Source organism: Oryzias latipes, chromosome 6 (assembly GCF_002234675.1).
Source record: "Oryzias latipes chromosome 6, ASM223467v1".
Taxonomy (NCBI): domain Eukaryota; kingdom Metazoa; phylum Chordata; class Actinopteri; order Beloniformes; family Adrianichthyidae; genus Oryzias; species Oryzias latipes.
This window is the reverse complement of record NC_019864.2, coordinates 17,423,777-17,667,569: the sequence shown is the minus strand read 5'-3', so window position 1 is coordinate 17,667,569 and position 243,793 is coordinate 17,423,777. Positions and strand designations below refer to the sequence as shown.

The 243,793-nt window shown below is 38.4% G+C and overlaps 10 protein-coding genes and 1 long non-coding RNA gene across 32 annotated transcripts; 5 read left to right on the top strand and 6 right to left on the bottom strand.

Moving 5' to 3' along the window:
* The first annotated feature begins 876 nt into the window (after positions 1 to 876).
* Positions 877 to 4,469, top strand: LOC101170088 (tetraspanin-3). Its single transcript, XM_004069649.4, has 7 exons — positions 877 to 1,049; positions 1,950 to 2,141; positions 2,773 to 2,847; positions 2,943 to 3,044; positions 3,130 to 3,282; positions 3,356 to 3,439; positions 3,733 to 4,469. Exons 1-7 carry the CDS (start codon positions 987 to 989, stop codon positions 3,823 to 3,825), a joined length of 762 nt encoding a protein of 253 aa, XP_004069697.1. The 5' UTR covers positions 877 to 986; the 3' UTR covers positions 3,826 to 4,469.
* Positions 4,470 to 4,698: 229 nt separating this feature from the next.
* LOC101156493 (proline-serine-threonine phosphatase-interacting protein 1) lies at positions 4,699 to 17,331 on the bottom strand. Of its 3 annotated transcripts, none has more exons than XM_020704064.1 (21): positions 17,248 to 17,331; positions 16,817 to 16,954; positions 16,633 to 16,735; positions 16,342 to 16,538; positions 16,018 to 16,131; positions 15,829 to 15,922; positions 15,613 to 15,752; positions 9,706 to 9,806; positions 9,551 to 9,625; positions 9,412 to 9,446; positions 9,216 to 9,322; positions 9,067 to 9,129; positions 8,592 to 8,696; positions 7,434 to 7,479; positions 7,145 to 7,224; positions 6,627 to 6,725; positions 6,454 to 6,550; positions 6,243 to 6,330; positions 6,089 to 6,165; positions 5,551 to 5,648; positions 4,699 to 5,449 (listed from the first exon to the last, which is right to left on the bottom strand). In XM_020704064.1, the coding sequence occupies exons 1-21, from the start codon at positions 17,248 to 17,250 to the stop codon at positions 5,318 to 5,320; spliced, it is 1,992 nt and encodes a 663-aa protein (XP_020559723.1). In that variant the 5' UTR covers positions 17,251 to 17,331; the 3' UTR covers positions 4,699 to 5,317. The 3 variants fall into 3 exon arrangements, 1 of the variants encoding a protein (XP_020559723.1); XR_002290411.2 differs by having other exon boundaries at positions 5,424 to 5,449; positions 5,551 to 5,991; positions 6,068 to 6,165; XR_002290412.2 differs by having other exon boundaries at positions 5,424 to 5,449; positions 5,551 to 5,929.
* Positions 17,332 to 18,336: 1,005 nt separating this feature from the next.
* scaper (S-phase cyclin A associated protein in the ER) lies at positions 18,337 to 75,268 on the top strand. 4 transcript variants are annotated; one of them, XM_023955815.1, is made up of 32 exons: positions 18,337 to 18,668; positions 24,401 to 24,518; positions 25,574 to 25,650; positions 27,175 to 27,372; positions 28,986 to 29,086; positions 29,505 to 29,621; positions 30,143 to 30,270; positions 30,342 to 30,421; positions 30,497 to 30,628; positions 32,514 to 32,864; positions 33,839 to 34,006; positions 34,099 to 34,165; positions 34,248 to 34,365; positions 34,568 to 34,679; positions 35,079 to 35,219; positions 35,323 to 35,478; positions 35,562 to 35,704; positions 36,097 to 36,178; positions 36,276 to 36,428; positions 37,425 to 37,532; positions 40,871 to 41,007; positions 46,115 to 46,180; positions 46,521 to 46,647; positions 52,615 to 52,730; positions 59,081 to 59,204; positions 61,087 to 61,316; positions 63,000 to 63,155; positions 66,624 to 66,858; positions 68,110 to 68,259; positions 73,585 to 73,776; positions 74,281 to 74,329; positions 74,446 to 75,268. In XM_023955815.1, exons 1-32 carry the CDS (start codon positions 18,501 to 18,503, stop codon positions 74,544 to 74,546), a joined length of 4,401 nt encoding a protein of 1,466 aa, XP_023811583.1. In that variant the 5' UTR covers positions 18,337 to 18,500; the 3' UTR covers positions 74,547 to 75,268. The 4 variants fall into 4 exon arrangements, with proteins under 4 accessions (XP_023811583.1, XP_023811582.1, XP_023811585.1 ...); XM_023955814.1 differs by having other exon boundaries at positions 30,342 to 30,628; XM_023955816.1 differs by lacking the exon at positions 18,337 to 18,668 and adding an exon at positions 19,912 to 20,399 and having other exon boundaries at positions 30,342 to 30,628.
* A 1,259-nt stretch (positions 75,269 to 76,527) lies between these two features.
* LOC101169602 (insulin gene enhancer protein isl-2a) lies at positions 76,528 to 79,616 on the bottom strand. The gene is made up of 6 exons (XM_004069647.4): positions 79,227 to 79,616; positions 78,856 to 79,045; positions 78,358 to 78,614; positions 77,835 to 78,121; positions 77,171 to 77,338; positions 76,528 to 77,092 (listed from the first exon to the last, which is right to left on the bottom strand). The coding sequence occupies exons 1-6, from the start codon at positions 79,282 to 79,284 to the stop codon at positions 76,976 to 76,978; spliced, it is 1,077 nt and encodes a 358-aa protein (XP_004069695.1). The 5' UTR covers positions 79,285 to 79,616; the 3' UTR covers positions 76,528 to 76,975.
* Positions 79,617 to 80,977: 1,361 nt separating this feature from the next.
* Positions 80,978 to 86,705, top strand: etfa (electron transfer flavoprotein alpha subunit). The gene is made up of 12 exons (XM_004069646.4): positions 80,978 to 81,105; positions 82,143 to 82,292; positions 82,456 to 82,537; positions 82,688 to 82,770; positions 82,945 to 83,044; positions 83,158 to 83,268; positions 83,367 to 83,468; positions 83,649 to 83,717; positions 83,797 to 83,879; positions 84,264 to 84,329; positions 84,769 to 84,849; positions 86,448 to 86,705. The coding sequence occupies exons 1-12, from the start codon at positions 81,067 to 81,069 to the stop codon at positions 86,481 to 86,483; spliced, it is 1,002 nt and encodes a 333-aa protein (XP_004069694.1). The 5' UTR covers positions 80,978 to 81,066; the 3' UTR covers positions 86,484 to 86,705.
* Positions 86,561 to 108,089, bottom strand: tmem266 (transmembrane protein 266). The gene is made up of 11 exons (XM_023955812.1): positions 107,892 to 108,089; positions 106,696 to 106,795; positions 103,719 to 103,907; positions 94,602 to 94,756; positions 92,680 to 92,753; positions 91,059 to 91,115; positions 90,788 to 90,926; positions 90,099 to 90,214; positions 89,638 to 89,830; positions 89,109 to 89,171; positions 86,561 to 89,029 (listed from the first exon to the last, which is right to left on the bottom strand). The coding sequence occupies exons 2-11, from the start codon at positions 106,707 to 106,709 to the stop codon at positions 88,392 to 88,394; spliced, it is 1,638 nt and encodes a 545-aa protein (XP_023811580.1). The 5' UTR covers positions 106,710 to 106,795; positions 107,892 to 108,089; the 3' UTR covers positions 86,561 to 88,391.
* On the top strand, positions 105,871 to 111,429 carry LOC110016399. The gene is made up of 5 exons (XR_002873410.1): positions 105,871 to 106,523; positions 108,085 to 109,777; positions 109,870 to 109,963; positions 110,073 to 110,225; positions 110,323 to 111,429. It is a non-coding gene; the product is annotated as an uncharacterized LOC110016399 (long non-coding RNA).
* A 745-nt stretch (positions 111,430 to 112,174) lies between these two features.
* On the bottom strand, positions 112,175 to 115,976 carry lactb (lactamase beta). Of its 2 annotated transcripts, none has more exons than XM_011476119.3 (6): positions 115,517 to 115,976; positions 115,357 to 115,423; positions 113,764 to 113,954; positions 113,367 to 113,676; positions 113,100 to 113,265; positions 112,175 to 112,992 (listed from the first exon to the last, which is right to left on the bottom strand). In XM_011476119.3, the coding sequence occupies exons 1-6, from the start codon at positions 115,838 to 115,840 to the stop codon at positions 112,473 to 112,475; spliced, it is 1,578 nt and encodes a 525-aa protein (XP_011474421.1). In that variant the 5' UTR covers positions 115,841 to 115,976; the 3' UTR covers positions 112,175 to 112,472. The 2 variants fall into 2 exon arrangements, with proteins under 2 accessions (XP_011474421.1, XP_004069693.1); XM_004069645.3 differs by having other exon boundaries at positions 115,505 to 115,946.
* A 994-nt stretch (positions 115,977 to 116,970) lies between these two features.
* Positions 116,971 to 127,198, bottom strand: tpm1 (tropomyosin 1). 11 transcript variants are annotated; one of them, XM_023955804.1, is made up of 10 exons: positions 126,908 to 127,198; positions 126,213 to 126,338; positions 122,742 to 122,875; positions 122,152 to 122,269; positions 121,786 to 121,856; positions 121,034 to 121,109; positions 120,777 to 120,839; positions 120,623 to 120,692; positions 120,021 to 120,099; positions 118,578 to 119,317 (listed from the first exon to the last, which is right to left on the bottom strand). In XM_023955804.1, the coding sequence occupies exons 1-10, from the start codon at positions 127,019 to 127,021 to the stop codon at positions 119,314 to 119,316; spliced, it is 855 nt and encodes a 284-aa protein (XP_023811572.1). In that variant the 5' UTR covers positions 127,022 to 127,198; the 3' UTR covers positions 118,578 to 119,313. The 11 variants fall into 11 exon arrangements, with proteins under 11 accessions (XP_023811575.1, XP_023811579.1, XP_023811578.1 ...); XM_023955806.1 differs by lacking the exon at positions 126,213 to 126,338 and adding an exon at positions 126,531 to 126,656 and having other exon boundaries at positions 126,908 to 127,148; XM_023955807.1 differs by lacking the exons at positions 118,578 to 119,317; positions 120,021 to 120,099 and adding an exon at positions 116,971 to 117,727.
* A 12,793-nt stretch (positions 127,199 to 139,991) lies between these two features.
* Positions 139,992 to 228,122, bottom strand: tln2 (talin 2). Of its 6 annotated transcripts, none has more exons than XM_020704056.2 (58): positions 227,805 to 228,122; positions 194,330 to 194,503; positions 194,155 to 194,252; positions 193,819 to 193,948; positions 192,875 to 193,030; positions 192,286 to 192,428; positions 184,174 to 184,301; positions 183,839 to 183,902; positions 183,610 to 183,714; positions 181,462 to 181,617; positions 180,893 to 180,994; positions 180,710 to 180,786; positions 179,262 to 179,445; positions 178,864 to 178,977; positions 178,385 to 178,493; positions 176,915 to 177,123; positions 176,575 to 176,673; positions 175,793 to 175,960; positions 175,277 to 175,571; positions 173,036 to 173,202; positions 172,405 to 172,533; positions 171,353 to 171,466; positions 171,158 to 171,271; positions 170,944 to 171,078; positions 170,669 to 170,797; positions 170,145 to 170,247; positions 169,439 to 169,647; positions 168,043 to 168,162; positions 167,725 to 167,922; positions 167,402 to 167,541; positions 166,828 to 166,921; positions 165,893 to 165,982; positions 165,670 to 165,792; positions 163,293 to 163,436; positions 162,220 to 162,405; positions 161,950 to 162,090; positions 161,250 to 161,431; positions 160,277 to 160,409; positions 160,084 to 160,185; positions 159,805 to 159,975; positions 159,273 to 159,419; positions 157,695 to 157,796; positions 157,503 to 157,622; positions 156,699 to 156,845; positions 154,210 to 154,376; positions 153,470 to 153,653; positions 153,029 to 153,154; positions 151,020 to 151,136; positions 150,530 to 150,715; positions 149,996 to 150,103; positions 149,482 to 149,587; positions 148,784 to 148,789; positions 148,207 to 148,331; positions 144,133 to 144,255; positions 143,970 to 144,032; positions 143,703 to 143,885; positions 143,491 to 143,616; positions 139,992 to 142,207 (listed from the first exon to the last, which is right to left on the bottom strand). In XM_020704056.2, exons 2-58 carry the CDS (start codon positions 194,463 to 194,465, stop codon positions 142,079 to 142,081), a joined length of 7,662 nt encoding a protein of 2,553 aa, XP_020559715.2. In that variant the 5' UTR covers positions 194,466 to 194,503; positions 227,805 to 228,122; the 3' UTR covers positions 139,992 to 142,078. The 6 variants fall into 6 exon arrangements, with proteins under 6 accessions (XP_020559715.2, XP_020559717.2, XP_020559718.2 ...); XM_020704058.2 differs by having other exon boundaries at positions 144,133 to 144,258; positions 150,530 to 150,706; XM_020704059.2 differs by having other exon boundaries at positions 144,133 to 144,258; positions 162,244 to 162,405.
* A 2,404-nt stretch (positions 228,123 to 230,526) lies between these two features.
* Positions 230,527 to 232,302, top strand: LOC101155765 (C2 calcium-dependent domain-containing protein 4C). The gene is made up of 2 exons (XM_023955799.1): positions 230,527 to 230,715; positions 230,824 to 232,302. Exon 2 carries the CDS (start codon positions 230,851 to 230,853, stop codon positions 232,198 to 232,200), a length of 1,350 nt encoding a protein of 449 aa, XP_023811567.1. The 5' UTR covers positions 230,527 to 230,715; positions 230,824 to 230,850; the 3' UTR covers positions 232,201 to 232,302.
* The last annotated feature ends 11,491 nt before the right edge of the window (positions 232,303 to 243,793 follow it).

Genomic DNA, 243,793 nt, shown 5'->3' with positions numbered 1-243,793 from the left:
AGCCTTTCCAGATTAGGATCAAACCATTTGAAAGTCACAAAGTGAAAAAGATGTGTGAACATTCAGCCAGGAAACAAATACTGGCATAAGATCTCTGTGTGACACTTATGCCCACTTCGAACTTGCAGCAAATATCCCGGTGCAACTGTTTAACTAATTAAAACTACCATAAGTTTTAATTTTAATATTGTTTTTCCGGATTTAATGAAACAACTTACAATCTATTTCAAAACCACCAACAGTTAATATTGTTTCAGGATTTTAAGCACTTGAAAATCAGCTTAATTATTTGAAAATGCCAGTATTTACCACAAAAACATCTAAAGTATTTCAAATGTAATGGATAGGGGGTTGTGGTTTTTTTATTACAATTAAATACTCAACCCTACATGTGAGAGTAAAGCCTTATGTTCATACTTAATACTTATCAATAATCCATCATTACTTATATAGACAGTGTTATGAATAAGTGCACATTTGCTATTTACCCGGGTTTGGTATCTCCATTTCTCCAAGGACATATTGTCTTGTCAGAAACTTCATTCCCTTCATAGAACACAATTCTGCCTTTGTCCTGGATCACTCTACTGTACATCTTTCTCATCTGCCTTACTGCTTTTCTTTTCTGTGCAGACCTCTCCTTCCATTGTTTTCAATGTGTCATACAAGTCATCCTTTGCGTCCACCTTGTGCAGCATCCCACTGTAGGCTACTTCAAAAATATTAAATATATGTTTTTAATAAATCCGCAATATCCACAGGAGTACCAGGAGGCTCCACTATTTGGGAAACCCCATTCGCCTCTGTAACACGTTGGGTGGTTGACTCAGGGCTCGCTGTAGTAATCATTCCTGTGGTGTGGGTGGCGCTGCGTCGCCTTCGCGCTCTGAGTCAGTCAGTGTGGAGTATGGCTGTTGGAAGTGACGGACATGACCGGGTGAAACTTCGTCTTCTTTCTGCCTAAGGGGACGCAGATCGTCTTGAAAATGGGGCAGTGCGGCGTCACGTCCTCCAAAACAGTCCTGGTCTTTCTGAACCTGATGTTTTGGGTAGGTTTGTTTGGACCTTAATGCTGATTTGAACGTGCGTCACGCCGGATGCCAGCTGCCTGGATCTACTGCAGTCGCAGCTGTTAGACCCGCTTCTGCTTGACCACACAGCGGACGAGTTTAATATAGAGACTTAAAAAAATCACAAAAAACAGAAGGATTATTTGGGTTATTTCATGATTTGCTGACAAATAGTAAAATGGTTTTTCATTGGAGTTAACTGTTGTCTATTTTAAGCCACGGGAGGGAATAGTATCATCTTTCATTCAAAATAGAAGAGGTTGGACTTACTTAGCATCTATGGAGTCCTAATACTGTTCATAATTAAATAAATAAATATTTAATTAAAAAAATAAATGTGACCTCATGCATATACACAATGGATAATTTAAAATATGTGTGCAGGTTTTTCACAATTTCATGATCTTTTTATATTTTCATGAGAGATTTATTGGTTGATTGCGTATTTGCATGATGAGGTCATATTTATTTATTGAATTACATATTTATTTATTTAATTATGAACAGTATAGGACTCCATAAGCATCTTGCTGTCATTGCAAAACAATAAAACGACAAAAATGCAACCTTTATTCATAGAATAAAGCATTCGCCCTATTTGAAATTTTAGTAGATTTACAAAAAACAAGTTTTGGAAATGTGTCATGTAAACACCAACCCTGGAAAAAGTATGTTTATGGATGTTTTTAAAATTTTTAATGACCTTTCTGTTCTGCAGCAAGAACATTTTTACTTAAGTACTATGTAGTGATTAATAATAGAATATGCAAAGGTATTATGTGAAAAATTCTAATGAAAACCAAACAAAAATACAGAGGTGTTGTAGTGTTCTAAATTTCCTCATGCATTATTCAATGAAAGCTTGTTTGTCACCTACAGGCTGCTGCTGGTATCTTGTGCTATGCTGGAGCCTATGTCTTCATCACCTATGATGACTATGATCACTTCTTTGAAGATGCCTACACGCTTATCCCAGCAGTGGTCATCATCACAGTAGGAGCCCTCCTTTTTGTGATTGGACTCGTTGGATGCTATGCTACTGTGAGGGAGAGCTCCTGTGGCCTCACAACGGTCAGTAAGTGTAGCTCCAAAGTGACGGGCCTAAGCCACTTGGATGTTTTATTTACAATTTCCAGCATTATAAGTTTGATTTTTGATGAAACGCATAGCTGCAAGGCGCTCAACCTCACATGATCTCACATTACTTCAAAATAAGACACCCAGTGTCACATTGGACCGTCATAATGCAGCAAGTGTAGTAGTATAGGGTAATGTCAGCATTACATTTAATAAAAAGTTTATTTTGCTATTTGTGGTGCCTCCCAGCCAGAAATTAAAAAAATGTAACTAATTAAAATTACCGTAAATCAGAGATGACTGTTTGAGCCTGAAATTGGCTCAAAAAAGAAAATCCACCTTGCAATCCTGGTTGTATTTACTGCCTCTATATTGATTTTCTGTGCTACATGACGCATAAAAGTATGTAAATTATTTTAGTGCAACTTTGTTAAACTATGAAGAAAACCGCTGAATGAATTGTTGGAATTTTGGGTACTGTAGTCAGGTGTCTCAAAAAGTAAATTTACTTTTTTTTCTTTAACTACCGAATGCTTTTTGCTTTACAGTTGCTTTACACAGTTACTTTTTTTTTCTTTAACCAGAGAGCCACAGTGATTCTTAACTGTTGACATTTCACCTACAGTTCGTCATCATTCTTCTGCTGGTCTTTTTGTCCGAAGTGGCAGTTGTTGTTCTTGGATATGTTTACAGAGCAAAGGTGAGGAAGTCAAACATAACTTGGTACATATTTGTTTTTCTTTTCTTGGCCTCACTTGTGGCACGTCTGCGCAATCGCAATTTAACCCTTGACAGATTGAAGATGAAGTGAACAGCTCTATCGTAGTAGTTTATGAAGAATACAACGGCACCAACAGCAACTCCCAGAGCCGCGCTATCGATTACACCCAGAGGCAGGTGAGGAAAACCCGCTTTGTCTTTAACAGTACTTAGTTTGGGAATTGAAATGTACTTTCCTCTTTTATTTGTTTTTTCTTTATAGCTCCAGTGCTGTGGGATCCATAACTACACAGACTGGCTGAAAACACGCTGGTATGAAAAAACCAAAAACAACAGCGTGCCCATTAGCTGTTGCAAAACTACTGTTTCAGGCTGCACAGGGTCTCTTACCCACCCCGAAGATCTCTTCAAAGAAGTAAATAAATTCTTGATGCTATAGAGTACCCTCTTGTAATATATTATGCTTGACTTTCTGTTTATGTGTCCAGGGTTGTGAGGCTCTTGTTGTGAAGAAGCTTAAGGAGATCATGATGTACGTCATCTGGACTGCACTGACATTTGCTGCTCTTCAGGTATTTTATTTCTCCCAAGTTCTGTATGTCTCCTTCATTCTGGCACCTAGATTCCCTAAAATGTTAACCAGGTTCTACTATATGAGTGAAAATACCCTAAAATAACCAAGTTGGTGGTCTGCAATTTCCCGTCTTGATATTTCAACTTTTTAAGTTGTCATGTATAATACATAGAAAAATAAACTGTATTTGCTAAATTTGTAGTTAGCCATAAAACAGACTATTCCCAAGGGTTTGCTACACTGCAGGCGTATGACAAAACGATTGAAAAACATATTACGTCTTTCTTACAGATGATGGGGATGCTGTGTGCGAGTCTTGTGCTTTGCCACAGAAGCAGAGATCCGGCCTATGAGCTTCTTCTTGCAGGCGGCACTCAAGCGTGAAAATGACAAAACCCACTTCTCTTACAGAATGTGTCATGTGCCCATTACAGAATGGGCACATTTGAAATCTATTACCACACTAAACTTAATCCACAGTTTGGACAGCTAACATTTCTTTAACCTGTTGTACTGAAAGCTTTTGGCTGAAGTGATCTATGGTTGGTAAAGCAACTTTACTTTAAGCATTTAATCCCTGACATAATTTTCGTTGGTAGTTTGCACTGTGTGTATGGACTTTGTATGATTTTATATATAGATATATATATGCTAAATTTAATTAAAGAATGATGATATTCATTTTTCTATCAGAACAAATATTTATTTTATCAATGTTTCATTTTAATTCATGGAAATTATTAAAATTACACTGTTTGCCAGTATATTCTTAAAGTATACTATTGCAGCCCAAGTCAATGGTGTAGCTCATTTTGTCTTTTCTGTTTTGACTTATAAGTAATATACCTCAACTAGTTTTGGTTAACCTTACTTTCAAATTTTTTCCTCTGTTATTTTGTATTTTATTTTGCAGTACAGACTAAATGCATGCAAGATTGAGTGCTTAACATAAAATTATATTTTGTTTTCATGGTTTCCTTTGTCCAAATAAAGCCTGAAACCCAGCAGATATGCCAAATATGGCTCTACATCATCTTGTGCTTTATGAATAACCTTTGCTCATTTACACAGTTAGAATAGGACTTGAGTGGTTACTTGAAAGAGCCTTACTTCATTTACCTTACAGGAGAGCAACCAGACATCGAAGCCCACAAACCTCCTGGAAATTATAGACTATGACTAGTCTGCCCGGATGTATTTTTAAATGACTTATTTTTTCACTTTGGTGATTAAAAAATATACAGTACATTCAAAGCATCATTTCAGCATCAAGTGTTCTTTACTGATTTTTTCTATTAAACAAAACAATGAAATCTACATTAAATATAAAGAACATCTTTCAAGCAATCCTTTGCATCTCAAATACAAAAATATGTACAACTATAAATCAAATGCACCTCAGCAGAATATCTTTGATTTTAGATCATTAAATACATATTTTTCACACAAAAAACAAACATTTCATGCATATAAATTAGTGCCATGAGTCTGTGCACAAGCTTGGCAAATGTCCCAGCCATCAGTGAACAAAAACAGTTTGGGTTCATGTCTATGATCCTGCAAGCTAATTAACAAATGTAATATTTGTGTTTTACTGAATTCACAACTATGCTTTTATAGTTTGTTGGAAGTTAAATGAACGTGTTTGTTGCTCTCAGCCTTTTGTTCGAAGGATTGCACTAAGCATGCAGCAAAGAACTGTTTTATCTGTGCACTTGTTTGCATTGCTACCACCAGGTGGCATCAGAGCTAAAACATTATTTTCAAAATCCTACAAACCCTAACTTCAATAAAAACAGGACAAGGTAGTTTGAAATGACGAAAAGGTAGACTGTCCATGTTGAAATACATGTTATCAGACCTCCATGTGCAGTGATCATACTTTTTCCAGGTAGGAACCTGGAAACAGCCCAGAATAACCATTACATTGCACCTTCCACCAGCCATCTTCGCCTTGATCTGTGACAACCACGACATCCCCAACACATAATGAGAGCTCGTCTTCCATCTACAGAAAGATTGAAGCAACCAGTGAAAATTTACTCTCTAAAAAATGATCAGTGTTTAAAACTTTTTAAAGTTGTGCCGTAATAGTGGGAATTAGCAGACCTGTGCCTGGTAGTTGTACACAGCCCTGTACTCCATACTGTTCATCTGGAGCTTTTCGGCTCCGGGAATGGAAGCATATAAGCCGTCTGTTGGATTTACTGAGGACGGACAATTGGTTACTAATCAGCATGTAATTTGCAACCATATGTATTATATATGATCAGTGGAGAAGTTGAAGAAAGAATCTACTCTTTGTGGCATACTGGATACTTCCTCCCAAGCTATATTGGTTGACACAGGGACACAACCCTACTGTAGGAGCTACTTAACCTTCTCACAGTTCTCATTCTGATATGTTCCTCCCCTTTGGAACTTCTTTGTATTTTTGTTGGCATTGTATGATCATTTTATGATCCAACTTCTCACTAGTCAGCCCGGCCTTTAACGATACACAGCTCCACATCAGCTTTGAGTTACAGAACAGTCTCACTAAAGAATTGGGCACTTAGTAGTTTCTCTTTTTAACTGTTAGGACTGAGTGACTTTGCATTAATATCCATTACTATTTCATAACTGGACTGTGACTTTAATAACTTACCAGGAGGTTGAGCAACAGGCTCATTGTTGTTCTCTTTGGAGCTTGTGGCACAGGTCCCTTGAAGCAGGTTTGAAAATCTACAAGTTAAACAAAACCCTTATAGTTTACGGCAAAACAACATTTTGTCATCGTTATAAAAAGGTGATCATTGAACCTTTTCTTTACTTCTCCTACAAATCCAGGGGAGCCATTTTTCTCAGATGAAGCAGGACTATCGTAATAAGATTGGAACTCAATTGGCTCTGCAGACAGAGAGAAGGTTCAGTGCACCCGGAACGTCTGCACAGCTGGGAGATAATATTCAAATCGTCGCCATGGAACATATTCAAATTTCAGTGTGGGAAGGCAAAGAGTTGAGCCCCTACCTGGGGGCATCGAGCAGGTCTTGTTTCTCTCCACAAAGTAGTTGTTGTCTGTGATGGTGTCACAGTTTTCAAGCATATTTCTAACATTCTCGTAACACTGAAAGAGCAATAATGTGTCACAAACACAGGCCTTTCATCCGCACATCAAGCACGCTTCAGACTTTCACACTCACCTCGTCATCTTTTACACACTGCATTGACAGGTGGTTGCAGTGAACCCAAAGGGCATTCCTCAGTATGTTGATTCGGTCCTCTTCTTGCTGCTGAAACATCTATGGAACAGCAGTTAGACACTGGTAAATAATTTAGAAAATATTGTGTCTCTTACAGTTTTTGCCAACTAGAATAGCCCGGATTCTTAAAACTTTCTTCAGGCAAAAAAGTTTGAGTCTTTCTCTTGAATACATTCAGGAATTCATGCAAGTCTTTGTATTTATGCCTCCCTTGTGTAGAAGTGTGTTTTTGTATTTTTCCTGCACTGTTGAGCTGTGACTCACAACTGCTTTTAAAAGGACATTTAGATGTTGGCAACCTAATTCTATCAAACAACAGAAGACTGTTTTGTATGGAAGCCTTTTTGGAAGATCGGTGACTCATCTAGCCTGGTTATAGGAGGTACTGTGTGTTCAGTTTTGCTTCTTTCTGGGGGTTGCATTTTAGGACAAACACCTCATAGTTTGAAATAACCCACCTCACAAATCTCAGTGTGTGTTTTCTCCCACTCCATGCGAACATCATCAAGCAGTTCAATGTTGGATCTGTACTGTTTTTCTGAAATGAACCCACAATTTCTTAGAATTCACCACATCGAGTCTAAATGAAAGTTCATGCATCAACTATGTAGTTGCATTGCAACTACAAAGTAAGAAATAAAGATATGAGCAACATGGAAAAATGTTTCAGGAATAATGAATTCCATTTTTTATTTTCCCTTTAATAATAATAAAGAAAGTTTCACTTCTCAGTGGGGTTATTCTTACCAGCTTCCACTGCTGCTTCTGTGCATTGCTTACATTTGGTGTTCATCTGAAAAAATAAAAAATAATGCATTTAAAGCAAAATTATTATTCTGTCAAGTTGTAAAACATCAACTAGGTATGATTTCAGCTTATTTTAATATTTTCATAATATTTGAACAATGTTTATTGTATTTTTTCTAATTAATCAAATCGGTCTCTAACAGACAGTGATACAAAAGACACAATGATCTTTTTGAAAATCTCTAAACAAACATATACATCTACAATATGTGTCTGTAAACTGATGTTTGTTAATCTACGCTTGTCAATTTACATATAAAGCAGGCATGTCCAAAGTCTGGCCAGTGGGCTAAATGCAGCCATTGTCCACATTTCTACTGGCCTGCAGGCTCTATTCCTTTAAAATTCAATAATATGCGGCCCCTAACAGAACTATTTATACCATGTCTTGATTCTGATTGGCTTAATTACATTATAAGCCATTGTAAACCTGTAACAACCCGAGCTTCAAATAAAAATGTTTTTATAATTTAGGTAAAAGCGCATTTATGTATTTTCCTGTTCTATGTGACGAAATGAAAAGTATCATATTTAAAAAAAAAAAATTAAAATTCATTTGCATTTTATGTTTTTATAAGGGTTCAAATAATCCAGGTCGAATGATTGGCCCCCACACGTTTTCACCTCCCCATATCTGACCTTTTTTGCAAACTGTTTGGACACCTCTGCCATTATGTTTGTATGCGCATTAAGTAATGCCAACACAAACACATAATTCTTGCAACAAAAATCCATAAACTAATACAATAACTGCTGCTCTTTAGTTACACTAACCTTTCTGCCTTATAGAAAAGAGAAATAAATGTTCTGCTTTACAAGGACACTAAAAGTGAACTTAAGTAAAAAATAGGAAATGACTACACACAAAAAAAGTATTACTTTACTTGAATTTATATAAAAAAATTTAATGACTGCTGAACTCTCAATAATTAGAATCAGACAACCAAAATGTCACAACTGTTGCTTGACAAATTATTTTCCTTTTTTTAGCGACAGATACATTTGAACAAAAAAATTTTGTGGTTACAATACAATTTAATTTACAATACAATATATGTATAACACTCTTTTGTGAGTTGCACCATCAAACATATTTACCTTCTCAATCTGTTTAGGAGTAGCTGTGGGCGCGGTGCCCAACCTCTCAGCCGTTAGTTTCGCCTCATCCGCTTCCCTGCAGCGTTGCTCATAGGACTTTTTAGACTGGGTTTTAGAAAGAAAAAAAAAGTAAGAGCAGTACTTTCAAGGTATACCAGCCCGGGTTTTTTCATTAGTGCTTCATACTGAACCAGTGACAGGAAGACGGGGTGGAAGGATACAGTCAAATAACGACTTGTCAAGTGTGAGGAGAGAAGAAAAAAATACACCCCCATTTCCTTCCTTTTCAGCACAGAAGGGACAATGTATCTGCTGTGTTTAAACTAAAACTGCCATATGCCAGTCATAGAAACCACTCTTCAGAGAACATTTATACAGATTTTCTTGTTTGTGCTGCATTATTAGTAGTCTGTGGACCAAAATTTGTGATTCAATATGAGTTCATCATCTGAGTTCTTTTAAAACTTAAACTTACATCAACTGTTCTCTTGTACTGGGAGACTTTATTTTTCTGGGTCTTCTCCATGGTAACTTCAAACTAGAAGAAGGAAGGGCATTGCAAAGTTATTCTGTTGTAAGTCCAGTTCCATAAAAAACAGGACACATTTTCTCATAAATATTTGCCTTTTTTCTCTGTTCTTTCTGACGTTCTCTGAACTCTTCCATTCTCTTCATCTCCTCCTTTAGGAGTTCAGACAGCTGAATATGCAAGCTTCCCACATTTTCAATTTCTATAAGACAACAAAATTTAGATTTATTAGTGCTGATATGTGTAGGATGGGGGCATCCTACACAAAATCACTGGGCAATCCCTGCTTACGAGTTTTCATTTCATCCAACGATGATCTTAAAGTGCTGCAAAAGAGGAAATTATAGTTTTCTTTCAATGATTTGCACTAAAACCTTTTTTTTAAATAACCAGCTTTTGCACTGAGTGATTTATAACTTAATGCACCTACCAAATCTCATTTAAACCCCCAGCTTTGCGGGCAATGGAGATCAGCTCCTTACCATATTTCTCCTCTGCTGATGCCCTTTATTACAATAAAAAATGTGTGTTGAGAATATTTTGACAGCTTTGGAATTTCACGTTACCAGAAACCGGTATCCACACCTCATTTTTAGGAGCTCCTCCATGTCTTTGCATGTTCGCCGGCCCTCATTAAGTCTTTGGATAATGATCTCATAACCAATATTGCTGATGAATTCTTTCCCCTGTGACCACAACACAAACTTTTTTAACAAAAACGCTGCAAACCACACAACAAACTATGGTGGGGGGTGCCCAATATTATACAAAAAGGTTCCTATGATATCAGAAACTAATCAGTCATAACTGAAGAGGATGGTTTTTTTTTTTAGCTTTCTGTGTGTAGGTGGTGTAGTTTTACTTTAAATTCAAATTGAAACAGTTGTATGTTAAGCTCTGATTGGAAAATGGAGAGACCTAATATGCATCTTATGTAAACGAGTTAACACTACCACTATTTTATTCAACAAACATTCAAAAATATTCTTTTATTATATGCCAAATTAATAAAGGAAAAGAATAGGAACAGATTTGAACAAACATAACAGTCATTTAGTCATACAAAAAAACGATAAACTATTAAAAAAGAAGTTTAAAAGCTATGGTTAACACAATGGATTTACAGTAGAACCACCACCAAACGTTTCAAAAACTCACCCAGAATTCATCTTTAAATCGTAAAGCCATCTTGCCACCAGTAAAAAAAGATGAAGAAAATTTCCTGCTACAGTGCACCAGCTTGTGACTCGACGCAAGTGAAATGGATCACTACCCTCTCAGGAAGCGAGTCTTCGTGCAGCAACTCACTCATAGCTGTTACATTTGAATGAGGAAGAGCTGCAACATGTCAGTGGTTGCAAAAAGTGAGCTCACATGTGAAGTGACTGCTACATAACATACATTACTTTGATTCATACATTGCAGCAAAAAAGTTCAGGCAACCTTTAAAAGGTAGATTTTATTATGTCTTAGTATGTCCTCACAAAGGAATTACAGTGCAACTCTCAATGCAATTTGCTGCCAACCATGAGTTATTGCATTGAATAAATGATGCAATAACAGAAATTTCCAACAGTTTGCAATTTAGCAGCCGTCCTGAGTAGTATTCGTTAGTTCAAAGTGTGCTGTGACTCATTTTAAAATGTACATTGTTAGTCTCATATTAAAACCCAATGTAGCCACGAAGGGGACCAAGCCAGGGTCTCATTGTCCTGGTCCCAAGCCCGAATAAATACAGAGGATTGTGTCAGGAAAATAAAATCTTTGACTAACCAAATATGCAAAACGTGCTAATCAGTCTTGTATTAAAACCCAAAATGTACCACCAACCTCAAAATGAAACAGGAAATGTCACAATAAATCTTTACTGAAACAGATAATAGAAATGTAAAACACAAAAGCAGGGTTATAATTCATCATGTGATCCGTGCAGCTGTCTGCCATAGTCTGTCACTTCACTGTTCATAAATGTGTCCTGGTTCTTCAAAACCTCTGCCACTGAAATCTGCTCGTCTCCATCTTGGTCCATTTCATTGATGAGGTGGAGAGCCTATTGATGACAAATTTATTAAGAATCAAGAGGTAAATCAATAGATACTAAACACGTTCTGTCTTCTTAAAAAAGTCTTCAGGGTATGTTTCTATTTTGTGTCACAAAATGTAAAAAAAATAGAGCCTCGCTTGGTTGCATGCTCAATAAATGCCACGTAGTTCAGTTGTTTATTTCCGGTTGTCAAGGCAACCAAGGTTATACAACTTTTACAAACATGAAAATAGCTTTTCAAGAAATGTAAAAATAAAAACAGCATTTCTTTAGAATGTGTTTAAAAAACTTCAGCATCCGTTAAATAAGTTATGAGTGTAGCTACTGGCTGCCGTGCCACAATTAAAGAGCATTGACTGCATTTGAAATAAAAAAACTTGGGAAAAAAGTAGGGGGAGCATCCTGTAACTTGCAGCTTAGAGAAGGGTGAGTAGTTTTATAACAATCTAGAGCATTTAGTAGCAAATAAATAAATGAATGAAAAGAGATTTTATTCTTTACAGAAGCCCAAGTCAGACTTTTAACAGTAAAAACCCTAAAAACTAGAAGGTAAAACTGAGGATTTTATTCTAAAATGTCAACTTTTTGAAAAAAGAAGTCTGATGTTACATTTTCTTTGAGTTGCTTGATTGATTTCAAAAAGTGTTCGAGTGAAGTTGTTGCTACAAAAGGAACTAAGAAAAGGTCATAAAGAGATGCACGTGCTTCTTCCCCATTTTAAGACTCTTAATGTTACTTCTTTAAAAGTTTAATGAGACAGTATTAGGTTACAAATCTATTGTTTAGAACCCTAAAATGTGTATATGTATCCTTAGGTTAAAACATACTTAATACATTGGAGTAAAGGCTTTTCTAAAACCTAATGTTTCTGTTTAGTAATGGCTAATTAACATCTTGACAACAGCAAACAGGAACCTCTGGTGTTCTCTATGTGGCAACCTCCTTTGAGTTGACCCAAATATTTGTGTTAAAATGCTCTGTCTTTGAACACTTTAATGCACTTTTCCTGTCAATTTTGCAAAAATGCACGTGCTTTATTTGATTAAAAAAAATCCTTCAAATGTATAGGTCCATAAGTGAAATTTAAGTTGGTTTTTTTTCACAGAAGAGAACCAGAAATATTTTGTTGGTTGTTTTGCAAATGCATCTAAAAATGCTTTGTGTGGCAGATTGTTGCAGAAAATAATGTAACCTGCAAAAACTATTGAAACAAGTAAAAAAAAAAAAAAACGCCCCTCTCACCCTCCGCGGGTGGTTTCTCCTCCAAGCTCGGGTCCTCTACCAGAGGCCTGGGACCTTGAGGGTCCTGCACAGTATCTAAGCTGTTCCTAGCACTGCACTTTTCTGGACTGAGATGACTGAGGTCTTTCCAGGGATCTGCTGTAGCCACTCGTCCAGCTTGGGGGTTACTGCCCCGAGTGCTCCATTACCACAGGCACCACTGTCACCTTCACTTTCCAGGCTTTCTCCAGTTCTTCTCTGAGTCCCTGGTTTTTCTCCAGTTTCTTATGTTCCTTCTTCCTGATGTTCCCATCACTTGGCACTGCCACATCCAACACAACGGCTTTCCTCCGTTAGAATGCTACTACTCAAGCTATAGTCTTTTCTTGACTTTTTTTCTCTCCAATAATATATATATATATATATATAGTGTCCTAAAAGTGTTTTAAAAAAGAGGCCTAATTTTGAATCTGAGAAACAGAGTTTACCAGCAAGACAAAGTTGAATGCTTCAAAGCCACAAGAAAAAGAGGCGGTGAAGACGTCATGTGTTCGGACTAAAAATGTGTGTGTAAAAATAAATAAGCTTCAATATAAAGCATGACATAAACTTTCAAAGGCGTCAGCGGCTGCACAGCGACACACTTGTTATGCCAAGGCTGTCAATGAAAGTCAATGGGAAAAAAAGATGACTGTAACTAGAACTGACTCTATTCTCCTCTTTCCATGTTATTTAAACCATGCAAATGTATCAATCCTCACTAAACGGGGATGACAGCGTCATCAATACCTACAAATATTTTCAAATGTGTTTATGTAAGATACGTTTGATAATCTATGTGGGGAGGTTCTTCCCTTTTATCCAATTAAGTGCCCCTTAATCCTCTTTAGAAAATCTTGCAAAAGTTCTTGTAACGTTTAACAGCACAGTATAAGTTTGCACAATTCCATTTTGTTCTTAAGAAACACCAGAATTTCAATGAAAGTTCTATTTACAAATGTCCGTCTCATTTGTGCAACTATTGTGTGCTTAGTAGCCTTTAGAAATAAGGCTTGGAGGCGGGGCAAAGGTTTGTCATATCTATTAATTTTAGACCGCTGCTGCTAAGTGTGCCTGTTATATCTGTGTCATCATTCAAACCCCTCAGAACAGACATGCTAGCTGTTGTGGTGTTTTTAGTCTTCCCTTAGTGAGTCAGAAGGTTAGATTTATTTCTACTAACGACATCAGTTGTTTGCTCAGTGATGTTTGTTTGCTAATCCTGCTTAAAAAACTATAATATACTCAAAATGTCCATAGTCTACATAACTAGTCGAAAGTGTTAGAGTTCTCCAAGTAACAAAGTAGTTCTTTTATTTTTTTATTTAAAGTGGTCATCTCCAGAAAATGCCCCAAAATGGTACAAAATAATTATCTGACAGAGCTCAAAAAAGGGTGCACTTATATAAAACTGAAAAACTGCTTACATTTTACAATTACACAAAAAGGCCCTTTCCAGTTCACTTAAACAATGAACAATTTGATGCGGTTTAGGTGTAACAAAGGTCGCTCAGGAGTTAAAAGTCATTCCTGTACGTGTGCTAACTTATTGTCCCCGATTACTTATAGCCTTCTCTGTCTGCGTGAAAGTACTGGAACACACGAGCCTAGCCGCTCATACCAGAGGGCACAAGATAATGACCCAAAACCCACGCTATTTCAGAGCTAGTCAATGATAAAGGAACAAAAGGTGGATTGGTCAGCACCAGTGACGTGCAGTCAGGAGAGGCAGGTGAGGCTGTGCCTCACCTGTCATTATGGGAAGAAAAGAGAAAAAATAAATTCAATTATTATATTTAATCAGTAATTTGTGCTTTGCAGTCATTTTCCATTTAAATGTACCATTTTTGGGTGTTTTTTCTTTTCAAAATCGCTGAATTTCCGCATTTGCCATTCAGATAATAAGAAATGACGTGCGATGAGGCACCAGCCCGCTGAGCCTCACCTTGGATTGCGCAATACCTATGCAGTCAGACAGTACTGCTGTCTCTCTGTGTGTCGGTTCAATCACCTGTACTATATGAGCTGAGTTTACATAATTTAGCAGATGTATATGATGTACAGTGTTTGTTTTTATAAATAACTGTATGTGAGGGACGTGTTTCTTGTGCTGAGCGCTAAACGCCGGCAAAAAAGCCGCTGGGTGAGGCCAGACTTTCTCGTGCCTCATGTTAGGGGGCGCCGGTGAGCCCTAAGATTATGAACAGCCTGAATATAATACTAGAAGAAGTGATAGCAAGCGGCAAGTCATTTTCTTCAGAAGGAGCGGCGTATGGACTTTATTTACAAGTAAAGGTAAGACGATAATAACGTTTGTGCTTTTTTCTATGCTGCAGTTTGTATATGAAAAAAAAACATGTTGAAATGATATTTTAAACAAAACGTTAACTGTTGTCAATTAAATGGTGAATAAGTTACTCAGTTATTTATACTCATGGTTCATATGTTTGTAAATCTGAGTGATGACGTCAGTGCCTCACCAGCCATTAACCTCACCGCACGTCACTGGTCAGCACAGTCTCCAGATTTGAGGATGAACTGGACAGACGAGTGAAAGCAAAGCAGTGTAAGAACCAAACATTTATGGGAGCTTCTAAGAGACCTGCGATGTACTTCTATAAGCTTCCCAACTATGTTCAGCTTTTATGTCTGTATAAAACAGCAACTTGAATGAAAGACAGTCACTATTCACACATAATTTTCTATACGAGCGGCCAGTGCTGAACTGTCTTCTTGGTCGAAAAGTTACGGTTAGGATTACGGTTAATACGTACGACCAACACTTAAAATACGTGCAGGCGATGCAGCAATGTGCAACAGGAATTACCATCAGTTTTTGTGCTTGGTTGGTACATGCGAATATTTGCCTAAATGAAAATTTAGGAACGCATTTTGCTCTACGAGTTCATTCTGCAGCTGTTTCTATCATCCAAACAAACTAAACTGGAATCATGGAAGAGTTCTAAAACCTTTGGCTGATAGTTTTACTGACTGATCACTTCGGAAATCACATAAGTGCTCGAGAAAGTTAGCATGCAGGTGTGAGAGACTTGGTTTTCAACTTTCTTCATTCAGAATATTGTTAGATATTAGACTTTTAAGATCAGGCAATATAAAGGTTTACTCGTGTGTTCTGTTTAAGATATAATTTAACATATAATTCATATGTGAGGCTGATGGAGGCTTACCTCCTCTCTTGCCGAACCGTAGCTATTGGGTGCAATCCAACGCAGCTGTTCGTCTCGATTTAAATTGCCATCTTTGTCTTGATCATATAGTTCTTTAAATCTCACCGTTTCTTCAATTTCCCACTTTGAAGGAGAATTATCTGATGATCAAAAAAAGGCGTAAATTAGAAAGTTGAGAACAGTCAAACGTGAAGGTTTCAAAGTTGGATATTTTACCTTCACCACGCACATCTCCAATAAATTCACTCAGTGAGATGAAACCATCCTTATCTGTATCGTATTCAGTCAATACATCTTGGATAGTGAAATCCTGAAGAAATAGAAGGACGCTTATTTAAAGCTGGCTATTGCAATAGATAAGACATATGCAAAATTAAGTTTAGTTTTGCAGGAGGTGCATCTCACAGCCATGCGATCCACTTCAGAGGGATGAGTAAAGGCCAGGAACTCTGATACACTTAGACCAGGTGTGTCATCTATGTCTGCAAAATCAAAACGCTTTTTTTCTTTCAAGTGAAGCTAAAAAAAAAGAAAAGAAAAATGAATAAAACTTTGTGGAGAGATCCATCTGGATACATGTAAACATTTTTGTGCAATTTTCATTGAGTAACACCTCTTAATCAAAAAAAAAAACAAAAAAAAAACAACAACTTCTTAACGAAACAAGAAAAAGTTGTTTTTTCTTCCAATAACAAACTTAACAGGATGTTTAAACATTTTAAGTTGTACCTGTCTAAGCGAATCTTGTTCTGGGTCTTCCAGAACAGTGCTTTCATCAAAAGTAAACAGCTGGTCATGAGCAACAGTGTTGTATTCTTCCCATGTTAAAACTCCATCTTTGTTTAGGTCAAACTCAGGAAAGCGCTCCTCTGCATCCTCCAGAGCGTATTTTCTGTAAACATGCTGAATCCACAGCGTGATTTCCTCTGTTAATAAAGCACACAGCATGTCGAGAACACTATGCACGACCAGCTGGTTTATTTTATTAACTTTATGACCTAAATCAATAAAAAGACATACCTGCACCCAGAAGGTTGTCCCCATTTGTGTCAATTTTCTTCACAATTTCCAGCAGTTTCTCCCTCTGCTCTTCTGGAGTGAGTTTTTTTATTTCTTCTGTGGTCTAGAAAACAAAACAACAACAACAACAAATGACTCAAAAGGTTTAAGGGAGCAATAAATCATTACAAAATAAAAAGTAAACCTCATCTCCCAGTAGTACAGCCATGTCATGGTCAGGGTTGTGCTGATCTCCATTGAAATGATCTTGGAGATGTTTGTGGGAACTAAATCCAAACCCAAACTGAACTACGAGCCATACAAACACTGCAACCCGTTTCATCTAAAACACACGAATAAACAGACAGTGTTTTAAATTAATGCTAAAAGGTTTTTACATGTTCCTGAAACACAAAGACAGGAAACATGAAGATAAAGCCAATGCAACTATGCTATCTGGTGGCCACCTGGGGAAATATTATTAAAGCAATGGCAGCAAAAGGAGTAACGCGTAAAAACAAAAAACTAACTTATTACTTCTTTTTTATCTTAAAAATGTAAGGCAAAGCAAACAAGCCAATGGTGTAACAAGTAAAAACCCCCAAACAACTGTATTTCCAAAATGCGTGTGTTTACCATGGAAAGTTTTCCGCACTACACTTCATTCTGATGTCATTCACCTTTGTTTCGAAAGTGTTTCCGGTCATACATGTCAAAATAAAAGTTTTTGTTTTATTTTTTTGTCACAGAACTAAAACGTTTATTTCACTTATAGCTGCAAATTAAAAGAACGTGGTATTAAATTTATGTTTAAAAATAGAAAGTGTTTTGGAGAGACTATCTGAAAATGTAGTGATGTGAGAACATTGCATATTATGAGCAATTTACTGAGCTCAGTGATGAACCAGGCAGGTCACAGGGCTCACCAACCCTCTTCCAAAGATATAACATCTAAAAATAAAGAGGTGAGGAGGATAAAATCTATATTTTTGCATTGGAGATGGAAAAAAAGAGGTGAAGAATGCTTTCACAGCATTGCTTAGTTTTTGATTCTCCAGTACACAAAAGCACCACACTTATGTTCTATCATAACATCATTGGGGTTTTTGAAAAGTATTGTAAAAGCAGTCATAAAATACAACAAATACTACAAGATAATATTCTACATTTTCAATGCTTTTTTTTTATGTTTACCCGTGACTACAATTACAAGGGTAAGAGTCTGAAATTTCCCTGTCTGATCCAAAAAACCAAACTATTCCTCCTTCACAACTTCATCTTCTGCAGTTTTAATCCCTCATAAAAAAAGGTAAAAAAAATCTGAGATAACAAGAAGAAAATGTTATTTCAACTTGTTAGAACCCATGGTGACATCGGTGTAACAGTAAAAAATTAGAAATGTGTTCAGTTGTCCACCTGTTCTGTGGTATATTCCACATACACACACGCACACACACATAAAATAAAATAAAATGTATAACAGATGACAAAAAAGCTTTTATTTTGAAGATATTTGTGTTCTTTCGTTGTATTCCTTTCTCTGAGCTGTGTCAGCGCAACCAACCTTCTTAAATGTCCCGCCTGATCTTTGTGGTTGCCATGGTAGACAATATGTAAACCCGCCCCCCTTCAGAACGAAATCTGTTCCACCCTTTGACCTGAATTGTACCGCCTGTGATTGGCTGTCTCTATTGCCATTGGGGCATTTCTATTTTCTAATTGGATAATCCAAACGTCAATTACAACTGTAAACTTAACGAACTTCCTGCTCTTGTGCGCACTGTCATGGATTTATCTGACATGTTTTTTCCATTATTGCTAACACAAATACAAATTTGTTAATAGGTTTTTATTTCAGTGTAAGTAAGCGGAGATTGTAAAGCAGGCTAATGTCCAAAGACAGCCGCCACGATGGTCGACGCCGTGGCGCCGGTCAGCATCGCCTTGGGCCGAGAATCAGCCAAGGTGCAGACGGGAGGGAAAGGTCTGGTAGCAACAGCTCTGGCTCATCGCACGGAGGAGGCAAGAGTAAGAATGGCTCTATAACATCTTTGAAGGTATGTGTAAAACTTAACAGACTTGCTAATGAATGCTTAAGTGATAAACACAGAGGCGCTTTGGGGTATAGGTGAAGCTAGCTTCACCACATGATGATGGTCATTTGAAATTTCTTTTCCGTTTTCTGTCACTGCTAGCTCTTTAAACTATATGTTTTCATATATGGAATTAATGGCAATCAATTATTTGATCAATATTAATCCTAAAGTGTCATTATTAGAAATGGTAATAAACAAACCCATGTTATAATAGTATTATCTTGTTCCTATTAGTTTTTTTTAATTTTATTTTATAGAATAACAACGTTTTCTTTATTCTAATGCATAAACACAGTACATGTCTCTACTTATCTCAATATGTAAGAAAATTGCACGAACATCACTTCCATTGTGTGTAATGAAATCAAAATTGCCAAGATCTAAACATCAAGAACTAAAATATGAAAGTACATTTTTGAACAATTATTTAGGAATAACAAGAAGGGTTATCGCTTTAAAGACTCACTCCAATACAAATTGTGTCTTTAGTGTTATTAAACATGTTCTTGTAGCATTTTTCCTCATGATGGAGAATATGAATAAAGAGAATTAAGAGTGAAACTGGGTTTGAGTATTTCTTTATTCAGATCGTGGTGAATCGGGAGCTGACAAAAAAAAACAACACAACTACAGTTTGAAAAAGCTCGTAGTTGTTGCGTAAAAACTACAACTGCAGACAAAGCCATGTACATCTTTGTTTCCTTTGTCTTTGTCTAAGGTGGACTCTGGCTCAAAACTGTAAAATATTGCTAAACATTTTTGTCATACCGGTAATGTTAAGTTGGGGTTGTGAGGGGCTGTATAGTGGGAGAGAGTGTAAAAACAGGTATGATGGGAAATGAGGACAGGCTTTCTCCGTGCCAATACAACTCTAAGGCGAATCTCTATTGAACTCCTGCCGCTCTGCTGAACCTATGTCCTAAAAATGAACACAGGCTTTTTGATGTTTGCCTAAAAACGGCACAATCATAAAATAAAAGACTACTGGCACCACTTTTAAAACAGCTCAAATTATGATTGGAGTGAGACTTTCAAAACAACCTTTATTTATGTCTGCACCTCATTATGATGATGCATCATGTAGCAGTTGACTCATCACTTATAGTACATACTGTTTTTTTATGCCAGCTTGCAGCTTTACTGCCTCTCTCTCACCATTCAGCAGGGCCACAGCAGCAGACCGGCTGTGCACACACGACTGGGCAGTGTTGTGGTTGAAGGGGAGAGCAAGAGATGAGAAGCAGATAGTGTGGGGGCTCTGGTGCAGAGCGGAGGGAGATGAGGAGAGGAGCAGAAGCAAACGTAGGAAGCTCCATGCAGCGGCAAGCTGGAGAGAGTGTCAGGCGTTAAGTTAGGCCCAAGAAGTGGATGCTTACTCAGCTGAGTGCAGGGGGCTCAGACTAGATTACAAAGCTCTGGACGGCATAGCCAAAATGAACGAGAGTACTTGACAGGCCTTTGAGCGCTCGCCTCTGTCAGTCTCTCTTGAAAGAGGAGTTGACACAGCTGGGCAAGTTGCTATAGCACTGAGGACTACACAGTAGAGGGTTATTTTGGTCCTGCTGTCAGACGACGATGTCACCTTGGACAAATGGCAGTCCTGGTTAGGGTAAACAGGTTGCAAGAAGTGGGCTAAATATGTCAGGCGCGGATAAAGACGAGGAACCTCCTTACAGACTCTACTTCTATTCTGTACGTATTCTCCAATGTGAGTTTTTTTTTCATTTCTTTCCTAAAGAGGTTTGCAAGAGATGCCTGTTTGTAGAGCCTTCTAAAAGGGAAACTCGATACTTTCCCCTTGCATGTGGCTCTATAGAATAAATGGGCTCTGTCTTGCATGAGGAAGAACTTCCAGGCTAAAAATGAAAGCTGAAGCTCCACTTTGTTCCTTTTCGATGCAGACCAGGAGATGACTTCTTGGCATCTGATTAAGTGCATCTACAATGTTGCTGTAAACCTGTTCTTTTCAGAACTGGCTGCTGCACTTTTCATTTCCAGTTGTAAATATTATGAAAGCTGTGTCTTTCGTTGTTAACCCAGCCCAGGAAAACCAACATAACCATTCAATCTTTTTAAAGGTGCATTGCTGTCCATTTTAAAGGGCTTTTGTTTAGATTTCTTTTATCTCTTTGTAAGCTTTTATTTCTCCAATTGCCAGAGTAAAGGCCAAGCAATGCCACTTGACATGTAAAGAATTTTGCTCACCAAAAGTAGGTCAGCTGAGTGTCTCCCTTAGGGACATTAAAATTATCAGTCAAATACACACATGCTGTTTTTTTGCCCGCATAACTCCCAATAAGCACATTACACATGCCTTGGAGTTATAGATGGGATTTTTTTTTCATAAAATCATACTTATTTTGTGCTTGTTAAATTATTTATTTTGACATGAAATAATAATTACTCTGTAGATTTCTCATTTCAGTGGTAGCGCTGGTGAAAGGCAGCCAAGGATCTGCTCATTCCATGACTCATTTGCTATCAACAAATAAAATGCCTACTGACCTTTTCTGTTCATTTGACTTAATAAAATATTAGATTGTAAATTACTTTTGTTACAGTATTAACACAATAAAACCATAGATTAAATTGACTGATATCCTGTGAAAAATGTGTTTGCTGATATTTTTTCTTTCTTTTTTTTTCTTCTTTTTTTTTTGCATAACTTAGCTGCCAAAATAGCATATAAACTACTGATGTTACTTTGGAAGGTTTAAAGCACGACACCACCCAAAGGGGGTCTTCCCAAGACTCATATGGCTGTTAACTGCCTATGAAAGTCCTATAATGAGATTTAAAGGAAAGAGGAAGATCAATAAACACCAGTGAAGGTGGCCTTCTTGGAGTGGATCTTTATTGGGATCGGGCCAATCCAACTTTCTTTGCCGTGTCTTCTGGAGAAGTTTAAAGCTCCGAATGGGTCTTAATTACTTGCAGATGCTTTGAGAATGAGCAAGTCAGACATGCAGGGATTGTCACAAGATCAGGATGCAAGTGGGACGCTAATTCTGCCTGGTAGGAGATCATAAAAGGTCGAGGCTTCTGAACACCTCACCTCCATTAAAGGGTGATGGTAGGACACAGAGGAGTCAGCATTTAACAGGAAGAACAAAACTTGGAAGAGGAATTGAAAAGCATTCTCAGGGAGCAAGACCAAATGAGACCCTTCCTTTTGAGGGTAAATACCTGAGCAGACCTTCGGTGACTGGAGGCTTCCACATCATCCTGGCACATTTGTGCAAGTGGAGCTTGAGAGGAGCTACAGTGCAGGTTCTGTGGGGAAATAGGAACAGTGGCAAAAAAAGACAAAGGCTGCTCATGGGAAATGAGGTTGGGAGGAAGATAAAGTTCCTTCAAGAAGTCCAGATAAAACTGAAGTGGAAGGTGGTGTTATGGTCTGAAGAGGCTACGGAGATCATGCTCATTGAATTTACAGTTTAATGGAAGAATGGTGTAAACTGGTATTTAAAAAAAAAAAAAAAAATAGCAACCAGTTTCAAGACCTCCTGCATCTGACCTGGCTGTTTCCAGTCAAGGTCGGATGAAGAGGATTCCCTCTACATCCGGTAGAGGGAGGAATATCGAACGCTACAATCCTAATATTTACTCAAGTAAGAGCCACTCTTACTGGCAAGACAACTATTTACACCCTAAAACTTCAAGATTCTGCTAACAAAAGATGTAAAAAGACAAATTCTGGTATTAACAGATATTGACACTGAAAAAAACAGAACATCCTCTTATTTAGTCTTTTTGGCAACAACAAGGCTTTCACTGATCTGTAGAATTAAATGGGAATCTGATACTTTCAAACAAACATTGGTCAAAACTTACATCAGATATTTAAACCTTCCATTTCTTTAATAATATGCAGCAAATAATCTTTTTTATTTTAAAGAAAATTATGCATTTGAACACAGTCCACGGCTTGTGTGTCTGAAATGTTAAACGTGTTGTGACCGATAACTTTGTTTCCTGGTATTTTTATCGTGGTTGTCTGGTCAAAGCTGAAAAATGTTAGCAAGACTTTTTGGTAGAGATGTTTTACACCGGCTGATGCCCAAAATGAATTTTTCTTTTCATGCATTTATCTTTTGATACTGATAATGTGCTGAAAATCTTTTTTTTTTCTAGAACAAGTGGTACAAAAAGTAATAAAACAAATGCAGAGCATTAGAACTACAACCGTAAGTAGAAGTAGATTTTTTTTCTTTTTCAAATAAAAATCTGCTTGAGTAAAGGGAAGGTGGAGGAGAGCTACTTTTAGAAGTTCATCTTGATGTGCTGCAGATGCATACAAAGAGCGAGCAGTCTGACATTATTTGTTTTGGTTTACAGTATGTTTCCCCACCCGGGGTGACATCCCAGCTTACTGATGCATATCCAATGTGCAGGTCAACCATGATGCATTTTCTGCACTGACTCCGTTCAGACTGTGTGCCTCGAGCTGTTTCTTGTCACGGTCTGTGCCAGAAAAACCTCTCCCATCCACTTACAATGCTGTGTACCACAGTGGTCCTGGTCCACAACTACAAATGAGGATTTTTGTGCTTTTAAGTTAGAATCTTTGGACCAAATGTAGTCATTATATGAACAACTTAGTAGTCACTCAAAATCTGAGTCAACATATTCATAATCCTAATTTTCTTAAAAATATTTTTGGGTGTTTTTAACATGTTCTTGTGGCTTTTTTTTATGATGGAAGACATGTACCCAAAAAAATAAGTTCAAAATAGCTTTTCTGACTATTTTTCTTTATTTTAAATTCTTGTTAATCAGAAGAAAAAATGTTGAAAAAGAACACATTTGTGATGTAAAAAATACAGTAGGCGGGCCACAAGCTCCCTCCTCTGCTCTGCTCTCCCCCAATCTAAGATATGAACTATGATATATGTTATTCACAACTAAGATATGAATTTCTAATGAACTCCTGCTCTGCAGCTGGCTAAAAACGTCATAATCATAATTAAAAGACCACTGTGAACGCTTTTAAAATGGATCAAAAGACAACGAATGGGTCTTTAATGCAAAAAAACAGATTTACCAGACTTTTGTGGGTTATTGAAAGTCTTGCCCATTTGAATTCTTTGGATAAAATATTAATACACAATGTTCCCCTTTTTTTCTAATAATATTGAAAATGAAATTGTTTTATTTCAAGCAATCAAAACAAAAATAAAATGGAGACAAACAAAAGAAATATATTTTTGTACACATCAAAACTTGTATGGATAATTAGTCATGTGTGGATTGGAAAATAAAAGAAATCAAAAAGTAAAAGAAGATAAATCCATACGCACAAATACACACAAGCGCAAGTAAATGATGACATTTGATTACTCTTTGTCATAAACAGACATATTTGCCCTTATAAATACATATTGAATCCGTTAAATATTAAGTTTTTAAATGTTAAGTTTCTTAATTAGGGTTTCATTAATTCAGTTGCTTTAAAGGGAGCGGGAGGAAGCAAACTTACATAATCGACTTTAGTGAAGGTGTTCAATTTGGTAGTATCAAACCCTGGCTGCAAAGATGTCATAAAACGCTTGTTATACTTGAGCAATACTGCATTTAATGGCAAGGCGCCTTTTACTTGAATGGCACCGTATCATATATTTGCTTGATAAATCATCAAGACAATTCCCATGCTGGAAAAATGCTGTGAGATCTTCCTTCCTTCTGTTTTGCAGGCCTCGTTTCAGCGCTCCAACAGCCACGACAAAGTTCGCAGGATAGTCGCTGAAGAGGGCCGTGCTGCTCGAAACCTCATCGCCTGGAGTGTGCCTCTTGAGAGCAAAGAGGAGGAAGGTTGGTTGCTGCATGCAACATAAACTTGTGGCATGTTTGTAAAAGGTCCTAGGTGATGCGTGACAGCCTAATCTCAGTTTGTTTGAACCATTTGGGGATCCACCTTTATCAGCCTTCAGGGGTATTGGTTTGTTTCCCTGCCAGACTTGACTGTCTTTGCCAGTTAGAATGTTAATAAGGAGACACGAAAGATGCTTTTGTTCTCGAATAACCCCATAGTGTGAATGCAGTGAAGAACAGCTAGTTCTCTGGAGTCTAGATTGTGATGGTGGCTCTGGAGCTGGACATGAATGCTGAGATCTTTGGAACTTAGTGAAGAAAAGGAGGAGGAGGAGGATTTACACATCTTAGAGGTTATTTGCCCTTCCCTTCAAATTTGACTACTTCCAAAGTAAAGGGATCATGACATCTTAATAGACGAGAGAATAACTGGGCCAGTTTGACTGTAGAACTTTAAAAAAAAAAGTAGTTCGGATCCAAAGAAAAACTTCTAAAGCCTTGCAGAGAAGAACTATGGCATAAGATTGTCTTGCTTTGGTAACAGGTAGTCACATTAGACTGTTACCTTCATAAAAGTAGTACATGGTGCTATACATTACAAGCAGGGTTTAATCTTTTATTAACATTTGTTTCATTCAAAATAAGTTTGTCATACTAGTCTTTATCATTCCACTTGTGTCAGTCAAAATATAGACAGATTCCTATTGATAAACTATTTGCTAGCAGTGAAGCTTGAATGATCAAACCTTTTTGCGCTTAACCCTCAGGTGACCAACTCCTGGCCTCAAAGGCCACTGTCATCTTGTTTTCCAGTGACCCTTGTGAGAATACTGAGCATACTGCTCATTAACTGGTTAGGTGTGTTTGACTAGAAAGCTGACATGACAGGATTGTGTTTAAAGAAGCAAGGAAGGGGCTTTTGATTCCAATAGTTAGTTTGTCCCGTCATAAGGGCCTTCACATATTGCAGTTTTTTTTGGTTACTTTTTTATTTTACAAAAAATTTAAATACACAGATTTTCTTGATTTTTCTTCTACTTTTCCCCCCCAAACAGTTAAATCCAAAGGCAACTCCAGCGGCAGTTCCAGATTTCAGAGAATTAATTCTGGACAACATAAGAACAAAAAGCAGGTTGGAATTCCACTTTTCTCCACCCGAGGGCGCTGTTTGTCAATGTATTTTACTTACTGGATTGAGTGTATGCAATTGTATTTGTAAAAGTCATGTGATCTATTCTCTTAGACTAAGTTGTTCATTTTTATGAAAATTTATTTTTCTCAAGAGCAAAAGCTAATAAAATTGATTGGTTTTGTTTATTTTCTCTATTCTATTTTAAGTACTGTAAATAGTTGTGTAGTACAGTTGTACATATTCAGTTATTACCACATAGCAAATATTTTACCAAAAATACGTAGGCTGAAGCCTTAGCTTATTGTGCCTACTCTAATTATAACTCTGTTTTTAAATAGTTCTTAGGGGTGTAATAGAACAAAAAATGATACATTTTTAGACGACTAATATTCACATACAAAACTCTTACCGGTAGGTTTCCCCTTCCATATTTATTAATGACTACATTTTTAAATAGTTTCCTAAAATATAAAATGAAGTTTCATCTCTGGAATCCATCTATACATAATTTCCACAGTTTCACACCTTTAACATGTCATTTTTATTTTTTAAATGATCTAAACCCCTGAGATCATAGTTATTTTCTCTTAATTGAAACAAATGCATGTTTTCTGGCGATAACCTTTTTTTAACTTTGTTCAATATTATAGCATTATGAAGACTAACAACATCATAGATGTTTATATTAGAAAAAAACTGTTTTAAAGATTAATGATTTTATTGAATGGTTGACTATATTTATTGATGTGGAAAATAAGGCTTTTTTTTAAAATAAGGATTTCCCCAAATATCAACACAGCAGAAGGTATATTGCAGTATGAGAGAAGAATTAACCATATAGAAAAGTTTTATTAAAAAAAAAAAGTAAATTCATGTAATCTTGCATATTGTTTGAATGTAAGTTAAATGAAATTTCCAATATAATTTTGATTCACTAATTACTCAAAAAAAATATTCTTTTATATATTTTCTCCAGTAGCACTTACTTTATCAGAAAACCCACTTTATATTTAATAATCAACAGATAAAAAACAATGTTTAGGTTATGTTGCGATTTAAAGATGATCTATTCGTATCGAACCATACTTTTCAATTTAAATCGTTTTTTTATTTTTTAAATCGGACTCCTTACAAATATAATTTATTTTCAAAAGAATCAGTTTGGGGGCCAAACGGAGCTTTGCAGAAAGACACACAAAGATGTCAGCATTTCAGAATTTGAGGATATTTTAAAATAATTTTATTTTTATTTTTCCAAATTTCTTGTATTTTTATGGCTGTATTTTATGGCTAATCTTTCTTGCAGTTTCTCATAATTGTTTTAGTGAATGTGTTTTTCAGTTAATAATAAAGAAATGTAGGGTCTCCTAAAAACAATAATTTTCCAAAGAGGTTGCAGATGACTTGCATATATCCAGTCACATAAGAATGATGGTATATAAGAATAAGAAAAAAAAAAACTTTCCCCTACCCGTTTATCGAGTCAATCAAAAACGTAGCATTCATTCTTTTTCTTCCACACAGAATGCTGGGGTGGACATTAAAGGCACAGCGGGAGCCTTACTGGACAAGGGCCCAGAGAAGAGCCCCACCAAGGTCAGACAGCCGCGAAAAGTAGACCTACGAGCGCGCTACTGGGCTTTCCTCTTTGAGAACCTGCGTCGAGCTGTGGATGAGATTTATGTCACGTGTGAATCGGATCAAAGCGTCTTGGAATGCAAGGTTAGTTTCTTTGAAGAATCCCCATCTATTAAAAGGAGATGAAGTCCTTGTTTATGTCAGAGGCAAACTTTTAGGATTACAGGTTTCATTCCCCTTTTATATTATTTGTTGGCTCATAGAAGAGTGAACCCTGCTTTGGTGCAGCCTCATGTTGGCTCCTTGACATTATACTCTCCGTTCCATATTTTATTGAGTCTTCTGCCATGCTGCATTATGCTGAGCATGAATGTGGCGATGGTCTGTGGTCAGCACCGTAGGCCAGTTCCCAACGGTAAGGTGAGAATGGAGTCAGTGCCACAGCGCAGCTCCCTGTGGTGTGATAAGCATGCTGTTGGTTGTCAAGTGTCAAACAACAGGCTGCTAAGAGTCCCCCACCCCCCTTTTCCCCCTCTCCTCCTTCCCCTTCCCCTCATATACCACTTTATCACTCTACACTCTGAGGCTGTCTAATGGGTATGAAGCTGGGCGCTGCTCATAATCCCTTTTCCCACCCAGGTTGGGCTTAATGGACACTGATAAATGATGAAGTCATCCAGAGTAGAAGCAGAGTGCTTTGATTGCCCCCAGCCGCAATCCCCCAGTGTGGCTGTGGGCAGCCAATGTTGTTTACGCTCGTGCAAATGGCCTGGCATTGTCAAACTAAAGCATATGAATATAATCATCATCAGGAAGTGATGTGGAGTTATCTACCAAAGCTGTGTTACAGTAATGTGCGATATTGAGTGAAAACCTGAGTGCTGGTGTGATATTATTTTCCTCTCAGAGGGAAAATGTTCCCCCAATAAAACAGATGATAATATCACTTTTCTAGGATTTCCTGCTAAAGTTTTTAAACAATTTTAAAGTGTAATTTTTAAATGAGATCTTTTTTTATTCATCAATTATTATGGGAAAACTCTGACTTTGGCCTACATTTTCTTTTCATTTTTTATTTATGTTGTAAATTATTAATAACTCCAGGAAAGGAATCTAGTGAGTTTTTAAACATATATAAATAATTTTATATAAATTGTAACATGTATGTTTTATATCTGGGATGTTAGCATGTGAAATCGGTGTATGAATCTTCATCCATCCCAGCCTTCATTACCAAATGAACACAGGACCATAGCTGGGCATTCTGACTGTTAACCAGCCCTAATCATCAGGCCTGCTGCTGGACACATCTTTCACTGGCTTGACTTGTCTATTAACTAAAAGCACTGTGGAGCTTTACTCTCAATTACCACTCCCTTCACGCTTCCCATCAATCACTTTTGCCTGTTTCATTAGTGCGCTGGGAAAAAGCCCCTCACGGCTTACCGCTTCTGTATAACCAGTGCTGTAAGTCAGGCCAAGTGCAGATAACGGGCATCTCCTCTGTGGAATTTGCCTTCTCTGTTCTTCCTCAAATATATTTCAAGGAGATGTCTCTGCGCACACTGCCAGCTACTGTTTTGAGAAACTTTCTTAAAATATGAATTTCCCCTTTCTTTGTCAAGAAGTGTTAAAAAAAAGAGTGATATTTTCTGATTTATTTTATCTCTTAGACATTTTTTCATTGTTTGTGTCTCACAGTTTTCTAGAAAACAATCATGCTCATCTGCTCGGTTTCATTATTCTGCTGTCTGCAGGAGGTACTGATGATGCTGGACAACTATGTCCGGGATTTCAAAGCTCTCATAGATTGGATCCAGCTTCAGGAGAAGTTGGAGAAAACCGATGCTCAGAACAGGTGAGCTTAGGCTAATGTTTTGCTTCTTTCACCTTGGCTCTTTTGAAAATTTTCCATGCAGAAAAGCTTAAAGGGGCTTCAGTGTGTTTCCTGGCTTTAAATCCCAAACAGGAATGGATCAATACTCTTGGCTTTAAATTAAAGAATTCCAAGGGTTTATTGGCTTCTCTTTAACACATTGACCACTGGAGCAGTAAATTGTCTCGGCAATTAAATTCCTAGTGCCTGCTCCGATGTCTTTATTTAAAGTGTACTTGTAATCGATAAGACAAGCCGAAGCCTAAACGTTTCATTTCTTCTACAAATCAGCTGCCAGCCTAATGTACTGAATGTGTGAGTCAAGCCTGTTCCTGTTTAGCTGCCGGAAGTCTCATTTGATTCAGTGTTAAGTAATGTATGGCCTTTTCACTGTGCTCAGGCCCACCTCTTTAGCTTGGGAGGTGAGGAAGATGTCTCCAGGGCGTCATGTGATGCAGAGCCCCACATCAGACAGAGTAGTACCTTCTACAGGTGCACGCCGTGCTCTAAACTTTGGGTAAGTTCTCTTTCTTGTTATCTCAAATCCTATTTCTAAACTCTCTGTCATCCCATTGTAGGTTAGTCAATATGTAGAATGCTTTTTTTAAGGTTTGAAAATGTTGTCTACAAATAATTTAACAAAAGGTTGTTTTTTTTTTTTTCTTCTTTTGGAGGATTGTTACTTTCAGTTTCTTGAATTTCCTGCTTTGGAGGCACAGAATCAGTGGGAAGTGTAGACAGAAGTGTTTCTTAAAGACTGCTGAAGCATCTGTTCAATATATGCACTGCTCTGTAACCTGAAGCTCCAGGAAATGGATATTGATCATGACAGAGGCCTGTTGTACAATACAGTTTCGTGCTGTCTTGGACTGGAGCCTCCCGGGAGCGGTTAGATTGACTGTCTTGAGTAGACTGAAGTGTTTTCGGCAGACAGCACAGAAGGACCTGCTGGGAAACCGGATTTAATAGGATTTAAAGTTTTGCCGGTACAGATTTGTTGGTCCTCATGCTTAGTCTCTGTATGAATGTTTTGGTCAGCGGTCCTCCATCAACACTGGCTGCAGCTCGGCTGTCCCACACGGGCCCCAGCTGGGCAGACAGAGTAAAGTGCACCAAGTTTGACAACAGCAACAGTCAACCCAATGTTTTCCCTGCAGAGAAACCTGGTAAGACACTTTCTCTTTGGTATGCGCCTCAAATTACTCTTCCTTTCATTAATATTTTACACATTTTTTAGGTAAAAAAGATGCTGAGGGCTGGGAGACGGTACATCGAGGCCGTACCGCCAAACCTCGCTCTGCTGCTATAGTGGCCAAGGTCAGCCCTGTCGTGGCTCAGGTCAACCCAAAGCAGGACAGTGCCAAGTGTAACCGGTCACTTGTGGTGCCACAGGAAGAGCAGCACCCCCGTCCTGAGCTTCCCTCAGTTAAGGAAGCGATCCAGGCTGACACTGGACAGCCAGTCTCTGCAGAGCCTGACCCTCTGGTGAAGGTTGAACACCCAGACAATGAGGGCATAATGGAGGTACTAACATTGAGTACCTTGTGTTGTCTTTCTGCCCCCACATATCAATTATTCACATGGAGCAGTGTAACACTATATCATTTTATCAGCCGCATGTGTTTTTGTTTTGGGCTCCATAATATTACCAGACGGGGATATCGGCTTTGAAGCCATTGATTGGATGTTGACATAAAAAAAAAAGTCAAATTTTTATTGTACTGAAATAAATACAGAAGATGAATCTAGACACGCTTGAGAAGAGTGTGAAACCTTCAACAGCTTATGCAGAAATGCAAACATGTATTTTTGCTGCTCTGTCTCCCTAAATTCATCATCAATGGATGTTTACAGCATGTTAGAACTGAAGGTGTATTGCACAAAAGTTCAAAGGTAAGATTCAAGTAAGAGGAAAGATTCAGACTTGACATAGTCTGAATCTTTCAAGTTGTTCTGGATTATTCTTGCCAAACTAGGACAAAAAGATGCAGGTACATTAAAATAGGTTTGGAGCATATTCACAATAAGGCTTTAAAAAATTCAATAAACTTATCATTGAATAACTGATGGGAAAAAACACACTACATATGTCTTAAGTCTTTTTCAAAAGGTAATGAAGTGATTAAACAATTTTTGCAGACAGAATGATCTAAAATGTTAATTATTGAATCTGTCATAAAAATTCTTATCAAGCTGCGACTGTTATTTTTTATTCTGTATTTAACTGCTTTGTTACTGGAGTTGGGGCTTGGTGATATGGCCTAAAAATAAAATCTCCTATTTTTTTTTTTTAAATTCGATTTCTGATTTTTTCCCCAATGCTATGGAAGCTCCGGGGAGCCAAAAAGGCTCCATTACACAAAAACTCAAATTAGTTATTTTAGTTATCGGCCGTAACAAAAAATTTGAACTGATTTATTCAATCCATTTTTCGCCCAGGCCTAACTGGTGTGTTCACTTAACCTGAAGGGCTGGGTTTAAAATCATTTGGTTGGTTTAATAAACTGATTTTATTTTAGTTAATCTAATTTTTCATGAAATTCTTTTTTTTTTTTTTTTTTTTTTTTAATGGCAACAACGTTTGTGTTAGTTTTTGAGGTTAGAATGCATAATTTCATTGATTATTCCCCTATATATTAATTCAAATCATTTTGAATTTATGACTCTAAATCAAATTAATCCCGTTTTGAAGGGATCTTCCCAGCATAAGATGGAAGGGTGGTGTTTTCTCACAGAGAGATGACCTTGGTTTGAATCCTGGGTGGGTCCTTTCTGTGTAGAGTTTGCATGTTCTCCTAGTGCATGTTTGAGTTTTTCCGGTCACTCCAGCCTCCACCCAGGCGTCATAGGTTAATTGATGTTTTTTCCAAATTTTCCCCATAGGTGTGTATAAGAGTGTACATTTAGTTGTGTGGCCCTGCAATGGACTGGCAACCCATCCAGGGTGTACCCCGCCTTTGTCCATGAGTAACTGGGATAGGCTCCAGCAATCCTGTGGCTCCAAAAGGGATTCCATGGGTTCAGAAATGAATGAATCGACTGTACATAGTAAAGACAAGACAGCAAATCTAAAAGATCAATCACTAGGACTACCTTTAACTAGGACTTGACTCATTCCTTATGTCTGCTTATTTGCAAATGAGTCTTACTGCTTAGTCTCAACACAGAGGGCACAGAAGAAACAAATACCTATGCAAAATCAAACTTGATCTTTCCATTGAACAAACAAATAAAGGATAAGTTTAGCTAGTATATTGAAAAGACTCTTCCTCAGTCACTTATCTTGATTTTGTGCAATATCCCTCAGCTTCACTGCATGATCTGGTGTTAATGTTTTTGTTGATCATTGAGTAATTTTGCCTGCAATATGCATGTCCTTAATGGAATTTGTGTGTGCCTGTTGGTGCAGCCCCCAGCAGAGAATGTACAGGACTCAGGGCAGTGTGCCAACGCCACCTGTGAAGACGAGCCTCCCCCTGTAGCATCTCTTACCCCATCCCCAGCATCAGAAGGCATCCCCTCAGCACCCACGTTCCCACCAACTGACACTGCCGTGTTACTTGCTGTGCCTTCTGTGGCTATTACAAGCCGCACTGACCCACCCCAGGAGGAAGGGATCAGTAATCCGGTGTCCTGTGGGGACACTGGGGCTATGGGGGGCGCCTCGAAGGGCATGGCGACATCTGCTCCAGGACAAGCTGAGACTCCCATGGCAGTGGTGAAACTGGAGAGTGTACTGGACCCCACAGAGCTTTCTACTGTGAGTGCTGAGAGATGGAGGAGCAGTAGGAGGGAAGGGCTGAGACGGCGGGAATCCCCAAGGGTCCGTCATCGTCTAAACAAAGTCAATTTTAGGAAACCTCAAGACCAAAAGTGCGGCAGGGCTGCAAAACTTTATGTAGTGGTATTGTAGCCCAATTCACTGTTAAGAATAACTGTGACCAGATGATCTTCGTACTCATTTGAGGTCTCCAGAGGTCTTTCCTAAAAGTAATCTTAATTTGGAGAGCTTTAACACAGCACTCAGAATGTTTCTTTTCCTTCTTTTTTTAATTAGGGGAGCATCAGAAAGTTTTTTTGTTTGTGTGTGTTAGAGGAACACCCTTTTCTTCTGCTAGTCCTACTTCTCTGCAGGTGATGACTGGGATGTAGACAGCTCTCCGTTTGATCTGCTCATACAAATCCCATAATAAAATTCTTATTCACCTCCAAATTCTATTTCAAGTGTTTGCTGCCCTGAGATTATGTAACACAGTTCTTTTTTCTTAAACATAAAGCCAGTAAAATGCATGAACACCTAAAGGTTGAGCCCATTTTTGAGTAAGTTTCCAGTTCCATCTGCTGCCTTCGTCCTCCCTTCTCATCCTCACTGTTGATGTCCCTGCATGACATTTCCCGCACTTGTGAAATTTGTGGTGACTTTGTGTTTAAATTTAGTTTTAATGCCAAAAAAACAATTATTATACTGTTGCATTTATTTGCCTTTGTTAAAAAAGAAAAAAAAAAACATTAGAAGCTAAAAAAAAAAGAGAAATTTAAATAAACATGTCAGTTTTTTGTATTATCTGTAATGGAATATTTCCTAGTTTTAGTTTTCAGCAGAATTTATGACCAAGTTTTGGACTATTAGACTTATGGAAACGAAGTTTTCTGTATTGACACAATTCATTTTGCAGTGTTTCGGTTTTAATGTACATAAAATGTGTGTGTCTGTTTGAATTGGCATGCGTTCAGCCCCAATCAATGGCAGAAGTCTTGGCCAAGAAAGAGGAGCTTGCAGACCGTCTGGAGAAGGCCAACGAGGAGGCGATCGCTAGCGCGATTGCAGAGGAGGAGCAGCTAACCAGAGAGATTCAGGCTGAAAACAACGACCTGGAAACTGACAATGAAAGCGACTTTTCTGTAAGAATAATAATGATTACTTTCATTGATGTTTACAGTTCCTTTTTTTTTTTATAATTGTGAACTAATGCAACAACAAATCTTCGTTACAGACTAGTATTGCCTGTGGTAGCTATGGAGCCAATATGGAATGGAGTGACATGCTGGCCGATTTTGATGGTATGGAAGGTGAAGATCTAAAGCGGCAATAAAGATGACGCACAACGTTTATTTTTAAAAATTTTTTTTTTTTTTTTTTTAGCTCGAGAGCCGTGGCGTCAGAGTACCTCCTGGGGAGACATAGTAGAAGAGGAACCTGCGCGGCCCCCAGGACATGGAATCCACATGCACGAGAAGCTATCCTCACCATCACGCAAAAGGTACACAGCCTCTGTATCCTTGTTCTTTGTGTTCTTTTCTGTAACTCAACATCCTGAGAGGAAGCCATATGAGCAACTTTGTTCTATTACCATTCCCACCCAGAATGTCAAAGCAAACTCTAGTGTCTGTTACAGTCTGTGTCAGCTGTTGCTGACGGAGAGGAGGAGAAAAATGAGCGATTTGTTTCGATATTTTGGACAGAACCATTGCAGAGTCAAAGAAGAAACATGAGGAGAAACAGCTGAAAGCACAGCAGCTGAGGGACAAACTCCGCGAGGAAAAGACATTCAAACTGCAGAAGCTCATGGAGAGAGTAAGTAAGCTATGCCAAGCCGCAGACAGACAGCACCTGAAAGAAACTTCATGTAGGCCAAACTCTGTCTGGCTCTCAATGAGAGCTTCTGTCAGCAGACTGTTCGATAGGTTCACTAAATATTACAAACCTTTCCAGTCTCATCCAAGCCAGCTGGCTGCAGGCAGTCAGAAGAAAAACCTTCAGCCAAAATCAACAGCCTTTCATGAGTTTGTTTTTAAGCAGGACTTGATATCTTTGAATAAATTGGGTCAACCGCACAAATTCACAGAGCTGTACTTACCGTTTAATAATTCCACATCGACACACTTGAAGGGACAAAGACTTAATAAAAACTAGTTTGGCCTTTAAGACACTATTGTACATTTTTCTGTCTTCACGTCTTTCACTTTTCTGCAGGAGAAGGATGTGCGGAAATGGAAAGAAGAGTTGTTGGAGCAACGTCGAAAGATGATGGAGGAAAAGCTGCTTCATGCAGAGTTTAAGAGGGAGTTACAACTCCAAGCGATTGTAAAGAAAGCGCAGGAGGAAGAGGCCAAGGTAAAGAAAGGAATCCTTAACATATACACCAGAGTTTCTCGCAAATTTACAGACTTTCTGTTCCGATCCGTTTATAGTTGTGGGATTTATTTTCCTTCAACAGGTGAATGAAATAGCTTTTATTAACACTCTGGAAGCCCAAAATAAGAGACATGATGCCCTGGCAAAGTTAAGCGAGTATGAGCTACGCCTCAATGAGCTACAGGAAGAAAGACAGAGGAGACAAGAGGAGAAGCAGGCTAGAGACGAAGCTGTTCAAGTATGTGCTGTAGATTCTTTTTGGCACATATATTACTCTTCCTATCCGATTCACATGGTAACATAGCTGCAACTCCTCAATAGGAACGTAAGCGGGTCTTGGAAGCAGAGCGGCAGGCGAGGGTGGAGGAGCTGCTGATACGAAGGAAGGAGCAGGAGGCCCGCATTGAGCTGCAGCGGCAGGAGAAGGAGAAGGCGAGGGAAGATGCAGCACGGGAAAGGGCAAGGTTTGTGCTTCATTTAATGACCTGCCAAATGCAAAAAAAAGAAAAACAGAAACCATTTACCGCATTAGACAAAAAAAACCCTGAAACAACAGACAATAGCTTTTAATTATCTCATTCCTTTTTCCATTTTGAAGATTTTATTAACATATTTAAAAATTCAAAAACCTACTTTTGCTTTAACTCTGTGACTATAATCCATGTGGAATAACATGAAAAATGGTCAGATTATCTAAATAAAATTACAAGATGTGCAAAGTTTTAAAGAGTATTTTCTGCTTTCTGAAGATTGAACTGTACAATGCTTTTCAACATTTAAAATTCAAACTTTCAACTGTTTTTTATTAAAACAACCATTTTTTCTTTTACTGTTTAACGCTGCTTTTTGTTTAAAGAGATCGTGAGGAGCGTTTGGCCGCTCTCAGTGCGGCCCAACAGGAAGCCATGGAGGAGCTCCAGAAGAAAATTCAGATGAAGGCAAGATTATACTGCACTCCTTTTTTCATTTTAGGCAGATCATATTTAGGAATCCTCATTTCCCCGATTGACCCACAGTGTCTGCTTTCCTCCACAGCACGACGAGAGCAGTCGCAGGCATATGGAGCAGATGGAGCAGAGGAAGGAGAAGGCCGCAGAGTTCAGCAGCGGCCGACACGCAAACACGGACTACGCCCCCAAAATGACACCGTACGAGCGCAAGAAACAGTGCTCATTATGTGGCGTTGTGGTATGTGAAGATTTGTGTGTTGTGTGGCCTGTTATTAATTTTTGACTACTTTTATGCAGTTTTCAAATTATTTTATTTGTCTAACTTTACAGCACCTCACAATGTTTAGTGTTCTTTTTTAATTCCATAGCAAAAATGTGTTCTTCCTGCTACTTCACACTTTTTTCTTTTCAATTTTTTTAATGAAATGAGCAGCCAATGCCATTGAACAGCTGTGCTCACTGGCTAGCCGTGTAGACATTAAAATGCTGATATGATGGTGGTTCCAAGGATTTCTGGAAAAACACACATTTACGGTAAATGATTGAACAGGTTTACGAGTGGATATGATTATGCATTTTTTTTAAGCATCTGGCAACAAATTGAACAAGCAGAGACATTTATCTCCGATTAACTGGCTGCCATGACAACAGGGATGGAACACCTTGAGTCTTCAATGCAGCATCAGATAAGGAGGAGGGTTCGAGGGCGAAAGAGGGAATCTTGTTAAAATGTTAGATAACCTTGGCTGACATCGGACACCAGAGATCACGGATGGGTCCACCACAGCGAGCACTTTATTTAATGACATTAAACACAAACCATCTCGAATGGGCTTGTTTCCAGAAATGGAACAAAAACAATTCTGACTACACACCTGCCTCTTGTCATAGCTATTTGTCAGAGCAACAGCACTATTTATTTAGACATCTATGATAATTTGTTATTGGTGTCAGCTAGCATCTGTCAGATGGGGTGTGTTTTAGTCATTTTGAGTGACAAAACACAACACAATGCATTCTCTATTGCCCTTCAATGCCAAAATGCTAAAGGTGACGGGTTTTTGACATATGATTTGGCCTGAATTGTGCTGCAAATGTTTAAAACTGAGGTCCAGGAGTGACAGTGGTAAATGATATCACTGCAGTAACTCTATGGGTCCTGGTGACCTCTTCCTGCCTCTGCTTCTTTTGTGTTTGCTGAGCTGACCTTTGACTGCTGTGTTTGTCTTCGTAGATCACCTCAGAGGTGCACCTGTTCAGCCACACCAAGGGCAAGAGGCACCAACAGGCTGTGCGAGACAGTAGCAGCATCCAGGGACGGGAGCTGTCTGATGAAGAAGTGGTGCGTGTTTCCCCTTACTCCCTTAAAGACAAACAGACACTCATTTTGTCCAGAGAACTGCCCCAACGCCTGTTGTTTTGTGAAAATTGAGTTTTATTTCCAGCTCATTAATATTGTTTATGTGTCTGCCTATAACAAATGGACCTTGAAGTGTACACAGTTAAGGTTCATCACTTAAGAGTAGCGTTTACATCACCTTCTTATCCTCAGGCTTTTTTTCCAGTCATTGAGTGGCTGTTCATGGGAAGGTAGCTTGTGAATGCAAGGTAACCTCTCAGGGTGCAATTTGAGATTGGCTTTTCAGCACCGCTCATTGTAATGCTGACAAGTGTTGGTGCTTTGCAAAGCACCTTTGGCCCCAACTACTTCTTTTTTTTTTTTTTTTTCAAACAAAGCATCTCACTCAATTTCAAGGAAACTGCACTCCTTTCTTCCAAGTCCAAACACATGGACTAAGTGGACTAAATTCACGCTTAAAAGAGAAATTTCAAGTTTTGTTTCTGATTAATAAGTTAGATGGTGATTATGTCATTAAGTACCAAAGCAGAATAGCAGGAGGACACAGATGTTTAACATAAGATAGGTTTTATTTTACCCCAAAAAACATGCTCACCTAATTAAAACTCAAATAGAAATAGGAACCAGCGTGGAAACCAGGCTTGAGGTTGATGTGATGAAGCGATATTTTGAGGAACTGTCCGCGCCAGAGACTGACCCAATCATGATCACAGAGGACGTCACCATAATAGATTTTATTTATAATGCACTTTTCATTAAATGAAACCTCAAAGTGCTACAAGATATGAATAAAAAATCAATTAAAAGAAAAAGGAAAGTCCACATTTTACCACGAAACTGGCTTAACACTATAAAAGTAGCACTTAACAAACAAAAAATAAAAACTTTTAGCAATCATAGGCTTTTTAAAATAGAAATTTCTTTAAAAGGGCTTTAAAAGAGTCCAGGGTCTGTGATGTTCTGAGATGAACATAAGTTTGGATTCTTTTTATTTCAAACGGGCATAATGCAAAAGTTAAGTCCTTTGGTCAGCAGGCTTGTCATGGTCATCTGTTTCCTTCTATCCGATCTATGATCTGATCTATATATGACCTATGTCCCCTTCCTCCTAGATAGGTTATTTACTCTGCTTTTGCAGGGTTTTTTTCTGCTTTGTCTTTTGGCTGCTCCATCTGAGGTCTGACTCCATCTAACCCTACCTTCTTTATCCCCCTCAGTCACAACCCCCCCACCCTAATGTCCGTCTTGACTACATCCATGAACTTCCTCTTTGGTCTTCCTCTAGTCTAGACCTCTTTCATCCAGCTCTAACCTTGGCATCACTTCAGTAAAATAATCACAGTCCCTCCTCTGAATGTAGCCCAAACCATTTTCATTTGGCTTTATTTTTCAAAAAGTTTTATTCATCCCTGATCCTATCCTCCCTCATCACTCTCAGAGAACCTCAACATCTTCAGCTCTTCTACCTCCAGCTCTGTCCTCTGTCTCCCTTTCAGAACCATTGTCTCTAAACCAAAAATATGGTAGATGTCTCTACAGTCTTTTATACCATTTTCTGTCATTCTTGCTGACATTCTTATAGCAAACATCATGCCTGAAATCTTCCTCCACCCTTTCCCACCTGCTAACACTCAAGTTGAGTTGACAACTCATTCCCACACTTTCTATTGCTCTGGACTTTGGACACCGTCACAGCAAGCAGAAGGTGCTCAAAGCTGATCCTTGGTTTAGTCCCACCTCCACTCCTCTGTCACTCCTACAACACATCTCATCACTGTCTTCCAGCTCTCATACAAGTCCTGAACAACTCCAACCTATTTCTCTGCCACTCTAGACTTCCTCATACAAACCAAAGCTCCTCGCTCTGTATCCTTTATACAGTTCTACGATCCCACAATACAGCTCTGTCTAACCTTCTCTTTACTTCTCCAGAAGCATATTCACAACAAATATTGCATCTGATACTCTTCTTTAGGATGAAATAATACTAAGCTACACTTTTGACCCGATACTTCCACAATTCTTTACCATAACTTCATTTCGGGAATCATCAGCTTTATTCCTTTGTCGTTTCCATAAATGTGCATATCTTCCATTTTGTCCTAAATCAAGCCCTTGAACAGTTCTCCATTTCTGAGGCATTTGGCTTTGGTTTTGTATCTGATGCCCTTTCTGACACAAAAACCTCTACATTTAGCCAGACTTGGGACCAGCAGATGAATGCACTAGCTTGGGCCCACTTGTGGTTGAAATTGTATTTTCCGTTGTTAACATAATTAAAAACAGTTTCATTAGGTAAAGTTAAGTGAAGTTTCTAAAGTGTATTTCAAAACCAGTGACACAAGAACAAGATGGCAACCATACAAAAAATTCCAGATATGAACACTCTTCAGTAGGTTTTTTATAATGAAACTTGATGTTAACTCTTTTGTTTTAATTTTTTGACATAAAAATCTTTAAAATGTTAATTGCATATAAACTGAGATTTTTAAAATTTACATCCTCACGTTGATCTTTAGTTGAGTTATGGAGGGGAATTTATTTAGTCCCATAGCAAACTTTGTTTTTTGGAAAATTGTGTAATTTCCATTACAGAGCAACTGTAGAGTCAATCAGTCGTTTCTGTGGTACCATTTAGCGGTTTACAACCACGCTCTTGTGAAAAGCCCTTTTCAGGCTGCAGGTGCAGGAACAAAACTGACCAGAGGGTACAGCATCCCACACACGGGTTAGCTGCACTTCTAAATGGGATGCCTTTATCTGTGGACCTTTCTTTTCTCTGGGGTGCTGGATGACAGCATAATTGGGTAATTGGTTTCTTACACATGCATCATGCTGTTCAAATTGGGTTACATTCCCCCGTCTTCTCGTGGAAAGTATCAGAACCATCTGACACGGCTGGACAGAAGGCAGCACCTTCAGGCTGCTTGCATGTCTGAGGGTGAGCAGGTGGATACAAAAGAGTAAATAGAGTCGAGGGTAATTACAGGGATCTAGTGGGGTAGTGTCACACAATATACCTGGTGTCACATGCTAAGTGTCAAAAATACAATGTTTTTCTAGTGTTTTTTAATGCTAAAGGTGTCTGTTTGCTTTTTTGTCTATCCTGGGTTATTTTAGCCAACATATATTGTCTAATAATACATATTTTTTCCAAAACTTGAGCATAACTAACAGATCTTGGCCATTTTTTAAAAATTGAATTTAGTTTCGAAATGAGAGACTATATTTTTTTGAGATTTTGAGATTTAAAATATAAATAAATGTTTTATGAAGTTACCAAACCTTAACCTTCATGTGTCGCTTCTTTTTCTACTTAGGAGCATCTTTCCTTGAAGAAATACATTGTGGATATTTTGACGGACAGCTCGGTTTCCTCTGAGGGCGTGAAGGATGGAGAGGAGCGACAAAAAGCGAGAAAGAAAGCAAAGAAGCTCAGAGCTAGAATGAACTCCAGGTGATGTCATCATCACCTCCCTCCCTGAGTTGAACTCCTTATGAGTGATAAGGAGAAGGAAAGCGGATGTTATTTGCATCCAGGCTGTCTACAAGCTAACACTGATGAGCTTAATTTATGACCACTTTCTGTGATTGGGGAGCAAAGCCCCAAATTGATTTGTAGGTGTCCAACTTTCCCCTGCAAAGAGCTTTTCTCCAAATTGCTGCCATGGCATTGCCAAATTTGAGGTCTCCCTTGCTGTGCAAGATGCATGTTGAAGTATGTGGGAGGCCTGCATATTTTTCTTCTTCTGAGGAATTGATGTTTTTTCTAAATGACACGGGGGTAAAAAATCAATAGTAATCAACAAATAGGCTGTGATGCTGCTTCATTTCTGATCCTGGACTAGAGATTTCTCAGTTTTGCCTAATTTCTCACCAGGGTAAAAAATTAGGACTATTGTATAATGTTGCTTATGCAAGTAGGTAAAGAAATCCGATAGGTCTAGGTGCGAAATTTCCTTGATGTGGTTTTCAACTGGGGAGATGCAAGAAATGGCTTTCAAGAAAAATTGAATTATGGATTCCATGAACCAATATTGTTTTTCAAAAGTAAAAACCAGTTCAAATAAGGTTGTTTTAAAAAAAAAATCACCACCAAATTGTTCCTCGAACTGAGACATTTGCACGTCACACACTCTTTCATGTTAAAATATTTTTGTCTTGAGGTAACGATTTTATTTGATTGTTAAAGAATTCTAGATATATATTTTTGAATAACTTTCTATTGAAATTATATCGAGAAATGAACAAATCTACATGCTTGTGTGCAAACAAGTCTTTCTGAATTCCCCTATATTCAGTAAAAAAAACAGTTCATTGGTTAGTTTTGATGACAGCAAAAAATACTTTTTTTGTTTAAATTAAATTCTAGTTTTTTAGTGCTACTGGAATTTTGTCTCTCTAAATTAAGAGATGGGCTCATTTGGATTATCGCAGTAAATCAACGTCATACTTTTTTGCTACTTCAGATTTAACTTTTCCTAGTTTGTTTGTTTTTAGCTGGAAACACATTTAGACCTCTCTTTAGGCCGTTTAGGCCCTTTCCAATATGCGTTTTATTTTTTTAAACAAATAAATGTTTTTCTGGTTCTTTTTTTTAAAGTCCCACTCCAATCATTTTTTGATCTATTATTTGATCTACAGCGTCCCAGTGGTCTATTACCGGTAATTATGGTTACGTCGTTGCTTGTTACTCTAGCATGAATCCTTTTAAATTTGATTCCCAATGTATATTTGCCCAATGCGGTATTTTAAGTCCAATTCCCCCTAGATGTGAATAAATACACACCAATTTTTATTTTTTATTTTAAGAAATTAAAAACTTGTATGCTCTCGCGTGGCCACATAGAATGACATGGAGGGCCACATCCGGGCCAAATGTGGGCAAGAGTTCATCAGAAGTTCACTTATTAGTTGTGGACGGGACCGTCGGCAAATACTTGCATGGATCTTTATGCTTTAGAATGGAGCGGAACAGGGAGCTTGTGGGCTGCAGATTGTAAACCATTGCTACAAGCTCTTTACAGACTTTGGAGACAATTAGAAGTTCAGAGGGCCTTTTGTCTGAAACGCTTCATTCTTGGCGCTGCTGTTCTTACCTTGGTGAGGCTCAGCAGCACTGCGAAAATTACAACATGATCTGCCTCTGTTCACCATCATTCATGCAGCAGCCCCACTGAGACCAGCACTTAAAGGCAGCAGGCCTTTCGAGGTCATAAATAACAAAGAGCCCCCGTGAACATGAAGGTGAGCCACTTCACCAATGGGTGGAAATGAACCCTTTTATTGGAGCGCTGCATGGTGTCCTTTAAAAACACAAGTGGATCTCACAGCATTTTCAAAAGGGCCACGTGTATCATAAATCCATAAACACACATGATATGCCATGTGCTTTTTGGTTAACTCGTGTTTTGAAAGTAAAGGAAGCTGGTAAAACTGTTCTTTTAGAAGCCAACCACTCAGTCGATGATGGGGATGGCTTGTGAATTGAGAAGTCCAATCCTCCACTTGCCTTATTTTCTAGTTCTCATCTGTTGATGGTTGCTTGTGGTTCACTGAGCAGGAAACAGTGTTGCCAGTGTGTGGGGGGGGTTGAGTGTGAAAGTCAGATGATGGAGTGTGTACAAAGATACTCCTGTATGGAATACAGCTTTACCCCCTTTAAGTGTGGCCGCAATTCGCTGAATGCTTTACATTGAGAACATTAGGGAGAAAGAATTTCTAAAGGTTATTCTGCTCTTTATTGCTACTAAGATGACAACCCTGCTTCCTGTTTGCATGTGCATTTATTTGTACGTAAGGGGGAGTTCTTTTTAGTTAAACTAAATTAGATTAAATATATCACTGGTCATTTTTAGAGAAATGAAGCTCTTTTAAATTCTCTTCTTTCTAAGTCATTATTGGGGTTTAGAAATCAGGTTTTGCTTTGCAGTTGCTCCTAATTTAATGTGAATATTTTTACACTTGTATAGGATATAAGTAAAAGTCTGTCGCAAAAAAAACAAAACGTATTGCATCAGCCTTTTTATCCTTCCCAAATAACATAAAGTCACTGCAAGCAAAACAACCTCACATTTTTTACACAGTATCACTGGCTAAAACAGGTTTGGCGTTAAATTATTTGTTGATTTTTTTTTTTTTCTTTTCTTTGTAACAATCGCGTCGACCTAAACTCATGTCATAACTAGTTTTTAGTATAAAAAATCTCAAATTGTTGAAGTATCTTATTTTCTTTGATTGCACTTAGGGGTGTGACGATAACCGCATCACCGTGGTGATGAGGTCATCACCCCACGTTTTTTTTTGTTGTTGTTGAAAGTTCTGCATATGGTGCGTGATTGGAACTATAATAAACATAATAAACATAATAAACATATCCTGTCGGCTGCGGGAAGGGTCGGGCATACGGCGCTGGGGGTTGGCCGGCTGAGGGGGGGGGTTACTGCGTGGCGGCGGGGGTAGGGAGGGTAACCAGATGATTGTGAGTATGTGTGTGTGAGTGCATGGGTAGGACGGACCTGGGGGCTGGCTCGCTGGGACCCTCTGGGGCTTTCCCTCCCCATCACAGAGAGGGGAGGGCACTGAGAGGGTTGGGGAGGGGGGCTCAGATATTATGGCGGGGGGGGGGGGGGGGGGGTTGTAGTGCGTAGGGTTTTAGGGTTATGGGGGGTGGCTGTGGGTGCGTGGCGATCCCTGGGTTGCTAAGGTCGCGTGCCTGGACTGGCTTGCGGAGACGGGGCGCCGGTCGGGTGGTGGCCGGCTCATGGATTCCGGGGGCCCTGGCTTCGTCCCTGGCCTTTGTCTCGGTGTCCGGCGCCCGGTGGCCCCCATGGCTGCCGCCTGGTACGGCTAAGCGCTCCTGTCTTGTGGCCTGGGGGCCGGACACTGGGTTCGCTTGTGCCTCTGGGCATTGGGGGGGCCCCTGTAGGGGGGCCCTCTCTGTGCCTGGCTGGTGGGGTGGGCGGTCCCCTCCTCCTCCCCTCCCGGGCTGCCTGGGTCCGGATGCTGGGGGGGCTTCTGGCCTGGGGGGCTCTCCTCCCCTCTCCTGGTCTGGCTGGTCTGGCTGGGTAGGATCTGGCTCCCTTTATGAACACACGGTTCACGTCGGCAGCATGCATGTATCTCCACCCCCACGTGCACGTGCACACTGCCACACTCCCTGTCTGCTTCATCCCTCCTCCTTACCTACAGTGTATTGATGGACAGATTTTTTTCGCTCATCTTAGTGTCAGATTTTCACCTTTTATGTAACATTCGTCTTTCCAGCAGATCTGGTATAATTGTTACAGCTTAAAATAACTTATTCAAATCAGTGCTTGTATCCCCCACCTTTTCACCTTTCTTCCTTTTACTCTCTTCCACCCTCCCCTCACATTCTTCCCCTCTCCCTCCCCACACACACTAAATGTAACAAATAAATAAAAAATAAAACGACAAAAAGGGGTTTATACAAATCTACACTCTAGTTTCTTGAAGCTATATAACCTCTTTTTGTGATAGTAAAACCTGTCCAACACAAAAAGCCTTCAGCTCTAATCTGTTTGCTCAGCTGTTGGACAGAACAAGTTAAAAGATGGGAAAAAAAAAAGAAAAAAAAAGGAACTATAATAAACACATATTAAACACATTCATCTTTTCTGATAATGTACTTTTCTGCTAGTCCTGTTTTCAGACTTCAAGGGCTTCTGGGGGAAACCTTTTATTACTGTTCTCCTTCACTCCCTGCGCGCTATCACTCCCTCTCGCGCTGCACGTGCTCACTCTTCTTACACACGCACGCGGTTTCAGCAGCACATACACATCCTCATTCTACAACAGAAGTTTCCGTCTCACGAGGAAATATGACAAATTTACTGCATTCTAATTATTAATTTCCATTGTATTCATTTCCATTTCAAGCTGCGTGCGTTCTTGAGTGCGTGACGCAGATGCCCAGCCGCCTGAGGATTTTCTGGGGGGGGGTTGCTAGAGTCCCGACACCACGACTCGTGTTGCTTCATCACAGCGGTGATCAAAAATCCCACACCATCACAGCTCTAATTGCAATCAGTTAATAGTTTTATACTAAAAACCTGTTGTTGAATATTGGAGATGTAAATGAGCCTCTGGTCTGTCCAGATGGGGATTTCCACAAAAAACATCAAAATTTAAATTTCATAGGAAATATTTAACAGCATCAGTTGTGCACTGAATGTGTTTCATCAAACGGATCAGTTGGACTTGGACTTTCTGAATGAACAGATTCATCCACCTGGTACATATCGTGCTTTGGCTGTTGACCACAACCCTTTCAAATTCCTTTTTATGCTCCTAATCTTTTTTTTTTGTCAAATCAAGGAAAAGAACGCATTAAGTCAAGAAAGTCCTGACTCTGATTTAAGCTAGTGGCAGCAAAGTGTTCAGCACCTAATTTTTTTTTTTTAAAGCTACTTAATCTAATGAGCGGCAGCAGATCAAATAAATAGTTGGATCATTATTTCAAACTGTACTTTTTTCCCACTTTGATATGTTACTCCCTTTACTGACAACTTTGAAACTTATTTTTCTTGCTTTTCTCTCTGCAGGGCAAAGGAATACGAGACATCAATGGATGCAAAGGCCCAGGTCCCTGACTCCCCATACAAGGCAAAGTGAGTATTCTTTTCTCGTTTTATCTTATCTGAATTTTACTTACATTCTTTCGTTTTCTATGACATAATTTTATGAAAACAAATCTAGCTTTTTCATACATGATTCAAAAATTCATTCAGAGTAAATTAATTACGCTTTTTTAAATTAAATACATGGAACAAACTTGATGATTTACTAGAAGAAAGATAAAGTTTTCTATTTTTAAAACTCACATCTGGTAATTGATTTTTGCTCTTTATTTAAATGACTGTGAAAAAAACGTTCTTTATTGTAGAAACCCAAGATTAAAATGAGCTGTTTTAACCAATGACTAATAACTTTTGGTTCCTGCATGTTCAGGTTGCAGCGTTTGGTGAAAGACCTGTTGAAGCAGCTGCAGGGCCAAGACAGTGGGCAGTGGGCCAACAACAAAGTGTCTGGTCTAGACAGAACTCTTGGAGAGGTATCACGCATCTTTGAAAAACAGGTACGAATTAGAAGGAATTTTCCAGAGTAGCAGATAAAGTCATAAAAATACGGCTTTTCTCCTTTTTTAAATGTAAATGTATTTGAAATTAGTTCTGTCTCTTATCGATAAATTTAATTTGTGTTTACTTGTCATATATATGAAAGGGCGGCAGTGGCTCAGGAGGTTGAGCAGGTCGCCCAATGATCAAAGCGGTTTGATCCCCGCTCCCCCCAGTCAACTGTTGTTGTGTCCTTGTGCAAGACACTTCACCCTCCCTGCTTCCAGTGTGGCTCCACTGGTGTGTGAATGCGTATGAATCTCCCGGTGATGGTCAGAGGGACCGTAGGCGTGAACTGGCAACCACGCCTCTACCATCACCAAGTATAGATGAGGAGTGAATGAATAATGGACACAGTGTAAGTGCTTTGAGCGTCTGGAAAAGCGCAATCTAATCCATTATCATTATTATCTTTTTTTTTTAACTTGTCCTGTATTATTATTATTTTTTTAAATATTTATATTTATGATCAAGTTTTTCGCCTAAGGATTTGTTTGAGACTTTGTTGCTCAACGTTTTTGGAACCCAATTCTAAAACAAAAAGCAACCAAATAAAACACCTGTTACTGTGTTTATAAAGCGTTAAAAAAATGCAGCCCCCTTTGTAACTCAGACATAAAAGCTGCTGTTCGACCAGTCATAAAAGCCCACTTCGCATGCCTCTGGGTGTGAGGATGAGGAGGTTACAGCCATTCCTGGAGAGTCCATTTACAAATTTCCCCAGAGAGACGAGGACAGAGGCATAAGATGTGGGTGGCACATTGTCATGTAAGGTAAGGGGGAGGAGACGAGCATGATGCGAGGAGCATGCAAGCTGTTACTCCATGTGGGCTCCTCCCCTCAGCTCTACAAACTCCCAGTGGGAGGTCAGAGGTCAGTGGGCCACAGGAGGTGCTCCATTTAATATCAGTGTTGGGGGCCAGAAACTGATCTGACTGTCTGGGTCCTTTGACTCTTTAACCTGAGTTTAACCACATTTTTCTTTAACCATTTCAGCAAGTTCCACCTCTCCATTTTCAGACAAGTCCACAATAAAGTTGTCATCCCAGAATTGGTCAGTCAGGGGACCACTTCCGTCTCTAATCCCCTGACAAAGTCAAATAAATAGAGCCTCCATCAGCTTGACTGTCTGGCCCCTTGGTCACTTCAAGTCGAGCCCATTTAGATTATTTGACCTAACAAGCATCTCTCATGTCATTGGCTCACCTCGAGCTTTGTTTTTCTCCCTCATATCTGATTCAGTCTCCACTTTCCCTGCTAATTCCTCAGACAACACCAAACCCTGCCGCCTTACACAGCTGTTTGTGTTCCAAACCCCCTCCAAACCTTTCTATTTTTGAGGCTACGTCTAGTTTTTGACCAAACGGTGCTTCTCCCTCTGAGGCCTCTGACGGTGTGTTTTGTGTCATGCCAAAGTTATTTTCAAATTTATTTATTTTTTCGCTTTGGAAGACTTACAGGAAGTAATTCCTCCAGTATTTTGCCTTTTTTTTTCTTGCTGTCAAACCTGCCTTACAGTGAAGCTGTATTATTTATTTATTACTTAAAGTTGCTTCTATTGCTTCCAGCAACATGACAGGTGAAAGATGGTAGAGTATCAGGAATGTGGAGCAGTGAGGGCTGGAGACGACTGACTGTATTTGGTAGCTGTCCGACTGTGATGAGGGAGTGGTGGGATCTGTATTGGGGGCACGCGGCAAGTTAAAGGGAAGAGGGAGATTTTTGGTTTGGGCCTTCAGCCGGCTGACAAGTACAGGCCAAAGCTTTGACAGAATTTTACCAAGGCAAAGAAAAGTGGACACAAAACAATGTAGAATTCTAAGATTGGTTGTATGCAAACAATAATTCCACTTGAGTTTAAATTGTTTTTTTATTTTGAAATGTTGGCTTTATTCGGCCATATTACACGTTAAATATTTGTACTATAATTTATCTAGAAAGTGCATTATTAGGATCTTGAAGTGCTTCTTACAAACGATGTTACAATAACCGGTGTTACAATAGCCGGTGTTACCCGGGCAGTGTGTTCGGGATCATTGTCATGCTGAAAGACCCAGCTACATATCATCTTCAGTGCCCTTGCTGGTGGAAGGAGGTTTTCACTCAAAATCTGATGACACATGGTCCCTTCATTCTTTCCTTTACATGGATCAGTTGTCCTGGTCCCTTTGCTGAAAAACAGCCCCAATGCATGATGCTTCCCCACCCATACTTTATGGTGTTCTTCGGATGCAACTCGGCATTCTTTCTACTTCACACCCTTACCAAAAGGTTCTGTTTTGGTTTCATTTGACCGTAGCACAATCTCCCAATCCTCTTCTGGATCATCCAAATGCTCTCTAGCAAACTTTAGACAGGCCTGCACATGTACTGGCTTTAGCAGGGGGACACGTCTGGCGCTGCAGGATTTGAGTCCCTGGCGGCGTAGTGTTACTGATAGTAACCTTTGTTACTTTGGTCCCAGCTCTCTGCAGGTCATTCACTAGGTCCACCTGTGTGGCTCTGGGATTTTTGCCCACCGTGATTGTGATCATTTTGACCCCACGGGGTGAGATCTTGCGGGGAGCCCCAGATGGAGGGAGATCATCAGTGGCCTTGTATGTCTTCCATTTCCTAATAATTGCTCCCACGGTTGATTTCTTCACACCAAGCTGCTTACCTATTGCAGATTCAGTCTTCCCAGCGTGGTGCAGGTCAACACTTTTGTTTCTGGTGTCCTTAGACAGCTCTTTGGTCTTAGCCATAGTGGAGATTGGAGTGTTACTGTTTTAGGTTGTGGACAGGTGTCTTTTATATAGATAATGAGTTCAAACAGGTGTCATTAATATAGGTAATTAGTGGAGGACAGAGGATCCTCTTACAGAAGACATTACAGGTCTGAAAGCCAGACATCTTGTTTGTCAGTGACCAAAGACCTATTTTCCACAATAATTTGCAAATAAATACTTTAAAAATCAGAAAATGGGAATTTTCTGGATTTTTTTCCTCATTTTGTCGCTCATAGTTGAGGTTTACCTAAGATGGAAATTACAGGCCTCTCTTATCTTTTTGAGTGGGAGAACTTGCACAATTGGTGGTTGACTAAATACTTTTTTGGCCCACTGTAAATATATATTATATGAATACTTTATCATTTCTGATTAAACTGATTTGATTACAGCTCTTTTAGGACAGGACTTATTTAACGCTAATTACCAACAATCTAGATTGGGTACATATTTTTTTATGATTAGCAACACTTTAACAAACCAAATTGTTCTTGTCTGTTGTTGATTTTAATGGAAAACTGTAATTAGTCCCCAGCAGCCCGATTTTTCTTTTCTTCAGCACAGCTTTAGTGAATCTCATTGGATGCCTGAAACATTAATTTTGCAGTCATCTAGAGGTTTTGTTCGGCTTTGATGTCATTTTTAAACTTGTTTCTCTCCTCTCTTGTGGCTTTTTGTCAATTTTATACAATAGGCACAGTTGAGTGAGCTCAGAAAAAATGTTGAAATGCTTAATGTGGCTGTCCCCTTTAAAGTAAAAGCACACACAGGCTTATACCAAGAAATTAGACTTAAGAATGTTTACCATAGCTGTTGGCGGTTTACAAGCACTTCAGTCACTGTAATCATGAGATTTTTGAGTAAATGGGGGTCATCAGCTTGCCACAGTAGTCTAGATGAGTGAGCCCTTGAATTGCTTATTGAAGTCAAAGTCTGTCCTTAATGAACTCTGCCATTTGTTGCCCATCTGTTTGTGGAACTGGACAACTGAGACTCTGTACTCCTCTGTTCTTTAATTAAAATGTCTGGTAGGCGGAGTCTGCAACGAACGATTTAGCTGGTCTGCTGGTCTGCGGACACTGTTGCAGGATTTACCAGCTGCTTGAGCCATCCCATCAGCTGGAGTAACAATAGCCCCTTGGACTAGAATTGGATAAGATTGCCCCTGTTGTATAATTCAGCAGCTAATTTTCACTCATGTCTGGGGCACAGCCATTCATGGTGCTTCATTAGTTTTTCTTTTTGCTTTATTTTCCCACTTATCAGGGTAAAAGGATTTTATTACTCTTGTTTTTTGTGGAGTTACTTCTATTGGAACAGAAATTGATAACCAGATTAAAACTTTAGGAACATGAGTTTTTTTTTTTCGTTTTTCTTCTTTCTTTTTTTTAAAAAAAAGTATTCAATTTAATATAAACAATCTTTCTATGTAAAGTTTGTGCAAAGATATAAAAAATAAATTACATTTTATAAAAAGGGTAAACATATTTTAATGTATTTTACTCTTATTTCTGCTTTACTTTTTCTTTAATCAAACCACATGTTTATTTTCTTAAATTCAACATTTCTAATAACGTTTTTTGGGTAGTTTCATGACAAAACTAGTTGCAAAACAATAAAATTAATACAAAACTACTTGGCGCTAATGTAAAAAAATATAGATAGATAGATAGATAGATAGATAGATAGATAGATAGATAGATAGATAGATAGATAGATAGATAGATAGATAGATAGATAGATAGATAGATAATATATTGAAAAACATTTTTTTTTATCTTCATTTTGACATGACTTTTTTTTACTGAAATTATTTTTTTTTCCTCCGTGTGATTTGTTCACCAACAGACCACTTCACCTTAAGTTAGTAGTCTGGAGCTAAGCTCTTTACTTTTATTGCTGCATTATCACAACGTATACATTTGGTAGGAACACATGAGCAAGACAATGTATTCAGATTAGTTTTTTCTGGAGACGGGATTGGGCAGGTTTGGCCAGTTTACCTAATTCAATATCATTTGATAAAGTGCTATAAAAGAGCTGCAATCTCTCGTTTAACCCATAGACTGTAAAAACCTGGTTTAACCCCAGCAGCCTCTTGAAAAGTTTTAGAGATGATTTAAGCCAAGCTTGATGATGCAAACCTAATATGGAAACTATTTCCAATATGTCCGTAATATTAATTTCAAAGTTACAAAGAGCATTGTTTTTTCCACTTTTATTGGTTTGCAGAAGACCCTCGGAGCAATTGCTTACAGTCCACAACAGAAACCAAGATGCAGTTACCTCAGCAACAGGCATTGAATGGCAGATGGGCTTATATGTAATTTGGGAAAGCGCTTTCCTCTCAATGTGTTCGGGCTTGTGAGTAACTTCCCATCTGTGGAACAAAAGTACTGTGAAGTGGATGGATTTTAGTGCTGTCAGAGAACTCAGAAGACTGTAACCTCATTAGACAGGGAAGTGACCTGCGGATTGACATAGCTGGGGAAGGATCAGAGAACTGCCTTCACAATGTGTGACTATTCGAATGTTAATCCTCGGACATTGGTGATTTGCGTTTTTTGTTCACATTTTGATTCATGTGTTTCCATTATCTTCTTTACTTTAAACTAGCTTACAAATAAAAAGTTAGAGTAAATCAAAGGTTTTCCTTAGAAAAATAATAATAATTTGCCCAATTTCTAGGATAAGAGCCTTCAATTCAGCTTTTTGTAAAAGGCATAGTGGCAGAAATGAATTACTTTCTTTAATCAAAAACCTAACACAAGCAAGTAACACTACATCAAGGTACTTTGATTTAAAAAGTGTAAATGTGTGTCCTCTAAGTTTCACTCAGTGATCTTATTCTTGCACTACCAGTGTGGCATTTTCTCAGTTTCACTAAATCTGCTGTCATCCCTTGAGACCACCCCAGGGCTGACCGGAGCCTGTGAGCCAGGGGCCTGTTTTAAAGTGACACTTGACTGTTGAGAGGCGGAGTCTGGCTCTGCACTTTTGAGATTAAACAGGAATCGCTTTGTTTCAGGTTTCAATCCATCGCTTCTTTAGGACACAGAAAGCTTCCTTCCCCTTTGAGAGCGATGTAATCCCATGTCTGCCCGGCTGCCTGTCGGCCACTGACTCTTTTTGCCTCTGTGTGTGCTCTCGCCTCCACAGAACACTGCAGACCAAGTGGTCTTCCAAGTGAGTGGTGGCCTGTCTGCTCTGGAACAGATTTTGCAGGTCATCACTGCTGCTTCCACGCCCATTGCTGTGCCCCGTATTCCTCCCAAGTGAGTACTGTCACCAGTCAGTGGTTGTTTATTTTTTATACATAATCACCAAGGCCATTTTATCGTATTAAATAAAGATTTTTCTGTCAGTCATTTATTTAAAGTTTCAGGCCATCAAGTTCAATGATCTCTTGGGCTTATGTTTGTGTTTAACTCTGGGAATGTTAAACTATCCTAAAACAGCACAAGAAATAGTTGCAGTTCACCATTTTGTCTTTATTAATATAGTGATGTAATAACAGACTTTTCCTGTTTGAAGTTATCAAGGCTTTAGTAGAATAATAAAAAATACTTTTGCACACTGATAATGTAAAAAGGTTTAAGGAATGAAACAGATTTATAAATACAAATGATCAGTTATTAGTAATATTATTTTCTGTAATAAAACCTGGCTACTGAATGAGAGGAGCTTCATCTGGCTTCTCTGCTACACTAATTTCTCTAAACTCACTGACAACACATTCATTCCTCTTTTGATTGTTTTTGCAGTTGCATAAAGTCGATAAAACAATTCTCTACTAAGCTACTTTATCACTGTTTATTGCTTCTGCTCCTCAATAAATACTCTAAAGTATGGTACTGGTTGCCTTTGAAGGAAAGGGAGGCAGTTTCATTTCTATAATCAGTTTGTGTTTGTTCTCTTTTCTTCAAACAAAAAAAAAACATGCATTCCATCCATCATTTAAAGTACGGAGTATTTTTGAGTTGTGGGTCTATCGTTGGCATGGCCTGCCAGTAGATGACCTCAGAGGGGCTGCTACACTCACAGCGAGACTCTGTAATGGACTCGAATGGCCTTGCTCTTCCATTCATTAGCATTTACTGCTCTCCAAGTCTCTGCTAATGGACAAATGCTTCTTATATTTATAAGGCTTTCAAAGGGCATGCATGTGTATCGATTTTCCCTATCTTTTTTTTTTTTCTTACCTTGTGGCCTATCGTTCTCAGTCATGCAATTGGAGAAAATTTCTAGCAGACTTTCAAAATGAAAGAAATCTGATCTGAAATGGATAGGGCATGTTTGAAAAGTTTGTATGCATATCCTTGCACGATGTGTTCACTTATGTCAATGCAGTGCCTCTTTGGCAATAAAGAATCTGCCAGTTCCACATAAGATTAGACCCATGTGCTGATGTCCTCTGCTTATGATTTAAGAAAGCCCTGGAGTGACTTTTTGCGTTTGATACAAGTAATTACAGAGACTTATTTACTCAAAAACGAGATTACCGATTAGACAAAAATCATGCAAATTTGTAAAACAAAATGTACCATTAGGGCTTGCATTATGTTTACGGATTCAGTCTACTCTTGTTGGTAAAGTGGCTGTTTTTTTTACTTTTGAACTTCAGCTCAGCACCTTCACTTATTCTGAGCAGGCCAGTGGCGCTCGTGACAAGATTCAAGACAAGGACACAAACCTGCTGTCTGTTTCTGTCACTATCTGTCATCCGGACTGTTGTGTTGCTTAATGGGTTGCTGTACAGACGCTGGCCTTGGAGCGAGCGCTCCACATTATCTGTTTACAGTGTCGCTGCCATATTGATCACCTCCTCCCACTAGATAAGAAGAGTGATTTACCAAAAAAAAAAAAAACCTCAGCTGCCGAGGTGCTCCTGCCACATTTCTCTCTAGGGAGTCTGATTCAATCTTGTTACCATTACATTAATGAGCTAATTCCTCTGCGATGCTCTGCTAATGTCCCGGGGTAACCCTGTGGTCACTGAAATGTTTCGATCAGGTTTATGCAGCTGCCACCATTGACTTCAGTTGAAGGCTCAGCCAACATTTTTCTTTTGCTTTTTGTATAATACGAACAACTTTAACTAATGACACATTAATCATTTAAGGAGTGCCAACATTGTGATAATGGTTTTGACTTGTGATTTTATATTTCACATTGTCAGCTTCAAATGTTGTTCCCCTATTAAAGAGAAGTGTTGAAAAGGAATCCAAAGTAAAATGTCTTAAAGTTAGTTTTGTTTTATAGGTTTAAAACATTTGAAAACTTTTTGAAAGCTTTTGATTGATTACATTTTGAAAAACATATATATTTTTTGCTGCTTGCTTAAAATACTTATCTAGGTCATTTTCCTATCATCTTGTGTTTTTTTTCCTGTAAACATTAGAGCCTTAATACTGCTCTTGTCTTTATGCAATCAGACGTGCATGTGTGTGTGGTCTTTAGCTAATATTTCACAATTGTCTACATTAAGAGAGCCAAAGTGTTATTCAAAATTAAGAAGAATCTACCTCTTTTTCTTTTTTTTTTTTGCTAATTTTGTTAGGATCTGGTGTGGGAACAGGTTGTGGCCTTCTTTCTTCAGTAGGGGTCACTAAAGAGGGGAATGCACACTGCAAACGAGTGCTCTCATGTATAGTATGCATTTTAGCACACCTTGACTGGGTTTAAAAAAAAAAAATGAATAGTTTAAAAAAAAAAGACAGAATCCACAGAGATTTTGATCCGTGTCATCACTGATTACATTTTTTTATCTTGAGGTTCATGACATGACCTCTTGAATATGAAAACACTTTCCTCTAAAAATAAAGGCAGAGCCAGGAAACCGACAGGTGAGCTCCAGCGAGATGTGCGTGTTAACCCAATTTGTATTTCCGCCACCGTCTCACATGACCTAGTGTATCCTGTGAAATCAGACCCGCTACCTGTGGTGTTATTTCAGGATGTTTTCCGCCATTTGTAAGCGTGTGTGTGCGCCCGTCAGTGCGCGTACTCGTGAATGGTACTTTGTGACGGCTCATCAGATTTCTCCACCTTCATACCTGGCCGGTGTGGCACAACAGCCAGAGTTGATGTCTTGGAAGCACTCAGGGTATCAGAGAGATCAACAGCAGAATCAAATTAAATGTCATTTAGATCGCCGTGAATGAAGGGATTGTTTGACGGCACAAGGAAATGGGTTCGCTCCTCACCTTTTATTTTGGCTTAGGATTCTTTTTCTTCCCCTGTTTAAGAGGCGAGGGCTCCACCTGATCTGGATGTTAGTCGGATTTCTGCAGTGCTGCTCCTGTCAGGCTTGACTACACGCATAGGAAACATACAGAATGGGGCAAGGAATGTGAGACTAGGGTTGAGGGGCACTGATCTCAGGGTTGATAACTCGAGGCAGTGATAGAAAGCATAAAGAACCTTTTGCATGCTTGCTATTCTGCTGTCAACATAACAGAGTTGGTCATTTACTTTAATAAATTGACTGGGATGAAAGATTGACATAGTCCACAGCTATACACATCATATAGGGAAAAAAAACGTCTTTATGGTTGTTATGTCTGGATTTTTCCGTACTACTTATGTTGGGGGAATTTTTAAGTTATTTTACATCCAAACTCTTTTCTTCAACAGCACTTTTCTCTTTCCTTTTTTTCTGTTAGTAATATAAATTCTGTGGTTATTTATACTTCTTATCCCCACAGTCATCTTGTGGGCAACCATGTCTGACTCCCTGGGTGTGCACAGTTTAGACAGGATCAGGACTATTCCAGTCCTTTACCTAGTGGCCTCATGTTTTTACCAACCCAACGAGATTTAGTGGTAAAACATGGCACCTGGTCTGTTTATGTTGGAGAGCAGGTGACGTTGCCTAATTTGAGTTCCTAATTCTCTCTGGTTTTTAGAAATTGTGAGCATTTCGTATGACTTGCTTTCAGAGCACATTTGGCTAAAACTTGACCAAGCTTGGCTTGAGCTGACCGAAACACATTTATGTAAATTTTGGGAACGTGTGCAGCTTCATCTCTGTATGGAGAAACCCGTAAGGGTGTAGGAATTTGGCCCGCTCAGATACACTGACACGCATCAGACTCCTCAGGTTTTTCTGAAACTTGAGGAAGAGTGGTGTGGCACTTTACCAAATTGTCCCTCAAAATCTTTGACTGGAGCTGTCACTGAGGGGCCTTTTGATAGTGGGATTCCCAGAGAGGTTCTACTATCGAGTGTCATGCTCATCAAGGTCAATTAGGTGGGAGGAAACCTGATGCAGATCACAGTGGTGGTTCATTGTACATGCTGGTGTAAGGGCATAACTCAAGACATGCCTTTGACAGCCTCCTCATTTGTTACGAGACAGCCACAGACAAGCCCGATTAGCTTTGTTACAAAGCAATTGCATGCTCATTACATTTGATCTGAGGACCCAATTTGTCTTGCCAGACATCACGTGATTCTATTAGAGCAGCTTGTAAGGCAGCAAGACAATCCTACTTTGAATTAAATCAAACACTTCTACGACTAGTGTGTAATCTTTCATTTTTATTATTTTGATATTATTTAGATTCACTTGGGTTAGAAGAATTTCTCAAAGTAAAATTGACCCCCTTAACAAGTCTATGATCAATTCCAGGAGATGCAATATAAAAATGGAAATCACTACCGACTCCCAAGAAAAAAATTAGTGTAGAATAAAAAAAAGAAAAACATACAGAATCCTAAGTAGGGTCAAAGAGTTGCAGGAGTCAAAGTACACCCTAAACAACCCCACCATTTCATTGCAGGGGCACTCTTACAGGCAAACAACTACACACTTGCTTATTAACCTAAATATGTGCATGTGCAAAAACATACTTCTGCATGAGAAGTTGAAAATGTCAATTCAAATTTTAACATCTACAAAACAAGGGTAGACTTTCAATTTGAAAATGTAAAAATCCTTCAAAAAAAACTAAAGTGGCCCCCTTAAAAAGTAAAGGGACCATTTGTAAAAGCGGTAAAAGGAAAAGCAAAAGGCCACATGCGCTGTTTGGATAGACTGCTTTAAACTTTGACTAGAGCACGAAGGCACCTTGCTTTAAAAGAATCAAACTGCTACAAGTACATAATGTTTTTGGACATTGACATGTCCTGTGAGCCATTCTTTCCCAATTTGAGTCTCCAAATCACCCTTTCATCTGAGAGGCCTTTTATCTGTTTGATCAGATATATAGGTAAATAACTTATTTTTTATGCTAAAACATATGTGTGCTTGTGTCTGGTTGTAATGTGTGCTATTGACCAGCATGAATTTTATCCATTATTTAATAAAATAAAATAAAAGAAGATAAAAAAAAGTCTGAAATCAGATGAGATTTCTACCTTTTTACTTTGCTTTAGGGGGACACCCACATAATATTCAACACTTATAACTTGAAGACGCCTAGAGCAAACACCTGTACTTTCGATCTGGTCTGTACCTTTTTATTTTTTAAGAGGAGCTTCACATCACACATAGGTAATGGTGCAAAAATATTTGAAATGTTTTGATTTTTGCATAGAAACATGGTTTTTTTCCTAAGAACACTCAAGGATCAATTTCGGAGAGTCTGAAACTGCAATGCTGTGCACAAAGCGGACTCTGACTGGCTTCTCATGTTGCACCTTTTTTCTAAAATGTCATCTATATGTTCTCTTAGCCAATATTTAACCTTTTCCACTGTAATAACATTTTTCACAGTAAAGGATATTTAGTAAGCAACCTGTAAATATAAGCTTTGCATCTCTTAAAGTTGATCAAAGTCCGTTTTGAATGCCTAGCAATCACTGGGAATGTTTTGCTTCTCGCATTAACACCACATACCACTTCTACTGTGTCAATATCAATGTGTCAAAATGAGCAAATGAACCACTAAAAATGACAAAGGTTTTGACAGATTTTGGTTAGCCCCTCCACCATTCCAGCACGGATGGGCTGAAAATGCACATCAGATGTGAAGGTTTGGTAGATATCAAAATGTTTACTGGTTGAAGTAAACACATCCTACTCTAGGCACTGGAGAGAAGGATTCCATTCATCTAGTGAGCAGATAGGACATGCTATTTCTCCAATGGCTAAAATATACAGTTGTCAGAAAATATTAACTGATGAAACGGGGCGAGGGGGAGTAGCTGTCTCAGCAGAATGATTGGTCACTTATCTGAAGCATTAATCTTCTCTGGGGCTTGTTTTAAGGCAGACAAAATACAGAGGCACGCTGGCTGGCGCAGCGCTGGCTGCTGCCTGAGGCTGCAAGGCTGTTGTGAGGACCTGCTAAGAGAAATAGTTTTATCTCTCCAGCGGAAATGCTGCTCTATCTCTGCCAAGATGGGGCTGAGATTGTACTCATCACCTCCAAAGGTGGCTGAAGAAGGGAGTTTCCACGTCAAGTAGCTTATACAAGTGTTTTATTTATCCTTTCTCCATGAAATCTACATTTGAAGGATAAAGTTACCCTTGCGGAAGCACAACTTTTTTTTTTTTTTTTATATACATCAACATACATTATTATCGATAGGTTCCAATTGCATGGAAGGTATAGTGCATCCTTGGGGTTGTGTAAGTTTAAACTTGTGATTAATAATGATTTGTGTCTTTCTTGGTTAGATCCTTGTGTGCTGCAGTAAATGCCTATTACCTGGCATGTTCCTGTTGTCCCACCAACTGCTCCTATGTGCTGTTTACCAACAAAATCGTCCTTCTTATGGATCTGCTGCTCCATCAGCTGACTGTAAGTCACTGAGTATGCCCTTTTTCCAAAACGTTGCGGTGTGTAAACTAAAATAAAAAATTCTGTAAAGAAGTTCTAATTCCTTATCACTCAATTTGTTTTGATAAAAAAGACAAAATTTCAGTGATGGAATGGGTTAATCAAAAGATGGCTGTTGACCACAGTGTTACACACCCTCCTTTGCTGAAAGACTTTCTTGGACTGTGATAAACAGCCATTGTGTACATAAGAGTAATGCTTTGCTAAACTAAACAGTTTCTAAGTGGAACGATTTGGTTAAAAACCTGTAATAGTAAAATAACAAAGCAGTTTTGAACATGTTAATTGGTGCCTTTGGTCATTACAATGGTAGTAAAGATTATTTTGATTAATGAGACTAGTAAAAGCTATCATTATTACTTAATCTTTTGTTTAATTTATTTTTCCTTTTAAATAAAGTTTTTAATTGATTTTTTGAGATGGATGCCTCGACACAGTCGAACAATATAATGCATGTTTTGATGTACAGCTACTTCAGGCTTCAAAAATCAGGTTTTCAAACGTTTATTTTGGCACACAAAACCAAATGCATTATGTGCCAGAAATCACAAAAACCCAAAGTTTGAACAAAAAAGCTGCAAAATATGCTTTGGTAACAAGATAAAAATATCTTATTTTTTCTTGCAAACTGAAGTGTCTCTTTCGATTATGGTCACATTTGATGCAGGTTCTTCAATTTGTTTAATAAAAAAAAGTGAACCATGGAGGTAATCATTTTTTATATTCTTGTAATAGGTTTTTCATCAAATTGTAAATGTTTTTACGGGCAAAAAACTGGTTTTATTGTATAAACAAGTGTTTTTTTTCACAACAATACACCGATTTTTCACTTTTTCTTATCTTTTCTCATCGTAGCTTTTTTGCTAAACTGTTTTGATGAAAGACTGAAGAAAGCACAAACTAGCGCGTCAGAAACTGTTGCCCAACCTCTCCACAGATGCCTCTTGACAGAGGGAATGTGAGAGCAGAGTCAGTCAGGCAGGCTGCATTGCGGCGACATGTCAGCCCACATCCTTCAGCACTCTGTTAGAAGCACTGTAAACACCAGCTCACTCCAAACATCCAACAGTGGCGGCGCACCGGGGCCGCCTACGCTCGCAACGCAGAGAGGACATCGCGCCGGGCCGTGGGTGCATGCATGAACTCTTCTGGGGCTTCCTTCTTCAGTGGAGTTCCAATCCAAAGCAGTCATATTTCCTTAGGGCACAGAGGGAGAGGCTGCTCTGTGTACACCATTTTATATAAAACATATCCCAGCAGCTGCTCTGCTGACGGACATATCCAGCAGCACTGCATCAGAGAAATTAGCTCTTCTCTTTGAGTACAGCACAAATGAAAAATGTGGCTAAACGGTTATTAATACCTGTTCCATACGGAGGAATTACAATAAAGTGTAGTTTTCTAAGATAGTTCTTTTTCTTTTTTTTTTAAATCTATACACTTTCATCCACTTGTGTCCTAGCCTTTGTTTTGCTATGTGTGTAACAGAGTGCAGCAGTGGGGGTCGGACTGCCATGTGAGCGTGCCCCCGTTTAATTAGATTTGTAGAGAATGTCGGTGGATTTACCTACGCTGTCAGCGTTCACCCAAACCATCAGACCAAATGAGGAGGTTTTAAAACTGCACACTTTCACACAAAACAGAGGCTCTATATTTCAAATGCTGAACTCTATTTTATGTCTCTGGTTCTCAGTTGTTTAAAGCAACATATTTAGGTTTTTTTTGTAAATACTGTTCAGATGATCTAAAGATGAGTTGTTTGGATTATTTAAACGGTTTCTTTAAATTCCAAGGATCACTCTTGTTTAAATGACAACCTTTTTTGGCCCTTTTTTGTTAACAGCTCTTCGTCCCCGACGAAGACAATTCCATATTTGGCCGGAGTGTGAACAAATTAGTGTTTGAGGGTTTGACCACCGGCCTGCTTCAGACCATTGCTGCCATCCTGGAGTCTCTGTGGCCAAACAATTCCGATGTCGGAAAAAGCGGAAACACGGCGATCTCCTCTTCCGATGCCAAGGTCAAGACCTCAGCCACAGAGTCCTTCAACACTCGCGCACAAGACCTAATCAGGTATTTAATTCCGGCCCCCCTCGTGCTGCTTCCTTAGTGTCCTTTAGCATAGAATACACACAAGCATCCTTTAAAATTCTTCCCACAAATTCTACAGCTACAATTATCTCACGGGTTTAATATTGCATGTAAATATTTTGTAATTGAATCTTAGAAAACAATGTCATCTTAACATAGCAGCTTAACAAATACTTTGTGTTAAAAACTCTGAAATGACAGTAGTGTCCCCCCTGTACAGCCACACCACTGTAATGACAATGGATCTCACTCTAAATTTCAGAAACTGCCTATTTTTAACCTTTTAACAGTCCCCTTCAAGGTCAAGGAGAAATGCTTAGCAAAAGATGACATGAAGTAATTTTTTTGACTGTTTGAATATGCCCTTGGCCAAACTCAGTTTTTCTCTGGAACAGACCATATGTAAGGAGTAGGATGACAAAATGTCCAATCATTTGGAAAATGTCCTAGTGGAATTAGAAAAGGAGTAGCATGAGAATGAGGTGTGCTCTGGCATCTGTCCAGAACATACTTTTTCTCCACATTTAGATCAACTTTTTTGTAAGATCAGTTTGCAAAGCAGCAGAAACAGAGAAGAGTTTCCAAAGCAGGTCCAAAGATGTGATGGAGAAGTGAGGACCATGAGGAAAGGCAGACCCAACGAAAAAAAACCTTGTGGTCTAGTACGACCTTTCCACCACACCTCCTGCAACCCATGATTCATGTGGACAGAGCGGCAGCACAGACCAGCCAATCTCATCCTCTAACCCAGCCCTAACCCCGCAGACGGGGGTGTCGGAGAAAAATTGTGTCGTCAGACTGATAATCCCAAGTACAACCCCAGGATTTACATCAACTGTCCTCTAATGCATGTGTGAGGAAGGACAAAAGATGTAAATGTTTTGAACTTTTGCAAATCTCTTCCATTTGCCAGACCATACATTACCAAGAAAAGAAAAAAAAAACTTTTTTTCTGTTTTTTTCTGGTTGATCTGTTTTCTTTTCTGGTCTTTTTGGTTAAGTTTTAGAGAAGACGTGATAATCAACTTTTTTCAAGCTAATTTTGGCTTAAAAAAACAAAAAGCAATGAAATTCCCAAACCATCAATTTATATGAAAAAAGAGGATAAAGTCAAAGTATTGAACTTTTCCAGAGGCTAGTAAAGCTATATTTATGTTTTGAGCAGATCAGTGACTGACAGACAAAAGAAGAGTCAAAATAGGGATGAGATGATGATCCCCGACTTCCTAATGACCAGCACTGGAACCTGAAAGCCCTCATTAACTGCTGGGGCACGCTGGCTTTCTATATAAACTGTCAGTGTTGCAAGGTTCCCGCATACCAGAAGCTTCTAGAAGACTAGCCCCAGGTCAGAAGACTGTCAAGGGCCCGGAGCTGGGCTGGCACAAGGGACACAACAGCCCTCTAATGACACTATTAGAAGTGATTTGTGGCTGAAAGAATACAGGGAACATGATCAGGAGTCCTGTCATTGGCAAAGACAAATTGAAGATATCACAGTAATAGCAGGGGGTGGAGGGCTTAGGTGAGGTATTGGCTTTCAGCTGCAGTGCTGTGAAAGTTTGCACAGTGCTGTTCTTTGTTTGTCTGAGTGCCTATTTTTTAGAACACAAGCAATGAATAATGTATTTTTCTTTCTCATTTTGTCTCATTTGTTTATTGCAGCTACGTCGTAAACATGGGTTTGATTGACAAGCTGTACGGGTGTTTCTTGTCGATTCAAAGTCCTGTAGATGAGCATCCCAAGATGTCTGCTTTCCTCCAGCAAGCGTCAGCCGTGCTGCACAGCATATGCAGGCTGTGTTTTGTCGTGACTGTACGGTGAGCAGAAACACCTCTATGAACTTTTGATCCTTCTCTGACACACTACCATCTCTTTTGGAGTAAAGACAGAGCATGAGTCACTGTCTGTATTTTACTCTCAGAGGGGTTTGTGAGGACCAGGTCACGCAAAAAGTGTGGCTCCTCCACAATTAACCAACAGGTCATTTACTCCCGCCACCAGACTGGCTAAGCTGTCGTCAGGGCAGGTAGAGATATCCATCTGCTTGACCCAGTGCTCTGTCACTCACCATAAACCTTGGCTCGTCGTGTTGGGTGGGTGGGGGAGCCCACCCACGTGTGCTGCGATGACCTCCACTCATTGAGGTTCAGTGGCGCCGCCGACAGGGGCTAAGCACACAGTTGCACCAGGGGGACATCAGCACTACGATTCCTGACTTCAAAGGAAAATAGACTGTGAGCGTGGAAGCAGCGATTTTAGTGGACAGTCTACACTAGCAGGTTTACCATTTTCACATGTTTATGGTTTCAACTTCCTATTTCTGAAGGAAAAACTGTCTTGTCACTTTATGCTGTCACAGCACACCTTCAGAAAGTCTGAAGTTCACCCTGGTCGGTGAAGCTAGGTGAGATCCGTTCTGCTAAGGCTTTTTGTGTCTCATTTACAAAAACACTCTTGGAGCTGGAAGACTATTTGGACCATGCCAGTTGCTGTGTCAGGGGATTATAATGGCATTAGGAGGCTGTGTTCCTGCCTAGCAGCATATTTCACACAAAGCCTGTTGGCTAACGTCAAGTACTAGCACGCAACGCAGGTTCCATCTCGAGGTCACACACCCTCCATTCTACACGGCTGCAAATCACGTATGGCTGCTGCAGTAGCCTTAAATCGTCCATATGCATTAGCTTTGGATTTTCCTCGTTGTCTGTGAATCCCACTCGAGCACATGTGCAACTATAACATTTGTCTCCAAACAGAGCCATGGTCACTTTTACTGCTTGGACTCCACTGAAATGTCTTTCTAGTGTAACAAGTTCAGAGGAAAAGAAATGGCCTTTTCCTTCGACCAACATTTTGCCCTGCTTTGAAACTCTCATCACCTTGTCAGGTTAACTCAATGAAAATCGCCAAGCGTGGATTTTTCTGCCATGAGCTGCATTCCACGGCGTAATACTGTTTACCATACGCAGTTGAGGAGGAAAAACCTCAAGGGTTCATCTCTTTATTTAATCTGCCATGAAGCTAGATGTTGACAAAAACATTTGTATTCACAAACATGTATTTAGTATTTTAGTTAGTTGACTTAATAAGGTAAAAAAATGATAATTTGATACAATGTAACAACACTGGGCAGACCCTTAATTTGATGGTGGTGATTAAATACTGAATTTTCAAGGAACAGAATGTATTTTTAATGAGTGAAAATGACTGTTAGCATCTCTTTTGTAAATTGTCTGTTTGAAATGCCTATGGGCTTAAAACAATCTGAAATTGGCTCCTAGAAAAGTCTGCAAAGTTGATTTTAGTAAGTGGTTGCAGAAATCCCATTCCTATCTGATATACCGGTATTATCTGTTGGGTAATGCATGAATGAATGACTCAACACATTCATACTTTCTGTTGGATAGCAGACTTTATGCTCACATCTTCATCGTTTACTTAAGATTTTTACCAGATAGTTGTAAACTTTTAATCTCAAGGACTTTAGAAAAGATAAATCCTTTCCATTTTTTTTCACTTCTTTAAAAACATTAAACTGTTTTTATTACACATTTGTTGAACAACTGGACATACCCTCCCCATATTTGCTCATTAAATCCTGAAGTGCCTGACATTCTGTTTATTTTAGAGGTGAATTATAACTCTTCTACAACTATGTTGGTCTTCATCCTAAGCAGCAAGTGTCACAACTGTGGAGATGACTCTGGAGACATGTTAATCTGTCTACATTTTAGCAAAGCACCCAGATCACCAGGTATTGATGTCCAATGACTGCAGCTTTTGGATATAATCCCAGTCACAAACCCTGTTTAATGTCTCCTGGTTAGACTCTCCTGTTTTTGACTCCTTACTAGTCTTATTTTGTTCTTGTCTTATATAGTATTAAAATGAGAGTTTAAAGTTTGGAGAGAAAAAACAAATGAAAGAGTATAGAACAGGAGTATGGGTATGTTTTGTTTTTTTATTTGTGAAAGAAACGGCTTGAAGTTTTATGCCATGACTAAGATAGCAGAGAACCAACATTTAAATTAAGAGTTTATGTAATTTAATGCACAACATTTGGAAACTTTTTGTACTGCAAAACCCTATTTATGAAAGGCACTATAAAAATAAATGTACTTTTATTGCAGTACTCTGTTAAAACATTGAGTTCATCTCACATCTTTGTATTAAAGCTACCATGGAAAAGGCTGTTATTTGTGTTTTCCATCAATATCACACCTGCTCCACAAAACCTTCAAAATATTTGCTACGGCATTCTACTAACGACGGAAAGGGGAAAATTTGAAGATTTCCAATTTAATTAGTAGGAGTTAACCTCAGAATGAATAGTTGTTTCCTTGAAATGGAAGGTGAATCATTGATCTGCAACTATACATGATGTTGGGCAAAACACCCAAGCACCACTGCTCCAGATGTGTTCATTGTTTTTGAAATCTGGCTCATGCATTAAAATTTGAAACTGTATTTTAATGCAGAGGAAATGTTTTGAAATTCCCTAAATTGAAGAAAAAACTGTTTATTTTTTAACTCACCTTACCCGTCGATGCAAGTCTGTCAAAGATGAATTCTTTGAGACTTGCCAAAAAATGACATATTACATCTAGATATCTGGTGTTTTGAAAGAGCTGGCTTTTGATCAGTTGTGGGAGAGAGTTCACAAAGCGCCATAACCAATGAAAATTAGCAACAGGAGGAAGGAAAAATGCAGGGAGATTGGGACGAGCAAATAAACGAATATGTTTCTGTCAAGATTGATGGAGAGCATGAATGTGTTTCAGGAAAAAAAGGGTTGCTCTGGTTTAAAAAAAAAACGTAAAAAAAACTCCTCCTCGCCAACGGTAAAAAAATAACCCTCGGAGTCTGATGTCTTTCTTGACCCATCTCCTCTTCTGATGTACTAAGCAGAATTTAAACACACTCTCGTAAAGACGTTCATGATGTTTTTCCACAGTATTTTTTACAATTTAAAAAAAGCAATAAGACGCATCCATTTGCTTAAAATGAAAAAAAAAAAAAAGTCATTTATGGCTAGTTGTGATATACAATAATTGCCCCAGCTATTACTGCCTCATGACAGCCTGAAGATGAGGTCAGACTTGATTTTGGTGGAAAAATCATTACAGCTCTTTTATTCACAACTCTTAAGTACGTCACACAGAGTTCACAACAATCCAGCTGGATTGATTAAGTCACTTTGAGTTAAAATGATTTATTAAACAGAGGTCATAAACCTTTAATGTTTATTACTGTCTTGCTAATTTTTCATATCCTTTTCTCCACAGTCCGTCCAGTATTTTTGACAATAAACGTCAAGATCCGACTGGACTGACAGCCCTCCTGCAATCAACCGACCTTGTTGGAGTGGTCCACACTCTGTACTGTATTCTGCTGCACACTTTTTCACCAGAGTCTGGTGCCCAGAGTCAGGAACCCTACAGCGCCGGGGTCATCCAGGTGGCTTTGCAGGGCATTCGCTTCCTCAACATTTTTGCCCTTCTGGACCTGTCTGCCTTCCAGGTAATTCTAATAATGATGTAGAGGGGAATGTTGTTCATCGTTTTTTGTTTTTTAGAAGACATTTGAAAACGTTTTTTAGTCTTTAGTCTCTTTTTTTTTTTTTTACGCCACATTGCCAGGTATTTCTTTCTTTCTCTCCCTCCTGGATATCAGAAATTCACTTTCATGATCAGGTGCTGATTACTTTAGGAGCTACTTCAAGAGAAACTGGTTTGCTCAGAAATAAACTGACCTGTGAACATAAACACGGATCCCCCTTGATCCCTGGACGTTTTTTTTTGCTGAGGTCAGCAGTTGCAACAAAGGATTCTCTCTGTATACGCGTGCAATATATTACTTACCCCAAGGAGGAGAGGCCAAAAGCTTCCTGAGGCTAAACCAACATATATTAAAGAAAAAAAAATGTCAGAAACAAACCAGAATGCTGATTTTAATGCCTTGGGGTAATTTCTTTGAAGCAGTGTCCTGTCACTGACCCGCCACATTCGGGCAACTCAAAACAGCTGCAAAATAGAAGAATTCTGCACTGCAGTTTTATGAACACGGTAAATTATGTTAGGTTTCGTGGCTGGAAGATGTAATTACTGTGGGTTTCACGTTACTTTACTGCATAAGTTCTAATGCATCTTTAGTCAGTGGTTGATCAAAATTCTTGCCATAAAGTCCCCTTTTGTGTAGCATTTCTGCTGAGGCAAGAATTTCAGAGACCCCCGTCCAACGTAAAGGATTAGGATTTGTGATTCTTGCATGTTGGCATAATGAGCCGCAAAAAGTCACAAATCCATCACAATCGGGTAGAAGAAATTTGTAGATACGAATTTTATTGCTTAACTTAAAAAAATCTAAATTCAGTTTTTTTGTATATGTTTTTCTTCTTTTCTCAAATTAAAGAAATATTTTTTCTAAAAAAGTCCAAATTGATTTACTGTTTTTCTTTTCAGGTAATTTGTTTATGCAAGTTAAAATGCTAACACGCCCAACTTTAAGTGATCCTATGGTGCTTTTTCACCCTGACATGTTTAATAAATACTGTATGTGTGGTGTGCCTAGCTTCTCACTTCTTATGAAGATTTTCGTTAAACTCTGTTGGTTGTCCGTACACACTTGCACCCCATAGAACCCCGCCAGCAAAACGCAGCTTTTTTTATTGCCTTGCATCATTATTTTGGAACTCCCTGTAATTACGGTTGTGTATGGCATGTTTGCATTACCGTGACGCCGATCTGACACGCTTTGTCTGTGACCGAAAAGTCTGTTCTAGGAGCTGAGGGACTGTCTTTGGCTTTCCGGCACATCATCAGCTCCCTGCTTTGGTACTGTACCCAGCATTCCTCTGAAGAGCTCCTGCACGAAGCGATAATCTGCGTGGGATACTTTACTGTTAACCACCCTGACAACCAGGTAAACCAGCAACGCAGCATGTCTGCTCTTAGTGATGTAAGCATCTAATGCACAAAAATGTCTAAATTACTCTAAAAAAACATTTTAGGTAAAGATTTTAAATATTAGATATTCTTTTTAGCAATAGGTAATCAAATGTATTGCTATTGGGGAAAATACATTTGGGCCTCCTCAGGTGTTTTAACCAAAAAGATGTTTTATTTCTTTACAAAAACACAAAACCTTATAATTACCATCAAAACATTTTTGCAAGTTTCTTTTTTTGTACAGTTCTTCTCGAACCACTAAATTTGACATTTCCGTCATTCAATCCCTAAATTCAAGTTTTATTTAATGCTTTACATTGTGTTAAACGGGGAACTTGGCAAGGAGAGCCAGGTGATATCATCTTACTATTGTTCTTCTCATGTATTATTTGTCAGAAAAAGGGTCTAGTTTTGTAACTGTAACAAAAAGCACCTGTTTAAAGATTCATGCCTTAGCACCTTCCTGCCTTTGGTCTGTGTGTCGTCCATTGTCCCACAGAGCGGGCCATTGTTCCCCAGCGGGTAAAGCAGAGCAGTGTGCTTGCCCTGGTGTTACAACTACTTAGGGGGGGCTCTGTGGAAGTGAGCAGGACGTGATGGAGCAAAGCTGGCGGCTGCTGTGTCGCTGGCTGTCATGCATGGCCCGTCTACCGGGCCCTGATTAGCCATGCTAGAGTTGGCTGTGCTTTGATTACGTTAAGCCTCACCCACACAAGCCGCAACCCAAGCTCCAGTCTCTGATGACCTTTTTTATGGCCACACAGTCAACATCGACATTTTTGTTCCTGTAGTTTATTTTAAGAAATTGAATTATTATCATAGTTAATGGTAAATGATAACAAATGATTAAAAAAGGAAAAAATATACTATTTTAGTAAGCAGCCAGCCACCGCTACTCCAAAAAATAAAAATTGATTAATCCAAAATCTGTTGTTTCTTCCCAGCCAAGAACCCCCATAGAAAGCCATCTACTTGTATCTAGCTATAGGAAAGGGGGGAAAAAAAACATTTGAGTATATATTGTTAGGAAACACAATCCCAACCAACTTTACGCAGTTGATCTCTGCCAGTGGGCCGGTTCCTGGAATACGTCCATTCAGTTCTGCACCAAGATGGATGGCAGCGAGGAGAATATTTAGAGCAGCTTGAGCTTTTCTTGAGCTAATGTAAGCATTGGCACGGCACAAAAGCAGCCCAACCGAAGGCCTGTGCGGTCACACAGACTGCTGATTCTCCGTCGGCAAACCAGCTTTTGTTTATACGTAGGCTCGTGAAAGAAAGCTGCTCATAAAAAAGCGGATCTTTGAAGCGGCGCTATACGTTCTGATGTATTCTCTCTACTCAAGGGGCGCATATAATTCACTTTGTCACATAAAGAACAATTGACAGACTGATGCATGTTATGTGGACCATTGAGCTCGTTTCTGAGTTTGTACATCTATACAGGTCTTCTAACCAAAGAAAATTGAATATATTCAATGAAATTTTTCCTTTGGGAGATATATCTCTGTTTTTCTTTAACTGCAGTGATTCATCCATGATTCATCCGCGGTGATGATCTGTGGGACCCTTAAGCTGACAGGACTTTAATTGTAAACTGGTGACATGTTAACCCACTTGATTCCTGCTTCCTTTTAAAGCAGACACCAGCGGTTTCCGTAGGTGGAAATCTTAGAAAAACATTTGCTTTACTCATCGTGTGGAAAATGGCCACACAGACACAAGAGGAAAGAAATCCTCACAAGGGTTCTTAGTTTGATTAAAAAGAAAAGCATCCAAGGGCTTTTAATTTCTGATTGTGTGCTGGTGTTTTCCTTCAGTGGGTTTGGTTTCCTGGGAACCCGTTCTGGATTACCTGGCTTTCTTTGTGCTTGTATTTCACAAACTGTTTTCTTTAGACTTCTGAGTTTGCCCCAAGCCATCCACAGTCTCTGGACATCACATCCCCAAACACACATGTCCAGAGCTCAGCCTTATCGTTGGGGTCAGTCCGCTTCTTCCCGTTTGAGGATGTTTCCTCTCCCCTGAAGGCCCAAGCTGAAGTTTGGGCCTGAAATTCCTGTTCCCCTGATGTCGAAACTCTTCCTTCAGCAGTCCATTACCGCCAAAGCAACCAAACCCTCACTGCCTGCAGGGTAAATGTAGCTTGTGCAGACCATTGGGAGCCAGCAAAGAAGAATACACACTCTGCATCACCTAGCAGAGTAAACAGAGCAACACTGATGTGCATGCACTCCACGGACTGACAGAGTGCTTCATTGTAAACTTAGTGGATGACTTGCACTGCACTTCAAGGGTTAGTCCAATTTTAAATGAAGCTGGAGACATTTTTTTAAGCTTTTCAAACCTTTCAGTCAATAGTTTCCATTGAAGAAGGTTAGGTTTGTTTCAGAGCAGAATTTTCAGCCGTTGGATCGGGGATGCAGTGATGGTTTCCGCTCATGGAGAAGAAGAATGTGGTTTATTGTGCATTTAAACAACTCCCAATTACCTTAAACATCAAGGTGGGCTGACTGTGTCAATGTCTGGGTCAACAGTATCTACTTGTGGAGAGATGCTTTACACACGGCCCGTTCTTAAAAAGCCCTTTTGGAAGTCATAAAAAAGCTTTAAAAGTTTATTTTAAGTTTGCTTTGTTCTGCTCGTCTTATCAGGGAGGGCGTTCCGCTGGATCTGGTTTAGATTGGGGATTCAATGGTCAGATATACGGCCCCGCTCTGGCTCCTCCTGAGGTGCTGGCGCAGTCTAGACAGTAAGATGACGAGAAAATACCTCTTCACATGACGGACTGTGCCTTTGCAAGCCCACCTTTACAATTATTTTTGTGCTGCTATTAATTTGTAGCACTACTTACTGCAATGGTGAGACTTTCTTTGTGTTTCATGTGCTATTAAAGCTGCTTTAGTTTAGGGTTCCAACTAAGGTTTCCCCAGGAATTTGTTGGTTCCAGAACGTTAATTTAACACCCTCTTTGTTGTCAGTCTGGACAGTGAGGATGTTATGTAATGGAAGCGCCGTTAAGCCCCTTTAAAAAATACCAGGTCTCTGAACTTAAGGAAGAACAGAGCAGGCCCTGGAGTTTTCACAGGGTCCAGATGCGCCCATTCTGATGCCGGTTTCACATTTTATGATGTTGAACTTTGCGCTGCAGACACCACAGTCTTGGATTTGGAGCTGTTTCAGGATCTGCCGTTGCTCTCCGTCCAATTGAGGCTTGGAACGTCGTAGGAAAAATCTCTTATTTACGTCCCGACTTTGCCGCCACCACCTTCTGTTTGATGTGTTTCTGCTGAAGGCCCTTAGAGGTGGACCGTCTGTCCAGGCAGCTGAAGATGGATTGAAGATGCATGGTGGAGGATTATGAGATCTTGGGGGTGATTTGTGGGTCGGATCATCTCGGAGCTCCAACTCAAACATCCACTTCTTCACCGTGGTGTTAAATTATAATGCTTAAACACTCAGGATTAAAAAAAAAAAAACAAGAATGAAGAGTTTCTTCATCTTTCCCAGAATCACAGTTTTTGGCTTTTTGATGAATTTGGTACATAAACTTGCGCACCTCCGTTGCTTATTTATCTTATTGGAAGTATTTCAGCAGACAAGATAAAATGTTGATGTAGGGTTTAGAGGAGAAAAAAGTTAACATGGACACACTAGTGTTCTGAAAATAAGCAGTTGTACCTTTGAAAATAACCAGACCCTAAAAAGTTTTATTAGTTTTTTTTTCTTTTCTGGAATGAACAGATTTATCCCAGCAGCAAACTTGTAACAGTATTTTGAGTTAAACTAAAAAAAGTTGCATAAAATATTCCTTTTTGATTCAGATTTCACAGTTTTTAAACCGTTTGGGTTTAGTTTTCTTTGGAATCGGAAATGAAGCAGTTTTTGTGTCCTTTTGAAGTTTGCAGTAGAGAACGACTCTCTGAAACTTCACCCTGAACTGATAAAGGCAATGACTTATCACTTTGTTTATCCCTCTGCTCAGACTTGAAGTGTATTTATAAAAAGAGAAGCCAATAGTAGAGTTTCCAGGATGTTTTTTTATTTTTTTTCATTTATGTCGCTATGACTTTTGGACCTCACTTTGCACTTCAGTGCATTCAGCGATTCAGCACGATGGACGAAGAGCTGCTAATGGTCGTCTCAAGCTCATGACGGGATGAGCAAAGAATGTTGGCTGTTTTTATTGATTCTGTCTACCTAATCAGCTTGAAGTTATTTGGTTTTTTCAACTGTGTTGCTAATTTAAAGACCTACTCTAATAATTTATTATACTATTCTTAAAGCATTCAGAGTGGTCTTTTAATTGCGATTTTTCCTTTTTATAGCCAAAATAAAAAAAAACTTGCTGTTTTCTAGGACATATTTTCTGCAGGAGTTCATCAGAAATTTACCTTTGAGTTTTGTGGGCGGCAGCAACGCTCCTTCTCCCCTTTTCTTAAGGCTCTCTGTTTACGCGCTTTCCTGCTGGCTTACAGCCGCTCACAATCTCAACCGAACACTAGCGGTGCAGCAAAAAGACTAGCAATATTGGAGCTATCCAGCTGTACAGTTTGGAGCCAGATGTCAGCTCAGACGAGGAAAACAGAGGTACATGGATTTAGTCGTCTACAAGTGGATTCATCAGAATATAGGGGAGCTTGTGGCCCGCTCAGTGCATTTTCTACGTAAGAAATACAATCTTTTTCAAACGGGGTTCTTTCGTCTGCTCCTGATTCACAATGATTTGAATAATGAAATACTTAAGAGATTTTGAGCCTAATTTCCTTAATGGACGTCCTCCATCACAAGAAAAATGACACAAGAACATTTTAAAAATATCAAAAACACTTTTTTCATAGGAGTGGGTCTTTAAGTCGGGGTGGCCATGTTGTTAGTGGAGGCTTGTAAACCCAGCCTCTCACCCCCGACTTTATCCCTTAACAGCAGAGCTGCACTGTGAATTCCCTCTGAACCTGAGCTTCCCTCTTGCACCAACTGCTCTCTGGAGTTGTTTATGGAGCTTATCCCAAAACTTGAAAGGGAAGTTTGAACCACTAATGATGACATCAGTCCCCGTTTGACATTTTCCCCTTCTGTTACAGCTTTACCAGCGAAATCGTGTTTTATTGCCCGTAATTGTGTAGTGGGAGGCTCTGCAACCCCCTCCAGGTCTCCCCCCCCTAATAGCTGTTTGCGTGTTATTTTAGTGGCAGATTTACATGTATGTGGGAGGGGCACCGGGTGGTGATTTACAACCAGCAGTGCCACTGGCGTGCTCAGCCACTGACTGGCCCTGCTTGCTGTGTGTGTGTTCCAGGTAATAGTGCAGTCTGGCCGCCAGCCCAGCGTGCTGCAGAAACTGTGTCAGCTGCCCTTTCAGTACTTCAGCCACCCGCGCCTCATCAGAGTACTCTTCCCATCCCTCATCTCAGCCTGCTACAACAACTCTCACAACAAAGCCATCCTACAGCAGGAGATGAGCTGCGTGCTGCTGTCCACATTCATACAGGTAAACCAGAAAAGCACTTCAGACTTTACGTGTCCTCACTGAATCATAATATTCTTAAGTACCGGTATTCTTTTTTTTTTAAATAGTTTAAAATGCATTAAACAATTAAATCACATTAGCGGTGCATTAGCTAATTTGGACCCTGTTGAATCTGTAACTGGCAGGATTTCCCCCCAAGATAGATGTATTCCTTCACGGTAGATTTACTTGCCACTTCTTCAGCTCCCAGCAAACGGCTCATCTCCTTTATCCTGCTCTGACAACAAGCCCTCCTCACCTCCGCAAAAACCACTGTTTAGACAGATTAACCTGCATTCAAAGGAAGACGGGCCATTGTCATTTCTTTCAAACAAAGCAATAATGCATGGCGTCTTGCCCCCCACCGCCCCCATTCTTGTTGTGTCACGAACATTCCTCCAAAGGGAACTAGTAAATCCTGGATTTGCCGAGTAAAATTGAGTTTACTGACAGCTCTCTCTAAATTACCTTTTTTTTTAAATCTAGGACTGTGTTGCAAACGAAAAGGATTCAGACACTAAAACCACAAATACAGGTATGTTTCTTTACATTTTCCTATTTCTTTCTGTGAAATGTTACCCCCAGCTTTTCACGTGACAAAGAATTTTTGTCGAGTGCTCAATCAAATAAAATTCTTTTCTGTTTGTTCAGACATCCATAAAATGCTGGATTTCTGCGAGCTGTCCAACCGCTTTCCAGCAGATCAGTGGGATTCAGCGCTGCAGTTTTTTCTCAAGAAACAGGAGGAGTGATGGAGTCTATAAAAACTAATTAAAAACAAAAAATGCACATGACAGAATAAGACACCATAGGATGCAGAGACTTTTCATCAGAAAATATCAAAATTCTCTGTCAAATGTTTATTCCATAAAGCTGGGGTACACTATTCTAGGCCTTCTGGGCCGCTGTCTCTACATGCTTTTAGATTTTCTTGTCTTGCTGATTATCTGGATCAGGTGGCCAATCAGAAGATATAAGAGCAGAGTTTGTTTAAAAGCCAGCAGGACATCGACCCTCCTTGCCCACCGTTATAGAGCCTTGTTCAGTTTTTGTTGTTATGCTGATTTTGTAAAACTCATCTTGATGTTTACTGAAAATTTTGCACAATATTTGTTTTCAATGTCTTATGTTGTTTCAGTTTTAACCCGTTCAGTGCTGTTCCAGTAACTTGTAGCATTCTATACTTAGTCTCTAAAACAAATGCTGACATTTTCAAATCCAATACATTCTCTTACTGTAATTTATTACTCGCCAAATATCTTTGTTTAATTTATTTTACTTGTTTTGTTTCTTGACAATAAAGTCTTTGAATTTCTTAAGAATATGCCAGTTACAGGTTAAATTGCAGTCCAGTGTTAAGAATGCTGTTTACTTGTGTCTTTATGTTCTTATGTTGGAAGCTACTTATAAATTAATATAATTTGATGTTATTTTATTTTGTTTTTTAAATGTTAAATAAAAAAGTTTGGGGCATTTTCTGTCTTTTTTTTTAAAGTTCATTTCAATTAAAGTATCATTCCTCACACTATTGGGAAATACAATTTTGGTCAGAATTTAATTCGACATTTGAAAGACATCTATGAAAAAATAACACACTATGCAATTTTATAAGTGAACACAAAAATAAAAACCGTCTACTAAATGTTTACTTATAGGTTTTCTTGCAATAACTTTAGCTCAGGTAAATGGAGATTTTCTAATTATATTGGTAGTTTGATTTCCATCTTTGACAGCTGAAGTGTCTTTGAGCAAGCCACTTAACCTCACATGGCTTTCTGAAGTGTGGCAAGCATGGCTTTTTGTACAAATAAATTGCTGAAAGACAGTAAATATGTGGTTTATAAATCACTGCAATGTGAAGAGAAAAAAAAATGTGTTTTCAAAATGCTTAATAGAAATTTGATATTGAAATTCATATTGCATATATTTTTTTAAAGAACAGATTTGGATAAATGTTACCTTAAATACTCGATACAATTTAAATGAATTGGTTTCTAAAGTGTATTCTAATTTAAACACTTTCTGGACCTGTTTTGTCCTCTCCCTGATTACCCTCTTTTATCAGCTATTACTGGATTTTTAATTTGAAAGAGGCTTCATTTCCTTCCCTGATAAAAGTCAACCCTCCCCAACAAATTGTTCAGGTGTAGTGTGTCCGTTTCTGCTTTGACCCGGGTGCTCTCTCGTGTCCTGCGGCAATTAGTCGCTCAGGATTCCAGCTGGAATGAAAATAAACTGGAGGCACGCCGGGATGCGTCCGCAGGCTGGGAGTCGCCTCAGCGCTGCGCCGCTGCACGTCCTGCTGTGGGTCCACTTTCTGTATCCTTTTGCAGGTGATGCCAGATGCAGATAAGCGGCCGCCGCTGCTTGTGTTCTGTCTAGACTTGTAGCCCAACTTTAAGTCCCGGGGTTCATTTGTCACTGCAGTACTACTTATCGAAAAGTTTTTTGTTTGTTTTTTTGGGTAATTTCCCCCCCCCCCCCTAGTTTTGACCATTTTCAAACCTCAAATTGAGACGTTCCAAACAGCACCACACATGAGCCTGATGTTCTATAAAATTACAACTGCGATCGGTCAGTAAGTCATTTGGCTCAGAAACTGAGCATGAAGAAATAAATAAAGTTACCCTCCAATTTTTCTTTCAGCGGCGCATAAAACACCCCTGTATCTATAATGGCGCAGCCCAACTTGTTTATTTACTTTTCTGTCGTGGAACAAATAGATTACGCGTGCGTTATTCAACAGTTTTATTGATACGATCAGCTATGTCTGCTCTCATAATAAATAGTAATAATTTATTTCCTGCGTAAAATGCAAACTTTGTGAATTGATTTGTTCAAAATAATTTACAGGAGTCGATAGGGAACGTTACAGATCATGCAAATGTACAAGTTTGGGGCAAACATACTGTAAGGTCCAGCACAGGCGAACGGGCCTTAAATCCCAGCAAATATTCCCAGTATATCCGTCTCTGGCCCGGGGTTCTCTGCAGGAGCCCCGTCGTGTCCATTTGCTGTATCCAAAAAGGGGAGTACGATGCCTTTTTACGCACAAGGAGCGATTAGATCTCCAGACTTTAACGCGTCCTGCAGCATAAATCCATCGTGTTTGGAGTGAATGAATGTCAGATGCGCCTTTTGCACATCCAGTGAGAGCCGCCATGTTGACCCTGCGGCTGCCTCACGTGTCGACGGGACTCGGCACCATACTGTTCGGTGTGTCCGGTAACTGCGATGACAGAGAGGTCACATCACTGCCCGAGGAGTTCCCCAAAGAGCCCGATTCAGAGAAAGACACCTGCAGGAGTACAAATGAGAAAATACCTGAAGAACTTCAAACAACCAACCTTAATTTAATGATTAAAAAAAAATGTACCAGATGTTGGAAAGCAGGCTGATCCAAGTCAGTCTCTAGGGCTAGATCACTAAGTGTCTTCCACGGGGTTTGGTAGGTTTGCACCTCCACTGGATTCCCCTGGACGGTCGTGTCGTGTCGGATAGGACTGCCTGCCACCAAAGGGGTGCCTGTCAGGCCCTGCAGATTCTGAAGGATGAAGAAGTGCACCAAGTTTACTCAAACGTTGATCTGCGCAAAGATTCAATCACTACAGGACCGACAGTTTCTGTGGTCTATTCGTAGGAATCCACGTTACAGTCAGCTCATGCATTTAAAAGGAAACAGCATGAGGAGCTATCATAAAATAAAAGACAGCTTGTACATGGATCATAAACTGTGCTTGTTTCATTCGGTTGCTGACGAATCGGTCTCATCTGTCCTTTGTTTTAACAGTTTTCAAATTGAAGGTTTGGATATTTATAATTAGCTATTAATATTCTGCGTTTTAAAATTCCAATTTTAAGTTAGATAACGTTCTGTAGATATTGCATAATTACTATTAGCATTTTTATTATTCAGTAGATGATTAATCTGATCTTGAATGGTCCAATAGGCCGCGTTACGCGCAGGTGCGGAGCACTTTTGCGCAGTGAAGTCCAATTTTCCATGGAAACGCTGAGGCGTCCCTAACTCTGTCACTCACGGTTTTGTCGTTGTGCTGCTGCTGCTGAATTTGCTTCATGAGGATGGACTTCTTCTTGTCTTTGCAGCGTTTGTTCTGAAACCAGACGCGGATCACCCGGGGGCTGAGGCCGGTCATCTCCACCAGCTGCTCCTTCATCAGGGCGTCCGGTCTGGGGTTGGCGTTGTAGCAGGTGCGCAGGGTGTGAAGCTGCTTCTCGTTGAGCACAGTCCGGACACGGGTCGTCTTCTCAGACTGCTTGTGCACGTGGTTTCGGTGGTGGGAGGGATGCCGGACCGAAATTGGGTCTGTGAGGGAAAGCAACAATGAAGTTTATGCACGTGGCAAAAAAATTCTCAAATTTTTCCTCAAACAAAATTTGATATCTGGTAAAGTAACGTTAATTTTAACTTTAAAAAATGCATTTTCTATTAAAACGTATCTTCAAATATAGAATTAAACTATATAATTATACGAATTTTCTATTACACTATTATTATTATTATTTAATTATTATTATTATTGTTGTTTTTTTGGTGGGTACCCGATATGTGCAGTGTTCTTTTGTGAAGGTTGTCCGGACTCAGCGGGCTTCCTGCAGAGGCCCGCTCCAGCAGGTCGTGGTTTGCGCGGCACAGCAGCTCGTCCTCTCGCAGGGAGAATTCGTCTCCAGGCAGGAGGTGCCGGCTGCACACCGAGCACCGAAAGCACTCCATGTGATATACTTTTTCCCGAGCTCTCATCACCAGGTCACTGCTGCAGAAGCCCGTGTTACACTTTGCACATTTGATACCAAACAACCTGGGAAGAAGCAAGAAATTGCGCATGAAATAAAGGAGCGTCCTTCAAAATAGTGTCTAAATAATGTTTTCACGCATATTGTTTTGCCTAAATCAAAAATATTATACATGTATTATGTATACATGCAAACACTATAAAAATCTGACAAAAAATCCTACGATTCCCATAGTGGTGCAATCCAAAAAACAATTTGAATAATACATGTATAATGTAAATGCAGTACTGTACAAGTACTCCTTACCTTGCATAATCTCTTTTACAGTAGGTTTTTCCGTCCCGGACAAAACAAGTGCAGGTCTCATCCAGATACTGGTTGCACTCTGCACACTTGAGACAAGCCGCATGCCACTCCAGGTCCGGGGACACTCTCAGGATGTACTGGTCGTGTATTTGACTTCCACAGCCCACACACATTGCGATTCCTGACTTCTCTGTGAATTGGAATTTAACAATGCACGTGAGCGCTTTGCAAAAAAACTTATAGCCCCCCCCCCCCCCCCCAAAAAAAAAAAAAAACAACACAAAAATCAAAAACAAAAGGCACATCTTTTATATATAAAAAAATGAGAGGTAACGCATCTGTCCATCTGCGGATTGTGAAAAGTGGCTTACTCTTTGAATGATCCCCCATATCATCCAAGAAGGAGGTGTTGAGGAGGATGTCTACCATGCAGGAGGAAAAAGTGGAGCCTTAAAGCCGACGGACGGACGGAGGAGAGGAGCGGCAGAGGAGACCGTCCCGTCCCGGGGCTGGATAAGAAACTCATAGTCCTCCTCCGAGAGGTGGGGAGAAAACAGGGATCATCGAGCAGTGACGTCTGCGGGTCCGGGGCGAGGGTGCCATGCAAATCTGCTCAGGACCCCCGCTTTGTTTGTTCTTAAGCCTTTATGAGCTGACTTCTCTCTGTCCCTCAGCTCTGCTGCGTGCCGGGCTCTACTGAGACATTTTTGGTAACTTGTTGAACATTAAGTAACCGTCACCTGCACGCGCGGTTTGGAGGCGCAAAATGCATTATTTCTGCTTGTTATTTATGACACTGTTGATGTCATATTGATCTGACGTCTTTCCACTTATAGAAAACGTGTTTTAAACCGTTTAAAGGGTGGTCATTCAAGGACTCCTCTCACACATATTGAGCCATACTCGCATTGCAATATACATATCCCTATTACAGTGTGATTGTTGATTTTTTTTGTAAATATTTGTGTGTTTTGTCTTTTTGTTTTTAATCTTTTTAGGTTCATCCCACAGCAGGGAGCCCTCTACTGGAGGAAATTGCTTACACCTCCCAGGGAGTTTACCATAAATAACATTAAGTTGCACAGTTTGGCAGACCATTGTCATTTGTTTAAAATTAGGTTTAATTTTTTTTGTTCGTTTATTTTATTAAACAAACAAACAAAAAAAGGAATGAGAAGCCTGATGGTTTAAGGTCATTAAAATGGAAACAATTACAAAATACTTTTTTTTTGGCGAACCATAAAGATCATCACTTCCTTCTACATCCGTAACAACTCAAGAGCTTTCCTCATTGTCGCCTTCTTGATTTGGTCCTGCTTCTCTTGATCCTGCCTTAAAAAGCTGATATTAAGTCCTAATTTTCTGTTTCTATTGTTGCTTTTTAGTTCAACACAACCAAAATTAACACAGGGATTGTTTTAGTATTGAAATATATTTTATGTAATTTAGATATTTGTTTTGCCACGTATGTTCACGGTTTTGTTGTTGATTATAAGTATTTTTATTTAGTGTATTACCCCAAATATGATTTATTTACCTCCATTTGATCGATTATAAACTGAAGACTTTTGATTTCGTTAATTTTATTGAAAAAATAAGAAACTTTTTTCTTATAAACGCATTAAACACGTTGATATTTTACAGTTATGAGGCAGATCGTAACTAAGAAGAAAGAAGAAAAGCTGTTCAGCCTTCATTAGACTGCACGAAAAATAAGAAAACTGGTTGCCAAAGATTTCACCTTTGTGTGTCCTGTAGATGTTTGTCTTGTTTCAAATGTATTTGTATTTTTTTATTGATGTCAAAGACATTACATTTCTGTTAACTCAATATGGAAAGCAAAACGCCACAATATGGCCTGTTCTCGATGTGAGTATTCTGATCATGTAGAAAAGTAATGTGATTACAAAAGACTACACAAACGGGATACTCAGGCTGCATCTAAACAGTAACGTATAATGTGTTCTATAACTTGTCTAAAGTGTAACTGAACCACGAAACTTAATTAAAAAATGTACATTAAAAAATTCATATTTTTAACAAAATATTATGAATCTTTATATAATATGAGTATTATTTCATGTCTCTCGAGATAGAAAGGGAGAAACAGACTTGACCGGAAATTACATCACATTTTTGTTTTATCGCGAGAGTTCCGCAGATGTCCAGCTTTGCCACTGCTACAGAGTAAAGCAAACTCCAGCATTCGACATGAACCGGGTCTTCAGCAAAGGTTCCTTGAAGAACCTGGTAGGAATGCGACTATTATTAACACATTCAACATTTGTTATTAGCATATACTGTCATGGCTACTCAAACAATGATGGCGTCAGTTACTTACTTGTGTTTGTTGCAGCTGCGCTAAGGCTAGCTTGGACAGCTGCATAGTTGTTAACCTTGGACGTGATGCTAATGTAAATAACAAGTTAAAATGTTATTTGACGTAATCTAATCATTTATTTGTATATGTTACATGCTAAAATCTTGTGGAATCATTAAGAATTACATTTTAGTCGATGTCAACGATTATGAAACCTCGTAATGTGTGGTTACGAAACCGATATTATGTCATTGACTTGACTTGTTGTTGTGTCTTACATCTATCTGTCTATCAATCTATTTTTAAGTACTTCAGTGTAGATATTGAACATTGTGATAAAACAGAAATGGTTTGGGTGACTAAAATGGATGTAAAATTAATTAAATAGCTGAATTAAATAGAACAATAACACTCACTGCAGTTAAAACATCTGGTATGTAAGAAGATACCCGCAAAACCTAAGCACACTTTAAATAGCTATTCTGTCTTTCGTCTGTGTTTTTTTAGATTATTTGTGGTTTAGTTTAGCATACTTTAATCAGTTTTGATAAGTTATTTCCTAAATGGTGCATCCTTAAACATTTTTTATATTTAACGCCAGATGCCATTATACAATTATATTTATTTAGTGAGAGTATACATTTTGTGGTGGCTTATTTTTGTATTTTTCTGCATTAAGTTTTACCTGCAAAACTAGTGGCAATCCATCACATCCAGAGATGGCTTGTGCTAACTGGTTTACTTGAACATGACCAGCTGCAGCTGCTCTGTAAATGGCAGTGTACTTTGTTTACCTGAGCCCAGCACCACATACACATGAGCGAGTGACTGTCCCACCTCTTACAGTGCACGGGAGCAGGTTTTGTCTGGTTATGCATTGCTGATGTTATTAATAGAGTACCGTAAATAGACCACAGCAGACAATTGACAGTTGAACTCGTTTTGACTGAGATTGTTTTACCCCCAGACTGGCCTCATCCAGCGGTTTCAAAGCACCTTGGTCATTGCAGAACACAGCAATGAAAAACTGACACCTATTACTCTCAACGCCATCACTGCCGCCAGTAAACTTGGTGGAGATGTAGCTTGTCTGGTTGCAGGCACAAATTGTGCCAAGGTGAGTAAATGTGTTCTGACCAAGTTGTCTCAGAAATAATAGAAACTTTTTAAAATTTTTGTTTGTAAAATGCAACCAATCAAACAGATGCTATTTTTAAGTTTTAAACATGAACATATTGGTAGAAAATACCACTAAAAATATGTGTACTTAACTGTTTTAGATTGTGGAGGAGCTAAGCAAAGTAAAAGGTGTGAAGAAGGTTCTGGTGGCGCAACATGACGCTTACAAAGGAGCCTTGCCAGGTATGTAAATATTTGTTTAATAGTTGTTTAAAAATGTACTTGAAGTGAAAGATGCTTCTTTTAGGTTTACTTGTAAATTTTCACATCTTTTCTCTTTCCCAGCTGAGTGAAAAAGATTATTTGAATTTTTGTTTCTCTTTTTTTGATTAGAGGAGTTGACTCCACTTATTCTGGAAACACAAAAGCAGTTTAACTTCACTCACATCTGCGCTGGTGCATCTGCTTTCGGAAAGGTCAGTAATGAGGAGACTCAATATTTATTAGCAAAATAAATAGATAAAAATACAAGCTCCTTATTCGAGGGTTAAATTAAAGTTGTTTTTCTATGGCGCCATACTACAAACACGCTCTTGTCTTTGGATTTACTATTGCTCGGCACTGTATTGGTGAATCTGTTTCTTTTGTAGAACTTGCTGCCCAGAGTCGCTGCAAAGTTGGACGTCGCCCCAATTTCAGATATTATCGAAATCAAATCTCCTGATACGTTTGTAAGGACCATCTATGCAGGTAAAGCTTTTTGGGTTTATTTCACGTTGGTAGCATTTTTTTTTTTAACAGTCATACATTGAGCACTTTTCAGTGAGAATTAACCCTTTTTATTATTGGTTTGAATGGTGTAGGAAATGCCCTCAGCACAGTGAAATGCAATGAACCAGTGAAGGTCTTCACTGTCAGAGGGACGGCTTTTGAGGCAGCTTCAGTGGAGGGAGGAAGTGCTGCTTCAGAAGATGGTAGCCCAGATCCACTTCCTTCTTTTGCGCATAAGAAATATTGAGCTCTATATTAGTTGACAAAGATTTCTTTTTAATGGTGGTTGTTGGTCCTGCAGTTGCTCCGGCTGCTCTTGCTGGAGTGTCAGAGTGGCTTGAACAGAGTTTGACCAAGAGTGACCGACCAGAGTTGACAGGTGCAAAGGTTGTGGTGTCAGGAGGTATGTAGATATGATATAAACTATCCACCTACTCTGCACTTTCTGTGTCAGCAAATCTCCCCATTTTAAATTCTTTAAAAGCAGGGCTAATACTTTATAGTTGCTAGTATGAGGGTCCACATTTGTAGTTTGAAATGTAGGATAATTGCTTATTTTCTGTCATGTTTTTCTGCCCTTTAGGAAGAGGATTAAAGAGTGGAGACAACTTCAAGCTGCTTTATGATCTTGCTGACAAACTGAACGCTGCAGGTATTCTTTGGAAGACTGTCGGCTTTAAACTAGCAAATTATTTGCTTTCATTACTTTAAACCATTGTTTTTTTTTGTAGTTGGAGCATCTAGAGCTGCAGTGGATGCTGGATTTGTCCCAAACGATATGCAGGTTGGACAGACAGGCAAAATTGTAGCTCCGGTATGTGTTTTTTCTTTTTCCTCAACAATTTTTTTTAGCAACATAGTAATTCACAGTAAAAAAAACTTACGTTATAGCTAACTTATAGTTTTATATACCATGGTCCTGGTGAATACTCCACTTGGATTGGCTGCAGGATGTTCATTAAAAAAGTGACAGTGGACACTTAGTAGGGCATTATTCCTAACATGTCACACTCAAAACACTGACATATTTGGGATTTAAAAGAAAACAGACATACATTTATTTACCTTGTTGAGAAAGTAGCTGTCAGTCAATTGTTCTTTCATCTTCAATACTACTCTTAAAACACACATTTTTATTTTTTTACATAGTTTAAAGAGAATGAAATTATCTTTGTTTATTTGTTTCTTTTTTTGACAGGAGTTGTACATTGCAGTTGGTATTTCAGGAGCGATTCAACATTTGGCTGGAATGAAAGATAGTAAGGTAAATTTACAGGAGCTCAAGGGGACAGAACAGAAATTTTCCACACTTTATTATTTAGGGATCATTTTGGTTGTTTTTAAAATAGTTTTTCCTTATTTTCTTATTGGTCGTTTACTTAAAATGTGTTTAGCTTAAAATACAAGTAAAAGTATCAGGTTTTTCTATTAGACACAACTTAGTGAATTGGTCACATTTCTTTCTTTTTTTTTCCACTTGTTCCTTTGGTGCAAAAAATCTGGTATTGTTGACAAATTGTACGAAAGGCTACATAACTTAAATGTAACTCTTTATGCTCTTTTTTTTGTTTTAGGTTTTTATATGGGAAACCAAATATTGTCTGTATAGAACACTATATCCATGAATCTCACACGATTTAATAATATGGAAACAGTTAGTGCTTGGACATGTTTTACATGTTTTTTTTGCCTCTTTCATATAGACTATTGTTGCTATCAACAAGGATCCTGAAGCTCCCATTTTCCAGGTGGCTGACTATGGCTTAGTGGCAGATCTTTTTAAGGCAAGTGTTTGACTGGAAATGTGTCAGTTGTTGCAACCGACTATGACTAAGCCATTCTTGGACTTGTTTTCATGTATACGTTTTTTTTAATCTTTAGGGATGCATGATTGTAAAAACATAACATTTGTTTTGCTCACTTATGAATTTTGCATGGCGCCTTATTCCACCCAATGGAAATGTGTGTCTGCTGAATTATTAAGCTCTTGAATGAATCTACGGAGGCTCTGGCTGCAGCTTGTCACAACATGGCAGGCCAAAGCAGCGATTGTTACCCAGTCGCGTGATTCTTACTCGGTGTGGTTTAAATAAACCCAAATGTGCCACGAAGAAAGTTTTAAAAACGTCTCGTTGGTTTGGTCAAAGCGGTTTTATTTTTAGCCTCGACCTCTTATACGCTCAGTTGCATTCTTGCAATGAGCTGGCACTTCAGGACACCGAGCCAGGGGTTTTGGCATCACTATTCTTCCAGGGCTGTCTGTGAAAGGCTAGTAGGGTATATTTTCATGTGTGTCCTGTAGTTCATGTTTTATTTAGCTCCTGGAGTGGTGCTGGAGCAGCACAGGTGTCCTGACGAACTCAGTGGAAGTGATTAGCAATAAGTTGGTGGCAGTGGAGTTGTGACCCACTGAGTCGGATCAGCTTACATGTGACCACTCCTCGGATAACTGTTTAAAATGGATGGGCTTTCTAGCTTTTCCCCCAAATGGACAGTTGATACTCCACGCCAACATGGTCAGGGACTGATTCTATTCTGGGGTTTGCTGATAGCAGAAGCAGTTTGAACTAAACTGTATTTATTGAGCCAAATACTCCTTAAGAGTAATCAATTATGCATGTTTTAAAGCTGTGTACGCTCACAGTCGGGGTTTCCAGGTAGGTTTTCAGCTGTTTTTCAATCTCCGTTTCAATCATTAAAAGAAATGTGGTCAATTAAAGTGATCTCACACATCAAAGGACTCAAACAGCATTCATTGATTCTTTAGCGAAACAGAAAATGCCATCAGCTTTATTTTGTTAAGTCAGTTGTGGTCACAAAAGAGAAAACTTAATTAGAAAAAAATAAAAAAATAAACATGAAATCAACCTAAATTACGAACAAATTACTGCAAAATGTAGGCAAAAACATTAAATAGCAAACTATGACCCAGAAAGTATAATAGCTGCACCAATTTTTAAATGATGAACGGAGCATCTGCATATTTGTTATGCCGGCTTCAGTGAAAACATGAAGAAAAATGGATGACATCTGTTGTCTATTTTAAGAATAATGTCTTTACTGGGCACCAGGAACCAGTTGGGAATTGGTTTCAGAAAAATCAGTGTAAACTTTGTTCTTTCTTTTCAAACTTTCATTAGCAAAGGTTAAAACACCTCCATTTGTCTTTAGCACCCATAAAAACAAAATAGCAAATTAAGTCAACATTCTTTTTCAGAAATTTACTTTTAACTGGAATTATATATGGACATTTTTATTCATCCATGTTAGTTGATTAATTTTGAAGCTAAATTGAATGGAAAACGGGTCCCTTTTTTGGCAACAATGTTAAAGTTTGATTCTGGCAAATCATTTTTGCATTTTTTTAATTTTTATTTTGAAGGCCGTTCCTGAGATGACGGAAGCACTGAGCAAGTGAAGAGCCGCGCTCCACCAAACCTTCAACAGACTTCAACAGCTTCAGCAAGAGTAATAACAGGAAACCTGCTCATTGCCTTAAAGAGTTCCTGAAGCTGCGTGTTTCAGCGTCGAACCAATGCCGCCGTCAAGATCCACTATTAGTAGTTTCAAGAAAGAAATACCAGTTTTTGTATATATCCTACAAATACTTAATTCCTAATAAATGATCTGTACTAACCTATGGCAGTTTTTATTTTTTTGCTCTTAATAGTATATGGTGTGATACTGTGTCAACGCCGAGTAAAACATTCACACAGTTGAGACTCTCCAATGATTCTTTCATACATGTTTAGTGCAGCTTCTTTGATTTCAACACATCTGGCATGAAATTGGTCTTACGGAGGTTCCTGCTTGCATTTTTGGTTTTGAAATCACCCAAACTTATTTAAAATGTTGTGCCCTTTTCTTAGTCTTCAAGTTATACTGGCTCTTTTTTTAAAGTCTTATTTATGTATTTACACTTGTGGCTAAAAATGTAGGAGCAGTTTTTTATGGCTTTTTCAGCTACTATTAATACATAAGCATTTTAAGCTTTTATTTAGCTCATTTTGGGGCTTTTTTCTGGATCATTTCTATTTTATGTTGAATTGCTCACTGGCTTAAAGCATCAAATTCTAGGCAAACATTTTCTTTTGTAAATTTTGCATTTACCTTGATTCCAAGCTTTTTCTTTTGCCATTGTGACATTTGTAGCAGTGTTTACTATTTATCTGTTTTCCTACTTTTTTGGGCTTTATCATAAGCATTCCAGCCTCCATAATTTCACTTTATATGATCACATAAGCTTAAATTAGCTTCCTTCGCCATTTTTTGACTGTCATTTTCAGCTAATGAAGTGTAAAGCAAGTAGTTTGAAAGTCAGTTATTCCACATTTTCTTCTGTGCTTAAGCATATTTCAGCCTTAGTATCAGCATTTCTTTATGCATTGTACATAAAATGCTAAAGTTTCTAGTTTGAACCTGGTATTCTTGTAGTTAGCACATTTGTAGGAATAAATACCTGATGAAATCACAGAGGCACCTTTTGCTGGATATCATGTTGAATCAAAGGGCAGGCACTTACAGCAGTGCTTTTAAATAGCAACGTGGCCTTACAGTTAATTCAAATTTGTTTTAAAATGCTATTTTTTTGTCCTAATGATGTACATGATGCAGTGTTACTTTTTCTTTATCCATTGCAGTTCCCTGTAAAAAAATATTTTTCAGGAAGGGAATGCTGGTTTTTCATTGACATTTGATCGTAATTTAGATGCTTTTTCTCTTTCTAGAATCAAGTTATTAAATGTTCTAATATGAACCATCATCATAAGAGAGATTTTCGATCAATTCAGGTAAGTTTTATTAAAAGAACCCCCATGGTTTCTGAATGTTTTAGATCGTTTTTACACCTTCCTAACAAACAAAATACCGTGCGTAAAGTAGAAGCTGAGTGAGCAGAAGTACCCTGTAGTTATCCATTGAAAGGCTTGATTTGCCTCATCAGGTTAGGAAGTGACCCCATTTCCCGGGGAAGTGACGATGCACCACCGGGCCGCTCGTTCTTCTGCAATCAAACTTCAACACAGGATTTTCTGTACAGGTTTGATTGAGAAGCTGAGGCTCAGGCCTCAGTGCTGGTTGCTTTTTTGTTTGTTTTTTGAAAATTTATTAAAGAAAAGTAAGAAAGGGTTCGGAGTGTCAGTTCCTGATGAGTGATTTCAAATCTGCCATCATCTGCAGATGTCTGATCTGTTTGTTTCTGTTCCTGCAGTACAAGCATTGCGGGCATACAGCCTTTGTGCCATTGACTTCCAACAGCAGGGTGCAGTTTTGCATGAATTTTTGCATCTGATCTAAAGGACACGCTCTGAAATGGTTCTGCAGGAACTTATGTCTCTGACAGGCGATGGACTGGAGCATCCACTGACCCTATCATCCTGTACTTCTCCCCCAGAAGAGGCTCATTACCCTTCAGATGGATGACGGTTTTTGCCTGGAGTCCGATCCGACTGTCTTGGTTCCTCTTGTTGAAGATCTTGACCCTATGTTCTAGTTCTGGGCTTGTTTTAGTGGAACCTGTCGGGCTGGGTGGTTTGAGGTTGACGGGGTCCAGAGCCTTTTGGGTGAGACAAGAGTCCTCAGAAAGAGAGGACAGGAGCTCCTGCACCACTGCACTTGGACTTCCTCTGGGCTGTGTGCCCAGGGCTAGAGGGCTGCTGTAAGGTGGCGGGTAGCAGCGCTGGTCGCTGTAGTCTGTGGAGGTGGAGGCCTCACGTACAGTGGAGCTGCAGTCCATGCTGGAGCCCAGCGTGTGGCTGCTAATGCTGTGCTGACGGGCGCTGAAGCTGGTGCGGGATCCAACAGTCGTGGAGACTTCGCTGACCGAGCTGCCAGTGCGCTGCAGACGACCTGACAGCACCGCGTCTGCGCTCACCAGGGTGGACGGAAGCTGACTGGGATTGTTTGGCAGGTGCACGTCTATGGCTGCTGTGGTGATGACACGGGCCGGATCAGGGATCCCCAAATCTGCAAAAAAAAAACACAGACACGACCTTGAACTACAGAGATGTGTGACCTGTGGATTTGGTGTGAGTAAGATGCTCACCACTGCTTTGCTCACTGTAATACTGACTGATATAGTTGTTCATGTCATCTTGACCATGGAGATCTAAGAAGGTTAAATAGCGACAAGTCAGTGAATCTTCTACCTTATTTAGAAACCTTGTATTACTTTTACCAAAGACAATACTGTAAGTTTCCCCTAAAAGGGTCAAGCAGTTACATGAGCTATCACAGTGCTGTCAAATCTTATTTTTCTGTAGATTTTGCTTGGGTCTGCACTGTTTGTATCCTAATTTTTTCACGTATGACAACAGAAACGTTATATCAGATTCATAGCCTGATCACAACTTCTTTATTACATTTTACGCCCATTTAAAGTTATTGTGCCATCTTAGTGTTATTACAAATGTTAGACTTTCAAAGGGGCTCAATTTAACTTCAGGTTAAATGTCGTCTTGTGAAATTGGAAGATTTGCATAGTTTTTAAAAATAAATGTGAAACAACTCCCTTTTACTTTCTTAAAATTCAGTTTTTGCAGTGTACAAAACAATTTGAGTGTTCCAAACGATACCTGAAGGGCCGACCGGCTCCCTTGCCTTGGCTGGACCGTGATGCTCAGAGCCACCAGGGGCCAGTCCGTCCACCTCATGAAAACTGTTGCTCTTTTTGCTCCATATATGGTGGATCTGCATGGCTGCTTCCCGCTCTGCTACCAGATCCAGATCCTGCTGGGCGAGGTGAGCGCGCAGCTGTCTGATTTCAAACTGAAAAGGAGAAGGAAAAAAGAACAAAATACTGCAGACACTGCATATAGATCAAAGTGACGTGACCCTACATTAATTGAATTTACATAATTTATTTCTAAGGAATGTTGTTTATCATTTTCGTTTAATCAGTTCCTGCAATAGTAGAATAAAAATATCTGTTTAGTTCACAGGTACCCTTGGAAAAGTAATGTGCTGCCCTCTGTTGGCCAATTGCAGCTATAACGTAATGTGACCAAAACAAGAAGTGTAAAATGCACAAACATACAGCTTGTTCCTGGCAGATCTGTGTCAGACGATCGAGCTGTTCCTCTCTCAGTGCCTTGGCCTTCTCGTACTGCTGCATCTCCAGCTCCATATCCACCTTCACCTGCAGCACATAAGCTAAAAAAAAAAATGGCATTAAGTCAGTTTTCCTTGAACAAAGAAACATTTGTTAGTTCTTTTATATTGTTACGAAAATGTTTATTTATTTAGTATATAACATTGCATGACAGTAAAAAAATACTTTTGTATTTTGAATACTTTTGTGAAATAAAGGCTTGGAGATTCCTTTAAGTTATACTTGTGCAGAAGAAAGCAAAAATTGAGTAAAACATCTATTCTGTTAGGTCAAGATGTTAGTTAGTTGGAGATGGACTAAAGATGAAAGCAAGTTCAAACCTTCACACTATCTGATCATTTTCTTACTCCCTGCAGTACTTATAATGACCACATTGGGGAGCGGTGTGATTAGAATAAAATGATTTCAGAGATCTCATTGCAGTCATGGTAAAAATGTTTTGAACTGCTTATTGTAAGCAAAGCAGATTTTTTTTTTTGGTATTAGAGAATTCCCACAAAAATGATTTATTAGAAACATCAAGCAGGTGGTGCAAAGATCAGAGTGGAAGGTCTGTCCTTGTGCACTGACAGTAAAGGGCAGGAGCTGAGGCCGTCAGCACCCCCTGGTCTCACCGTCAATGATCCTCTTGACCCTCCAGATGCGCAGTGTGATGATGAGACCGATAGCATCCCAGGGGCTGCTGGGACCATTTGCCACTGTGGAGGCCACCATAGGGGCCAGAGAAAGTACGATGATAGCTCCATCGAACACCTGAGAAAATCCCACATAACTGTCGTTTGTCAGAAGCTGTAATAGTTGCCAAGCTGAGTCATGTCTTTTACGGAATGACTCGGCAGCGAAGGCAGAAATGATTGGGGTCTCATGGGGCTGAAGAAAGCTTACCTCTACTTTGTTCTCTATGTAATCCCATATTCCCAACACCACTATCCTGAACACTGTCTGAAATAAGCAAAGGGAGAGTTGGAGATGGAGGTTAAATAGGATAAGATGGATTAAACCAGAACAATCATGCAAAGGAAGTTTTTGGTAACCTTAATATTTAATTTGAGAGTGAAGAAGTATCACTTCACAGATTTACTTTATTTCTTGTAATTTTGTCATACATAACATTATTTTTGCACATAAAACACTTTATTGAGCTTCCGCTGTTACAAAAAAAGAAAAAAAAACCTTCTCCAGCGTTTTTACTGTTTTTTAGATACTGCAGTAATAAAAAGTTTTATTTGGGGCAAAACCCATAAAAATGAAGCAGTCTCTGTTAATAAAGCTTGAACTTTTCTTTCAAAAATTTTATTAAAAGCAGATCCAGGGATCCACTTAACTCATTTAAAGATTTCATAAAATATTTTGTCATTTAAAAATGTTGCTTCAGCTTGCTCCACGATTTTTTTAAGAACATTTTTTAGACATTCATCTAAGTCAGGAATTCATCTTCAAGCTCAATATCACATCATGTTGAGGCAAAACTGATGCAAAGTTTATGCTTCACTTTTTGGATTATTTAAATCATTTATATCATTTTATTTATCAGTTATTTTTTGATGGTGCTTATTTTTTTGTTAATTTGAACACAAAATGTTGCATTAAAAGCACAAGAGTATAGAATTTAGTCTAGGTTTCGATTGAAGAAAAACAACCTTTGATGAAACCTAGATGAAATTCTCAATGCTTTTGAGTCAGAAACTCATTGAAGGCTTGTAACTTGTCAATTGTGAAAGAAAAATTGAAAAAGCAGCAATAAAATAAAATAAACCATTTACTCAAAAAAACAACACACAGAAGTGCAGTGAAGCTTTTGGTGTACTCTGCCTACATTTGATAGCATAATTTAAAACCAATTCAGTGTCTCTACAGCCTTCTTGTATGAGATCTGGTGTTTTAACATCTATGTTTAAAAATGTGTCCAAAAAGAGAAGTAATTTATAAAAGACGGGCAGAACTTTCCATCCGATTTCCGAAAAGAAACTTGTTGGAGTGTCTGGCATTTCATTTATTCGTCATTATATGGTGCTGACTCAGGAAAAGGGACGTTTCTTTTAGCTGTTAGTTTCTGTGTTTCACTGTGTCCTTTATTTCGTTAATATGTTACCATGGTAATGAGCTTCTATCCGGCAACTGAGCTCCCAAGGTTGCTGTCTAATGCACACAAAGTGGACACAGTAGGAAAAGCACATTCGACTTTACAACATGACAGATCGAACAAACTGCTTAAGTTTAAAGTTAATCCAGAGACGGTAAAAGTCTGAGCTGAACATGCAGCTTCCTGATTATTCTCAGTATCTGTGAAAATTGTAACTCTTTTATTTATTTTAAGAGTCCTCAATCAACGTTTGCTTTCCCTGAACAGTCTTTGAGAGAATGCAAGGGACATTTCATGGTATGGTTAATATTGCAAAGTGAACCTGCTGGTGCTCTTCAGGAGATACTGCACAACCTAGCATTAATCAAGCAGCTGCATCAGCTATAAATGAGATTGCTTTGGTGTTGAGCAGGGAAGACTCACCTCCGTGAAGAACACAGAGAGGATGGCCAAGCTGATCCAGTGGATGATGCTGGCAAACTGGAATGCATTATTGACTAAGGAGGCGAAACAGAATCTTACGTTATTCGTCTGGTTAGCTGTAATGTAAAGAAGTTAGAAATAAATACTGTTGTTTACTAAATCTAATGAATGAGACAGAAATGGGATCTTAATTACATCCACACATAAAGCATGATTGTAAATATTAATACACCTCATATGGTACAAGCATTTGTTTGCATTTGAAAATCCATTCATCATGCAAATGGTGGAGAGCATCAAACAGCTTTTGTGCACCAGCCAAACCATTTGTCTTTTTGCGCCACATCTCCCTCCATATGTCTTTGTTTGCTGTGTTCAACGATTTGTCTATCACTCCATCCATCTTTAGCAGCTGCCTCTGGCTCGCATTCCATCTTATTCTGATATCCACCTCCACACATTTGTCTTACTTCTGCCGTTATCTGCTCAATCAGGCAGACAGTCTTCAGGGAGTGTGAAGGCTTGAACGTGTTCAGATGCTACAGGAGACGGCATGCATCAGCTCCCTTACTTTAAACAGCCCGTGACTCCTGACCTTACACCTTGTCACAGATGAGTAACCTCCAGCCGCGCTGGATGGCATAAATGCAGGTAACATATTTAAGGAATCAGACTAAAAAACTGACCACTATTATGTTTTTAGTTCCCCACTTTAGATAAGCCCAAACTCTTTCCCCCCCCAAAAAATATTGGACAATGTGTTTAGAAAACACATGGTCACATGTTTAGTCAAAATAATTATTTTTTTCTTTTTTCTTGCAGAACCTGCTTCATGGATGGTTGAAGGAGTCGAAAAAAACCTGACAAGATTTGCTCCTCACTCTTACTATAACAGTATACTACTTTACAGCCATTATTTATTTTATTGTTCTAAGAAGGAGAACATCTTATTACGAAACAAAATATGATAATTTAACGATGACCAGTAATGGACTCCTGGCAGAATTTTTTTTGCAACCTTTTGACACAGCAGGAAAAATATCATTTTCGTATTTGAACTTGTACTGTAAAAGCAGGTTAAAGGCATAATAACAGAACAAATGCCCCCTCTGAGCATCTTTTGATCTATTGTAAAAGTGTTCTCAGTGGTCTTTTTATTATGATTATCCTGTTTACTTTGACAACATAAAAAAACTCTAGAAAACTTAGTTTCAGCAGTGGCAGGACTTCATTAGAAGTTTGTCTCTCAGTTGTTGGCGGGACTGTTGGTGGGGAGTAAGCCTACTCTCCCTTCCCATCATCCATCTTTTTAAACTCTCTCTCCTGCTAGCTTACAGACCCTCACACTCCCAACCTAACATTGCGGGTGCAACAAAGATGGCGAGTGAAATTGGAGCTATCCAGCCGTACAGTTCCGAGCCACGAGTCAGTTTGGATGTCAAAGCGAAGACGTACTTTGATCTGTGTGTCTACAAGTGGATGCATCAGAATGGTGAAGAGCAGGGAGCTTGTGGCTTGTTATTATAGGTTCTACTTTACATTTGGAAGGTTTTACCAATGACATTTTTTCGAATAAAAAATACTCTGTTATTTTAAGTTTAATCTTCTTTATAAATGTCCTCCATGAGAAAAATGCCACAAGAACAGGTTGAAAACACAATTTTACTCAGAGTGGGTGTTTAATAAAGGTAAAATGCAGATCTCTTTCCATGTCATTATATTTTTATGTCTTCACGTATTGATATGTGGTAAGATCATGTAGAAAACTGCTGTTTGTCTATAAATTTGTTTCTGGTAGACGTAGTACGAAACAAGTGGGACATTTTATTAAATTTGCTAAAAATCTATCTTGAACTTGATGAGTTGAAACCATTTCAAACCCTCTGAAATCAAGGGATTCCCAAAAACTGTTGTTTACTCACACTGCAGCAGCTTGGTGTCTATGAGCAGCTCCACGACCAGCAGCACAACCACCAAGATGACACTGGCTACGAGGAAACAGTTGAAGCTCGCTGAGAGCAGACAGACCTGCCATAGAGCTGCCCTTCGCCCACAGCACGGCTTCAGCCAGTTTGATCTGAGTTGTGGAGAAGTAACGAGACATGGCGGTAAGCACTGCAGAGCTGTTAAGTCAAAAATGAACACTTAAAAACAATTGGGATCTTTTTAGTTTTGTAGTTCATATTTCTGAAACAGATTGAAGGACATCCTCATAATCCAGATTGTCTTTTGCAATTTATATAATCCTACAAAAAGATATGTAGTTGTTTGTGCCCCGTACATACGCTCAGAAATGTCATAAAAACAGCTATTTCCCCTTTCCTGCAAAAATAATGTTATTTGTTGTCACCAATAAAAAAAAGAAAGCTTCAAATGATGTTTAATAGGTAGTTCATCCTCACAACATTCCTGTGGAGTTTTGGTATTGTTTGGGAGAGGTGGCAGTAGAGTTTCTGACTGGGCTGTTTAACAAGATCTTGCTGAGTGAGAGGATGCCTGAGGAATGGAGAAGTGGACTGATGCACATTTTTAAGAAGAAGGGAGACAAGGCAGAGTTGTGGAGGGATAAAGCTGAAGCTTCACACAATGAAGTTATGGAAAGAGTAGCAGAAGGTCAGTTGAAGACAGACAGGAATTTTTGTGAGCAACTATGGTTTCATGCCATGGAAGAGAACCACAGATATAATATTTGTGTAGAGGATACGTCTGGAGAAAAACAGAGAAGGTTAGAAGGAACTGCATTGAGTCTTTGCGATCTAGAGAAATTCTAAGAGAGATCTGCCTTGTTCTTGGTTTAGAGACAGTTGGTTTAGAGCAGAGCTGAAGATGTTGATCAGAAGAACAGCTCATGTTAGATGTTTTGGTGATAAATGGAGGCCCAGAAGAAGCTAAAAAGGAGGTTCATGGATCTAGTAAAGGAAGACATAAAAGTCGTTATTCCAAATGACAATGAGGCAGAGAAGAAGGTCAGGCCAAAGCGGATGATCTTCAGTGGCAATCCTCAAAGAAAGCAGATGAAGAACAAAGACAAAATAAGGTCTTTAGGATGACAGAAGTTATGGATTTATTTAACTATATATTCTTTTTGCTTGAACCTCAGTTTGACAGCAGCGAACAGAAAGGAAGCAGGATGCAGCCAGTTCAAACAGACTGGGATCCTTTCAACAGAAACTGGGGGAGAGCAGAGAGAGCTGGACAGAAACAGAGTCCAATGGGAGGAAACACAAAATAAGATCAGTAAAGTTGTGTCAAGTTTCCTTGATCCTTGACTACTCAAAGAGCACTTTTTTTTTTTTTTTTAAATAAACCATAATACAAAAAGAAAAAAAATAATCTTTCCATTTTTTAAAGTGTGTCTAAGTGCTCAAAAATCACAGATTACAGAAGAACAGAAGTTGTTCTTTGATTAAATTAGAATATTAACTATAAAAATAGCTCTTAAAGTTAAAAATATATGATTTTTTTCACATTTATTTAGGAAAATGAGGCTAAATGGTTTCTGCAAAAAATTGCTTTATAATGCTGCAACAATTACAAGTTGTGAAATTACCTTTTGTATAGAATAAGCAAAGCTAAAAACAAATTTTTGTTGTTGTTTGAAGTCTTCAATAAGGCAATAGTAGCAGTTATGCTTGATGGTGTAAAAATATGCAGTAAAGCTCAGTTAAACTCAAAATGATGCCAAAATCAAACAAACAAACTAAAAGATCTCGAGCTCTGAAACTGGGGTGATGTGTAAAAATGTATAACTGAATAATTATAGAAAATGTGGATTTCCTATTGGAAAACCTGGACTTTGTTCAAACACACTATCCATGCAACTCACCTTTTGTGAAAAGGCTACATGAGTTCACAATTTAAACTTGCACCTGATTTTTGTGAAGGCAGCGTCCCTGGTGAAGAGAACAGGAACAGCAACGCTGTGTCAAACCACATTCTGCACATGCACACATTCCTGGTGGGGAACTAACCCGTCTGGAATTTGGAGTATGAACTCTGAAGTCATTTGCTACGTCATGAAACTAAAACAAAGTCTTATTCAATGGCAAATTTGAGACTTATTTGTTCGCCAAATGCTGGGAGACAATTAAAGAAAAAACAATTTACATAGAAAAAAAAATCCTCCTTTCAAACATAAAATATTTAATAATTTATTAAATTAGTTTGGTAAATGATTAAATCAATGTATCTGATTATTATTACTATAATTTGGGGTAATGCATAAAAAAACTATTCCTTTGTTGATCTGGACTTTTTCAACCAGAGATGAACTGCGGCTTTCTACAACAATCGCATCAGCCAGTGCCAGCCAATGAGGAGCCCCATACTCAAGGTGACAAACGAAGGTGAAGGATAAATGATATCACTTGCAGTAACCACAGAGACAGCCAATGAACCGGTCTGTTTGGTGGGAACAAAGTCAACCCCATCTGCTGGGTGGAAAAGTAGCCAAGGAATCGAGGAGCTTGCTGAGAAAATTGTTTAACATGCAGGCACCAGACATGTGTGTGAAACAAAGAGGATGTAAGAAGCATGCCTTTAAATGGCATCACCTTATTTAAAAAGACTTTAATTTAACTCACACTGTGTGAAATCATAATTTATTTAGATCTTTTCCACAAGCCCGACAGAAAAAGTCATTAATTTAATAAAGCTGTAAGGGAATACCCCGTCTGGAGGCACAGTAAACGGCGGTGATGGATTACCGCACGCTCAGAAACTTAATTTTAGGCATATCACTTTAAACCTTGAACACTAAGAACCTGACGCTTTCATGAGGAAGGAAGACAGATTTGGCCGCGGAGTAAAATCCCCTCTCTTTGGAGTCAAAGAAGACTCAAATTAAAGCAGAAATGATCTGAATTAAGAATGAAACATGTCTCAAACAAATGAACAACGTAAAAAAAATGACTTTGCAGAGAAAAAGGAGTAGATGTTTGCAGTTTGCCAAAAGGACAAGTGACACAAAGAAGCACACAGAAAGGCTTCTTGCAGCAGACAGACAGAGGAGATTAGATTATTAACTGATCTATGTTGTCGAGCAAGTAAAGGGATTGTTTCTGTAAACGATGGTGGTTGCAGAATGACCACTCCATTTGGATAAAGCGGCCATGTGGGAGCACTGGCACAGGTGAAACAGTCTGGCTGCTCTCTTGGGGAAAATTCACAAATTAAAAAGTGTTGGTTCTTTTCCAGGATGGACCTGCTCATAATTTATTTGAGTTTCTAAAATTCAGGTTATTTTAATTTGAAATTTTTAAGTAACCCTATGAAAAGTAAAAAAAATAAAAAAATAAAAACAGAAAAGTGTTACAGAGGAGAAATATTCTGCTTTACAATAAATAAATAAAAAGTTAAGATTTTACCATAGACAGGCTGTCACTGCAAAAACAGGCCCCTTGGAAATAAGTCAAACATTCTTCCCTCGTTAGGAAATATTCTTTAAAAAGAAAACAAATTTGGCCAATGCGGTAAGAAAATGGTTTCTAATATAAGAATTCTAGTCACTAAAACATGTTTTCTCAAATTAAAGTAATTTTGTTATTGAGAAACTTTCTTGATAAAATTACTTTTATTGCAAGACAGGAAATAGGAAAAAAATATTCTTGAAACAAGTGTCTTTTTAGGTTCTTGAGATTTTGTTTTTGCAATGTCACAACTTAAATTTTGCTATTTAAATTGTATTTTTATCTACCAATAGGTCGCCTGTCTCTGTTTTAGGCTGGTTTTAACTTCATGTACTGTTTTTCAAAAGTAACGTACTTTGCGTTTAAACCTGAAGACAAAACTGAAAACCTTAAGTCAAATTACCAACTACAAACCCAACTGCTGCTAAAATTCAAACAGTTTTTCACTTTTTTCCCCCCATTTGACCATTTACCATGTTTTCCTGCGATGTTCCATTTATAGAAATGTATTCCTCTTAATATTATGTTCATGAACATTCTCAAAATTATAGCCCTAAACCCCTACTGTGTGCATTTTTACCTATACATTCATGACCTCTACTCATTTAAAAGGTAAATGTTTACCTTAAAAAAAACTTTAAATATGACAGAAAGATACAACTGAAGTCATGTTTTAATTGATATGATCTAATCAGGTAAATAAGCTCCAACTATTATATTTGATTTGGTTTTGTTTTTGAAAAATTATACAGTGGTGGACAAAATTGTTGGTACCCCTCAGTTGCATTTCTATCTATCTATCTATCTATCTATCTATCTATCTATCTATCTATCTATCTATCTATCTATCTATCTATCTATCTATCTATCTATCTATCTATCTATCTATCTATCTATCTATCTATCTATCTATCTATCTATCTATCTATCTATCTATCTATCTATCTATCTATCTATCTATCTATCTATCTATCTATCTATCTATCTATCTATCTATCTATCTATCTATCTATCTATCTATCTATCTATCTATCTATCTATCTATCTATCTATCTATCTATCTATCTATCTATCTATCTATCTATCTATCTATCTATCTATCATTTTTTTACCCTGACCCCTGTGAGTCTCTTGTCAATTTCTCTTCCTCTGCTGCGATAACTTTAAACCCCTGTGGTTTCTCCACTATTTACTTCATTCACTTCACTCCAATCTGCTGAACTCAGCAGGCATGGGCAGAGGAAAATGGACCACAATGGTGCACCTGCAGGCTGTTGAACGGCAGAAACTCAAACTCATTCATGCTGCTCAATAATCCTTTACTACTCCTTTCCATGATATACAGGACACTGTGGGCTTGTGGAGGTATTCATTGTACAATGAAATTATGCTTATGAAGGCAAGTTATCATTTGTAGTCAACTGCAGGCTTTGGAGATTTAAATCCCCAATGCTATAAATCTTTTACAATTTGCGGCTTAAGTGGAACAATGCATTCAAAGGGAAATCATTATGATAATTATTCAATTAAATGAAATTTTTGCGGTATTATTGAGGCTTGAAGAAAAAAAAAAGGAATTATCTTGCATTTTCACCTGGAATACAACAGTGCAGAGGGGGGCAAAGCTTCAGCTTTTACATGAGAAATGAGCTACAGATCCCAAACAAATAGAAATGAATGGAGGTCTTTTTGCAGAGCAGCAGACAGGCTGCACCTGATAAAAGGGCTCCCATCAGGGCACTGATGAAAGCCTTTTGCTCTTGTCCTTTGCTCTTGGCCCAAAAAGCAATCTCACACTTTGCATGCCTGTGCATATTAACAGTCCCATAAACCCAGCACTCAAATGTCATCTATTGTGTCACAGGCTGAACCAGATAAGCGAGTCAAAGAGACAGAGTGGGCTGTTTCTGTGTGGGTTTCAAAAGGAATGGAAAAATGTTTTGTCCCTTTTTTTAGAGATCCATCCTGACAAAGTCGGTACCGTGAAGCTCAAATTGTAGCCACCAAGATTCTTTCAAAACAGCAGTAATGACTTTGGTGACTCATTTTGAAACACTTGTGACATCATCTTCCCTCGTCCTTGAGCATTCACAGGCATTATGTGTTTGTGTTTAGTGAAGGATCTGCTTTTGACTCAATCAGATATTAAAATGATGTTTGGCAATGTAGTCAGTCTTCATTTTAGCACAATTGTATCAGTTTACTAATGTTGTATTTACCATGGAGCAGCACTGTTTTATAAAAAAAGGTCACAACGGGAAATACGTTTTGGGGAACAAAAACTCTGATGCAGTCCTTCACTTCTTCTCTAGTCAAAGCAGCAGTTCATCCTGGGTCAGCTAAAATCTTACAGTCTGATTTAAGATCAGTGGCAATTGCTGTGGAGGCATGCTAAACAGATGCAGGGATATGCTTAAGGTCAGCTGCAAATGTAGAAAAAAAATTTGAAAAATGCATGAAAACTCATGGTGAGATCACATTTCAAAAAGTTGCACACTCTCTCATCCAGCCGTCTATTTTCTTAATCCACTATATCCCTTTCGGGTTATTGGGTTGCTGGAGCCTATCCTGGTTAGTGTAGGGTACACCTCGGACAGGTCACCAGCCTGTCGTAGGGCAAACAATCACTCCCACACACACATCAAGAGACAAATTAGAGTAACCAATCAACCTACGAAGCATGTTTTTGGACTGTGGGAGGAAGCTGGAGTGCCCGGAGAAAACCCACGCATGGACAGGGAGAACATGCAAACTCCACCAAGAAAAGACGCAGCCGGGATTCGAACCAGTGCGAGAGTATAAACCACTCCTCCACCATGCAGCCCACACGCTCTCATTTCTTTTTGACATAAAATGGAAAATATTTGAATTTCACGAATATAAGTTTAGGACTCCCTATTATTGTTATTCAAGACCAAGTTATAAATCTGACTGGATCATATTTGGGCAAACAAATTTATCATCTCTGGGTGGCTCATCTATTACATTGTCAATAAATGTAATCTAATTCATGAACACCCACCTCATATAGTAACTCATTATTAAAAAAAACACGCTAATTCAAGTCAGATCTAACAATCCTCTGCAGACTGATGGTACCTCTTTTATCATTATTTATTTGGGCTGTTGACAATTCAACATACATGAAATTGATGAAGTTTAAAACCATTGGGTTTTTGAGATGTTTTTTTTCATGTTCTTTCTTTAATAGTTAACTGAGCTTCGTCATTTCAAATGTGTACACCAGAGTAACTGTGCATCAGCTGATGCCACCACAGAACATTCTACTGTATTTAATAGGAAATCCCCAGGCAATCCCAAAAACTTATGTTCAAAAGCCTTTATCTGAATGGGAGAAGAAAATGTCTGGATACCAGTCCTGTTTGAGAAGCAGGGATCTTCTGGTTTTGAGACTAATAGATGATTTTTTTTTATACGAAGCTGAAAAGTGAAAAGTAACTGTATGTTATGGTTAGATTTCCTGTGAATACTACTTTTTTTTGCTTTTGTCCTGCTGAAATCAGTTTACATTAACCATCAGAAAAGTAAGAGATGTTTCAGTAAAAGACAAGATGCATTAACAAGGGTTTTTGTGACCAGAATAATGATCCATGTAGCCCATTTAGCCTATGCTGTAAGGCAGCTACACTTATACTATGTAGATCAGATGACAAGAAGGGCATAACAAAAATGTCTGCAATTCTTTCATTGAAACTTCCTGTGAGTTTAAGGGCAGCTAAACCTTTTATTAAACTGCTTAGCTCAACATAAAATCAGCATGTACTGTGTGTGGCCTTGTTCCATGAACATGCACCTCCTACACGTACACCTACGTGCCGTAAGAAATAGCCATGAGCAGTGGCTAAGCAAGACTAAATTGCGTCTCTGATGCATTCTCCTCTCCTTTTTGATGCATGTTTCACATTTTTGCTGCTGCAGTCACATCAGAAAAGGAAGACAAGGAAGGAAGTACCAGTGATGGAATGTAGGTTATGTAGTATAATAAAAAAATATTTTTAAAGGCTTTGATTCTGTTTGGCAATGGTGAAGTGCTGACCCCCTTCAGCACACATAAAATATACGTTTTTTGGATTATTTTTTTGACTTGGGGAACACCTCTTAGGTAGTATCGATTAATTCATGAAGTTTTTTTTTTTTTTTTCATTGTTACAGAATTGGGTCTTGACAGCAGTCATAACTGGTCTGTTGTTGGAATGATTAACGCAAGTATGAAACTGCAATGGCAAACACTTCTTGGAATGCCCGTCTCCTGAAATTCAAAGAATTCAGTCAGGGAGTGAAACTTACAGGCATATTTTTCTCGGCTCAACACCGCCGTCTTTTCACTTTTACAGTGCTGACTTCATAACGACACCAGAGATATGTGAGGTTTTTTTCACATAACACCATCAGACAGACTCATAATAAGGTGCATGTTCTTCTTCTGGACACTCATAATCTGTATTTGCTGCTTTTTCTGCCTGTTTTGTGAATGATTTGAGGTTGGCTGACAGAGTTTGGGACAGAACCCATCTGTCACTGCCCTTCTTGCCTACAGAGCTTTTGATCAGAACCAGGCAAAGACCAGCCACCCAGACTTGGTCAGCTGATGCACTGGGGGTTGGATAGTGAGACTCCGGATGCTCCAACAAAGCTTATGCTGTTTGTCTGCTTCTGACTACTTGGATGACAGAGCATCAGTGTATGAGTCACACATACTGAGTGGAAAGCTGTGGATACTTGCTGTGTGTAAAGGGGGGTGGGGGTATTAAAAAAATAAATAAAAGACCAGGAAAGCAGCATGGCAATATGTTGATGAAAAAATATTCAGATTTTGCTGCCAGAAATAGACACCACTGAGAGCTCTGACATTTCTGCCGGTAATCAACGTTTTTAACCGAAACCTGTGTGGTGGACAGAATCTGCTGTGTCATTTGATTAACCCTTGTGCTATCTTATGACCCCACCCTTGCATTGACGTGTTCTCCCTACCATGACAAAAGTGAAGAGGATTTCATGTAATCCATGGACACAAGTAAAGATCACTAATCATTGAAGAAAAAAGGTTCAGCCTACTGTCTTGTGGGGTCTAGATGACCCAACTCCCAATGTTAAAGTGCCTAGGATAGTACAAGGGTTAAACTAGAACATCGTCAGAAGTGACGAGCATTTAACATAGTGACAGGAACACATTTATGGTCAAATGTCTCTTTCCAAGCCAGGATCTGGTATGAAAGAAGGAAGACTTTACCATCTACAGGAAACAGCTAGAGATCATTTTTAATGCCCGTGTAGTCAAATTGGGACTTCTTTGACAGAAACAAATACATTATAGCATAATATTTCTAAGTCTTTCCTTTCTGAAAAGTCAAGCAAGTATTTTAGTTTTGTGACTTACTTAAATTATTGACTGAAAGATTTTGTTATCAAACCTGCAACTAAGTTTCTCAGTATTCCCAATTTGTGAGTGAAACTACTTTAAAGGTCAAGCGTTGATGATTACTGAAGTGGTCTGTTTTCTTTAAGTTTTAGCAGCTTGACCTTTTCTGCTCAGTGTGGTATGCTGCTGTCTACAAACTGTAAAAGTTTAGAACTCTTATTGCCAAGCAGCTGAAAGAGCCCACAGCTTACCCGTCTCTGTTGTCCTCTTCATCTGGGTTGGAGATGAGCTGGGATCCAGCGAGGGATATGTCCAGAGCAGCCAGAGGCAAGTCTCTGTAAGCAAAGCTCACCAGCTGGACTGGAGCCACACACTGGTTGTCCTCCTCCACCTGCTGGGAGATGACCTCCAGCTCTGGTGCTCTCACCTGAGCTGGATCTCTGTGACACATAAAACAGCCAAAGCAGCCCTATTACCACCACCATTGGTTTCATTTTGACACTATCACCTTATAAAATTTATAAAAATAAAAATGTATAAAAATAATTTTTTTACACGCCATGTAATTGTGTAACCTGTTTTAATTGCACATTGCTCGAGCCAGCCTATGGTCTGGACTTTGGGCACTGAAGCCATAATTGGTTGTTTTTTTTTTTTAAAGTTTGGACTTATCTGATTTAAGCATCAGAAGATGCTCTCACTCTTGCTTCCCTTGTCTCAATGGATAACTCCCCGGTTATACTCATGGTGCCTATTGGTTGACCTTCGAATTCTACATTTTAAAGAAATAACTGACTGTTTGCAAACATTGACACATGTCTTCAAATATTTTTTAAAAGTTGTTAGACTTCATATTATTTCCATTAAAGATTTTCACTGTTCAATGATGTGCTAATGGGAAACATTTTATGCAATTGCCTGCTGATCATTTATTTGCTAACGAGTACCAAACGTTTTCTCTTTTTCTTTGTTTTCTATGATTTGATTTAGAGATTTTGCACAAGCCGTTTTCTTTTGTTTTGAAGTTTATCCAGTCATTCTTTTGCTTGGATATTTGCTGTTATGAGTCATATTATTGCTTAACAGACTAGGAAATCCTGTTTGTGGAAAGAGATTAGTATGGAAGCCGGTGATACAATTTTCAAAGTCACAAATGCAACATAACAAAAACATCTTGACGAAACCTATTTTTTATCCTTTTAATTTTTTCTGAGGTTAGCCAAAGTTGCCAAACCTGGTCCATGCAGGAATCCTTTTTTGTTTTGCTAAACAAACTTGAGAATTCAGTGATTCTACATCCTTTGTGGAGCACCTGAAGCAATATGCGACAATTGGGTGCTCACCTTTAAGAACTTACTTGATTTTCAATATACAACTCTTCACTGGGGACTCCTTTAATAGCTTATTTGTGTTCTTTACACAGTCAGTGACAAACTCCTGCCAAACGCATACGCCTGTATATTCTAGTTGTGTCTGCAGAGTTGGCACCTCTGAACTGCAACAAGGACCCCGATGATTTATGAGAGACACAACTGTTTAGTCCATCAAAATCACATTTACAGACAATAACAGAGTAGGCAAGGGGGCATTGCAAACGGTGCCCACTTGAGTGGCTGGTTGCCATCCTGAGAAGAGGAAGCTTTACATCCCAGCACTTTGTCCCAGTCAACAATGATGGGAAAGAACAGCCAGCAGGAGTCGGGTGGTTTCCAGATACAATGCAATAGCGGCAAACATTACAGAAAACAGAAGAAAAGAGAGAAAACCCACAAAGAGATGAACAAAAATGCTAATTGTGCGTTTTTGTTCTGAGGTCAGTTATTTTAGAGCCAAAATGAATAGTCTGCAGCTCAATTTCATTTTATTTAAAGGTAACTGCACCAAATAAGAACATTCTGTTATTCTTTAACTAAGTTTCTATAGCACACTTTTATGTAAAGTTTTTATTTCACTGATTGGATCACAGTTAAATACAGTTTAGTTTATCCTCCCAAAAAACACACATTTGTATTTTCGCTGCTACAAAAGTATTATGTTAATATGTGATCATTCAAAATATTAAAATACTGTTTAGTGTTTTTAAAGCACTCTCTTAAAACCCTAAACCTCATTTTTTGGTTCATTTTGGTTGAGGGTACTTATTCCTTCTCTTGGTGAAACACGTTAACAAGCAGGTATTAAAGCTTGACATGGAAATCAAAATAATCATGATTAATCTAATTTTTCGTGTGCAAAAAGCATCACTTGCTTTTCATAACGGAGCTGATAAATAGACATAAAAATAAAAAAAATTATGTAAAATATCATAAATGGACTTTATATTAGGCCTATTTTGTCCAGATAAAAACATCGATTAACATCTCCATCGTTAAATTCCTGCTTTGAAATTTTTTTATTTTACAACTTTTGGTTTGTTTGCTACTGTGCGAATGTGACATATACTTGTTCTATTCTCCACGGCAACATGTAAAAAGTCTATTGTTTAACTCTTTTCCAGACAAATGATAAATAACAGTTCCACAGAATTGGAAAAATTGTTGTAACCATATTTCAAACAACAATAAATATCATGTGACATGAAGCCCCAACACTTCACACAGAGTTCAAATTTCAATTTGCAAAATTTTCTGTGCCTTTCGGTCCTTCTGACCTCAATATCTTGGGTCAACTGGTCATGGTAAATTATCTGTAGTGAAATTAAAAGCATAAAGGCTAGGGATGGACCTTAAACATTTATTGGTGGTGTGAGGCACAGACAAAGGTCCCTACTGAATGCCATTGGCTATTTGTGCTCTGCACGAGATTCAGCTGACTGAACACACTTTGCATTCACCTCTTACTGCACTCCACACTATACTCCGCTTGACTTTCTCCCTCTCAGCTCCTTCCCCTTTCCTTCTATTGGCTCCAGCCCTGCTGTCATCAGAATGCAGGGCTTGTCGGGAGGACCTCACACAGAGTAATTATTAATAACAGAAGATGACATGTAAAAACCTCTATTGAATGCCAAGTGGAGCTAGCAGAGAGTGTGCCTGTTTGAAAATCACTAAAAGAAGGTGGGTGACACTATTCAGGTTCTGCTCTGCTAATCACGTTCTCGCCTTTCTGACATTTTCTAGTTTTAGTCTAGTTTAGTTTTCCAGCTTTTTAGTCTAGTCTAGTTTTCCAGCTTTAAACAAAGATTCAAAATGTTGTGTTTCATATAAAAGGTGGGTGTAGTGTACTTACTGGGTGTTGCTCATCTCAAATCTTGTAGTTACAAAAAGATCTCCGAAATGAATTATGAGGGTTCACCACTTTGGAGATCTGGCACCTACCACACCTGCAACTGCAGAAAACATCTTTAAAAAAAGATTAAATAAATGGATGCACATCATTATCTGAAATTAGGATTAGCAGTCACTCGATTAACAATGACTTTAGGATCTCTAAATTAACAGGAAATAGATGTTGGAGGACATGTTGCAGAGAACAAACATTCTCTTTGTCCAAGATTATTATAGTGGGATTTTAGTGAACATATCCATTCTGGTGTTGGCTTTGCACTGTTGTGTAATTTCTTTTTTTAAGTGCACTAAACAGCAATGCATTTTAAATCACCTCCAAGAACTGAGGAACATCACACCACTTGCATAGTAAGTACAGATGAATGGTAGCTCTGTGTGTCATGACTTAGAGAGCCATTCATGTCATCCCAGCTGCTTAGATCATAAAGGTGAAAACATAGCTGCTTAAGGTATATTATGGTGGACAACAGCAAAAAAGACATGAAGAAAGTTAAGTTTGTTGTGATTTTGAAAACACTGACCCAGAGACAAACTCTAAATGTAATGGCAGAGTCAGCGTTACAGCGGAGTAATCTAGTGAAGCGCAGCAGATTAAATGCTTCTCAGGATACATCAACACAGGTCATTCAAGGGCTAAAAGTGATACTGTTTCACCGCAGTGGCACAGGATGAGGACTTTGGTGAGATTCGTTTGAAGACAAGTTAGGTTCAGAGAGAAACAGATGATTGTGGAGATTGCAGCAAAAACGCCTCCATTATGGTAAACTCACAGGCAGAGAAATCCTGACATGAGATGAATTAAGTCACGCCAGAACAAAGGCATTTCCCGATCAGTATTTTGAGTTTTCCCCCTGCTGCCATAACTACAGCTTTGAGTGGGTGGCTCATAAGTGAAGATGCTTGTCCACAAAGGCAGCAAATTCTGTTTCATTTTATGAGACAAACACTGCTTCTGTTCCAGCGTTTAGTTTGCAGATGGCATAAAGGGGCGAATGCAATCATTTCCTACTGTCATGATGCATTTTTTGCAAGGTGCTCACAGAGGCCATGAAGCCTCAGTTTTTTTTTTTTTGTTTTTTTGCACAAATCCACCTTTTAGTTAGAAAGATCCCAAAGATGCTGCAGAGATGCACTAACCTGTTATTGCTCTACATCGTGCCGAGTATGGTGGTGACTCCTTTGCCCTCGCAGTGCTGATGATGGTGATAATTCCCTCCTCGATGATGATGATGATGATGCTGATAAAAACGATCAGTGTAAGGGAAGCTCAGATCTGGTGAGTAGGATGCGATTAGCCCTGAATTTGCGTTGCATCCATATCTCCCCTCAGAGAACCGTGCCCAATGGAAACACCTCCTCCGGTCTAAACGCACCATACTTCATCGGAGACGTCGAGACTGTCACTGAAGCAGCAAGGTAATAACAGCTTCAGGGGGTTGGTGGAGGGGGGTGGAGGAATAATGCGCCTGCGGGGCTTCCCCCACAATCACATCAGGGAGTCGATCAGCTCGATAGTAAGAAGAAGGCTCAGGAGCTGTCCAGGGTCTGAAAACGGAATTCCAGCGGTAACAGATGCGTGACGATGCGTTACGCCTCAAGAAAAGACGTTGTTTTGTTTGTTTACTAAACGCAAAAATAGCGAACTGACATAACATAGACAATATTTCTATTTTAAGACACACGGAAAAAAAAACAACAAAAAAAACGACATACGTCCCTGTTTCTTTGCCACCCTGGAAGTCTCGTCGGAGAAGAACGCACTCGTTTGAGTATCACACTTCCTCGCGATAGCAAGCTACCATGTCCGTTAAAGGAAAAGCCTGGCTTTGAACACTAAAATACATACATACATACATACATACATACATACATACATCCACACACACACACATATATATATATATATATATATATATACTGGTGTAAAAAGAAACTGAGTACTGTGGAATATCTTAAAGTGTAATAAAGCTGGGAGACCACATCCAGATTTTTTTTTATTAAAAAAAAAGAAAATTCTTGTGAATGTCGAAAGGAAAATGTTAAGACTGCCACAATATTTATTCATCTATGTTTTATTGGGAGGTAGTTTAAAGTCTTTGCAAAGCACAGCATGAAAAGGTGGATGGGTAAAAAGATCAAGTGAAACATTTTGAAACAGCTCTGAGCTTTAAAGATCTGTAAACTCTTATGACCCAAGATAATATTTGAGCTAACCCTCTACACAGATAGTCCCAGGGATCCAGGTAAACAGAATGAATTGCTGTGGTAATAGAACCCAAATGTGACGTCTACTTATGTCTACGCCAGATCTTAAAAGGTTAAATGAAAAACATTTAGCTGGAAATCTGACCGCAACCTGTATGAAACTGAAACCCAGAAACCTTTAGTGAAATAATTTTAAAAATGACAATGAAGAACAAAACATAGCTAAACGGTGAGTTGAGCCACCGTTCAAAGGTATTTAGGAGGTCATGATGTTGCTGTACTGTCAAAGTTTCCCATGAGTTTGTTCCACATTTTTCCATGGCCTCAATTCATCACCATCTCACTAAAGCAAAATTACGCAAGGGCCATTTTACTTGAAATGACCTTTGACGACCTCTCACTTATTTGTGGAATGCTCAGAGACCTGCACACTTACAAATTACAATCAGAAACCAAAATTTGCAAACCAGACAAACGGCATTCTTACATTCTTCACACAAACACACCCACAAGACGAAGTCACCAGGAATAAAGGGCTTCATTGTGACTTACCTTGGATCTAGTGTGAACCACTGAGAGTTGGAACTGCATGAGCTGGTAAGACATATCTTATGGATTTGTTTAAAATATGCCTCATCAATATTTAACAATTCCTTAAAGAAAGATTACATTTAAAGAAATGTCATCGTTGAGCTGTTAGTACTTCTGACTGTTCTTTCTTTCTTTTTTTTTTAAGAACTATTTTCCATTGCTTTGTTTTTTTTTTCACCTTTAGCCTTGAAAGGAAGCAGGACAAATATTTGTACTTATGATGGCAGGTAACAATAAAACAAAAACTTTTATACTAAAATGTCCCTTAAAAAATCTTTACATTTATCAAAAAATTAAAGAATATGTTGCATCTCATTAGAACACGGTGAGCCTTGCAGTGGGCAGGAGGCCAGTTTCTGCATGAATGGGGCAACGTGCTACAAATTATCCTCTATGGATTCACTCTCATGCGTGTAAGTTTCACTTAAAAACATTCACAGAAAGATTTCTTTAAGGATAAAAAAAGGAACTTCTCTTTCTGCTGTTGGATGGATTACTTATTTTTCACTTCTTCCATTTTAGGTGTAATGTAAATTACAAAGGCAGCAGATGTGAACATTATCAGCTACTCACCCATTCTCCAACTGCAGAAAACGCAGGTTTAGTTGCAGCGTTGGTCATTCTTGTCATACTCATCTTAGTGGCGCTGGCGTTCATTATCTTCAAAGTATACAAGTAAGTAATTTGTGAGTTCCAGTGCTTCCGGAACATCTGTAAATACAAAAGTGTGATTTTAAAAAGCGGATAAACATAAGGGATTTTCTTTGCACAGGTTGGTGAAAGCAAAGAACTCCAGTGATTCCAGGCCTCAGCAAAAATATTGGGGAGTCAAACCCAGTGTTTGAACTTCTCTCACATTTTTTGGACTCCTTGTATGTTTATGTGTGCGAGAAAGCAAGAGAAAGGAATGTGTGACTCATTATGAAGCTAATATTACCAGTGAGTGTCAAGTTCTTTTTGAGCCCCAGTTAAAATGTGATATTATGAAGAGCAATAAAATGTCTTTTACATTTTACTCTTAATAAGCTGTAAAAAAAAGAACAGTACTTTTTGTGTACAATGAGATGCCGACAGATCATCGTATCCAATTATCATCATAAAGTTTTTAACCTTCTTAATCCACTGCTTATTTAAACTTTTACAGCATCTTGGCTGCTGTCTGAATTGTTTTCTGTGATGTCACTTACCAAAATACACTTTGCCATTGTATTTTTAAAACTTGATTCTGCAAAGCTGGAAAAGCAAGAAAATGCACGGCTAATTAGAGTGCTTCATTCAAGTATAATTAGACCATATGTCAAACCATTCACCAATTCTTTTAAGTCTAAAGATAACCCCACACAGTGAGTTTTAAAAAGGAAAATTATGCAATCACGTGACTGTTAAATTAACCTGCGTGGGAGACGGATAAAACTTGTTAGACAGCATAATTCAAAATGTTTATGTTTCTCCCACTATAAAACTTGTTATTGTAGAAACTAAAACTGGAGTGCTGACATTTTAAACACATAAAAAATGTGTATTTAAAATTACATAAAGAGATTAGAAAAGCCTGGGAGAAGCTTTTCAAATCTCTTTATTTGCCAATATCTTATAAAGTCAATATGCAGATTTTTAAAAAGGAACATGGAAAATATAGTGTTTCTCATAAAATGCTTTGTAGCATTGAACAGCAATGTTTCCTGTGACACAATCTTATTTTTTAGGTCTTTCTCTTCAAGATTAAAGAAATAAAGGGATTTTTAGAGTTATTTAATTTAGTTGTCTAATTTTAACATGATTTTCCTTTTGACAAATGTTCTGTAATTCTTTAAAGCACTTTAACTGTCCTGTGGATGAACTGTATTTTACAATTAAATTTAATTTATCTTATCTGTCACATTTAAAGTTTGGTTTCATTCATTAATTTATTAAAAATTTGTTGTTAAAATCAAGTTTGACCTTAAAACTCAACACAGGTGACTTCTTTGCTGTTGTCTCCATCTAGTAGCAGCAGAGATTCCTTACATGTTCCAGGGAAATATGAGTAAAGCTTCACCGTTCTTTGAACAAAACAGATTTCCTATTGTTAGAGGTGTACAAAATACTTTTAAAACAATAGTTAGTTAAATTGTATCTTCGACGCTTAATTCATAAAGCCTGTTGAAAATAATCGAATTCTTGAAATTTGACAATTTTTGGAGCGACATTGTCCTACTCACTTTAAATTGACAATAAAATGCTGAAAATGTTTCAGAAGCTTTAAAATACTTGCACATTCTTTTTATTTACAGGTGTCTCCCTGCAAATACAGGGGAATACTGTATATCCTCCTGAGACCAGGCCCAGTCATTTATGTCCTCTTTAATGGACATTTTGTTTACCTGTATATTTCTAAGGAATTAAGGGATACCTTTCCAAATCCTACTCTACTCTGTAGAGGACATCCTGGGCTTTCCAGTGATGTGATGAGTTTGCATGCTGGGAACTTTAAGTTTTACCTCTACCAAGATGGCTGCCATACCATTTACCTCATTTTATGGAAAGGTGAAAGGCAAGTCAAATATGATGTATCTATTCCTTTCTTTACCATGATAATTATATATATTCTTGGTCATAAACATGTTAGATCTGAAAAAAGTTTCATGTTTTCTGCTTTAAAACAGCAGGCGTTTAATGAATGTCAACTGTAGTGGACACCAGGACCATTTTAATGTATTTACATTAAAACGTGCATTTCGAAATTGGCATGTAGAAAAAATGTAAGTATGACACCTGCAAAATCACCTTTGCCGTTGAAAATGAGATACTTAGTTTACATAAAATTCCTCCATTTAAATATATTTAAATTATTTCCTGAAACACAAGACGGGTTTTTGAAAAAATGGCCTCAAAATGAATGTGTGTCAAACACTGAAATGTAAACTGGCACAATAAAAGACATTAATCTGTAGCGTTTCGTGCTTTGTCAAACTCCAGTGCAATTTTCAGGGCTGTAGTGTTCAGTCCCACAGACTGCATGTTGGTGACGATGGTGACCACGACTCCTCGGGGTGGGACGGGGTTCTGATCTGCCACCTCACTGGGCAACACTAGGAGGACGCTGCTGGCCCCCACAGCTGCTCCGGTGTGTGACACATAGTGCCTGCGCTTCCTGCACTGGCCATATTTCTGCAGCTTCTCCACTACGAGCCAGCCTTGTGCGTACAGTCCATCCTTGTCCCAGCCAGGCTCCGTCTTGTCAACAGGAGTCCACATCTCAATTGCAGCTTTGGGTTTAAGGAAGCCGGGAAGAAGGCCTTCAGCATCTTTAAGATGGGCCACTTGGTAGCTGTAGAGCAGGGCATTCCCAAACTGCAGCAGATCTCCCACTGTGGAGAGAAAACCACCACCTGCCCACTTGTAGGAATTGTCCACATAAGGGCTGTTCACAACACGTCCTTTTTTGTTGAGATGATAAAATCTAGAAGGAAGATTTTGAAGTTTTACATTAAAAAATATTCATAAGTGTCATAAAAGTAATTGTTGGAAAAAAAACCTTAAGGCTTTTAATTGAGGATGACACCTTACCTGGATCTGCGGTAAATAATGCGGTCGTTCTCATCAGGAGTTGTGTTGAGCATTCCCAGCTCACGGAACATGTTCATCATGACGTCTAGAAAATGCTGGCCAGCAGCACGCTCTATGACGGCACTGAGCAGCGTGAAGGCGTGGGTGGAGTAGAGAAACGTGCTCCCTGTGAGTTGAAAAACAATCGTTCTGTAAGAGGATTTTTTTTCTTTTTAAAGAGAAGCAAAGTGGAAAATTTCACAACTTTTTTTTTCTTTTTTCCTTTACCTGGTTCAAAAACCAGCGGGTCATCTTTAAACAGGTTAAGTGCTTGAGTGACACTTTCAAAGTTTTCTTTTAAGTAATATTCTTCATGCTCAAACTCTTTTTTCTTTTGAGCCTGAGCAGAATCTTTGCCTTTATGGCAGTGTTCTGTTGTTGCTTGTTCTTTGTGTTTCTCCATCTCATCTTCCTCTTTCACTGGTTTCCTCAGAGGTTCATTAGCTTTTGCCTTGCCTGCTTTGATTTTGTTGAAATCTTTCTCATAATGGCGGATACCACTGAGGTGTGACAACAACATACGAGGGGTTATAGTGACCTGAAAAAGAAAAGAAATGTATACACACATTCAAAAAAAAACATTGTTATTTAAAGCCGTATTTAGATAGAATTTTATTTGACGTACAACTTTTCCATCAAAGTGTTTTTGGGGAAACTCTGGGACGTATTCTTGGACAGGAACGTCCAGCTTCAGTTTGCCCTCTTGACACAAGTGTGCGGCAGCTGCAGTAGTGAAGGGTTTACTGATGCTGGCAATTCGCATCACCGTTTCTGGAGTGCATGGAACACGGTTCTCCAGATCAGCGTAACCGAGCCCTGAATCACAGGAAAAAAATAAAAAAATTATAATAGTGACCAAACTAATGAAGAGAGCGGAGAACAAATTTCGCACACCTAGGTGTGTGACAGATAGTGGGACTCTGACTTTAACTAAGCTTTGTCCTTAAATTTGCACTGATGTATCCCCACTTTCTGCCCACTGCCAGTAAATGTTACATCTACTTACAGAGTTTTAAACTGATAAACCTAACATGTGCTTATGACACAGTTTAATGTTATCTTCTCCTTTTGCTCTTTGAGCTTTGGGGAGATATCGGGAATAATGTGACTTATCTGTGAGATGGTAAAGTGCTCAACTGTAAAGGGCATCACGGTTTGATTTTAGGACCTCTTTGTCTCTGATGTGAATAATGTTTCACTATTTTGATTATGATTATTAAAAATATTTGTTGGAAGACTATACAGGATGTTTGCTCGTGTAAAGAGGGGGAATTTATAGAATGATGGCTCCTTTATGTGATTTCTAATGGAAGAAGAATCAGCATCAGTAATATGTAATCATTTGGAAAAAAAGCCATGCTCTTAATAAAACCTACCCTTGTGAATGAAGGTTTGAACTCTGAGTTTAATGTTTAACCGAGAAATTAGGTTTTTGTGGGTGAGCATTCTTTCTGCAAACATTTTTATTTTATTCCCTAAACCCTAAGCTTCAAAAAAGCACCAACAAAGAGTGCAACAACACGAAAGAACAGGAACAGGAGCAAAGAGAGCAGCTCTGTTTTGTAACCTCACAGCATCTCCACTCATGCGTCCACCCTTTGTGTTCAGACCATTGACTTCACTAAACACAGAAGCAGAATGGAGACCGACTCACTCTGCGCAGACGGAAAGAAAAAAGTGAAATGCTTGTGCCGCCTCTAGCAGTCTGTAGAAACTGGTAAAGCAAGACAGGTTTCCTAAGGTATGCCTTTTAGAGGACATGGAGACGGTTTGTATACAATCAACCATAACCAAGTAAAAAAGTTTGCTAAAGTACGACACCTATGAGGATGAAATGAAACAATGTTCGCCCTTTATGTCCCACTTCAATTCTTCGATGAGTCCAGCCCTGTGTATTGAATAAAGGATGCAAATGTCAAATTTACCTACTTAAGATAACCCTAAAATAAACCAGAATAACCTGTGGGGCAGGATAGAACACAGTTTTAGAGGTCAAACATGCAAACATTTTAAAAGAAACATTAGATCACATGTTTGGATGCAGATGCAGCACTGGATCCTGAGCCTTGAACGAAAACACTTATTCTGTGAAATTTGATAGATGTCATTGCTGCTGATTAACTGGTGGAGATGGAGATCTCTCCAGGAGCATAGATCTGCTCCTGCAAATGTTCTGCTATGATTCTGTCTGACTGTCTGGTCCATGGTCTCCACCAACCTTCACTCCAAACCTGAGATCCATCCACAGAAACCCCAACCACCAATCCAGGAGCTCCAACCTCACCCTGAAATCACAGACACATTATTAGAAAAACAGGTGGACGTGCACGTCACCACAACACAGACAAGTCAACAGTCAGTCCTACCTCTGTGCCTACCTTTATCCGCTCCAAAAGCTCTCTGCTGACCTTAATGGCGCCCCTGAACCGATCAGTGTCAGCAGGCTTTCCAACTGTTTGATCGCACGAGCCGTACTGGAGTCCCACAGCTAAAGCGATTCCAACACCGACCCCACAGATCATCCAAACCTTCGACTTTGACTGGTTTCTAAACAGCACCGATCGTCCAGCTACTAGAAGTCGTCTCTGTGTGAGAGTTACAACGTTTGCCTGCAGGCTCACGCGCGTTCCTAAACTGCAATCGAGAGGCAGTAAAGCTGAGCATCTGCCACAGAAACGACGCGATAAGAACAAGCGGGACATTTTGGGAAAATTGCTTTCGTTGTTTTTAATCGGTTGCTGCTGCTTCGACAATCAACTTCCTGTTTATGCCTCCGAGCAAGACCAAAATAGTCGAACCCAGATCCGTTCAACACGGGTTTTTGTCAGTGGAAGCTAAGCTATGCCAATAATAATAATAATTGTTATTATTGTTACACAATTAAAATGCCATATTTTTAAATCTGAGGGATTATGAAATTAGGTTTAGACTTATTGAGCGATATCAGTACTTAAATGTTGGCCTATTTTCTTACTAAAAAATTGAGTCCTGGGGCGGAGCTACAGCGGAACAAGAGGGGGCAGCTTTGCCCCCCAATTTTTGAGTCAATATAGTATCATTATTGACAAAGATTAAGAAATCACAAATACATTAATACAAGTGACACAGGGAATTTTATTTATAATAAATCTTGAGCCCCTAAATTTGTGTTGTGCATGCCGACCTATCCAGGCTTCCAGTCAGGTGTCATTTGCCACCCTTCTACCCCCCCCCCCCCCCCCCAAATGTTCTAGCTCCACCAATGCCTCAGTCAATAAAAATTACGTTATGTACAGAATTAAAGATTTTCACGTCTCTAGATAAATACTTTTTCTCACCTGTGACAAGCAGATAATATATTTTTATTTAATTTTAAACTCCCTTTAGCAAAAGGTAGTGCAGTTGAAGTTTATTTTAACCCTTGTGCTATCCTAGGCACTTTAACGTTGGGTCATCTAGACCCACTAGACAGTGCTCTGACCCTTTTTTCTGCAATGATTTGTGGTCTTCACTGGTGTCCATGAATTGCATGAAATCTTTCCACCTTTATCCACCTTTGCCATGGTAGGGAGAACACGTCAATGTAAGGGTGGGGTCATCTAAGATAGCACAAGGGTTACGTGTACTTGAGTGTAAAAATATCACTTTGAACATTTTAAGTTTACAGTATGTATATAGTATATAAAAAGTAAAGTATACTGCCTAATTTTTAATGATTATTAAGTTGTAAGTGATGTAATAAACAGTCATTTTTTCATGCAGGGTTTATTAGTTTAGCAATGCATAAAAAACTCTTAATGAGGACAAACAAAATTAGAAAACTTTCAAAACATGCTTTTATTAATATTCAGAATTTTTTTACAGTTCAGATATGAGGAACATTTGAAACCTCTAAATCACAACAAAGCTAAAACATTGCACAACCAATTGTCTGAAACGATAATAGACAAAATGTAGACAAGTAGAACCTTGGTTTAAAAGCACATTTAGACTCTGTTTACTGTCATGCACACAGCTGACACAGGAGCTCCAGTATACAGTACATGCTGGCAGGCACAGGCTTTTACAGTTGATGGTCGGTCTGATTTAACCAAGCCTATATGCACTGCAGTACAAGGAGTAACACTTTGTTCTTTGGTTTGTTTGTTAATGGAGGTGGAGTTTTGTGCATTAGATGAGCTTCAATGCAAAATACAGACAATGATTTTTGCACAATGGCACATGTCATTTTAGAAAAGGACATGTAAAAAAACAACCCAAAATGCAACTGCAAAGACTGCAAAAGGCAGACATAAAAATTGGCCTAAAACAAACATGGTGTCTCTCACATAAGGTTTCATAAAAGGAAATAGCTGGGCTTATAATTTAACTCACTAGCTGAGTTTCGCTAAAGGCAGGACCGTGCATCTTGGAATATTTTATCAGGTTGTCCTTTTCTTCCCATATTGTCAAAGGTACAAATAGGGTTTTATAGTAAGCAAGGTGCAAAAAAAAAACAATAAATGTGTGCAGGGTCAGGCTGTAACTTCACAAGTTATTCAGTTCCATTAGAGTCTGGTCCAACATCTGATGCATATCGATGTTCTCTTCTTTAGCTTGTGACAGTTTCTCTGTTAGAACACCAAATAAAGACATTTTAATCTTCTACAAGCATGCACACATGGGTCAGTTAGTCAGTTTTCATTAATAATCAAACTGGTTACATAAAAGTGGTCTTTGCTTAATTTTTAACTCAACCAGCAGACCACTGGCAACGGAGGATCAAAACACAATCATGTTATGCAAGCGATCATGCACAGTATCAGTCAATCTCTATAAAAACAATAATAATGCAAAAAAAAGGGTTGAGCATTTCCATCTGTTAGAGGTTAAAATGGTAAGGTGACACGTTAGCAGTTTTAAATTGGTAACCCTGAAATCAGCAGTAACAAAACATTTCTAGCCGTGCATAAGTATTAAAACTATTTGATATTTTTAGTCCATATTTAAAACCCTACACACTTGACTCATTGGGAGGTGATTTTTCCCCCCATGATGTTGACAGTCTTTAGGGGCCAGGAAGCAAAATGAAACACAAACAGGAAGTATAATCAGAGGAAAAAGGAGCTTGTTGTTCTAAAACTTACCTGCCCAAGAACAAATCTTGAAAATGAGTAATTTTTAAAGAATATTTGTTCTTGTTTTTCACTTGGAATAATGCTCCAAACATTGCAACATGATAAGTATTTGGTTGTAACCTGTCTCATTATTCTGTAGAATATAGGTTAAGCTTTGGCACTTAGTAATAAAAGAAAAAAGGTAAGTTTTCCAAGAACAAATCATGAAAAAACAAAGAATTTTGGGGGGAAAAGCTAAGCTTGATTTGTTATTCCAATGAGTATTTTAGAAACAATCTTTTAGTTCCAAATTTTTGGGTCTTAAATTGCATACATTGTTTAGGGAAAAAAAATACACTTGCAGTTTGCCATTGTGAATTTATTAATGCTGTTGACAAAATATGATCCATAATACAAAGCTCACTTGCTTTTAAAATCACTGACTGTCAAATTGTCCAGATTTCCCCAGAACCGAATGAGGCTCCTTAACTCAGACACGCTGTTCTGTCTTCAAACTACCACTTTGAACCAGTTTTCCAGATACCTATCCAGCACTAATCTCTAACATCCTTCCAGTTAGTTATCACTTTCTCAACACTACATGTCAAAGAGAGCATGCATGCTTCTTTCTCAAATACTTGGCTCAGCTTTCAGACAAGCACCTGTTGTTGCTCAAGGGTTTTCTGCCCAAAGCACTATTGATACACTTCTAATACCTCAACTCCATAGAACAATATGTGAAGATTGAAATGACATTAATTACAATTGGATACTTTGAGAAAGTATATGGGTATTAAGGCTGTCATGTGATGAATAAAATAAATACCAGTTATCATTAGCACCACTCTAAAATAAGAAGACACTGAAAAGAAAGTAAAAAGGGACAGAATAAGGAGATACAGCTTACACAGAAGGAAGGATGTTTATTTCTTACACAACGCAGAAAGTTTCTAGGACTCTGTACAAGTGATGGGATGCAACGGGCATGAGGAGGAAAGAAAGGCAAAGCACAGAGGGAAGGCAGAGTGGACAGAAGGTTGGAGAGAGCAGACAGACGCTGCTCAGCCCACAGGAGGCGTCTTTGATGAGGTGTAAACAAATTATCTGTGTGGAAGAGAAGAAGCACAGTAAACCAGGGGGCATCGGTGAGGGAGCTATAAAGATATGAGATGAGCACCGCAACACACCATAATCCAATGCATCATGAAAAATGCATTGTGAAGGGTAAACATGATTTGGAGGAAGGAAAGTGCAGGACTGCTTCTTTTATCTCCCACATAAAAATGACTTGCGGAAAAGAAGTTTAGCAAAACTGGGGGCCCAACCTCAGAGATGCTAAACTACAACTGGTGTCATGACAAAATGAATCCCCACAACAAAGGGCCTTTCTTCTGGACAGAAGTAGACCAGATTAGTAGAGGACTTGTATGAGAATTTCTATAAATCTATAGTGATTGGATCATTGATTGATTAACATGCCTCCTTCATGCATTTTAATTGGATCACTTTTGCGATAAAATGTTAAGCCCATGTCTTCATGCCTAACCTCAGTGCTTCCACATATAGATAACACTGATCCAAGTAGTGACGCGTCTCAGGGGTATGAGAAGAACCAAGTCAAACAGTTACATCCGACATTCATGTTTGTTTTTCAAACATCAAATGTCTTCAGAAATGATGTGACAAGGCGGATGGATGCAACGTCTGAGTTTAACAAGCTGTAGTAGAGACAATGGAGGGGAGGGCAGGGGGACGTCACAGAGGAGGCTGATGACGACACAGACAGGTGCAGCGGGAGGAAAGTTACATGGAAGTCATGTCGTTGAGGGCGTGGTCCAGCTCCTCGCTGATGGCCTTGTACTTCAGTTTCTGGGAATACAACTCATCTATTGGTGTGCCAGAGGTGTAGGGAAGGGAGGTGCGGTGACGGAGAGGGCAAAGTGGGTGGAGCGAGTAACGAGGAGGTGAAAGGGGAGGCATCCATAAACATTTGCAGGAGAAAGAGGAAGAGAAGACAGAAAAGTTGAAAACAAAGCTGAGTGGGAAACAAAGTTTCAGTGGGATTTTTTTTTATATCAAAGGACAGAATAAAAGAAAAGTGCCACAAATGTTTGTGCAAATTCCTCAGCACAGTCAGGAATCTGCCATGTGTGTTTGGTCTTTATCTCTTCCTCTGCTTGAGGAATGAGTCAACACCTAACCCTACTGTTAGCAAATAAAACTGTTCTTTTTTGCTTCCCAAATAATCAAAGGATTTAATGAAATCACCAAAACAGAAATGAATCTGTTAAAAAAAGGACTAAGCTTAAGTGAGACCTTTGAAAAAAACAGAGTACTCACCAGAAAACAAAGGCTGACAAAATATATTTTTTTAAATTAAAGCGCAAAGAGAGAACACCAATGACGTACCTTCCAAGTCATCAATGGTCTTCTCAAGCTTGGCTACTGATCTCTCAGCGAACTCAGCGCGAGTCTCAGCCTGCAGGACACAAACAGATCTAAGTCCAACACTGGAACTGTATTAGAGCAGCATCAGACCCTGGAATCCAAAAGATGCCCGTACCTCCTTCAGCTTGTCAGTGAGGACTTTGATCTCCTCCTCATATTTGTCCTCCTTCAGTGAGTACTGTGGGACAAAAAAAACACAATGACAAGGTGTCACAAACACTCCCTGACAGCGCCAAATTCAATTCTAGGAATTTTAATGGACAAAAACCTAAAACAAAAATTGACAATTTGATAATTTCGGTTTTTCCATCAAATCCTCCAGGAAGAAGGAGGAATTGAACAGCATGCGGAGGCCCGGAAAGCCCCACGTACCTTCTCAGCCTGGGCCTCCAGTGACTTCAGGTTGTTGGTCACAGTTTTCAACTCTTCCTCAAGCTCAGAGCATTTGCTGGTGTTTTAGACAAGAGGAAGAGGTTGCCAAGGACACCCAGAAGGGCAATGGGAGGGGCAACAAGGACGGATAAGCAGATACAGATCCAAAGGATGATGGATGGTGAGAAAGAGGGAGAGGAAACAAAATAGATAATAACTACCAGGAATGAACAAGAAGGAAGGCCCGACATCTCTAAAGGTACCTTAACAGAGCAGGAAAGTGACGGCAAACTATAATTTAGGGGTTGATTTAACATTCAAATATGGAATTGTTGCACAGCGCCAAGCAACGTCAGGCAGGATATCATTGGAATACAAGAGGGAAAGAAGCCAGCAGGAGAAGTAAAGAAGAGGCAGCAGAACTAAGAATCACAACAGCTTCTAAAAAGAGTGTGTTAGTTTTGCTTTAGTACCTGGGTAACCGTGGAGCTTAGTGATTTCAGGCTTTGCTCCAAAACTCTTAGCTCCTCCTCCACTCTCCGAGCGCGCCTGTTAGTGGGCGGGGCACGCGTGTGCAAGCCAAAAACCATTCAAATCGTGGTGAGCATGCAAATAATCAGCACAAAAAGTAAGAACACACGGTCCGCTGTTTACACGGAAACAGTAATGTGCTCTGTGTGTTAGTGTGCAGAGCTGAAATTTGTTTCATGCACGTGTGGGTGCTGATTTAGAAAAAAGCTGAAACCTCTTACCCCTCTGATAGCTCAGCGCGCTCCTCTGTGCGCTCCAGGTCACTCTCAATGATGACCAGTTTACGAGCCACCTTTAGGTGAAGCACACCACGTGTTAAACAACAACTCGCACAACGTTTAGTGTTAATATTTATGACCCGCTCTTTCACCTACATTTACAGTTACAGAACATATTGTACAGTTTGTTTGCCTAAAGTTATGTGTGAAGACTGAGTATGGACAAAAGTATGTGTAGAAACTTGTTCTGAAAGTAAAAACTTAAAACTGCATGACATAAGAAAGAGAAAGTTCTTAGAAAATGGAATTGTAAGTCATGGAGATGCAGATTCCCCATCAGCAATTCTTGCTGGCGGCTAAAAAACTCGCCTCCTCATATTTGCGGTCGGCCTCCTCAGCGATGTGTTTGGCCTCTTTCAGCTGGATCTCCTGGATCTCCATCTTCTCCTCATCCTTCATGGCCCTGTTTTCAATGACCTTCATGCCTCTGTGGAAACAGACAGTCAGGGAATTTTAGGAATTGTGTGTTTGAATCCTGTGCACTTGTGACATTCTCCTCCAAGTAAAAAAAAAAGTAAAGCAAAAAAAAAAGAAATTCAGCTGCAGAGCAGCACAAGTGAAGAGTTACGTTCATTTTGCCTTAAGGGTGCATGAGTCAGAGATCATTTGTGTTTACCACTAGGTCTCACCCAAGGCAGGGAAAAATGTTAAATATTCAGTCAACTCAAACTCAGAGTTCCACTACTTTAAAAAAGATGGCATAATATTTGAAGACTGACTGCCTAAAGGTTAGCTTTAACCCAGATTAGGACCAACGATAACCAATCTGAACACAAGGAGGAGGAAAACTTGATCTCCAGAGATTGTTTTTTATTCATTTAAAAAAGCAAAAAAAGGTTGAGAGCCTATGTTGCAGTATAGGCCATAAGGAAAAAGAATAATACATAAAAACCTCCCACCTCTCACTCTCATCAGCAGCTTTCTCAGCCTCCTCCAGCTTTGTCAAGGCAGTGGCCAGACGCTCCTGAGCACGATCCAACTCCTCCTCAACCAGCTGGATACGTCTGTTAAGGGAAGCGACGTCACTTTCAGCCTAGGGAGAGAAAAGTTAAAAATGAGGAGACTTAAGAAATTCTTTCACACACAATCTGCCTAAAAAGGCAAGCAGGAAATGTAACTATTTGAGCCAGTGTTTTAGGCTTGGTGGGACAATGTAATCCTGCATTTTTTTTACACTCTTAATAAACTTGGGTCATTTCTTCTTGGGTTATTCCTCTTGGGACATGTTTTTGGAACATTTTTTTTTTTTTTTTTTTTAGTTATAGTGGTTTCCTTTTAACACAAATAACTATTCTTTGCTTGAGTTAAAATAACCCACTTTGGGTTATTTTTAGCTATGGAGTTTTTAGTGTGTTATTAGTTCTATGTCACTAATTCTATGGCACAATTTCTCATGTACACCCCCCACCCCCCCATATTTCAGGCGCTGGTGCACCATACACTGCAGGATCATTTGTTTAGGTGCACAAAATGATCTTGCACTCATGTAGTGTTGGAAGATTTGTTGTTGTTCTGACATTCATGTGTGCATTCTGAGTCAGACAGGTATTTTTCTGATCCTTCTAACAGCACATGAACGCAGCATTTCTTTAAGTTTGCCCTTCTGACAAATTTTAGGACATTTTGTGGCCCACAAGTCAAAGTGGTTAAAGACATCCAAAAGCAGTCATGCACATGTAACTGTATAACAGCTCTTAGAAATGTTGCTTTCAAAGCAGGAGTTCATGTAGGCCAGTTCACATGAAATAGGTAATGTGTTTATTGCTAAAAAGTTTGAAGCATTTTGGATTATCCAAACTTTTAAACAAGTTTATTTTTCTAAATTCAGCTAAAGGAGGACTAATGTCAATTTAGTTGGTGGGTACTTTTCATTTTAGTTCAAAAAATGTCTGCTCATGATTTTCAAAACTGTTTCAGCACCTGAATGCTGAAGTAGAAAGGAGTGAAAATACCACAGGAAACTTCTATTTACTGCTACTTAATGCCACTTCTGCTTTCTGTTGTGTGCTCAGCAGGTGGGTAACTACCATAAAAAAATCTGCATTGAGCAGAAAACAGCAGCGTTTTCTAGCTCATTCTGTTATCTGCAGAATGCTGAAAAGTATGCACAGGACAAAGTGCATTTTCACCTGTTCTGTGACACACTTAAAGCAAACTTTTCAGAAGCGGCATACTTTTTTTCCGCTCTGCTACGCGCTCTTGTCTTTTGCAGCTCTGAAAAACGACTGTCCTTATAAGGACAAAGCACAAAAGCTTGACAGCACACACTTAGAACCGAAAATGTTGCCACATTTTACCTCCCACTTCCTGGTGTTTCAAAATTGGATTTAAAAAAAAGTGACATGTTTGACTTGGTGCTACGTTGACCGCAAACCCCGAATTTCGTAGAGCGGGTTGACGGAGAGACCGTTACGAGCATCATCATTGAGGAGATGAGGCAACACCGCGGTCCAACCCATTAGTACTGAACCGCTCCACCGTCAGCGGCCTAAAACCATCAACAACAGACTCGGTTCGAAGCAGCCGGCTGTCAAAACCCATAAGAAACTAAGGCGACACCCGGTAAAGCTCGGATTTCCGAGCTGTGGTGCGTTTGGAAAGAAAATGTCACCTGCTGTCGCTCCGTCTAATCATACAAACAAGCGCGTAAATCACGTTTTTTCATACATATTAAGGGTAATGAATCACGCTTACATGTTCCCTGGCTTTTCTGTACTCAAGCAGCTCCTTCTGTAACCTCTCGGCTCTTTCTTCAGCTCCGTCCGCCTGCTCTTGTAAAGATCTGATCTTTCGTTTGACTGCATCCACCGAACTAACTCCAGCCATCGTGTATAACAATATACTAAATATAAATATATATATAAAAAACACACACACTGAGCTGCCGTCTATTTCTGAGAATTTGAAAGGAAGAAACGGAATGACGTCCTTGATGGTGCAGAAAGCTGCGCGTTCAGATTTGACAGTGCACGCTTTCTGGAGACGCGCTGAGCATTGCCAGTTTTTTCTTTTTTTAATCCAGGAAGTGCAGCAGATTTCACCTAAAACTATAAAAGTATGCATTTCAGAAACAGTTATTACTGACATTTTTAAAACCTTGACCTTCTGTAACATAAAATAATAAAATTAAAGGAGAGTAAATTGATTAAATGCAACAATGCTACTTATTTTTAAACCCACCCAGTTTGTGCTAAATTAACTCAAAAGAGCAATATTGCTCTCTGCTGGTCAACACCCAGTATTACACTTTTTTTCCCAAACAGCTGACATCCTCACTGAACCTTCTAATTACATGCTGCGAGTTTGAAACCACATCCAAATGTATGAAAAGTACCACGCAATAAAAACAACAATTAAACATTGTAATTTCTGTATATATCAACCTAAAACGGCGGATTTGATTTTATAAGCCTCTTAAGAATTAAAGACTTCTCAAGTAAACTTAAACTCACAGGACTTGGACTCTGACAGACTTTGGCCCGACAACATCTTTGTAATCCAATTAAGAGATTATTACAACGGGTTTTCCCCCTATAGAGACACACTGCAACCTGATTGACTTTTGGAGTAAACATCTCCGTTTCAATGCAATACAACTCATAATCCCACATGTTGTCATAAATTGGACTCCTATTCAGATTTTCTCCCCACCCTTTAAAAGCTAAAATTAAAATTCTTTACATAGTCCGCTAGGCCACATCCAAACGTGGGAAACCCTCAATGCTTACATTTTTTAGTTGTTTCTTTTACTGTCTTTTTTTTTTAAAGAAAGCTTTTTGACGCATCGTGATAGGAAACTATTATTCTTTCCCTGTGGGAGAAAAAGCGCAGCGCGCTAATGTGAGCTCTAACTTGACCATATAAAGGAGTGGGCTATATTTATCCTGGCGCTGACTGTCGGAGTTCTGAGGAAGTAGCCACATTATTAGACTGTACCAGCTATAGGATACAGATATACTAAAGATCCCCGATCTTTAGTTTGTGCAGGCCTGAAGGAGGACAAAAGTTAAATAATTGGGCGGTGGATACAGAAAATATTCTGAGTTATTTGGGTTATTACATTTTAACCATGACTTTCTTATAGTGCTGGACTGTGAGTGATTGTGCATGTGACTTTAAATAACACGAAACGACAGTTTAATAGTAACTCTAGCATAATTTTATATTTATTTAGGATAAAGCGTGTTTTTTTGTGAGTCGCAATGCTTTAAATACACACTTTATCCTAAAAAGGGCTGATAAAGCCAGCTTCAGTTGTCTAAATCTATTTCTATGGTGTGAAACTGTCGTTTCTCTGACAGATGAGAGGGTGAAAAGGTCAGGCAGCGTGATGGAAGGAGGGTGCCACGGTGAATCCCATCCATACTCACGTCGGTGGCTTTCTTCTCAGCCAGCTCAAGTTTCTCCTGGGCATCTTTAAGAGCCTCGGAGTACTTGTCCAGCTCATCTTCTGTTCCTTTTAGCTTCTTCTGCAGGGCCACCAAGTCGTCCTCCAGCTGGTTTTTGTGTCAGGATAGTTTCAGGGTGTGTGTGTGGGCGGGGGGTGATCAGCAGGAAGATGGGAGTGGCGTGAGCGCGCGCGGAGGCGCAAGTGCGCGTTTGGAGCAGAGACGCAGAGGACAGGACAGGGGAAAGACAGAAAGAAGAAAGGAGTTAAAGAAGCTCATGCACTTTAGACAGTCAGATACCTTGGTTGCAGTCTCCTCTGCACTCAGCAGCTTTTCCTCAGCAGTTTGGAGCTCCTCAAACACTTTATCTCGCTCGTCTTCTGTAGTGCGCAATTTCTTTTCCATCTCTCTTATATCGTCCTCTAACTACACGTGCATGCAAAAGAGTTCAAACGAAAAACATTTAAACGTAGTTTTCCATAACTTTTCGCATCTTTTTCTTTATTTTCATCACCAGTCATTCAAACTGCTGGGTCGGATTAGCTTCCAAAATAAACAGAATAATGCATGTTTAATATGGGTTATCCAAGAAAATAAATAATCCACATTTGGAAGTCAATCCACTTAAGTTTATACTTTTTACATTTCCGTCAAAGAAAAACGAAAGAACTGCAGACCTGTTTGCTTCTGTCCTCTGCTGCTTTCTTGTCTGACTCAGCCTGCTCAGCTCTGTCCAAGGCATTCTCCTTGTCGAGCTTGAGCATCTGCATCTTCTTCTTGATGGCATCCATGGTCGCTTATTTGCTGTTTAGCAGCACCAACTAAAACGTCCAAGAGGGAGGAGAGGAAGAGGAGCAGGTCCGGGGCGTCTGTGCCGCAGTGAAGGCTGGGCTGGAGTGCGAGCTCCGTCTGGCTCTGCCCTGTCAAATATGTCCTTTCAAGGGGAGGAGGGGAGACTTGGATTCCTGTGGACATCCAATACCTTCTGGAAGGAGGCGTGTATGGGTGCTCGCCTGGTTTTTTTAAGGAGTTGCTTCAGGATTCGCAGTTCCCAAACATTTAGACTTTGATGCTCCTTTATATGGGGTCTGTCAATCCTCCCACCTTAAAGCTTTAAAGTACTGCACTAACAGTTTGAGCAAACTTTTCACCAACTTTTGTTTGATGGGAACTGGGCTTCTTCTTGAAAGAGAATGGAGGTGTGAATCTTGATTCACAGCTCCATTTCACTCCACTTCACTCAGAGCTTTGGAGGCTGTTCAGCATGAATGTGCACCCTCTCAACTGAGCAACACAGTTTAGTGTCTTGAGAACAATTTAGAAGTGGGGAACAACTGTAAACATAGCACTTTGCCAAACCTCTACAAGTAGACAGTCAACCTCAGGGATATTTAAATACTAGAAAATAGTTGTGGAACCCATAAAGTATCCATATATTGTGCCTCACTTTTAGTAATAAAGCGTCCCAGGTCAACTTTGCTACTTTCCCCGATGACAGCTGGAATATGACCAATTTATGGCTCTGTGTAGAATTGAAGACTTAGGTTACAGCGTAGCGGAGGACCCTTTATTGCATAAACCAACACCACAAGTAAGCGACATTGCAGTTTCAGCAGCATGACAACTATTGAAACTGTATGGCTGCATTGGACACTGCTAAAGACACTGGACAAAGAATGACCAAAATCCTCTTTGAGACAGAGGAGAGGTGATATAACTCAGTTCATTGAGATGGGAATCCTCATTGAGAAAACAAAATCACAATTAGGTCCAAGCAGTAGTGTTGTCACAATGCTTTAGCTTCATCAGGATTAACAGGATAGTTGTAGCCACATCCAAGAGGCTGCAGTCTACCATCTGCAGTGCACTCCCCGCCTACCTGCTTCAGGGAGAAGCTCCAAGTGTGAATTGAACTCAGACGTGAATCCAAGTTTTTTTCCCCCGCTTTCATATTTTTACTTTCTCTTTTACCACATTTAAATGTGGGCTAGATATTTTGTTGCATGCCCCCTTTGGAGGGCGTAGCCTGTGAATTTGAAGACAGCCGGCGTGTCAGCTCAAGCTACATTAGCAGTTCCACAAACCATTAGCTATGTAAACATAGCAGCAAGCGACTCCCAAGTGTTAAGCCCAAAAATGGCTAAAGTTCTGTCAGGAAGAGCTTTGCAGAGTACCAACGTGTAACACAAAATGACGTTGGGACCTCTGCAGAACTCTGTGGTTCTGGACGCCGGTTCAGAAAATAGAAGAAAATTAGTCAAAAAGGTCAGGTTGAAACAAAGTGAACGTTGGGTCAAATCTATCAGATTTTTTTTTTGAATCCATGCAAACCATCTGTACAATTAGGTTTAGAAAAGTCCATCAGAGAATACCTGAGGCTAAAAAGCCATCTCTTTGATCTTAAGGGAATTGAGCCAGAAAAAATGTCGGCTCAGGGTCGTGGTAACTAAATGTAGTGTGTGGCTGTGATTGTATAGGGAAGCTTTGATCCTGCTTTGGTTCAACCATGTTTGGAGTTTCACCAATAGTCTGCAATGAGATAAAGAAAACTGTATCCTCCAACAGCCTACTGACCTGTTAAGGGTGTTCCCCAGTTTCGCCCAACAGTAAGTGGGATAGGCTCCAGCAGCCTGTGCCCCAGGGATTCAGTGGGTTTGGAAAATGAATAAATGAATGAAAACTATACAGAAACCAAAGCAGCGCCACCAAAAAAGTGTGTCCTATTTGAAAGTCCACTTGTGCACTGCAAAAACATGAAAATAAGTCAGAAAGAAATTCTATTATAGTCTCTTGGATATGTTTTCTAAAAATTAGGTTATTTTATTACTGAAAAACAGTCTTGGACATATGTTTTTTCTTGCAAGACAGAGACAATTTCTGTCAAACAAAGTCTTTTTATCTTCTTAAGAGTCACTTTTTGCAGTGTGAAAGTACTCCCTATAGCATTTATTTTTTACACCACCTTCTTTATTTCTTTAATTGTAAACAAAGTAGTCTAAACACGCAACAGTTGTTTTTGTTGTTATCTTTAATGAATTTTGATAAACTTCTGAGGGTTGTAATTGAATTAATTAATTAATTGTAATTGAATCGGTTAGTTCAAAAGGGTCCAAGAGGTTTGATTTTCCAGGAAATGATTTTAATTGCATAGCTTAAAGGGAGGCTACACCAAATGGTTAATACTTTATCCAGATTTAGCACCAGTTCATAGCTTACAAATGCTATAATATGAAGCACCTCACTTTTTTAATTTCAGAGGACTAGCAAACTAAAGTCTCTGGACTTGGGCCCTATTGCTGCCATATTGGATAACTAGTGCTGCCATCTATGGGATAAAGCAAAACCCATGCAAGAGAGGCCCAAGTCCAGGAATTTTGCACTTAACCCTTGTGCTATCCTAGGCACTTTAACATTGGGAGTTGGGTCATCTAGACCCACTAGACAGTGCTCTGAACCTTTTTTCTTCAATGATTTGTGATCTTCACTGGTGTCCATGGATTACATGAAATCTTTCCACCTTTATCCACCTTTGTCATGGTAGGGAGAACACGTCAATGTAAGGGTGGGGTCTTCTAAGATAGCACAAGGGTTAATGCATTTTAAATGTCAAGCATAGTCAAAACAGTACAACGGACTTGGGACTTTTTTGCACATAATCAGACAGATAGCTTTTCCCTTGAAGACCATAGAAAATATAATTTCTCTATTTTCAAAAATTGTGGACTTGGGCCCCTTTTGTACTAACCGATTAAATTATTACCTAATAATAATAAAAACATTTTTAATGTCCTTTGGCTATAATAGTATCACTTCCTGCCTTTTCAGAAAGGCTCACTGACATACAATCTTAACGGTTCAGTGACTACTTAATATGATTCGGATAAATAAATAACCTTTTTATTATCTATATTTGTCAATTTAGACAAGAAAAGTATTGGAATTAGAAGTTAACAATTTTACAAAACAGCCCTTGGCTTTTAAGTATAACAACCCATGGTGACTTAGGACTCCCCGAGTGTCTTCTGCTACACAAAGATTATCGGGGGTATTTTTAGGATTGCCTTCGCTTTCTTGCACCTGCCTTGGTCTGTAATATAGATCCCAGAGACCATGTCAAGAAGTCAAGGTCTAACGGCATTAGATATGTCTCTTAAAATAATCCCAGTCTTTCTTGGGCTCATGTTAGTTTTATAGATTATTGTTGCAACGCCTTTTTTAAAGGAACAACTTTGAAAAAGAACATAAAATAAATAAAGAATCAGAATTCCTAAATTTTAGAGTTTGGATGAAACTTTATTTTGCACAAAATTCTTAACAAATTAACAGCTTCTTCCTTTTCTAAAAACACAAAGGAAATTGTAAAATCGTTTTGATTGAATGAAGAAACATATAGGGTCTAAATAATAAGAAAAAACAAATTGATTTAAATTATTATGATAGTATTTTTTTGGATGGATTTTGCTTATTTGTTTTGCCTACTTTTCTTCTTTTCATACTTGTTTGTTAATCTAACGTTTTAGAAATTTCCTGAAAATAAATCAAATATGGCTGATTAAAAGTTTTTGCAGTTAGTTGTGTTGTACATTTAATTCAGCTTCAATTCAGCTTTTTATTTGGTATGATCTACATTTTCTTTAGGAGTTGTTTTTAAGATCTGCTAGTTTCTTTCTCAAAGCTAGCATGTATGTGTATTTATGAAAATAATTATGTTAAATTACTTTTTGTATGACATGTTGGATTTTTAGTGGAACTCCAAGAATGAAAATAAGCCCCATTAAAATTTCCCTTAACACATCATTACTTTGCAACCAAAGATTCATTCCAATCGTTCTGACTGACTGACATTATGAAAAGCTTTGTGTGTTCTAACTAACTTTCAACAGACAAGTTTAAAGTTTTCATTTGGCTTTTTATAGAATATATGTATATATATATATATATATATATATATATATATATATATATATATATATATATATATATATATATATGTAGTTTTTTCAGTTTTGAAAAACAAAAAGGCCTTTAGAAAAGTCCAGAAAAAATTGATTTTGGCTCGAGTCAAAGAAAAAAAGGATAGAAAGGCGAGGGAGAAGAAAAGATCAAGACATGCAATTTTGTGGTTTAAAAAAAAAGATCGTCTTCCTCAGTCTGTTCAAAGCATCTGGAACAACCACTGAGATCTGAAAAATAGCTGCATATATGCAAAACCTTAAAAAAGAACATTTTTATAATATTGTTGCAAGTCAAATGATTAAGAATACTCATTAAACACGCATTGTGTTTTACATTGTCATTCAAAGCTCCAAATGACTCAAAAGCCAAGTGAGACATTTCCAATGACAAGCTGAATCTAAACACAGTGACCCTGTGTTTAAAATTTTTGTTATTATTCCTTTTTTTTTTTTTTTTACAGAGAGTGCACAAAAAAGGTATCATACAACAGTGAGACTTCAAGACCACAAATTAGTTTTAGAACTACAAGAAGCAATAAAACTGCTCAAGGTGATGGAAATACAAAAAAAAACTGTTTTAAAATCATAACACAGCTCTGTGGACATACATTTGTCGCATAATTTGTTCCCATTAAATAACAAAGAAGGGGCCTTTCACAGAACTTAATTCTACACTATAGCACAGTAACAGTAAATTGTAAGACTGTGATGACAAGCCATTCGAGGAAATTAGGTTCTTCACAAGTGAACCTTTGGGGGAGACATTAAAGTTGCCTTCCTGCATCAAATGTCGCTGCCTTGAAGAGACTATCAGTCTATCTCAAGCACATCTCATGCTGATTTGTTTTAAATAATTATGATAGTTGCACTTTTTTTTAATTGGAAACTTCCTATTATGAAAAAGGAATGTTTAATTTTTTTCTGGTGACATTTAGCAGCTTTAGCAAATGAGTCAGAGTCTGAGCAGAGCAGTGTTGGCAGGCTGCTCATTAAATACCACAGCAAGATTTCTGCAGACACCGTCCAGATATATATATAGAGGAAACGTCTTGGCTCTTTGGGACGTAACCCCTGTGATTAGATAGCTCTGTGCATGGGCATGGTCGTTTAGCAGGGCAAAAAGCACGGGGACGCAGGACCAGTGCAACCCAATCTGTAATCCAAGCCTGTGACATACAGGCGACGGGTTCATTCTCAGTAATGTTCCACTAATATATACCGGTAGTTGTTGGTTTGGTGTTTAAGTGAGCACAAGTGGCCATTTAACTGCAGCGAGGGCAGGGACACATACAGTATTTTGCTTGATGGATAGTTGCAATAAAGGTGTGGCATTTTGACTCCTGCTGCCCCTTGTGGTGGTAAATCTGTCATGAAGAGTATAAATCCCGCACAAGGTTCCCGTTGGTTGTTTGTGATTCTTTTAAATGCTCAGTTTGGCTGATGGAAGCTGAAACGGCTGCTCGAGCTGACCAAAGCCTGCAGTTTTCACTAAAATCTCAATTGCTTGAACGGAATTATTTTGGTATGAAGGTCAATTATTAAAGCTGCAGGTGCTCCACTGAAGATGGGCAGCTCTCCTCTAGTGCTGAGATTATTCTGCAGGATGGGGTGCAGGTGCTGCTCAACGATCTGTCATCGCTTTTAATACAAACTCCAGTAATGAATCTCTGAAAGCCAAAGAATGTGGAAGAAATAAAGTTTTTTGTTAAAGATTCACTTCAATGGAAATTGTGTTTTTGGTGTTTTTAACATCCTCTTGAAGCTTTTTTTCTGATTATGGAGGAAAAATATAAATAAAATAAAGCTATAAATTGTGTTTCTGAGTATTTCTTTTTTCAAAAGTCTCTGAATTAGGAGGAGATAAAAAAATGCAGTTGGAAATAGCCTGTAGCTGTGATGCAGATGGTGCTACAATCGTTGGGCCACAAGCTCCCTGCAACACTCCATTCTGATGCATCCACTTGTAGACAAATAGATCCAATAATGTCTTTGTTTTCCTCATCTGAGCTGACATCAGGGTCAAAACTGTAAAACTCTCATAATGCTCACCGTTACTCACCATTTCTACAAGAGTAATGGTATGTTGTGGTAGTGAGGGCCTGGAAGCTAGCAAGATAGAGTGTAAACAAAAGGATGATGGGAAATGAGCGCAAGCTCACCCACAACTCAGAGGTGAATTTCTATTGAACTCCTGGCGTTCTGCAGAAAATATGTTCTAGAAAAGGATTCAGGTTTTTTATTTTGGCTAAGGACTGCATCATCATAATCAAAAGTCGACTGGGAATGCTTTTACAATGGATCAGAAGATGATTGGAGTGGGACTTTAAGACATACCCAGGAATTAACTTGTGGCTTCATTTATGGTTTAACCAGACAAAGGATTTAAGCTTTCAATCTTAGGATTGAAATGCCTTAAAATGAATGGTTTCAATCAAAATGTTATTACTGCAACTTGAAAAGCTCTAGATTAACAAAGCATAAACAGATAGCTCAAAAACAAAAAAATTCGAAGAGTCCCAATAGAGGAATGTTTGTGGCCTGTGTAGGGTTCCTCCCTGATGGTCTGTTTGTGTTTCTCCATCAGATGGGAGACAGAGAGGCAACCTATCTGATGCTGCTCACTCAGCTCAGGCTGAAACCAAGAGGAAGGAGGCGGGGGCATTTCGGGGGGAACTGTCATGATTCATTTACACTAATGTGGGATCCCTATCTCTAAATCGTGTGTAAAAGTTCCTTAAAGACTGTCGTGACAGCACAGGAACATTAGAGCAAAACACTCGTTCGTTTTTGCTATGTGCTGTCAGGAAACATAAATGGAAAGTTCAGTAACTATTTTTTTTAAAAACTCCTCCCATGTCCAGATAAGGTGTTCTTGTTTCCTGGATACAGACACATCACTCACCTAAAAGTTTGTTGTCTTTGCTTTGTGTTTGTTGATGTTGTGTCCTCTCCTCCACATGTTGTATCTGAAATGACAGCTGCCCTGTGTCTCTGGGACCACTTTTCTCCCAATGTTTGCTTTTAGACATTTGACTTTCATGTCAGGGGGGCTGGAAGTTTCCGTGTTTGCGCACAAAGGGAAAAACTTTCAGTCACGTCTCCATATATGGGCTCTCTGGTGTGCGCAAGGTTGAGAGCTGACATGCGGGGGCTTTTTGTGAGGACCAAAGGCGTAGACTGCTCGATATTTCTTTCCATTCCTCAGAGCTATAAAACTTCTTGGTATGCACTTTCAGTTTAGCCACTGTTCTCCGTGTTCTAGCCTTCTTGTCATCATTACCTGACACAGGGAGATGAAACACTTGGAAAAAAACCAGAGCTGTAAATTTTGATTAAAAAAAATGGAATTTTCTCTGTGGAATCTCTTAATCGGAATGAGCTGCATGTTGAGTTTGAGTTCCACTCCTCAAATTGAGCAGAGCCTGGTTAAAGAAAAGCCATAATGTTAAGTGTGCATGAGAATCTGAGTTGATGAGACATTCCAGTGTGGTTCGGAGTAGCTGTTTGAAATCTTGCAGGCGTTGTTCTCTGGGTCAAAGTGGTTTCTTGGCAGTGAGGAATGCCACAGGAACCCACAGCTCTGCAGCACCTGCATTCCTAAACCAAAAGTCTGTCTGAAGCCGAACACAAGCAGAGCAGTTTCCCAGTCAAAGAAAGACTCACCGCACATGCGGGACCTATCCAAAACTGTTGTGCAAAGTGAATTTTCTATTTCTGAAACGACTGAGCATGAAAGGGAGAATGAAAAGACGTCTGAACAGCGCTGTCTGGTTTGTTCCAGCCCTTGAGCTCACAGTGTTGAAGAGACTGTACAAAATGATAAGAAGGCAATTATGCTGCAAGCCAGATGAAAGACACATCCTCTTCAAAGCATGGGGGGGGGGTATTTAGACGACCATTAAAAATGGGCAAAAACACCGGAAGGACTTGTTAACAAAGAAATGTCGAGAAAAAAAAGCTTTTTGGATTTGACTAAAATGAAAGAATTGATTCTCGCCAACATTTTTTCTTTCCATTACATATTCACTAAATCAAAAATGGAAGCAGTTTATTTAAAAAGTAATACGTATTTTTATATAAGACAAAATATTATGACAGTATCTCTCATCATTATTTCTGTTTTGCTCTATGCAGCCTTTTAAAAATAAAGCTTATCAGTGTTGTTTCCGTTGTTTATTTGTCATCCTAACATTTAGTTACTTTAATTTAATTGCAGAATCATGCATTTGAGATGGTGCTGCACGGTGGCACAGTGGATGCATGGATTTTCTCCAGGCACTCGGGTTTCCTCCCACAGTCCAAAAACATGCTTCATAGGTTAACTGGTCACTCTAAAGTGTGAGTGTGTGTGAGGGAGTGATTGCGTGCCCTGAGACAGATTGATAACCAGTTCAGGGTGTAACCTGTCTTTGCCCAACAGTAGCCGGGACAGTCTCCGGCAACCCCATGACCTTGAAAGGGATGTAGTGGGTTAGGAAAATGGATGAATGGATGGATGTTTTTGAGACATGCTGTATGTACATATACATATATAGGGGGGCGGCCGTGGTGCAGCGGTAGGGCGGTCGACCCATGATCATAAGATTGCAGGTTCGATTCCCGCCTTGCACGCCCATGTGTCGAAGTGTCCTTGGGCAAGACACTGAACCCCACCTTGCCTCTGGTGGGAGGTTGGCGCCAGTGTTCGGCAGCGGAGCCGCCGCCAGTGTGTGAATGTGTGTGTGCATGGGTGAATGGGACTGTGACTGTAAAGCGCTTTGGGCCTTTGTAAGAAGGTAGAAAGCGCTATATAAGTATACGCCATTTACCATTTACCATACGTAAATGTGGAATGTAGCACTATTCATTGTAGCTCTGATATTCAGACATGTATATTGAGTGAGGGCTGTAAAACAGAGCTTTGCATTTGCTCCTTTTGTCATTTTTGTGTCTTAAGCAGGGTCTCAGTAATGGGGCACGGCCTCCTGACTGTACAGCTAAGCCTGATCTTTAATCACTCTGGGTATTTAACCACCAGCTCACTGCCAGTTCTTCGATGTGGTCCAGCATTTCTTTTCCCCCCCGTTTTCTTTCTTTCCTTTCACTGTGGTTGCTCAAATATTTTTTTTTACTTGGCACAACCCCCCCTCCCCCCCTTTTCTTTTTTGCTTTTCTGCAAAAATGAGCATGCAGAGATTGAACAGCTGCAGAGAATCATCTATGGGGTTTCCACACATCTGATTGATCAGCTTTGACTAGTTGTTGTAACCACATGGCCTGGGGGCACCTTCCAGACTTTCCATGTGCTAGTACCAAGTCTGGGTAAATGCAGAGGGTGGGGGCCAGGAAGAGCAAAAAACTGAAGCCAAATCAGCCGAATGGGAAACATGATGATCTCTTCAGACTGATGGTCTCCAAATAAAACAGTAAAGCTATACTCCTCTATACACTGTTAAATCTGTTACACTGTGGTCATCCATTTTCCTTGTCAGTAAAAGCAATAAATCCAGCACCGCCTCACACCAGAACCAATGTTTTACCTCAAATCCACTCTTAAAACAAACTTTTACTTGCTTAACTGAATCAAACTGGGTTTTAAATTGTGTTTTCTACAGAAGTGAAGATGATGTCTGAGTTCATTACCAATTGATCCAGACTGCTGTTCTTATTAGGGGAAAAAAAATTCTGACAAAACATAAAGCACTGGCATTAATTTGACCAGTTTTTCTATTTTATTAAGATTCCATGGGGAACTTACATGTTCCTTTTTTTATACATAATTTGTCATTGGAGGACACCTTTACGTTTCTTTCAGAAAAAAAAAATAATTGTAGAAAGAAAAGATTGTTAAAAGCTTTTACTATGAAGTTTGAGCAGACAAAACTATGCAAATCTCTGAAAGTTAATGTAAAGATTTTTATTTTAGGTGTTCCTCACACCAAATTATTTTTGAAAACTTGACATCAGTGCTGCAAAAAAAAAAATAACAACAACAAAAAAACAACAACAAATCAAAGTCTGCTGATCAGTAAATGGAGAGAGTGTTTATTCAGCTTTAACTGTGGGTGGGGTGGGGAGGCCACAAGACAGGAGAAAAAAGAAGAAGGGAAGAAAAAACAGAGCCTCGAATGTTTTCTCTCAGCCAACTAAAGAGTGTAAAGCACCCAGTTTCCTTATTAAGACAGAGGGGCTTGGATGAATGAGTGTTGAATTTCATTCTAGACAGCTTAAATCCCATGACACCGTGCGGATCAGTTCCATTCTGCAGTACAGACTGAAACTGTCAGTTCCTCTGTTGCTCTCTGCCCACTGTCAGCCATAAGCAAAATAAGAAAAAGAAAAAAAACTAAATATATTACAAAGGAGGTTTCTGTCTTTGGAGCAAATGTTCGATGTCAGTGCTTTACACCTAATAGATTTTCCTGATGCTCCTTGAGCTGCTGTCCTGAATTAGCAACCAGGTTTTGAGTCTCAGCTCATTCCCAATATAGCCTTGCAGTCATTGCTGACTGAGAAATACTGTCCCTTCTTAACATGATGACTAAAGGAGCTGCTGTGGCATATGGGAGAAATAGGAAGGAATGTCAAAGGAAAGAAAGTCTTACTTCCAGCGTCAAACACAGTTAATGAATCGAAACAACATAATGTGTCCTGGAAACAGACATTAAGTTTGTGAAAATTCTATAAGTGTTAAATTAAGTTTATGGACAATAAAATGCAGCCCAATACACTCAACGGTTTCTGTATGTTTCTGAAGAGCTTGAATTGCAGTGAGATACTAAGTTAACCAACAAAACAGCCTCTGATGGACATAAAAATTATTAATCAATTTAAAGACTTTTTGCTGCAGAGAAAACCTGAATTATCAGCCTTCCTCGACTGTGCCTAATATTCAGATGTGCTCTGTTCAGTTTTCACTAAATGCAGCGTTTAAACACTCCACTTTTGCCTCACATGACCAAGAAATATTATTTTAGAAATTGTGGATTGTTGTGGTACAGTTTTTCACACTTACAGTAATCCTATATTTATATATAATTTATTTCAGGTAGCAAGAATGAAAAAATCTTTTACTTTTACACATACCAGTCATCTCTAAAAATCTGTATGGACAGACATAATTTTGAACTAAAAATAAAACATTTTTATTCTGGGATGTCTTAACATTAAGGGGCAAGAGGAAATTGTTTAATATTCTACAATATAAATTCATTAACAACATCCTAGTCATGAAAACATTCTCTATGTACTCTTCACATTTTAGAGCCAGCGTGTTGGGAGAACCCTGCTGATGACCTAAAATAGACATGTGTTCAGGAGCTGAGTAACAGGCCGTCTTAGATTCATCAGCTGCTGTCTCCCAGGTTTATGTTAGCGGACATTGCTCCTCGTAGAATGCACAGGGTGGGCATTTAAACATGCATAAACAACAAGCATCCACAAAAACTGACAGTCATTGATATTTTTCCAATGAGTGTCTTTTTCTTTTCTTAAAAAAGCTTAAAAAAAAAAGAAATAAAGAAATTACACTTTCCAGTTGGTGAAAAGTTGTTCTAAAGTCAAATGCTTCCTTTGCTTACAGGTTGATTTAAAATCTCATAATTACTGATTTTTGTGAATTGTTTATAATAAAATAACATATAAAAACATGTATATGTTTAATAATTGAGTACAAAATTTCAGGTCACAGTTATCCCTGATTTTTTAAAATTGTTTCTGTTATGGTTTCCTGTACATACCAATAACTATTTCAGGTTCTTATTCTCACAATTTGATAACAGTGTTACTGTTTCACTTTCAATCCAACCTATTTGGTGGAGTTAATTCCTTTTTTTATATTTTACACTGGATCTAAAGAGAGCCAGAAGCTTGAAGTTAACGACTGTTGGCCAATCAGTTGGTTTATCAGTTTATTTTTTATGCAATTTAATGTGATGATGTCATATTCTACAAAATGTAATGGTTTATTTGTTCCTATTTTCTCCCCTGTGAAGTTTGGTTTGTTTTTCTTTAAGAAGTTGTTTCACATCTGTGTTTTTTTTTCTTCGATTCCACCCTTAATCACACTTAGTTATTTCCTGTATGCATGTGCTTTCAATCTCTTCTTGTTTTCTGTAACTTTGATGATTTTTTTCACCAAAGTAGTTGTCACAACTTTTTGTTCGCATCAAAATAAAGTTCTTTCTTCATCTTCTTGGCCAACTAGATTTGAATGCTGCTCTGATTGCTGGTGATAATAATTGTCATAAGTAATGTTTAAACAGCCTAAAAATTCCTTGGAATTAATCAAAATTCCCTTATCAACTAACAGTTTCAAGGGTCTGTAAAAAGAAAGTAGCAAGTAAGTTCAGCTCTGAGATAGATACAAAAATATTGTACTTTTTTCACTGTTTTACTTCTTAAGCCAATTAAAGTAATGCAAACTTCTCTCCTTGGCAAAAAATCATCATGTGGATCTCTGCATACTTTAAAGTCTAGTCTGAGAGGCAAGAGGAAAAAACACACATCCACAATGTCCATTTTTGGTCTGGCAAGCGCAAGCATTTCTCTCTCCAAACATCACTTGGTTCTCTGACTTAACTTAAAAGTACAATGTTGACATCTGCTGGCAGAAAAGAAAGGACTGTTGTGTATTTGTTGTGGCTATTCCTTTTATTTCTTGGAAATGCACTTAAATGATTCAAAAATTGTTTTTACAAAAGTGGACAAAAATATACCTTAAAATATCTTGCAGTTTAGCAAGAAAGTGAGTTTCTATATGCTTGTAAAGCAGCAGCACGTCTTGGATTTGGAACAATTTTAGCAATAAAGAAAACAAAACATAACAGTTTTTTAAGTTGTTTGAAACTTTATTTATTTATTTTTTGGTAAATACAAAAAATATTTCTGTGACCAGATAAATATAGTACATATACAGCATCAAATCATAAAACTAACGCAATCAGAAACCACAACATTTATTCATATTAAGGTGAGCAACTCTGTCTTTTAATATTTGGACAAATCAGTTAAAAGCGATATTTTAGGGTAATTATTTCTCACATATACAGATACAAACTTCATTGTCAATAGTGGTTTGAGTATGAAAAAAGAAAGTAGTTAAGCTGAACACTGAAGAAGGACTTGGCTTAATGAGTTTGAACCATAACGCAGAGCAGTGTTAGTTGGATTCCTAAGGTAACCACAAAGGCCCTTTTTTTTCTCATATTAGCATCATAAAACAGACAGCAGGTGGACTGCCAGCCAAGGCATTATACTTTATGGTAAAAGACTTGCTTAGTAGGATCCCATTTGGGATTAGACTGGCATAATGTTCTGATCCAGAGAGGACAAAGCTCAGGCTCTAATCCAGCCTGATGTTCTGCTGCTCGCAGGGCAGGCTCAAGTAAGGCACTAGTACTCAATGCAGACCGGACCCTGGCATGTAAGGATGAAAACTTAAATCACAATAAACACTGACTCTGGAAAAACAAAATCTGACTTTGTTATTTTCCTTCAAGGATCCCTATTTTCTTAGAACACCACATCCTATGGAAGCTTAGAAATTCAGTTTCAGTGCTCAAAGATCAGTATTATGTATTTTCATTTCACTACAGAATCAATGCAAACAGTTCATTTTCTATCCATTGAAAGAATCACTCATTCTTATCATTTTGCAGTATTTTAGCATAAAGTTAAAGGGAAATGGTTTTCCTAACTTAGAGCAGTGATGTGAAATAACTTTATGCAAATGGTAATGATAATTTAATTAAAACACGGGGGATATTTTTTATGTAAACTTATTACAGAAGACTAATGTGGAATGATGGAGTTACACTGAGTGGCATAATGTGCAAGCAGCAAGATATGTTTGGTCTCATCTGTCTAGACTCTCTGAATAAAAAACATTATACCAAAGCTTTACAAGTACTTTCTGTAATATTGTTCCAAAAAAATCCTTAATTGAGTGTTGGACAATGTGGATAAGTTATCAACCACTCCAGAGCATCTTGGCTTTATCAAAATAGTCAACTTAAAAAATGCAGTTATACCAGTGAATAAAATCCATAGGCTCTCCCACTTTATGTTAGCTTACGGGCTAAAAGTGTTATTGTGATTCAGTTACAAAATCAGTTTATTGCAATTTGAAAGCTGTTTTTGCCTCAAGAACATGTTGATATATCAAAGGGTTTTATAGTCAACTCAGTGACTGCAAGGTGCTCGGGTCCTGTAGAGGCTAAAAATAGCTAAATCATTACCCCTCCACCACTGTGCTGCCAAAACATGCTAACGTTTGTCTCAAATAAGTAATAGATTTGTTCAGAAGCAGTTTTGTAGAACAACATTTTTGTCATCAATAATTTTGTAGAATCTGAGTTGTAACTCTAGGGTTTTATGCAATTATTTCTATTTTCTTCAACATGCAAGCCAGTGGTGAAGAAAAGGAGTTAATTTTTTTATTTTTTATTTTAAAACACAACCTGTGGACCCTTGGATGCAGAATTACTATAAGTCCATCATCAGTAAAATGAACCCTCACCAGTTCAACATTTAGTGACTGAAGAGTAAATCTTTGACTCATGATTGTAACAGTCAGATATAATCATGACATATAAATACCATTAAAGCAAACAATTATGTGTCACATAGCTCGGAATGATTGTTTTAGTTTGATCACTATTTTCAGCTTTCTTCATATCTTGGTCTGAATCTCAGCACCATTTACTAACAGACATACACACATCACACACATGTAAACACACACCCATACAAATACATTACAGAACACAGGCACTTGTTTTCCACAGCAAACAAGCCCATTTCAAGTGCTCTAGAGTCTTATGTTACGCCAGAGTGAAGTAGCCAATCACACATCGGCAAAACCTTTCACTGACGAGAAGATCGCATCTGCAAACATCTCATCTTCAAAGTCCGTCAGCCCTCGTCTTCCCTCAGTTCAGTGGGAAGGAACTTGTATTGCTGCTGTCGGATCTGAGCCAGCTTCTTCCTGGCTTCCTCCAGTTCCCTCTCCTTCCTCAGCATCTCCTCCTGGGCCGCAATAATCTGCGCAAGATTAAGTGAAACTGGCTGTAAATGCACCTCAAAGTCTTTCATATTAAAACGCCTTAGCTATGTCCTGTACAGCTTAACTCCAAGCAAATAAGAGAACATGAACAGGAGCCAAATGTAAAGCTTCACCTCAGCCAGACCTCTGCAGCCTCCTGCTGGAAGAAAGGGTGTAATATACTTGATGACAGGAAGGACCTCAAGGCAAAAGCAAGGCAAGGCAGCTGCTTCATGGTGTTAACCACAAAAAAGAATGATTGTTGAGCTGAAACAGGAGAATCTAGTTTTTTTCTAGAAATAGTAAAAAAAAAAACATTTTGTGATAGGTGTTTAGTCAGAGACGTTTTAAAAAGACAACTAAGCAGTTTCTGTATTTTTATTTGTGTGTATTTTTTGAGTAATCAAGCCAGCTGTCTCTTCAGACTAAAAACGTAACACATGTTGATAGTTATCACTGAATTAAACTGTTGTTAAATCAAACATTTTGTTCTGCTTTAATGGGTTAATCAAATATAGATAGATAGATAGATAGATAGATAGATAGATAGATAGATAGATAGATAGATAGATAGATAGATAGATAGATAGATAGATAGATAGATAGATAGATAGATAGATAGATACCCTTAAAAATATACAACTTATTACGAAAATAATATGTTCTTTCAGTTGGCAAGTTTCTTTTATCATTCCAGTCGTCTACAGCAACCACAATTAAAGGATGGTAATATTATGATACAAAAAATTGTATTTATTTATTTGATTTGCAGGTGTAGCAGTTGATACTATTCACAAAATAAATTTTTAGAAATTTTTTGACATATGTAAAAAAGATAATTTAAAATAAAATGTCTTTGGTTTTAAAAATGTCAGAGGGATGTATAAAACAAATGACTTAGTGGCAGAGTGGAAATTTAATCTCAAAACCCACCCGGATTACATGAATGAATGAGACATGAAGTAATGATTATTTAAAAAACCAAAAAAAATTATTTAAATCTTTGACTTTATGTCCTTAATAAATGAAACAAATCAGTATGTCAGAAAGATAATAACAATATGTAAAAAGGTTTCTTTATTTTAAGGTGTTTAGATCTAACAAGCCTCGCAAACAGCCTTGATTTAAGCCTTGTGGGCTGTTTATGTGTTCAAGATTAGAAAAGACTTTGTGACATTTTACAATATGAGCAATAAACTCAGCAAAAAGGGCTACCCATTAAACAAAATGACATTTCTACACCAGCATTTGCAAAATAGATTTCTTAGCAGGACAGTCTCACCTGAGCAATCCCTCCAACGAACTTGGTCTTTACCACAACGCTGTTATCCTCCGCCTTGTCAAACGCTGCCTTCTGAGCTGCCTTAACCAGATTGTCTGAAGCTCGCTTCACAGCGTTGCCAGCAGCCTTTGAAAAGATGTTCTCAAAGTGAGCACTTTCATGGTCCACAGGAGCCTATAGTTCTTACTCACAAAAAAGGTGTTTTTATGCACCTGGAGTCTCCTCATGGCCTCAGAATCATGATCTGCTTTAACCTTGCAGGCCACCAGGAGCTGAGCTGTGGAGGCTGCCACCTGCTTGGCGGAGGAGATGAGCTTCTCTTCACTGGCGTGGCCCTGCACTGAGGCGTTAGCTGCCTCGCACAAGTTACTGGTGGCAGCTGCGACCATTCGTGCCTGCAGCAAACAATCAGTTCCCCCAATCTTTAGTTAAGCTGGCTTTTTACTTTACCACAAGTGGTTTTCAGTGAAGCAACTTACGGCTGATATGAGACCCTGTGACCACTGGCCATCATCAACTGCATTGGCCAGATTGGACCCCACCTTAGAAAGCGTTTTAGGTAAAAATATACATATATTTAATTGTTGATATTAGTAAAAAACATGTGAGCAAGCTAAACTGTACAGAAATGCATGGACTGACCTTTCCTTGTGCCACCAGCTCTCTTTGAGCAGCCGACGCTGATTTGACAAGAGCGCTGGTGGCTGCAGCGATTGACTTGGCTGCTTCTAGGATCTGCTCTTCAAAGTCCAGCGATTCATCCGCCTGCTGGAGGAAAACCCAAATATTAAATAGGTCCCACAATCAAGGAAGAAGCTAGAACACTAGAAGAATAAAGTCTTAAACAAGAAGACACAACCCACATAGCCCGCCACATAGGCAAGTTAATTACCGTATTTTTCAGAGTATAAGTCGCAGGTCTTTGCATAGATTGACTAGGGGTGTGACTTGTACTCAGGTGCAACTTATGTGTGATTTTTTTTTAAATAAACAGCAACAACCGCTAGAGGACACTGTAGGTTTGTGTCAGTATTTCCTTCTGATAGCAACACAGAAGAAGAAGCACTGCATATTCTAAAGCCGGGCTTGGTAGAATTATTCCAAAGTGACACAAACGATGAAGAATTCAAAGGATTTAGTGATTTAAAGCACACAGATAGTTTAGTTGACTTGTTCTTTATATGTTGCACTCATATATTAGGTTTCTCCTTTGTTTCCTGAAGCTAAATGACCATCAGTGTGTTAGGATAGTGAAACATGCATATATTCAGTCTATCATTGCTATCTATTCCATTATGGTTTGCCTTTCAAGATGAAATGTCTGTTTGTGGTCCTGTATTTTGTTTAGTAAAATTTCTCCCCAAAGTGCGACTTATATATAAGATTTTTTTTTCTTGTGCATTTTTTGCTGCTTCAACTTAAACTCTGGTTTGACTTGTAATCTGAAAAATATGCTTTTTTTTCTTTTTTTTTTTTTTACAAATGAGCTTATAAAATGCCTTCAGGATACAGGTTTTTATTTAAAGTCATTTTCAACAAAAACTTTTTTCAAACTGGTAAAAACCAGGTAACTATAACATAACATAACAACTTGATGTTCAGAAACATTAAACTGGAATGACTTATTCAAAGGCCCAGCAGTCGCAGCACAGGTACAAGGTTTCGTTTTCTTACAAATGGACTTAAAGGCAGGATAAAGATCAAGGGAAATTGGAGCAGGGACATTAACCAAATGGCCATCTCTGCATCTGCAGTCAATTGCATGGGATTGACCACAGACCTGCATGAACACAAAAGGCACACAAGGCTGGAGACAAGGCGGGACACTGTAGGAATATGTTTGATATATAGTTGGACTGAATAACAACCTAATATATCAAACATATCAGACAGAGCCCTGCAGAGAAGGCTTCCATTTCTACAATCACTTGGGGAGTGGGGGGGAAGGTGAGCATGCTAGGAGCAGGAGACTACTCCCCCTTATTCGGGTTAGAGGGATGCAGGAGCAAAGAGGAGAAGAAGTACGGAGGAAAAAGAAGACTCTCGGTGTTCATGGAGGAAATAAAAACTATCATCAGTCTAAATGATTTTCAGGAAATAAAATGACACATTAGATCTTTGATCAAGTAACCTCCAGCAGGCTACAGCTGGCAGTTTTGCTGAAAGAAGGGCCCTACATTGTAACCCTTGTGCTATCCTAGGCACGTTAACATTGGGAGTTGGGTCATCTAGACCCACTAGACAGTGCTCTGAACCTTTTTTCTTCAATGATTTGTGATCTTCACTGGTGTCCATGGATTACAGGAAATCTTTCCACCTTTATCCACCTTTGTCATGGTAGGGAGAACACGTCAATGTAAGGGTGGGGTCATCTAAGATAGCACAAGGGTTAAGAATTTTACACACTTTCTTTAAAAAAAATGATTTTGTTTTAGACTTTAGATTTGATTTTATTAAATAAGAAAATGTGCCTTCCTATCAGTGCAAAATTAAAGCCACAAAAACCCCTCAATAAAACAACACATTTTTAGATTCTCTATTTATTTGCGGCCTGTCTAATGTGATTTTAAGAATAGCTTAAGCATAATTTTAGTAGAAAATATTTTTTCATGAAAAACCATTACCTCTCAATGAAGGGGGATTTTAGGATTTATTCATGACATTAAAATTAAAGTGATATTAAAGAGACTTTTGTTCTACTATGTTGCAGGTTTGCTTTAAAAAACACAACCAATAGAATGGAGTGAAGGAAATTCTGTGCACGACTCAGCTGCTTCTGATTGGTGGATCTGCTGTCTATCAATTCAAACTTATAACAAAAACCAGGTAACATGTTTAAAACAGAAACTGTTGCAGTGAGTGTTTTCTAACTTTTCTTTTTATCATAATAGGGTAGTCTAATTATTTAATGCTTTTGTATCATTATGTAATGAGTATTAACTGTTTTGTTAGTTTGGTCCTTTAAAGAAACTGAATGTTTTTACATCGTTTTGAAATTCAGCTGCTTCTTTAAATACATGTGAGAACGATATGAGCATTTTTTGTGTAAATTTAATATTCTAATTTATCTATTTATAAAAACAAGGGAACTACTTATTTCAACAAACAAGGAGGAAATGGAATAAATCATTTTCATGATAAAACCATTCTGTCCTTTTAGATGGAATTCTATTTGTTTTAAATAAAAGAAGATTTGGTTCTTGGTTAGTAAGTAAGACAGTTTTTGAAAATATAACAACCAGTACGTTGTGCAGGAATATAAAATTGAGCTAAATTTATTCGTTTATAGCTCTATATAAGAAAGAGAATGAAGCAAGTAAGAATAAAATGTGAGGGTCAGAAAAAATCAGTTATATGATAAACACCATAATTTAATTTAACTGCAAGTGAATCCATTGTTTTTAGGTTTTGCTGGTTCAAGTCATAGTATTTCCTTGGCAGTTGGTAATTATATTGATGAATCCCAAAATAGAAAAAGGCTCCTGTTTTACTGTAGGATGAGTTTCTGGTTCAATATTTGTAGTTTTTCTGTGACCATAAGTCCAAAAAGTGAAGGAAAAAGAGAAATGTTCAGATTTAAAAGAAGAAGAGAAAAATCCAAGACCTTGTCTTGTAGCAGCTGATTAAACCAAAATCTCAACTTTTTGTAGTTTATTTAGTGAACATTATGAAAGCTTTTTATAAAATAGGATGAGCACTATGTCTCAGCAATTCACACACACCTATAAATGTGTTTGTGTGTGAGGAAAGGGTCAAGAACCCCCCAAAAATGTAATCCCCCAATTAGCCCCCCTTACTGTCAATAAGTAGGCTTTATTGTAAGATAATTTTAACACTAGGGGGAGCCATTAGCTCTGGATAAAAAAGAATAGCTTTTTCACCACTAATCCGCTTTCATACACACAAAATCCTCATAAACACCGGCTGTGGCTGTGGAATAATAGCATGAGGCACAGCTTTTATATCATCTTTTTAAATGTAGGACGACCTAAATATATGCGCTTTTAAACAAACACATGGAGAAGTGGAAATAACCATCTCATTTAAAGAAGGATAGATCGGAAAGAGGGAAAATAACTAGAAGATAATGAATAGGCTTAACTATCTGGTCTCTACAGACAGATAAACAAACAACACTTTTTCATGCAGCATGCAGGCATTTCTGTACCAAACACAGAGAAACAAAAGAAGCTATTTTACTTTAAAAAAAAGCACAGTTTATCACCCGATAACTGTGATATTTGTTTCAAAATGTTTTGTTTTTCGTCAGCACTGAAATTGTGGGGTAGACGGATTACTCCGATAACTCACATTAGGGGAAGACTGAAGTGAAACAAAGAAATAGCAAGGAGAGTCTGTCTTCCAGGTCAGGTCACAACAGTTCATCACACATTTGAGCTTAGTCCAACATAAGCTTGATGACCCAGCTGTTCAAAAGTCTGTCTCCTGGCAAAAGCAACTCAAAATAATGTTAGCTTTGAAGAAAGTTTTGTGCTCACTGGTCCAGCTCTGTGAATCAACAGTGCTAAGCAGAGAATCACTCTTGATTTTCACAATATAATGCTGGAAGCTCAGTTCCTAAAAAAGATGACTCCACTTCAAAGTCAGTGTCACCTTTTCCTACCTACACTCCACATCATCTCCTGGCTGATTAATGGCAGAAGGCTGTGAGTGGGTTTATGTGGGCGGAGAAGGGTTGAGAGGGGCACTTATTACCTTGGGCTTTGCCCTGGGCTTGAGCTGCTCCAGTTTCTTGGCCGCAGCTTCAATGGATGCTGCTGCACCGAAAAGCTCGTTTTCAGCGATGACGGTGGGGTCCTCAGGGTCCACACATTCTGATCCTGCGAAGTGCAACGGTAGACATCGATTAGTGAATGAATTCTTTGTTGAAGTAGAGCTGACTCACAATAAAAAATTAAATAAAATGTGTTTTAATTCATGCAGCAAGATTTTAAATTAATACAAATGTGTTGTTTATGTATTAATTAATCTCAGGGATGCTAAGTCATGTCTCAGAAAAGCACATTAACAAGAATGTCAATGAGATTAACTGAGGCTACTGTGAATAAAATTGACATTTGATGGATTGTTGCCTTTTTGAAGCTTTTCAAATGTTCATAAAATATTTGGGGACAGCTCAGTAAAGCAGATGGGCTGATGTTTTCATAGATTACGGTGATCCCTGGGGAAATCTCCTCTGGACCCCCCTCTCCCCAAGCTGTCTACCCTCTACCCCCTTATGACTCAGATGAAAGGTGATCTGAGGGAACAAAACACACCATATAGCACTTACCTCCATCTGAGGCAGCAAGGAAATAAGAGAGGAGAGAGAAATAGAGAACAAATGGGACATTAAAGAGGTGAAGTGGATAGCCCCGTTGTGTCTCAGACTGTTCACGGAAATCTAATTCTCATCCAAATACAATCTATTATTCTTGTCAGATGCAGTAGTGCAGCATGCGGAAAAGAATGTTTTCGTCTCGATACGGTGGAGCTCGGATAAGAACGTTTTATCTGGATTTACTTTCGTACATCTCTAAAATTCCAAAGAAATTTCTAAAATGCATCATTTTAACTTATCACTCAAGTTTTGATGTTGGACTCAGTAGTACTATAATATGTATGCTCAGGAAGAAGAGGGTGAATTCCACTTGTTTCCAACTCCTTTACAACCTTGGCCTAACAATTTGGCTCCACCAGGGAATTCCATTCCAACCCAATGTTTTCTGCGCATTCAGCTCTGCCAATTTTCAATTATTGGACTTCAAGAATCCGAATGTTCATCATTTGTGGCGAAACTACAATCTCCCGCCAAAAGTGATTTGGAATGCACATAAAATGTATGAGTAAATCTAAAATATCAATAAGTGTCACAATTATTAGAATTAAACTGATGGCGTTTGTGATAGTGAGGTCCTTAACTCTTTAGTGTGCTTTGAGCTAGTGCGTTTTTAGCAAGATGTGTGTGTGTGTGAGTGTGTGTTGCTGCACCTTTCATGGCCTCAGCTGTCTGAATGAGCTCCGTAACACTCGCTGCCACGTGCTTTGAGTGCACAGCCAGCTGCTGCTTCTGCTCCGGCGTGGGCCTCTGCAACACCTGAAAACACAAGGAACATCACATGGTCAACACATGTAAACACAAAGGCATAGACAAAGAAAAAGGGTTACTTCATGTCAAACAGTCTTTCAACTGAATTGTTCTTAGGAAAAAAGTTGATCATGTACTCTGATAAAGTGTTAAATATATTTATATATATCACTTGTTAACTATCATTTTTAATACATGTGGTTGCAGACTTAGATATTGTTCACAAGCGCATTTGATCTGTTTATAGAAAGAGGAGGGAGGACAACTGGTTGAATTGTAGCATCTTATTTTCCAACATTGTGCTCCTTTTCATCCCCAATAAAACACACACATATTGACTATAAACAAAGGATAATTAAAACCTGCAAAAACTAATGTTACTTCTATTCTTTGTTAACTAGATCGCATCCTTCCAACCTGCAGGACTTGCTCCAGAAGCTTGATGTATCCATTGGTGCACTCTGAACTGTACTGCAAAGCTTTGCTTCTCAATTCTTCCCCCACGTCAGGATGGTGCGCAGCTTGCTGTGAAGTCAAAAGACAAAGAATGAACGTTAAATACACAGAGACTTGTTTTTTACATCAAGGAATTTCAAATGTGAGCAAACAGCTTTTATTTATCGTATCATATAAACTGGTAATTACAATACAGTCTGCTACTCATTAAACTGAATCTGCATTCGTGTCTTGCTTTTCTGAAACATCACCTGTATAGCTAAAGCATCCTTCTATTTTTGTCTTGTTCAAGTGCTCTGCGGGCACTGAAGGACACTATAACTGATGCCTCTCTGCACGACTTTGACTAAATGACTGAGTCACAACCTGCAGGAGCAGTCACAAAATAGACCAGACTCCATATAATCTCCTCCCAACAGGAAGGGCTCATATGTTTCCCAGCAGCCCGTGTCTGCTGTGTGAGGCCTATCTTGGCAGGACAGAGTGGATTATCACCTTGCAGGTAGTCAGCATATCAGAGATGGCTTTGCGGCTAAGGTTAGCGGTGGCGATGACATCCTCCTGCTGAGCGGAGTTGCCTGCTGCCACTGCCTTGGCGGTTGCTATGGTGATGCCCTTTGTCATGCGAATGAACTCCTCAGGTGAGGTGGACTTCTCTGGGATGTCTTTGGACTGGAAAACCTGACATGATTAGGATCCACAATCACAAGTGGTTTGCTTTATGTTTGAAGTTCAAATAGCAAATAAAGAAGTGGGAATCAACGGAACATAAAAAAACTGAAAACTGGCTTTTCTGCAACTCTTACAAGGTCTGTGGGAGACTCGCAGAATGCAAAAAAGAAGAGAGGGATGTCATTGGGAAAATAAAGGAATAATTGAAACAGTCATATCTGACCCCGTTTCACGTCACTTTTAAATAGAGGCTGTTTCTTATCATTTACCAAAAGACGAGGAAGAGGAAGCTCGGCCTGTCAGGCACTCTTACTGTCAGTTCTTGCTTGATGTACTCAATAGTGGCCTCCAGTGCCCTTGTCCCACGAGTGGCTTCATCCTCTACTGCCTTCACCGTTTTTAGAAGAGACGTCACATTGGTCACCATGACCTGTCAGATAAGGACAAAAACAATGACACTGCTTGCTCACATCAGGACATGCAGAGCCTCTTTCTCATTGGAAGGATGATTTTACTACATAAAAGTATAAATAAAATGTGCTTTCCCGCTGAGTGATTTTCAGAATGCAAAGACTGCTGGAGAGGCTGAGCTGCAGAAAGAAAATAAGACGACGGGATGCATTTGAAAGAGATTTACTTGTTTTCTGTTTGGTGAATTACTTTATTTAGAAACTCAAGATAAAAGAGAATCACTGTTGATTTTGGTATACTCTGCTCTGTGGTCTGCAATGAACAAAATGCACGTTGTTTAATTGGAATTTTAAAAACACAATCGGATTGGGGTTTCAGGGTGTCCTGTTTCTAGGTCACCATATGTTGAAAACAGCAACAATCTGTCAACTTGAGCACTTTCATGGGTGGCCTTTGCTCCACTAAGAACAACAAAAGAATTCCAGTGGAACAGCAAGTAAATGTGGTGGTCAGTGTGGCTGTTATGCAACAAAGACAGTACACTAAGACTGAGAACATCCATCAAACTAGAACTTCTGCACTAAATTTGCAAATCCACTGAAAATGAGATTTGAAAGCTTTAATACATCTCAAATTTGAAACATTAGAGTGGGTCTTTAATGGTTGTTTTAAAGAGCCAGAAGTCTGCTGAAAACAACTGAGTGTGTATGTGACTCATATGTTTGCAACAAACAGTGTATGCATGTTTCATTTAGTAAAGAAAGTGCAGTGTGGCTGGGAGGGTGTGCTTCATTCAAACACAGTTGAACAAATCATTTAGCCTAAATATAAATACACTTAATGTCTTAATAATGTGTTACAGTAGCTCCCTGAAGCTGAAAATCAATACGTATTTCCAGTCTTAATTGTTTACAAATCTGCTCTCACCCATCTCTGTTTCTATGCAGTGAGAAGACTGGAGGTTCCACCTTTGAGCTGGGATGCAATTAAAAACACCCATTCAAACATCAAAGCTTTTAGTTGTGGTCGCAACAGATTGGAAGAGATGTTGCCAATACTGCATGTGTAAGACAGATAATGATGCAAGACAAGGAAAAATGATTGGTATTGCAGAAAAATGTCGAGAGATTTAAAGATTGTACTGCAAGTAGGCCTTTTTTTTCCTTTAAACTGAATTTCTAGGTTATACTTTGCTGATACAATCTGTCCCCTTTGCAGTTTCAGCACTAACACTCCAGAATTTTTTTCTTCAATATAATATTTCTACGAAAAGTACATTTTACCTTTTGACAATCAAATGTATGAGATATAAGTGAGTTTTGGTCTTGCAGTAATGAAGCGCAGACTTTCTGCACCCCTGGTTAGAGCTGTCCTAATTTTATTTTTGCAAAGAGCAACCAAATGCCTTAAAGACGCACTCTGTTGAAGATTGTGTTTTTTTTTTTTTAACATGTTCTTGTGGTATTTCTCTTATGATGAAAGACATATATAAAGAAAATTAAGCTCAAAATTGCGTTTCTGAGAATTTCTTAATGCAAATCATTGTGAATCAGGAGCAGACGAAAAAATACAGTTTGAATAGGGGCTTATTTGTGATGAGGAAAACATGCTTGGTGGGTCACAAAATCCCTGCACCCAGCTCTAAGCAATTGGGAAGGGAAGGGGGTCAGTGTTGCTTTGCCCTAGCTGTCTAATTTCTGATGAACTACTACCAATCTGCAGAAATCATGTATTAGAAAACGACAGGTTTTTGACCAAAAAGATCAAGAGATGATTGTAATGGGGCTTTAAACTAGGAAGTGATACGGTCAGAATAATATTTGCAAAATAAACAAAAGAGCAAATCAAATCAACATGCACGTAAATTGGTAGATAATAATCTGCTTTTGGGTTTTGTTGTTGCTTTTTTACCTTAGCAGCACCTTTCAGCTGATACATGGATGGGTCATCAGGTGGTTTTCCGGCGGCACACTTGGTGGCACCAATGAGTTCGGCCAGGGCTTTGGCAACATCCCGCACGGCATTTATCAGAACCACCTGGGGTGAGAGATTTTGTTACAAAACTAAGGGTACAGGCTTATCAGTTTTATCCAAGAGGGAGGATTTAGCTCTTATCATCGCCAGCTTTCATGATCCCTCACATTTAATGTTAAAAAGGATACAGATGCATGCACTTCAGGGAATAAGAGACACAAGGGGAGAAACTGGACAACTAAAGATAATCTGTTTGGAATGCAATAGACTAATAATAGAATAATAGTGAAATAGATTTTTTTTTTTTTTTTTACTTTTTATGTCTGACAAATCAGCAACAGAAGGACATACTCAAAAGAATCATGTAAATGTTATCACCTGTGTTTCAGGGTTCTCTGAGCCCATGCTGGTTGCTCCAAGTTTGACGACCTCAGTGAGTTGAGTTATAGTTTTGGCTGAAGAGTGGGCAGCCTGAGCCAACTTTTCTTGGGTGGACGCGGCTCCGGCAACCAGCAACTTGGTGTCTTCCACCAGTGCCTTGGCTGTCTTCAAAATGCTTTCCCTGAGGGAAGAAACACATTGTCTGACAATCTGCTGCACAGTCAAGCACTAGCAGCATGAAGGAAATCTGCTGCTTTCTCTCTGAGCAGCATGCTTTCTTTGTAGTACAAACATTTTAGAATGTATATTCATTATGTGGCATGCGTCTCATTGTTTGTTGTTGCCAAGCGGCCTTTGTTGGTGATGCAGAGGGATGAATAGAACTCAGGGCCAGTGGGCAAATTGTGGAAAAAAAAAAAAAACAGCCCCCAAAAAGTGAGCATCATTTAAACCTTGAAAAAGATGATATGTGATTTCAAATGGTTTAGGCATCAACATCTTTCATGTTTACTGCTGTTTGGGCGGCATACTGAGCAGCTTGGGCTACAAATTGCTGATAATTTTAGCCAAAGATATTCTGGGCTAAATGCAGTTAACACCTACAGTTTTCTCTCGACTTTCTTTGAACTGGCGAGACAAAAAGGATAATTTTAACAAAGATAAAACTACTTTAAAAAATTAATTATGAAACACCAGTGTCCAGATGGTTTGTGCTTTTGGTGGCAGGGTTGCTGCACCTGTGGTCTGCAAAAGACTCCTCATTCTCAGGGTTCAGCGTTCCAGCAGAGGCGAACATGATGGTGGTGTCTAGGTCAGCAATAATTCCAGAAACGGCGCTGGCGGCCGTGATACAAGCCTGAGTGCCTTTGTTTCCCGCCTGCAGAGCTGATAATACCAAGGACACCTGAAAAGTCAAAACATTGTAATGAAGTAGAAGAAAATATTCATTTGTATCATTTGTATTATCATCATTAATTCTCTGAGCAGAGTATTGATGAAGAGTGCATCAAACTTTTGAGATTCTTAGTGTGAAAATTCATACGAGTCTGAATTTAAACAGGGAAAGTGGTTCTAAAGAAAGACAGAAAAGATGAAAAAATAAATTAAATGCATTTGATATTCTCAATTTACTTCAAGCCATGTGAATGTTCATTCCTCACAAACAAAAAGTAAACCCAGAAGAGTAACATTTCCCATCACACGAGCATCCTGTATCAAAAAATATAACACCAGCTCTGTTTCAGCTTTAAATCCCACCACTGCTTTCCTACTGAGGAATTATGCCGAAGCATGACTAAAGGCTTCTTTTGTCACTGCATGAAAACATGGTATTACTGCTAACTAAACATTATGAAGGTGAGTGTGCCCTCAAACAGTATCACATGGTTCTTACCTTAAAAAAACAATGCATGTTAAACTGACACTATGAAATTCAGCATAAAAGCTATTAATATAGAAATGAACAAAAGCTTAGGGCTGCCTCAGGCTTTTTGTGAGTCACCATGGAGATTTCAATATAAATTATGTGCCAAAACAAAATTCTTAGCAAAAGAATTAATACGTCTGATATTTAACAGTTCTTTCATGACAAGTACGGAACATCGGCACATTGGCGGATGCAGGACTGACAAAGAGAGACAGATGACCTCAGATGAGGTCTTTTCTAATATGGCGAAAACACATCACAGTTATTGTAATCAAAGGTTTCAAGTAAGTTTATCCACTAAAGCAAAATGAACTCAGAGACCTCCTGGTCTCCCAAATTAACCAAAGTGATTTTACTTTGGTGCTCAAGAAATTAGACACTTCTCTTGCGTTGACAGGAGCAGCCTGTGTATTGATAAGATACCTAGTGGTGGTGGTGGTGGCTTGTTTGTATAGGCAGAGGGAAATTAAGAACGGCTGTTATATATAGAAATTTAGACAAGAAGGAGGTTTACAAATTATCTCCATGACAAAACTTCAATGACAGAGAGGATGATTTTGGATCAGTTGGGTGTTTCTCGTAAGGGGGAGGTTTCCGCCTCCTGCAAATACATGCTTTTGTGCAGGGATAGAAAACATTCTCCAGTTTAATCTATTTATTAGTCATGTGGGCCATCAAAATGTGTTCTAATTTGGATGAATTTGGCCTAATTGGATTCTACTGATAATAACTGATTCATCCGTTTGGCTTGTTTTGATGGTCTCCTTGAATTCTTTGCATTTTGAGACTCCCATGGCCATAAATTGACCTATAATTTGATCACTTGCATTACATGGAAATGCAAAAGATACAATGTTATTTCTATACTTTTAAGAGAAAGATTTAAAAATGTAGACCTGTTTATAAAACCTTGAAAATCAGTAAAGCCCACATTTATCAAAAATAATGGCTGTGTCAGAATTCCCACCCTTATCGCTAACAACTATATAGTGCGGGACTATGTACCGCACTGGATTTTAAAAGCAATTCGGACGCCACGCTCACTCTTCTTCTTTCTCTTTCGGCTTTTCCCATCAGGGGTCGCCACAGCGAATCATCCTTTTCCACCTCACTCTATCATGGACATCTTCTACCCTAACATTAGCCAACTTCATGTCCTCTGTTAAGACGCCACGCTCACTACTTTAAAAAAAAAAAAACGGTGAATATGACATCCTCAATTTCACAAAGTTAAAATCTAATCGAGCGTTTTGCAATGATCATTTATGAATCCAGTGTGTTGTAAATATAAAAACGTTAATGGTTTATTAAAATAAATACATTTAAATACATTTTTTTGGCAAAAATTGTTCTGAGCAATGCATTGTGGTCTATATTTTCCAGTCTAGTGAGCATTGATGCACACGCGTTTTCCGCAGAGACTTCCGGGCAACTTCTAGGGCACTCGATTTTGAAATTGTAGATTTGGACAGCACTACAAACTGGCAGACGCACTTTATAGTGCACTATGTAGTGAGTAATGATAGAATTTGGACACAACCAATAGTTCCCTGATATTTTTGAAAAACAATCATTTCAATAAAATGCCCTGAATTCTAGTGTCTCTGAGAAAATAAATAAGTCTAAACATCATACATAAATGTATGTCATAATATGAATTATTTTTGCAAGATGCTGGTGATGGTTTAGTCTATTTCTGGTCTTTCTGATAACAGATGTCAAGTTAAAGTGGTAAATTAAGAGACCCTGAAAGTTTAACAGATTCAAATGTTGCTTTTATTTGCCAAAGTTACCGCTGACCTTTTCTGTGACTGATCGAGCACACTCAATCAGCTCCCTCTTGGAGAAGCTGTCAGTGGGGCTGAGCTGCAGAGCTCCAGCTTTCTGGACTAGAAAGATACAGCCATGACCCAGTTCTTGCACCCGTGTCCTTATCTGAAAAGCAACCTGAAAGCAGAAAAGAGGCATAACCTGGTCAAATAACTATACTTTAAAGAAGATCATGTTTATTTCATACTAACATAGAGCATCTTCCTGCAGCAGCTGGATGAAAAAAAAAACGTAAAGCACCCGCAAAGAGTAAATTATGGCACTACATTTTTAATTTCCCGACGGAAAGTCGTGGGTGGTTCTTATTACAACCAGAACTATAGGCTTTTAGACTGTTGCAAGCACAATGTCCCCATGGTAACCAACAGGGTTTCTGGTGGTGTGTAATAAATAAAACAGTGATGAGAGCTGTGTGTTTGTTAGTTTAATATTTGTGCCCACTGCTGTCCTCTGGATGACACTGAAGAGCTTTGAAAAAAGATGGTGCAGGAGAAAAATGGATTCTGGATGGAAGCTTTGTGTTTGATCTCACACTGTGGGTGTAGTCTTGAGGAAGAAGTGTGACATCAAACATCTGCTCTCATCCCTGTGTGACTGGGTACATCCAAAAGCAGCTTGGTGTACACAGTGGAAGAGCTGATGCTTCTGTCTAACATTTCAACATGACAGTTGGACAAACAGTAAAGCTAAATTAAATCTTTAAAGAGAAAACACCCCTCCCCCTCCCCCTCCCCTCGCCCCCTTTTATAAAGACCAGACGGCGTGGATGATTACTTCTTCAGGTTCTGCAGTGGCTGCAGCCAGGCGTCCTTGGTGTGCAAGCTGAGCATAGTCCATGGTCACTTGAGAGGCGAGGCCACAGAGTTCTTCAGGGCAGGTAACAGACTTGGTCATCTGGGTGCAAAAAGATCATTTTGTTTGTAGGAACATGCTGTTTCATTGAAACCACAGTGCCACTGCGCTCACCATCTCCTGTGCAGTTATGGCGATGGCCTTGGAGAACTTCACCATGGTGGTCTGGTAATCCACAAACGATCCTTCAGGTTCAGGAGGTGATCCTTCATCCAGCTGTGAGGATCAAGTTCCATTATATTAAATTACATTGGATTAAGAAAAACTTAACAATCCAGTCATGTATTTTTTTACAACAATTTAACAATATCTTTTTATTCAATATTGACCTGGTATCACAAAAAACCCGTTTTATGTCTCGCGATTAACGAGGTATTACATGCCATTATCACAAGACAACAAAAACAAATAGGCTACATCAAGGTAGGGTCACAACATTTTGCTTAGTCTTTAAAAGTTGGACATAAGGAAATTCTGTCCAAGAGTGTTAGGAATCAATGTAACGATTGAAACTTTAACTTCCATTAATAAATACTGAAATTAGGTTGCCATCTCAGGGTTCTGTAACATGAGACTCCAAATGCCAAATGTGACTTTTTTTATCCCTCTAGTGACTCTTTGGCCTTCACGCCAATTTTCAACATACTATCATTTCCAGGACTCCACGTAATTTAGCATCACCTTGAACAGAAATAAAACACTGAAGACATTTTTTAATATTCTTGGAAATACATCTTTGCATATAGGGGTTTAAGACAAAAGTTAGTAATTTACATAAAAAATAGTTATGCAGTTTAGAGTTAATTTGCTTAAGTTACTGTTTGTAATTAATGTTTAGATTTTTAAACTAAGTCACAATAGTAGAAAAAAGTATTTTTTTCTTTTTTTTTAACACTGCTTACATGACAACAAATCAAAAGGCATTATGTGCTTTATCAAATGCAAAGTGCACTTGTCAGATTACAGCAAACTAATGGTAAACTGTTTAATCAACTGTCAGAGCTGTTTATCATCAGAATAATTTTAAGGCAGTAAGCACATTTTTTTAAATCTTCTGCTGCACAACAATGTCTTGTCTAGTTAAACAGATTTTTTTTAACTGTAATCCAATGTTGTCATGTTTAAATTTAATTGAAATAGACTTAAGTCATAATGATAGTAAATTCCTAGTTTGACTTGACTCTTACACTTTTAAGTGAAGTAAATCTGCTGCAGTTGGATGATGTCGTTTTATTTTGAAAATAACTTAAATGTGCTGTATTCAACGTAAAACAAATAAAAATGGCTATATTATGCAACTGAATGATTGCAAATATTCAAAGTTTATAAAGGAATTGCTAAATAGTCACAAAACATAAAGTATATTTTTTTTAAACAGTGAAAGAGGGCTTTCCGGCTCCCGTTGTGTTTTGAAACAGGTCCAAATGGCTCTATTTGTTGGATACTTTCTAGCACAATGATGCTAAGTTTATTTGTCACATGAAATTAATTAAGAAATGTAACAATAACAACAACAACAAAAAGAACATAACCAGTTAACCAGTGAATTGCTTGCTGGACAAACAACAACCGACAGGAACCGCACAATAAAAAACTAACTTTGAAACCACGGCTTTAGATGAGCCAGATTCGTTTCAGGCCTTAACTCCCCGCTCCACCACAAAACTTGTATATATAGGAACAGACACTCACCCTGCCCATAGACTCAGCGATGGACTCCACCATGCCTCCAACCATGCCAACCTCACTTGCTGCCTCGTTTAAAGTCACCATGATGTCGTCCACAGCTTCTTTCATCAGCTGAGCTGCCTCAGAAATGGCGTCATGTGTGTGAGAAGCCTAATAGTTCAAACAGACCCTGATCAGTGAAGTATTGTTCCAACATGCAGTTTGAAAACAGAAAATCCAACAACTGAATGTTTACAAAAAAAAGTTCCATCTTAAATCACTAGTTTTTTAAAAATGGTTTTTCATTACCAAATAAAATTGGTTTTAAATGGAGACTTGAAAAAAAAAGATATCTAATCAAATCGTGAATCTAATAGAACCATGGACGAGAGAAAAAAACCCCAAACTAATTCATAAAAGAAATAAAAATTAGAGAATCTAAAAAAAAAGTTGTTATTTTGTGAGAAATTAAGAACCCTTCAACTGTCTTGCATACAAAGCCACCAAAACGGACTTAAGGAGTCTTTATTGTGTTTATTAAGGACCAAGTAGATACCTTTGGGTTTCCACCTCCTTCCTTAGCAGCATAGAGCATTTGCAGGGCAGACTCAGACAGAGTCTTGGTTTGGTCCAGGATGGTCATTTGTTGTTGATGGTCTTGTAGCTTTGAGGCCAGTCCAACCGAAGCAACAATAAGTGGATCAAAGTAACTGGCTAGCTGAGTCACCTAAAAGAATTAAAAAAAAAAAACTGTCTAAGAAAAAGATTAAGCCACAAAAAAAGAGTTCTCTTTAAAATTTCAACAAAGCAAACAGATAAATCGCGTGGTGAGGACCTTATGTCCAAGCTGAGCAGCTTCACCCCGTGCTGTTGTGGATACAGGATCAATCAGATGACCAATTTCTTGCACTGAAGATGTCAGCTGCTCTTGAAGTGCCTGTTATTTCATAATAGTATAAGAGACAACGGAAAGCTTGCAGATTTGACTTAAGCTATACACATAGAGTTGATGAAGATCTTGAACTTACTTCCATGGAAATGTCATCTCTGCAAGGAAGAGTCTGTCCAACTGCAGCCAGGGAGGCTTGCTCAATGTCACGAATGCATTTATTTATGTTATCTATAGAATAATCACATTCTCTCTGCCCCGGTGCTTTGTCTCTGTCATGGCAAAAAGAAAACATACGTTTAAGTGTTGCAAAAAAAATTGAATGTAATGATAATTAAGCAGGAACTGCGTTAAAGACATCATTTATTTTGAGTAAAAAGTTGAACATTTTGAGATACTCTCCTCAGGTTTCATTGGACACAATTTCTCGTTTCTAGATCTAATGTGAATCTCAGCAGCATAAAGACTAGAAAGAAAGGACAGCTGCTCAAATGGCACACACACCGAAAAAAACCCCAAATCAAACATCCACCTTCCGGAATAAAACAAGCTTACTGATTACAATGTCCTGTTTAATCTGTAATCCAATTTTTCTTGCCAGGAGCACTGACTTCCTGGAGTCCTGTCATCAGCAGGAGGTAACCAGGCAACCAACTGACATTTATAACACTCGGTGCAGCTAGATCTGTTTGCATCCAGCATTAAAGAATCCCCCTTTTAAACTTTCAATTGAAAACATTTCCCTTAAATCCTGAAACTTCCCAGCTATCACTACTGCTTAAATGAAATGTGATTTGTTCAGTGTTTTAGCAGCGGTTGGAGTTGTGTAGTGCAGATGTTGAAGTGATGGAGCATCACTCTGTGAAATGTGTTTGGGATTCAGTCTCATCATTTCATTATTGTTTTGTAGCACTAACTAATCTAATACAAAGCAGCAGGGATCTCAGTAGCTACAAAATAAAGTTTCAATTTACTCCTAAGCTAAACAGATATCAAGGAAAAAAGCCTCCTAGTTTCAGACACGATATTTCCTCCAGCTGTATCTGAACCCTGAGATACTTCAGTGTAATCCTGCAAAGACAGATGTGATTGAAAATGGGATTCGAACCAACCTAATGGAGGTAATAAGGCTCTTGATGGAGTCGGAGACTGTCCTGGAGTGGCCGGCTAGAATAGACCAGCTGGGGGGATCTTTGGGGTTGAGAACCAGTGAGCGTGCCGTTTCAATAAGGTAAGTTGAGCTGTCGAGCATCGAGCGAGCTGAACGCACAATTGGCTCCTGCGCTGCTGAGCCCTGAGAAAATGAAAAGATTAGTATTGGTGGACCCACAGCCCAGATACATTCTGAACAGCCAGGAGCCAGAAATCCTGGTCTGACAGAGTTGTTGTTATTCTTTGACTACCTCAGAGAGATCAAAGGTGCAGTCAAAGGGGAAGGATGAGATTAGAAAGGTAGCTTTACACAGACACAAGAAAAAAAACCTTTAGTCTTCATGATATCAGTCTAAAGCTCCCCTGATAATTAGATTAACAAACTGAAGATTAGAGCAGCTGTGCTTAAAGTGCTATTAAAAACTGCCCTCCATCAGATTACAGCCATAAAGCTTTCAGAGGACTGTTCAGCTAAGACTGAGACATGAAAAATGTTCAACCTACTATTATTAATATTATCAAAAACAGGAAAAGAAATGGAACCCAGCCCAACTTGAAATAAGGACAGGGTGAACCTTTACTTTGCATATTTTAGATTTAGTTGCTTTAAAGAGTTGTACTGACATATTAAGGAACTTGGTGTTCAGAATGGATTATTACCTCATTACTGATCTGAGCAGGGGCGCTTACGAACTCGGGGTTGTTGGCAAACGTTGCCAAGTTTTCAACAGCCTCAAGGAGGGGAGCTGTAGCGAGACGACACCTGTTCCTGTTCTCCTCAGAGAAATCCCCATCCAAACCCTTCAAGAAGACGACAAAGCCAGAATAAATATTTGTCCTTTTTCACCTTAGCCTCTAAAGGGGATTATACATACACATCTGCACCGCCACACTTGAAGAAAATATGTTTGTACCAAATTAACACTCAACGTTTTGATCAGATGGGGAGTTGACCTTGATGGTTTTGACGAGGTTGGCTGTGGTGTTGGCAACCTCTTTGGCAGACTGGACAAACTGTCTCCTAGCCACAGGGTTGGAAGTTTTGGAGGAAGCTAGGCGGCAGGCATTACACAGCGCCGAGGTGTGTTTGGCTACAATTGTTGCTGCTGACAAAACCTTATGAACAAAAGAGAAAGGAGAAAGGAAGACAACACTTTAAATCCTTGTGTTGTGATTTACTGCCAAAAGCTGCATGAACAATAGCACCGATTTTAATTAAATGTGGAAAGAGATCTTTTGTGCAAAGAGAAGAACTAGATACAAACAATAAAACCAATATAATACTTTCTGGTTTTGAACACAGACTTGACTATTTTTCAGCAATCATTGTTTCTGATAAATGCAGCTCTTTAAGAAACCAAAAAATGCATGTTGGACCCATATAGACACAGAATCTATCAAGTTTGCCTCTTTTCTAATGCATTTTCTGCCATCAAATATGTGTTTATGTAATAAAGAGTAAGCTGCATCCACTCTGGCAGCCCAGAGTGCAGAGCCATCATTGCTAATTAACTTAAACGCCATGTTGTTGCCCGTCCATGCTGACTGGAGCAAGGCTGACTAATAGCCTTAACTACTGCAGGGTCCGAGTGTAAAGTGGGTCTTAAAGTTAATTAAGATTCCCTGCTGCACTCAAAATCCATATGGTCAGGAATGATAGCATGTTTTGAAACTCTTTTGGGGAGATATTTTTTGAGGAATTGTAATGTGGTAAGATTAAGTTAAATCGAAGAACTTCTCTAAACTGACATTAACTCAATTGAATACATTACGGCAACATAATATGAGTGCTAGTGTAATTACAGAAGCTTACCAACACACTTTTTAAAACCACTGGTTTATCATAATTTGGTTTATTTTAACTTGTAATTGAGCATACAAATGCACAATTATTTAGTATGTTTCTAGCAAACTTTGTTTATATTTTGCAGCACAGATGCTTTCAGTTCAGAACAGTACACTATGATGTCACAGCTGTATTTAATTTTTCTGGTTCTTCCTACCTGTGATGGGCTACTAGCTGGGTCCACTAAATTCTGACAAGCCGTCTGTATGGCTTGGTGAGCCCGGGCAAACTGAATGGGATCCACCAACCCCTCATGGCCTGACTGACTATTGGGATCAGAAACACCCACGAGGTAGGAAGCCTGTAGGAAGGATAAATACCAGAAAACCAGTCAAATGCAATTATTAAGGTCCGCGTCTCCACCTTATGTATTAGTCACATGCACCCATCTAGGGGGTTGACCCGTAAAGATGCTGCTGGTTTTTGGGTGGTCAAGGCCTGTGGAGGGTCGTAGACAGGAGAGGCTGCATCTTAAGGGGAGTGCAGGTGTGTCTAGCAGTTCTCTTCAAGCTTGTACAGTCACCTCATGAAAATGGAACGTACCCTTGTCATAAGTGTAGCATGAAGAATTTGTAGAGCTATGTACACATTGGGCACTAATGGTGTTCACACTGGATTCTTTACTAGTGCCTGTTTGCCACCAACAGTTGGTGGAGGTGTGGTGCAAAATGTCAAAATGGTGGAAATATTGGTACTTGGGTGCGAAACCGTTCGGTTCATTGCTATTGTCCTTGCAATGGTGAATGTGGATCATCGTCATGTCAAGAGAGTGGCCTTGGTTTGTGTTTATTTGAAGAACAAACGCAGATGTTGTCAGGCTCGTCGCCATGTCTGGATTCATCGGATAAACCAGCTATGCTCTGAGTTTGATGAAGTTTACTGCATCAATACCAAATCTGAGTCCCGGATTGGTCATAGTTAGACAATGACCACGGGCGGCCGTGGTGCAGTGCTAGGGTGGCCGACCTCATATTGGAAAATTGCAAGTTTGATTCCCGCCTTGCCTGCCCGTGTGTCGAAGTGTCCTGGACCAAGACACTGAACCCCACCTTGCTCCTGGTGGAAGGTTGGTGGCAGTGTTCTGCAGCAGTGCGTGAATGGGACTGTGATTGTAAAGCGCTTTGGGCCTTCCAGGAAGGTAGAGAAGCGCTTTACAAGTATACGCCATTTACCATTTAGTTTGGCTAGCAACGCAAATTCAGTGGCCATGCGTTTTATACGTACAGCCCGAAAACGGTAATTAAAGACGTGCAAAGCTACATATGAACATGAGAGTTTTAAACACGGAAGCCCGTAAGGCATGTTTATACAGACTTAATAATTAGATGTGGCCACATGAAAACACATTGCCGAGGGAAGTGCACACATAGCTTCAGAAAATAAAACACACACACAGTGCAAAACATTTAACTTTCACAATCAATCGTTCCAGACTCATCTAGCTGGGGATTTATACACTTGCTTGCAGTTATCACGTACTATTGATGGTATCATACATTGCCCCAATGATGCACTCTAGTTATTTGTAAGGTGTGTGGACTGCTTCCTTACTGACTGTGTGCAAATGCTGCATGTATGGGTTGTGCAGGTGATATGCAAGCGCCCGTAGGACGCCTGTAGGACGCCTGTAAGATACCCACATGAAACTACACCCTGTTTAATATACTAATTTCTTACTACCAGGCTGCACGCAAGAAACACGCACTTATTATATAAACAGCATTAACGGACCCCATGTGCAGTGCACAGTTTTTGAGGGTATTGAAAAGAGAAAAAATCTGTATGACGTGCCTGCAACTCACTTACTTCATCCTTACCTAGCCTTATGTGGTTTTTTAATTTGTTTTTTAAGTGTTTGTATGATCTGTCACTCACAGCCTGCCCGTGGGAAAGATACGCATTTTGGTGCATATTTTTCCCACACCAATGACCACTGACGGGCTTCGTACAGATTTGCCTATTTTTCACCTGCAGACAGCCCATATCCACCTGTATGGGCAGTTGTGACAAAGGCATTAGGAGCGTTTGCTCTTGCAATATCAGTCCACACTCATGTTGTCTACATACTTCTGCTGAAACCAGCATGTGCTCACAGTACACAACTGAATAATTGATAAGGCATACAGATTCACATGGAGCAGAATAGTAAAGTGTCTGAAAAGTGTATAAGCAGAGAGAAAAAAAGAAAGCCTTTGTGAATGTGGCCCCTCTCCTGAAAAAGCAGCAGAGTCTGTGAAGAGATAAGGATGCCTTTTACAGCTCTAAAGGTGGTAGTCTGTAAAACATCCAATGAAGCCTGGCTCATCCTATTTCACTGCGATTGGCTCCAATGAATATTAGCCTGGCAGACTTTAAATGTTTTTAATGGGAGCCTTCAACACTTTGAGTATTTTAACACACAATTTAGAAACCAATTTAAGCTTTAAAACATTTATATTTTCAAGGGCAATGCAATGTGGTTGATTCTCCAAGTGATAAAGAAAACAAATCTAAAAGAAAAGCTGTTGACAAAAAAAGTTTTACTGTGTTGTCACCTGTCCAGCCGCTTCCGTCAGCCCACACAAAGCTTTGGATGCCAGACTCACACTTTCCCCGAAGGCTTGAACATCACCTGTCTTACAGTGCTGAGAGATACCTGCCATTGACTCCCCCAGAACCTGAGAGGTGTAGAAATTAAAACATGTACAACTCAAATTAACATCTTCCTTCTCTGTCAAATACTTTTGACAGTTGCAGAATAGTCTTGAAAGGCTGTACTTTTGAGTTCTCCATGACGCTTTCAATGCAATCAAAGTAGGAGAGCTCGTTTATAGGCTCGTTGGGGTTGTCTAGGAGACCTCTGACAGCCTGGAGGCAGATGGAGATGAAAATAAGTGAAATTACTGTGATCACAACTACAAACACTTCTGCAATTACATCCTGTCAAAACATCAATCCAATGGTTTAAATTCAGAAATAATAAAGATAACTGATAGAGCTGTCTTTAAAAAAAGGAATTCGTCAATTTGAATGGAACTTTGGAGAATGCATTTTAGTGCTAAAGCTTTTTACATTAAAAAAAAACAACAACCTTAAAGTAGTTCATGAGTTAATTAGGATTGATTTTAAAAAGGTATTATATAATATTGTCAGATCAATTTTTTTATAAAAATGCAATATGATCAAATCACTGAATCAATCTTTTCTTTAACTTACCGGTAATTTCTTAAGTGTTTTAAGGCAAACAACAGCTTTTGGATCATTCTTAATTAAATAATTCACAGTTTTGGTAATGAAAATTCCACCTCTGTTTAGTTTATTTCAATAATGGTGTGAAATTAATAAAAGTTGATATTTAATTCACTGACATTGAGTTGTAAATTGAATCAAATTGTGATTTGGGAATAATTAATCAATAGATTTAGTATTTTGGTATTCAGCCGTAAATGAAATTGACATAAGTTGTCCCACTAGTTTTTTTCTTTCTTTTTAATAACCAAAAACTATTTGTTTCTGAATAGAAATCCTAAAACAATGATCTACAATGATTTTAATCAAGTGGACTCAAATTGAATCCCTGCATGGACATTGTAAATTTAAATGAAGGGTTTGGCAGGGATACCGGGCCGCAATGATTTAAGACTTTCCGCAACCATAAATCATAATAAAAACTAAATAAAGCATAATTTGTCTGTAAAGCTGAGGACAGCTACCTCCAGCTCCCTCAAGGCGTTGTCACACTCCTTTTGTCCCGCCGCTTGCTGGGTACAGAGCGTTATCAGCTGGTTAACACTCTCTGTCACTGCCCTGAAACACACAGGAAGCCACACAAATCTCTCACATGTGTGCTCTGAAAGCTCACACAGGAAGGCTTTACTCACAAATGCTTTTAGCTCTACTATTCAAGCATGGCAATGCCAGCTCCTGCCAGTGATTGGATGGAGAAGGACTTCTGAGATCGTCTCGAGTTTGTGTTCAGCTTTGCTGAGCACAGACAAGCTCCAGCCAAGACTTCCATCTTCCTAATTAGACAGTGAGAAGTCAGTCAGGCCGAAAGCCCTGTGGGACCAGCTGTTCAGCTTCTTTCTACTAATGGGAGGATATATACCCCCGCAGGCTCCCTCAAACAGACATATCGTAGGAGTGGCATACAGATCGAGGGAAAAGAAAAACATTTCCTTTGAACATTACAGCTCCATGATATAGATTCCAAGCAGAATGCATATTTTTTTCTAGCAAGTATTCTGAAATATTTATATAAATTCATATATCAACGTTTCCTCGCACCTTGCTGCTACAGCTAGAAGATTTTTTGCATTGGCTGCACCTGGATCCACAGACAGGGACTTGGCTGCCAGCAGCAGCTTACTGGAGGCCATGGAGATGTTTTTCAGGTTACCTATGACTTGAATCTTGTCTTCTTTGCTCTGTAAGCATATGAAACAAGAAGAAATCAGCAATTTTTAAATGAAAAAAAAAAAAGAAAAGCTATCTCCCTTTACAATGAAAGCATGTGACTTTTAAAAGGTAAAAATCTGTTAATGGATAAACTTCTACCATCCAGATTATTCTTTAGGTTCAATAAAGTTTAGAGGGATCAAGAAACATACTTGGGTGTGTCCTGCCATCTCAATGCCAGCATCCAGGAACTCATCAAAGTCTTGGCTGAACTTCCCCGAGGCTGCAGCCAGCTGGCGGCTTGTTCCACGAGAGGAGTGGACGACCTCGCCTGCAGAATGGTTTAGCTCGGCGGCTGTGTGGTTCAGATCGGTCTGGGCCTCCTGAAATGATTTACTGCAGGGGGGGAGCTTCAAAAGCAGGACACAAAACAGCAACCATGGGTTATTGTAAGGGATCAAACAGACCAAATGAAATGGTCGGTGGACTTCAATGTTTTGTGATTGTAGTGGTTTATGTAAAAGACTTACAAAGTCCACTAGGAGCTTTTTGCTGGCCTCTCCGATGCTTCTGAGGGCCATGTCAACATCCTTTTGGCCTGGCAGGCAGTTCACACAGTTATTCAGGGAGTGTGACACCGCTTTGGCTACCTGAAACAATTCCCAATACAATACTGACGTTATTAAAACGGCATTTCATGAAAAGCCCAAAATATAGTTTTAGACAAATATGGAAAAAGTAAATTGCACTGTTGTAGCTTATTTCTGACCATTCCATTCCAAAAACAGATATAAACAAAATGTGTGAGTCCTAAAGGATTGCATTGAAACAAATGTTTTTTCCTCTTAAAAAAGAAATAGAAAACTCAGGGGAGACAGTAGAGAAAATTATTCTTCTAAAATAAGTTGTTTGCAGGTTAGATACAGACAGGTAGCTGGAAGGAACAACATTATTACAATTGCATATGCACGCGTAGTCATTGAGTCACAGACACATTTGAAACAAAAAATAGAAAGAAAAAAATTGTTTATATTTTTTTAGAACCAATTGTTCCAACTGATCCAGAGAACAGATGCTTTTTACCCTTTATACCAAAATGCACAGTTTGCTTTGAGATAAACTATTATTTTACAATCAACAGATGCTTGGGCTTAGAACAAAATATGTTTTGAAAGGCAGTCTTTTGAAATAGAAACAATCCCTGTAAAGAAAATTAGGAATTCCTTGCTCAAAAAAGTGATCAGGCTGTTAATATTCGTGTGTGGTAATAACAGACTTGTTTTTATTAGTATATCATGCAGCTTCATAACCTCAGAGCACCAAAATGACAGACAGAAATTAGTTTTAGGCAGTTTGATTAAGGACAGGATGTTGCCTAAGACAAATGTGTTCCCAAATTTAACTGGCAAAGTTCTCAAAATGACAAATGTTGAAGCCAATTGTTAAACAGAAAACAAACATGACAGTGGGTCTTTAGAACCCAGATTGGGAAAAATAAAATAAAATAACAATATGAATAAAAGGTATTAATTCAAAGTTCAAGAGCACTTACACTGAAAATTCCCAGATGCTAATAATCTTTTTATCTAAGATTTGATCAAATTACACTAGAGTTTAACTTTAAAGCTAAACATCAAAAAGCACAAAAACTAAAGCACATGTTAAGAAAAAATAATAATATTTTACATACTTTAGGTATTGTAAAAAGGTTGTTGTGAAAAGGGGTGGGACCATACAAGATTTCTCTTCAACCCAGTCCTTTTCTGTCTATTTAAAACTCTTATTTTTGTATTTATTTTGTGTTTGAAATGAAGACATTGAATCGAAAGTTTGAAATTGAACTTTTCCATGGATGAAAACAATCTAGGCTGCTGTTGGACACGACCTGACCACACAATTACAAATTCCCATAGGCCCTGCATGTACCTGTGCCAGTCTTTGTTGACTATCAGCATCTCCTGGATGAACCAGAGCCTGATGGGCCTCATGGATCAACATGGCTGAGCCCTCCATCACACACTGCGCAGAGTCTAGCATTGCAGCTGCAGCCTGGGGCTCCTTGGTACAGGCCGCCACACCTCTGGCTGCTTGAGCCAAAGTCCTCAAAGCTTGAGCTGTTTCTCTGGCAGCAACCCCTGCAAAACGAGATCCTGAATTTTGTCAGTAAACACAATTTTGACCTGCAAAAACATATGTTTCAAACATGTCCTAAACAGTTAATGCATCTGTAAACAACGTGAACAAAACTTTGATACCAGAATAATATCAATACTTTCATAAATTATAAAATGATGAATAAAAAAAATTAGAAACTGGGTGGTTTGCACATTTAAAAAAAGAAAGGACTAAGGAAAAAATAATTTATTTATTTGTAAGTGCAGTTGTTTGCTGAATAAATATCAAATTCAGAAAGGGAGAAATAAAAATACCAAACATTTCTATAAGTTGCAAAACTTCCCAGGTTACACTGAATCCAAATATTGGTTTTGGGACACTTTCACAAGAAAAGAAAACCAAAAGTAGTCACTTATTTACTGCATCTACCAACTGCAGCAGTAGATAATCTGGCAAAAAGACTGAACATAGTCGTTACAGCAGTTTTTCAGACTTTTTTCTGCATAATATACACTACCTGTGTAATGTTCATTTCCCTGTGCAGCACATGTGAGGAGCTGAGCCATTGAGGAGCCCACGGCTTTAGAGGTACTTCCCAAATCCTGAGCGCACTTTTCCAGCTGTTTGAGCAGCAAAACACACAAGCAAACAATCTGATGATCTCATCGTGACGGTATGATTTTCTCTGCAAGACGAATGAACTGGTTAGTTTTCTAAAAGCATTAAAAATGATTTAAACCTAAACTTTAACAGATGTTTCCCAATACAAATTAAAATTTGTTTTTTTCTTGTGTGTGTCTAGTGATGTGCAGAATTTCTGCCACAAAAAATAAAATAAAAACATGTTATAATTAAAAAAAAATCTTAAAAAAACCCACTATTTTTTTTTCAAAAAATGTCTAGTATGATAAAAAAGGTCAATGCAAAAAAAAATCATCAATCTAAGTACAGAGTGTTGACATTTTGGAGTAATAGAAAATACTCTAAGGAGGCTTTCAAACTGTCAAACCACCATTTCTGCAGAGAACGAGGAGTACTGACTGTTTCTCCAGGAAGAGGCTTCAGTTGGGCATCAATCACAGATATCTTGGCATCCTGTAGTTCACACTTGAGTGTCTGCACAGTCTTGAGAGCAGAGTCTATTTCCAGAGGACCACAGGCTTCATGGGCCTTAAAATAAATAAATAAAATAAAAGTAAGTGAAAATCTATTTTTGCACTACACTATAACATTACGCTGGAGAACTGGATCTGCGTTAAATTTCCTGCATGAGTGGAATCAGCATTGTTATCTCTGACAGGCTTGTGTATAAATACCTTCTGGGTGGCAGTTCTGAGCTCTGCCAAGCAGGTTGCTAAATTCTTGGCACACTGGCCCAGTTGCATAGCAGCAGCCTGGTCAGCTACCGTAGGAACTGCTGACTTTGCTGACGATACCATCTTACTTCCAGGCTGAATATGTGAAAGAAACATATATCCATTGGTAATTTTTTGTGTGTATGTTAAATGACTGTTTTAGGATACTACTAACCTGTAGGAAGTTCTGGCTGGCCATGATTAGGGTAAGCTGGGGGCCAAGTTCCTCAGGCTGGGCCTGGCTGCTCCTAATTCCTTGCACCAACTGGGGAATGCTATCTGCTACTGCCTGAGATTTCAACATATGCAGAAATATTATGAATAAATATTTCTAAACCAAACAAACGAGAGCAAAACAGGTTGATCGTACCTTGCAGCTATGCACTAACTGCTGGTGTGAAGCTGTATTTTTGTTGGAAATAGCAGCATTTTGGGCAGCTGCAATGGTCTGAGTTGCCGCAGCTGCAGCCTGCTTAGCAGCTATCTGTTCACAACATACAAAAGAAAATGACTTAGTCTGCAGAAACAATAATATTCTGTCATGTTCTACGTTTGGACAGAGTTATAGTCAGAACAGGAGGAGTCCTAGAATATGTCTGGAAAGAGAAGATTGCATTGGTCAGCTTGATGTCATAAGTTGATCTGTTGATCTGATCTCATCACAGTTCTGTTGAGTCATAGTTTAGAGACATAGTTCATAGAAATGTGAAAAGAACGGATGAAAAAAGACGCTCAAATTAATCTGTATTGCTTTAAAAAGAAAAAAAATATGGATTAATCCTGCTTTATTTTGCTAATATTTACATGTTTAAAAACACTATACAAAAGTGATGTAATTTGCATACTATAACATTGTATTTAGCAACTGGAAGACATTTTGTCTGGACACAATAAAATAAAGGGGTTTAATGGGGTCTAAATGTTTCTGAGATAATTGTTACCAAGACACTTGGAGATTAATAGCACTCCTTTTCACTGGTTTATATGCTGGCCTGATGCAAGAGACTTTTAGCACCATTACTGTGACCGACTGATGCAGGGAGGCAGTCTGAGATGCCTGCCTGATAGCTGGCTGATCCCAGCTCCTGGGTAATGAATTCTTTATGCACTTGGGAAACAGAACATTGGGGGCTCTAAAATACAGAGGTGGTGATGATTAGGAGCAAAATAATTCTAAGCTAAACATGAATATCTTTAAAAGTCATTCTTAGCTCTGTTGGGATTTACAGTTCAGTGGAGCGGGACAAGAATAAACAAGGACAATGTTCAAGCGACTTTTTGGAACTGTTTTATGTCATGTTTGTACTGCTAGGATGACAAAACCTCAGAAAACAATGTTAGTGTAACATTGCTGCCAGGAAAAAGGGGCGCGTTTGGATTCGGATCAAACCAAATAAAGATGAGGAAGGTCGTCTGTTTCACCTCCAGCCTGTTGACAAGTTTCTTCTTTATTGCGTTCTGAGCTGCAGCATTAGTAGCAACACGGAGCCCCTCTGCTGCCTCCCTGAGCCTCTGCTGCTGGTCCTCATTCTCTGGGTAAGCTGCTGCTCCCTATAGACAAACAAGCACACATATAACAACCCACTGACAGGATACTTGTTTCACATCCCCTTTTAAGTTTAATAAGTGTACACAATATGTGATAGACTGCAAAAATAAAGGCCTTTTCTTTCATTCTCTTTCTGCTCCCTTTGGGTTTCCAAGGTAACCATCAGTGCTGGATCCCTACTTCTTCTTTGATAATGAAAGTGATGCAGTAATTAATATGTCACGGATCAAAAAGTCCTTAATGAGATTAATGCAGTCTTCACTTTGCATGGGTATTTCACACCCATAATATTCTGCACTAAGGGCCCATTGAGAGGCGATGATGACCCTCTTATGATGGTGTAGCTGTTGCAGCTGTGTTATAAAGGGACTAAACTATAGGGGTACATTTAAACTCATTTCTTAATTACCACTGCTGATTAGGCATATGCACAAAAAGTATGATAAAAGTTGCATTTACCTAATCCCATATTATTTACAAATGAGAGAGTAAAGTCACTCTCACCTTAGCGGCCTCCACCATCCGGGCGGTGGCATCAGCCAGGAGTTTGGCTGCAGCCAGCAGTTTCTTAGAATTGTCAACATCAACTTCCGCCTCTGCATCTGACCTCATGGCATTGACCAAGTCTGAGGTGGCCTGAGCCAACACCCTGGCCTGACGCACCATCTCACCTGTTCAGACAAACAGACTGTATGGTAAACACATGAAGCCAAAAGCCAACAGCACAGCTGACTGGCTTTTTTCAGTGCAAATATGGCAGCAATGTCTTTTCTTTGTAGTTAAAGCAGCGTAATACAGTATATTAGAAAGAAATATTTGTGTGAGTTCAATAGGGGATCTGGGTGGGAGCACCTTAACCCTTTAAACAACATTTCTAAAATACTGACACCGACTAAAGCCAAATAAAGTTCACATAAATGCTACAGTACCAGCACAATGTGAAAAACTTGGACAACTGCACACAAGCTTGCAAAAACACAATGACCACGTTTTTGTAATATTTTACTGATATTAATAATATTTTAATTTTATAAATAATTAATAAATAGATAAACAAAATAAAACTGATTCAATGATTAAAAAAATTAATTGTAGATACAATTTGATCCAGTCACATGAATGAGAAGTGACTGTGTCCTCCTGCTGTAAGCTAACAGCATTGTTTTTACCTTTATATTCTCCTAAAGTTGAAGTGACTCATCCTCTTGTCATATGAAAATATAAAACCTATTCCTACGCAACTGCTAGAAAAAAAACTCTGTTTTCAAAACACCCACCTTAGTCTTGAAATAACAGAAAAAAGTTTGAATGACTTCTGGCTGCAACAACGTACCGGGTACATACAGTGTCCGCAGGATTCGGTCAATACTTCTATGACTGAATGGTGGGATTCTTATATACCTTAAAGTCTCACTCCAGTCATCTTTTGAACTATTGTAAAAGCATTCCAAAAGTCCTTTTAGTCTTGACTATTTCGCTTATAGCAAACATGAAAGAACCTTTGTCGTTTTCAAGGACATAGTTTCTGCAGAGTTCATTAGAAATCTGCCTCAGAGATGTGGGCTGGGGCATAGCAACCCCAACCCCCCTTCCCCATTCCCATTGATTAGAGCTCAGGCAGGGAGCGGCCCACCCAGCATATTTTCTACGTCACCAATGAGCTCTTTTTCAAACTGCATTTTTTCGTCTGCTCCTAATTCATAATTATTTGAATAAAGAAAACTCATATATGTCCTCAATCATCAGAAAATTGCCACAATAACATGTTAAAAACACCAAAACCACAATTGTTTTTGTAGTGGGTCTTTAACAAGAATTGTTATGACTTGAAATTATAAGATCAGTTTAGGTGAATTTAAATATTTTTTTTATTTCTGATTTTAAGTTCTCATATTGTTTTAACGATTATGCCAAAAAAAACATTTTCATAGGATTTGCACAACACTGCACGTTTTACAAAAGACTATTAAACACAATAGCATAATTTGTAGAAATGCCAAGTGAAAGTTTCTAAACATTGTTACATTAACCATCTATCAATCTACAAAAAAAAGGAAAAATTAATTTAGTTTGGAAAAGTGCATGACAATTTTGGAGCAACATTTTCAAGAGATTTTTTGGAAAACAGTTTGCAAACAATGCAAAGACACGTTAACAAAGAATGAGAGACCAGGTACTAAACTCACTAGTATGCAGTTCTAAACTTTACTTATCAGAAAAAAATTATAAAACATTTACAGAAAGAAAATGACTCTGACACCTTATTCTCTTATGTTTTCAGTGCTAAAAAGTTTTGACTTGTTTTGACTTTATAACTAATTATCTTTATCATTTGCATATGTGTGTTATATTTTTATCCCTTTTACCTAGACTTGTAAAGAAAAATGTTTTTCTTTCCAAAAGATGCTTAGGCCATGTGTTTCTAGTTAACTTTCAAAGGCCCTCTGTTGCTGATTGAGACCAGATTGAGAACTCTGTAGTGGGTTTGGATGACAAGCCTCCTACAACCCCTTGAGATTCGGCTCGCTTTGAAAACACTTCAGCCTCATGGCTCAAGCCATAACAAATAACCTGAGCTCTGAGCATTTGTAGAGGATTTGTATGATGATATAGAATGGAGGCGAATGCGGAAAATATTGTGATTCCCAGAGCTTCAATCTAAACATATTAGAGGACGTTGAGCAAAAAGCATGTATTGGTAAAACGCAAACTTATTTCCTTCTCGTACGTCTTGTTGACACTCACCAGCATCCCCCATGGAAGTGAAAATATTTTCGGTCACGTTCATTATTGTGTCTGTGGCCTGATCGTAGCGTCCGATGGGCTCTCCGCAGCTGGCGTAATGGCGGACGTGTTGCAGTAGGTCACTGAGCGCCTGGCTCACCACGCCAGCTGCTGCAGCTACTTGTTTCAGCAGTTCGCCATCATCACTGGCTGAGCGGCAGGCTTTGACACAGGTCTCTACAGAGCGGTCCACCAGTTTCCCGGCTTCTACAAGCTGTTCCTGACACACGGGGGAGCTGATGGTTGGACTTACCACCTGCATTACACAGACATTGAAAACATGATTTAAAAAGAGAATATTATTACAACCAATAATATAAATAGAAGAAAATGTATTACATTTGAAGTAATTACTAAAAAATTATAGATAACTTTGTTTCAAATGTATAAAAGATAAAGATAAAGAATATAGTGGACAAATGATTGATTTTGCATCATTTTCTTTTTCTATTAAGCTGGCAAGATTTCAAACAGTACCTTTGTGCAGGCGACCAGCTGAGAGGTGGAAAGGGCGCACTGAGTGGCAGCAGCGATCACTCGGTTCTGCAATGTGGTGTCCTCGGCCACCTGGGCCACATTCTTGGCCTTCAGGACCAACATCGCAGCTGCATTGGCCACTGCTTTGGCCAGATTCATCAGGGTGTCCTGCAACATATTAATCAATGTCCTTCACTTGCACACATGTGACTGCAGGAGGCTGTTGAGCCAATATTTTTCTGACGGTCCGTGTGATTACAACAACAAATGCACATCAGGACAGTCTGGAAAAAAAACATACGGTGAATAGTTTGTCTGAGTATTGGAATTTGAATAATAAATGTCAGTACATTGTGAGGTGCAGAAACTGGCTTTAAGAGGGTGAAGAAATGCAATCAGAAGATCAGTAAAACTAAAGGTGAGACTGATTCATGAGGCCTCATCTCGAGCCATTAGGGCTAAAAATACTGGCATAAAAGCTGTGAGGAGGCAAAGCTGGCATGAGTTCCTTTTAATGTAAAGGAATAAACCCAGTAGACAGCAAAAGGTACAGAGAGGCATGTATTATTAGAGCTTTGACACACTGAACTGTCCTTTTTCTACTAAAAGCTCTTCATTAAATGTTATGTTCCAAATGCAGATGATTTGGCAGGTTAACATTAAAGCTGAGGGTAATTACATAACCACGTATTGACATTTACAAAGAGGGCCTGAGAATAAGTATGTGTGTCTTCCTGTTTGGCAGCCTCTGTCATAGAAACAGTGAGTGGGTGGTGTCCAACCTGGAACTTCTCATCCGTCTCGCCCTCCCCCATGTGACGGAGCAAGTCCCCGCTGGCTTGTCCAATGCTTCCTGCTGCAGTCAGCACAGTCTGTCTGGGCTGCGTGTGGATGACATCAGCACATTCATTACAAACGCCTGGGCTGCTCCCACAGAGGGACCGGAACATTTCTACATCAGGCATCAGGATCAAAATATGGTTTGGCACAAATACTTTGCATTGCATCTTTATCAGGACACCAAAGAAAGATTTATGGCTGCTCAACACAAGTTGTTTCTGTGACAGCTGGGATCAAAGTTTAGCGAGAGATTAAAACCAGCACAATCTGCGAGCTCCTCACCTCGGCGGCGGCAGGCTCAACAGATCTGAGCAGATCTGAAACCGCTCCTGCCAGCATCCTGGCAGCACCCATGAGCTTGTGTCCACTTCCAACCTCATCATCCATCAATGCTGCGAGCAGCTTGACACCTTTCGACATTTCTGTGAGGTTGGAGGAGATGGTGGTAATGGCGCAGCCCACCGCCGTGTAGTCAGTCTCCGCGGGCTCACCTGCAAACGGAGACACAGCCGTCACAGCCAGCTGGATCAAGCAGCAGCTCCAATGTGCTTCCTAATTTGCTATGCTGCTGCAGGATTGATTGAGGTAAGCCATGGGGCAGCTTGCGTGTCCCACGCTTTTAACAAAACCATCAGTGTCAATTAGAGTCTATTTGAAATCATTCCACGGATATGAGCACATTGATGAAGCAAGTGGCCGTGAAGAAAAAGAAAATGAATTAGTGAAGGGACCATGAGGGGAACCACACAGATGATGTACTATGATTTAAATTTGAATGGCATTTTCTAAAACAAAAACATGGTAACTGGGAGAGCTTAGATTTAAGGAAACATACAAGAGATGGTAAATCAAGTGGGCTTCAAAGAACATTAGGGGTGTATTCAGACTGGAAAAGGACAGAGTCTGTTTTGTCCAGATCGAGTCTTGAACCTTGCATTTAGTCTGTATTTAGACTTCTGTCAAGCAGGTTACTCTGTTACAAACCAAAGCTTGTAAACAAAAGCACATGACTAAAGCTCTCTTCAGTCATTAACTGGCAATTAGGAGGTCTGGGCAAAGTAACAAGAGAAAGAATAATGGAAGTCCTGTGGTTTGCAGTCCTTGTCAGGATAAACGCTATATTTCACTAACCAATTTTGAAGACTTGTATCAATGTCAAGTACAACACTTTTTTACTTTGGTACTGCTGATGCATGCTGCAAGATGGTTATTGAGAAGGCGATGGCCAAGAAGGTAGGCTGATAAGTGTTTGTGATATACAGATTATTGGGAAAACAGTGTGAAAGCAATGCATATCACGTTAAAAGTTGTTTTATGAGCCTTCATTCATCAATCCAACCACATTTCAATGACTTTCTGTGTCTTTTTGTCATGGTTGCTTCCTTCCTACTTAGGAAGACTACAGGGACCATTTTGGTCAAGACTTAGAGGACTCAGAGCAAACTGAAGCTCAGTCCAATTGTAAACAAACCGAGATCACCTCCAAAGATGGGCACGAGTGTTTTCTGGTCCCAGACCAGGGTTCGCTTGGGTGTATGCAGACTGAAAATTTGTTCCGGATTGTCAAGGGAAACTAACTCATTTGGACACATTTAGTTGAATATGTTCAGTCTGAATACACCGTAAGTCCTGCTTTCTGTGGGTGCTAAAAGTGGCTTGAAAACATGTCAAATTACAACAAAAAAGACAATAAGCTATCCTCAAACTTCACAGAAAGACTTTTAGCTGTTGAGGGATTTCCTGATAACTGACCTGCTGTCAGATTGACCACTGATGCTGTCCCGGCAGTGATGGCATCAACCTGGGAGTGGATTTCATGTTTGGATTCGTCTACTTTGTTCTGAACCCAAACCCTGGAAGCCTGTTAGAGAAAGACAAGAAAAGCCAGTCATCAAAGTGACGGATTTTCAGCTTAGATTAGTGTTCTTAAACTGAATTAAGTACAACCTTTTACAAAGAGTCAGGAATTTAAATACAATCCCATGTTTACAGAAGGCTTCTCTTCCGTTTTTGAAAAGAAATGACCAACTTTAGTTCAAGTATCTGCCCTAACTGTCCCATAATTGTCTTGATGCTAATATATAGCATCACGAAACATATCTCAAGGGACTGTAGTAGTAGAATCATGGTGCAGATCAGATCTGTTTTCATTTGTTATTTAAATTGTTACGTAAAATAAATAAATAAATAAAAATAAAAATAAATTGTTACGTGAATGTAGTCCTACTTACCAAATCGTGGCCCAGCGGTGGTAAATTATCTACATGTCCCAGGTCGGCCTGGGCTTGTTGCACAGCTTGCATGCTGCTGTTAATAGTTCCCATTAGGGCCTGCTGAGCAAGACTCTGACAGCAGCAAACAAAAGAGATGAACATATTTTAAACTTCTAATATCTGCCTGCAAACAATTTCAAAAGTGTTCATTTTCTCACATTGGTGTGGTTTTACAACAGTAACTGCTGGTACAATTTCAAGCTGTGAAGCACACACACATCGAACATGAGACGGAAATGCTGCTCAAAAGTGTTTTTCTGTAGGTTCAAGTTTAGCGCACAGCAGAGGAGCTGTGTCCCTTTTTCTTTCCTCTAAGAATTTCTCTTGACTTTTTAAGTGTAAGTGCTCTCACTCACCAGTGGAGGCATGTGTCCTTTGTGCATCTGTCCTGTGGTTATTTGCTGCTGGGCAGAGGGCATGGTACCCATGTTAAAGGTGTCGGGGCCGCCAATGGAGCCTGAACGAATGATTCCTGGAAGGGCTACCGACCCATGCTCCACACGGCCCACCCGGTTAAACTGCTGCTGCAGGATTGTAGATCTGAAAGGGTAGAAAAAGAAACAGAAGACAGCGCTGAGTTTCACTTAAAACTGTCCTAAAGTCAACTTTTTTATGATCTGTAAATAAATTATTTTACAAAGATGAACTTGATAAATAGAAATGCTTTGTTTGGAAAACCAATTGAAATGCATTATTTACTCGCGCATTAGGAAACATTTTCTGGAGTTTCCTCATTCGTCCATCTCAGTATCTTTTGCCCAGATCTTCATCTTTGCAGCGACAGTTTCATGACTGTTCAATAAGATGCCAACACATTCACAGAGTATTCCTAATGAATTCTGGATTAGTCTAAAATGTTGCAGATGCCTCCAGAGATATAGATCTAAAATGAGCAACAGACTCATAGGAAAAGGTGCTCCTATAATGCCTTTAAATTCCCACTATAATCATCTTTTGATCAATTGCAAAAGCGTTACCTGTGATCTTTTATCAAAAAACCTGTGTTGCTTTCCATGACAGTTTCTTATTGGAAGCTTATTGGAAATTCACATCTGAGAGGGCGGGACTGCCCCCTTGCCCTTAACATTGATGAGCTCGGAGAAGCCCAAACAGCTTTTTTCTAAGTCATCTTTTCAATCAGGATTTTTGCGTCTGCTCCTGATTCCCAACAATTTGAATAAAAAAAATACTCAATAATGCAATTTTAGCTTAATTTTCTTTGAATATATCCTCCATCATGAGAAAAATGCCACAATAAGTGTTAAAAAAACCAAAACCACTATTTACATTGGAGAGGGTCTTTCAAAATTCCCGTTTAGAGCAAACTTTACTGTCAACTGACAGTAAAAAGTGTAAAAAATAATTCCAGCTAAAAAATAATTCCAGCTACAAATTCCATATTCAAATATCCAATGATAACACAAAAAACGAAACACAACAAACTAAACCCCCCATAAATTAGTGTTCATGACTGAGTCAACAGATGATGCTGACTCCACTGAATAATGACTGCTTGTTCTGAGAGGCAACAGTTATGTTTCTACAGAGAACCACACATGAGGCAACTGGTTCATGAGTAGAAGAAACTGGATTCATCAATTTCATCAGCGGAGTTTCAGAAAGACTGGCATAGATTTCCAAACTTTTTTGTTTGAATTCTTTGGTAAGTCACAGCTACAGTGCCTTTCATGGGTCAGAAAAAAATACAGTAATGAAACTGTGAGGTTGACTGTTAAGTGCATGAAACAGAACTTGTCTGTATTTAGTGCTTTCCCAAAGCAGATTATGTATCAAATGGTTTCACCTTTTCGGGGAAACAGACTCCTCCAACATGGTGGACTCCTCGTCTCCCTCAAGGCCAAAATGATCCTTACTCTGTTTCTGTAAAGAGGTTTCAACATCAAGGTTAAGAGAACTATTTGAAATGAGACCTGTACGAATCATGTGTTAAATAAAGAATATTGCTTAACATTGTTGAATAACTTGCCTTTTTAAGGATAATGTCAATATATCCAGCAATGAGTTGAGATATCTGCTCTCCTTCTGTAGTCTGGACAGAGTAGTAACTTTCCTGGTACTCTCCAAAATCCTTTATCCCACAGCAAAGAAAACACTTGTTATACCGCCGTTTAAAATCTATGCAGCTCCATCTTGTATTCAGCAACTTCTGACCACTTAAAAAAAAAACGTACAGTGTCCAAAATAAAACTTGAAAGCCCTTGGCGGAAAAAAACTTATTCTCAAAATGTATATCCTCTTTTTAATGTTAATTAAGTAACCCATTTCAGTACAGGAAGAAACTGACAGCAGCTGGAGAGGAAATTTGGAATGGTTTTCAGATTATTAATAAATCCATTGTTTTTGCACACAACAGCCCTCCTTTTTTAAAAAGTTATTAAAAAAAACATTGAATGTGATGGCTCAACATAATTAAAGTGCTGCTTTTATTAGAAAATAGAAACTGCAACATAAGCAGCATATTTATGAAGAATAGTGTATAGCAGAAGGGTTAAATGCTAAAAAGTGCAGAGTATTTGGGAAAAAATCCTGTTGTACCAGAGTAAAGCTCTTAGGCGACGCTGCCCATCTCTTGACCGTTGTCAGAGGCCATTCCTGCACCACATCCTTCGTCTTCTCATCAACTCGCATCACTGACTCTTTGGTTATCCCCAGCAGCCGTGGGACCAGTTTATTTTTACCTTTCATCTTTTCCTGTCAGACAAACATCCGACAACATTTACTTAGATTGCGAACACCTACACAAAAAATGACTCATACAAACTGTGAAATTCTGCTACTGTCCTACACGGGAGCTGCGTTTGAGGCTCAGAGCCCCAGCTGGAGGAGGAGAAAGAGCAGCTGAATAGTGACCGGCCAGAGCTTCGGCTTGTTTAACTGCTGCTTTATTGAGCAGGGACTCCACATGGTTTAAAAAGCTGTCAGTGCAGCTACATGGCGCTTCCACCAGCGCCATGCCTGAGTAACTTTGCTCCCAACTGAAAATCTATTAAGTCTCCCCTCAGAAACCAGGCCAAAACTTGGCTTCCCTCCAGGGGTGGGAGGACAATGGATAAATGAGCAAAGCTCAGAAATAGGGAGGTCAATATTAATATAATAATGTCCTCAGCATTTCATTTTTTTTCTTATTCCAGGGTCAAAATATGCATTTCAGAGGTTGATAAACACAACAGCTTTTTGTTATAGTCAAGGACTGATAACATTATTCTAGCCATTACATCTTTGTGCAAAGCTTTATTAATCACATCCATTGTTTTAGGTCGCATTATTCAAATGTCATTATTTTCAAGGCTTCATTCAACCAGGAAATGGGACTTTCCGATGAAGGAGTAAGATTACCACATTTTTTATATTTTAGGCTCCTATTTTACCTTTTTAGAATAGCTTTTAATACTTAGTAGTCTGTGACATTTTCTTTTCTTTTATTCGTCTTATTGCATTCTTATTTGTCTTTTATGTATTTTATTGCTAATAGATTTTGTAATTTGACGCCATTTCAAATTTTTATTCTTAATTTGCCTAATTTTAAACTTTCTTGTCTTTCTTTTTATGTAAAGCACTTAGGTACCCTGGAGGAGTTATAAATTGTTATATAAATACATTTTCATTGATTAATTCCATAATTTTTGTCAGAAGATTAGCTGTGCAAAGAAATGTGCCAGATTTGTCACAACTGGATGCAAAGCCATGTTTACCACAACTATAAAACTGTGTCCTCCACTTTTTGTTTACTGCATTTCTGTTTGCATCTTTGTTTAGAGAGATGTAAAGATTACAAAGATTTTTTGCAGAGATTGCTGTGATCAAAATGTATAGAAAGAGACATAGGAGGCTACAGTAAATGGTTTGACAAAGCCATGTTTGCTTTTTGCCTTTGTAAGAGCAGAGTGCAGCTGCAGTGAATTATTTAGCAGAGTCTTGAAATCACAATCACTACATCTCCTCTTTGAACACAGACCGCGCTCACACATTTCCATAACTGCACACAAAGATTATTTGAACCCCGCAGTGGTGCTTCAACCATGGGGCCAAACATTCCATTTATCATCCATTAAGACCTCTGTAGAAAAACACACACTTCCTCTGCTTCACCCCTTTTCCTGCAAGTTTGTAGTCAAATGAGCAACTGTCGGGGAGCTTTTATTAAACCTGCTAGAGCAACTTTATCTCTTGCATATGCCGCACTTCAAATGCAATTTGGTGTTCACCGACTCAGCAGAGAACAAAATTGTAACTGTCACATGTATTACACAGCACTGAGCATGCTGCTGAACGCGAACCGAAGGAAGCGTCATCACTTATGCACGTGCCAATTTACTACTCTGTAGTACAGTGTTTTACTGTGGGGATGATAAACATTTTGGCAAAAATTTAGTGTTATTGCGCCTGAATAAAAATCCACTTTAGTGCAGATTATAAACCTATAAAACTCAACCTGGTATTTTGTTTTTATGATTTCCTATTTGCATCTAATGTGATAACTAAAAACAGCAATTACAATCATTCATAAAATGTATATTAGCAAATACAAGAACTTGGTATTTATTCAAAGAAAGAAAAATGATGGCATCTTTTAATTTTTGTAGGCATTTGCCTATTTTTTGTAGGCATTGTAGGCAAAAATAATTTTTGCATAAGCAAAAATAATTTTTTACAGATTTTCTTTAAAGGTAAAGATCTGCTTACCTTCACAAGGAAGAAGGAAACACCATATGTTTGCAGTGACCTGGCAAGCTTTACATACTTCACTTTTCCCTCAATCTCCGTCATCTCGCCACAGTTTTTATGCTCCTATGGGGATTAGTTACATCAAATCAAAATGATAATTTATGAAATATGACTTTTTTTTAATATTACTTTAATATAAGTAAAAACAACTACGTTTCAAATGGGTTTTGGAACGCAGCTTACATACTTGGAATACTTTCTTCTCGGCTCCTCTCTGCTTGATGTACTCTTTAGGTAGGAACTCCTTCAGGCTGCAGAGGTGGGTGGGAATATTTACATGGTTATTTCCTTTTCTATTAACATACCTCTACATATGAGGTCATTCCTGCCTGACGCTTTTTGCATCAGAAAACACTTGTAACAGCTGGCATCACTCTGAAACTTTCCCCTAGTAAATGTCCCCGAGGGAACTGCCTGCACCAAAGCAGGCAAATAACAACTATACAGCTTTGAGGTAAACATACGAAAACAAAAGACGCATGGTGAATGGTGGTGTTATTGAACGTGAAACGGTGAGCTTACTCAAGGAATCCAGGCTTGTGTTTGTGTTCCACGTGGGGTCCAAACTGGATCTGAGCCTGGATTCCTGCAAACTCACAGGCCTTATCAAAGGAGACAGGGTGGGATCCATTTATTATATCATCCCGAGCCTAGGGGGGAGACAGGGGGACAGGAAGCAGGGTAGGCACTGAGAGCCACATATAGAAAACAAAAGCATCAAAATGAACAACACAAATAGGAAATCGTCATCGTTAACACTCCTTTTTCTTCCTCCCATTCAAACTTAAGTAGAAAATGATTCTTTTATGATAATGGAATTTCCCGAATGCATCATTTCCAGAAGTTTTTCTTTACAGTTATTATAGTGTTGTGAAAATATCAGAACAAAATGTAAAAAAAAAAGCATAATTTTTCTTATATTATCAAACCTGCATTTTAGATAGTATTAGCTGATTTTCTCTGTTTTTGTGTCTATTATCCTGCTGAGAAACTACTGGGAGCATTTTTCAATTTACCGGTATATGCAACTCGGCTCTCCACATAATTGTCACCATTTACATAGAAAGAAAGGGAAAAGCCTTTGTTGACATCTTTCAAATAGTTGTCCCTCTGTGCTGCTTTCTCCAGGGGGCAGTCAGCCCTGTCTTGCTCTCCCTTTCTCGCTCACTGCTGCAAATTTTATGGCTCCAAGAGCTAAGAGGCCATGCTGATAGTGAGCGAGGCTCCATCGATGCTTTTAGCATTGGTGTATCAGCGTGGACTCAGCTCCTTCTTACATCCCATTACATCAATGAAAAACTAAGAAGCAGCTTGCTGTAATGAGCACAACAATCTCCTCTCCTCAGAATCACATCCTTTGTCGAGTGCAATTCACTGTGGGTCTCATAAGCTATTAGTGAACACGACACTCGGCGTTGCTTCTCACACATACCATTCGTAATGATAAACACTTGAATTAATCAACCTGGGAATTAAAGAATTATGGGAGACTGAAATGCTCTCATTGAAGAAACAAGTATCCCAACTCATCTCACCACTCTTATTTAAATGTCCTAAAAGTAAATCCAAATCTGTAAGCCGTACTCTCTGTCCATCTGATCTATTGAAAGAATATTCCCCTTTCTTCTTTCTAACATCTCTAGTTATTTGTCTCTACATTCAAAGTTCTAACTCTTAAGTTCTGCTTTTCTGTTTCTCCCTCTGCCTCAAACTGGCCTTCTTCCTCTCCAATTTTTATTGGTACCCTGTAGGTCAACACCACCGCTTGTTTTTAATCCGGGCCATGACCACTCTGGTATTTAACTTCTGTCATTGACTGCATGACAATTTAAATCTTCAGTAAATAAAAAGGTGTCTGTGTAGACAGAATGAACAAATCTTGCAGTGTTTTACTAAATCACTCCCCAGGTCCAGATTATGCCATTCATATAGAAAGAATGAAGGTTATTCTTGTCTGAATTTGTGAAGGGGAGCTTTTAAGCAGCTGCAGTTGCCAGGCGGGTGCTATCATCTCACCTTCATGAGAAGTGACAGTTCCACAGAATACCTGCATGGATACTACTAGATGTTGCAGGAGAGGTGACACAAAGGTTTAGGTAAGATAGCAACCACAAAAAAAACATGAAGTATCCTCCTACCTTCAACTTTAAAAAAAAAAACTTTCATCTGTTAGTCAAAAAAAAATCAGATTTTTAGAAATTGAGAGGCACTCTTCCAGCCTGTCGTTTGTAATGAGTTCACAATGATGATGGTCTCCTGAGTAAAAGTAACAGGAGTTCCAGAAATAGATTTTAAATGATTTCAATATAATTACATAGTTAAAGAATAAATCCATCTGTGACAAAAATAGAGCCTGAGGATACAGCACTGAGGTCAGTCAAGCATGGAATGGCCATCCAGAGCACATCCACATTCATGCAAACGAACACTTACATGGGAATTACCTGAACTTTAGTGCTGTATCCTCAACATTAATCAGCTTGTTTTTTTTGTATTGTATTGTGCTCATCCCATCTTTCCCCTCTAATCTTTGTGTATTTTTTAGCAAAAACAAACATTTTGCTGCTAAAATCTTTTCACTGAGAAACTAAAAGACAAATTGGTGTCCCTGATCAGAGCTATACACTGTGTCATGACACAAACAATGTACTTGAAAACAGTGGTGGGAAAAATAAATTAAAAAGGGAGTTGTCAAGTATCACAGGAAATTAGCCTGTTTCTGCCTGAGCTTTCACTGTGTGTGTTTGTGTGTGGGTTGATGGATGAGTGGTTTCACAATACTGGATGTTCAGTTTATGATAAGATATATAGAATCACTGCAAATATGCAGTGGAGCTTTGTATAAATATTACTGATGGGACCTTTACTGATTTATTCAAATTTTTTAAGAGATGATAGAATAAAACATCTAAAAACGTAAAGGCTGTTAACTCTGTTGATCCAGAATCTGATCTTTAAAGTCCCACTCCAACTTTCTTTTGATTTATTTTAAAAGCATTCCCAGTGGGGTTTTAAAATTATGATTATGATATTTTTAGTCTGAATCAAAAATCGGTGTCGTTTTCTAGGACATAGTTTCTGCAGGGCAGTAGTAGTTCATTAGTCTTTTAGTTGTGGGCGTGATTTTTGGCATTGAGTAAGCCTGCCCCTACTTCCCATCATCCATCTTTTTATATGTTAGAGTAAAGAAACACTCAGCTATTTTAAGTTTAATTTTCTTAAAATATGCCCTACATTAGAAAAAATGCCAAAAGAACACAACACTTTGTTGTAAAAAGTCCAATACCACCTGTATACGAATGCAAAGCTGCTGCTTTAATGTTTATTACTATAAAACCTACAATTAGTTGCAAGAAAGATGTGTTCTTGTGACTGAGAACCTTTTGCACCATGCTAACTGCTTTAGCAAACCGTGTAGCAACATAACTATATTAAATTCATTATTAGGACAGAATAAAGTCTAATAATTGAAGCTGCACAACATTGCACTTCTGCTATGGGATTGTTACTTCAACATAATCTGCTTCTTCTCTCTAATGAGAACTATATTACTGGGATGCTAAATAAAACAGCTGGATGACAAAATTCACAGATGACCCAACAGAACTTTGTCTAATGGGCAAAATTGATGGGAAAGCCAGTAAAGCGAAACGCTTCAGGGCACTGGAGTAAATAATATTCAGGCTTTTGTTAATGGCGCCTCGGTTTAGACTGTATCCAGTCCTTCACACGGCCTCTCACCGTGAAATTAAGTCTCAGCAAGCATGCTCCTATTATTTTACGATGAAGCGTTTCCATTTAAAAGGACAGCAGTTTTCTATAAAAGACTGACAAAAATAAAGCAACATAAAACAGGATCAGTTCTGCCAAGATAAAGAGAAGTAAAGCCGATAACTACAAAGCCATCTCACCTCTCCGACTCGTCTAGCAGACATTTCTATATCTATTTCTGGTGCCATTTAACCATTTAGAGCAGCAGAGATATAAAAGGAAGTGGCAAATATTCATACTAAGAGGTAGCATATTGCCACAATTCTGTATTAAAAGCCATACTGTATGTTACACCATTAAAGACATTTCTGTAATAGCTCTATTTGTCTGCAAGTGGATACATCGTAATGGGGTGGAGCAGGGACGTTCAGGCCCGCCGACTGCCGTTTGCACATAACTACAAGCTTTTTCAAACTGCATTTTATGCCTGCTCCTGATTCACCATAATGAATAAAGAAATACTCAGAAATGTAATTCTAAGCTTAATTTTCTTTACATCTGTCCTCTATCATGGGAAAATCCAACAAGAACAAGTAAAAAACAACAGAAAATTAGTTTTCCTTGGAAAATGTTTTTAATTACTTCTTCCAAAGCAAAAAGCAATTTATTATTTATTAAAATAAGTTAGGCAATTCGCCAGGTGACTGATCAATATGCATGATGTCACCTTGTTTTAAGACAAGCAAAAAAGAAAAGCAGAATGACTTTAAAAAAGGCATGACATTTAAGCTGAAGTCTGGCTTCTGAGACTGGAATTCTAAGTTAGAGATGTTCAATCACAAATGGTTGGATTAAATATAAAAAAAAGAGAAGGGAAACAGAAAAAGAGCCCAAGGTATACCCTTCTCTGTAAAAGATCTTTCCTCTGGCTCAGTTTGGCCCTTTTAACACAGTGACAAATTACAACTACCGCTCTGCGAAGAGCCTCTGTGATCTGTGCAACAATCCGAGAGACAGAATAAGGAAAGGATAGATGGGGGAGGGTGAGGGCAAGGGGGGGCGGAGCTGTTATTGTGAAAGGAAATATGAGCCTGTGTTGAGTGTGGACGGTGATATGCACAGTGCCGTAATGTGTGTGAGAGGCTGAGGCGGGAGGAGATGTGTGTGACTGTGTCAGATTGTGTGAGAGATGAAGAGGGAGTGGAGACAGGCAGGATTTGAAGGGAAGGAAATGGAGGGTGAGGGAAAATAGAGAAAAAAAAACCAGGAACAGATAGAAGGGAGGAGAGCATCAGGAGCAGGAAGGGTGGAAAGCTCTGCGTCATTTTATGAACACATTCAAAAACTCTCAAGGCAACAGGGATTAAAAACAGAGAGTCGTACAGAAACAGCTGTTTATTTGCAGTTTTAATAACAGGAAAACATGTGAAGTGAATTTTAAATCCATTTTTTTTAAATATTGTTTTTTGGTGTGGGTGTGCATCCAACACTTGCTATTTCATTTTAAAAATAATATTTTGCAATCATTTCTGCAAGTGCAATAACACCGCTCTTCTTCCCACGCTTTGCCTGTATCTCACAGAAAACAGTCACATTATCACTACAGCACACTTTTTCTCTGAGCAAAATACCACATTGCTGCATGTGAGAACAGAAATATCCAAATCAGTCACACAGGATATTAAAAGGACAGTGACCTGTCAGCTCCATAGCACACAGTCAGAGTAATGGGCATTCGAGCCAGCAGAATGTGTTAACAGAGCAGATGATTCACACCGAGAGAATCTTCTACCTCCAGCTTCTTGCAGCACATTGCGACCCTTTAGCCAAACATGCGCTGGTTAAACAGGGAATTTGGTATGATATGTAATGTAAACATGCATGACAAACATTACAAACAAAACATAATGATAGAAAAGAACTGTAATGTTTAGATGGACTTTTCTCACAACTTTATCACATTTTACTGATGTTTTATAATTTTTAAAAGGCCTGGATTATTCTGAGTCACGCGTAAAGGAGATAGGACGTGTTTAAATGGCGTTGTCTCCTCAGTTGAAAATATAGACAGAAATGCAGAATATACTGTATATAATGCTGAAAAAAGAAACACTTGAATGTTCTGGCTGTCTTCAGTGGAAGACAGGTAGCTTGACCAATACCTTCTGATAAATGTGTATTAAAGTAGTTATCTCAGTTCAAGGACAGACCAGAGAAAGCTGTTGACCAATTGGTTTCAAAGTGTAACTTTATGGTATTCAATAATGTAGGCAAAAAAAAAAAAAAAAAAAAGAAAATACTAGATTTTGTAACAGCCTCTGCACAAATGTAGTTTTTAAAAAATCTTTCCAGATATGTGACTAAACATATTTGATTCCAATTGTTTTTTTTCATGTGACTAGCTCAAAATTGTAAACACAATATTTTTAAAAAATTGTTTTTGTGCTTTCTCTTTTACTAAGAAAACTTTGGTGTGGTTCTTGCAAATTAACCAGGGACTAAGGATTGTGCTTGCCTTAGGTCCATTACATCTCTGGAATACAACTCTAATCTGAAAGGCCTAAAATCGAGTCTTTGATTTTTATTTTTATTTTGGGAAAGTGCAGTCAGAATAACTACTGTAAACATTACGCTGAGATCATTTGGGTTTACTTTTGTTCCACAGTAAAAATATTTGGAATTCTCTCCCCTCTGACACCCCGAACACTGACTCGCTCTCAAACTTTACAGTTAAACTGAAAGCCCATTACTTTATAAAAGCTTTGTCTTAATCACAGCACCCACTCAATGGCTGCACGATATGAGGAACACTCGCAATATTAGTGATCAATATTGCGATGGCGATATAACTTGCGATAAATGAACAAAAAGCAAAAACAACAAAAACATTTCCATTTCACTGCAAAAGTTTAATTTAAACAAGAGTCAAAATACCTTAAATTATTCTCCAAATGACCCTTGTCTAATTAGGAGGGCAACATCAAACATAAAAGCTTCATCCGATTAGTCAAATGCATGAAGGGATTTATTCAATTCATCAAATAGTTCAAGTTGCCATGAGATTGTTTTAGCACATTTAAGGTTTACCATTTATTGCGATTTTCGTCTACTTTAACGATATGGATATTGCACAGCTTGAAATCGCGATAATGATAGATTTGTGATTAATTGTGCTGACCTAACCCACTCTGGCTTTTAAAAATGTATCTTAAATTATGTTGTAACTATTTTTACTCTTTTCTGTTGTAAGGTGACCTTGAGTGTCCAAAAATGCACCTAATTAAATAAAATGTACTATAATTATTATTATTATTGTTGATGTTATTATTATTATTATTATTATTATTAAAGGAATACAGTAATCAGAACAGTGTTTAAAAGTGCATTAATAGATTAATATATTGATAGAAAGACATTTGCCACAGAAAAACCTTAATATTTATGGCTAAAGCTCATGTTGATGAATTCCTTGCTTTGACATCACCTTTGTAAACCTTTAACTGCCTGACCAACTAAATAGTAGAGCAATGTATTGTGAGTATTACTCACCGAAGGCAATAAGCAGAGTAAAAAATGTCTGAGTAGTCTCCGTACACACTGGTGGTTGACTTAATAATTCATGAGTCATATTTTTGACATTTTTGGTTTAAAAAAGCACATAACCAGAGTTATAACACCTTGGAAGAGAATGGTCTGTGAGGCGACATTGTGTGTTGCAGTAGATAAAAAACTGCTTTGCACTATCCCACAAATAGATCCATGGAACATTTTTTTATATGGAACATTTTTTATATAGTTCAGGGAAGAATTGCTTTTTAAAAATACAGTTTCACATAATTATGACCTTGTATTTGCTTTATTTTTGGATTTATACAGCTTTCTTTTGTGTATAATTTTGGTCTGTGTTATAAGACACAAAAGCTGTTGGTTTTCTTAATTTTTTTATTTTTGCAAAAGAAAATTTACAATATTTACTACTTGGAATTGTGTTTTTGTATAGTTTCAGTTTCAATGTGGAATATTAGTCTAATGTGTTGAAAAACATCTATTAAAAAAGAATAAAGCTAAAAAAAAAATGATAACCAGCATTGCCACAAAAGAAAAAGGTAAATCAAAGAGTACCGGGACGAATTTCGCCGGCGATTTTCGCCGACGTTTAACGCCTCGTGACTAAACAAAGGGCACCAATGAGAGTGTGCACACCGACGCGTAAAAACGCCACGCGTCAAAAAAAAAACGCCTCGGGTTCGTTTTTTTTTTTCGACGCGTCGCGTCGAAATCTACTCGACCAATGAGAATGGCGCTTTTGCTCACGTGTCTGGAGCTTCTGAAGTTACAGTAAAACACAACTTGGGGGCGCTCAAACACAAAACTGCCTTGCTGAGCACACATACCAGCGAAGAAGATAGACGCCAAGTAGCGTCTACACAGCCGCGAAGCAATAATGACGGACATTCTAAAACATCCCCGAACCAAGTACCAGTTGGAGCTACTGGTGCTTGAAATATTCATGTTTTCTTTGTTTGATTCTGACAAGCGTGTAAATACTTGCTCTCTTCTTCTGAGTGAAAAGCGACTTTAAGAAGCGTAAAGTTGCGCAGCGCCACCTTGTGTACAGGAGTATTTCTGTTTTACATTAAGCGCCATCTAATGTCAGGGAATGAAATTGCATGTTCACTCCACTCATCGTCAGCGAAAATCGCCTGGGTGTGAACACAAAAAACGTGGCGAAAAACGCTGGCGAATAACGCCTGGCGAATATTCGTCCCGGTGTGTACGGGCCTTAAGGTAGTAAAAAAAATCTCTCCAAGAGGACCCAGACTAGGATTAAAACAGCGATAAATTATTACAAATTATATTGTTTGAATTTGTTTTTTTTGTCTTGTTTTTTTATTAACCTTGAGGTGTCATCAACGCATTTACCTGAACATAGAGCAGGTTTAGCTGGACAGGGTCACGTGAGTCCACATTCTGGTCTGAATAGAAGAACTTGCGTCGAAGCAACAGGGTCTCACTTTCCTCCACTCCCTGCTCCCTGAATGTCCTGCTGTGATCCAACCAGTTCACTGCATGATCAGCATACACACTCTGTCAATTCATATCCATGAATGCATAAATGCTCACAAAAAGGCTACCAGCATAGGATAGTACTGGGGAAATGAACTTGACATCTAAAAAATGAGTCTGGTGAGCGGTTCAGCTTGGACACACATTCTTCCAAACTTATCAGGATGAGAATAAAATCTTGACAAGGCAATTTTTTTGTACAGAGAGAAAGCTTGTTCTTTGACAAAGTTTGGGGGTGACTGATATATTTGCATGCTTCAAATTTGCCTGAGGCAACAACATAGCAAGGATAACTGCATTAAACTTTTAGACGTCACTGCAATAAATTAGACTTGAGTGGTTGAGCACATGTTGAGATAATGATGTTGGGAAAACAAGAAATAGGAGCGTGATCCAAGAGAATCCATAAAGGCATCAATAAGACTTTTGCAAAGCTTGCACTCACAGTCGTCATCAGTATGCAGTTTGGCTTTGAGCTTTTCCATTTTCCTCTCATCTCGCAACAGAAGGGTTCTGTCTTTCCTCAGAGTTCCCAGCCCATCATCCTTCTTGTCTTCTGTCAACTCTTGAATGACGGAGTACTCCTCATAGTTGGTGATTCCTGAAAAGTTACCCAAAGAGTTCTAAGCTTTACATCCAAGCAACAGCTGCAACCATCATAGAGACCCTGCAGGTTTGCTGTTCTCTATTTTTTTTATCTCTTTCTATCTGATTTGAAACAGAAGTGAAGTAAGTAAAGCTGGTACGGAGCCAGCTGCTAAAATGGGAGGTAAAGGGGAGAGGAAGCCAAGCAGAAAGCCCCACTCTAAATACACAATTTTCCAATAAAGTTATCTGTCAGACGCACACCCTCCTCATCCTCGGGCAATCAGGCCTCTTAACAGACCATTAAAAATGAAGCATGCCGGTTAGGGAACACCTCTGTAAAATGCATGTCGGAGCCAGGAAAGAAAACAAAACAAGTTTGTCTTATGTTACAAATCATGTCAACCATTCTCTAAATCAAACCTAACAATAGCTTTAACAAGCACACGAACATGAAATATATAGATAAAGGTTACTGTCAAATTAAACATATGACCATAGACAAAGTTTTCAGACTTTAAAAAAAGAAGAAAAAACATAAATGCAACGCAACCCTGTGACATATTTTTGACAGTAATGTAACAGGAAATGTCATATGTAATACTAAGAAAAGCCAAAGTTGTGCACAAAGTATTAATTTGTGCACAACCTTCTCTATGAGAATATGTTTTGTTTTGGCAGTTATCTTTTACCCAAAACAAATTAGAATGAAGATAAGGGAAAAAATAAAGATGCTTAATTATAGCTTTGGAAGGCCGCTTAATAAAAACACATTTTCACAAGACGTTTTGCAAGGATACATACCTATTCGACTGCAAATGGTGACGAGCAGCTCACCGACTGTTTTCGAGTCATCCACCATGACAGTTTTAATCGTACCGTCTAGCATTTTGATCTTTTGTGGTCTTTGTTTCTTCTTATACTCCAAGATGTCCTGCGAACACAGGAGTGGAGGAGGGACATGTGCATCAGTGACATCCACGGCTACACTAATCCTGTTCAACAGTAAACTGCCATCACTCCCAGCATGCAGTTGGACATAAATCTCTTGTGTCTCACTAGAAAAGTCAAATCACTTTAAGTGCTGGTGTAAAGTGACACTGACAGGCTTTAAACTCAGAGTATATGACTTAATCTTACTCCATTCCGCAGCATATAATAATCTAGTGTTCTCCCAGACTCCAGCCAGATTCCTTTTCTGGGATCGTCGTCGGACAGGAACAGGCCATAATCAGAGGCTGAAACACAAAGCGAAACACAACGTTCACATTTTTCTATCCATGATGTAAATACAATTTTTGAGGGCCTTTCCAACCTTGTCCCGTCTGGGCTTCTGGAACTCTCTCGCGGATGATTCTGCAGGCATCATACACTGGGGTTGATGGCTCAAACTGCATCGTCTTCACTACGTTGCACTGGCGCACACAAATCTTTAATGACAGGGCCACCATCTTGGTGGTTAATATAACGGTCTCACCGACCTACACACCTGAAAGACAAAAAAGTAGAACATAAATTAAAGTAAAAAGCCCCTCATTTTGTTGCCAGACTTTAATTGTTATGTTGTGTTGCTAATGGTAGAAACAGACAAAACAATCTATTGTCAAGAATAACAGGAGGCTGACCAAAAAATGCTTCATTCCATTCTGTCTGCAAGCAGACATCATTGTAGGACAAATCTGTAGGTCTTTTATCACAGGCACTCATTAGGCTGAAATCAATTCCCGTATTCTTGGACTCACATGAGCAAAAAAAGGAAAGAGCTGATGCTGCAGAGGGATTTTTTTCCCTTGTCCTTGACCTTGGCTTCAATACAGAGAGCGATGAAAGTGATAAATAGACCACCTATACTGAAGACGTTCTCTGTCTCTTACATATAGATTACTGTTGTAAACATTATTTATTAGATTTTTCTGGGGAAAATGTTTATATCAGGATAGACTGGAAATCTTTCCCATTTCAGCTGTTGCTGCATTTATTTTGGAAAGTAATGCATCATTTCACTAAAGAACTTTTACAGAAGTGGCAAATGCAAATTGGTATTTGAAACGTGAGGGGAAAAAGTGAAGCTGAATGGACATGCCAATTTTCCAGGGAAAATTTGCAATGACTTTTATTGAATCAATCAACAACACATTCAATTGCAACGATTCTGCACCAACTGCAAAATAATTTAATGGTTTTTCCTGCTTGGTTAGATATAAAGGCAAAGGTTCAAACCCTCACACAAGATACTATTCAAAGCTCAGCCACATGTGGAAACAAAGAGTTTTTTTGTAGCAAAATTCAGAGTTCACCCAGTCCTCCTTTTCTGAATCATAGCAGAGAGAGTGAGAAATGTTCATTTGCGGTAATGACAGAGTTTGTGAATGGGGCCACCTATGGTGGACCAGTAGCCACTCTTCTTCACTGAGTTTATCCCCACACAGGGAAGAAAAGACGAGTACAAAGAAGAGGATGCAATGGCGCTGCGTGAACTCTCTTCCATACAAGGAGGGAGAAAAGTCCCACTGAGTTTTTATCATTTGGCCCAATCTGATGCTGCCCTCCAGCCAAGAAGCTAGCCACACCAAACAGAGAGTACAGCAGGACACATATGCATTCAGACGACTCAACATACAATATTGCCGGTTAACTTTACAGATAAAATGTCTTTAATACCAACCACTTCTGAGAGTTAGTCGTGGTAAACTCACATGATGAATCCTGCAGAGATAATGCTAATCTGTGCGCTTACAGTAGCAGAGAAAATGACTTTCACCAGGATCCTTGTGCAAATACTCCTCTGCAGCAAATTCCTCATTAGCTCTGCTCTCAAGCAAGGATGAGAGCCATACATATTGCTAATGCCTTTTGCACTGGAATCAGGTTCTTGTGTTTAATTATGCTTACAAGATCAATCGTGCAGTCTTAAAAGGTAATTTTATATAGGACCAGGAAACAAACTTGTGTGTTTACCTCCCCAAATGTTAAAAACTGAAAATGGCACCAAAAATAAGCATGCTGGAAAGTCCAAACATGGACAATTCAATTGAGAGCAGGGAAGGCAGGAGCCATCTGGAGAGGATGCAGCCCTAATGAGTGGTTACACTATCAGCAGGAGAACAGAGCCAAGGAGAAACAACTGCTATGATTACTGCTGCAGCCGGTCACAGAGCAATTAAGCAAGTGGCTGGATGGTGAATCTGAGGTACAACAATCCAGGAATTATAAGCTCATTGATCTTACATTTACAAAGAAATATGTAAGTAAAATTGTGATAAAGACAGGTGTGAAAGAGCAACGGAAAGTGTTACTGTAAAGATTTTTTTTTAAATCCGGGGGAAAGTTGAGACCAAGAGATATCATAGCTTCCTTATTTTTTTGCACAGTTATCTTGAACCCCTTTTTTCAACCCCCTATAGATTCTGGAGGAAAAAAGGAAGCTTAGTATTTGGACAAATGATCACCAAGACCTACTGAAAAAGCGACAAAATAAAACCAGCAAATCTAATAAGCAAACATTCATAGTTAAAGTCATTCATTCCCAAAATTCAAATTCAAATTTAAATCTTTTATTCGTTGTGCTCCTGACATATCAAGATTAGCTTATTAAATTTAAAAAGTATGAAAAAGAAAAAAAGAGATTTTAATTTTTTTGGTATTTGGACAGTCATAGAAATTTGGATTCTTCATTTGTTATTTCCACATTTATGGATGATTTAACCACAGAAAAGGTTTGCTGTTCTGGCAACTCCACAAGAACTACACAGCTACATTTGAACAAGCTGTGATGCACTTGCATCTAACTGCGAAGCTTAAGCGCAATAGTCAGTGGAACAGCAGGAAACGACAGAGCATGATCACAGTCCAGCACTGCATTGCCATCATATTCTAGTGGATTGCTGTTATTGTGAAAAAGAAATTTTTGCTGTAGCATGAATGGAGGGCAAGGATCGAGTTTAGGCTCAGCAGATCTCGAGACTGTTGGGAACAGCAGCAATGCAGCAAGGATTTTATTAATGTATGTATTTCAGCCGCAGGTCACCCTTGCATTTTGATGCATTTTCCCATTCCACCTGCCTTACAAGGACCTGTGTCGAGTTTATTCAAAACAGTAAAACTTTATTTGAAACGTTTTACATTTAAAATTGGTTTAATGCTCTCATAACATGATTTATGTTTTTATTGTGAGAAATGGGTAAAGCTATTAATTCTCTAATCCCGGATCAATTATCGGTCAGCTTATGAGGAGAAAATGATCATGGTGCCTTGATACAGAAGTTTATAATATTATTGAGACGTTAAAAGGCAATAGATTATAACTTATTTCCTTACAGGAAGAGGTATAAAGATTAGTAAGTTAAAATGTGTAATATTTCCGTTGTACAGTAATGTCATATTGTGTTCTTTTTAAAAAGCCTAGTTTTTATACCTGAAGTGTCTTTTTTATTGATTAAAAGTTTCTTTGTAGAAACTATCCTTTGAATCTTGAGTCTAATATAGCTGAAGATAATTAAAATAATTAATAAGTCAACTCATGTTACCCTTCATATATTTCCACAGTTAATTAATCACAGCTCCAGGAGAACACAGAATAATAGAGCCCAATTTAGCTATTTTAAGTTCTGCTGCTTTGCAATGGCCATGTGCTGATATTCTGGCTATTATTTTACCTAAGGGTTTTGCTATCTGGAGCAGTTAGTGAGATCTCTAACCTTAAAGTCTTCAGCAGTAGAAGAGGCTGCTCTGCTTCGGTTTAGATCTCGGTAAAAGACAATGATGGAAACCATACCTGCCCTTGCTGGTAAGAGGAAAAGAACATCTCCTTTAACACTAAAAATATCCAGGGATGTCGAGCATGCTGCAGCAGCACAATTTCAAAAGGCCCCACAGGAGAAGTAGTGGGGCAGGCATTCTGTAGCTGAATCCCCCCACCACTATTCTTCAACACAGTATTCTTTAATCGTGGCTTGAGCCTAACAACTCGTAAAACTGACTTTAATCTAAACGGTCAGGCACCTCTTAAAACATTCAAATCGTTTCATCACATCCTTAGCTGGAATAATTTCCTGTTGTGATGGATGACAAAACCAAATGTGACTTTTTCAATTAATTTTCTTCTTCAGCTTATTTACTTCACACCGCATTTATAATCAGGAGTTAAAAAGTTTATATGTATGACTGTAATGACTCATAAACGAAAACTGAACAGGTGTTTGTTGAGTAGCTGTAAGTGCTCATTTCACTCAGTTTTACCCATTATTTACAACCCACTGCATGCCATATGGAGCGTTTGAGACTTTCAGGCTGAACATGCTTAATTGTGTTCAGTCTAAGAGGCATTAATTCCCCACAATTGAATCCATGATATAATTTTAAACAAGTGGCTCAGATTGCTGTTTCTAAAGTCAATTTTTTTCAGCACACAGGTATGTATTTTGTAAAAGTAGTCCACCTGCAGATTTAATAAATTTCATCAAAAAATTAGCAGTGATTATTGACCCATACAGTATTTTGCATGAATCGTCAGTTAGGACTTTTAAAAGAAAAAAAAAACAGGTTTGATGGCTTTAAAGTTCATTTTTCTTGGAATTTACACTTTTAGGTTTCTGTCATGTGTATAGAAAATGTTCAAGTTTGCTTTTTTGCCTGCTGTCTCGCTGTGCCATGAGTACACCAATTTTAGGTCCACAATCAGCCAGTTGTTTCAGTTAATTAGTCCTCAGTGGGCCATTTTTTCTGCACTATTAGCCGCACTTAAAAACCTTAAAAGGCCTAAATGAGAATGTTTATGCCGATCACTGCTAGCTCAGCGGAGAAAGTGGATGTGTGTGTTAGCCTGGGGGTAATAATGACAGTGTAGTATCTTCCTGGAAGGGGCTGTTCTCACTGGTTTAGGACCCCCTCGTTTTCATTGGTTGGGAGTGGCTGGTGGACAAAGTGCAGGTTTACTCAGAAATGTCTGAACGGATAAAAATACCACATTGGGGTTGTTTTTTGTGAGGAATGAACATTACAATACAGTTAAAATCTTGAAAAAGTTGCTTTTGTATAATAGAGGCCTTTTAATTCGATTGTGTTCACTGATGTTGAAGTAACTTTGAGAGGTACGCGGCCCTCTGTCACAGTGCCAGTCTGTTTTTTTTTTTAACCAGTTGCAAACAAGGTTGGGTGTTATTGTGAATGCGCTAAAGTGCCTAACGTGTAAAGATTGGAAGTTAGTGTAGTCATAGTAATGTTTGTTTTGATGGTATCAGTCTGTTTTCTTCAGTGTTGCAAACAAGGTTGGGAGTTATAGGTATTGTGAATGCAGTAAACCGGCTAATGTATAACAAATACATTTTAGAATTACTGTTAATGTAGTTAATAAAGTCTGACTGACTGTCACATTTATCTCTGACTCCTTTGTCATGCTTTATGCAACTAATTGTTTGGTGTGCCTTATGTATGGAAAGTTCCAACATATTGATGCTGCGCCTTATCCACTGTCCCCTTTAGTGCAGAAAATACAGAATGTAATTCCATGCTTTTGTTTTACTTTGGGAAAGTTGCTTTTAAAATTCAGGGCAATAAGATGATGTTTTTGAAAGTCAGTTAACTTTGAAGTTAGAAAACATTTTGTTTTCTAAAGCATTTTTAAGGTCTTTTATTTTGCTTTGTTTTAGGGAAATGTATTTTTCTCTGTTTTAATTTTTTTTTATGGATATTGTATAACCATGAATCCCAACAAATATATATTTTAAAGCTATGAAGGGATAGGTCATTGCTCTGGCAAGATCCTTGTTTTGGATTTTTCTTTTAGCTCAGTCTATGATTTTTTCTTGTTTATTTATTATTCTGACTTTCTGCCAACAAGCCATTCTCTTGCATTTTATGTCTTCAACATCCACAGTCCTTGACAGTAACTTAAAAATGAATGTTGCCCAACTTCATCTGAAAAGCTTTGATCAGAATTCTCTGACAATTAGGAAAAATAAGTAAATGGCAAATCTTTTAGATTTGAATGTACTTTGCAATCAGATGCATAAAATATTTCAATCGTGAATCACACAGTCATACGTTTTATAAATGATAAAGTTGAGACACTTTAGTTGCCAAAATTAATCAACAAAAATCCTGCAGTGTCAGCCATCATATTCCCCCAAAAGACAAAACGACATTATTTTCTGTTTTTCACTTTATATAAATACCCAGAGGGGCATGATTTTGACGATCTTTATGCAAATTACTTTGACGGGCAAATGAAATGTTCTATTGAGAGAAGACAGTTATGAGAGTTGGAGCAGCAGTGAATATCTTAAGGCAAAGTGAATACTATGAACCAATGCAGCAAAATTACAAAGAGCACAATATCAATTCCAACTAAGGTCCTGGTACCTGGTCATCAATCCTGCTTCTCCCTTCTGAAATGCTGCATTAGCATCTAACTCATGCTGGAACTGATTCCAAGAGGTGTCTGCCAATAAGGTTCTCATAAAATAAAAAAAATATTTAGAGCATAAAGAATGTCTGGGGTTTTACGCTTGAGCTTGTAGAAAATGCAAATAACAGCAAAATGGGGAAGGGGTAAAAGTGAGTGCACAAACACAGTTACTTATTTTCATAAGCCTAAATATTCACAATGAATCATCCTGCAGTTAGTATGAGCATTAGATATGACTTATACTTCTGACCCCTGTAAAGTGCATTCTGCCTGTTATGTCACATCCTCTGCATTGGGTGACTCTAATTTTCCTTCCTTGCAGTTTTACTCTCCTATACTTCAGTGGCCAGCTGCCTACTACAACTGGCTGATTACTGTATTAAGATCAGTGGAATGGAACATGTGTTGGATTCACTCCAAAATGTTAAACTGGCTGAGGGACTTTATCATCCTCCGAAATCCTCTGGAATGCTATAAGAGCAGGATTCTGACACACAGCAGGAGATGTTTGGAGTTCAGGCTTTTTGAGCACAGTTCCTGCAGAGTTCTCTTCAGAACATCATGCACGACAACGTAAATGAACATTATAACGTCTGTGTTGATGGTAGGTGAAACACTGTTGTCTCAGGGTTCAGGGAGAGGCCAAGCTGCTGGACCATTGTTTCCAGATCAGCAAGTCTGCCCACAGTTGCCATGACTGCTGCTGTGCCCACCTTTTCCTGGACATATAAGGTCCGACAGCGGTAGCAGCCATCTCCACTCCGACCTTTAATGTAATCTACACATAAACGGATTTCAGCTTAAATCTCCCACATCTTTGCACATGAATCCACGGTGTGATCCATAGCATCTCATTTACTAAACTGTCAGAAGAACATGACAATTTTCCGCTGAGAAAATGAGACTAAAGGACAAGATTGATTTAGTTTGATGGAGCATGTTTTAGTAGCAAAACTATCTCTGCAAAAGTGCCACTTCATTGGGTCTGAGAGGGTTCAGCGGGAAAACACAACGTTACGCATTGTGGGAATGAGTCATTGTCTGAAATCTTGTTCCCTGGCCCATTGGTTCCTACGGAAATGTGAAGACGTTCAAGTAAAGACATAAGCAAACTAGACAGAACAAATACCAAGGCTGGTTATTTCATGAAAGCAACATTTTGCAAAATACTCCCTCTGAAAGTGATTAATTGCTATGAAAAACAAAAACATTTTCTCTCTGTGTTTTTTGGGAGACTTCAGAACAGTCTTCAAGCAAAGCTTGTCTGGAGAAATGTAATCTGAGAAAAACACAATTCTTGTTTGTGGAAATATCAAGATCTTGAATCTAATAAAAATATGTTATATCTGAAAGCTGTTGTACCCATTGTATTGGCAGAAGAAATCATTGTATTGTTTTGTTAAAACTAGTAAAACATCATTTTTTATAAAAAGTATAAAAAAGAGGGGTTAGTACATATTTTTTCACAATTCTTGTTTATTTCTAATCATAAACTACAGTGTACCAAGGTTTTGGGAAAAAAAACATCCTTCAGTTTTTCTACCTCAAAACATCTTGTCAACTAACCACTAAACCACACAGTGTTGATATTCTTCGCATATTGAGCAACAGGGTCAATTGATGAGCTCTGCGGTAATTACTTCAGAGTTGTTCCAAATGTATACAACACAGAAATCACAGCAATTTAAGTCATTGTCTTGGGCTTAAGCTTGCAGAACATCTTCTAATATAGTAAATATAAAGCGCTTTACGACCTTCTTAGAAGGCTCAAAGTGCTTCACACTCACAGTCCCATTCATCCATCCAAATACAAATTCCCACACTAATGGCTGTTACGAAACACTGGCGCCAACTTGTAACCACCTGGAGCAATGATGGGTTCAGTGTCTTGCCCAAGGACACTTCCACACATGGGTGTGCAAGGTGGAAACTGAACCTGCAATCTTCCGATCAGGGGTCGACCGCTCTACCTCTGCCACCTGTGGTGCAGATCGGTCGAACTCTGAATATAGAGAAGCCACATAAAGTAGAGAATGCAAATAATGCTATAGGCTTTTTTAGGACTCTATTGCTAACTATTTCATGCCTCACATTGAATGGTTGCTAGAGCAACCTTAGTTTAAGACAAACACCAGGGCAAGTGGCCTCTGTTAGCTTCAAGGACAATATAATGGGTGTTTTTTATGTGTATTTTTTTTGAGAAGTTTAATTAGCAAAAGAAAACAGTTTCGCAATAAAAGACTGTGACTTTCATTAAGGACCCTTATCACGGGAAGTGAACTTTCTTGAATGGCTGCCCCCCCACCCCCCACCCCCCACCCATGTAGCTAGAGGAGCTGCGGGGGAAAAAAACACCTGAAAGGACTTTGAAAAAAAAAAAAGAATAGTGTAGTCTCACAAAGATATAAAAATGTTTTCTCCTGGGCTGTTCTTTGCAGAAATAGTGAGATATTTAACACAAGAACCAATAGCTCAGATTGCCTAATTACAGAGTTTTTTGAGTGTTTACAAGATGGTAAACAATGTTTTTTTTGTCATACCTGTATTTGATCCAGAATGGTTTTTTTACATAAAAAACACTCACACACACCTGGGCTGACTGATCGTTTCCAAAAAAGTGCCAACCACATCCCATGGGTCAGAAAGTGCTAGATTAGGAGGCCTTTAAATGAAAGACATTACGACTACTAGTCGATCACCGTGACAGCACGGGTGCAGTTACATACTCCATTGTGAGTTTCATACAAACAAAAGCAGCATGATAGGATGATTATGAGCAGCCTTCAGCAAGGCTGGGTCCCACAAGCTCAATCTTGAGCCTGTGTGTGAGGTTCTCCATCTCACTGGGGAGGTCCAGAGAGAATGTAAGGACACATGCTCCCAAGTTCCCCCATTAAACCTGATTACAGTAATGAATTTAGAGACTCGTGGATGGACAACGACTAATGTGGTTGCAAACAAACCCACTGTGCTCCCACACTTTCACTGACAGCCGAATTTAAAGGCGTCATCTCACTCAAGACCACAAGAGCCAGTTGTCCCATTAAACGAAAGGGCAACAGATGAAAAAGGAAATTTCAGTTTGTCTAAATGAGTAACAGGTTAAGGAATAATTTTAGTAAAATTAAAATGCCAAGAAAGTGAAATCAGACCACATGTGTTAAAGGACTATTTATTACTCCAGAAAAAAAACGTTTAAAAAAGTGGTCACACTTGAGGCTGTCAAAGTGATCGAGAGGTTGATTAGCAGCACTTGGCCACCAGTTAGCCTTTTAATTAAAGGTATTCCACTTTTGTGTGATCTTTTAGCTGGAAATTATTTGCATAGTTTGTGACATGTTAACTAATTTGTGTTTAGCTTGAAGTATGGTTATGGAACCAAAGACCAGAACTTTACTGAGGGTTTTCCTTCTGTTTCTTACGTGCCTGAATAAAATAAAAATATTGAAACAATTCCCAATGACTAGTTTATTACCTTTAACTGTATGAAAAATAAGCAGCTTCAAAGCATTAATAAACAGGATTGCATGACATAACAGGATTCATTAAAAATATAACGGCTCAAAAACAAAATGTGCTTTATAGGTTGTATGACTTTTTGTGTGTTACTCAACAGTCTCATGGCCTGTGGGATGAAACTGTTGCTTGTCTTTGCTCTAATGGACCGGGAACTCATGCCAAGTGGCTGGAGATCAAACAGTCCATGAGCTGGGGGATAATGCTCTTCCCTGCAGCAAACGTTCTTTCTGGATCTGTCCTTGCAGAGGCCATGAAAAGAAAGGAGTAAGACCTCGATGACATTCTCTGTTGTTCAACTCTAGTAACATTCTGTATTTTTGTTAGAGGTGCTGGAAAGGATGCTCTTTATAGATATTTTTAAAGAACAAAGGAGGGTTTTCACCATTCACAGCATTCTGTTATTTTATCCAAGTGACCAAGATGAAAAAAAAGCATTTTAATGAATTAAAAACTCCCAAAGTAGCAGCCTCCACAGTGATTTCATAGACAGGTGCAGTAGCAGCAACACCTGCTCTATCTCCACTTTTAGCAGTTTGCTTGGTGCTGTTGCTGAGTTAAACTTTATGTACGTCATTAGTACATTTAAGGAACTGGCTTAAGGGTAAATGTATCCACAGATTAAAGAAATGCAGGCTAGACTCACAGCTGTGCTCAGTGTGATGGAACAAGAAGACACCAAATGCAGTCATACTGATTAAATAAATAAATAAAGAAGCTTGAGGGACATGTGCACAAGCTAAATATTGAGAGCCTTTGAAACCGCTGCTGGGAAACACTGGTATTTAAGAGCTGAGCTGAAATCAATGAAAACTATCCTTGTGTAGCTTTCTGATATCCAGGTGAGATGAAATGGTGTCAACGTTGACATGATGTGCAAACAGATGGGGGTGGGAAGTTGTCTTCATGTTAAAATAAAACAGTAGAAATGTGATAAAGAAGAATGGATGGAACAGTTGAGATTTAATTTTTTTGTCAACTCAGATCTGAACCCATTCATTTCTGACTGGAGGACCATGTTTTCTGCAGATCGCAACTCAAGTTTAGTTCAGTTCTTTTCCCAATTTTTCCTATTACTTAATAGAAATAGTAGAATAGAGTTTTTTTAATAATTAGAATAAATCCACATCTACCTGTTGTAGCACAGTTCTCAGAACAGTCACAACACAAATATCCATGTTTCCATTTCTGACCACTCCTGAAGGATGTTTTCTATTCCGTCCCCTTTTCAGATGAAAAATGTGCAGGTTCCTCTATATAAATGAACTCATATATTTACAGAAAAATAATTCCCTCATAATTTACTAAACCCCTTGACTCATTCACAGTCAAAACAATTGTTTAATGTTCTAAACATAGCAAATCTCTGAAAACTCAATCACAAACATGAGAGGCAGCCTGTTTCAGTGGTTAATTTGCTGTACACAATATAAACACGATTTGCTGATCATTTTTAATTGCCTGTTGTGTTTACAGTTGGATGAAAATGGGGGATAACAAGTCTGTTGAAATGTTCCTAAATTGAGCACACAGGCTCACTGCCAAATGTGAAATGCACACTGACATACACGCATGAGCGCACAAACAAACACACACAATGATGAGCGCTAAAGCATAGTGCTACTAAACTATTCACTTACTTTGGTTATCAGTTGGTGTTAGAGCTGAAAGACTTGGGCTAAAATTCACAGTCATGTTCTGAGAGCAGACACATCTAACCACATTACATAAATTAAACAATTGTCCCCAAATGTTAGATCGAATTGCGCATACTGAGCAGAACTGTGATACTGATTAACTTACTACTTACTGACAAAAATACTCTGCCAAATTGTTGGCGAGTCATCCTGTCTGTTGGACAATAGCTTTAAGAGTAAATTATCTTGAGTTTAAGAAGGTTAAAAAACATGTAAAGTATTTTTAAAATAATGTTTGTGTTTTGGTCATTTTAGCCTCTTTAAGCTAAGTGTTAGAATGTAAATTGGGGATTTAATTATCCTTTCAAACACAAGGGTCAGGTGAAGGACAAGTCAGCTAAAATAGTGCCTTGTGTAATACCCAATCAAAATGATCCACAAAGCTGCAATACTTATGGTAAGCGCCCACATTTATATTTTATAAAATACATAAAAAGGTCAGTAAACTTTAATTAATTGAAACCAGCTAAAAAAAAACACCTAAATCGCTCAGTGTCATCTTTCTCAATAGTGAAGAAGAGAAACATCATTTCCTGCTGGTATTGTCAAAAAAACTGACCTCCACTTGTTCGTGGTTAAGTGACATATCCTGTGGAGGTTACAAAGCATCTCTGATGCTTGGTGAAGGCACAGGACAGCCGCCATGTTTCCAATCAACAGCATTTAACCTGCACCAACCTAACCAGAGTGCATAACAAGGAGTCGATACATACTCATTTGCAGTGAGCCACCTTTTGTTCTCCAGTCCTATAGCTTCCACTATAGAAGAACAATACACACAGTACGTTAATTATGCCTGTAAAGTCCCACTCCGATCATCTTTTGATCTGGTCTAAAAGTGTTCCCAGTTGCTTTTTAATCATGAATATGCCGTTTTAGCTAAAATAAAAAATAAAATAAAAACTGTATTGATTTAGTTTCTGCAGAACAGCAGTAGTTTATCATAAATTTCCCCTTTAAATTGTGGGCGGGACTGTTGGCACGGATTAAGCCCGCCCTCTTTCCGTCATATACCTGTAAACATGCTCTCCCGCTACTGCCCCTCACAATTCCAACTGGGGCAACTAAAATGGTGAGCAATATTGGAGCTTTTTAGCCAAGATGTTCATGGATCTATTTGTTTACAAGTGGATGCATCAGAATGAAGCAGAGCAGGGAGCTTGTGGCTTGCTGTAGTAACTTCTAGGTCACTCTAATATATTTCCAACTGCATTTTTGTGTTTTCTCCTGATTCACAACAACTTGAATAATGAAATACACAGATGCAAATTTTAAACTTTATATTCTTTATATACTGTATATCCTCCATCAGAAAAATGACACTAGAACATAACAAACCCCCAAAATATAATTTTTATCAGTTGGTCTTTAATGCCAATTAGATAAAAAAAAATACTTGCAGTCTAAAAACTATAAATCTTATGACTTTGTAATATGTATATATATATATATATATATATATATATATATATATATATATATATATATATATATATATATATATATTTAATCTGAATTGTAATTGTTTTCTTTTCTTTTTTTCCTCGACACAAATGTAGAGCAAACTTACAGAACAAATGTGCTTTTGTTCTCCGGCTGAACAAAAGCATGAGGAAAATTTTGTTAGCCTACAGACAAAGTAAAGAGACTACACGGATGCCTCGATCAATTCCTGCACCACACAACAGAAATAGAAGAAATGAAACAGAACAGTGTGAGATCATCTCTTTTTCTTCAGAAGATCCTTTACAAAAGAATCACTTGTTATCTGTATGTCAGGCGTGAACTATGCACCGATCACATGGCAACAAGTAAATGGGGTATAAATGTAATAGAAAAAACAGCTAAAATTCATTTTGTTTGCACTATGATTTAAAGAGTCAGCACATGACTGCATCAAGATTTACATTTCATATTACTATTAAAGGCTGCTGCAAAAAAGTGCCAGTGCAAAATGTAAATATTGATAAACTCTTGTCCTGTGTGCATTATTGTTGTGGATTACAAATAACACTTTACAAAAACAAGCTAAACATTCTTAACCCTTATGCTATCCTAGGCACTTTAGCATTGGGAGTTGGGTCATCTAGACCCACTAGACAGTGCACTGAACCTTTTTTCTTCAATGATTTGTGAACCTCACTGGTGTCCATGGATTACATGAAATCTTTCCACCTTAATCCACACTTGTCATGGTAGGGAGAACATGTCAATGTAAGGGTGGGGTCATCTAAGATAGCACAAGGGCTAAACAATGATAAAAGAGGCCTGTGAAAAAGAACAAGTGGCTTTTAAAGGTGGCTGCATTCAGATGTATTACAAATCCCAGAGAAAATAGCAGTTCGACTAAAATCCACACAAAACACTAATAACCCATCAGTTGCAAGTTTCTGCAGATTCTCAGTTAAGCATTTAAAGGTTTTTAACTTAGTTTGAAGGATTTCAGTCTAGATGTGGTGCAGAAAACGGAATTCTTTCTCCATGCTCCATCACTAAAAAATCTTTAAAAGTCAGTTTATCATCAAGCAGCTTTGATAAATATAAGGCATTTTTGGTCTCCAAAATGACAGATCTTTCTGCAAAGATTCACTGCCTAAAATTAAACTGAGAGTAACTTTGATGTTATAATGCTCCTTTTCATAGTGTGTTGCTGTCATCTCCTAATGCCTGGCTATGGAAAGCTAATTGTTCTCCCATCTGAAGAGATGTTCACATGCAAGTAAAAAGCCTGTCCTTCCATTTCAAGCAACATATATTTGATATTTCCATTTGGATGTCTGTCACACGGATCTAAGGGTTGCATGTTGGGGTTCTTTGCACTACCACTATTAAACAGCTCAGCAATTTGCCATCGACTGCCTTGCTTTTTGAGACGCACTAATTGGCTCAGTGAATTCTGCCACCACAGCACACGACTCATTAATTCTGACCCACACTTCTAATTAGTTAAGTGATGGCACTGAGCCAGCTGATAGTGTGAATACCTATTATTTCAGCTTTTTGAGTAACTGTGATAACCTTTATCGACAGAACACAATGCTTACAAAAAGCGGCATGTTAACTACATATTATTTAAAGTACAGGGGACAATCACTTTAATAGGAGCTGCTGGGAATGCTTGAAAGTAATCAAAGGAAGGGTATTGATCTGCCACTAAAGAACTGCTTGGCTTTGGATTGTATTAAAAATGACATCGTTTGCATAAAAGGTCAACAGAAAAACTCAAAAGAGCTTTTAAAAAAATGAATACACACTTTTTTTAATCCGTTTTTTGTGTTACATGCGTTTTCATGAGACTAATCAGCCGCTCAAATGCAATATTTTATTTAAAAAAAACAATCATTAAATATTAAAATAAAACATTAAAACATAATTATTTTAATTTATTGGTAATCTTTTGCACATTTTTTGATCTCCTGTGCATTTCTATACACATTCAATTCTGTGGTACATTTTGGATGGCATGCACAATGAATTCTGATTAAAACACTTTAATTTTGGAACAAAACTACACTTACATTCTGCCTGTAAAATTGTAGGAACACAGTCATACTGTTTGAAATTGCACTGATTCTTCAAGAGCAGTTGTCATCCAGTTTTGATGTTTTATTGCTGAATGAAGAAGCAAAAAGATGGGCAGAAGGGACTAGTTTAAAACATGAGTTGGAGAGCAGGCAAGCGTTCAATCAGGCTGTGAAATGTGCCATTCTGTTTTCTATCACTGGACAACCCATCTATTTCATCCTTCCCTCTTTATAGATCCCTGACAGGGTAGTATCATCCAGTTCATAGCAGGTCTCTGTGTGTTATCATAAAAAAGAAGAGAAAAAGATACTGTGCACCCTCCAGATTCAGCAAAGTGTAGGCTCCCATGTTAGCTGAAAAAGAAGGCAAACAGTTCTCAATACCCTTTTCAAAACAACTGTGTTTATTTGTCAAGGCTGTGCACACCGCTGTGACAGTACAGTTAGTTACAGATTCCTTAATCTCTCCTTTTTAAATAACATTGTCATGTAATCTCCACCTAGCTACCAAGGGAGCAGATGGAGAAGCAAGAAATGTGATCAGTGCTGTGCTGCTGCACTGGGTGTGACTTAATTAGCATGGACGCTACAGATGTAGCAGGAAATCTGATTTGTGAAAGGGTGACAACAAAAGAACCACATACAAAGTCTTTCCTTGTAGATGATAGCGGTACTCAGTGTTCCATGTGTACTGGAGCTTTTCTTGTTTTTCGCAGAGAGTAGACCATTTTTCTTTGGTCGCACTTTAGCACGCACATCTAGGGGTTTTTAGTATGAGAAAACAGATTTTCAAGCCATAAACAATTAAACAAATTCAAATCTTATTTAAAGAGCCACTCCATAAAATTAGGATTACAATTGCATTTCAGAGTATTTCTCAATTCAAATCATTGTGAATCATGAGCAGACAAAATAATGCTATTTGGCAAAGCCTGCAGCAGAGAAAAAGGTGCTGCAGTATTAAAATATACTACTACTACCAGTACTACTACTACTACTACTACTACTACTACTACTACTACTACTACTACTAATAATAATAATAATAATAATAAAAACAATAATAATTCAGCGCAATACATTGTGGGCTGTATTTGCCAATCTAGTTAGGATTGATGCACACTCGTTTTTCGCAGAGACTTCTGGGAAATTTTTAGGGCATTTGCTTTTTAGAATTGTAGATTCAGACAGCACTCCAAAATGGTGAATGCACTATAGTGCACTAAGTAGTGAATAATGAAGGATTTTGGACACAACCAAACAAAGGGATTATGGGAAGTCAGGGCAGGCCAAAAATCCCGCCCACAATTCAGAGGCGTATTCCTGATGAACTACTGCCGCTCCGCACAAACGATGTCCTAAAAAACGACACAGGTTTTTTAAATTAATGCTACAAATGGCATACTCCTGAGTAAAACACCACTGGGAACACTTTTACTGTAGATAAAAATGTAATTGGAAGGAATTTTATATGACTAAAACCTTGACTAGTGTCAGAAGTCAGATCTCTGTCTCCCTCTCTGGTCACTAGCGAGAATCATCTCCAGAGAACTGAATGCACTTCATCTCCCAGCAATCCCAGCATGCACTTCCTGGATGCCACACACCTGACTCTCATTCACTTAATTACTCACAGTCTACTTAAGCACTGCACTGAGCCGCACTCAGAGTAGAGTATTGTTATTGCCACTCTTCCTTTCTTACCAAGCTTTATAATTGGCTCTGCTCTGATTCTCTGTCTCTGTCTCTGTTTGCCTGCCTGCCTGCCTGCCCTGCCTCTTGCCTGGATCCCGACTACCCGAACTCTTCCCTGATGTGTTCATGCCTATTATCAACCCCTGCCTGCCGGACCCCGATTCAGCTTTGTGGACTTTTAGCTGAGCTAATAGACCAGCTGCATTTGAATCCAGTCGTCTGCCTGTTCTTGTGACAACTAGGCCTGATCAAGACTTAAATAATTGCTAAAACTATAAAATTCACAATGAATATAATGATTTTTTTTTATTTGCCAAAAACACAAAGTTATGTCCTCATTTGAAAATGTATCTTTTGGAAGTACTTCACCATCACACCATCTGGCAGTAAACAGTCCTGTTGTTCTGACTGTTATTGAAGGGGAGTTAACACCAAGAGAGTTGCAGCACTGACCATGGAAGAAGCATCTCCCCTGTGCATCTCAGTCTGAAGGCTGCAGCTGGGAAGCTTAACAATAATGAATCATTCACAACACCATACCCAAGATGACAGTGTGTCCTCATGTTAACAATGCGGAATTCAAACGCCAGCAGTCTTCTGGAGCACCACAAATGTTCAGATGCTGTTGGGCAGGTGAGTAAACAACAGGCTGGTGTGGAATAATCCGAAGTGATAAGAAAACACAAACAGTGAATCATAACTCGGCACAGCGCACAACTATTGATGCATGTAACCTCATTTTGTAATATTTAGGCTTTAATTGAAACCCTTTAGTTTAAAGTGGGGAAGCTCTAAATGAAAACAGTGGAGGTTATTGGTCTTAAAAGTTAAAATTAAAAGAAAATATTGAAGTTTTCATTTTCACCTAAATACTAACTAAATTAAAAGTAGCTTTACAGTTGGCATTGCACAAATAGGCTTTAATGTCTCTATAAAGGTGGGAAAAAAGAGCCAAATGCACTATTTAGCCTTTCATAATGTAATAAGTGCTTTTATTTTATTCATCAAAAGATATTATAATTTTACATGATCATTTTTCAGGAAAAAAAAAACTAATCACGACAAGCTTGATAAAACAAACTGAAATGGAGAGTTTAAGATTGCCACCACTGACATTTTATGAGATTAAGAGTTTATTTCAGTCACTGTGTGCAATTTAAATTGAAATTATGTTGCTCTTCAAATTGAATTTCTAATAAGTTTTAATATTCTAAGATATTTTGATTGTCTTTTACAAAATTGCTGCAGATTGACTCCAAGCTTCAAAGTAATGAGAGCACAGAATATTAGAGTATTCATTTCTAATTAAATAAGAATGATTAATTAAAAAACGAAAATGCTCTGGGTTGTGGATGTGCTGCCACTGCATTGCTACACACACATTATCTTTGATTAAAAAGAAAAAAGGAAAAATGTTCAAACAGCAATATAATTTTATTTTTTTGGTGCAAAACAAGTTTAAACAGACGCGCGTCATCATTTTTATGATGCCCCCCAGGAACACCAAACACGTCAATTAAAAACAACCTTCACACCAGCTGAAGTGGAAATGGAGAAAGCTGAAAGCCAGAGCATCAATAGACTGCAAAAATGACTGCAGACTTCTGAAAATAAAACTTGATAAGGAATTGCCATTTCTAATTGACTTGGAAAGGATCAACAATTGCACAATTACTGTACAACGGCCTTTGATCAGATGGTATCATGAGACAGTATTTTAGTAAGAAACACTAGATGACAAATAATGCAAAAGATCTTTTGCACGATACCACAGCCAACTGTCCAGCAGGCTTTTATGCATAACAATGTATGTTTGTAACAGGAAAATGAGAGCTGAGAGCTGAAAAAGCAAGGGTAAATAAATTTTTCATTTGAGTTTTCAGATTATCTGAGGAGGGATACAGCAAAGCAACACAAGTTTATTTTTACTAACAATATGTCAAACTAATATTTTTGATTTGAAGAATGTGTTGCAGAATCAGTTGACATGCAAAAGAGCACAGTTTCTGGCTAGTACGATGATATTCCTCAAGAATCTTTTTTAAAAGCTGTATTTGAAATATAAATGTCTTATATTTTACAGGTAATAGAGACATTAGTAGGATTAGAATACTGAGATATTACCAGTTTATTTGATTTAGACTTTGTGATGAAGTCTAAAGCTTGATATTTCAAACCTTAGACTACCGTATTTTTCGCACTAGAAGGCGAACACAAAAGCCTTAATTTTTTTCTAAAAATGACAGAGCGCCTTATATATGGATTAATTCTGGCTGTGTTTACTGATGCTAAAGGGATTTTGAGAGGAACACGGTGCTCTGTCAAAATGTCCGTCTGTTTTTTTGTACGAGTTGCAAACAAGGGGTAGCTAACATGATTAATGTGTAGCGGTTTTACACTGCGTTTTTTTTTACATGTTACAAATAAGGCTGGGAGTTGGCATAACCACAGGCTTTGTCTGAATTCCCCCCCAAAGCCCTAACTACTAAAAAACTATATAGTGTGGGACCATCTAGTGTCCTGGATTTTATAAGCAATTTGGACCCCATGCTCACTACTTTTTTTTATAAACAGTGAATATGACGTCTTTATTAAAAAAATATATATTTAAATAAAAATTTTTGGCAAAAATTGTTTAGACGTAACGCATTGTGGTCTATATTCGCCAATCTATTGAGCATTGATGCACACTGGTGTTTCACTGAGACTTCTGGGACATTTCTAGGGCACTCGATTTTGGAATTGTAGATTTGGACAGCACTACAAAATGGCGAAAGCACTGTATAGTGCACCATGTAGTGAGTAGGGTAGGAATTTGACCATAGGGACAGTAACATTTTTTAGCAATATCAGTCTCCCTTTTTTTGTGTGTGTTGCAAAACAAGATTGGGACGAAAAATAGACTATTACATTGATTGGTTTGCAGCAGAGATCACCAAGTGATTAAAATGTGAACTGATCTAGAGGCTAGCAGGTTAAGTACCTTTTAGAAGATCATTTTATTGCATTTAAAAGTTAGATGTTACAGATAGAAAATGAATTTCAGAGGCTCTCTCATAAGAACACACTCAAAGCATAGATTCTAAATGATTAGTTGAACAATCTCAGGGGACTGAGAAGCTAAGAAGGAGCATGTGTAATTCAGTTAGTCCCAGGATTCTGCTGTAAAGCAGGGTAGACATCCATCTAGCGAATGGGATATGTGAACCGGCTGTGGGCACAGGAAACGCTAGCTGCACATCAGGTTGTCGGTTGAAATGACAGAACGTTTCACTTGATTTAAGACTGAGAGAGTAAACCTTTTCTAACCTCTATCTTACTCATAAAACAAATTAGTTCCACCTTAAAGAAAAACTTTAAAGGCAAGGCTAAGGAAGAGCGAAATACGCCACCTTACATAGGAAACCAGACCAGTCAAAGGGATGCCTCAGAGCTTGGGCCATGAGTTGAGGATGCTGTCTCCCACTGAACTTGCATACAGATCGCCCCTTTAGAGCACAGCCTCCTCCACTGTCTCTTTGTCCCTCCTCTCAGCAGGGGATTTATAAAACTTAACGGTGTTTCCCTCCATAAGATTCCTGTAATTTATGACAGCCTTTTCCGAAGCAGAGAGGAATCAAATCAAGCCAAAAATATAGTGCATGTTTCCCAGTATGAGCTCTTCATGCAGACCATATATCACAAATAAACGCTAGAGATCCTGACAGTCATTAAATAACAGCATCAATAATCCTGCATGTGGCAGTAGTATATTTGATTTTGGATTATGAAAAGGCCAGAAAGCATAGCTAATGAATGACACACAGCAGAAGCCAAGCAGCAGAAATGAAGAATTACCTGAAGCCTAGAGCATCAAACCAGACACCTCATGTCGTTTTCAAAGAGAGGACAGGCACTTGGGGTCATTAGAAACCAGCATGACCCTTGATCCCAAGCAGGCACGCATACCTAACAAAGTTATCTGACACCGTTCCATCCAGATTGGAGGGAAGACAGCCTCATCTCAGGGGTTTAGCCTTGCAGGCGTAACATGTCCACTGCGGGTGGGCAACAGCCTTCCATTAGCTGAGGGCCTTTCAATCTATATGTCAGTGAAAAATGAAGACGTAATAGATAGAAGCAAACAGCTGCTTACAGGCTGGGCTGAACAGATGGGAAGGATGGCAAGAAATTGTGATTTTTTTTGGTCTACTTTTTCTGTTATGAATGTTTTTTGAAACAACTCCATTTGAGAGAATGAAACGTTCAGATAAATGCATTTCTGTGTTTGTACACAGAAGTACAGCCCACAGAGTGTTTCTGGTTATAACGCGGAACCCACGCCTTTTTCAGTAAGAAACCAGGGTCATTTCACATAGAAATGTCCTCTTAAATCTGCCACTAAATGTGATTATGTCATGATCAAGACTCAAATTCAAAGTACCTTCAGACTACCTCAGACACATCGTCCTTGTTAATCTACTCAACAACATCTGCAATGGGTGCATCAGTCAGAGCCCAACAAATCCCATCATTTTTAGAGTTTACACCAAATCTGATACATTTATAGTTTTGTTTCTCTGAAGGTGCAATTCCTCAACTATGGTGTGTTTATGGTTACATAGCAGCATACATTTCTATAAATTAAGTCTTAACTTGAAGATTGATTTATCAGTGCTGAAGAAGCTGGAAGAATAGCTTAAGCAATAGTATAAAAACAGCCAAGCTATTTTTGGAGTCTCCTGCACCTGTTACAACATTAGATAACTATAATTATCTTCTGCATGCAATGAGATGTATGTAATTAATGGAGAGGAAGCTGCACGTATCATGATTACATTTTTGAAGATTAACGATGATTACTAATAATCTACTTGTTTTTTTAGCTCATCAATCAGGTAGTGCAGAAAATACCCTACAACATAATCTTTAGTTCTTTCCTATTTGTATAGCGCTTTAAATGGCACACAAAGACGCTTTACAACACATGAGCAAAAACAGTTAATAAGAACAGAGCTAATATAATAAAATAATTAATAAAAACATAGAAGACAGATTTAAATCATAATTTCTGTTTCATCTAAAAGAATGTCTGCAGAAAATGTTAAAAATCGCAGCAAAGTAATTTAAAGTAATAATTTAAAAAGCTGAAAAAGACGTATTTAGAAAAGCATTATTTGTTCATGACTGCAAGAATAGTTCAAGCAAAAGTAACAGAACTGTGTCCATCTATTTGCATAAATTCACATAATTGCCAATTCTGTTTTACATTTTTCTATACTAATGGAATAACTGACCTGAGACACCTCACTTTGCTTGGTTTGACATGCCTGCTCTCCTTCAGCCAACAGCTGCTGTGAGTCACGTACAATCATTGTTTTCATGTGAGTCAGTTGAGGAGACAAAGTGAAAAGACAGGACATGTATCTTAAAGCACCGCACAATTTCTGTGTTGGCACGCTGTGCAACAGACACAGAAACTCACACATACATAAAAACAGCTTCACAACCTTTATTTGAGATTTTTTTGAATAAAAATTCTACATCTATCTATCTATCTATCTATCTATCTATCTATCTATCTATCTATCTATCTATCTATCTATCTATCTATCTATCTATCTATCTATCTATCTATCTATCTATCTATCTATCTATCTATCTATCTATCTATCTATCTATCTATCTATCTATCTATCTATCTATCTATCTATCTATCTATCTATCTATCTATCTATCTATCTATCTATCTATCTATCTATCTATCTATCTATCTATCTATCTATCTATCTATCTATCTATCTATCTATCTATCTATCTATCTGTCCTGCACACATTTCAAAAACCTCTCATTATAGGCGCTGTTTTAATGTGAATCTAACAGTGGACACAAAAGATCAGGTGTTGCTTATCTGCCACCATTCTTGGTATGTATTAACACACATATTTAGTAGAGAAGTATATTCCCAAATGCTTCTAGCTTGACTGAACGTAAGCCAAAAAATAATGAAAAATAATAATTGACTACAAATGGGTGACACCAGTAGAAAGTGACTTGCCTTTTTCATGAAGTAATGTTTTAGTTTTATATTAAAAACAAGAAAATGAAAAAAGACTGTTTTTGTTTGTAATTCTCAGTAAAAGCCATTTTGACAAGAGGATACAAGTTTTACGATGTTGCTAAATACCACAGATGGTGGTAAGAAAGCATAAATACCAGACAGATATTGTAGCATCAGGTCAATAATTAGGGAGTAAAGCGTAACAAACTTAATTGTAGTGATGATTTTTTTTTAAATCCACATGTTGAGGCTATTGGTGAAAGCTGGGGAAGTTCAATTTAAACATGTTACATTTAGTCGGAATCCGCAGAAACTGCTTTTTGCTCATAGGCCAATAACAAATCTGGTTGCTAAGACCTTTCATTGACAAAAGTAAAATATAAGTAAACATAAAGCCACTTTTGAAATGCATTTAGTGTATATACATGCAACAAATACATATATTTAAACGTAGATTTTTAATTAGTTCTTATTTAGAATTCCAGTTCGTTAAGTAGCTTGTTTTCTGATCAATCGTTGATATGTTACAATCGAACTGATAAAGTTTTACTGCATATGAAGAAAGTCTCGCAATGGTGGAAAGAATCTTCAGCTCTTGGTCAAAGATGACTCCAGTTGATTTCAGTTAATTTTTTTAATGTTTTAAATCATCAAAAATAATTTTAGTAATGTTATTTTTGTAAATGAACAACGTTTATTAAAGTTTTTCATGTTCTGACTGAACAAAGGTTTTTGCAGCTGTTAACATTCGGATAACAACTGATCTAATCAGGAAAGAGAAAAAACAGCATTAGAAGAAATAAAAAAAGAGTGTGGCGTAAGTTGAAAAGAAAAAAAAGCTGCACTCTTTTATCTTTGTCATTTCATTACTTACTCTATCAGTGTGACTCCACCACAGAGGAATCTTTGTCCACCAAGATGGAGAAACATACAGCATTCCCACACAACACAGCAAATCTCAGATCTCTAACAGAGCAGCTAAAACTCAATCAGATTATTTTCCTTCACTACTGTATAAGTCAAATGGCAAATAATCTCCAATGTTTTTGGACTTTAGCTTTACAATTTTTAAGTCATGTTGAAAAGATAAAGATAAAAAAAAAATCTAATGGCATAAATTGAAACCAAGAAGAAGATCACTGCAACCAAGGATTCAACAAAAAAACCTATGAGACCAAAAAATGCTTTTTGGGATTTTGGGATTAAAATCATGACATAATAATATTGGAGATAAATTAAATTTAAAATGAATTATAAGCTACACCATTTAGACTTTTGAAGTGTCATAATACACATGTTTTTGTAACTGCTACCTACATACTGAGACTATGAATTGTTTTTTTTTTTAAATTTAGTTTAAAGTTAAATTTAAAGTCATTTCCACACTGCTTTAAATTAGTGATTGTCTAAAGTGTATTTATAAATCATGAACATTTTTCATAAACCTGAAGCACCTGTTTCTGTTTTTACAATGAGTAAAAGAAAATAAGAAACCGCCAACTACTAATACCAACAGCTTTTCTAAAAAGGTAAGCTTTCAGTTGGAATTTAAAAATGATTAAGTCTGATGTGATATACAGTTTAGCAGGAATATAAATGTACATCAAAAAAATTTATTTTGTGTCTGAAACAAACAGATTCTATAAAACTTTTCTAGATTGGGCCTTTTCTTTTTTCGCTTTAGGTCTATCAGGGAAAATGTTTTTATGAAAGATTTGAAACCAATCTGTGAGTGTTATCTAGTACATATGACATATGCTCTCTGACAAACTACATATAACCTCCTACACAGGTCGGATCTGCAACGATAACCCCTAGCTCAGATATGGTGGTGGTGTGCAAAATGCCCATTTGATGAATGAATCCACAGAAAACTCTCAGACCCTTAGACTGGGAAGAAGCAGTTTTTGCCAAAATACAGACTAAAAGGTTAGAGTGAATTAATGTATTCATGTATATATTTATTGAATTAAAAGAGCATTTATATCAGTCTTACAATTACTAGCGTAAACATACATTATGTCAGAAATAAATAAAAAAATATGACTATCAGCAGAGATGGGGACTTAGCTGGGATGTGGGTTCCACTAAAGTCTAAAGTGTAAAAAATGGAGACTAGACTTTAGTTTTGGGACAATGAACAATGCTATTTTGTTTATTCTTAGTTTTAATTGCCAGGTCATCACTGTCAGGTCTATAAATAAAAGCTCTCTATTGCATTGAGACTGTAGAAACATCAACTGTCTGTTATTGTGTTCCAACAAGCTATTTAAAAGACTTTAATAACAATTTGTGATAATAAAATATTCTTTTAAGTCTTGAGACATGAAGATACCGCTAGTCTTATTTTTTTAATTTATTTACCGGTAATAACTTTAACTTGTCCTGTCCAACAGCTGGGAAAACAGATGAGAGCTGAAGGCCTCTTGTGTTGGATATATTCTATTTTGACAACAGGTGTAATGAATCTTCTGACAAACCAGAGGGATGTCTGAATAAACCCCTTTTGTAATCGAGGCCAAACTTTATTCCTTTAAATCATATTTGAAAATCTTTTGTGTTGGACCTGACGGAAAAGGAAAGGAGGGAAGAAGAGAGAGGGGGGGTAGGGGGTTGTTATAGAAAGAGCGGGGGGATGTAAAACCATGAAGCAGCATAAAGCAACAAGTTTCTGGATGGTTGTACTCATTACAGTGAGGTTCAGATGTACTACAAGTCTATAAGGGCGGGGCCTGTCCACACACTCACCCAAATGTTATAAACTTACCTGTTGGCTCCAAAAATGTTCAGATGTCAACATTTACACAATGCAAATAATGTTCCTACACGCATACCTATGCACTCAAATCAACTAGTGTGAAACATTTCATTCAATCACGCAAACTATTTGTGCAAAGGTGAGCTAACACCTGTGCTCAAGTGAGTCTTTATGTTCTTCTAAAATGGATGATGGAATGTAAAAAGAAGGAGGGAGAGTGCCCAGCCATCCCCACACCAAGACCCCCACCGCAGCAGCAGCGGCAGCCAGAACCCCCCAAAACCCGCACGGCAGCAGATAGAGAGCAAGGCAGGGGCCAGCCATCCCCGCCCAGGAGGAGGACACCCAGGGGAGGAGGGAGTCCACAGGAAGTTTTGTAAAACATGGCCTGACCAGGCTCGCCTACAGTTCGAAATTTGGCGAGGCCCAGCGCTCAGGGGCAGGGACCAGAACCCACACCACAGGGCAAGGACACCCCCAGGCTCAGATGTAATGTGATCACTAGCTCTTGGTCTTACCAGAGAACTCAGGGATCCCTCTCCCTGCGTGGAGAGAGGGCTGCCAGGCCCGGGAAGCCAGCACCCAGGGACACAGCCGCGTTGCCAAGGGCCCAATACCCCCTACCAGGGATGGGGTAGGGGACAGATGGTCCAAGGTCCCACCTTCCTTGTGAAATGCAAGCGTGTGTGTTTGTTGCTGTTTTAAGACTTGAGACTGGAAGATACCGCTAGTCTTAACTTGGACATGCAAAACATGCAGTACTTGTGACCATCTCTGTCATTTCATTATGAAACAAAAAAAAAAAAACCCACAACATTTATGCTGAGCATTTTATGTAAAATTCTGGATGAAAAAAAAGAAACGAACTTTTTGATTTACAGACAAAATTCAGCTCGAGTTGTTCTGTTTTTAACGTCCTTATTTGTACATTCCTTAATACATCTCCTCTTCCTCCCCTTCCCATTCCTATGGGGAAAGGAGGCGAGACAGTGATCATAAAAAAAAAATATTCTTGCATTGGACCATCCCTTTTAAAATCAGCCTCTGGGCTGTATAATTTGTTGCAACATAATGCAGCATTGTATGGTTTCCTACATTCAGTGTTGTGACAGCATATTTCTTTAATTAAAACTCAGCAAAGAAAGTTATTGCATTAAGTCCAATGTCTGTCATGAATCATCTTAAGAATATTGTTTAATATTGTGTATGCCTGATTTTGATTGATTTTTAGAACCAGGACTTCCTTCAATGTATTTTAGTAAGACGGTTAAGGGGGAATAAGAGGACACAAAAAATAAAAGAGCATTGTGTTATTTTACAATATTTACAGTTCCACTGCTCCAACTGTTTGATTTGCACTTATGTTAAAGTGGCCCAGCCAAGACCACAGGAGTGTAGAGGCTTGCTGTAACGATAAAGATCCCTGTGTGCAAAAACTGGATCGTCTGACTGTTGGGTGGTTCCTAGGAAAGAAAAGGATATTTAAGCAGGATTAATAACAGGCCACAAAACGTGCATTATTGATGATGGTTAGTGAAACCCCCGATGGTAATTAGAGGAAATATTCTTTCCTTAGTAAGCACTGGGTTTTAAGAGCAACTGCAAGCATCTGTAGAGCTATACTGAAGCAGGGAGTTGGATTTTTTTTGTGCTTAAATGTACCAGTTTACAGATCACGTTTCCAATAGCCAATAGCTAAACTTTAACACCCACAAGCAATAAGTCTTTCCAATTTACAGATAATATATATTAAAAATACTTTTTTTAGTACTTAAGTGATAGTCATCAAAACTACAAAAAATAATGTGTTTGTGTAATGATCCCTCATAAAATATGAGGTTCACTTTTTGAATCGACCTGAAGACCAACAAAAAATCTGCAAAATATTCTGATTTTTAGATGTGCCTGTATGACGATAATTAAAAATAGAAGGCTATATATGCAGAAACAATATGGTCAAAGCTTAATGCACAATTCATATCCTTGCAGGGAACAGATAATCCTGAGTCGACCTTTTCTTCCGAATTTGAGCAGCAATTGTAATTCTAGATGCTGCCTCCACTGACGACAAGGTCACTGCAATGCTGATGAGCTGCACACACCATACAGGGCCAAAAAAACACAATCAAGTCACAGCCTGCAGATCCTAAATGCACTTCTGCCGGATGCAATAATTTTGATGAGCTTGTTCACATTTCTTTGAGCGGAGCTGGACTCCTGACATCACAACACAACATGACCCTGAGCCCAGAAAAAGAGGAGGCAGGGCGATGGGGGCGGGGAAGGAGTTCTGCCCGGTAAGCAGTACTTGCAGTCTGTCGAGGAGCGGTGTGGGACAGCAGCAATTTTAGCTTCTCTACAGGAGTCCTTACCCCTGGGAGCATCACAGAGAAAGTCTGACAGCTGCATGCACAAAAGGATCTGACACTGATCCAAAACCTTCTTTATCACCAACAATTACATTTAACAGCGATATAAAGTCATTTACGTTACGTTTCTGCTCTTTCAGCATGCTCACTTCAACTCTGTGCATGAGATTTTACAGAAGTTTCAGCTGTTGTGATTACTGCTTATGAGTCATCTCTACTTGCGTTTTGATTGTCTGCGTATGATGTGAATTACCTCTCCAGACTCTTGCTGCGTTTTTAAATTTTCCCCGAATTCCCCTGCACCTGCACTTGCTTTCAGTGTCTCTGATATTTACACAATCTACTGTATCTTTGCCGCCACAGAGAAGCCAGGCAGATTTTAAGTTTGGCATAAAACAGTTGAATTAAAATGTTTTTCTTTCCTTTATCTGGAAGTGAGTCATCATGTAAATGCATAAAGCCTCTTTACATACTGGACCCTTAACACAATGATTTTGCTCTGAATCTAAAAATGGATTGAAACAAATCAATAATGGCTGTAACTGGATCGTGCTCTCTAACCCACTGAAAATGACCTGTGCCTCCTGCAGTGTTCTTAAAAGACCTCCCTGCCTGTAATATACACAGTCAGCATACTCAGAGAGGAGACCAAAACATCAGAGACTTGCAGAATATTCTACTGACAGGCTTTTCTACACGAGCACGGTCAACATTCCCAGAAGCAGGAAAATAGTTCGACAGTTTTCAACCCATCCAGGGTCTACTTGGAGGAAAGTCTTTACAGAAGACCTTGTGATGGTCTTTTGAGTGTCACTTCAAAAGCTTTTCTCACAATTAAATATTAACTGACAGGAGATGCTCAGAGCGGGCTCAGTGTGCTTACAATAGAGCACAGAAAAGCTGGGCAGGTAACAACAAGGTGACTATTCGCCTGGTACATAAAAACTATTCAAACTTAGCAAAGACAGCACTAGAAAGAAACGTTTTTACTTCATAAAAGCAGCGGAAATGATTCTGACTAAACCCTCAGATGTGGGAGATCCTCCAGTTTCTCTAAGGGAGTGCTCTGTCAAACACTCATCAGATTTAGTAAAGACCCACTTCAGTCATCTTTTGATCTATTTTAAAAGTATTTTCAGTGGTCTTTTAATTATGATTAGGCTAGTTTAATGCCGAAATTGAAAAACCTGTCATTTAGGCCATAGTTTCTGCAGAGCGGCAATGGTTCATTAGAAATTCACCTCTGAGAAAATTATGTGGGCGGGACCCCCTTCCTGTTCCCTAAAATTGAGCTATCTGTTTACACGCTTAAACAGGCTTACATATTAATATTGGAGCTATCTGGCCGTACAGTTTTTAGCCAGATACCGCTCAGACAAGGAAAATAAAGATATACATGGATCTATTTGTCTGCATGTGGATGCATCAGAATTGAGCAGAGCAGGGAGGTTAAGGGCCACCCAGCCTATTTTCTGCATCACAAATACAATCTTTTTACAACAACATTTTTTCGTCTGCTCCTGATTCACCACAATTTGAATATAAAAATACTCAGAATTGCTATTTCAAACTTAATTTTCTTTATAAAGGGCCTCCATCATGAGAAAAATGCCACAATAACACAGTTTTTACTGGTGCGTCTTTGAAAGCATAAGTGTGCTGACTTGATTATTTTTTGAATAGGCTAAATATGTCACATGATGTTTTGCAGATATATCACATGATTTGTTTGATTCAGTTTGTTCAAGCAGAGCACGTTGCCAAATGTAACCGTTACAAATGAATACCACTGAATACCACAAAATACACACTGATTGTAAGACAAGACAAAAGGGGGTTTGGATTTTGTTTTGATGATGTTTACTAGTAAAAACAGCCAAGCAGCAACATGTAGGACAGTATTTCAAGGTAAGACCCTGTGCTTGGAAAGGCATAAAATATACCCATTTCTATATAGCAACCCTCCCATTTGGGATTGTGCATTTTTCCACGGCTTCAAACTTGAATCTCATTTAACCCCCCAGAAAAGAAGTGCCACAGGCTGCGCTACAGCAACTGACCTGAACCACTACGCCAGTATTTTCTGACCTACTTCTGAGGCCTGCTTATGCATCACTGGCACAGTTGCATGACTTTCTGAGCACACGTACAGTAAAACCTACGGCATGCAGTGCACCAGCCAACAATATTGGGCTTCCAAGTGTCCCCTCCATAACCTGTCCGGACAGCCCTTGCCTCGATTAGATCAGTTTAAAAAAATGTTCTCAACAATTTTGCACGTTTACCAAAAGAGTGATCTTGATACATGTCGGTTCAAAAATGCAACTCATTAAGCCAAATTATGTCAAGGACATTAAATAATTAAATAGACAAATTTATCTTTCTGTTGTTATAGAAGTGCACTGAAAACTTTTCAGCATCTGCTTTAATCATCTGAAAACCTAAAAACACAGAACTGATCAGACTGATAAGCTTGATCTTTAGGAATGACAGGCAGCCAATAGAAGTATTTTCTCCATAGAACCAAATCTGGAAGGAAGCCAGAGCCTAATGAGGCTGCGATCATACAGACAGCGGTGAGAGAAATCCTTACGTCTATTTCACTCGCTAGCAAATACACAAAAAAGGCTGGGTCACAGCGACAGCATGGGGTGTGTTTTAGTTTCCACCTCCTACACATTCATGCATTAAATATGACTCAACAATCACACTCTCCAGTGACTCTCAAAGCCCTTTCTTCCCACCCTGCAACCAAACGTTTCCTGGGGAATTCCAAACCTGGATTGTATTCCTGATGACAGAGCAACTGCAGCAGCTGAGAGGAAAATCATTTTTCTGATGAGCAGCTCTACTTATTCTGAACATTTAAATGGCTCAGAAGACAAACGCTGGAATGCATGGCCATGATGGCGTTATTTGTGGAACTGAGCGAGAATCGCATATTTCTCTGGAGGTTCCAAAACACTGACCTAATCAACACTGATTTCACAAAAGCATGCCGTGCAGAGCAACCGCGTGTTTCTGAGTTGACTGTAACTTATTAGGCATAGAATGCATGTAAAAAAGTATTTGTAAGAGAGATAGTTTTTGAAGGCTAAACAGCAATAATAACCTCTTCAGAGAGAAAAAGGCAGCATTAGAACTGCACTTGGCTTTAACTGCCTCTGCAGTATTAAAGATATAAAAAGCTTTGAAAATGAAGGCATGGAACCTTAATAAGGAACTGCCCTGCTTATTATGTTTTCAGCTTGATGTCAAACATTTTTTACAACTGGCTCCTTTGAATCACATCTATTGTGTTTGGTGTGATAAAAGAGTCCAGTGCCTCTGGCAGTTGCACGCCACATGTGAGCTTGTGACATCGGTGCTCCTGTAGTCTAATTGTATCCACTGTGTTGTGGGACATTTGTAAAATAACTCATTCTATTGTATCATTGTATTCTTTTCTATCCAACATAGTAAACCCAGGATGACAGATGCAGCATGTGGCACACTAATAATCCAGGTATGGGACCTTTTGATCATTTGAAAAGTTTGATGTCTGTTCAGAAATATTCTGCTTTTGCATCCATGAATTTGCCAAATTGCTATTGCTAGATGTTAGTATCAACCAGTACTATAAGCAACTAAATACTCTGAAAATAGAAGTTTTGAGTACCACATTTTTTGGAGTTTAAGTCCCATTATTTTGCATAGTTTGACTGTGGGTGCGACTTATACTCAGGAGCAACTTCTATGTGATTTTTTATTTTAAATCAGCAACAACAGCTGGAGGGAACTTTAGGTGCGTCTCAGTATTTGCTAATGCCCGTATTGCAAAAGAAGAAGCGCTGCTCACTCTTACGCAGGCCTAAGCGGAATTGTTTAAAAGTGACACCGAGGATGAAGAATTCAACCTATTCAGTGATGTAAAGTAATATAAAGAGTTTAGTTAACTTGTTAGCATGTTATTTTTATGCTATGGTTCTCTTACTGTTCATATGTTGTGTTAATATACAAGATTCCTCCTTTGTTTCATGAAGCAAAATAAGTATCAATGTGTTACAGTAGTTAAGCATACAAATATTCAGTCTATTATTTATCTATTCTGCTATTATGATTTGCCTTTCACGATGGAATCTCTGTGCTTTTTCTTGTATTTGGTTAAATAAATGTCTGTATAAAGTGTGACTTACTGTGTATACTATTTCTTCCTTATTATGCATTTTTTGGCTGCTGCAACTTATAGTCCAACGAGCACGATCTATTGCTGAAAGCTTTCATCTCTGACCTTCTCAGATCTTCAGGTCTTTTATTTTAGAGATATTTCTGACTGAGGGTATAGTTGCAAGCTGGGAATTTAACAAGGAGCTTTTTTTTTCCTTTTTAATAATTAATGTAATGTTATATGTCTTCTAGGGTGACTCACTTCCATCCATTTGAGCTAATGCAGACCTAAAAGAAAACTTAAACAACCTGGTGTTTCCAACTATCATCACACAGTTTACATATAAACTAAGATTACACATTTATTTAGAAATACCAAACATTCCATAAGGCATCTTTATCATTTTTCCAGATTTCAAATTTAGACAAACCCAAATGCTACACAGAAGTTCAACGAATCAAAATTTTGCAAACTGTTAAAAATCCTGATGCTATGAACACTCCACAGCTCAAACAATTCATTAAACCAGCAAATATGTGGCTGCTTAAATGCCACACTCATCCTCATTGTACCACAGGGAGGGACTTTTTAGGGTAGGCACTCCCAGCTGGAATCAAGCCCCAAGCATGTCAGCGCTGCTCAACGCTATCCAAAAAGGCAGCTGTCAGCGTGATGCTGAGGCAGCATGAGGCTTCTAATTATATCACACAGGTAAGTCAGGTCACCCTGGTTTGGATTCATGGCACAATCTGACAATTCCCAATGTTACTGAAAAGATTTGAATGGAAACTCTCATATGAAAATGGGGAGTGTCATTTTTTCCCTTTCTTACAGCAACCACAAATGAAGCAGATGTCAATCTAGTACATCTGCTTCATCAGCTATCATATATAAGACAGATCAGATGGCATCATGGAGGATGTAAGGAGGCATTTAATATCCTTTTTTTTCCCTTAATTCTCCAATGTGACCCACAACATGCCATGGAAGCTGAAAGTCTGAGCATCCAATGAAGGCGTGCAGCACATTCTTAAAAAAAATTTTTTCTTCTTCTTTTTTTTCTTTTCAAAAACCATCGGAGGTCACATCCCTGCATGCACACTAATCTCACTGTCGATGTCTGCTTTGATGTCGAGCCGATCCAGATAGCATTGAAGTCCAAGTTCATGTAGCGCGTTTTTGTGTGCGGAGCCGCAAGGATGCTGAAGCTGGACCCCGTTTCGTCTGCTTCTAATTCTAAATATTTACAATGCAGTAGCAGCAACAACAGCAAACAAGTAGGTCAATCCAAGAGTCATCCCGGTACCTTATGTGTCAGTGAGAAAGAGGAAAAGTAGGGGCGCGTATTGGTGGAAATAACGCACACTTGTCTCGTCATGACGCGCCAAAATCCAGAAAACCAATCGATGCTAAATCGATAGAGCAGGGATGATGTGAGAGTTAGGGTGGGGAAAAAAAGAACCCCCGGCAACATGAACATCACATGAAGATCTCGCCTGCAGATTGTTTAACACAAATGCTGTCAGCGCTGAGCCGACACCGAGCGCTACGCCTCCTCCTTGTAGTGAGGCGTAGCACAAACGGCGCCATCAGAAACTGAGGCAAAAAAAAGATAGAATATTATGTTGCAAAACCTACCTGATGACTCCCGCCAGCTGAAGCATGCGAGCTGACTTGGATGCAGACGAGGCGACACACACCACGTTCGAGTCAGCAGCACAGCCTGCCAGCCTGCCTGCCTCCTCCACGGAACCAAGCCCCTCCTCGTTTATTGTACAGTGGAGAGGGATGAGGATAAAATCAAGGAGACGAAAAAAAAATATTCGACGCAGAGAGGTTGGCTGCAATAATCTCACCTCTTGTCTCGCCTAATTAAAAAAAAGAGTTCACTGCTGAATAAATAGAAACAGGTTTGTTCTATACAAATCAGCTCCAATTACGCACAGACACTGAACGCACACTTTTAAATGTCCAGACTCCTTTTTCATATGATGTGCAGCTTTTAGAAGCAACCCAGAAGAGCAACCACCAATGAGGAAAGATGAGGTGGGGGGTTGGGGGGAAGCACTCTGTCACGTTCTTATAATAACCAATATCCATCCAATGCAGTTCACACAAATGCCACCGGGATGGAGAGTGTGTTGGCTGACTCTTGGGATGGCACAAAGACTTGATTTCTTTTTCTTCTTTTTTTCTCAATAAAACAGTACCCTAAAACTGTTTTCTTGAAATTTCAACTGGACGTCCAGAAATAGATGTCCACAAATGTTAAATAATGATTTCAGGGAAAGCCTTCCACTCTGCCTGACCACTGAGCCTTTGTTTCCTGAGCGTGTTCCGCCCCCTAATGGAGAAACAGACGCACCCACATTCTGAACGTTTCTGAGAAACTATTACAGGGGTTTGGATATAATGACATAATAGGACAGCAGCATAATGACACACATTCTTAATATTTTGCAACATCACAAAGCTCGTGACTTTTTCCAGGTTCTTAAGGACAAATAACTGACCAGAGCAAGAAAAACAGGGGAAATATCATTTCAGTCAGACAACTCTTGCAGAAGAATATTTATTTCACAACATCTTTAGATTTTCACCTCTTTTGGTTGGCATTCACGATTCGATTCACAACTTCGTTTTGGCATAAGGGTCCGTTCAATTCCTTGAGATAATTCTTTTTCCTTACACTTTCGGGTAACAAAAAACCCCCGTAACGGAGCCCACAGGTGGAAGCCGGGGAGGAGGGAGGGGCAAAAAATGAGCGCTGAAGGTAAGAGAGAATGAACAATTGTACACCTGACTTAAATAGGACGCTAAGCAGGTGAGTTAATTGACTGACCCGCCCTAGGGGAGTAACCTGTAATTCTGCAGAGTGTCTGCCCGAAATGCGACGAGTCGCTATTTAAAGTCTGTGTCAACCTCATGATACTCTTATTCCATGAAAAATGATGCATTTTCATATAAAAAAGGTCAGTAAAAAGGAGATTTTTTTTGCCAAGTGCACGTTAATCCACATTTGCTAGGCAAAGGTCAAATTTACTGCATAGAATACTCTCTATGATTTATTTACATTTTTAAGAGCTTTTACATTATCTGGTTTGCTAAGCCTAAAAAGAAAAGCCACGCTTGAGATACTGATGACAACTGAACAGTTGGGAAAACATTTCGAAGAATTCCTCTTTTAGGACACTTTGGTACCTCAGTGCTTTGTTAGTCCTGGTGTCACTCTGTGCCTGGTAACACATGCTATCTCCACAGATTGCACTTGAACCTTGTCTCATGCTCAATGCGGCAAGCATTGTTCATCTTCGGTCACTCTGTTGCAAAAAAAGGCAATTTGAAGCTACTTTGTTAAAGAATTGTCAAATAATGAAGACAAAGGATGACACATAAACAAACCTTGAAAGTTGAAAGTCATCTGTTATTTAAAAAAGAAATAATAATCTTCTTTCCCTTTAATTTTTCCTAGTCTGGTCATTTTTTCTTTGGTAAGCATAAATAATTTAATATCCAGTCAGCTAATTATTTTTATCACCACAAGAGGGAAGCATTGTCAGTAAAAATCAATGGTGAACCAAAAGTTACATTTTCCTTTGGCAATGTATGCATCAAAAATCAGTCGCATGTGTTTACATAAATATGTGACTCACATTCCATTTTACTACAGTTTCTTTAGTATTTTTATAGATTAAAAAACAAACCCACACTGGAAGTTTTTTGTTTGACAAATTCACAGCTGCTTAAATGTATGCCACCCTTTATTCCTCTTTTCTACCATCTTCAAGGCAGATTTAATTTATGCATGAAGTACATGCCTAAAACCAATCAACCATCTACAAAAAAATCTGAAAACGTTCTATTTAACATTCAAAGATTAAAAAAAAGGGGGAATTAGTTTAAGGCCACATATGTGATGGCAGAAAAACTGCTTCGGGAATATTGCTGATTTAATGCATCAGTGAATTGTTTTAGCAGGAATCATAAGTAGAACGTGTCAAGCTGTACTATATTCCCATGATTCATCCATTAAAATCTTCTTCAGCGCAAGAAATATGTCAGTGCATCTTAATACTCTCTGTTTTAATTGAAAACATTTAACTAATTACACACGGCAGCATATGTTTGTTGTACTTTTGCTGTCAGATGTAGTAATTACATCAGAATTGTTATTGGTTTACTCTGAGAGTAAGTAAGTGCACAGCTCAAATATAGGAAAAACAAACACAAATAATAGCAGAACAACGTATAAAAACGTTGACACGTTCAAAGCTTATCTGGCTGAGCGTCACAGTACCTACTAAAGGGGCTCTGGCCGCTTTGGTGATTTGGATATTTCCATGGGAACCTCTGGAAAGAGGGAGGCTCTTGTTTGAGCAGAACAAGGGGGCGTGTGTTAGATTTATTGGTTTCCTTCTTATTTGAACCCGCCTTCATCTCAGGAAAAGCCAGTGTGCTGACCCTCCATCCACTGCTGCCACCATCAGAACTTGTCTCAGCGACTTGCGTTTACAACAAGCTTGTGGATTTTCTGTCTTCTGCAAAAAAGGTAGGAAGAAGTTGATACAGATGAACAGCTTTTTGATCTGAAAATTAAATCCAGCAAAAAAAACAAAAACAAAAAAACAACAACGTTTTTTTTTCATTTACTTCACAGTGTTTCTTAAACTCAACCAAAGGACCCATGTGGGTGGTGGAGAAGATCCGCATGTCAGTGGAGAGGTCAAGCCTTCCTTTTCCTTCAGCAGAGTTCAGCTTTAAAATCGGTGATATCATGTTTGGAGAAAAAGCTGACAAGTTCAAAAAGATTTCTCTGTGTCCAAATATCATCACCCCTGACAACATCCCGGAGTTCTGCATTCCACCGACAATCATGTCCCTGCTGGAGGTGAAGAATACGGAGCAGAGAGGAGCGACTCGCACTTTCAAGGTGCCTCCGTGTGGGAGATCCAGCCCTGAAACAGAAGTGGTTTTTCACAAGCCGCTCAGTCCACACGTTATTCAAATAGAAAGTGTGGATGAAATCCCCTATGATGGTTGCAGTGATGAGGAAACCACTAATGCAGATCCCCAGAGCCAAGCTGCCCTGTCTCTTCCCCACCTGGCTAAAGCTCAGACCAGTTACGGCTTTTGCACTTTGTTAGAGAGCCCCCACACCAGGAGAAAGGAGTCAATTTTCCATTCTGATCCTTGTTCATCCCCTCTGCTGCTGCCCAGGAGTCGATCCAGTACATGCACCATGAGAGTCTCCCCCTCCCCCTCTCCTTCATCTTCTCCCTCTTCATTTAGCCTCAACAGTCTGACCTCCAAGCTCTCTCCGAGAGGCTGCACCCTGAAGTGGCAGCACCCCCTGGACAGTGATACAACTTCATCTACCGAATCCTCCCCCTTTAGCTCACCGTTGCTGAACAGGTCCCCTGGCAAGTCTTCCCTTTTCAAAGCATTAAGCCACGAACTATTGTTGTCAAGAAACCTGAGGAAGGCAATGGTGTCCAGAAACAACTCCCTGTCCACAGATGAGGGCAGCTCTACTGACAACAGCCCAAACATCATGAGGAGGGCATCAGAAGGGCTACCTGAAGGACTCCCCAACAGCTACAGTCTAGCACCACCCAACATCTTCCCCATGGACCTGACACTGCACAGAGAGCGAGTGATGAAGGAAAGAATGGTACCCGTTGGCAAAGATGGCAGTCTGAGACTTTCAGCAGAGTACTGCCTTGAAAACCAAAGGCTGAGGGTTCGACTGATCAGTGCCGAGGGCCTTTATCCCCTTTCCGTGGATCCCAAAATTATCAACTGCAGCGTCAGCCTCTCACTTGTCCCTGGAAAAGTCCAGAAGCAGCGAAGCACCGTCATCAGAAAAAGCCGGAACCCCATCTTCAATGAAGATTTCTTCTTTGACGGAATCTCAGAGGAAGACCTGAGTCAGCGATCGCTTCGTTTTAAAGTAGTGAACAAAATGTGCACCCTGAAAAGAGACTATCTCCTCGGTGACTGCGATTTACCGCTTTCAAGTATTGTAACATCATGAACTTTGAAAGTATTGAATGGTTTTGATGGGTGTTGGGATATTTATTTTCAGTTTTGTATGGCAAATCAACATTTTTTATGAAATAAATTATTATGAAAAATACAGTGTGTCTTGAGTATATATATATAGTTTGTTTAAATTGGATTTTACTTATAAAAATCATCTGTTCTGGACAAAAGAACTTTGATTTTTAGGTTTGTTAACAAAGTGGCCTTGTCCGTGGGAGTCAGTCAGTCTCTGTCTCGTGTTTCCTCGGAGCCTGTTGTTGTTTTTCCTGCCCTTTCCAGTGATTAAAAACTATCTCCAGAAACCAGAAACCCTCCTGGAGGGCATTCGTGTTTTCATTATCGAACAGGAATGTCTTTTTGTTATCAGAGCACTGCTGTCTTATACTGAAAACAGAAAGTCTTACTTAGTCTACTAATTATGTTATTGAATGTTATACAAGCTGGAGAACTCATTTTTGAAACCTTCCAACATCCACATCATTTTAATAATTGTAGAAAACAAGAAATGATCACAGACATATTAAAAAAAATAGTATATCAATGTTCAGTTGTAAATATTCTGTCCAACCCTAGAGTTTAGCTCAATTTTAGATGAATAAAGACTTGAAAAGCTATTTCTTAAAAGCATCTGTTCATTCAATACGTCATGTATACACATTTACCTAGTTAAGAGGAGCAACAGCTAACACATGGGTAAGGTATATCCTGTTGCCTCCAGTAATAAAGATGAAGCTTAAAAGAGCCACCTGGCATTGTGACAACTAGTTAAAGATTAATAGGTTTGTCTGGCCTTAGAAAAGCTTGAATAGAAATGATACGTATTATTCATTATGATAAACACAAGATGGATGCATTCACAGTTGCATGTAAGTGATGTTTTTTTGATTTTAATATGCACCATAAGTTTCTGTTTTATTGAGCCACTTAGAGAACCTTTTGTACAAAAATAGCTCCTGATCCAGATTTAGCCTGAAAGAGTCTGAAATCTCTCCCTGAGTGTTTCTCATGGAAATTGGGATTTTGTGTGTGATGCACTTTGTAATGCTAATTTGAAGGAGTTAGGTTTCCTGTTTTGTTTTTAGAGGACTGGTTAAACATTTTACACAGGATTTCCATGTGTGTCAGCAGGAGTTTTATTGGTTGAATGTTCGGCTGGATCCCATGAGGGGCTTCACACTGTGGACAGAATTGTACTGAGTCCTGATTTGGTTGTGAAGCAGCCTGTCTCAGAGTAAAAAATGATACACGATTCCTCTTCATGGTTAGCCACTAACAGGTTTCTTGGAACATTCCAGGCAAAACACTTGAGCCGGTTTCACCATATTTGCTATGACTCACACACAGATTTCTAACAGCAGACATTAAATCCTTGAGTGCATTGAATCCATTAAAACGCATACATCACAGTTCAATGATAGGAACATATTCAGGCCATAAAACGGCAAAGCGGTCAGATAAAGGGCCTCCAGACAAATGACTCTGTCAACAGTCTCATATGTGTTTAGCCAAACCAGTGATTTGCTTTCGCCATCCTTTGGTCAAAGCAGAATAAAAATCCCTATTTTACTGTTATTTATGGGGACTTCTTCTAAAAAGTTGGAAAGAGCTGCAAGTTATTTGTAGAAAACACCCCAACAGATGTGGAACACTCTTACACTGTTCTTTATCTTTAACATAGTAACTTTTGGAAATGTTCAATACAAAAAATCCAACAAATCAGTCTAAATCTTATCAAACAACTAAATATTTTGAGTTCTTTTAGGTCTGTGTTCAAAACATTTGATATAAGACCTTAAGGCCCCTCCCTTTTCTCTGACATTTGTCTCTAATACTGCTTCCCACAAAAGGGTCTGCTTGAACCAGTTCCCTTATCTCAGCTTTTGTTTTACCAGGCTCCTATTTTGGTCTGGCCAGTTCGACCTACACGTGAACACATGAAATCATATCTTGCGTCACACGGCTCTCACCACCCCGTCATGCTCTCAGGGCCAGAGATATGAGATTTGATGTAATTTGGCTACACTCCAGGCACTGGAACTATTTCAAAATGTGCCAGAAAATAGAAAAAATAATCTTTTTTTTTATTTGGATCTATAAATATGCAAGTAGGTAAAAAGGTTAACCAAAAGTGCAAGTTTATTTTTGTTATAAAGCTTTCGTACATTTCACTGATTAAAAGTGTTCAGAAATTCCATGATGTCAGTCCAGGACCATGACATCACTGCTTTATTACCTCTTTAAACCAACACTGCATGCAGTCAGGACAGATTTGTACCAGATAAGTGGAACTAATGAAGGGCAATTTACCGGTAATACATTTTTGCTTCAGTTATATGAGGCCAAACCAGGTAAGGTTAGATCAGATCAGATCAGACGCAACAGACTTACTGGAGCCTAACATTTAATATCCGCTTTAAAAGATCTTTTTTAAATAATAAGATGACATCTGAGTGTCACTTCAACGAACACTTCCTTTACGCTATGATCACACTGTGGTGCATCTTTACGGAGAGGATCTGTGCACCTGCCCCATATTGCACCACCCAATCAGTAACCCCAGGCGATGCATGGAGCGGAGTCCAAGCGTGACCTGGTAAATGCATAACAGCAAAACAATCTGTAGGCTGGACTTTCTCTCATCTAAACAGACCTAAAGTAAACAGAATCAAGATGCTTGAACTCATTCAACCCTGCAGTAAATTGTGATATCACACCTATGGGGGGCCTGGAAAAGTCTGGTTGGGGTTAGTTGTTCTTTCCTCACAAAAGTCAACATTTTGTCATGTCTTCCCAGTAAGTTAAATAAAGTAAAAAATATTCAGTTTTTATATGCCTGGTTGGACAAATAGATGTGCATAATGGTGTGATGCTTAATGCCATAGTACAGGCTTTGTTGTTGTTAGACTGGCCCTTTACAGCTAGGCAAACAACTCAACACAAAACCGATCATGTAAAAGTTTTTGTGTGTTTGCTAATATTTGCCTCCTTCAAATATTTGCATGAGATCAGTTTAAATTCAAAATATTTAGTGAAATGTTAATTAAATTTATTGTAAAAAAAGTGGCTTCACAACCAAATAATAGGTGTCATTTTTTTAAAACGTAAAAAGAAAATGTATTTTTGACATATCCAATTTCATACATATATGGAAATATGGTACTGTCTTTCTGTATGTTGTTCTGTGTTGTTCCTGCTCCAGAAGCTCCATTCACTCCCATGGCAACGAGGCCCAGCTCCAGGGGAAACCATGGAGATCCTGCCTTTCATGTGTGAGATGCTTTTATTTTGACACAGACATTGATACAGGCTGTCCCCGTCTCTTTGATTCAGATGCACTTCAGCCTCAGTCATGCCGCTGCTTACGTTTGCAACCAGCTGTCAATAGACATGTATTTGAATTGGAGTGAGAGCAAAGAATGGTTCAGGCTTTGAAAAGGGTCATGCAGTTCCAACACCAACGTACAACTTCTTTGTTTAAACAGATGGAAACATGCTTTACATAAATTATCACTCTCCTTGGCAAAATAAGGATTGATGGTTCAGAATTTTCATAGCAGTAAAAATCATTTAAAGAAATGTTAATATAGTCAATTTTTGTATATTTTTGGTAAACCAAGACATTTTTGGTTTCAATTTACAAGCTTGAAAACATAGAATGACGAATTATTTTATCTGTCTCCAGATTTATGATTCAGATTTAGCATGTAATGATCATAATTTAAATAAACATTTTTAAATCTTGATTTGATTATATTAGTTTATTTCAAGCATTGATTGCATTCAATATAATAAAAAAAATCACACAAAATTATCAAACAAACTATCAAATGATGAAAAAAATAGATAAAAAAAGCAAACTAACAAAAACAAAGACACACTTCAGTCACATTTGCTTAATCAAAAACAGTGATCATTAACTAAAGTCAAGTAGTGCTTGATTTATTGCTTGAAAAAGAGTGGGAATAAGCACATTTATATAATCCCACCCCTACCGAGTTCATTTATTTTATAATTTTGTATAGTTTTTGCAATCTGGTTCTGATCAGATCAAGTGCAGATTTTGATTTTAACAACAATCAAGTGCTTATTGATTATTGATTATCTCCAGAAAACATTAATTCATGATTTCAATAAACAGTAACGGGAATCACACACCATGTAACATGAAGTACTCATTGTTTATAATCAGAATACAATTTCAATTTTAATCAACTAGTTACAATTTCCTTCAAAGTACAGAAAAAAATAGAGGAGGGGGTACAGTTCTTTACTTATTAATTAAGTTCGTTCAAACTTTATTTAAAATCCACTTTTCATACACAAACAACAAAAAGTTTTAAGAAATAATAAACACATTTTTAAATGTTAAAAAGCACAAGTGGCAATGTAAAACTATCCAAAATATAATGAAACAGAACTATTCCAGCCTACTCAAAGCACAACACACCTCTAGGTTATAAAATTCGATTAAAAAATAATAATAATAATAATAAATAAAATAGAATTAAAAAAGGTATGAACAAACATATCATTAAAATTATTCCTCGTAATAAAACCAAGATCAACAAATACTATTTTTTTTATATATAAAACTGTTCAAGTTGTTGACCAAAAAAATTATCGTATTCAAATTATCTTAGTATTTTTAATAAATGTTACTCGGCATGGTCTTTCAATTTGCTCCCAACTCAAAAGTTCTATTAAAACAGTCTCTCAATGAATCATTAAAAACCGCCATCATCATGTGATTCATAAAAACTGTTTATAAAGCTTCTAGTCCTGGGCTGTAGATAACAAATGGTCCGCAGCCTGTAGACGTGTCATTTAACCGCAGGTAAATATGTGAGGAGGAAGATGATGGCTTCATGTTTGCTGAAGAGGTTTCACTTGACAACCGACGAGCACAGTCCTGAAAAAAACCACAGTCTTGTTTTGATTTGAGTTTGATGAAGTCTGGCACCAAAGAAAAAGGAGTAAAATGGACTTATTTTAAACAAACAACAGTTCCTTCACTTTCAATATAGCCCATATTGGCTCATGCTATGCACAAAAAGAAACACAATGTAGCCCCCACAGTTCTTTAGGGACAAACTGGCTTATTCACTTTAGCAAACCTGTTTATTTTATTGAGATAAGAATTGCATTGTTAAGAATAATCCTGGATGGACAACTGCTGTCAAAACTGCAGCTGTGAGTAGTCTCTGATCTGATCATCAAAGTTGTGACTCACACAGGATGTTGTTTGGTTTATAAATGAGGCTGCTCCTCGTGAAGTCAGAGCTTTAAGACAAGGAAGTGTGGGAAGCTCACATTAATGAGGATGAGCAGTAATGGCACTATGGCACTATGACATTAGGTAAGATTTGATTTCATTTGTATAATTCAGTATTTTGTCTGAAATGCTCATTGTTTCAGTTGAATGTGGGGCAAAGCAATTTACCCAGCAACACTATTGGCCCATTTAGGTACAATCTGAAAAACATTATTACATTTTTCTACAGTGAAGATGCAAATTAAACTATTATTGCATACTCACATTTTGCAACACTGATAAATATAGACCCCTGGAAACAATGCACAATCCCTAAAAATAATATCCCATAGACACATTTTGGAATCTATTCTTTCAGCTTTTACTTTATTGTTGCAGTTTGCAGTTACTTAATGCAACAAAACCTCCATAGCATATTTTGTCTCCATGTATTCACAAAGTGTCAGATAATTATTTGCTTCGGTGACTTCTCTGCCCCACTGTTATATGCACAAAGGGGGAAAACATGGGTTGTGATTTGCCCTGTTGGGATGCTAATACACTGGAGGTGTTGGGAATTGCTAATATGCTTTCTTTGATAAGAAGTGTAATTGACTCACTTGCTGAATTGTTGCCTTTTGGTTTGACCGGGGCAGCGCTGCTGCATGCATGTATCCGTCCTTTGCTTAATGTAGCGAGCCGAAGGCAAGAGTTCCAAAGGCCACAGAGCTCAGATGTCAGCAGGGCACATGTCTAACCACATGTGAGGCAGCATGTGTTGGTACATATGTCAATGGTCTGATGCACTAAGTGGTGGGTACTAAAAATTGCATATTTATGTCAGAAAATTTTATTTTTCTGTATTTCTGTGTGGGCTGCTAGCTTTAAATTATGGTGAGTAAGTGAACCATTACAGTCATGTCTATGAAGGAGGAAGTAATGAGAAATATTGCAGAGGTAAAAACACTAGAAATGATAAATGAAGGATAGATCACTTTTAAGCATAAGGTCTGAGTAAATGTGGTTCATCCTAAAACTCAACCTGTACATAGGAGAGATTTAAAACCTAAATCTTGTTTTGTTGGACATTTGAGGCTCATCATTTATAGCAATGTTCTGTCCAGTTTGTTGTGTTGATCTAGTGTGTTTGTGAGTGGCTGTCTAAAGAATTTTTCCTTTTAGGCCCAGTTAAGGCAAACATATGTGCCCTTTTCTTCTGTGTTAAGTCTATTATGAATTTAAAATTCTAATCTCAGTAAGTCCTTTAAATTTATCTTAAAGCAATCGCTTTTTTTTGTAACCGCCTTTTTATGTTTTAGAAGACATTTTTCCAGGTGTTTCTTCAGATGCAGTTCTATCCTCCACGCTTTTCAGGGCTTAACTACGGGGGGCAGGAGGGGACAACTGTTCCCACAGCAAAAAGTTTTGCAAACCAATATTTGAGTCAATATTAGTATAATTATTAACAAAATGGTAACAAATAAAATATGCTTCTTTAAGCACTGTAAAAATTAAAGCTAAATGAAATCTTGAGTTGAATTATGTGCTCTGCCCCGGAAATTTGCACACTGGCCCATCGGTGCATTCAAGAAATTTCACTCTTTATTTTTTGCCGTACAGCCTTACATTAGTAATAGCACTTTGGCTAAAATAACTGCTATTAATATTAATAAAAATAAAAACCGTTTGACACTCATTTTTTTTATCCTTTTATTTGTAATGGCTTTCCTTTCACTGCTGTTTTATTTGCCACCCTTCCAAAGTCTTCGGTCCACCTCCCGCCCCGTACAAAATGCTCCAGCTCCACCACTTTTACCTTATAACACAGTCAGGGATGTCTGTCAGATCTGAGGTGCTGCACTTACATTTTTCTGAATATATGCACTGTCTGATGTTGTATTTGCTGGGGGAGCTGTTTCAGGGTTAAAGAGTCATTACAAATTAAGACAACAATTGCAATTTTATCATCATCACCATCATTATAATTACCTTCCTTTTGAAAGCCCACCCTTGATGTTATATTAGAAAACACACCTGAATTCACCAAACCAGCAAACTGCTTCAGTTTCTGCCTTTATAGAAAGTTCACACCAGCTGGTGATGAGTTCATCATCAAAGACTTTAAATTTGCACCTCCTGCAAGAATCTCTTTTTCAGTCCTAACAAACTATGTACCTTTTTCTTAAAGTAAAAACGTTAGAATTTTGAATAAAAAAAATAATAAAAAAAAATAAAAAAGGTTTCATCCATGACTAGGAATAAACACTAAGTTTAGCGCACATGGACATATGAGTGAGGCTGTTCTTTTTTATTTTATTTTATTTTTGGAACCCTTATTGTCACACTTATACTGTGGCAAGAAAGTAATATGTTTCCTTGATGTTATTTACCTATCCCAAAACATTAAATCAATAAATGAATGTGACTCCCAGGTCTGTGACTCACTTAAATAAAGATCAGATAACACAGGATGCAGGCTAGCTGGATTTGGCCTCTTGCTACTGACCTTTTGACAAAGGATTTGATTTTATCTGGCCATGCTGGTCCACTCTACTGCAGCCTTGTCAATTTTTTATGTGTTCTTCTAGGACAAAAAAAAATGGGATAAGTGTTTTGAATATTTTGGAATTGTTGAGTTTGTTTTGTTTAGTTTGTGCCTACGAAATCTCTCAGGCTTCCAAGCACGTTGTAACAGTTTCCATGTCCGGTTTCAGTCGATTCAAAGCACAGCCCCAGGCACCTCTGACTTTTATTTCTTCAAAAAGGAAATGACCTGCATCTTTGCCACATTAGCGCAGGCCTGCATTACCTCTATCCCATCTCCTCTTGGGTTGGGGAAGTCTTAAAATTAGGTACCTGAGAACAGGCGACACTTAAGTTCCACTATTACTGGGTACTTGTAATGTACTTTTAGAGGTACTTGTAATCGCTCAGGTATTTTTCCCCCCAGTAATTTGAACTAATCTAAACACACACTAGTCTTTGAATGTGTGATTATTGATAAGAATTTAAATTTTAAAAACTTACATTAACTATTTAAATTTGTAAATCTTTTTTATTTAAGAAAAAAATCCCTTAGAATTCAATTTGATCGAATGAAAAACCTTGATTTTTAATTGCTGTAGTGTTTACAACATATATCCTTGCTACCATGCTGCATGCTCTTCTCATGGAGCTGCTTGACTTGTGCTGCCATCTGGTGGTGATTTGACCCTAATTCAATTAAACCAGAAAAACATTTTCTGACTGTGCTTGACTCCCATTTTTCTTATTTTTTTAGTTTAAAAAAAGTTTCAAACAAATGACATAAAAAAGCAGAAGCATCCTTTATCCACTTCTGTTGGTACATCCCTTGCACAGCAAAACAAGCTGCAATCATTTCTTCTGCAGTAAAATTGAAAATTAGCTGTACAGTGATATTTGGGTTTTGCACCTCATACCTCCTCCTTTTGTCGCCTATAGAAAGTATTTACCAGCGTTTCCTGGACAGCATGAAGACTTTCTCTCAGTAAAGACACATTTGATTATAACTAATCACTGAATTCAGGCTCATGAATACTAGAGTACACAGTGAGAGTCCCTTTCTCTCACCATGCTATTTTTAGCGAGCACCAATGCCTTCCGGCAAATATCGCATGAATATGGATAGTGTGCTTGGCTGTACAGAGTGGTTTAGAGAGACGGAAATGATTCAGGCAGACAACCTACATGTAGTGAATGCACAGAGATGATTGGTGTGCTGGTTGGGTTTTAAAAAAGAAATTGAAAGATCTTCACAGGATTTTCATTTTCAAAGGGATGCTTCATGTGAATGATGCAGAACAATACACAAGAAAAAATGTGTAATGTACATACATTGTTTTGAGAATTTTAATCCAGTACATATAGTTTTTTTGTTTGTTCCTTGAAACTCCAAAGAAAATGAAATTCCAAATTAACTAGAGGAAGTTACAACATCCCATAAACAAACATGGCATGTATTTAGACATATATTCACTTATAGATAGTGAACAAAAAAGGACAGACAGGAGAAAAAAAAAAAAAAAAAGCAAACAAAAGGAGTTAAATCTTCACTGAACTTCAATCCTCCATTTGTTTGTTAGTTAATTTATTCATTGTCATATTTATGTGTCCACAGATATGTATGTATACATTATTTTTATTAAGGTATTAAGTATATAAGTTTTTCAATAAACAACCTCAAAATTAAGAATTTAAATATTCTTTTACTCCATCTCTTGTTGAAAACATCTACCACCATATGAAAGGAGACGGTCAGTTTTTCTATTACATAAACTTGTTTTAGTTTTTTTTTTTTAATTCTTTTTTAAATATTTTTTTCTGGTTTATTGTGATTTTTTTTCTTGCAATTACTAATAATATATAAAATACATTCCTTTGTTCCCCCTTGAAGATGTCATTAAGTAACCACACCAAGCAGATATTGCAGTATATTAAAAGGCATTTTCCTTTTTAAGTATTTAAAAATATTTAAAAAGTATATATAAAAAAATAAATTACAGTAAAAAGAGCAATCTTTTTCATTTAACTCTCCGATCGGTCTTCTTTTCTCTGGAATCTAACTTCAAGTTATCTTTCACTTCAATCAGAATCCTATGGGTTTTCCCTAAATAACCTCCTGACTGGCAGCTCTAACCCCAGCACCTTTCTGCCTTCAAATCCTCTTCTGAACATGTCCAAACTATTACTTCCCTGGCATTTTTCTGGTTTTTATTTGACAAAACCTCTAACCTATACTGTCACTCTGATGGACTGGATCCCATCAATCCTCTTCACGTCCAAAACAACATTTTAAAATCTATGTTACCACCACCTCTGCCTCCTTTTTTTGCCCTTGTAACTTTTTTTTTGAAAACCAAGGGTTTCTAGCTACAAGATATTGATGTTCTTACCACTGGTAATCATTTGAAACACATTTGTTCAGCCAAACTGGGTAGATTGAGGTTAAAAAAACAGGATTTCACCTTAGACTTGGACAGGCCTCACTTCTACATTGTGAACAAAGTAAAAAAAAAGATCATATTTAAAAGTCATAAAAACTAGTATTTCATTGTGCCACATTTAACCCCTTTTTTTTCTTAATTTTTACATCTCTGGACTTACCCAAAAGACTTCCCCCTGATCACCTCAACCTCCTGGAGCCTCAGAAAATCATCTGGATCCTCTTTTTTCACACAGAAGAACTCCATACTAATACAACTATTCTTAAATATATATATATTAAACGGAAAAAAAAGAAAATAAATCTAAAAAGAATGCGTAATCAATTATTGAAGATGGTAAAAATGAGTGATTTCTAAGTATAAACCTTCACTTGCTCCACAAATTGATTCATGATCTTTCCTAATAAAACTTAAATTACACGTATTTTTAACTTTTGATACTTGATCAATTTTTGCTATGAAGATTTTTGAAACAGTGTTATGTCTATTTTTCTGATATAGTATTATTTTTTAATCGTGTACATAATTTTTATGATTAATATAATCTGCATATATTTTAGATAACTGATCTGCATTTGCTATATTGATTTCTAAAATAGTTATGTCTATTTTTACATAATGGTTAAGTAATACATTTTTGTCATGTGCGTTATTGATACCTAAGGATTCTTAATTCTGTCTGATAAATTAGGAACCAGATAATGATAAGTCATGTAATAAAATGGTTACGGTAAAACAAAGGTGGTATTATATAAATTTGCTTCCTTCCACTACCTTTCAAGCAATATTTAATTTTATTTCTAATTATCCTAAGTTTGAAACGTCTTTGTATGAATGTATAACTGCTGATTGTATTGTTTCTGTGTATTATTGTTACTTGATAGCTTGAAATAAACCATTTCAAATTAAAAAAATATATATTATTGTACATTTTTCCTCCACCTTTTTAATATTCTACTTCAACCGCTTCAAATCAAACCAATGATTTTTGGTGATCTCTTTGTTTTGTGTTTTTAATGGTTTTTTTGTGTAACGCAACTGATTCAGCTATTCTTTTTCTGAAAATACCAACCACTAAACAAGTAAATTGTTCCTTTGATTGACTTTTCTCCTTTGCTTCAGCTTTGATAATATTTGATCTACTTTACATCAAAGTTTTGCTTGTTCTTGACCTCAACATACTTTATAAGTCAATATTATTCAAAGCCTGTCTATGGTTTATGCGTTTAAATAGGCCAATTTAGGCTTGGAACACATGCATCTTGGAAGACAGGTTTATTTTGGTGGAACTCAATTTTTCTCAAGTCTCCTTGAATGTCAGAGTATATCCTTGAGAAAGAGGCCAGACAATTCTCTACCTTCCTGAAACA

Excerpts from the sequence above, each read along its gene's own strand:
- LOC101170088 (XM_004069649.4), top strand. The coding sequence starts at position 987 with ATGGGGCAGTGCGGCGTCACGTCCTCCAAAACAGTCCTGGTCTTTCTG. Across the intron at positions 2,142-2,772 it reads GCTCCTGTGGCCTCACAACG|TTCGTCATCATTCTTCTGCT; the intron begins GTCAGTAAGTGT and ends TTTCACCTACAG. Across the intron at positions 2,848-2,942 it reads GATATGTTTACAGAGCAAAG|ATTGAAGATGAAGTGAACAG; the intron begins GTGAGGAAGTCA and ends AACCCTTGACAG.
- LOC101156493 (XM_020704064.1), bottom strand. Across the intron at positions 7,225-7,433 it reads AGAAGCAGCAGTGGAAGCTG|AAAAACAGTACAGATCCAAC; the intron begins GTAAGAATAACC and ends GGTTCATTTCAG. Across the intron at positions 6,331-6,453 it reads GACCTGCTCGATGCCCCCAG|AGCCAATTGAGTTCCAATCT; the intron begins GTAGGGGCTCAA and ends CTCTGTCTGCAG.
- scaper (XM_023955814.1), top strand. The coding sequence starts at position 18,501 with ATGTCCAAAGACAGCCGCCACGATGGTCGACGCCGTGGCGCCGGTCAG. Across the intron at positions 34,007-34,098 it reads ACAATGAAAGCGACTTTTCT|ACTAGTATTGCCTGTGGTAG; the intron begins GTAAGAATAATA and ends TCTTCGTTACAG. Across the intron at positions 61,317-62,999 it reads CGCGCACAAGACCTAATCAG|CTACGTCGTAAACATGGGTT; the intron begins GTATTTAATTCC and ends TGTTTATTGCAG.
- LOC101169602 (XM_004069647.4), bottom strand. The coding sequence starts at position 79,284 with ATGGTAGACATCCTCCTCAACACCTCCTTCTTGGATGATATGGGGGAT. Across the intron at positions 77,339-77,834 it reads AGCAGCACAACGACAAAACC|AATCTGCAGGGCCTGACAGG; the intron begins GTGAGTGACAGA and ends TTCATCCTTCAG. Across the intron at positions 77,093-77,170 it reads AGCCTGCTTTCCAACATCTG|GTGTCTTTCTCTGAATCGGG; the intron begins GTACATTTTTTT and ends GTACTCCTGCAG.
- etfa (XM_004069646.4), top strand. The coding sequence starts at position 81,067 with ATGAACCGGGTCTTCAGCAAAGGTTCCTTGAAGAACCTG. Across the intron at positions 83,880-84,263 it reads CAGGCAAAATTGTAGCTCCG|GAGTTGTACATTGCAGTTGG; the intron begins GTATGTGTTTTT and ends TTTTTTTGACAG. Across the intron at positions 84,330-84,768 it reads CTGGAATGAAAGATAGTAAG|ACTATTGTTGCTATCAACAA; the intron begins GTAAATTTACAG and ends TCTTTCATATAG.
- tmem266 (XM_023955812.1), bottom strand. Across the intron at positions 90,927-91,058 it reads ACATAGAGAACAAAGTAGAG|GTGTTCGATGGAGCTATCAT; the intron begins GTAAGCTTTCTT and ends GGATTTTCTCAG. Across the intron at positions 89,831-90,098 it reads AGATCTGCCAGGAACAAGCT|TTTGAAATCAGACAGCTGCG; the intron begins GTATGTTTGTGC and ends TCTCCTTTTCAG.
- lactb (XM_004069645.3), bottom strand. The coding sequence starts at position 115,840 with ATGTCCCGCTTGTTCTTATCGCGTCGTTTCTGTGGCAGATGCTCAGCT. Across the intron at positions 115,424-115,504 it reads GGATAAAGGTAGGCACAGAG|GGTGAGGTTGGAGCTCCTGG; the intron begins GTAGGACTGACT and ends CTGTGATTTCAG. Across the intron at positions 113,955-115,356 it reads ATCTCAGGTTTGGAGTGAAG|GGCTCGGTTACGCTGATCTG; the intron begins GTTGGTGGAGAC and ends CCTGTGATTCAG.
- tpm1 (XM_023955807.1), bottom strand. The coding sequence starts at position 127,021 with ATGGATGCCATCAAGAAGAAGATGCAGATGCTCAAGCTCGACAAGGAG. Across the intron at positions 121,857-122,151 it reads CCGACCGCAAATATGAGGAG|GTGGCTCGTAAACTGGTCAT; the intron begins GCGAGTTTTTTA and ends CTTCACCTAAAG. Across the intron at positions 121,110-121,785 it reads CGCGCTGAGCTATCAGAGGG|CAAATGCTCTGAGCTTGAGG; the intron begins GTAAGAGGTTTC and ends CTAAAACACCAG.
- tln2 (XM_020704055.2), bottom strand. The coding sequence starts at position 194,465 with ATGGTGGCCCTGTCATTAAAGATTTGTGTGCGCCAGTGCAACGTAGTG. Across the intron at positions 169,648-170,144 it reads GGGAAATGAACATTACACAG|GGGTTGCTGCCAGAGAAACA; the intron begins GTAGTGTATATT and ends CTCGTTTTGCAG. Across the intron at positions 149,588-149,995 it reads TTCTGGAGCAAGTCCTGCAG|GTGTTGCAGAGGCCCACGCC; the intron begins GTTGGAAGGATG and ends TTGTGTTTTCAG.
- LOC101155765 (XM_023955799.1), top strand. The coding sequence starts at position 230,851 with ATGTGGGTGGTGGAGAAGATCCGCATGTCAGTGGAGAGGTCAAGCCTT.